The sequence below is a fragment of the Micromys minutus genome, assembly GCF_963924665.1.
Source record: "Micromys minutus genome assembly, chromosome: 11".
Taxonomy (NCBI): Eukaryota; Metazoa; Chordata; class Mammalia; order Rodentia; family Muridae; genus Micromys; species Micromys minutus.
In genome coordinates this window covers 44,624,718-44,858,003 of record NC_137980.1, presented here as the reverse complement: position 1 = coordinate 44,858,003, position 233,286 = coordinate 44,624,718, and the positions used below count along the sequence as shown (strand labels likewise).

Here is a 233,286-nt window from a genome sequence, read left to right as displayed (position 1 = left end):
CTCCCCAGAGTTCCCGAGGACTAAACCACCAACCAAAGAGCACACATGTGAAGGGAACCCATGGCTCCAGCTGCATATGTAGCAGAGGATGGCACTGTCTGGCATCAATAGGAAGAGAAGCCCTTGGTCCAGTAAAGGCTCGGTACCCCAGTGTAGGGGAATGCCAGGGTGTTGAGGTGGGAGTGGGTGGGTGGGAGGGGAAATATCCTCACAGAAGCAGGGGGAGCTAGATGGGAGAGGGGGGAACCAGGAAAGGGGTTAACATTTGAAATGTAAATACATAAACTATCTAATTAAAAAAAAAATACTTGTATTGGAGGCAGTAAAGTCCCAGGCCAAGAGGTTGTATAAACAGGAATAGATGACATTTTAAATTAGGTGAGGGACAAATATAAGGCTGATTTTCTGAATGTCTAGAGATGAAAAGGACAGGTAGGCAGAGCCCCTATTGTTCATGCCCCTCTACCCTAAGCTGAGGGAAGAAGCCTTACGTTCTACATGATTCACAAAACCATGGTTTTGGCCTAGAGAACATAAGCAGGGACTGGAATGCAGCTAAGCTCACAGTAGGTCTGTGCGCGGCTAGGTCAGCAAGAAGAAAATGGATTTTTGCTGTGTCTGTGTTCTGTCTGCTTGGGTAGAAGTGTGTGTATGTGTGTTCGTGTGTTCGTGTGCTGGGCATGTGTACACACACCTGTGTGTGCATGCGTGTACACACACACGTGTGTACATATGCACATGTGAGTGTGTGATCTCTGCTTATGTGTGCAAACTTATGTCCTTATCTGTGCAGCAACAACCTTGTCTCTGAGTATATCCTTGCAAGGTATATTACCCTTGCACTAAGTGTGTCCAATAGGTTTTAAATGCAATGTACACCCTAGAATTTGAATGTACCGTGCATGTGCGTATATGTAGGAGAAAGATGCAGAGACAGAGACAGAGACAGAGAGACTGAGAGCACATATTCCATGAGTCCTGGTCTTTGTGTGGCTCTGTGTCTGAGTATCGCCTATGATGGCGTGTCCTTTGCACTGTCTGCCTGTCTTGAAGTGTATCAGTGTCTGTGTGGGTGTAACTGGGCTGGGTTGGCTCTATTTATGTACTTTGTAAGAATTCTGTTCTTGTCTCTCTTTGCATCCTGGTTGATGTAAGTGTACCCTGGACTATGTGTGAATACAGCTGTATGTGACCTTGACCGTGGAGGCTGGTAGCTGGAAAGGAAACACTTGTCTTTTCTTGAGTAGATATCTACCTTCAAAGTATCTTAAATATAACACAAAGAAGTTTAGAATGTGGATAGTAAAGACTTTAACAAGCTCAAATTCTGACTACCTATCTAACTACCTATCTGTTAATTTATTCTTTCACCCATCCACCCAACTATACTGATAACTAGTTACTCTATGGTTATTTCTCAGGCAAACAACTAAACTCTGTGCCTCCATTTTTTTTAATCTATAAAATGTGGCTGATGGGGCTGGAGAGGTGGCTCAGCAATTAAGAGCACTGACAGCTCTTCCAGGGGCCCGAGTTCAATTCCCAACACCCACATAGTGGCTTACAATCATCATTAACTCTAGTCCTAAGAGATCTGATGCCCTCTTCTGATGTCCTAGGGCACCAAACACATGGGTAGTATATAGAGATCTGCATGTGAGCAAAATAGTCATGCATATACAATAAAATAAAATAACAGGAGAGTGACAAAAGCTACTTGATAGGGCTGGGGTAGGTGACAATATACATGAAACACTTAGTTGTGTGTGTTCCCTGTAAGTGCTCACTGTATTATTTATGGTTTGAGAGAGTGTGGTGTTTGTGCATGTTCCTGTGGGTGTGTGCACAAGTGAAGGCCAGAGGTTGATTCAAGAGTCTTCTTGGATCACTTTCCGATTTATTCTTTGAGACCAGGTCCCTCTCTGAACTTGAACTTCATGTATTTGACTAGGATGGCTGACAGACGAGCTTCAAAGATCTGTCTGTCTCCCCCACACCACCCTAGGACTGAGGTCACAGTCACTGCTGGATCCATCTTTTTACACGGCTGCTAGGGATTAGAACTCAGACCTTCATGCTTACCAATTAAACCATCTCCCCAGGCCTGTACTGACCATTTTACCATTTTTTGTGCCATGGTTATGAAGTTTCCACACATCATCAGAAATTCACTAAATGCCACCTCTGAGCTAGAAGGTGGTCAGGCCACTGCCTGCTGTGTGGCCTTGGATGACTACCTCTTTGTGGAGATTCCAGGAGCGCCTGAACTTTCAAACATACCGAAAGTTGTGCAATCACACAGCAGACCAGAGGATGCCCCAAAGCCTCAGACTGGGAAAGGGCCATTTGGAGAGCCAAGCAGAACAGTAACAAAGCCAGGCTCATTCTACTTTGCACTCAGTCTGCCACTGCCTCTGGCTGCGTCCTTCCTAAAGCTTCTCGTCTCTGCTCTCCTCCGAAGTATCCATGACACAGACTCTCCTAGTCTCTAATGCTGGACTCATCACTCACTATTTGATAAAGGGAATGGCGTCAGGCTTCACTGCAGACTTGGTGGTTCTGGTGCACAAAGCAGAGCTCCACTTGCGACAGCCATCCCCAGAAGGATATGGTCACTACGCCCAGACTATCTTCAACCAACACATACACACACTGATGTTGCATGCGCATGCACACACACATCTGCTCAAACATACACTCACATGCATGAAATATCCTCAACCGTATATCACACAGACTCACAAAGACTGATGTAGACATGGTTCCGATGCTGTCCTGTTCCCCAGTTGGTTCTTGATCTGCCAGTAAGGAAGCCATAAGCCAATTGCTGGGTGGAAGGAATAGGCGGGACTTCTGGGTCCGTGGAGGAAAAGAGCCCTAAGGGAGGAGAGTTTGCCAGGCTTCTGATGTAGAAAAGTTGACCAGCCATGTGAGATCTCAAAATGGAGAGGACACACAGGCCGCTCCTACAGGCTGGCAGTAGGGGATGTAACTAAGCAACCAAGTTTAAGGATGGTGGGAGGTGTGGAGATAAGAATATTGACAAGGGTATCTCTTTCTAGGCACGAGATAGGAGCACCCAGCAACTGTGCTCAAAGGCAAGTTGAAAATAAGCAGTGTGTGTGTGTGTGTGTGTGTGTGTGTGTGGCTAAGTGGGAGCTGGTTCCCGGAGCTTAGGCAGGGTAGCAAAGCCACACTCTAGGGACAAGGGGTGGATTCTGTCCCTTGGTATGTTCCTGTGGGACTTCAGCCTATGCTCCACCACATCCCATTTGGATCTTAGTTTCCTCATATGGACAGTACACTCATAGACCTTATCCTGTGCTGGCAAGACTAATTAGGATCATGAATAGAAATGCTTTGAAAATAATGGGGGGAAAAGTTGGAAAAGAAACTTAGCAAGCTGGGTAAAGTCAAAAGGAAGCAGGGAAATGTGGGGTTGGGGAGATATGGAAGAGTAATGAGATAACCACCATATAAGTAAACTGGTAGTTTAAAAAGAGGAATTCTCTTAATATAGAAACAGATGTTGTTACAGAACAATAGTAAAAGGCTTTTGCATCCAGGTGTGGTGATGCACCATCTGTTTGCCTGGTACCCGAGAGGCTGAGGCAGTACAAGTGTGAGACTGAAACCAGCCTGAGGTTCCTAGTGATATCCTGAGGATAAACGTGTGTGTGTGTGTGTGTGTGTCAGGTGTAGCTATAATAGCCCCCAAATCCCTCTTTAGTAAGGGGTGGACCCTGGAAATCATCCATTTCTTTTGTGCAGAATTTGGCTGCCTTAACCTTGTATAAGTAGGTCTTGGAAGGATGACCCTCGCTGCTGTGAGTTTCTGAGAATTTTTGTTGAGTAGATGCATAAAATTCTTAGGCATGAAGATAAAAATTCAAATGTTCTTGCTTCTCTAGGAAATGAGGGAAGGTCTTAGCAGAAAGTTATCATTACAGTTGACAACGTGTCTTTGCTCATTTAAAAGAAAAAGGGGGGTGTTGCTTTAACGAACATTCATTTTTTTGACAACTTCATACATGTATGACATGTATTGTAGTAATTTCACCCCCTTTCTCCTTTGTCATCTCTCCCCTACTCCTTCTGAACTAACCTTCCCAATGAGCCCCTCCCACTGACACATCTTCAGTTGCTATTGTTTTTGTGACCTTCTGTGTTTGATTAAGGTTGTTTGCCGGAGCATGGGTTGGGCGTTACTGAGGCCCAGGCAAGTTACCACTGGCTATATTACTGGAAAAAAACACGATTTTCCCTTCTTCGGCAACCATTAATTGGCCATAGTTCCTCGGGGAGGGGCGGGGCCTCATGAGCCCCTCCATCTTCTGTGATTGACAGTTGATGGGTTCAGTAGCTAGCCACTGCGGCTGTGGGTTTGAGTGCAAAGGCCACCGTAGCAGACAGCATCCCCACTCCTCCCCGGCACTCCTCCCCATCCTCGGGCCCTTACATCTTTTCCGTCCTCTCTTCCACAGTGCTCGCTGATATATCCCATTTAGGGTTGGGTACTCAACCATCAATTACTGTCTGCATTCTATGAGTCTCTGCATTCACTGCCCTTTACGAGCAGAAACTTCTCTGATGCATGCTGCAAGCAGCACTAATCAATTGCTGGCTCTTGTCTGGACCCTTGCGCTCCTTCCTTGTAGATTTATGTTAAGGCGATACATGATTGGACAGAGAGGTAGGCGGGGAAAGGTCTACGAAGGCGGAAGAGGAGGAGGAGATTCCGGAGGAACAGACATGGAGACGGGTGTGTGTTTCTCTCGGCGCATCTCAAGCTTGATGAGGTTGTTATTATTTCTAAGGTTTCTATGGGTCTTTTTTTTTTTTTTTTTTTTTTTTTATCACATAGAAGGGAAGTTTGTATCTTTGTCCATTGGTTGTAAGTTTATTGTGTAGAGGTTTGTGAATTGAGATTTTAATATGTAAACCTGCTTGATAAGCTACCGGGATTGGGAGTCACGTTTGTGCCGGGCACGGAGGAAAGAAACACTCAAGGGTCAACAAGGACAGAAGCAACAGGGCGGGCTGAGTGAATCGCCTGGGAAGGGAACCTCGTGGAGAGGGCATCTTGTGGACCGTGTGACAGAGCCCGTGTGCTCAGCTCCACACTAGAACGTCGTTCTCGGAGTGAGACCTTGGGGACCAATAAAAGGTTAAGCCATTTTTTAAAATATTTACTGCAACACTTCCTCTAAGAGATCCTCTGCCCCTTTATCATTCTGAGAAAGAAGAAATTACTATGTAACAAAGAGCAGTGGAGATCAAAACAATCATACAATCAATTCTGAGGACTAACATGTTAATATTTATCAGAATACTTAGATCTGCACACCCCTCACTTGGGCAGTTCGCCGTTTAACACAGCAATCATCTGGGAACTTATTCTGCCCTCTACAGTCAATCTTGGGGGTGTGCACAGAGATAGTACACACACCTATGTTTTTGTGGGGCTGGAAGTGGTTCCATTGTTAAAAACAGGTACTGCTGTCCCAGGAGACCAGAGTTTGGTTCCCAGAATCTAAGCTGGACAGCTTACAACCACACTCGCAAACATACAGGAAGATATCAGTGTCAGAGGTGACGGAAGAGCCAAGGTGTGAGTGCCAAAGTACACGGTAGGTTCTTGCCATCTGCGACTTCAGTGACATAAAGTGCAATGTCACAAGGAGTTGGTGACAATGGGTGGGGGAGGTCAGCCCTTCTTTCCAGGGTCCACACCTTCTTCCATAACCAACTTTCTGAACTGGCCCTTTAAGGATTCCCCCAAACCAAAAGAAAGATACCTGGTGATGCTGTGGCTGACCCTGAAGAACTATTCTCCCTGAGCCTCAACCTCACTCTGTGTAAGAAGGGAGTAAAAGGGTCGCTGGAGCCCCCACATCCAACTCTGACAGATCATTAAGGCTTATTTGGTCCCCTTCCAAGTCTGTGATTGCTTCCCCAGGGTACACAGCATCATGGGGAGGGTTGGCGAGGACTGTGGCTGTCTCCCTTCCTTGGCAACTCGTATAGTACCTTCCAAAGTCACGAGAACCACTCCTCAGGGAAGAAGCTTCCAAGTCAGGGCCAGCTCAATTCCTCTAACCATGTTTCCCGTACATGTGGTGTCTTCAGCCATCCACCAGAGCTTGCCTCAAGCTCTAGAAAGCAACCAAGAGCAGTGGAAACAGCCATATTGCTTTAGGAGACTCTTATGTTCCTCTAGACAACAACTCAAGGAAAGGTACCATATTCTTTGACACCGGGGTTTGGTTTGATTGGAAGTGACTGTTGGGAAAAGTACCATCATACCACGTGGCATAACATGTGTGAGTGTGTGTGTGTGTGTGTGTGTGTGTGTGTGTGTAAATGCCACACAGATATGTATTATATACCTTCTAGGTAAGCGTATAGAATAATGTTTCCTTGTGGCTTTTTTAAACACCCTTAGTTTATCACTCCTCAGTTCCTCTCTGTCTTCACTGCCCTTTCTCCCCATCCTTGTCAGCCCCATCCCCATTATTCCCATTACCCCCTTCCCAACACCAGTCCTCTGCTCTGGCTGACACACACTACAGAGGACTGAAGAGAAACCCCACTGAGACTGAAGGAGCCTCATCTGGGATGCATGGAGGGAAGGAGGCAGTGTCCCAGAGAAGCAGGAGCACAAACAGTGGCCTGAACATTGCTCCCAGCCCCTCTCTGCTTCCTCTCGGCCTCTGTGACTTGAAGAGGATGCTTGACTTGGGGAAATAGAAAGCTATGTTCCTCATGTTACCCAGAAAACACTGCAGGATTGTGTCCCACTTTTTCCACTGTCCTCACACCCTTTCCTTCTCTTTTGTCCATCCGTCATCCAAGGTCACATTGAATGACAGAGAGCATCCTCCTGGGGTCTCATGATCATGTTTTGTCTTTTTTCCACCACCCACCTTTCCCACAGCAAATACACCTCCCTGTCACTGGTTCAAGTTATGGAATAATGCCACGTTTTGGGCTAACCAGTTACCATTGGACACTTACGTTATTTCCAGTCTTCTGCTCTCCTGGGAACATTTTTAGAAAACTCTCTTACTACGAGCTTGCTGCACACACTAGCAGAGCAGCCACAGGGGCAACAGGATGCGTGTATTGGAGGCTTTTCATAAGTAATGACGCATTTCCCCCTTTGAGGGTGAAGCAACCTCCTCTCTCCCCAGGAGCTGATGACTTATTCCTCGCGCTCGCTCTCAGAAGCTAGCAGTCTGCTTTGTGATTTATTTTCTTGTCTATCATCAGTAACCCCCATGATTTGCTACTTTCCATTCCCCACCATTAAGAGACACCCACACATTCCTGATCTACTAAATGCACTGACTTAGACAATCTGATCTAAAACATATACCTAGGTGTATCTACAAACCAAATAGGATATCGTTTTAAAAGACACACATGTGTGTGACCATATGAGAACATGTGTGAATGTGTTTGAACTTGGAGGCCAGAGTTGCATGCTGAGTGGCTTCTTCAATTGCTTATTTTTTTTTAATTCTTGAAAGTTTTACATTTGTTTATCTACTGCATATGAGTTGTTTGTGTGAGTGCAGGTGTGTGTGTGTGGGGGGGGGGGGGGAATCAGTTCTCTCCTTCTACTACGCAGATTCCCAGGAGTCAGACTTGGATCACCAGGCTCGAGCTGCAAGTGCTCTTACCCATTGAGCCTTCTTGCCAGTTCTCCACCTTCCATTTGAAACCATCTTCCACAGCACTAGGACAAGCTGTTTCAGCTAGAGATGGCTAGCAAGTGAACCCTGCGATCCACCTGTCTCTGCCACCCCAGTGTCAGGATCACAGGCACATACCATCACATGGTACTGTTTTCATGCAGGCATGGGGATTTGAACTCAGGTCCTCACACTTGCAGAGCAACCACTTGACCAACTAACCCATCTCACAGGCCCTGAAAAGGGCATTTTTCACCACATATGCTATTGCACCATATTTTATTCTGCTGACTTTTGTTCAATCAATACCATTTGAGATCTATATTAATTTACGTAATTCTAATGCATTTGGTTTAACTACTATTTAACCTTTTCATCATTGTTGAACATTATTTTCAGACCAGTATAATATGTTGTCGTCACTTTGTGGTCACAAACAATACTGTTTTGAACTTCATACCTGTATCTTTGTTTCTTGGTTTGTTTAAGACAACGTCTGTCTACACAAGCCTGGCAGTCCTAGAACTGTGTATATATCTGGATCTTTAACTTTGCTAGAGTTTCTATAGGGAAATAGAGCTGTTGGGGGTAAGGATAGCACTCATTTTCAAAGTATTTTATTCAAAATTTGCATTGTGACCTTCAATAGGAAATAGGTTTACATCATCATCTGGTAAGGCTCACTCCACACACACAGGCAAACTTTTCATGAGATGACCAACCTTATTACATTAGCACAAGAAGAGCCTGCTGATGTATCTCTCGTTTAGTTTAGCTTCACACTAACTGTGAGACACTACTTACTTCCCAATAGCAATAGGTCATTTCAACCATGTGAGAAGGCATGGGTGAAAATTAATTGGGTTTTACTGAATACTATAAGGTAAGTCATCAGATACCCTCACTTAGAAGATGTTAATTTCTGCTACGACATCTGAGACTTCTTGCTTTGTCTTTTCTTTTTCTCCAGTCTGATGAGTATTACATAAGTGGTCATTTCTGGTTTTATTTTTATTTTTACCAATAAAGTTACACTTCTCTGTATATATTTATCCATCCTTCAAGTTTCTAGGGAATATATGTTTCCTGTTTTTATAAATTAGGTTTTGTCAGGTTTTCTTCTTGGTACTTTACAGCTGAGTTTCTTATGTCCTGTGGATTTTAATCCTTGAGCTATTGTTGAAAAAGCGTGTAAGAAAAAGAAATCTTTTCCCAGGCTGGTGAGATGGCTCGGTGGGTAATAGAGTTGGCTGCCAAGCCCAGTGACCTTCATTCTGTTCCCGGGACCAAGTGATAAAAGGAAAGAACCAAAACCTGAAGGTACTGCTCTGAATTCTACACCCATGCCATGGCACACATGCACACATAGACACACGTGCACATACTTGCATCACACATATGCACATACATGCACACACAGGTACACAATATGCTCTTTCTTTCTCACACATATGCACACACAAAACAAACACATAATACATTTTTTTAAATGTTCACAGTCTGTCAACCACTGGTTGTAATTGAGCAGAAAGCAACTATTGAACTTTTTTTGTGTGTGTGAGAGAGACAGTTGTTCAGGAACTCCCAGCTCCTCCTACCCCCAGATTATGTCTCACCATACCCAACTTGGTTGAATTTTTTTATATCTTACTTCAGAGATTTCTCCCTAACCAGTACCATAAAGCTTTTCCTTCAGATTTTTATTGTTTGGTAAGTGATTTGTATTTGTTTCCACTCAGAACCACTTTCCCCAACACCATTAAGATAATCCACGACAGAGTCAGGGTTTCTACTGCTGCAGTAAAACTATAACCAAGAGCCGTGTTAGAGAGGAAACAGTTTCCTTGGCTTACACTTCCACAATGTTGTCCATCGTCAAAGGACGTCAGTATGGGAGCTCAAACGGCAAGAACCTGATGCAGAGGCTACAGCAGGGTGCTGCTTACTGGCTTGCTCAACTTGATTGACTTCTTACAGAATCCAGGACCACCAGCCCAGGGATGGCACTACCCACCATAGGCTGGACCCTCCCCCTTTGATCGTTGATTGAGAAAATGCCTTACAACTGGATCTCATGGAGAAATTCCCCCATTGAGGCTCCTTCCTCTCTGATGACTCTAGCTTGTGTCAAGTTGACATACAGTACAACCCATTTCCCCTACTGATTTCTGTGGCTACCTCTTCACAGACCAAATGCTCACACACCTAGGACTGCTGGATGCAGTCCTTCTGTCCCATTGATGGGACTTTATATGTTAGACGCTCCAAGAACATTTAACAACATTACAGTGTTCCTTAATATCTAGCAGAGTAAGAGTTTTTACCTTTACTCATATATATATGATTAGTTCTTAGCCCATTCATGCAACATCCTGTAAGTACTAAGAGTTAAACCTAGGGCTCCCTTAACAGTCAAACTAACAGCAAACTTGAGATCCTCCTGCCTCTCCCTCTTTATGCTGGGACTGTAAGCACACACACCACACCCAACTAGTTCTCACATCTACAGATATGAGAGTTGTTCATCTACTCGGTTCTTCTATCATATTTAATGTTTCCTCTGGTGCCTAACAACTTCCTAGGTGGTTCCTTTTCTTTCCTCCTCTCTTCCTCTTTCTCTTCTTCTTCCTCCTCTTCCTCCTCCTCTGCTTCTTTTGTGTTTTATTTTTTTTCAGACAGGGTTTCTCTGTGTATCCCTGGCTGGCCTGGAACTCACTCTGTAGACCAGGCTGGCCTCAAAGCTCTACCTGCCTCTGCCTCCCAAGTATTGGGATCAAAGGTGTGCCCCACCACTGCCGCCACTCAGCTCTCTACTCATTTTCTCGAAGAATATTCTTTTCCAAATAAATAAGTGGTTGCGTCTTGTGAGGATGTTAAGTCTTCCAGACACTTACATCCCGATCTCACCTTTGTCTAGTGAGGATTCCAAACATCTCAGAAATGTTGACACAGTCAAGGAAGAACCAGGCAAGCACTAGTCAGAGGGCAGTTGCCAAGAATACCAAACTATGGCAGGTGTCAAGTGTCTCCGGGACCGGAAAATAACTTGAGAAATAAAATGAGACCTAGCAGTTCATACTGAGCTGAGTGCTTTCCAAGGCTATCACAGCACACATTAGAAGATGAAACTTTTAAACTCTATAGGAGGAGATGATATCGACCTGCAGCCTGAAGAAAGCAGGTGCGCAGAGTCACTAGACTGGCTCCTTTATGCCAGAGCTGAACGGCTTTTAATAAAGGATGCCAAGTGTCTCCCCAAGACTTCATCCGTCTGGGTTGTCTCTCGTGTGCCGCCCAGATTGTCTTCTAAACACAACGGAACAAGCATTAGAGCAAAATGAGTCACCAGCTTATCAGTCTCTGGGCTAGCAAGGGCTGGGGCGGGGGTGGGGTGACCAGACGACACTGGCAAGAAAGTCCAAAGCTAGAGATCCCAGGAAACCATGTAGACACTTGACCAAAGTCAACCTCATCACAGGACAATAGGCCATGCCCAGTAGAACAGGCTGCTCTAATTGGGTAGTGGTCCAGTTGGTGAAACATTTGCCCACATCCCAAGATGGGGGTGGGCAGGGGTGTGGGTGGGGGGAGACCAAATCAGCGGATGTCCACGGGAAGAGAAACAAATGGCCAGTGTGAAAAATGAAAGTGTCTCTGCACCAGAAAGGAAAGGACACTAAGGGAATGTCTTCAGTCTGATTAGCAAAGGCTGGATTTTCTCCCTCTCTCTTTCCCTCCCCCACCATACTCTCTCCTCTTCCTCTCTTTCTCATTTCTTTCCTCCTAGAGAGTCAAAGTTGAGAGAGTGGTAAAGGACACTTCCAAGCGCAGCTGGTAGTTCTATGAATTGGCACAGCTTTTCTGGAGGGCAATTTGGCAGACTACTAAAAAAAAAAAAGGCCGAAGACAAGTGCTCCATTTGATCCAGCAATCCTACTACAAGAAACTTTTCCTAAGGAAATAATTAGACGTGAGCACAAAAATGAATAGTAGCGGCTTAACATTTTCAGAGCACTCACTCCCCACTGGGCAACGTTGTCAACACTGCTCTTAACTCCTTCAGCCCTTAGAGCACCAAATGGTGTGACAAGGACCGTCGGGTCTGCGCCCATGCACGGAAACTGGGACAGAGATAAAATGAACGAGGAAACTGAGGCCACCGTGCCATAAATTGCTAAGTTCAGGTAGCTGGCCAATAACAAGTTGGGACTTGAACCCTGGTCTCTTTCATCCTCAAACCCAAAACCCAGCGCTCTAGATCGGTTTCTTGTCCAGCTTTCTGGAACACTGAACTAAAAAGATGCTGCACATGGCCGTGTTTAAAATAGCAGCCAATCAGAAATAAGTGAGATGGGCAAGAACCAAGGGCAGTTAGATCAATGATGTGCCAGCATCTGATTTCAAAACGCAGCGTTTTGAAAAACAAGATTTGAGGCTACAGATATAATGCCATAGTAGAGTGTTTGCCTGGAATTCGTGAGACCCTGGGTTCAATTCCCACCATTTCAAAATAAGATATCTACAAGGAATAAATGACATGTAGAAAAACCCCTGAATTATTAAGTTAAAAAAAAATGATGTAAACCAATTGTGTCCTATTTTAATCTCTACTTCTCCCTCCTTCTCCCCCCTTTCTCTCTCTCTCTCTCTCTCTCTCTCTCTCTCTCTCTCTCTCTCTCTCTCTGTGTGTGTGTGTGTGTGTGTGTGTGTGTGTGTGTGTGTTTGTGTGTTGCACATTTGGGTACTGATGCCCGTGGATGCCAGAAGACAGCCTTGAGCTAAGCTGCTCAGAAGCATCATCCTCCTTATTTTGAGTCAGCGTCTCTCTTTGGCCTGGGACTCACCAATTAGACTAGGTTTGTGGCTGGGCAGCAAGCCCCAGGGATCCACCTATCTTTGGTTTGGGGTGGAGGATGGGAGGGAGGTTCTGCACCCTCATGCTTGCAAGGCTAATAGTTTACCAACTGAACCATCCCCCCATTGCCAGACCCAACCTCATTTTTACTTATTAAAGATCTACTTCTAATTATGTACAGGTGTGTGCACATAGATGTGTGCACATGAGTGTGAATGCTAATGGAGTCCCTTCAGCTAAAGTTGTGGACAGTTGTGGACTACCTGATGCAGGTTCCTAGGAACTGAATTAAGATTCCCCCAGAAGAACAGCAAGTGCACCTAACTGCTGTTCTCTCCATCTCCTATTCTCATATTTTTCTTCTCTTTTTTAAAAAACTGTTTATTAATGTACATGAGTATATTGTCGCTCTCTTCAGACACACCGGAAGCGAGAATTGGATTCCATTACCAATGGTTGTGAGCCACTATGTGGTTGCTGGGACTTGAACTCAGGACCTCTGGAAGAGGAGTCAGTGCTCTTAACCTCTGAGCCATTTCTCCAGCCCCTCCCTTCCCATTTCTTCAAGGTTTACATGTCATTTTTATCAGTACCCCATGGATGGGTGTCAAGGTCAGAGGAGGCAGGATATGGACCAAAACACTTAAATATAACCAATCTCTAGCTGGGCTGCTGTCACATGGGTGTCTACGCAGTACAAATTAACCCAGTTGTATGTGTGCTTTATGTAGGTTTACATAATTTATATCTCCCTACAAGAAGTGCAGAGCTCTGCAGAGACATCCTGGAAGCAAAGTGGAGAAAGAACACTGTCAGCCATAATGGTTCCTGAGCACGGCGTAAATTATATCACCTTCCATATACCAGCTGGTATTTTCCTCTGCTCTGCAGTAGGCTGCACTGTTCTTAAAATTCTGGAAGGATAGTGTTTGGTTCATGAGAACTGGGGTGGGGGCAGGGAGGTTTGCACATGAGAACCAGTTAATATTGGAAACCTAGAAGTGTTTAGGTCTGTCCAAGGTCTTCAGCACTGTGTAAACTAAATGTCGGGGTCAAGGGCTAGAGGAGAAAAAAAGGAGGGAAGGCTGCAGGTAAGGTCCTGAGGAGCTGGGAATGAACAGAAAGCAGCACCCTTGACACAGATCCTTCCGACATTTAAGTAAACCCCGCTGTGCAGGTGCTGTGAGGAGCCACCCCAGCCAAGGAGACGACTCACTGTTCAACTGCTGGTTGGACAGCTTGGTGTTCACTCGTGGTGACATCAGTCCTCCTGGGAGCCCTTGGCTGTCAATCAGAGGGCTTTTTGAGGCAGTGAGCCATCTTCGCTTCTCCCTCTCTTTTAAAGGGACAGTTTCTGCCTGAATGAGGGAGGCAGGCTTAGATTACTATGATGCTTTTTTTCTCTTAAGAGTCTGATTCCAGGGCAGTGGAGAAACCAGAGAGAAATGGGGGAAGTTATTGCAAGTAATCTCCTCTATCCTGGCATTTAACCATGGCCCTGAAATACTGACAATGGAGAAGGAGATATAATAAATAAAGTATTTAGGAACAGCCAGGTGTTGTGAGTAACACACCTGTAATCCTAGCACTCAAGAAGCTGGGACAGAATTGTGAGTCTGAGGTCCTGAGACACACAGCAAAGCCCTACCTTAAAAAAAGAAATAGGAAGCATGTTTAATGTTTTGGGAGGGCTGAGAAATATCTTGGTGGATAAAATGCTGGCTTAGCAGGCATAAAGCAGTATCAATATTTTATTACAGACGGTCACCACCCAAAACTGAATTGTATGGTTTAGGGTGCATGAGGTCCAGGGCTCAATCTCCACAGCTAAAGGAAACAGAGAAAGAGGATCTGTTCTTAAAGCCATGTCACCTGCAGCCTGTTAATATATTCTAAAAGTATGTTTAAAGAGCTGAGAGCTCTTTGTGTTTGTGGAGGACAGGTTTGGGTGCCTCCTTCCATGACTCTCCACCTTATCATTCTGAGACACAAACTCTCACTGAGCCCAGAACTGATTGATTGATGAATTCCGAAGATCTGCCTGTTCCCACCCACCCACACCGTCTCATGCCCTCAAATCCCACCCAAGCCTCCAGGGGTTATAGATGTGAGAAACTATGCCTGGTGTCTTTGTTCTTACCGAGGTATGTATCTGTCTGTATGTCTACGATGTATCAATCTATGTATGGATGTGTGGATGGATGGATGGACCTATCCATCTTTTCCTGTGTATGGGTGTTTTGCTTGCAAACTTTTGTCTGCGTGGAAGTCAGAAAAGGACACCAAATCCCCTGGAAATAGAGTTATACGTGGTTGTGAGCTGCTGTGTGGGATGCTGGGAATCAAACCCAGGTCCTCACGCTTGTGTGTTAAGCCCTCCCCATCTCCCCAGGGTCAGCCTCTTTGTTTGGTTTTACTTCTAAACTCTAAAGTTTTGAACAAATTCGGATTTACAGGAAAGTTCCCACTGGCCCTTTAGTCCTCTTTCTGTGACGTTAACATCTTACATAAGCACAGCACATTTGTAATACTTAAAAAATGGGCTTGGTGATTGCAAGTCTATTATTAACCGCTCTACATATTTAATTCGGATTTTCTCATTTTTCCCCCGATGATGTATTTTTCTCTTCTATGTCTTTAATTAGAACATCGCCTTATGTGTAGATGTCCCATCTCCCTGGTCTCCTTTGGCCTGTGAGCTTCTCAATTTTCTTGGCTTCCGGGCCTTGTCACTTTTGAAGAGTAGCAGTCAGATCCTCTCTAGAGCACCTCTAAGCTTGGCGTGGGTTCTGGACTGACACCAGACAGGAACCACAGGCTGCCCTCACCGCATGACTCCAGATGATGCGTGGTGCCCACCGTGCTCTTCACTGGCCACATTTTGGGTCTCAAATCTTTCTGCTTTTTCATATTGCTTACCAAGAGTCCATGAAAAGAGTGAGTCTGGGGAATTCCACCAAGGTGGAGGTTTGTTTGTTTTTTTTGTTTTGTTTTTTTTTTTTTTTTTTTTTTTTTTTGAGAGAGAGAGAGAGAGCAAGAGGGGAGAGGGAGGGAGGGAGAGAGAGAAAGAGACAGTCAGATGGGTCAGTCTCTGTTGCAGGTGCTTCTCTTTCTTTGCTATGTCTACACACAGTTCTGCTAGATAATTATGGTGACCCTCGCTTCTTCACAGGGAATCACTCAGAAAGGTCAATGATTTGCCCCACACCAGACATACTTTAGCAATTGGGGATCCATTAGGCCATGAGCTGGGAGGCTCAGCAGAGTCAGTCTGGACTCAAATATCTGTGACATCGAACCTGTGCTGTGGTTCTCACGAATGGCACCACACCACAGGCTTCCTCGGAAAGGCTATGAGGGGTGTGGGAATGCAGGCAGGAGCTTGTGCTGGACCAGTCTCCAGCCTGAAGAGTCTCTGGGTTCTTTATAATCTCTTGGCCTCTGCTCAGACTCATTGTCTGTTAGGAATCCATGGCCCTCCTACTGGAAATTCTCAGAAGCTGTAACCTTCTACAGCTTCCCCAGGCTCTTCCTGGCCGGACAGCACTATGCAGGGAGAAACAAAGAAAGTAGGAATGGGCGATGAGACAGCTCAGTGTGTTAGCACCTGCTTTGCAAGCCTGAGGACCCAACCCCTGAACTCACTGTGGAAGGAGAGAAGTGACTTGTAAGAGTTATCCTTGGGAGCGCTGGGGAGATGTCCTCTGACCTCTTCGTCTACCTGCACTCACATAACATCCTATGCAGACATTAGTAATAATAAGTAACATGAAGAAAAACTTGATGGCTGGAGAGAAAGATAGACACAGAGATAGATAACACTTTGCTTTCAGATTCCTCCTTCCCCTTAGCCCAAAATCACAATCACATTTTGCCTCTATAGGCATGTATCTTAGCTAAAGAAACAGCCTTACAGGCTGGAGAGATGGCTCCGTGGTTAAGAGCACTGGCTGCGATAACCCAGTCACAAAAGAACAGACATAATATGCAGTCACTGATAGTGGGATGCTAACCCCAGAGGCTTGCACTCCCCCAGAAACAACTCACAGACTGTATGAAGTCCAAGAAATAAAGAAAACAAAACAAAACAAAAAAATTTACAAAACAAGAAAACTTTAACTATTTCCATGTTACATTTTGTTTTACATGTACTTTAGCTCATTGTAACTATTAAGTTTTCAAGGCATACAACCAAACCTTGAAAAAAATCAAGTACTGACTAAAAAATATATTCATATAGTTTTATATAAAAATTATGTTAAAATCTGAAAAAAGTACTGACAAAAATGTATAATTTTAAGCAAAAAATGTTTAAAATCTGTACATTTATCTTTGTTTTGTAAAATAAAGTTGTTTAAAAAAAAAAAAGAATAGCCCAATGAAACATAGTATTTAGTAACTCAGGGTTATCAATGGGAAAGTAGATTCTCATAGTATGGAGAGTAGGTCTCTGCCCAGATTCTGTGCTGTTTAAGGCCTATTGTAAATATAAAGTCTCTGTGTGTGTTTCATCCAGGAACTAAAGGATCAAAGGTGGGGTAGAAACTTCAGGTCAAGATTTAAAAAAAAAAAAAAAAAAAAAAAAAAGAGCACTGGCTGCTCTTCCAGAGGTCCTGAGTTCAATTCTCAGCAACCACATGGTGGCTCACAACCATCTGTAATGGGATCTGATGCCCTCTGAAGACAGCTACAGTGATCTCATATACATAAAATACTAAAGTTTTTTTTTTAAAAAAAAAAAAGAAACAGCCTTAGTTATTGAAGCCACTTATTTGCTTTCTAATCATAACAGGTGATGGGTCTATAAAGAGGCCAACATATCTAATGGATACTTTCTGCTCATTCCAATTTCTCTCCTCCCAGAATATCACCATTCCTGTGGTCTTCTCCTGCCTAGGCCTCCAGATCTGTCCCGTGAACACAGCCTTGGGAGTAAAAACAATACCAGGAATTGGAGCTCAGTCCAGCTATATGGCCTTGGACAAAGCTTTCAGCTCTATCTGATAAATGAAGACATGATTACTTCAGAAAAGATGTACCTATGAGGCAAGGTAAGTACAACCTCCTAGACCAAAATTAACTGAGCATTCACATATGGAGGCCATGGGCTAATATTCAACTCTCTTTGCCAAGTGCTTGTGATGTACTTGTTTCTCAATTCCATGAGCCCTGTAGTGGCTAGGCCACACATATCCATATACCTCTGGAAGCTTCTAGGGAAGTCTCTGCAGGGCTAGGCTCCACCCCAGCCACTTACGTGTAGTCAAGGTCTAGAATTGGATAGTCTACTCCTAGTTGTATGCTAGTAACTATCAGAGATGGCATTCTCGAACAAAGATCTCTTGAGCAGTCTCTCAATAAACGTGGTAGAGCATTCCTCTGCTCATGGTTGTGACAGAATTCACAGAAGCAACTCGCGGGAAGGGTTTTAGCACGGGGAGGGGAAAAGAAGCAAACAACAAAAAAGGAAACATGATTTAAAAAAGAAAAAAAGAAAAAAGAAAAAGAAGTACTGGTTCAGCTGGGTCCCAGTCCCACGGAGGGTACAAATGCGTGTCCACTAACCTTCATGGGCGTGTGCAGGCACCACACAAGGCAGAGGTGAGGATGGGGGTGAGCACAGGGACCTCTCAGTCCTACCGAGTCAGGGTGCTGGAGGCCTTTGGGGACAGGAATCTGTATTAGTCAGGGTTCTCTGGAGTCACGGGACTTATGGAATGTCTCTCTATATTGAAGAATTCATTGTGATGACTTACAGTTCGCAGCCCAACAAACCCAACAATAGGCAGCTGTGGATGGAAAGTCCAAGAATCTAGTAGTTGCTCAGTCCCATGAGGCTGGGTGTTTCAGTCGGTCTTCTGTAGAAGCAGATTCCAACAGATGTGCTGGCAAGTAAGTGCAAGCAGGCAAAGAAGAGTGAATCTTCCTGCTTCCAAAGTCCTTATGGAGGTCTCCAGCAGAAGGTGTGGCCCAGATTAAAGTAGTGTACCACCATGCCTGGATCTGGGATTTGCCTGGTCCGAGGCTGACCTTGAACTCAGAGATCTCCTTGCCTTAGTCTCTGGGGATTAAAGGTATGTACTATCTTGCCTGGGCCTACACTTTTCATGGCCACTATGCCTCAAGATCTCCATGCCAAGATCCAGCTCTAAAGCTTGTATCTCCCAGCCTCAAGATCTGGATCTCAGGTGAGCCCTCCAATTCTGGATTGTGGTTCATTCCAGATATAGCCAAGCTGACAGCCAGGAATAGCCATTACAGAGTCACCAGAAAATTCTATTGGCTGAAGGGAATCTTAAGGAGACAGACAGCTGAGACCTCTGAGTTTCTGAGTGTGACAGAAGCTGGGGGCTGGGAAGCCTATGTGGGGAAGGCCATATGGCCAAGGCCTTAGTATGAATCATCCCCTGGTGGCCACCACTCCAACAACCATTTTCATGGAAAATGAGATAAGACAGAAATATGCTGCGGTTGGTGCCTGTGTGGTGAAGGGAGTGTTTGGCACTGTGGGGGTGGTGCTGATGACAGTGACGATGACTATGGCCGAGTGTTGGTTATTGGTGGGAGTAAAGGTCACAAGTGCCCACGCCCCTGCTTCTTCAAGGTTTCTCCTCCTCTCTCATGCTCTGCGTATCTTCAGAGACACTGGGAATCTGAACGACATTTTGTCTTGTCAAGCCACGCAGATAAAAACACAAAGGAGTGACTGGAAACACAGTCATTCTGCCTGTGCAGACACAATGCACACGTTCTTGGGGCTGTCATTTATTCTGTTCGCTACCGTGTGTCACTGTTTACTGTGAACTATGGGGGTGTGGTGACTTCCCGCTCCTTGACATGTCAAACCTAGGAGTGGAGTTTAACATGCAACAAATTGCAGGAAGCCCTGTTGTTGCTGGCACGCATCTCCCCCTTCCTCCCTCCTACACACACCAGACACCAAACTGTGGGTCTAGCTTGGGCATTCGAGAGCTGTGAACTGTTCTTGTGGGTCAGCAGGTCAGCTGTGTTTACAGTGTAAGCTGCTGTGTCTCTCTCGGTGTGTGACAGGGTCTCTGCTCCCCTCCCTTTCTCCTTTACAAGGTGAGGCAGCAAGGAAGGGGTCATACTCACTGTCACTCCCAGAACCTGCCACTTACAGATGCAGTAACACAGCGCTCTACCCAGGAATTATCCTGAGACGCGCGTCGAGTTCATTTGTTCATAGAGCATCCGTGGATCAGTGAGGAGCTTCACCCTACACAAGGGGGAGGCATGCAAAAACCCCTGCCCTCCCACGAGAGTTACATATAAGTTGATTTTAGATATGATGCATTCTGAGTATAGGTGGGGAAACTGAGGCTTACTGAATCTGATCAAAGACAGAGAGCAATGGTCAGAAGGAAGAGGGAAACTGGGCTCAGCCTCATTCCAAAAGCCCTACACGACAACAGTTTCATACTGGGCATGTCTGTCTGCCTGCCTGCCTGTCCATCTGTCTGTTTGTTTGTTTTGTCACCCCACCACCTCCCTCCATTCTTCTGGTACCAAAATAATTAGCTGCTTTCAGAAAACCACCCTCTACATCGCCATCTCGAAAATACCAGCTGGGCATGCTACCTTCCTTCAATGAGCCTGCGCTGTTTGACACTTCCCAGTTCCTAGATTCCTCAGAGCTGGGGCTCCCGGCATGCCCAGCTCTGTCCCCCAGCTTGGCTTATGGTCTATACACCAGCCTGTGACTCTTCCATAAGGAGATACTTTCCTTCAGTTGCGCAGACTCCGCTTCGGCAGCACATAGTCCGGTACCTGGGCTGTCGGAGTCGTGCACGTCCCCCGAGCTTCACTGTGGACCCGCACTGGCTTCTCACCTCCTCACTCCCGGCACCCGCCTCATGGAAAGACAGAGGAAGGAGACCCCATTTATCTGACTGAGCCAGGCTTTGCCAACACCCCTGCTCTCTAGTCCCTTCTTCAGACGTGGACCTTCCATGTAGTGTTTCTCAGTTCTCCACGAGGACCTCAGACACTCAGTGCTACCCACTAAGCAGAAGGGGTGCAGACTCTGAGCTTCCCTACAAACACGCATGTGCAGCCTCCTGTGCCCTGCTTGGCAGGGAGGGTGCTAACTACTGCACTCTTGCACGAAGCCCAGCCAGAACGGGGTGATAGCTCAGCAGGTTCAGGATCAGACAACCCCTCCTCCCTCTCGTCTATTTTTGGGTCGCCACGGGCATTTATTAATACCACCTGCCAGGACTATAGGTCAGAAAAGAGACATTTCTTGGATAATGTATCTAGTCAGGATTGCAGTGAGGAGCACAGAACAGAAATCCAACCAAGGAAATTTCCTCTTATCTGACAAGGCAGTCTGGGCTAGCATAGGGGCTAAAAAAAATCCCAAGAGACAAAAGTTCCTTCCCGTTCTGCTGTCCTCAGTCCTTAGGAGCAGGCTCTCATCCTCAGTCACAAGATGGCTGCCCCACTTCCAGAAATCTCACCTACACCCCAGGCAGAAATAAGAGCAAGCAAAAGGGGAAGGGAAATGGCCTGTGCTAGCTGAGTGTGTGTGTGTGTGTGTGTGTGTGTGTCCATCTGTGTAAGGAAGACTGGAGAGTCCCAGAGAGTCCCATCTATGCTATGAGGGTCTCTGAGCTCTTGCCTCCTTGAAAGAAAGAATTCAGTCAAGACAGGACGTTTGAGCAGCAGTTTAGCAAACCAACCATCCAAAGAGAGACTGGAGTGGGCTGCTCCAGATAGTGAGTCGCCCCAGGGGTTCAGCACTGTGCATTATGAGGAAGTATCTATGAATACTTACGAGGCAGATGGTAGGCTTACAGGACAAGGCTGTCCCAAACTATGGTGTGTTAACTGAGGATCAACAACCTCATAGACGAACGACAGAGAAAAATTTATTATTAACCTACACTGTGGGTATGGAGACTCCAAATGTCTGGGGTTTCGTTGTTGTTGTGTTGTTGTTTTGTTTTTTAAAAGCTTTCATGAAGTTTAAACAGCATGGGCCTGCCCATGGCTTCTAGATTTGTCTGGTCATCAGAACTGAAAAGGAAGTTTGCTCTGAATGCTGCTACCCACATGCAGGGCCTATGATTCTGATTCTTGTCACCTGGGGAACAAACTTTAATGCTTTCCAAGCTTTCAGTGTGCCTGTCCATCAGATTCATGGCTCCCTGTCTTATAACCAGAGCTGTGAGACATGGGCACCCGATACTGACAGAAATTTGAACGCCAAGGTTGAGGGCCAGGAACAATGGAATACACGTGTAAGCCCAGCACTTGGGAGGCAAAGGCAAGCAGAGCTCTGTGAAATAAAGGCCAGCCTACTCTACATAGTGAGCTCCAGGCCAGACAGAGCTATACGGTGAGACTTCGTCTAAACGGAAAAAGAAGGAGGAGCCTGAAGAAAAGGAGGAAGGCCAGTGATGGAATTTGTTCACCAGAGATTTTGATGAAATTAGATCAGGAATTAGACATTATATTTTTAATTTCTATTATACTTCAATTCCATTTTTAAAGCAAAGAGTGACAATTTGTGTGTGTGTGTGTGTGTGTGTGTGTGTGTGTGTGTGTGTGTGTCCACCATGGCCATCAGAGCAATGATCCATGGGAGGCAAGAAAGTATTTCAGTTCAAGCTGACTCAGTAGCTGCTGTCGGTTCAAACTTTAAGAATTGGAGCCCAAATAGGTTATCTTAGGTATATTTAAGCACAGCACAGTTTGGTGAGAATTTTCCTGGTGATAATTAACTCAGTCTCATGTGCACAGCAAAGCTTAGGACATGACTACATCAAAAGTCTTTTCAAAGCTCACGAGGCATCTTCTATACAGATAGGTTCTATACATTAGCTTAAAAAGACAAGCTCATGGTAAGGATCTTGGGAAGGGTGTGGGATGGTCTCTGCTATACAGACAGCACACGGTTCATCATGCTGTTAGCCATGTCTACTCCCAGACTTCTGGGTGGAAAACAGGCTATGCATCTCTGCCTTTAAGGAGACAACCCTGTGTATTTAACAACCCTGGCTCCCCTGGTGCTCACATGTGAGCACAAGAGCCCCCATGCCTCCTACATATGAATGCATGTGTATGTGTGCCATGCCATACATGTAGAGGTCAGAACAAACTTGGAGGAGTTAGTTCTCTCCTTCCACTGTGTAGGGTTCCCATTGCCAAACTCAGGTAGTCATTCTTGGTAGCAAGTGCACTTACCCACTAAGCCCTGGCTCCCCCTCAGCTCCAGGCTTTCTGTGTAATTCTGTCCACCATTTCATTTCCTTTCTCTCTTTGAGTACATTTATGGTAGGTCACTTTTGTTCCTCTTGGTTTTTCAAGACAAGGGTTTCTCCGTGTAGCCTTGGATGATCTGTAACACTCTCTGTAGACCAGGCTAGCCTCAAACTCAGAAATCTTCCTACTTCTGTCTCCCACATGCTGGGGTTGAAGGAGTGTGCCACCATGCCTGGCTAATAGTTGGCTTGAAGTCTTTGGTGACTAGCGTATATCACTTTATTTAGTTCTGTGGAGGCTCTTGTTCTGTTTCCTTGTATGTCTTGTGAACTTAAAGGTGTGTGTGTGTGTGTGTGTGTGTGTGTGTGTGTGTGTGCGCGTGCACGTGCATCCTCCTTCTGTTTGTTAAAAACTAGACAATTGGGGCTAGCAAGATTGCTCAGTGGTTAAAGGTACCTGCCTTGGTGACCTAATTTGTATTCCAGGACCCGCACGGCAGAAGGAAAGAATCTGAACCTGCAAGTTGTCCTGACTTCCACACACATGCTTGTGGTTTAGGCAGATGCATCAGCCTACATACAAGCACACACAAAATGAGTTAATAACTAAGAAAAAAATTGAAATGAGACATCTGACTGTTACAATGTGGTGACTCTGGAAACCAGGTCCTGTACCTTCGCCAGTTTGTTGTTGTTTATGGAAGCCACATCATGTAGTGATTCTTGTAATTATTTTAGAAAAAAATTATAAAAGGACTACATTCCTAGGGCCAGGCATGATGATGCATGTGGGTAATCTCATACCTAGGGAGGGTGGGCAAGCGGATCCGGAGTTAGTGGCTATTGGGACCTAGGCAGTTAGTTCCAGGGAATTAGTGAGAGAGAGAGAGAGAGAGAGAGAGAGAGAGAGAGAGAGAGAGAGAAGTATATTACTCAGTTCCCTTTAGCATTTGTTCAACTAGAGTTTTACAGAGGTAAACAAGAAATCCAAGATGACCAAACATGTCTGCCTTGGTCTTTGCAGACAGGCCTATGTGGATGTTCTCCTTTGGTGCTGAACTGGGCTGGCTAGAACTCCATCTCTGTTCCATGGCGGCTGGGGGCTGCTTTTAAGTTGTGTTTTCTTGATTCGTAATCCACTTGGGTACCGTGACCAGAGCCTTCAACAGTTTTCTCCAGGTCTGACAAGGCTGGTTCTGATGTTTCTGTGGGGGGAGTGTGAGAGCCACTTGGTCCTACAGACATGGGCCTGCCTGTGTGAAACATCCTTGTCCCTGTAATGGGTGGCAAGATTGGCACCTGCTACCATGGGAACATAATTCTATGGTGGTCAGTATGACTCTTGAGGCTCGGAGATGCATCAAGTCCTGGATCTGACCCATGGAGTGCCTTTTTGCCCCTTCCATTAGAATCTTCTCACTTTCCTCCAGCTCCTGTAAGATGGGCAGGGTGACTGGTCACCCTTAGTGTGAATAGCTCCTTTTCCTCTTGTCAGCTGTCCACATGGGCACCATGGAGACACCTAGTGGCGGTCACAGATAGGCTTGGTTATCTGTCTCTCAGCTCTCTCAGTGCATTGATAATGATAATAATGATAATAATAACAACTTGCTTGAGTTCCTAGTATTCATGTGAAAGGTCAACACAATGCATTGATTAATTAGAAAATTAAAAATAATTACAAGAAATGTATAGTCTGGGAGCTGAGACGATGACTCAGTGGGTAAGAATGTTGAGGAAGCAAGAGGGCCTGAGTATTCACCCCAGAACCCAGGGAAACAGCTAAGTATGATCACATATACCTGTAGCTCCCGTGCCATAGAGGAGTTGGGTAGAGACCAGAGGATCACTGAGAGCTCGCTGACTCCCAGCCTAGCTGCATACCTAAGGAGAGACTCCGTCTCAAGAGAATAATACAGGAAGCGACAGAGGACACTTGATGTCCTCCTCTGGCCTATATGTGAATGTGCATAGGCACATACATGCCTCCACCACTTGTAACGACAACACACACACACATGCACAGGCACACACATGCATGCACAATGAAAAAGATGTGCATGTGCAGTCTGATCCCGTTTGTTTGAAGCTACGTATGAATATATTCTTATACATATGTTTGTCTGTGTAAAGGCGTGTGTGTGTGTGTGTGTGTGTGTGTGTGTGTGTATTTATTTAGGCTCAGGGTGCTTCCTGGAATGAAGCTCACCCCGTTAGCAATAAGAGTGTGGGTGACTGTTGTCCCCTTTGCCGTTCTCTAACTGATCCATGACGCATATGTATTATGTGCATGCACATTTAATGAAAGAAATTCGACTGTGGGGCCATCGGGGCTTATTGAGTGTATCTGCTCATTTTCCCTCTCTCCAAATATCCTATAGAAACCAAGAAAAGTAATTCAAAGTTTCAATGGAGGCCTTTAAAATAATAGTAGCTGCATCTTGGAATTAAGATGGTTATAATCTACCATGTGGTGTGTGTGTGTGTGTGTGTGTGTGTGTGTGTGTGTGTGTGTGTGTGTGTTGATCATTCTTTGTGCTCCCCATCTATTCTTTAAAGAGAATGTTACCACAGATGATTTTTGATCCTTTAAAAAATACATAATTGCTGGTTGGTGGTGATACAAACCTTATCCCAGCACTCAGGAGGGAAGGCAGAGGTAGGCAGAGCTCTGAGTTTAAGGCCAACCTGGTCTACAGAGTGAGTTCCAGCCTTATCCGGGGAACTTCTACTATGTTCCTTCTTGTGACGTGAAGCCTGGGTCTTCACTGTCTTTCCCTATGCTTGGCATATGGCAACCCAGCCTTCTTACTCACCACAGCTGTGGTATACAAGCATTGTACCTAAAAGCCACATGCAGATGTTTAAACTTAAAATAAATGTTCACTTCAATCTGTACCAGCCATATCTTAAAGTATCTGATGGTCACAAGGATCAGGGGCCAGCTCCCCTACAGCACAGTGCATAACACAGGTTGCATAAAAGTCTCTGGAACAGGGATGCTTTCAAGCAGGGGTTGGCAAACTGCCCACCACAAGGCCTCTGCTGCTTGAGTTTGTCTCTGTCACTGCAGCACAAGAGCGGCCACCAACGATGCATACCCCGCCTGCTGGGACATGTGGCTGTAATCCAAAACGACTTGATTTAGGAGCCCTGAGTCCAAACTTTGCATCATCTTTACATATCATAAAAACATTACTGCCCCTTCGATTGCTTTTCTACAGTCATCTGAGAATGTAAAATGATCCCTACCCGACGGACTACAAATGAGTCAGCAGCAAGTAGATTTAAGCCATGGGTCATTGTTTGTTGACCCCTGTTTTAGTGGGTTGCAGTTTACAAGATCTATGGCTAGTATTTTAGTGAGTTCAGAGAGAAAGTGGAGGCTAACGGATTCAATGCCTTTCTCCTCGAACCCGGAAGTATGATCATCTATTGATGGCCTGCTATCCCCTGCACTTCAGGATCTGTGGATGAGGACCCATCCTTGTAAACTCTCCCTGTGTTCAGAACAGTATTTGACATCTGACAGCTCTTGGTTGATCCTGTGGGACAGACACATGTGCACCAGCTACCTCCTGAGTGTCATTTGGCTTTTCCCTTGGTTCTGCCTTCAAGCTGAGGAGATGATTCCTGTCTGCTCAACAGTTTCATTTCTTGTTATCAACAAACACATTGACATTCCAATTCTTCACCAGCATCCCGGGAGCTCAGCTTATGTATTTTCACCTCTGAGCGACAACAGAAGCTCTCCTGCTATGCAGCAGGCTGGTCACAAAAGTGTAAGCTGCAGGTGGACTTGGTAAGGAGGCTCAGAACGAAAATGGAAGCGACCTGAAGAATGTCAATACAAGGAGAACGTTCAACAATGAAATCGCCCTCTTCAAGATAAAGGTGAGAAGGCTACATAGAATGTTAGCATGTCTGCAAATCTAAGAGGACACTGTACTAGGTTGCAAAACAGTTGAATAGGGCAAAAGCCACCAAATATATTTAAAATGCACATGCCCATGAAGAGTAGTTCCCTGTGAGGGCTCCAGACTAGGAGGGGGTGTGAGAGAGACCTCTGGTGTACTGGAATGTCTCTGGTCTTCATCTGTTAGTGGCTACACACACAGATGCTGACGAAGTGTATCATCTGTACTTAGAAGACACAGCGCTGCCCTGTATGTGAGCTATTTCTTAGGTTTAGGAAATGAAGCTGAACGTTACATAAATGAAATGGAAGCCACAGTGAGATGTCATCACCTCCGATGGATAAGGATGGGGACTGTCCAAGACAAAAAGTGGGTGGGGAGACGGCCGGCAAAGGGCTTGCTGGAAAAACATGACAACTGGGTTTAGACTCCCGGCTCCCACATAAAATCCTGGCATGACAGCATACATGTAACCCCAGCTCTGGAGGATAAAGAGAGGTGAGTCCTTCAAGTTTCCAGCCAGATAATCTAGCGAGTCAGTGAGCTCCAGGCTCAGTGAGAGACCCTGCCTCAATGAAGAAGCTGGAGAGCCATCAAGGAAGACACCCAATGTCAACCTCTGCCCTCTACACCCGTGTACACACATTTGCACATGTGTGCACATGCACTACTACACACAACACACACACACAACACACACACTTGCATACCACACACAGTAACACGCACAAGTGCATATATTTAAATACAGCACATGTGCCAAAGAATAAAACAAAATAATAAAATTATTAGGAAATGTCAATAAAACTGAGCCTTTGGGCACTGGTGTCACAAATGAGAAAACAGCCATTAAAGAAAAGAGAATGGTGGGGGCTGGAAAGATTGCTCAGTGTTTAGAGCACTGATTGCTCATCCAGAGGTCCTGAGTTCAAATCCCAGCAACCACATGGTGGCTCACCACCATCTGTCTTGGGGTCTGGTGCCCTCTTCTGATATGTCTGAAGATAGCTACAGTGTTCTCATATACATTAAATAAATAAATCTTGAGAGAGAGAGAGAGAGAGGGAGAGAGAGAGAGAGAGAGAGAGAGAGAGAGAGCAAATAATCTATCAATTCTAATTCTGACAGAACGAGTTCAGTGATGGGGAATTGGCTCAGTGGTAGAGCATTTCCCTGGTGTGTGGTTCCTAGTAATGAAAGATAACTACAAAAAGAAACAAAACCAGAGGTTTTGGAGAAAGATTTACCTTCATGTTCTGGCAGCATTGCATACAAAGACGCGACAGAGAAAACCACCCGAGTGTCCACCAAAAGAAAGAAAGAGGAAAACAAGAAACCATGGCTTGCATTTACCACATTTCTGAAAAGAAATAGAGCCACAAGTAAGTACATGAACATCAAATGATCAAGGACTAGAAGCTGAGAGGGTAAATGGAGTTAGAGTATTGTCAGAACATATTGCCCAGCAGTTTATCTTGGTCCCTTTAGGCTGCTGCAACAAACTCTCATAAACTGCATGACTTACACACAACAGGCTTTTATTTTCATAGCACTATAGACCAGGGAATTCAAAATCAAGCAGAAGACCCAGTGTCTTGTAGCTTACCTTAGGGTAATAATTTCTAATGGCTCCTTTCCACAAGAGACCAATTCCACTTACAAGGTTCCCTACATTCAGGACCTCATCTCCACCCCCAATGCTATGACTTGGCCCTAAGATTTCAACAGAGAAATTGGAGATCAGGCAAAGTCCACAAGACTCAGACCACGACACTGTGGTTTGTAGAAGAGGAGAAAATCAAAATGATTACCAAGGTGTCCCAGAGGGTGGGACTGTAGCTGGAAAACTGCTGAGTGCTTTGGACTTGAAAGTCTCCTGTGTTTTTAATGTGTTACTGTGGATGCTTAGGAGCCAGGAACTAACTGGAGCCTCGTGCATGGCAAGCAGGTCTCTTCCACTCTACTGTATCTTCAGCCTTTTTTTTTTTTTTTTAACTTCATTTTAAAAAAATCTTGAGACAGGTTTTCATCAACATTGCTCAGCTGGCCTTCAACTCTGAGTTCTTTGTCTCAGCCTCCCCAATAACTGGGATTACAGGCCCATCTTCTGATGATATTTGTGTCCATCTGTTTCAAATAATACCCTAGTAGGCAAGCGTTACTACTTTACTTCCCTGTAAAGGCTTCACTTTCTTGTGTACATAGCAGAACAACTCCCTTTACCTCATAGATCCCTGGTTAACCTTGATGGCTGCCTTGGTGGTATTTAGAATCACTTAGGAGACAATCCTCTAGGCATACCTGCATGGACATATCACTATTCTATGGGCTTCGAACTTCAGCTAAGTACATAGGAAGAAGCAGGGGAGTGTCAGCATTTCTCTCTCTGCTTCCTGATTGTGGATGCAGTGCGACCAGTCACCTCACACTTTCACTATATGAGTTTGAACCTGCGAGCTAGAGAGACACCTGAATGCCCTAAGCAGAGCTTAAGACATCATTCTGATGGGAGTTTAGAAGATCAGAATGTTGAGAGAAATGTGGACCACCGAGGTCCTACTCATGAGATTTCAGAGATGGACAAGGACCTTACTCAAAACCAAACTAGAGGCCATTTGTGCTATTTTCTGACAAAGAATTTGACTGCATTGTGCCTCTGTCTTGAAAATATAAGAGAAAATGGATTTAAAAGTAATCTGCAAATGTATTTGGCCAGAGAAAAATTCCAAGAGAGAGTAACATCCAGTCTGTGGAATGGTTGTTGCTTATTGCTCTTAGTCAGACTTACAGTGAGAGTGCAAATATTTTAAAATGTATAATTTGGCCAAAAAAAAAATAAACATAAGCAAATTTAAAGTTGCTGACAAGGTAGACATGCAGAAGCCAGATATGAATGTTAAAGAGGTTCGTTCACATCATTAAAGAGACATCGTAAGCTCTGTAGTAAGACAATAGGAGAACGCTCTGAGGGCAAGGCTCCATTCATCAAAGGAACCCCACCAAAAGTTCTCAACATGTAAAAATGCAAATTCATTTGAGAGGAGAGAGCCTGGATTCATATTACCAGACTAGAGACTCCCCACTTGAAAACAAATATTTTCCCAGTGCAGTGCCGGCTGTGGTGGTGGCAGAACCCAATCTCCTTTGGAGTTGACAGAGCATGCATTGTCCATGTGGTATTACATTTTTAGACATGTAGAATATAGCAATTTAGTTACAGAGATCCCAGAAAGCTGCTGAGGCTAAGTAATGTGTTATGGGATCATATTTCCTGAGTGGAGTCCCTGGGAGGCCATTGCATGAAGCTATGAAGGTGAAGGTTAAGTGGATATGGAATTTCCAGGATGTGGTAGCTGAAAGGACCATCGGATAGCTACCAAGGTGAGCTGTAGGCACAGAGAAGAGCCAACCCATGAGAGGTTATATATGCCACAGACAGTGGAACTAAAGGGTGAGGGTGTCTTAGTTACTTCTCTATTACTGTGATAAGACACCATGACTGTCATGTCAGGGAGAATAGCAGCAGGCAGGTGTGGTGCTAGAGCAATAGCTGAGAGTTCACATCTTGAGATACAACCATAAGGTAGGAAGAACTAATGAGAATAGCATGGGCATTTGAAAGCCCACCCTCAGTGACACACCTCCTCCAACAAGGCCACGCCTCCTGATCCTTCCAGAATAGTTCCACCAACTAGCGGCCAAGCCTTCAAACCACCATACTATCCAGTACTCATTCAACCCATCCTGCCTTCCAAGTCCACTTGAGCCCAGAGGATGCCATCAAAAGCCCGCAAGAGCTGAGAATCAGTGCTGGCCCTGCTGTATTTTAGTATTGATTCAGCTGATTTTCCTTGCTAGCTTCCTGTTTCTGCTCCTTAGAATTGGAATGTTTACTGTGAGCCAGTTATGTTGGAAGCATTGAACTTGTTCATTATCATATTAAGGCTCAAATATTGCCTTCAGTCCCAGGAGAAACTTTGGCCGTCTGAACAGTGTTGGGACCACTTAAGGTTGTGGACATTTTAGAGATGTCCTAAATGCATTTCGCATCATGAGATGGACAGGAAATGGTAGAGCCAAGGTCAAACGTTGTGATTAAGTGACATGTTTATTTCTCAAATCAACAAAGGGGTGAGCTGTGATGTTTAACCTTGATTGTCAATATAAGATATGATGGGATTTGACTCACTTAAGAGACAGACTTCCCAGCTTGTCTATGTAGATATTGATAGGCTTAAGTGATGTCAGATGACCCATCCTGACTGTGGCTGGGGGGCGGACAGACCGGGGATAGGGGATGGGACACTGGAGTCCTGACTGAAGAGACGCGAGGAAGTGAGTAGAAGCCAGGCATTCGTCTCTGCTTCCTGACTGGATGTGAGGAGACCAGCACTCTGCTCCTTTCCCATCGTGACTGACTGTACCTTGAACTGTGAGGCAAAATAAGCCCGTCCTTCCTTGAGTGGCTTTTGCAATAGAAGCAAGAAAAAAATAACCAATATTCCAGCATCAGCCAGAATTACCTGTGATGGGAGCCTGGCACCATGACTCGCCCACGGTGAGTGTGGCGGGAGGGGGCTGGCCTGAGTCGTGATGTACAGTGTGACCTTAGGTACCTGGAGCCCATCCGACCTTCTGCCTATGTGACAGCTGAGCCTCTGAGGCCTGGCTGCAGGGGGGCTCGGACTGCTGGGCTGGGCTTGGACTGCAGGGCTGGGCTCGGACTGCAGGGGGACTCGGACTGCAGGGGGGCTCGGACTGCAGGGGGGCTCGGACTGCAGGGGGGCTCGGACTGCTGGGCTGGGCTTGGACTGCTGGGCTGGGCTTGGACTGCTGGGCTGGGCTCGGACTGCTGGGCTGGGCTTGGACTGGACTCCTGACTTCTAACCCAGGCTCTGCTGGCTGCCTTCTCTGAGTCATCCCGTGTGTTTGGCTCAGGGTACAGGGAAAGGGAGAACTGTTGGGGGTTGGGGGTGGGGGCATTCCCTCTTATGCAAATTGCTTCTCTTTGTACTGGTAAGTGCAAACTGTTCGGATAAAGGTCAAGAGTGTGTTCTCTTTAGTATTCCTGAAAATGAAGTGGGGAGAAATACAGGGTGGATGAAGGAGTAAGAACTGGGGAGGAGAAAGGCAGAGAGTGTTACCAAGCTCCACGGCTGAAAGGCCTTCCGATTACAGGAAATGGTCTTTTGAGGAAGGCATAAATATAGTCTCTGTTTTTTCTATCAAAACCAGCAGAAGTTGTAATCAGGATGATGGAGGGACGGTTGAGCAGGCAGGCCAGGCACTTGGGGCCACATTCTGTGGGTCCTGGTCCCTGAAGCCCTGTCTTCTCCTTCTTCCTCATCTGAAACTTGCCAGCCCCCTCCCTTGGGGCTGTCTCCACTGACAGGCCTCTCTGAACTTCGCTTTGTGGCCTCCTCTAGGAAGCCTCTTGTTCTCTGGCTCATCATATCATGTCTTCCTGAACTGCGTTTAATGAACTGTGTCAGGATTGCTCTTTAGAGCCATCTGTTGGTCCCAGTAAGACTGCAGGTCATATCCTGCGTCTCTGGCTCAGGTCAAGAATTCATAACATATGCTTTTTTTTTCTTTGCCTATGTGATTGTTTTTACTGTTTTATATTCACTGCCTAAAAATAAGAACAGGAACTTTCGTGCAAAAAAAAAAAACAAAAAACAAAAAAAAAAAACAAAAAACAAACAAAAAAAAAAAAAAAAAAAAAACAAAAACAAAAAAACCAAAAACCAAAACAAAACAAAACCTAATTTCTGGTTTTCCTGGACAAATTGAAAACCAAGAAAAGAGGGCTCTTTTCTTTACCCTCAGAGCAGTGTTCCCTTTGAAAAGGGTGCGCTTCTTCCACTTGCTCACAGACCCCACCACACCCTACTGTCTGTCTCCCCAGCAAGAAACCACATCATCCATCATCGGCAACAGTGGTTTCTCTTAGACTGGTCCCTTTACTTCTTTTCATCCGTCACTACTTCACCTCTCAGATTTCACATCACCAAGTCCTGTTGCCTGGGCTCCAGCCCCAACCGCCCTGTCCTGGAAGACAAGAGTTGGGTTTTACTCACATCTGGAGCTTCAACAGGCAGCAGCAGGCTGTTGGAAGGATGAAAGCAACTTGCTACTGCCCCGTGAGCGCTTTCTGGATTCTCTCCTCCCCTTGCCACACACTTATTCACTCAACAGACAGTGGCAAGACTGTGCAGTATCTCGGCGGTAAAGAGCTTACCTAGCTGGCTGAGTTCCATCTCTAAACTGAAGGAGATTAGGGGAGGAGTCACTGGACTGTGGACCCATTTCCAACCAAAGGAGCTCTGCAATCTTCTGTGTCCCAGATCCTCTGATGGCCCCCAAATAATTAAACCCTATCCCTAGAAGACATTCCAGACGCTTCTTACAAGCCTGACTCTTAGCAGTTCTGTGAGAGAGCACTGAAGGAGCCTTTGAGGAATCACTCGCGGTGTTAATACTAGCAATTCGTGGCTCCTGGGAACTAGGGGCTTCTGGATTGGCCCATTTTACTTGCCAGTCATGAGGCACCACCCACCCTGGCTGTGGTTGAGACTGTCAGTTCCAAGTAGGAAAACCAACAGGATAAAGGGGATTTCCAATGACTGAAGGGTATGGGCTTATGTAACTAAAATCTCCAGAGCCCAACACAATCCTAAGAGTTGTCTAAATGTTCTTTTCCTTAGTCTCCCAGGCTGGGTTTTAGGGGAGGAAGTAATGCTAAATTCCATTTGCAGAGGGGAAAACCTGAGTGCCAAAATTGCAACAATGTTACCAAGAGGGTCCCGCTAAATTGATGCTCTTCTCTCCCTCACACCGCTACCCCCTTGCTGTACTGAAGAGAACTGTTGTCACTAGATTCCGCAGGGCCCAGAGTCCAGTTACCACCAAGCACGACAGAAAATACTGTATGCCCAGTGGCCAGGCATCCCTGGATACCAGAGTGTGCACATGCAACAGGCTCTGCCAACCTGCTGCCTCGACCTCACACTTGGATTTGAACACCGAAGAGGAGAATGTTTTGGTGGAGACAGTAAGGCCTGGTTCTTGTGATTTATTGGCAGTCCAGTTTGGGGTAACACGATCTCTGCACCCGAAAGACATCTGCATGTCGGGGGCAGTGTAGATATGGGTGCCATTCTTGGATGGTTGGCCTAATTTTTCATACTTTATAAACATTTGCATTGCTGTTTTGTCTGTACATATATCTGTGTACTACATATATCTGTGCATGCCTGGTCCCCATGGAGAGCAGGAAAGGGCACTGGATCCTCTGGATCTGGAGTTACCAGTGGTTGTGAGGCATCATGTGGTTGCTGGGATTTGAACCCAGGACCTCTGGAAGAGCAGTCGGTGCTCTTAACCACTGAGCCATCTCTCCAGCCCTAAATTCTTCTCTTAATTCCTTCACTAGTCATCTTCTTTTTCACATTTATTTATTTTAATTTCTGTGTGAGCATGCGTGTGTGCATGCGCATATGCATATGTGTGTGTGCACACGTGCAAGCCATAGCATGTTTATTCATAAAATCAGAGAACCTTCAAGAATAGATTCTCTCCTTCTACCACATGAGGTTTGGGGACAGGCCATCAGGCTTAGTGGCGAGTGCCATTACCCACTGAGCCACTTTACCAGTCAATATTTATTTGTTTTATTCATTTTTTGAGTCAGGGTCTTGCTATGTAACTTAGACTGGATGTGAACTCATCATCTTCCTAGTTCAGCCTCCCTAGAACTGACACTAGAGATGTGTGCAGCCATGCCTAGCTCACCGAATGATTTACTTTAAAGGACGTTAACAGTGGGAGTTAGTGTTTCTAAAAGAGGGACTCTCCCTCACACAGAGAGTCAGTATCAGTGCATCTTCTGAACACAGTTAGTCTCTCTGTCTCTCTGTCTCTGTCTCTGTCCCTTTCTTTCTCTCTCCACCCACCCACCCACACAATAGGATTTCGTGTGGCCCAGGATACCTTTTAAATTCACATTGTAGAAAGCAATTCCTTAGACTTCTAATCCTCCTGCCTCTGCCTCCTCCTCAGTTGTGGGACTGCAGGCATGCAATGCCACACCTGGTTACACGGGGCTGGTGATTAAACCTAGGCCCCATGCATGCAAAACAGGAACTCCACCAAACCAGCTACAACCCCATCCCCAGCGCCCTCCATGATAGTGCTAAACTGCTCTGCTTAGGTGACCTTCAGGCAAACTCATCTCCCAGAGTTTTGGGGGTCAGGTGAGACCCTGTCCCTACCTAGGCCCTCCTGGCATCTAGGTGGACTTGCTGGCCTGTCTGCATAGGTCAAGGACCTACAATGTCACTTCTTACTGGAGCTCTAGAACTCAGGTCCCCTTACCTATACTCCCACTTACCCCACAGCTCCTCCTCTCCTTCCTTTTATAGATTTTCTCCTTCTTTCTCTTAGTTAGCGATTTTAATAAGTCTCAGATCAATGGCCCTTAGGAGAAGCTGCAGATAGTCGCCTCTGTGATTTCTGCAAAGGAATCATTTGCTCTCTGACTCAGTCTCACCCAAATAAACTTCAGTTTTCTTAAAGCAACATAGAACATGAGTTAGCATCACCCCAGAACTGAATTAATCCCATGGTTAGAATTTTCCATATCTCTTTCAACTGCCCAACTGGCTATCAGGGGCTTTTTAATGTATTTTTCCCTTTTGTTTTCTAGTCACCATGATACTTTAGACGGGGTTTAAAGCTGCTCTTTGGCTGCAGCCAACGCCAGGTAAGCTTTGTTGAAGGAAAAAATGGAAGAATAAATGATGGGATAATCTGCATTTAATGGTTGCAAGAGGAGAATGGGACGCGATAATGCTCGCCAAGAGCAAGGACTGTAGCCTTACATGCGGGCGCCACCTGCTGGACATAAATTAGTATAACAGGTTCATTTCTGCTGCAGGGATGAAAAAAGCAGACGAATGAGTAAAAAGAGGAAAAAAACAAAATTCAACAAAACCACCCCGTCTCCACTGCTCTAGACCTCTGGATTATACTGCCAATTTTATCAGTTACATCAAGTGATGTCTATGTTTTACCAAAATAGTCATACTACTGCTCGCTCATAGCATCTGACACATGCAAGATACTGAGTTAAACACGTGTACCATTGTCCCCTCAAAGTAACTGCAAAAGGCAGATGCTATATTAGTGTGGCTTCAGCTCAAAGCCTGGAGGTTCCCAGAGGCCTCCGGTGCCTTAGAATATAGAGGGTCTGTTTGGAAAAGGAATGAATGCCAAATCCGGCTCTCTTCAGAGGATGATGTTGACGGGACTCCAAGAAGTCAGCCTCCAAGATGGGGTTCTCCAAGCAGGAAGCCTACAGCCCTCAGCAGGTACCAGGTGATATCATGTGTCATAGCTAGGGTTTGACTGCTGTGAGCAGACACCATGACCAACGTTCTTCTAAAGACAACATTTAATTGGGGCTGGCTTACAGGTTCAGAGGTTCAGTCCATTATCATCAAGGCAGGAACATGGCAGCATCCAGGCAGGCGGACATGGTGCAGGAGGAGCTGAGAGTTCTACATCTTCATCTGAAGGCTGCTAGCAGAAGACTGGCTTCCAGGCAGCTAGGATGAGGGTCTTAAAACTCACACACAAAGTGACACACCGACTCCAACAAAGCCACACCTTCTAATAGTACCACTCTCTGGGCTAAGCATAGTCAAACCACCACACCAGATGTAGGCTGAACTGGGATGGCAAGGAGGCAGGACCTTGATGTATACATTATCAACTGCCTCAGGAGAGGAGTGTGAATTTGGACCAGGCTGCTCTCCTTGTCTGTGAGGCAGTTCCACAGACAGACTCAGCTAAGAGCTACCATCACCCAAAGCCTGGAGTCCTAGACAGGGAGGCCCGGTCAGTGTGCCACAGAGTGCTCATGCACCCACCCTATCTACCTCATTGCATGACTCAGTGCGACTCAGTTGACCTGAGGCTAGCAGTCAAGACCACAGAGGCAGCTATGGACTGTGGCTATAAAGAATGGAAAGGTAGCTCCGTGGGTGAAGGCACTTACCAGGCAAGTGTAAGGAGCTGAGTTTGGTCCCCGCAACCCACTATGAAGGAAGAGAACCGACTCCTGCTAGTTGTCGTCTGATCACCACATAAGTATGATGCACACACACACACATGCATGCACACACACACACACACACACACACACACACACACATGCGCACACCACAAATAAAATAATTTTTAAAAAAAATGATAATGGTCTGCCCATATCCATCCAATGAACTCATGACCCAGGCCCAGTCTGCCACAATAGCTAGTGAATTTGGGCCAAATATAAACAGAGGTAGTGACAAACAAGCCCATGCCCGTGACTGGTGAGTTATTCAAAACATTTTCAAATTCTAAAAGGAAGTGTTGAACCCCATGAATAAATTAACACAACGGAGTAGCTTGTTAAAACAACCATGTTGTGGTAGATTTTTTTCTTCTCTCAAGACAGGGACTCAGGTAATCCAGAATGGCCTTGGACCCCTAGTCCTTCTGCATATACCTGCCAACTGCTGGGATGACAGGCATGTGTTACCTGCTAAACTGTTTGAAAATATATCACTCCACCCCGTCTTCTCCTTGCCAGACTTCAGTTTAGGGCCAAGCCCTGCCAAGCCTGCTGAGCCTGTGAGGATCAGTCAGCTGGCTGAAGCAGGAGTGAGAATCCGTGGTTGTTAGTGGATGGCCACTGGATGTGGAAGTGACCTGTTATACAGCAGTACAGATATGGATGTATAACGTTTTAGAGGGAAACATAAGGGTCTGTCAAACGTGACTATGTTTGACTAGTTGTTTGGAAAGGTTAACTTTAGAATTTCATCTTCTGCTGGGCAGTGGTGGCACACACATTTACTCACAGCACTTAGGAGGCAGAGGCAGGCAGATCTCTGTGAGTTCAAGGCCAGCCTGGTCTACAGTACAAGTTCTAGGACAGCTGGCACTACACAGAGAAACCCTGCCTCTAAATAAATAAAATAAATAAATAGATAGATAGATAAATAAATAACTTTTTCTGGGCTGGTTAGATGGCTCAGTGGTTGACAACACTCACTGCTCTTCCAGAGGCTCTGAGTTCAATTCCCAGCAACCACATGGTGGCTCACACTCATCTATAAAGAGATCTGATGCCCTCTTCTGACATGCAGACAAAGCACTCCTACATTTTATATTTATACATTTATATGCATATATGTTACATGTTACATATATAATTCACATATAATACATATGTGTATATGTAAAATTTTTAAAATAACTACTATATGTAGCAGTAAATATTAAATAAAGGTTCTGTTCTGTTGCTATCACCCTGAGAAAGTCAATCCAGGAGCTGCTCCAGTGTGGAGCTGGAGCACAACCCCCTAAGCAGTTAGTTCCCAAGCCTGGTACCCACAATATCTCGTTCCACGGTCCTGGTAAAAACATGACTCCACAATTATTAACTTATCAAACAGGTGTATGTGCTCAATTCTCAATCCATAATCCCTCTACACAATAAGCTTACAACCAGTTGACAAAGATATAAACTGCCCACCTAGATAAGATGAATTGATCCCTAGAAATCCCTAGAAATAATCATAACAATCTTATCCCTCTAGAGATGCACTGAGAGAAACATCCACGTCTGCTTCCATGATGCCTCCTCCTCAATCTCCTCCTTTTTCCACCTCCTCTCTCCTTACTCTGCCCATTCTCTACTTCCAATCATGTACCATCAACCTACATCACCCTTTATTTACTTAAAAAAACAAACTTTTCCTTCAAATGCAAACTATATGTGACTCCTATGCTCTTATGTAGCAAAAGCGTGAGTCCGACACTTTCCTTTTTTAAAATTAAGAATCTTTTTATTTGGTCTTTGATTATTTCATACATGTATACAATATATCTTAATCACAGTCACCTCCAACTCTCTTCTCCCACTCCCCACAGACTCCTTACCCTCCTCCTCGACCTTCACTCCTTCTGCTTTTGTGCTTGTACTGGCTGCTTTTGTGTCAACTCGACACAGGCTGGAGTTATTGCAGAGAGAGGAGCCTCAGTTAAGGAAATGCCTCCATGAGATCCAGCTGTAAGGCATTTTCTCAACTAGAGCTCAAGGGGGGAGGGCCCAGCCCATTGTGGGTGGTGCTATCCCTGGCCCAGCCCATTGTGGGTGGAGCCATCCCTGGCCCAGCCCATTGTGGGTGGTGCTATCCCTGGGCTGGTAAACCTGGGTTCTATAAGAAAGCAGGCTGAGCAAGCCAGGGGAAGCAAGCCAGTAAGTAACATCCCTCCATGGCCTCTGCATCAGCTCCTGCTTCCTGACCTGCTTAAGTTCCAGTCCTGACTTCCTTTGATGATAAACAGCAATGTGGAAGTGTAAGCTGAATAAACCCTTTCCCCCCAGCTTGCTTCTTGGTCATGATGGTTTGTGTAGAAATAAAAACCCTGACTAAGACAGTGTTTGATAATCCATTGAGTCTAGTGCTGCCCAAATGTACATATATGTTGCACCAGCCACCAGAGCATGGGAGCCTATCGGCAGTCACACTCCTAAATAAAAACGACTCCTTCACATCCATTCCGGTAGCCTCCTCAGCTGTGGGTGTGGCCTTGTGTGCCCCATCCCCCACTCATGCCACAATACTGGCTGACCCCGTCTTCAGCAGGTCTTCTTCAGGTAAGCACAGTTGCATGAAGGCACAAGTCGCATGAGGCCTAGAAGGTGCCTCGCATGGCCCTCTCGCTCTCACACTCTTTCTATCCCCTCTTACACCATGTTGCTCGAGCCTTGGGACACTGATACTCCGTTTAAGGATGAGCACTCAGCCAGGCCCTTTTCTTACATCTGTGGTAGACACTACAAGGTGTCCCCTCAGAAAGCTCCTCCTTTCTCTCCCACAGAGTAATGAAACATCCGGAGTCCCCAGATCATCAGACAATGGAGCTAGGGGGCAGGAGAGTTGGCTCGGCCATTTAGAGTACTCGTTGCTCTTCCAGAGGACCTGGGTTTGATTCCCAGCACCCACACAATGGCTCACACCAACCATAACTCTAACTCCAGGGAATCTGGTACCCTCTTCTTTCCTCTGTGGGCACCAGACATGCATGTAGTGCACATATATAGTAGTGCAGGCAAAACATTCACATGTATAAAAAAAGTTTAAAATGTAAAAAGAAAGAAAAGAGAAAAGGGGAAGCTATAAAACCTGTGGAACTTTTGAACTTTAATACAAATGGCTCTGAGGATTCTGGGTAAAGAAGAGCCTCCCAGAGGGCAGAGTCCACCATTATTGGGAACAGAGGGCAAGGACTTTCCTCCTGAAAGCCAGACTCACTGCCCGAGAAGTGTGTCTGTACAATCCGGAGCTTTGCAACTATTGATAAATCATCTCTCCTCTACCTAGGAATGTGGTCCACTCCTAAGACTACATAGTATATCTCCAAAATCCTTTATAGGCCTCATGTGAGGTATGAAACTGAGTCTTGTCCAACAGGATGTAAATCAAATAATTGCACAGTAACTTCTAGAACCTTCCTAAAGGAACATCAGGACACCACGCAGTACTTCCACCTTTCAACCTTCTGTACACCTTGGGTACAGAGATAATGGCAGAAGCTGAAGGAACCATCTGAACCATGGGATGCGCAAAGGGCGGCTTACACAGAGTAAAGCACCTGGATTAAAGTGACCTCATGAAGTAAGCCACCAAATGAACTCTGAGCTTCCGGCCTCCAGCTTCAAACTCGTGAACGTTGCTGAGTACTATCCCTCACTCACAAGACCTCCTAACTCTAATACGGCAGGCACCCAAGGCTAACAAGTCACAGTCCTTATATTATGTGGAAGGGAAGAAGGCTCTTTTCTGCTGTGTTGCTGTAGGCAATTAACGGTACTCAAGATCACTTTGGCAGTGGCAGTAGCGCAAGAACCTCACAACCCATCCCAATGTTTTGTATTCTCAAATAACACACACACACACACACACACACACACACACACACACACATACACACACACACACCTTATATTTAATATGTCTTAGTCAGTTCAATGGCTGGGCCACTCCTAAACCTCCACATGGCTAACACCTCCCCTCCAACACTTCTGAGTTATTACTTACTAAAATCTATATTCTATCTTTGTTGCTCTAGACACGGGAGGGGGGGATGGCTGGGGCTGCTCTTCCCCAGCTTTTACAGGTTGGCTATCTCTCTATCCTGCACTTTACCCAGAATTGTGTTTCTGTCCTTCTTCTCTCAGTCCTCTTGCCCTCGAAACCTAAAATCCTGCCTCTGTCTCGTTATCCAACCAACAGCCGCTGGCAACTTTATTTACTAATCAAAACCAAGGAGGGAGGGGGCAGGGACCTCAGCATCTTACATGCGGGATTCTCGTACTATTTAGGGAATTCAAATAATGTAATGCAAGCATTAGGCCGAATCCACAATGCCGCTACTGTTGCTATTGGCAGAAAAAAAGCACACCCTGGCCAGCAATAGCTCCAAAACACAGTCCTCAGGAAAATATCACTTTGACCATCTATTCCTGATAATGTTAGGAGGGAATGGTGGAACTTCTGCCCAAACCAAGACTCTCCATCCACCACGAGAGCCAGAAAAAATGCTAACTCTCCATAGATTGCTGCTTCTTGACCTCACCCACTTTTCTAACTATATTTTGAGTGGGGGGAAACAGATAAGTAGCAGACCTTAGCTGCAAGGGAGTCAGGAGAAAAAAATGTTTTTAATTCTAACAAAAGCAAAATATAGAAAGTTAAAGTTAAAATACCAGTTCCGGAAGCTGGATGACAGAGGTCAAAGGTCAGAGAGCTTGTAAGGCCAGGTTCTAGTGAGGGCTCTCTTCCTTGCTTCCAGATAGTCACATTCCTACTGCATCCTCACATGAGAGGAAGAAAGAGAGTGAGGTAAATGGGCATGCAAGAAAAACACTGAAACCTATGGCAATCAACAAATCACCATGGACAGATTTTAGCAGTTTGAGCACACACCCTTTATTAGTTACTTTATCCATTATTGGGACAAAAATGGCTGACAAAAGCTGCTTAAGACAGGACAAGTTTGCTTGGGCTCAAGTTCTAGGGTAGAGTCATCATTGCAGGAAAGTTCTAGCCATAAAGTCTTAGGGCAGCTGCTTGCATCCCATCCTTCCTGCATCCAGTCAGGGAGCAGAAAGCAATAAATGCTAGTACCCAAATGGTTTTCTCTTTTCCATGCAGTCCAGGACCCCCCACCCATGGATAGATGCTACCCACATTTAGGATCTTCCTGCCTCAATGAACCTGTTCAAGAGAATCCTCACAGACATGCCCAGAGATTTGTGTCTAAGATGACTCTGGATGCTGTCAACAATCAAAATGAACCATCACTTCTATGACAACCAAGATTTAGATGGGTATGTGGCACACATCCACAACCTTATCACAAAAGGCTAAGTAGGAGGGTTGTCACAAGTTTGAGGCTAGCCTGGGCTATCTAACCAATGCCAGTGCAGTCAGGGATACACAGCAAGACCATCTCAAGACAAACAAACATCTTTAAATCGTGGAACAGAATGTACCATTTTAAATACCTACAAAATGGTGAAATGCCTAGGACTTTAAACTGTGCCAGATTTAAAAACAAAACACAAATCTTTACCGTGAGACCTCACCAGATGGTCTATATACATTGTTACCTTTCTGGTACCAAAGGCATAGTACCAAAGGGGCCTTGATTGCCTCAAAGTAAATCTATACATACAAAGCAATACCAAGAAAACCCTCTAATATCTTTTAGACCACTGTGAAACCTGTGAAACAATAAATGTTCAGGCTGAACAAAAGCAACTTTGAAAAAAAGAAAAACAACAGCAAGACCTTGCCAGATATCACAGCTCATAAAATACTTTCAGGAATTAAATCAGTACCCAAATTTACAAATGCTTCCATGAAACCAGAGCCCAGAATGCACATGTGGGTTTTAGTTTATGTCACCTGTTATTTCTGTAGAGGAAACAATGGACTGTTCAGTAAATAAATACTGCTGCTATGACAACCAGATAGCTGACTGAAGGAAGGAAATTAGCTTGAGTGTATCTCACACCATTTCCAAATGTAAATCCAAAATGTTTGATCAAAGCCCTAAACATGCTAGAAGAAATAAGGGAATGTATTGATCCTTTGTGAGCAGGAAGGACATTATGCAAGAAAACAACTATAAAGGAAAGTATTGATTAAATTAGCTCATGGGAGCTGTGGTTGCCTGTTTAAGATCTGTACAAGAACAAGCCAGGGATGGAGAGATGGCTCGGTGGTTAAGAGCACTGACCACTCTTTCAGAGGTCCTGAGTTCAATTCCCTGCAACCACATGGTGGCTTACAACCATCTGTATGTAATGAGATCTGAAGCCCTCTTCTGGTGTGTCTGACGGCAGTTACAGTGTGCTTATATATAATAAATAAATCTCTAAGAGAGAGAGAGAAAGAGAGAGAACATGCCAGTCAGGTGTCCTCATGTGTGGGAGAGGTACTTGTGAGGCTCCCACTCCTAGCACTTGGGCAGATGTAGATATACATGCAGGCAGAGCACTCATAGACATAAAATAAATTGATTAAAAAACATAGAGTTGGGAAGAAGATCCTGGAAGAAATAGAAGTGAGGAGTTGAGGATGAATCTGGTCAAAATATACATGTATGAAATTCTCAAACAGCACATAAACATATATTTTAAATTTAAATGAATAGATTTTTATTTAAATGTTTTGGCAACTATTTAAAATATTCAAAAGTATTTGGCAAAATACTTTATGCCAAAGCAAAAGTAAAATACAACTCACAAGATGCTGTGAGACATCAGGTCTGTAAATGATTTCCACTCTTCTTGTCATCAGAAAACAAAGTGTATGCCCAGAAGTCAGAGCAAGTACAGACTGTCGGTAAAATGGGAAATTGCTAATGAATGTAAGAGGGCAATAATTGCATAAGAATGAGAAAGTGTAACATGATAATAGAACAGCACAAACTGGATTTTCAACGAACTTCCATTTTTCACCTATGATATTGGCAAATGGTTGAACCCTTCCTCTCGAGGGTGGGTGGGGGCGTGGGGTGCATACCTCCTAGCTGCCTCTCTGGACTTACTCTTTGTCTTCCTTATGGTCCTCTGTGTCCCATGAGATAGGCTTGCATAAATTACATCAACACATTCTGTTGCCATCTGGTTGAGGTCAGCCCAGTAGGAGACAGAGGGACTAGAGTGACCCAAGACATATATTCCCATAGCTCCCCACCCATGACTCTTGTCTACTGGATTCCACTCTCTCCTCGCTCCCAAAGCTATGGAGGTCTATCTAATAATGGCCCCACTCTTACCAGCCCCCTCTCACGCCACGATCAACATTCTCCTAACCAGAATGCTACATTTGGTTTGGAGATAAGTGGGCCCAGAGCCAGTGGGTACCCGTCCATCAGCTATTCCACATCTCCTTCCCCACATCAGACATACACACTACCATGTATCTGCACAAAGGGCAAGTGAAAGGCTGTCTGCAACACCCTTGATTTTTACAAGAGTCAAAAATTAGAAACGGCTAAATGCCTTTAAATAGAAAAACAGCTAAGCAAATTTTATATTTATGAAGCTAACTATATTCATATATAGCGTGATATGTGAATAAGGCATGCTGTTTTAAGAGGGGGCTGGATTTACTTGTATAACATGGACTCGAAACATGTTAATATATGAAGACCAGAACCATAATCAATTACATGAGTGCTATAGTCTCCATGGTTTCATGTGTTCCACAAAAATTATGGGAAAATTTCCTCCATGTCTCCACAAGGAAGGATTATACACCCCCACCCCACCAAAGGCAGGCAGGCCTGGATATAGGATTTGCTTTGGTCTCGGGATTGTGTGTGGAGGTGACATGGGAAACTTCCAAGCAGAAGTTTTAAGAGACTGCAGCATTCTTCCTTTTCTCTTTGCCATGAAACCGGCAGGTACCAGCTGCTTCTTCACCCTGTGTCCAGAAATACAGCTGAAGCTAACTCATTCAAATATGTGAAGGAAACAACGCACATGGGCTAAGGGTGTTGCTCAATGGATAACGAATTCCCTATACAAGTCTGATGGCTGGAGCCCTGGTCTCCAGCATCCACATAAATGCTGGGTTGGTGTGGCAGCTGCCTGTTACCCCTGTCCCTGGCAGGGGTGGGGGGGTTAAGGGAGCCCTGGGGATAGTTAGCTAGCTACAGTAACCAAAACAACTAGCTCGAGCTTTAAGTGAGAGACCTCACTTTGGTGAACAGAATGGGAATCAATGAAGGGAGACATCACGTTGACCTCTGACCTCCCCCAACATGCCAAGATATAAATATGTATCGTTATGAAGCACTGAGGTCTTGGAGATGTGTACTTCCATACACAGTCTCACCTACAGTGGTTAATAGGTCTGCTATACAAGTGATCTGCAGTTACTTCTGGAGGGGAGGAAATAACATGGGAGGGGAATCAAATGGGGGGGTGGTGATGATCACAGGCGGACTTTTATATTTAATTTTCATTTTTCTTACCCTGAAAATATGTTCATGTGTCACCATATAATAAAAATACATCACTTACAAAGACTATAGCAGGTGTTTTTTTACTTAAAATGAAATGCTAAAAAATATCAGTCTTAAAATACACACATAAACACCCTAAAAATTAATGGCTCTTCCTGCCCAGCTGGTGCTCCGAAGATGGAGACTAGAGGCAGAGAGTGCCATGGAGCTTCTAGAGCAGGAGGGAGTGGCAGGGAGTGACGGTGTCTTGTCAGTCTCTCTGCAGGTAGGAATCTACAGAACCTACATTGAGAAACTTATTTCTGGTTTAGCCATCATGAAATTCAAACAAGGGATTAGAGTAGGAGGCCCTTTTAAAAATGCATTTTTACTTATGTATATGTGGGGGGTACGTGTGAGTGTAGGTGCATATGGAGACCAGTAGAGGGCGCGAGAGCCTTTGGAGCTAGAGGCAGTTGTGAGCCACCCAACATGGGTGCTGGGAACCAAACTCAGGTCCTCTGGAAGAACAGCAGGTGCTTCCAACTGCTGAGTCATCTCTTCAACAGAATGTGTTTGTTTGTTTGCTTATTTTTACATTCATAACGTTATCTTTCCAGTGACTTCATTTTTATGACCAATTACTTCAGGCGATCTAGGAGAATGCTGGTCTCTTCAGCACCGCCCTCATCCTCTTGCAAAGTCAGCACGAACGACAACGCTCTGTCTCTGATTCCCCTGGTCAACTTCTCTGAACCAGGGAGGATAGGTATAAAAGATGACAGATACAAATTGCTGAGACACAGGATTGAAATGTTGGCTTTTCTCTCAAGCAAAATCAAACCTCAAAGAGATCCTCAATCCGTTGTCCATCTCTGACTTCACGTGTCAGGCAGTTATGGTGACAGCCTCTGAAGAAGCAGAAGCAGGCCCAACCTCTCAGTCACAGCTATGGTGACTCAGAGACAAGAGTCCTCTTAGACTAGAACTCCTGTCCTCAGCTCACAAGACCTGACTCCCTGTACTCAAGCCTTTTCTGCTTCTAATACTAGGGTGGTTTCCATTTCCCTGCCTCGAACAAAATATGATTGAGTGAAGGTTAGAAAAGAACGTCCAGAAAGTAGACCCAAAGATGAAAAGATAAAGTAGTAAGAGGGAATGAAATTTAGAAATCAGAAAACTGTCCCATGGGGCCAGACACCTGAACAGTTTAAGCCCCGGGAAGTGAAAATATGGAAACTAGAGAGAAAAGAACAGGGGCTGACAAAATACAATTTCACACATGAACAGCAATCGCAGAAGGCAGATTTGCTGGGAACCAATAGACGAACACAGGACCTGAGACGGTGCAGCAAGAAGTCCACAGTCCCGCCCGCGAGAGTCTCTCAGACAGGACTGGACTCTGGATCTACAGCTAGACGTATTCCTTGTAACACATGCAGCGGGTGCTGCTCTAGTTTCCAACACAGTGAGGACCTGAGGACTCCAGGGTCAGATCCAGATTCTACTTCAACAGTAAAGCACACAGGAAGAGGAGGCGTAAGTAATCAGTATGAAAAACCCTCTCTGAGATAAGCAGAGAAACTAAACCTAGCCTGCATGAAAACCATTGCCAGTGCCTATGTGTCACAGTAGGATAAATGGTTGCCTGTTTCTTTAAGTTCTTACCTGTCAGGACTGTATACAATGTACGAAAATTGCTATAAAATACTGTTTACTCACCAGGAAAATAAAACTAATCAACAGAAGCCCGTGGGTTTGTTGTATTATTCTCTAGTTGTTTGGTGTTTACTTAGAATTATCATAATTTTGAAATGAAACCCAAAGAGCAATGAAGCAAGTAGGCCCTTGTATAATCTTTATGTGAAAGACCCTTAGTTCAGGTTGAGGGGATGGCTGAGGACCTGAGGAACCCACATAATGTGGTAGTGTATATCTGTTATCCCACTATTCCCACAGCAAGACAGGAGGCAGAGAAAAACCTTCCTTGGCATTCACAGATCCGATAGCCTGGCTTAAATGATGTGGGACAAGATTGACTTACTCAGGCACGGTGAAAACTGAGGAACACCCAAGGCTGTTTTCTGACCCCCCAAGGCTCCTACACACATGTACATGCACATGATTACACATGGAGCACATGTGGGCACATATAGGCCCTTGATTCTAAACACACACACACACACACACACACACAAATACACAGACATAATATTTGTTGGTTCTAACCCACTTGAACACACACAAACACAAACATATACATTCATATACACATACATACACACATGCATATACACACATACACAAATATGCATACACATACACAGACCTTTGGTTCTAATTCATATACACATGTGTGCACACACATACACATGCATATATACTCACACACATGCATATACACACATATACAAGCACACACATACATGCATGTGCACACAAATACACAGGATTATACACACATACACAAACATGCATACATATACACACACAAACATATACCCATATCCTTGGTTCTAATCTACACACACACACACACACACACACACACACACACACACACACACAAATCCATACACACTCATACATATACATACACATATACAAACATACATGCACACACATGTATACACATACAAACCTTTGGTTCTAATTCATACACACACAAACATGCACATGCATACATACTCATACACACACATATACACACATATACATGCACACACACACATGCATACACACACACCCTTGTTCTAGCCTCCAGTGGGGGATTAAAAATAAAGGAAGAAAGGGCAGATATTAATGAGGATCTAGGGTCATATTCTAAAAATCTCACCTAGTCGGACCACGAGGAGCTCAGGGAGAAGAATGAACAGTGTTACAAAAGAATCACAAAGGGACCAGTGAGATGACCGTGTGAGTAAAGCTGCTGGCCACCAATTATGAACCCAGAACCACGCTGTAGAAGGAAATTCACTCTTGTGAATTGTCCTCTGGCCTCCACAGGTGCCACACTCACACAAAATGGCATGAGAAACACACACACACACACACACACACACACACACTCACACACACATGTCAAATATTGCCACAGCATACAGACTTAGGAGAGTAGGAACAATGTCATCACAGCTGACTGTGGTGGTCCATCCTTGTAATCCCAGCATTCTTGAGAAGCAGAGGACTGAAAGCTGAAGGCCAGCCTTGTCTACATAGGGAGGTCCAGGGCAGCCTGAGCTACATAGAAAGACCTTGACTCAAATTAAAAAAGCAGCCAACCAAAAGCCCCAGAACAAGTGTGGCAGCGCTCCCCTGTCATTCCAGCAAGGAGCTGGGTGGGAGAGCAGGTGGATCCACAGTGACAGGTCATTAACTACATAAGTCAGGCAGGCCTAAGGAATGGTAAGACCTTGTCTCAAAGTAAAAAGTAAAAGTGGGCTGAGGAGAGGATGAAGTTCAACAGCAGAGTTCTTGCTCCAGGCTCTCACTGCCAATGCTCTATACTGCAAGGAAGGAAAGAAGGGAGGGAGGGAGGGAGGGAGGGAGGAGGGGAAGTTTAATACATATTTGTTGAGTGAATTAATGTGGCAGAGAGAAAGCATGCAGAACAGGCCCTCAAAGATACTCATGCCTCATACTGCAGTCTGTGAGTGTGCCGTGGCACACGTCAAATGGCCTTTGCAGGTGTTATTAAGGTAGGGAAGGCCATCCTAGGTTAACAGGAGTGAAGTGTGACCGGAGGAGCAGTCTCCTGCAAGGGACCTTCAAGCTGGGAGGACAGAGATGGCAGAAGAGGAAAGCAGAGAGAGGATGTGAAAAGAGAAGAGTGCAGATTCCTGACCACCGTTGTTGGGGTGGGGTGAGCATGGGGGAGGGGCTTGTACAAAGGAATGCAGACAGCCTCCAGGAGCAGAGAGCCCAGGAGGAACTGGCTACCAGAATTAGAATTAGAGTTCTAGACACAATCCCCTGAACCTGGAAATCGATTCAAGTCTAAGATCTAAATCGGCAATGACTGTCCCTCAGCAGACACCCTTTTATCGATGAGCCTCCAAGCAGGGAAGGAGATCTGGTTTCGTTTTTACCTACTGAACCATGAGACTAAAGATGTCAGTCAGTTGTCTAGAATGCACAAGACCTTGTATTCAAATTCCCAACACTTTCAAAACAAAAGGGGCGGGCAATGGGTGACGTTGAACAATAGGAACAAAAGTTGTAAGAAATCGTTGAGGCATCAATAAGAAATGCCTTAGTTTCCTTTTCCATGTCTGTGATAAAATGTTCTGACAAAAGCAACTCAATGGAGAAAGGGTTTGTGACTTGCAATTAAGGTACAGTGAGTGTGTCATGGTAAGGAAGTGAATGGTAGCTTAAGCAACTGACGTCCACAGTCAGGAAGCAGAGAACGCACTGCTGCTCAGTTCTCCTCTGTGTGTACAGTCTCGGACTACAGCAAGGGAATGGTACCACCCACAGTGGGCAGGTCTTCACACCTTGTGATGGTTTGAATAGGTATGGCCCACATAGACTCATGTGCTTAACTGCTTGGCCCATAGGGAATGGCACCATTAGGAGGTGAGGCTTTGTTGGAGTAGGGAGTGGCCATGTTAGAGGAAGTGCATCAGTGTGGGAGTTGGTGGGCTCTGAGATCTCAAAGCTCTGCCTAGTGGAGAACGCCTGTCCCTATCCGCTATCTGAAGATCAAATGGTAGAGCTCTCAGCTCCTTCTCCAGTACCATGTCTGCCTGATGGCTGCCATGCTTCCAACCTGATATTAATGGACTAAGCCTCTGAAAACTGTAAGCCAGCCCCGAATAAAACATTTTTCTTTACAAGAGTTGCCTTGGTCATGGTGTCTCTTCACAGGAATAAAACCCTAATGAAGACACACGTCAGCTGAATTAATTGAGTTAACCCCACAGGCATGGGCAGAGTCTCATCTCCCAGATTCTGGATTCTGTCAATTTGAAAATTAACAGTAAGCATCGCAGGGCAGTGATACAGGAAGGAGTGGCTACAGAAGAGGACACGGAAAACTAGGGGAGAAACAAAGCTTTGCTTTTCTCTAGGACAAAGGAAACTTGTAGAACAAGGCTACGGAGGAAACACAGCCAGGCAAGGTGCTGCTGGCTTGTTTGACAGCTACAAAGAACATGTAAACATTGGATATGTACTTGACTAAAATTATGACAATTATTTTGAAAGGAAACGTGTGGAGGGAGCAGAAATAGGTATTTACCTAGAAGATTGTGGGGGTGGGTTTTGTTGTGGTTGTTGTTTTGCACCCCACTCCCTCCCCCATTTGTTTTTGTTTGTTTTAAGACAGGATTTTTCTGTGTAGCACTGGCTTCCTGAGACTTTCTTTTCTAGACCAATCTGGCCTTGAACTCACAGAGATCCACCTGCCTCTGCCTCCTGAGGCTGGGATTAAAGCTGTATTCCACCATACCTGGCTTAATTTTGATTTTGTTAGTATGGCTTATTTATTTATTTTATATATGTGAGTCCACTGTAGCTGTCTTCAGTCACACCAGAAGAGAACATCAGATCCCATTACAGATGGTTGTGAGCCACCATGTGGTTGCTGGGAACTGAACCCAGAACCTCTGGAAGAGCAGTCAGTGCTCTTAACCACTGAGCCATCTCTCCAGCCCTTGATTTTGTTCTATTTTTAACCTGGGAGAATTGAAGGAATATTATGTGGGGGATACAGGGAAACTATTGGGCATTTATTTAACAAAAAGTATTCAGTAGAAATTTCTAAAAGCATGTGAGTCATGAGCTCACAGACAAAATGCATAGTTTCAGAATAAATAGCAGCAAGTTACTGCTCAGAGATGCAATATAGGGGTTAGGGACTTCTAAAAACACACATCATGAATCAGAATGCTAAGTGCATACATCTACATATTCATATACACATATTCATATATATGTATATATAAATATATATATATATACATATATACACAGTAGATTTAATAACAGTACAATAGGAAATGTTTTTTCCTTGGGGGCTGGGGATATAGCTCAGTTGGCAACACTAACTTTGGGTTGGACTCCCAGGATGGCATAAATCAGGTATGGTAGTATTTGTAATCTCAGTGTTCAGGAAATGGAGGCAAGAGGATCAGAAACAAGGTTGTTCTTGTCTAGACAATGAAACCCAAGCCAGCCTGAACTTGAGAGCTTGCCTTGGAGACAGATTTAATAATCAAGGTTTTCAAAGGTGGTGGGGAGGGTTGTGGGTGGCAGTGATGGTTTGTTAATTTGGATTTTTATTGTCATGTTGTTGTTGTTGGTGGTGGTGGTGGTGGTGGTGGGTTCTGTTGTTGCTGTTTATTTGTTTGTGGCCCACTAACCATATGGTTCGCTTTAACCATTTAGAGTAGTGAGATTGCTCAGCAGGCAGAAGTGTCCTCTGCCCAGACAGATTGATAACAGGGCAGAAAGAAAACCAATTCCTTCAAGTTGTTCTCTGACCACCCCCCTCCTGCACACACTACCTCCCACAAATAAATGTGATAAAAACATTTAAAATTTTTTAAAAATTCATTTTTGTCAGCATATTGTTAAGGAGTTGAAGAGATGCCCTGGTGGTTAAGAGCAATGTCTGCCCTAATAGAGGGTCCAGGTTCAATTCCCAGAACTCACACGGCTGCTAGCAACTATCTCCAACTATAGTTTCAGGGGGTCTTGTCCATGTGTGTAGAACAAAAATAAATATTTAAAAAATATACAAAGTAGATTGTTAACCCAGGGTAGAGGAATCCCAAGTTATATAATAGAGATACAAAATGAAAAAAGAAAGAAAAAAAACAGGCACAGTCATGGGTGTGTTATGAAGGTTTAAACTAGAATTCAATGAAAATTATCTGAGTTGAAGCTTTAAAAAATGTAGGGGCAGAGTAGCAAAATGAACAATACCGTAAGTTGTACATCACTGCTTCTAAGAAGTTATTAAAAGTTAAAAAAAAAATCAGTAGAAGATTGTCTGCAATCACACTAGCTTTCAAAAGTAAATGTTACTCTCACAAAAATAAAGTTTATTACATTTCTTGATGGGTTGTAGGCCAGCCTGAACTGCATAATGAAGCCCTGACTTAGTTAGGGTTTCTGTTGTTGAGTAAACCCCATGACCAAAAGCAAGTTGGGGAGAAAGGGGCTTATTTCATATTAAAAGTTCAGGTAACAACAGTTCATCACTGAAGGAAATTGGGGCAGGAACTTGTTCTGGAGGCAAGAGCTGATGCAGAGGCCATGGAAGGGTGCTGCTTCTGGCTTACTCCTAATGGCTTGCTCGGTCTACTTTCTTATAGAGCCCAGTGTGATTGATGTCTATATGCAGGTGAGGGCAGGCACAAGATAAGGCAAGGCCTATGATTGGACAGTGAAAAAGAAAGGCAGGAGCAGAGTTTTTGAGAAGTGAGAGAGATAGGAGAGGGAGATGAAGAAACCAAGATGGTGGAGGAGAAGGATTAAAGCCAGCCCTGTATGGCTTTAAATAGCCACAGGTAGCTATGAATATCTTATAAGGGATGGATAATTACAGGACAATTTGTCTTATCTAGGTAGGCAGTTTATATCAATATCAATTGGCTCTCAGTTTATTGTGTGGATGTTTTGTGGAGTGAGAATTTTCTGATATAAATCTAATTGATAAATTACAAGTTTCTAGAGTTTCTATTTCACCATGATACTGGGAATTGTGACTATAACTTAGGGAGCAGATGCAGAAGGCTCAGTAGCTAAGAGAATCGGCTGATCTTAGAGGCCAGGGTTTGCTTCCCAACACTCAAATTGAATCTTACAACCTTATTTATAACTCTCTGGCCTCCAAGGGCACCAGGCACACATGAGATGGCGTACAAACACAGGTGCAAACAAATCCTCACAAAGCAAAAATGACTAAATATTTTTAAAAATAAATAAGCTGGACATGAGGATATACACTTTTTAATCCCAGCACTTGGGAGACAGAGGCAGGAGGATCTCTGAGTTTAAGACCAGCCTGGTCTACAGAGTGAATTCCAGGACACTCAGGGCTATACAGAGAAACTGTATCTGTATCTCAAAACAAACATGCAAAAAATAATAAAATCAAGTCAGAAAACCAATTGCTAGCTTTATAAATAAAACTGCAAGATCAGGACACTACACACACCTTAGAATCTATGGAAGATAGGAATGTAGTTAAAGCCACGTTGTTCACTGACAGCAGTACACAGGTAAGAACAATGCCTTTGAACCTACCCTGGGAGGCTTGGAGCCTACCTGCTGTGGAATGGAAGGCAATGGGCAAAATAGCTGTGGTGCTTTGGCTGAGCATTCAAGTAGCCTCATTTCCTGCTTTATCTAAAATCCTTATGTCACCTGACCAAATTTCTCAGGAGGTAGGGGGTAGCGTTGGAATGTTTAGGTCTGATATCCATTCCACAGTGGGAAGGCTCAGCGTCTTCTGTACTGAGCATCAGCTCATATCTGAAAACCATTTCTGTTCTCAGGGAGGCTCCAGGTCACTTACTTACTTACAAACCCCAACTTGTAAAATCTAACATGTAACTTTAGACACGCCATTGTGTGCTTTTTTTTTTCTCTCTCTCTCTCTTTTTCATTCTCCTCTGGACTAATGAAGAATTCACTAGGATGACTTTGCATTTCTGCTCAAATTGTGTGGCAAGCTCAGAAGGCAGGACCCCCCCTTCACAGGGGAATCAGGAACAAGCTGGGAGGTGGCAGCTCTTCTCAGAGCCCTTACAGAACAAGGGTCATGGGGAAATGACAGAGGTTAGAGGGTACACAGAAACAGCTCAGCAGGGCAGCCTCAGCTGGGCACAGCAACATGTTTAGACACCAGGAATCACTGGGGTGGGGGCAGACTTCCTGTTTCTGGACTACACTGAGCCCAGAGATCTAGGCAAGAGGAGAATTTTCTCTCCCTTTTCAGAGCACTATGTCCTCTGTGGCAGAAGCCTCCCTTCAAATGAAACTACCTTTATCAGAGCCTTATCTACCCAGGGGACAATCAATTACATATCTTCAGTCTCTTTTAGTTCTGTGTCTCACAAAAGAGAAGGGGGAAAAGCTAAAATATATCTTGAAGGTTATAGTCTAAGAACTCTGGCCTACTAAATGTACACCCTCATACCACACAAAAGAGACTTAATTATAAGATTATCCAAACTTCCCATCAGCAGAACCTTACCGTAGCATCAACATGGCTTCTGTGTAAAAACAGGGAATTACAATTGAGAAAGCTTTCATTCAAAGGAGTTTCTAGGGAAACTCAGACAAGGGAAGCAAATTAAAGAGGAAACTGAAACCTTTGGCACAGTCACAGTAAACGGTAAACACAGCCTAACTCCAGGCAGACACATACAAAAATCATCAGAGGCCTGTCTCCCTCGGTTTCTGTCAGACAATACATTATGTCTAACTACTAGAACATCGTAAGGACATGACTAAGACAAGAAGGAAAAAACCTGAAGACTGGGGCTATAGCTCAACGGTAGAATCCTTGCTTAGTATGTGTGAGGCCCTGAGTTGGTTTTTGGTTTGTTTGTTTGTTTTTGGAGTTTTTTTGGGGAGGGCTGAGTTTTATAAATAAAACTACACTGTGTGTGTGTGTGTGTGTGTGTGTGTGTGTGTGTGTGTGTGTGAACACAAGAGAGAGACAGAGAATCATAACCACTCTCAGAAGACATGGCAAAGATGGCATTACTGAGCTGGGAATGTAATATTACCAGGATGAACATTCTAAGGGCTATAGTGGAAAGCGAAGGCTACACATAACCCCAGTGCTAGGGGTCTCCAGGGGAGATGGGTTAGCCGACCAGTGAGCTCTAGATCCAATAAGAGGTCCTGTCTCAAAGACAAAGATGAAGATAGAGGAGACACCTAACAGTGACCTCTGACCTCTATTCACATGTGTAAACACATATGCACACGCCTGCCTGCACAAACCGACTAGACAGAGCCCTGGTATTTGTTTCATAGATAAATTGCCCTTTGCTGGGTATGGGCCACATGTGCCTTTAGTCCCCTTTCAAGGGGACAGACAGGAGAGACAGGAGCTCAAGGCCATTCTGTTCTGCATGGCAAGCTTGAGACCAGACAGGGCTACATGCAACTTTGTCTCAACAAAAACAACAACCTAGTTTTTGCAGCACGTTCATAGATACCAAAATAATGATCCATTAAATGTTTAGTTTATTTCATTAAACTAAAGCCTCCAAATCTAGGAAATTACTGGTAAGAAAATGAAACCCAAGCCACAGCCAAGAGGATAGTCGGCAGCACACATCTGATAAAGGACAGGAATATAGAACATACAAACAAGTCCCAACGTTCGACAAGAGAACAACCCAATTAAAAATGGGTAAAAAGATAAAGTATAAGCAAATAATCAGGGGAGAGAGAGGAAGCTCAGCAGTAAAGAGCCTTGGTGTTCTTGCAACGGATCCAGGTTTGATTCCCAGACCCCACATGGTGATGGATAACCTCCAACAGTTCCAAGGGATCTGAGGGCCTCTTCCAACCTCTGTGGTACCAGGCACACAAGTGGCGTACAGATAGACAGATAGACAGACAGACAGACAGACAGACACACACACACACACACACACACACACACACACACACACAACTAAAAATAAATCAATAATTTCTTAAGGAAGAAAAAGAAATAGACACTTCAATAAAGATATACAGGTAACAGGCTGCTGAAGAGATGGCTCAGTGGTTAAGAGCACAGACTGCTCTTCCAGAGGTCCTGAGTTCAATTCCCAGCAACCACATGGTGGCTCACAACCATCTGTAATGGGATCTGATGCCCTCTTTTGATGTGTCTGAAGACAGTGACAATGTACTCACTTACATACATACATTCATACATACATACATACATATATACATATATACATAGGTCTTTTTTTTTCTAAAGCCAAGCCAGACATGATTTGGGGGCTGGGAGATGGCTCCATCTGTAAAGTTTCTGTAGTGCACACATGGTGACTTGAGTTCAGATTCCTAGCACCTGTGTAATAATCCAGCCAGAGCTGGACATATCTTTCACCCACTGGCCACCAGCCCAGCTGAATCAGTGAGTGCTAGGTTCCATGAGAGACTGTGTCTTAAAAAATGAAACAAGATGAAGGGTGAAAAAGATACACAGATGGCTCTGCAGTTAGGAGCACAGGCTCTTCTTCCAAAGGACACAGGTTCAGTTCCTAGCACTTAGGTGGTGGCTCACAACTGTCGGTAATTCCAGTGCCAAGGGATCCAACATCCTCTTCTGTTCTCAGAGGGTACAAATAATATGTGTAGATCAAACACCTGTATGCACAAATAAAAAAATATTTTAAGAAAAGGAAGACACCCAACGTCAGCTTACAGCCTGGGCACATTCATGCATACACACGCATGTGCTTGTGTACACACACATTAGACACATTTTAATATCAATCTAACAGCCTTCTTCCTACATATTTACTTTCATGAACTGAAAACTGATGTCCACACAAAACCTGCATGTAAGTGTCCACAGCAGAGTCAGGCACCATTGTCTAAGGCTGGATCAAGAACTCCCTTGAAGTTTTTATTAGTTCCCAGGGCTCTACAACCAAGTGCTATCAACTAGATGGCTTTGAAACACAAATGCTTCACAAAACACATTTATCTCACAACTCACTGGCTTCAGTCCGGAAGTCTGAAGTACGGTCTTTATCAGCAGCCATATTCTTGCTCAGACTCTAGGCAGACTCTTCCAAGGCCTCTCTTTAGTTTCTAGTGTTGCTAATACTCCTGGGTGCTCCCCTAGATTGTAGCTACTCTGTTGTCAGAGTATTCTCTGTGTGCTTTTGTCTCCATGTGGCGTGTTTCTTTTTAGAGATCTGTCCTGAATTAGGACCTACTCTAATGACCTCATCTAACTTGATTGTATGTACAAAGAACTTTCTCCAAATGAGGTGATATTCACAGGTATCTAAGATCTCAACCTCAACATATCTTTATGGAAGACACAATCTTTAAAACTGGGAGCTGGGTGTGATGTTTCACACCTGTAATCTCTGCATTTGAAAGACTGAGGCAGGAGAGGCTGTGAGTTCAAAGCCACCCTGAGCTGAAGGGTGAGAGACCCTGTCTTTTTTCTTTAAAGGTTTGTTTACTTATGTATATATGTGCTCTATCTGCATGTATGCCAGAAGAGGGAATTGGATCACAGTATAGATTGTGAACCACCATGTGGTTGCTGGAAATTGAACTCAGGACTTCTGGAAGAGCAAACAGAGCTCTTGACCTCTAAGCTATCTCTCCAGCCCAGGAGACCTTGTCTTAAAAAAAAATGTTAACCAATAAATAATCTGTGGTATATTAATTTAATGGAATAGTATACAGTGATGAAAAGAAACGACCTAACAAGCTATAAAAAGACATGAAGGGCTGGAGAGATGGTTCAGTGGTTCAGAGCACTGACTGCTCTTCCAGAGGTCCTGAGTTCAATTCCCAAAAACCACATGGTGGCTCACAACCATCTGTAATAGGATCAGATGCCTTCTTCTGGTCTGTCTGTAAAAAGCTACAGTGTACTCAAAATAAATAAATAAATCTTGAAAGAAAGAAAGAAAGAAAGAAGGGAATGGAGGAACTATAGTGAGATTCTTGGTTTCTTTTAAAAATAAAAAAATAAATAAAAATAAAAAAGTGGTTTTGTTTTAATTTCAGGTTGTGGGATATGAGGCTGCTTCAGACTGTCCACAGCAGCTGACTATGATTTGCCTCACGCTCAGAAAGGGCATGATTTTGCCAGCTGCTGATAGTCTCTGTGGTTGTGTGATGTTTGGAGTTCTGGAGACTTTTCAGAGGTCAAATAAATACTAGGGCCCCAAGAGACAGTTGTTGGTTGGCTGCTGTTGTTTGTTACATAGTCATGGGCAAAGAAGAAATTAGATATCCTGACAGCAAAGATCAAGCTTGCCCCAAGTAATCTGATGCTCCTAACTAGCAAGAAGAAGTCTAACTGTAACTTTGCCCCATTTCCCCTCTATCCTTTAGAAAAATCTATCTATCTAGTGTTAGGTGATTGAAAGGGTTTGGAAGAAAAGGGGTAGAGAAAGGTAGAAGAAAGAAGAACACACAAAGTAGCAAAGACACAGCTACAAGGAGCTTTAAACCATATTGCTTCATGAAAGATGCCAATCAGAAAATACTGCATGATCCAACCCCAAAATGTCAGTGGTTGCCAAAGGTTGGGGGTACGGAAGAAGGGGATGAATGAATGAAGCACCTAGGATTCTTGGGACAGTAAAACTTCTAGACAACAGAGGTGGATACATTGATCTGTCATGCTTGTCGAGATCTATGGGAGTTTAAAATCCAAAGACTGCAGTCCAATGTGAAGCCCTGGTGCTGGTTAAAGATAATGTATCAATACTGCTTGTCAAATGTAGCAAATGTATCACAGGAATGTAAACATGTTATCAACAAGAGGAATGTGCAGTCAGGAATAGGGAGGTATTGGAACGATGCACTGTTCAGTCAGTCCATTCTTTCTTGTCCCAAGACTTGCCTTGTGCCTTTCTCCCAAACTGCCATAATCACTGGCCCATTTGGTTTATCCCGTACCACACTGTGCTGTTTAGTTTTTATCAGTTTGACACACACTAGAGTCACCAATAAGAGGAAACCTCAACTGAGGGACGGACTGCTTCCTGTGGGCACATCTGTGGGCCATTTTCTTGATGAGTTATTGATGTGGAAGGGCCCAACCCACTGTGGTCAGTGCCACACTTATGCAGGGGGTCCATTGCTAAACAAGCTATGGAAAGTGTTGTGGTAAATATTAAAAGGATGGCTTATCCTTGTATCGGCCCCCACAGTCTCACTCCATGAACGCCGCTCTAGTACAGAGCCGAGCACATACATTCGGTCCCCACACCACTCGGCATTCCAGTGTGCCTCTAAGAACTCAGGCTCAGTTCACTCCGCCGCCCCTGTTTCTGTCCCAGGTGGATACGGCCGCACCAGCGTGTTCCTTTACTCCACCGCCCAGCACAAACGTGACTCTAAAGCCCAGTAGCTTTTCAGGCAGGTTTATATATTAAATTCTCAATTCACAAACTCTCTACACAAAAAGCTTACATCCAATGGACGAAGATACAAACTGCCCTTCTATATGAGATAAAAAGACCTATAGAAACCCTTTAAAATATTCATATCTACCTATTGCCAATTAAGAGCACCTGGATCTAGATTCTCCTTCTCCAGTTCCATCTTGATTCCTCCTCGAATCCCCTTTTTCCCTCCTCTTCCATTTTCCTAACCTTTTCCCCGCCTACCTCTCCACTGTCCAATAACATCCTCCCACAGGAAAGGAAGTCAACAAGCAGTATTCCTCCATGGTGTTTACTTCTGTACCTTCCTCCAGGTTCCTGCCTTTAGCTTTCTTCAATGATGGTCTATAATGTGGAAATATAAGACCAATAAACCCTTTCTTCCCCAAGTTGTTTTTAATCTCAGCAGCAGAGAAGCAAACTGGAATACACCTTTGAATCTGCTAGTTGATCATTGTGGCTTGATGACCCCTGGTCTAGAATGCAGAGCTGGTGAAAGGATTTAATCCATGCAACCCTGTAGCAGGCACCAGGGGAGGCCTGACAAAGAGCAATTCTGTTCACTCCCTGTACCGATGATGTAACTTGTGGTGTAATCATTATAAGCCTCTAACCCATTAGGCCACTTTCTAGATGGGGGCATAAGATGGTCTTGTCACGTTAGAGCTACTGCAATCTGAACGGACTCTGAATTTGTAACTGGTCTTTGGTCTACCAAAGACAAATCCCCATGAGGTACTTGTGGTATTAAGAAACCCATCCAGTGTTCTAGTTCCATGGTTTTGATTAAAATCCATGTTTTTTTTTTCTTATTACACAATGCATACTTAGTCCCGTTCAAGTTAAAAGTTGTACTTAGTTCAGGACTGATGTAGTCTGCGTTTAAAGAACAAATCTCTGTACAACAGACAATGTAAATGAAAAAGGCTCACAGACTTGGAAAGGACCTTTATACCCCAGAAAGTCTGTGCAAACACACCCAAGCTGAAGTAAACAGCCACTCCATGGTCTCAGCTGCCATATAGAAATGTAGACAGTGTTACGAAACAAGGCTGAGACACTGTTTCCTGTCCATAGAAATCTGATATTTTGTTTTTAAGTTGGTAACTGGACTGGGGCTATACCTTAGTTAGTAGGATCCTTGCTGTACCACCCCCACACATGTAAAAATCCACACTATACACATGAGAAGGAAAAAAATGTCAGCAAATGTGTTGGATAGTCTTATGCCAACTTCACACAAGCCACAGTGGTCTGAGACAAGAGAGCCTCAATTGAGAAAATACCTCCATTAGATCAAGCTGTACACAAGCCTGTAGGGCATTTTCTTAATTAGTAATTGATTGGAAAGGGCAGCCCATTGTGGGTAGTACCATCTCTGGGTTTGTGGTTCTGAGTTCTATAAGCAGACTGAGCAAGGCAGTAAGCAGCACCCCCCCCCCCATGGTCTCTGCATCCATTCCTACTTCCAGATTCTTGCCCTGTTTATTATGTTCTTGTCCTGGCTTCCTTGATAGTGTGGAAGTAAATAAACCCTTTCCTCTCCAGCATCACAGCAATAGAAACCCTAACTAAGACAGCAACTATCTCAAACTGGTTTATACATTCTGGAACAGTACAATGGGAAGATAGGGAGTTATATAAATGAATTGGGGTACTGATGGTCAACTGGTAAGGATGAAGCTCTGGCTGTCTCACTCAGGTAACTATTAAGTCTGAGCCATCAGCAACGGATTTCAAAGTAACTGATACAGAATGACATTGAGGAGACCACTTGGTACTTGATGGGGGCAGGGCCGGAGAGTCAAGCAGTGAATTTGAAGTCTATCATTTAAGTAAGAATAAAGGAGAAATGACAAAAGCGGATTACTTTGTTCTTTCTCTAGAGACTTTAGACTTTTTCTAAGCTTCAAGTCTTGCTTATTCTCCAGCATTCAGAAAGCTGCCACACAGAATTTGTGCAAAATGGAGTGGTGGTAGAGGTATTTTGAAGGGCTAGGCTTAGGGGTCAACAGGCTTGAATGAAGCGTTAATAAAATTTCAGTAACAGTGAAAGCCATATGGAGAATCTCAGGACTCTGTCTTTGAGGCTTTCTTTCCCTTTGAAGGATACTTGGGGACCAGGGAATCTCAATGAAGAACTGATGTGCACAGGTTTTTTTTTTTTTTTTTTTTTTTTTTTTTTTTTTTTAAAGCCCTTGGGGGAATGTTCTGTTTCTGACACTTCATGAAGCTTCCTTGGTCTAGGAAAGGAACAGTAAGTACCTTTTAAGACTAAAAGGTGAATTAACTGAAAATGGAGGGCTGAGCCATGTCTGTTCTCCTTTAGTTACAAGCAATCCCTTAACGCACAGCTAATAGGACTGTTAGGCCCTTCGACCCCGTGAGAATTATTTTCAGGGTTCGGTAGGAACAGTCGACCCTAGCCTTGACCAAGACCACTCCAAGCTTTCAAACCATCCCCCTTCCTAAGCCTACCCCGTTCTCACACATCCCAGTCCCCGGGCGGCCACCTCGGCTCCGCCCTCTCTTCTTCCTCCTTTTCCTGCTCCCCCGCCCCACTTCCTTTCCCTGCGTCCGCCCCCTCCTCCTACCCAGGCCCTGCACCCTCCCACGACTGCTCCCTCTAGGCCCTCCTCCTGGCTATCACCGCCCTTTTCGGGAGGACGGAGCAACCCCGTGTCTCACTCAACCAATGAGGAGTCGATTCAGGGAGGGGCGGGACTTGAGCTAGAGCGGAAGTGGTGGCCGGAGCGGAAGTGCAGCTGCCGCCGCCGCCACCGCCGCCGCCGCCACTGCACCTAAGGTCGCCGCCACCGCAGCTGCCGCCAGTACCGCCTGAGGAGTGAGCCCGGGAAGGACGCAGTCGCTGCCTTCTGATCTTCCCGGAAGCGCCTTTGCTCCCTACAGTCCTCCGCGGTGAGTGCAGCGCGGCTCCCAGGGGCCCCAGCGCGAAGCCCCTTCTCGGGCGGCGGCTGCGGCCAGTCTCGCTGCCGCCCCTCCCCGCTTCCGGCGGGGCCAGCGCCTCCGCGGGAAGCCCGGGCTTCTCTCGGCGCGCAGTACGGGGTGCGGCCGGGCCTGCGCGGCTGGGGACCACTGGGCCGCGGACTCCCCTCGGCACCTCCTCTGCTCGGCGCCGCCTTTGCCTGCTCCTTCGGGCCCGGAGCCATCCCTCTGGGCCTGTCAACCTCGCTCATTCTTTGTGGCTTTCGAAAATTGAAATGTAGTCGAAGGCTGGCGAGTTCCGGAGCCGCGACGCCCCTGCCGCACTCCCCTGGATGAGTAAGGGTTTAACCTTGGCGACAGCTGGGGCGAATCCCTCTCCCACTTTGCAGTAGAGCTGTTTCATCATCGCTGGTGTTGGAGACCCAGCTGGACCCGGGATTCGATGACAGCAGGGTTGAGGTTTGAATTAAGAAATAAATTTGTGTGAACCTTTTACTGACTCAAACCAGATTCCCAATGGGGTGGGGGAAGATCAGGCTGAGAATTGAGTCTTTTCTCTTGATATTTGCCGTCATTTACTGCCAGAATCTCGTGTGTCCGCGCCCCAAATTTATTCATCCATACACTTTGTGTGTGTGTGTGGAATGTATATATCGAAGATTTCAAAGGTGGCAGCGGTGGTGAGAATTTGCCAACCTCTGTAAAAATGCATGGCTCGTGTCCTTGACTTCAGAACATTTTCTCTGGTGAGACCAGATAGCATCCGACTCTTGATTTTACTTGCTGGTGTGGGAGGTGGAATCTGGCAAGATGTTACAAATCGGTAAAATCACGGGAGCCGGTGCAGAAAGGTGCAGCACTTAAGAGAATATGAAAATTACATTTTTCACTGTATCTCAGGTGTCCCTGTGAAACCATACAGACATACAGTTTATAGGGCTGAGCGCATGCTTACTCAGCATCTCACATCTAGCTGCTGGAAATTTCTACAAATATTACTGGGTTCTTGCTGGATTTCTCTTGACTGCCTCCTGTGCATTCCGTTTCTTTGGGTTGCCAAAGTCTTTTTTTTTTTAATTAATTAATTCATTTTTATTTTTTAAGGTCTATCTTCTTAGCATTATGTAGCTGGAGAATACTAGGGTTTTTTTTCCCCCACCCAAGTTAGAATTATAAGCATGAGCTTAGAAATGAAAGGCTGAAAATCCAGTACCAAACGCTACATTATCTTCTTAGCCTCTGATTCTAACTATAAGAAACCATTCACCCATCTTACAGATGAAATCTTTTATAAGAAATGAGGTGATTTGGCCTAAACCACACACCTACTTACAGATTGAATATCCTCTTTCATCGTTGGCAAGTATTTATGGACTGTCAGCCCCTGGAGTATGGCTCCTACCCTGTTATCTTCCATTTCCCATCATGCAGTGCTTGGGTTATATTGAAGCCATTTTAGACTTGGAGCTGTATGGATCAGGGAGGCAGCCAGTGTGGAAACCAGGCCGAGCACATTCCCTTGATGCTCGTTCCCTAGGCAGAGTCCCCAGGGGTTTGTGCTGCTGCAAAAAGTGCATTTTTCCCATTTGGCTGTGGATCCAAAAACAGCGGCTGTTAGGTAAATTTGATTCGGTTCTTTTCTGTATTGTTTTCTAGCTGTGATTTTCAGGAGTTAATTCATCTCGGCTTCTTAGCTTCCCTATCTCCACAGTTGTCTTAGACCTTTCCTAAACTGTGTGTTAAGTACAAGCCTTTGGTTTTGTTGTATTTTAATCCTTGACTTCAATTTCTTCTTTCTCCTTTTCTGATAAGATACAATCTTATTTTTTCTACTGGCTATGGAAAATGGTATATAATGTTGCACATAGCATACCCAGTGTGTTTCATCTGGATTGTACAAATGGTAACTGTTTCTCTCTTCCCCACATCTTGTTGTGTAGCCCAGCCTAGGCTCAGACTCAGTGCCTCAGTCTTTGCCCCTTGGGTGCTGAGCTTACAGGTGTGCACCTCCATGCTGGGCTAGTAATTCAGCTTTCGATGTGTGGTGGCAGAAAACGGAATTAAATAAACTTCTGGGATACAGATAATCCTTAATACAAATAAAGTTAATAAACTAATTGAACATGAGTGGATAAACCCCCTGTGATGTGTAAATATATGTATATATTATACAACGCTTAAATAGCCTACCTCAAACTTGATCTTTTTTTTAATGGTGAAAATAGTCTTTTCTTCTAGCCCACTGAGAAATATAGATCAGTATTATGTTCACTCAGGGTGAAGTGGCAGCACAAGTGAATCTGTAACTCCTTTGTAACTGTAACTTAACATCCATTGATCAGCCTTTATATTGTTTTTGACTGTACATGAGTTCACATTCTGATTAGGTATAGCATATGTGCCTAGAGCATAGAAACATACAGAAGCTACCCGGTGACTTAATCACTACCTGCCGAGGTATTGGTTAGCTAGCCCCTGGTCACAGCACTCACCACTTGTAGGACTTGGTGTGTGCCGCCTTCCTTATAAGCACTGCAAGCATGAATTAGTCTCCAGCCAATAAGGTAAGTGCTGTTGGCCTCATCATGTAAATGAGGAAACCGAAGTGCAGAAATAATGAGAATTTTTCCAAAGATACACATATATGTAACACAGAATTAAATGCTGAAATCAGGAGTCACACCCAGGTCCTTTGACTCTGGGTAATGATAGATTTGACTTGTAGTTGAACATACATTCCATGACCACAATTACTTTCTTGTGCATGTACCCTCTTAATGTGTTCAGACTCCAATTTTAGCTGTTCTCAAAGTATACAATGCTGCTCAGAGGGTGGTGTTACTGCTATATATCAAGTGAAAGTTGCTGAAAAGTCCATCAGGAACACTGCAGAAAACCACCCGAAGGTCTTTAATGTATTTTAATGTAATCATCATTTGTGGTTGCTAAACATACTACTTCGTAGCATTTTAGGTTTCTAATTTTGTATGGGAGAAGGAAAAAAGGGAGATCATTCCTCCTCTAAGTAGAGAAGTCACTACATCTTCTAAGAATTGTGTTCTTGCTTTGTCAGCAGCATGAGGCACACACACTTGTGTAAATGAGGGATTCTAGGACCAATAACTTGATTGTAAGTTGATGTCTATAAGATCTTTGTCTTTAATTTCAGCACTTGGGGCAGAGGCGGGCTGATCCTTGTGAGTTTCAGACCAGTTCTCATCTTCCAGGAGAGCCAGAGCTACATAGTGAGACTGACTTGAAAACAAAGAAACCACTGGTTTATACGCGTACCCAAGGAGATAAGAATTCAAACTGGTTAGGGGCTAGGAGCTTACAGTTACATAATGACTTTAACTTCAGGTCTGTCTTCACTACAGGAATAGGATTCCAGTAGGTCTGCATTTCATACCAAGAAACAGTTGGAGCTGGACTCTGAAGAGGTTTTTCTGAGAATGTTAAAGGAAGAAATGGATTTGAAGTGCTTTTCTATTCTGTGATATGTGTGCTAAAAACAACTTCAGGCTGCTTTCGAGAGGCAGTTACATGTTTCTAATACTTGTTCTAAGATGAAAGTGGTCAGTGGCCTCACAGAAACAAGCTATTCTGGCAGATTGTAGGTAAACTTTTGCTTCAAGTTCTGCCCAGATCTTGATTATGTAAGTTTCCTGTTCTGGTTGTTTATTTCATTGTTTTCCTTAAAAGATCCAACTAAAAGAATTATTTCTGAATGGCCTTGACACCGATGAAGAGACAGTAAAGTAGAGATGAGTCTGGTCTGTCATTGTCCTCATGGGGAGAGCCTTAAAGCTTGTTTGACAGTTTGATGAGTTTTAAAGAGGGTATACTGTATAAATTTACATGATTCTTCAATTAACAGTAGTACTTAAAACAGTAGTATTAGGAGTCGTGGCTGATCTTACAGAGATTGCTACATTGAGAAAAGTACATATAATGTTGAGGGGCTGGTGAAATGGCTTAGCTGGTAAAGGTTCTTGGCACCAAACCTGGTATTTTAGATTCAGTTCCTGTTACCCATGTAGTGAAGGAGAGACCCAGCTCCCTCTATTATTGTCTTTTGACTTCCATGTGCACCCAAAATCAATGTTAGCTTCTTAAAATTAATACTATGGGAATAGGAGATAGTTTCATGGTAAAACACTATGCAAGCACAAGGACCTGTGTTTTATCTCCAGCAACCATGTGAAAAGGCCAGATGATGTGTACATATCTATGTTCTCTGTGAGAGTTCTGTCTCAAAAAACAAAAACAAAACAACAAACCCAGAGACAGTTCTGAGGAATGCCACTCTAAAGTTGTCCTGTGGTCTGTGTGTGTGCTCCTTCTGTCTGTCTCTTGAGATAGATCCCAGGTATCAGAGTCAGTGCAAATTTCTAAGTGCTTTGCCATTTCAGTAGACCATAAATGATGATAGTGTTGTTACATAGCCTTTTAGCTGGGTTTTGTGTGGGTAACTGATATGTTTGGTATGAAGGATATTATTTGAAAATATTGTAGGGACTTGTTGGAATCCGGTTTGAATCTCTTAAGTATGACAGCCTAGCCTAGTCCTAATTTGAGCTGAGGTAGTGCTCTGAGGTAGTCCAGCTAAATGTGATGGCTCACACCGTATAACACCAGCATTCAAGAAACTGAAATGGGAGAAGTGCCAAGGGTTTGAGGCCAGGCTAGGCTGCATACTGGGTTTCTAGCCAACTTATAGCCCAAGACTTAAGGGGATCCCAAAAAAGTAATCTGAGATAGACTGTGTTTATGTGGGTTGTGTTTTATAGCTCCAACATGCAACATGGCCTACCTGTGTCTGTCCACATAGGGAATAACAGCTTGTTCACTTTTTAAAAATTTATCAGTGGGGGCTGGAGAGATGTCTCAGGTTAAGAGCATTGGCTGCTCTTCCAGAGGTTCTGAGTTCAATTCCCAGCAACCACATGGTGGCTCACAACCATCTGTAATGGTATACAATGCCACCTTCTGGTGTGTCTGAAGACAGCAACACAGTGCACTTATACATTAAAAAATAGATAAAGATTCATCGGTGACCAAGTGGCTTGAAATTCAGTGTGGTGGGCATTAATTACACTTTGTGTCCAAAGGATACTAGTATGGATTCCTGGCTTAAGCTTACTGCCTACTGTAGGTGCCAATAAAGATGTTTACAGTAAACCCTAAGAGTCACATTCAAAAGATTAGCATAAGTAATTAACATGTACTATTCTTTTCAATTCAGTAAAGAGAACAAGGTAGATTTGACAGAAATAAGGTGTGTATTAATGTGTTCCTTATTCATTGACCCTTGTTAACTTTATGAAATACATGTCATTGCTGAGTGCTTACAGCGTGCCTAAACAGTAACATCACAAATTAGAAGTACTCTTTTTAAATGATTGGGTAGTTAGAGTAGTATGGCTGTAGATGATTTATCACTTTAAAATTATTTTGGCAACAAGAAGTAATGTCATTGTTACTGATTCCCACAGGTAATTTTAGAAGCATAGTGACTTGAGCAGTAATCTACTTAAAATTATCACGTTTGCTTCTGTATGCTTTCAGAAGTAGTTAAGTGGAGGGGAGATACTTCATTTTAAACAGTTAAATCTTATAAATAACTACTATAGGCTAAAGAGTTTATGAGTTCTCGTTCTGTGTAAGTCAACTGCTTGAACACGGTGCAAAGTCTACTGGTATCATACTGCAGTCTCCTTATAAGGAGATCCCCTCCCCGTGGATGTGTGCTATTTACTGGATCATAAGATGATTTAACCAGTAGCTACACTCTTGAAGCAAAATGAATTCCCATACCCCCAACAGCTATCTACTGGCAATAGCTAGGGGTGGGACCTCTAGAATGTTAGCCTGTTCTGTTTTGTGCAGGTAACCCCAGCTGAGTCCTGAGTGCAAAGGCAACAACCACACGATGTATAGAAAACAGCATTTCTTAGCACTTCTCTGTCCTCTGGCTGGTACATAGTTTAGGTCTGTCCACGGTGTTCCTTGAGCTTTGGGGCTGTGTCCTGGGCAGGTAGTAGTCGCTTAACTTTCAGCAGTTCAACCAGTTGGCGTCTGTGCATTAACCACTCACAGCCCAGAAAACATTTCTGATCAAGGTTGAGATGAATACTAATTAGTCTATTGGTATAAGCATAGAAATTTAAAAGGTGGCTAGACAACATGTGTTTTTAATAAAACAGTAGTAGCTTCTCCCCAGGGCCTAGAACCTCCTTAGCAATGTTCTTTGTTTACAGTTCCCTGTCATGAATTCCTTCCTTTAGAGTGGGCCTCACCTCTAATCTCCAAATTGATGTTCTGTTGTAGTGTCTGTGATAAAGTACAGGACAGAGTGGTGAGGAAGAGGTTTATTCAGCTGACAGTTCCCTCCCCATTCTTTCTAACCCTTTCCACCCTCAGTAGTTCCTCCTTTATCTTCATATTGTCCCCTTCCTCCCTTAGGGTCTCTTCCCCTCATTCTCATGGGCCCTTTCTAAGCTTTCTGACCTCTACAGACACTTAAAACACACAAATCCAGAATTTGAGAACTAGGATCTGGGCCTAGATTACCTCACTTAGAATAAGTATTTTCCAGTTTCATCCATCTTCATGTGAATTTTGTAATTTTGTTTTCCTTACAGCAGAATAAAGTTTCAAGTATATATGCTCAATAGATGGACACCTAGGCTGACTCATTTCCCAGGTTTTGAAACTACAGCAGTAGTGAATAGGTTGTGTAGGTGTCTCTCTCTGTAGTAAGATATGTTGGGTTGAGTGACTTCATTTTAATCTGTTCATAGGGTCAGTCTCTTGGACTGCCTTCATGAATCAGAATTAGCATATGTCTTTGGATTGATCACTTAGAACCAGCAGATCAGTTTATTGTGCGAGTTATTTCTTCACACTTTGACATATCATTTAACACTGTAAGTGTTGGTTCATTGGGCATGATTAGTAATGATGCTCTTACACTGATATGAAAGGTGGGGGCTGGGCGTGCTTGAGCACTCAGGAATAGGAGGCAGGAGGATCAAGAGTTTAATTCCAGGCCAGCCTGGGCTACGTAAGACCGGCTCAAAACAAACAACACGTATTGCCACAACTGCTGTGGAAGGAGGAGAGAATTTTGGTTTCTCTTTACAATTTAGTGCTTGCTGGACATAGAACTGCTGTGTTTCAGATACTGTCTCTGTTTCCAGCAAAGAATCTGTACATGTTGAATGAAATTGAGGTTTTACAAGACTACATCTGTGTGTGGAATGGCACACAGTCATTTGTAGAGTAGGTGTTTCAGTGAATAGTTTTTTCTGAGAGCCAGGAGTGCTTTACTTGTTCAGAATAACACCCATCAGCCAACTGGTCCCACTGACTTTGCGTTAGGAGGTAGGTAGCTCGGCATACTTTCTTTCCAGCTCTGCTGTGCTTTACAGTGCAGGGATGCTCTAGCTGGACTGGTGCATCAGTGAGCGTGCTCAGCCTGAACCAATTCACATGTGGGAGCCTGGATTTATTTCCTTCCACTAGAGCTTACCACCTCAAGAAAGGAGCTAGGACGCCTACCTCTTTAAAAAAAAAAAAAGTGTGTGAGTCCCCTGGGGTTGGAATAACAGCAGAGTTGTGAGCTCGAGATGGGTTCTGGAAACCAGACTGGTTCTTTAGATCAGTGTGCTCTCTAAAGCTAAGTACTCACAACAGTCCCAGAATACACATCCCTTAACCTCTCCCCTGTAAGTGTACATAGCTTTAAATATGTGCTGCTTTTTTGTGTTTCCATCCTAGTTTTAGCTTGAGTGTGTGGAGTGCACTGCTGGTTAAGTTCTTTTTAGCTCCACCAAGTGAGTAATCCAAAGAATTCTTAGGCATACTGGTCATTTCTACGGTTGTTTCAATGTTGGATTGTAAGCATTTCCTGTTTGTGAAGTGCCTTAAGGGTCAAACATCCTTGCCTGTGAGCCTTTACTCTGAGCTCTAAGCATTCCCTGTGTGTCCTATTTGACTGTTTTGTGTGCCTACTTTTAACGCTGCAGAGCCAGGTGATCATAATGTGGGAGAGATTGCTTAATTGCATTTTATATATATATAGTTTCCTGTTGGTTCTGTGTAGGACTTTCCTGGAAGAGCACCATGTTTTCTATACAGTTGAAGGGTTCTTGCCATGTAATAGATAGCAGAACAAGTTACTGTACTCATGCTTACTCTTTACAATCGAAAGTCTTCTTTTCCTTGAAAATACGGTTCATAAAAGCTAAATTTATCGTTTTTTCACTTTCTTTAATTTTAAATGTTACCCCCTTCCTATTTCCCCCCTCCATGTGTTCTTCACCCCATTCTCCCCTGCCCTTTGCTTCTGAAAGGATGCTCCCCCCATCCACCCATCTACTCCCACCTCACCCCATAGCATCTCCCTTCCCTGGGCCATCAAGTTTCTATAGGATTAAGCACATCCTTTCCCACTGAGGCCAGAGAAGGCAACCTGAGTGGGTCTGGACCCAAAAGGACATACATGGTATGTACTCACTGATAAGTGGATATTAGCCAAAAAATTCATAATACCCATGATACAAGTTAAAGACCATATGAAGCTTAACAAGAAGGAATGCCCAAGTGTGGATACTTCAATTCCACTTAGAAAGGGGAACAAAATAACCATGGGAGGCAGAAAGAGGGAGAAACCTGGGTGGGAGAGGGGAAGAGAAAAAGGAGGACAGGATCAGGTATGGGAAGGGGAGACAGGAGAGAAGCTCAGAGCCAGGAGAATGAGTAGCAATGTGCAGTGTGGGGAGGCTCTCAGGATCCCGTGGGAATGACATTAGCTGAAATGCCCAACAGTGGGGAGATGGAACCTAAAGAGAACATCTCCAGTAGATAGACATGGCCCCCATTTGAGGCATGGGGCCACCTGCCCATCTATAAAATTTTTGACCCAGAATTGTTCTTGTCTAAAGGAAATGCAGGGACATAAATGGAACAGAGACTGAAGGAAAGGCCATCTAGAAACTGGCCCAACTTGGGCTCCATCCCATGCAGTTACTAAACCCAACCCTATTACTGATGTTGTGCTTGCAGACAGGAACCTAGCATAGCTGTCCTCTGAGAGGCTCTACTAGCAGTGAACTGAGACAGATGCAAATATTCACAGCAAACCTTTGGACTGAGCCCAGGGTCCCCTATGGAAGAGTTAGATGGGAGGACTAAAGGAGTTGAAAGGGATTGCAACCCCATAGGAACAACCGTATCAACTAGCCCGGACCCCTCAGAGCTCCTAGAGACTTAAGTCACCAAGCAAAGAGCATACATGGACTGGTCTGTGGCCCTGGCTACATATGTAGCAGAGGACTGCCATATAAAGTTACTTTCAGCTGTTTTTAATTTGAAATAAATTTTTGAAAGAGTATATAGGATATATAGATGAATGGTAGTGATCTTCTGTTTGCTTGGCCACTCTGAAATGACTTCTCCAAAATTTGGCTGACCTCTACCTAGAAAATGTCCGTGGGCCAAGCCTTAATTAGAGGATGAGGTTGAATCACATTGTTTGGTTGAGTTCGCCCTGCATTTGTAGTTGGTTTTAGGACTATATTTTGAAATGTTTTTGTGATCCCAGCACTGGGAAGATAAACAGGGATGGAAGAGTTCAAGGCTACCCTGGGGTTTACATGTTGAGAGCCTGTCTCAAAACACCAGCAAGGGCTCAAGTGTAGCTCAGTGATAAAGCAGTTACCTGGTAATGCCAAATCTCTGGTGGACTCCCCAGTATGCCTGCTTCCTCAGAGAAAATTATGGAGTCGGGCTTGCTTGCAGAGTTTAGATAATTCCCTGGAGCTGGAGTTGAAGCAGTTGTGAGCTACTGGATATGGGTAACTGAACCTGGGTCCTCTAAAAGAGCAGCAAGTCTGCCAAGCCACTTGCTTTCCCATCACCACGCTACCCCTCCACCCCCTGGTTTATTTCTTAAAAAGCTTTTTTATTATGGGACACAATAGTCTGTTTCTCTGGGGCACATCACAGGCTGTGTTCTTACTGAAAATGTAGAAGGTAAACCCACCCATATACACCTCAGCACTGGGGAATGCACATGAGGATTTAGAGTTCTAGGCCCTCCTCATCTGGTCTGCTGTGTGTAGTGATCCAAACATGGGATAAGATGATTTTAGAAGTGGCTTGTCAGGCTTGTTTGCATACATTTGTAATTTGAACACTTAGAAGACTGAGACACATCATGAGTTCCAGACCAGCCTGGTCTACATAATGAGACCTTGTCACCAAATAGAAAAATCAACTTTAAAAATAAGGATTATAAAAATACTAGTACCCAGAGATAACACTGAGATTACCACCCTTACTCATTTTGTATTGTCATCTAATCATGTTTGTATGCTCTTTAGGAACATTTTAGGAATACTGTGTATCCCTTTGTATATAGCCTTATACATATTCAATGTATCTTTCCTGTGCAGACTCCTTTTGAAGTCCTGTTATTTTCACTGTCTTGACTTTTGTTTTTACTAACCAGCTCTCTACTCCTAGATATTTGCATTGTCTCCAGTACTTCACTAAGCATTATTAGCAAATGTCTTCCAGTTCTGAGACTTGCTGCTTCTAGTGGCTTAGAACACACAAGCTGACACCCATCATTACTGTGTGTGCGCATGAGCACTGTTGTTCTCAAACATGTCAGTACCGCTCTACTGGCTCACTGCCAGGCTAGACTATGGCCTCTAAAGAGGTCGTCTGTCCTGGTAGAAAGCAAATAAAGGCTGTTTGGTCAAAATTTTGTTGGTGGGACTCTCAAGTGTCAGAAGAAATGCATGTTCTGTTAAATTACCTACAGACTTCAGAAAACTCTGATTGACAGCTGCTAAAATATCACAGTTAACATGTATGTTCATTTTGAGCTCACTGAGAAAATGATCAATTTGGACTCACTTCTCCTTCCTGGTTTTTTTGTTCATTGTTTTGATACTGGGGATTGAACCCACGGCCTTGCACATACAAAACAGGTGCTCCTTCAGTGAGTTAATATTTTTTGAAATTGTTTATTTTTTAAAAAGTTCACATTTTGGGTTAAAATATTAATATATAGGCACTTGGAGAGGTTGAGTTGGTCATCAGATTTGTGTGGTATTTTTAAGAAAGATTTTATTGGTGCAGATTTGCAAGAGGGAGGGAGTGGCCACACTTGGGGTGTAATGTTAATAGAAAAATAAATTATGAAGAGAAAAAGAAGGATGGATGCATGCATGGGGCACAGTCTGTGTGGAGTCCCTTGCCTGGCTTGTGGGAGTGAAAGCTCTTGAGTGGCTAGAACCAAAGTGTTGCAGCCCTCTGAGGGGGGGAAGCTGGAGCAAGGCAGGCTGCTGGGCCTCTTCCGTGGCCACTGCTGCCCTGGAGTTAGTGGCAGTCAGAGAGACCCAGCTAGGAGACAAACAGGACTGAACAGGAAGTGAGTGTGGTCAAGCACACACACTGGCAATTTGGGCTGGGTCAAGGTCCAGGGACAAAAGCTTGGGGAGAGAAAACTCTGCCTAGGAGTGTTACAGCTCAATAAGACAGGCGCTTCATTCTGTGTGGATAGGACCTTAGAAACATAAGGGATTGGGGTGGGATCTAGAGGCAGATGCTTTCTATTTGCTTACTCTTTGACATGCCTCATCTGCATGTAGAAGAACTTAAGGTATTGTCCCTGTGTGACTTATTGACACAATCTTCTCACTGGGGTGTCGTGGTCACATGTTCTGGGACAGGAACCTGGTCAGGGGTAGCTTTAACTGCCTACCATTCTCAATTATGAGAATTGCCGGGGTTCCTGAATCTGCTCAGTCTTACAGTTTTCTGTCTGGTCCACTGTCCCACAGGTAAGTGGGTGGGTGGATGGATAGATGGATACCAGATTGATTGATTTTATAACTTGTTCTTTAATACCTTATTCTTGGTGGTCACAGCAACTCTGCTGAGGGAGATGCTGTTGTCTGCATTTGTAACTCAAAGTCTTGAGTTTAATGGGATCCTTTTCTGTGTAGTGGCAGATTGTGCTTCAACACATGGTGCTGTTGCTGCCTTTCTGTGTGTTCTTTGTTCTCCCGGTCATGTGTATTCAGAATCTTACCAGATGCTTACTTGAGCAGTTTGCAGCATTCTGTCTGAATCCCTCCTTTGAGAGTAGTGTGTGGGCACTACGTGGTATAGCTTTCCCCACTACCATAGATAGCATAGACCAGCGGAAAGAAGCCCTAGACTGGAGCAGGTTTATATGGAGTCAGAGTCCTGGATTGCACATCAGCTCTAGGCAGATGGATAGAATTTGCATAGATATGAATTAAAATACCCAGGAGAGCTTTCTAGATGAAGAGACCTGCATGTTTGAGTAAGGTATGAACAGGGCATGTGGGAATGTGTGGATGAACCAAACAGGCTGATGAGCTTTGAAAGCAACCCACTAGGGTTTAAGCGATGGCCTAGCACAAAGGGGAGCCTTGAGGTTATTGAGTATGGCTAAGGTGATACTTAAGTCTTTTGGAGTATGGGAGTATGCTTTTGAGCAACGGGAGTTTTGGATTATTACAATTGAGGAAGGAAAGAATACTGCCAAATTTGGGGGTAGGGTAGGGAATGAATTTGTTTAGGATCTCATCTAGGAGCTATTTGCTCATACCAGGTAACGTGCAGGGTACTGGGAGATACTAGAAATAGAATGAAAAGTTTGGTTGATTCATTACAAACTTAAAAGGAAAGACAGACTGGGGCTGTTACACAGTGCTAGAGTGTAATATACATGAAGCCCTGAGTTCAACCCTAACTTTAGAAAGAAAGAATCCACAACCAAAGACAAGCTAAATGAACATTTTTTAAAATATCCAAAATATTGTGGTTTCAAAAGGAGGCACTAGTCATGTTTTCTAGTGAATAGTCACACTACAGACGGTGTAGGGGTCGTGTGAGGAAGGACCATTGGTAAGTGAGTCGAGACAGAAAATGGGCTTGTATGCAGCAGCCACATATGTGAGAAGGTTTGTTGTCTGTCACTGTCTCCACAGTCTGGGAAGGCACTGTGGGAACTTTTAATCAGGACGTTTCTTTATTGGAGATTCTAGAGGATGGGTCTGATAGTAGAGGTGGGAGGTGGCTCAGGATGATGTACCTGTAGCTCCGGTTCGGTGTTGTGTGGGTGAAGAAAGAGGAACTCCTTCATTTTTTCCTTGTCTGTGCCTTCATCCAAACTACTAGATGTTGTGTAATCCATTTCCTGTTGAAATTGGCCTAGCTGCTCCAGAATCCATGTTATATAAGTCTTGTTGTGTAAGTAGTAGGCATCAGAACCTTTAGTTCATGTTTTCCTGTTTCTTTGTATATATATAATTGAAAGTTTTGAAAATATCAGTTTTCTTTTTTAAAACATTTATGTCTGTGGTAACATGATGGTTTTTAATCTTCAAGAATTCTATGACAGTGCCAAAGAATCCTGAAGTAGTTATTTTGGATTTACTTGTTTGTTTATTTATTTTGTCTTTTTTCAAGACAGGGTTTATCTGTGTAGCTCTGGCTGACCTGGAACTCACTCTGGAGACAAGCTGGCCTTGAAACTCAGAGATCCACTTGCCTCTGTCTCCCAGGTGCTGGGGTGGATTTATTTTGTTTTATGTATGTAGGTGAGTGTGTTGTTTGTATGTGTGTATGTACGTATGTATGTATGTATGTATGTGTGTGTGTATGTATGTATGTATGTGTGTGTGTATGTGTGTGTATGTATGTATGTGTGTGTATATGTATGTATGTGTGTGTGTGTGTATGTATGTATGTATGTGTGTGTGTATGTATGTATGTATGTATGTATGTGTGTGTGTGTGTGTACGTACCATTGTGTATGTGTGTGCTTGTTGCTCACAAAAGCCAAAAGAGGGCATTGCATCATTGGAGCTAGAGTCGTGGAGGTTATAAGCCACTATGAGCATGAAGGGAATTGAACCCAAGTCCTCTTGAAAAGAGCAGCCACCTCTCCAGCCTCTGAAGTTTCTTCTTTGATGCTGCGTGTTTAGTGTAGCATAGTCACTCAGGAACTTGGGCTAGTAGAAGATCACCATTTGAGGGCTACACATATAGAATGCGTGGACTTTTAGGTGACTGCTGTAGGAGAAGAAAGCCTGGGAACCTGCATATAGAGTTTTCACTGGCTTCCTGGCTTGGAGAATTGTTATTTCTGCTGACATTTCATCTAGCCGAAGTGCTTGCTGTTTGATAAAGGAAAAAAAAAAAACATTGTATGTGTATCATTATTGTCCACATGTAAATCTGGGTGCAACATGCATGCCTACTAGTTTTGCTCAGAGGCCAGAAGTGGGGTGAGAGTGGTCAGACCCCCTGGAGCCAGACTTAGGAACTGCTCTGTAGGTTTTTGGAATCAAATGCAGTTCCTTTGAAATAGCAAGCAGTATAAACTTCAAAAAACAAGGTATTGGGTGGCTGTCGAGATGGTTTAGCAAAAAAGGAAGAGTGGAGCCAAACTTGATGACCCAAGTTCAGTCCCTGGAACCCACATGGTGCAGGGAGAGAACCAGCTTCCAGAGCTGTCCTCCTTTACCCACGCATGTCCATGCATGTGCTCTCCCACGGGCATGTACACGAGTGTTTGAAATCAGGTATTCTGAAAGCAGTTTCTGTGTACTGGGGAGGGGAGGATAGGGTAGTGGAACAAAGAACCTCTAGAAGAAACAGGCAGATAAAAACTTACGCAAGGTTTAAAGCTGTAGGCCTTTTCCTGCGGCCATCTCTGCACTGGCCCATCTAACTTAACCTCGCTGCCCCACCAGGCAACTAACGGGTTTTCTCCCTGCTCACTCTGTCCCATCAGGGTCTTCCCTGTCACCTTCAATTCCTTCAGCTCGCCTACCCAGCCACGCTCTCTCTGCCCAGGTTTACCCTTGCACTTCCTGCTCCAGTTATTATTGGCCATCAGCTCTTTATTGTAACCAACCAGCAGTGAGACTACTCCATATCCAGCTTTTTGGTTGCCTAAGCCATTGAGTGTTGTTACAAATAGGAAGCTGGTGATGAGCTATAGCAATGACAATACCAAAATCCTGCCCTTACCAGAATTAACCATTGAAAATACATATCTTAATACACTGTGGAAAAGGTCACCCCAACAGCCTTGACCCTTCACTGCGTTCTACCTGAAAATGATTTAAAGGCTTTGGCCCAGTCTTGGCTCTCTGTAGATACTCGGTACATGATTCACGTTCTTGATTGCACATGGGGCTGTGCTTCTAAGAATGGAGCTTGACATTTGCTTTCTCTGTGCTCTTGCTGTTCTAGAAAATGACTATGGACAAAAGTGAGCTGGTACAGAAAGCCAAGCTTGCCGAGCAGGCTGAGCGCTATGACGATATGGCTGCTGCGATGAAGGCTGTAACAGAGCAGGGACACGAGCTCTCCAATGAAGAGAGGAATCTGCTCTCTGTTGCCTACAAGAATGTGGTAGGTGCCCGCCGTTCTTCCTGGCGTGTCATCTCCAGCATCGAGCAGAAGACAGAGAGGAATGAGAAGAAGCAGCAGATGGGCAAAGAGTACCGTGAGAAGATCGAGGCGGAGCTACAGGACATCTGCAATGACGTGCTGGTGAGGGCAGCACTTCTGCTTTAAACATCCATCTCTAGGCATAGCGGGTGTCCAGATGCAGGCTTTTCAGCAGCTCAGGAGAGCGGAGGGGTATCGCTGGACTCGGCTAGGAGCCACATGTTACTTGTTCTAAAGCACATGATTTGGGTTTGTCACCCTTTCTTGATCAGTTCATCTTTTCTGGGATGTTTTCCTTCCCTCAAAAAGACCTGCAGCAAACAGAACATTTCATTAACATCCCTCTGTTTTTCTTTAGAAATTGAAGCCAAATCAAGAGGATATTTAGAAATATCACAGTCACTAGTGGACAGTTCTAGTAGTCTCAGTAGAGATTTATCTGGAAAGGAAGGGATTTAAAGGCCTTCTCCTGTGTGTTATGTACACTGCTGTCAGGTGGTAGGTCCTTCTCGCTACATTTGGGTTTGGATGGGAGGGATGCCTACCCTAGAACACCTCATGATTATATTCTTTTCCTCATATCTGGAACCCACTAGGAAATTTTTTATTTTCTACATGAAAGCAAAAAAAAAGTAACCATGAGGCTGCTTTAAAGGGAAAGGAGTTCTTTTCTTTTCCCTCCTGCAGTCTGTCTCGAAAGTACTTTCTAACGTCTTCCTTTGAAAAGCAGTAGAACCCTTGTCAGCTTCAGGCAGTGCTTTCTGTCCTTCTCGAATACTCTGATATTGATAATGAAATCCTTATAGCTGGGCTTTGCCTTGAGCCTCTCTTTTTATCAGCTTCTTGGTGTAAGAAGTTTCGTGACTAAACATGTTGCCTCTTGGTTGCTTGGGGGTTTGTTAATGGTGCACTAATTCCTGAATGTTAGGTGCATCCGGTATTCAGATGAAGTATGGCATGCAGTCCAAAGGCAAGAGAGTTCTATAATTCCTGAAATGTAGACCAGCTTTTAAGAGCATCTGAAAGAATGTGAAGAAGAGCATGGTACTTACTGCCTATTAACCAGTTTTTCAGGATCCCACATTCTAAAACAACTCTTGGAAAATAATGCTCTGTATACGAAGCTTGGACTCCTTCAGAACTACTTTTGTTGTAAGCATAAATGTTTAAAGGAATTTGTTATTAATAATAGTTCTAGACTGAGTGCTTACTGCATATCAAGCAATGTGTTAAGCACCAGGTGTGAGGTGCCTCGCTTGTCCTTACAACTGCCTTAGACGGTGGTTATGCTGGTCCCCTTCCCCATTGTACAGCCAAGGGATCTGAGAATTGGGGTCCAAGACAGCCTCTCCAGGGTCATGTGGAGACAGACAGTAACATCAAAGGTTTTCTTCTCAGGTCAGATGAAGTTAACTTAGTTCTTGGCTGTTTTGTTCTATTGCTGCTTTTTCCTTCCTAGAATGGAAAAACCCATACACTCACAGTTACAGAAGCAAGACAAGTGTCAGTGGGAGGTTGTGAATGGAGAGTTACAAAGTAAAAGTCACTTCTAAGCGTTGTCACTATCCTTGAAGGCTTTCCCATGTTTGTGTGCTTGTCCCCACACTCACTTTAATATCGAAATGAGGTTCTTTTCTTGGTAGTCGTTTGCATTTACATTTGGGTTACAGTGTGGTTCTGTGCCCTCTTGTCACATCGCACTCCACTGCAGTGGCTACGGTGTAAGGAGCACTGTGGTGGTCTGAGTGATTGCAGGCACTGCTCTTAGGACTTGGCCCAATGGGATTTAGCAACTTGAATGAAAGTTGGTTGGTTGGGGGGTGGGGAGTGGTTAGGTTTGGGGGTTGATGTTTGGAGTGTTTTGATTTTAGTCTTCAGAAAAATCAGTAGTAGTAGATATCTTAAATCTCATGTAATCTTAACATCTCAATTCAAAATTTTTACTGTGAATCACTTTGTAGGAGCTGCTGGACAAATATCTCATTCTCAATGCTACACAGGCAGAAAGCAAAGTGTTCTACCTAAAAATGAAAGGAGACTATTTTAGGTATCTTTCTGAAGTTGCATCTGGAGATAATAAACAAAGTAAGTAACATTTGAAAAAAATACAGTCAGTGGGAGAGCTAATATTTCATGATGAAATCTGTTTTTTGTTTACTATAGATACCAAGTTTACAGTGGTGAGAATTTAAGAAACCACAGTGTTATCATGTGTTATCATGTGTATCCACAGGGTTAATAAATCTCTTTATCTAATGGATAGACATAAAGGGTGTTAGAAATTTGGTATGTAATGTGTTTGGCAAACTCTTACCTGGGAATTGATAGTTTTCTTTTTGCAAGTACAACTATAAAATACAATAATTCACCTTGGCTATGATTTTGCTTTACTCCCTTTTTACTTACTGCATTTGTAATCTAAAATCTAAATTTAAAATCTAAATTTCAAAGATAAATGAATTCACGTTTTGCCCCAAGTAACCCTGTATGCACTAGTCACCTGGTCATCACCTAGTTGCCATATTGGTTACTTGATAGACTGTTGAAGTATTACACTCCTGTGTTCAGTGACTTGCTGGTTTTTAAGTGTAAATTACATTATAGTATATTGTTAAAACTGTCCTGTTGGTTATCTGACTATGTATGAAAGGCTTCAGTACTGTCTAGTTTCAGGATCCACAGATAAGGGAGGCCTGTTCGAGACCACCATAGAGGATGCCTTTTTCCCAGCGCATGGCTTACTGTGATGCGATTGTAGCTGTTTTATTCAGTGTTTACTGTGTGCTGCGTAATTGGGGTTGCATTATCCTCTTAGCACTTTGAATTTAGGGGAGTGTCTCCCATGTTTTCCAATAAAAGAAACCAAAGTTCAAGTTTAGACATTTTTACTTGCTTTAGGCCACATGCAAATGAGTTGAGAATTCTAATTTGTTTGAGCCGATCTTAAACCTCATCACTTTTTTTCACTAGATTATCTACATTCATTCTTATGAAGGGCTGTGTCTGCATTTCTTGGCTGCTTTAACAGATAATTATTATAACTGTTTTCTTCCAAAGCAGTTAATACAGTACTTAACATAAACATTTAGCAGATGTTTAGGTTGAATGGTGAAGACATGGACCTTTGTTTTGATGGTTTGCTAGCATTAGCCTCTGTTACTAAAGAGTCTTGATAATGGGTCCCATGTGTGGTGCAGCCTATGAGAGACACTAACATTTTCATCTTCCTTCTAGCCACTGTGTCAAACTCCCAGCAGGCTTACCAAGAAGCATTTGAAATCAGCAAGAAAGAAATGCAGCCTACACACCCGATTCGCCTTGGCCTGGCCCTGAATTTCTCAGTTTTTTACTATGAGATTCTAAACTCTCCTGAAAAGGCCTGCAGCCTGGCCAAAACGGTGAGGAAAGACCCTTTGCTAGTTCTAGGAACTTCCTTCTGCTGTGAGCAGCCCTCACTGTCTAGACGTGTAAGCATTTTCTAGGGAGTGGGGTTTTCGAAAGTCAATGCAGACCTGTTATTTGGCACTTTGATCTGCATATATGTTGACTTTTGTTTTGCTTTGTTTGGTTACTATTGGGGTTATTGGTAAAAAGTAGGAGTTCTCATCAGGCTTTGGACATTGGATAATGTCATCTTTGTTCCAAGATAGGGCTCCATGAAAGAAGGATGTCTGTGCTGTATTCTTGTGTTCTTTGAAAAGCTTTCTGGTGCACACTGTCACTTGAAACTTGAATTTAAAAAGAGTACCTGAAGTGAATTCCACATGAGCCCCTGAGACAAATCAAGCTTAGTGAAGTGAGCTTTGCTGTTCTCACCTTTGACGTTTGTGTCCAGACCTTTTTAGTTTAAACAAAAAATAGAAACCACTTTGATAATTAGACTAAATGTGCTGTGGTTAGCAGTAACACTGTTTCTTGGGGTTTATCATTGCTGGTTGGTGCTGCATGTGTGTGAGTGTGTGTGGTATGTCCTACGTTTGAAACAGGTGGCAGACAGTTGAGAGCAGAGCAATCCCCATCCTCTTAGCAGCAGGAAAGATAGAGCTAACACAGAGAACATCCCGATCTTTATAAAAGCCCTCTGTTGTAGGCATTTGATGAAGCAATCGCTGAGTTGGATACTCTGAATGAAGAGTCTTACAAAGACAGCACCCTGATCATGCAGCTGCTCAGGGACAATCTCACCGTAAGTACCTCCCGGAAGTGGATACCTACTTAGTCCACTGTTATCCAAGATTTAAGACAGCTCTACTCTGTTAAGTACAGTTTTACATTCTCTTACTGCTGAACTTTATGCTTTTCAGTCCTCATTGTCTGTGGTAACAGGGAATTTTAAATAGTTGAGTGAGGGGCCTGGAAACATGGTTCAGTGGTTCTCAGCCTGTTTGTTCTTCCAGAGGGGCCACAGACAGACATGCAGGCATAACTCCCATACATGAAAAAATTTTATTTTTTTTCAAAATGGTAGTTAAGTGAGGTAAAATATACTGGGCCACCCCCTGAAGAAAGATTTAATGACCTTAATTTTATTACAGCTTTTTATTTCTTTTTCTTTTGCAGCTGTGGACGTCAGAAAACCAGGGGGATGAAGGAGATGCTGGAGAGGGAGAGAACTAATGTCTGTTGAGCTCTGTGATCTGTTTGGTGTCACTTTGTATCCTCCACATTATGTCCCTTTGTGCGGTAAACAAAAACAAAAAAATCGAATGTGGACTTTCGATTTTTCACAGCCTAAGCCTTGCAAAAATGGTCCCTGAGATGAACAGCTGGTATTTGTATCTAAAACTCTCAGACTGGTCCCTTAAATGCCATGGTATTTTGAAGTCTTGATTTTGATCAGCATTGACAAGGATTACTGTGTGTTTAATTTTTACAAACTGAACACTGTGATTATGGGGTTTTATAACTTAGCAGAACTCTTTCTGATAGGAAAAAAATAGACCTGAATTATGTGTAACTTTTTGGAAAGTTTAATCTGATACCAAAATGGTCACTGAAATACAGTTCTGTTGTAAAGTTATACAGAAAGTTCTAGAGATTCTGTTGTGATGCTGGGACTTGGGTGAGATGCTTACCATTGGCATCCTGAGTTTGGTAACTCACAGTAATTCTGCCTGTGGTTGAGGGCTTATTGACCCTTCTCATTTTGGGCTACTGCCACTCAAAAGTCGTGACCACAGATATTTGCAGTGTCTTCTGTGGAAACTCAAAACCTGAAAGTGAACTTCTTTGGCCAATAGATAATTGGGCTGTGACATGTGACACCACTCAAAAGGCTCAGCCACATGTGTGACTAAGCCCTTTACTATAGCAGCGCGTTCCTGACTAGCAACATGTAAAAATGGGGTTGTTATCCCCTAGCTAAAGGAAAAAGGGAAAAGGAAAGAAAGTAGTGTATCTTATTACTGGCCATACCGGGTTTTCTGGATGATTCTTCAATGTTCTGTGGCTGTGGCCTCTCACCTGAGGAGCACTCCTACCCCGAAGGGTGGAAGCTGTGACGTGTAACATTCTTCCTGCCCTGTCCTTCTGACTGTTGACTTTTTCTTCTCTAAATTTACAGCTTTCTGCTTCCTTGTGTGGTTTTCTTGGGAAGCTTTTATTAGTCAATACTGTATGGACAGGGTGAGGTTTGAGCACATTGTGAGCAGGCTTTGCTTTAAGGTGTTGAGAAAGAAGACCTTCCAGCACCACCACCCCATCTTCCTCCAGGTCTCAGCACAGTTGTTCATAGTATGACCAAATCGGGGGGGGGGGGGGTATTTTTAAGCATCCATAATTTCCCCTATTGCACCCAGCCGACAATGCTTGTTAGTGCCTGTCACCAGACCCTCCAGCATACTCATCCAGCTTCGTTCTCAGACGCGTCTCAGCGGGACCTCACAGCACAGGGAAGTTGCATGGACACTGCAGTAGAGAGAACCAAGAACAGCCAGGCCTTCAGTCTCACAGTGTCACCCTCCACCTTGACATTCCATGTACCATAGCCATAGAGTTCATCCGTTTGTCCATCTGCTGAAATATGAGAATTAATGCACTGATTTAAACCAAAAAAAAAAAAAAAAAAAAACCCAAAAAAAAAACAAAACAAAACAAAAAACTCTTCTTTCTAGCTGAACAAAAAATGTGCAGTTTAATACTTGGCGCTTGACAACGCAGTAGTGAGTGTGGAACCAAGCCTGTCTGTATATCTGGTAGTTCTTTGCTGTGTTTTTTTTTTTCCCCCTTACCAGTATTCTGCCTAACGTTTGCTTCTGTGGTGGTTGTATTTGCCTAGCAAGCACACCTGTGGTTGTGAAAATAGTATAGCAAAAAGAAAAAGACCCCTCCCCGCCCCCCCATTACTGATGTGCTAGATCCGCCTATGTCTTTTAAACATTCTAGTTTCACCTTACACAGAGTAATCAGGAAAATGTAAAAACTCAAAAGCGAAATAAAACATTTTATCAGTTGGTTGCCTGTGGATTGATGTGTCACCACCATTTCCGCCACTCAGGACCATCCTGATCCCGTCCATCTGGGGCTTCTTTAAAGAGCAAATGGTTCTTTAGAGCCAGCAGTAGAGATGTCTTAGGTGGCTGTCTCTGTTAAGTAGGATGTGATCATTGCCAGCTTGAACCGGAGCAGCCGTGATGAACTGCAAAAGACCTTCGCCTTTCTTTTCGAGGGTGTGGAGGGGGTTCACAAGATCACATCAGCACTCTAACTGGCCAGGCACAGGTGGCAGCACCGCTGGTGGTGGCATAGACACTCTTAAGGTGAGGGGACTTGATAGTGATGCGGCTGCCTTAGAACCCACCATGCTTCCTTCAGGAACCCAGGAAAGCGTCACCGGTTTGCCAAACTGGACCTGGGTGGAATCCTTTCTCCAGTCTCTAACCTACCTATCCGGAGTGAATAAATGTGTCTGTGTATCTCCCTAGGAAAAAACCCTGTGATGCTCCAGTCACCAAAACCAAAGATGAGTCTGGAAGGGACAGTTAACAGCCCCAGCTATAGGTGATAAGTCATACAACTGAGCCAAGTGTCAGGGAAACCCCCAAATGGCTGTTTGCCTCTGTAATAGGGTCTTCCAGGTAAGTAGTCCACTCCCACCCCACCCCCTGTCCCCGTCCCCAAGCTGCTGGTAGGCAAGAAAGAATGTTACAGTTTCTGGAGGGTTTTGTGAGTCCGGACTGTAGGCAGGAAATGGCAGTCAAGTGACCGTGTTGTGGGTAAAGAGACCTGTGGCTGAGGCCACGCTGCCCGCCCAGAATTTCCCTTCGTAAAGGAGGAATTAGAGTAGGAAGAATGGATGTTACCTACTGTGTGTGTGTGTGTGTGTTAACGGAAAGGGAGGGAGGGCTGAGGTGGAGCAATGTTTGTTTATACAACTGCTCAAGTGAGGACAAATTGTGTTCTTTCTGGGATCCAAAAACAAAGAAAGGGAAGGTCCGTGGCTCAACATGCAGAGGTGGCCTTTGTGACACCCCTGACAAGAAAATGTCAATCTGATTAGTCTGCCTCTGAACACCTTGAGTGGGGAGTGCCTGCTGCCAAGCCAGAGGACCGGAATTTGATTCCCCAGACTCACATAGTAGGAGGGAAGAGGGCAAGATTTCTTCTGACCACACATGAACCAATATGTATATAACCCCCTCCAAAAAAAGTGTCCTCTGACCGCACATGAACTCTGATGTGCATATATACCCACCCCCAAAAAAAGGTGAAAGATGAACAGTTTGTCTTGTGAGGGTGTGGGGCAAAGTTGGGGTGGAAATATAGATGTCACGAAAGTGGAGATTATCTAAGACAACAGGGAAATGTCCCTAGTGGACTGTTGGCTCATGTGGACTATTAGGGTTACTGGCTGCCTCTTCAGAGGACCCATGTTGAATTCCCTAGTGCCATTTTCTAGTCTCCACAGAGACCAGGCTTGCACATGATTCATAGACATACATACAAGCAAAACACAAACACAAAGGAAGAGGAAAAGGAAGAAAGGAAGGAATGAGAGAAAAAAATGCTTTAGGGGCGTGAGAGAGCTCAGGGGTCAAGAACATTGACTGATCTTCCGGAGGACGCAGTTTAAGTCCCATATCGCAGCTCACAACTAACATCAATTTCAGAGAATAAGACACCCTCACACCAATAGATACAAGATTAGAGTGAAAAAAGTTTTTCTTGAGAAGGCATTACTTGTTGCCAAAGGATTGGTGCACAGTTCACCACCTCCATCAGACAGTTGACAGGAGACTTTGAAGCTGGTTTAGCAGTGACCCCAGGACTGGTCAGGGCCGTTAGTAGGTTTTCTGGTACTAGAAGTGGGTGGGACATGACCTTTGCAAGACAGGAGAGGCTGGCAGGTCTGGAAGAGGAAGGGCAGCAGTAACTAAATTTGGTGCTTTTGAGCTTCTAAAACAGTTCTGAACCTGTGGGTCTGGGGGTTGAATGACCCTTTCACAGGGGTTGCATATCAGATATTTATGTCATGATTCATAACGGTAACAACTACAGTTCTGGGTAGCAAGGAAATTTATGTTTGGGGATTTCAAACCACGTGTCGGCTCGTTCAAGGTGCAAATGGTGCGAGCGAGAGGGTTGGAGTGGCAGTGGAAGAGGTTTCAGTGATTTCTGACTGCACCCCGTTTTGGAAAAAGATCTGGACCACCTCAGCCCTCCCTCAGAAGTGGCCAAGATTTAAATGAACATAACAGGATTGTACATTTATCTGCCTCCTATTAATGTGGTAGTACTTGAGCTAAATGTACCCTGGCAACCCTCAAAGGTGCCAAGAACAGTGGCAGTGGTGGATGGATAGATTGAGAGAGAGAATGGTACAGGTTTTAAGTTTGTCATGTGGGTGGCTAATCATCTGCCCTGGGCTTCTGTACACTTCTCCCCAGATAATGGACAGGCTGCTGGGACACACTTCTGCATACCACTTAGGAAAGTTTCCCACTGGGTGTGAATTTAAGCTGGGTCTGCCCGGCTGGGTGGGAGGAGAGCTGTGTAGTTGTTTAACCTGCCACAGGCAAGAGCTACTACCAAACAATGGGCTGCCCAGGAATGTGGGATCAAACTACAGACACCATGAAGAATCTTTGAAGAGCCCAGTGCGGCCAGTAAAACCAGATGGAGGCTGGGCGTGGTGCCTCTTGGGAGGCAGAGGAAGATAGATCTCTGCACATTTGAGACCATCCTGGTCTACACATCGAGCTCTGAGATTACAGACTGCAGAGACACAGAGACAGGCGATGGGGAGGGAGGGAGGAAGTGACGGCAGCAGTATGTGCAGTCATTGAGGGGGCTCAACTGCTGGGGCCTCTTGGTGCCAGGCCCCAGGATCTGAGTTTGATTTACAAGGGCCACATGCTGGAAGAAGAGAACCAATATCCATGTGTCCTTTGGTGCCCACATACATACCATTGTGCACACACACATTCATGGGTATGCACAGATGCACAGAAGGGATAAATAAATTAATGTAAACAACAAAAGAGATAGTTTGTGGAGAGTGGCTGAGTTATAGAGAGCTAAGTAGAAGAATGCTTCCCTGTTCATGCTATACCAACATTGTTCTTTTGCCAAGGCACGTGCTGAGATTTCCTCCCCTAGCTGCTGGATACCCAGACCAACTCTTACTCGGCGGGCACGACCTCTGAAGTACTTTCTCGAGGTTTCCTCTATAGCCTCATTGTCATCAGATCGTTAGCCAATACGCAAGGCAGAAACCTTCAAGCATGGAATCCTGCATCCTGCATTGCCGTAATTTTAAAATGTTTATGGTCTGTTAAAACCATATATGGCAGCAAACTGAATATGCCCAGAGGCATTTCTGCCCAACATTTTTATCTTAAATATGCATCTCAGCATTTTAAACTGACGTAATAGTACTTTACCTGTAGGAGGAAGCCACCTATACGTACATACAGTATATGTATAGTCTTGTATAAAACTCTCATACTTCATCCAAGGAGGGCATTGCTTTAGAATCATTCTCTGCTACAGGTGGTCGGTTTATTTATTTAAGTACTTACTTATTTGGCTCTTCTCGTCAGGATGCAAACCCATCCTGTTTAGTTACATAATGGTAGTCCAGGACCTTGCTGTGCTGTTTGCCCTCTGCGAGACAGTTCCATTAGAGAGACCGAGCGCTCACCTCAGAGCTGTAGATTTAGAAACACACCTTGAAGATGCGCAAACCAACCACAGAGGGAAGAACGGAAGTTATTCCACACGATGTGAGTCAGCTGAGGAACTCTCGAGAATTTTATGGCTGGGTATGAGACATGTAGGGTTTCTTACAAGGTTGCGGATCGATCCTGTAGTATGACCGCCACACTCACGACCTCCCAGCAGCTGTGGTTGCCTGCACAGTTAATTAGTGGCTGCTAGAAGAGGAGAGGCAGTGTTCTTTAGGGGTGTGGTCCCTGGAGAGGTGACCACACTCTGGTAGATGGGTCCACACCCGTGCATCTATAGATAGCACTATTGAACTCAGTGGGCTATTAAAAAAAAAAAAAAAGACATGAAGTCAGGGGGGAATATGGAGAGGGGAGTGAGGGTGAGCATGTCTAGAATACACTAGACACGTGTATGAAATCCTCAATGAATAAAAAAAAAAAAAAAAAAAAAAAAGCTAGAAAGATGGCTCAGTGGTTGAGTACATACCGCTCCTGCAGAGAGCCTAAGTTTGGTTCCCAGAACCTACGTTTGGTAGTTCCCAACCTCCTGGAACCCCAGCTCCATGGAGGAGCAACGCCTTTGACCTCCATGGTGTATGCACTTATGTACAAACGTCCATACACATATACATAATTTTAAAAATAATCTTAAAGTGGGGTGGTAGTGATGCATGATTTTAATTCAGCACTCTGGGGGGTGAAGCAGGAGGATCTCTGAGTGTTCGAGGCCAGCCGAGTCTTTAGAGCGAGTTCCAGGACAGATGGGACTACATAACGAAACCCTGTCAAAAACAAAACAAAACAAAACATTAAAAAATAACTTTAAATTTTCTATAATATCTTGGGCTTATAAATGTAGAACAGATGTAGGTGTTAGGGCTCTCCAGGTGCGTTATTTTATTTGTATTCATTAAGATTTCATTTTATTTCCAGTGTATGGATGTTTTGTCTGCGTTCGTGAATTACATCCTGAACACACAGTGCCCGATAGGCACTCCACCTCCTCAGGGATTAAGGCCACAGACACCACATGCTATCACACTTCGCTTTTACATGGGCGTCGAGGTCCTAATGCTTGCACGGAGGCATTTTACCAACTGGGCCGTCTTCCTAGTCGCAAAAGTCTAACAACCTCGAAATAGGGTGTTTGAGTCTGAATCCTCTAGTTTGTCCTGAAACCACAAAAAGCCATCTCTACCCTTCCTCTCCTAAAAGACTCCATCACATCTACCTTGGCTGCTGTGCCCGGGACCTGCGGTGGGAGATGCCGGCCACCTGCGCCTTTCTCAGCCTGAGGACTCCCAGGTGGGCGGGGCTGGGCACCGGGATTGGCTTGCAAGCGTGGTAAAAGCAAGGGGCCAGCGCAGGCAAACAAGACGACTGGCAGAGCCCTGCTACAACCACCACCAGGATTGCCAGGCCCGGCGTCCTGCGATCTGGGGCTGTTTGCTGACCCCACTTCTGGGTGCTCTTCAAACCATGGACACCCGGGGCCGGGGCTACTCACTCTCCTCGCTCTACGTGGGCGATCTGCACCCCGACGTGACCGAAGCTATGCTCTATGAGATGTTCTCCCCCATCGGCACTATTATCTCCATCCGCGTGTGTCGGGACGTGGCCACCCGGCGCTCTTTGGGCTATGCCTACGTCAACTTCCAGGAGCCTGCTGACGGTGAGCCCCAGAGAAGAGAAAACTGTGCTTTTAACATTCTTGGGCAAAATACTTTCCTTTGGATAACTACTATCCTGAACTGGAAAGTTTTCCTTCAAATGAACTTCTATTAGCTCAGTAATAGTGATTTTTATCTATCATTTAGGTAGAAATGGGCCTGTAGCTAATTGTTGGTATTTTATATTCCAGATCATAGCCAGGGAAGATTGAGCAGCCTGTGTTTCCATCTTCTGTATCATAGGGAGAATGAGGCCCAGAGATAGGGAGTCGGAAGGTCGGCATCCAGTCGCTGATGGGAAGATTGGCAGTTACTGCTGGGCCTGCAGGCTGTTGTTGAGTGGCTTTGGGATTAAGGAGAGCTGAATTAGGTCCAGGATCTGTGTGACATCAGACAAGTTGGCTCAACCACTCTGAGCTCAGTTGGCTGTTTGGAAGGAAACTGGGGTTCTGCCTCCTTTCAAGAGTGGCTATATATGAGATTGACAGCACCTGGAAGGAAGCTACCCAAAGCCCTGGCAGGTGGAGAGTGGGGGGGGGGGGAGGCCCTGGGTTCCTGCCCTCCAGCGCAGCCTGATGGGAGCAGGTGCCTCACCTTTCTGATTCCGGAAGAGCCGCCTCCTGTAGGCCTTGTCACCATTGATTAGTAATTGTCAGCCAAGCGTGTCTGGTCTTCTGCTGAAAACAGAGGACAAAGGTTAAGAACCATGGTTTTGCTGAGGCTATACCACCGGGCAGGGCCACCGTTGGTCAGAGGCCAAGGCTCGTTTCTCTGGAGTGTGATGTACCATTGGGGTCACTGGATGTACATGACAGTGTATGACCCACTCCAGAGATGTAACCAAGAATGGTCTTCCCCCAGCTACTGGGGAAGCCATGGCAGGAACATGAATTTGAGGCCAGCCTTGGCTACATATTGAGGGTCCTGTCTCAAGATGAAGTAGTTCAGACCTCCTGTGTGAGTTAGGTTCCCTGAATCCAGGATGTCCCTGCCCTCCACTATACCCCACTTCTGCCTATGCCTGTCTGAAAAGCTCCTGACTGAAACAGGACCTGATAAGGGCCCAGTTCATAGCTGGGAGGTCTAAGCTGTGGCGAGCTCTGCTCCTAGGTCTGTTAGCAATGGATGAAAAGTACGGACTTCTGTGGCCTGCTCCATTGCATTCTGATTGTCTGTCTCTTCTGTGCTCTGGAAAGTAGCGAGGTCCCTGAAGCAGGCAGCACATCATATGCAAGAAATAGGCTGTCCAAGTAGAAGTGTAGTGGGCAGAGATTGCTGCTTCTGCAGGTGTTCCCATGGACTAAACACCTATTCCCTGTGTGGTGCAAAACCAAGTACCATTCATTTCATGTTTTACTTATCAACGTGCCTGACAGCCCGGCAGTAGGCGACCTTGCCTCATTTAGGTGTGGGAAGGAAAATGTCATCACCATCTTCTCACTTAACAGGTGGGGATAAGGGACTGGCTCTGCCTTTGCAAGCTTCACTCCCCCATCTGTGTGATGGGGGTCTATGCTACTTGCTGAGAGTTGGTCTTTCTGCAGTGTGTACGGAGTAGCATGTACAATTCCCTCAGCTCATACCTCAAGCAAGCCCCAGACCATGGCTTTCCTTTCCTCGAGGTTAGAAGGACTTGAAGATTCAGGGTCACAACTGTCACCTAACGTGCCTCTTTCTCTCCTTACCTCCTCTCCAGCGGAACTGGCACTGGACACAATGAACTTTGAGATGATCAAAGGCCAGCCCATCCGAATCATGTGGTCCCACCGAGACCCAAGCCTTCGAAAGTCTGGTATGGGCAACATCTTTATCAAGAACTTGGAGAACTCCATTGACAACAAGGCTCTGTATGACACCTTCTCCACCTTTGGAAGCATCCTCTCTTCTAAGGTGGGTGTGCCCCCTCTGGGAAAGTCATCTGGTGTCAAATACCTTTGAGGTAGAAGGATGCCAATCAGCACCTCACTTCATGGGCTTTGGCACTTAGCCAGGAGCTATTTGTGGTTTTATTTCCCCAGAACTGTTAAAGGTCACCCTTGCATCTAATGGCTAGCTCATGGTGTATAATCACCCTACCTCTTGGCTGCTGGCAATACTATTTATTTATTTTATAATTCTGAAATGGTGATCTGTGCTAAGTTTAGTTGGACAGCATTTCTGGCCTTGGCTGGGTTCCCTTACATTCTACCTAAACCTGGCAGGAACTCTCAGGAAACCCCTGTGGGCCTGGCCAGCTGTCAGTTAAAACATCTGGGATTTCCTCTGTGTGGTCTTCCATGGTCCTGGCTATCCCAGGTCTCTCCCACAGCTGTGGCAGGTCTCAGAAGACATAGACAAGTTCACCAGGCTACCTGAAACTTCTGCTCAGAATCAGGGGACCCCTTTACCTCTACTGTTTTCTAAAGGCCAAAGCCAGTCACAGACCAGTGCACGTTCAAGTGAGGGGGTAGTTAACTACAAAAACAGCAAAGCAGAATTAAGTGTATGATTGCGACAAAGCTATTAATTGGGGACATTGAAGCAATCAGCAGATACTCCTTGCCTCAGAGGTCCTTTGGTGCTAGAGATGGAACCCAATCTACCACTGAGTCTCATGGCCAGCCCCTATTGCATCTTGTTTTTAAGGTATTTCTTCTTCCTTTTTTTTAAAAAAAAATATTTATTATATATATGTGATTACACTGTAGCTGTTTTTAGACACACCAGAAGAGGGTATTGGATCCCATTACAGATGGTTGTGAGCCACCATGTGGTTGCTGGGAATTGAACTCAGGACCTTTGGAAGAGCAGTGTTCTTAACTGCTGAGCTATCCCTCCAACCCTTTAAGGTATTTCTTATACTAGAACTTAAAAGTCCATTTGATTCTTACTTACTGCTCGTCCCTGAGTCTTTCCCTGTACTCAGTTTTCTGTATCCGTGAATGCATTGAGTTTTTCCCCATTGTGTCACGTGGTAAGTACTGAGTGGATTATTATGGCTTGAGTTCTCCAACCTTATATAGGAGGATGTTCAGGACTAGAAGCCTAACAGTAGGTCTGTATATGCTGAGTAGAGGGCTAAAGTCTGGGGGTTGTGCCCTGGACATCATTGAGGATGGCTGATCAGGTCCCCTGAGGGTTCTGGAGAGGCAAAGGCAGAGATACCATGATCTCTGAGTTCGAGTCTTTCCTGAACATTGATAAGAGCTCTCACCTGGGCCCTCCTATCTTCCCTGTATCAGATAGGGCCTGTTTCTGCCACCCAAGGAGTAGACGAACACCTAGGGTGTATACTGTACTGAAAGGAACAGATTTCTTGCTCTGAGGACCAGTGGAAGGAAGAAGCTTACCTGTGGAATAGGTTCTTACATGCTGTCAGCACACAGCCTTGGTTGTCTGCATCTGTTAGCCTCTCTGGATTCCTCCATCCCTCCCACCCTTTAAGACGTCCCTAGGAGGATTTCTGAGTTTTGCTTGAGGCCACAGAGGTTTGAAGCCAGAAGTCTGCAGTTCAATGTAGTAAGTTGGATGGAGGGTTGATGTTAAAAGCCTTGAGTATGTTTGTATGCAGTACCCCTCGAGGCCACAAGAGGGTGTGACATCCCTTGGAACGAATTACATGTAGTTGTGAACTCTCCAATACAGATTCAAACCCAGGGTCTCTGCAAGAACCCAAAGTTAGTTCTCTTACTATAGAGCTGCCTCCCCAACTCCACAAACAAGGGTCTGGATACAGGATTTGATGTGCAGGGTTCATCAGAGGAGCCTCAACATGCCCAGTGGACAGACTTCTGTGCATAGCTGAAGCCATTGGAGGTTGAAGGGACCTAGTCACAATTACAGTTTTAGGAAGAGCATCTCAGCAGTTGGCATGGGAATGGAGTGGTGGGTAACACCACTGGACAGAGCCAGGTGCTGGTTCTGTGATAACTGGAGTCATAGACACCCTAGAAATGGGGTGAAAAGCCTTCATTCAAGTTCACCAAGAGCTGAAAACTGAGATTTTTTTTTTTTTTTTTTTTTTGTTCTCGACTTCTGCCCTTTCAGTTTGAGTCAGAGCCATTACAGATCAGACATGGAGTGTTCTGTTACAAAACTGAAGTGTGTGTGTTGTTAGAATACCATATAGATTGGTAAAATTCAAATAACAGATAAGAAACTAAAAACTAAGGCCCTGTCCTTTCCAGCCCTGATTCTCGGGAATACTCACTGTCAGTAGTCTTGTGAGGTGGGTACAGCTGTACACACCTGTAATCCTAGCACTTGTGAGACCGAGGTAGGAGAATTTCAAGTGTGGAGTCAGTTTGGGCTACAGAGCAAGATCCTATCTCAAAAGTCCCCCAAACAAAAGCCTACTAACACAGGTGTGTGTGCGTGTGTGTGTGTGTGTTCGTGTGTATGTGTGTCTGTTTCAAAACTTCTATTTGAAGATCCCACTTTAACTAGTGGGCATGATTTGGGCCCGCCCCTTAGTTATACATTCCAAACACGTGAAAGCCACATGATTTACCACATACTCTTGTAGACCAGGCAACCATATTACAGCGTCTCTGACCAGCTTCCCGTGATGGTTCCAGTATCAAGCTGTCTTCAGTTTGCTGTCAGAATCAGGGGAGAGCTGCGGAGTTGAAACCCCATGTCCATTCTTCCGCAGGTTGTCACCTCAATTCTAAACTTCCATTTCCTACTTCTAACCTGGGGCTATTATGAGATTAGGTCTTAGTCTTCCCCACATCTTCCAGATTAAACCCCAGGGTCTGAGCTCCGTCCCCAGCCTCCACATAATTGCCTTTGACACCCATTTGTGAACATTCATGTACTGTCACTACCCCTTTGTCCTCTTTCTCTCCCTGAAGTCCCCGCTGGGTGGTGTCTCTGTCCTTCCTCCCTGTGACCCAGGTGGTATATGATGAACACGGATCTCGGGGTTTCGGCTTTGTGCATTTTGAGACTCATGAGGCTGCCCAGAAGGCCATCAACACCATGAATGGGATGCTGCTGAATGACCGGAAAGTGTGAGTTCCTGAGCCTGGGGAAGGGTAGAGGCTATGGGGCGGAACTGGGACATCGGGAATGCTGCTTCTGTGACTGTCTTGTGGGCACCAGGGGCTGTGCGGAGATCCTTCTTGGCGTGAAACCTCAGGGGGAGTTGCTCAGCCTCTCAGAGACTCTTTTCTTGGGCAAAGTTAGAGTTGATGGTTGTCTAAGAACTATTCCGTGCAAGGGATGAGAATTCTAGAGGGAATAGCTAATGGCTGAATCATCCATGGGCTTGCTGACATCATCTGTTATTCAGACTGTACAGCTGCGGTTTCTTCCCTTGGCCTTGTGTGCTGCTATTCCACGGGACCTGAGGGCAGATGGGAAAGCAAGCATGTGTTTTGCCTGTCCAGGCTTGGAATCACCCCATTTCACAGATGGGAAAATTGTGCTGCCTCGGGCTGGTCCTTTCCACATTTGGAATCTGCCTATCTGGTTGTTCAGCCACACAGTCCTGTGCTGTGGGAAGGAAGGCAACCTTTTTTTCTTTTTTTTTTTTGAGACATGAGTAAAAGGAACTACAAATTCTAGCTAGCCCCTATGAAAGACATGCATTCCAGGTATTTTATTTATAAGCTGTAAACCTAGATTGGGCAGGTTTTGGAGCCATTCTAACTTACATCCCAGGCACATGTCCCTTGTTACTTGATGCTTCTTTTGGCCATGTGCTCACGGTCCATCTTCTCTCATGGATATTTCCTCCTCTCCCTTTCTTCTATCTTCTACTTCATCACCATCTTCTTCTTTTTCTTCTTCTTGTTGTTGTTGTTCTTCTTCTTCTTCTTCCTTCTCCTCCTCCTCCTCCTCCTCCTCCTCCTCCTCCTCTTCCTCCCCATCCTCCTCCTCCTCCTCCTCTTTTCTACTTGTGACTCCCAATCAGGTAAACCCGCCTACCTCTATCTACTGTCCAATCACAGGATTTAGCCTTTTATTGAGCAATTCACTCAGGGAACAAGGTTACCTAGCATCACTTGGTATGTGTGAGAACCTCCTCATCAGGAGCAACCAGATTTTGGGGACCATAATTTAACATTTAAATACATAGCAGCAACCAAACCAACCCCTTGCAGACAGGGTCTCATACTATATAGCTGGGATGACCTTAAACTCTTCATCCTCCTGCCTCCACCTCTCAAGTACTAAAATTACCCGTGTGAGCTACTAGCCCTGCCAGAGTTGCCAGAGGCACCGAGTTCTTGGATCTGGAGTTTCTCTTGGTCCTGTCTACTGCTCATATTTCTTGGTTCTGAGGTCTCCCAGATTCACAGATGTCACTAGCAACTACTTCTCCGAGCTCACTGCTGATCCTTGGAGCTCAACTCTTGGTGTCTGCTCTGAATTATTTATGACGCACGTGCTCCATACACCATCTGCCTTTCCTCTGCCTGATCTTTGTTTGTTAATCAAGGATTCTTTTTGGCCAAGTGCAGTAGTGTGTTTCTGTAGTCCCAACTACTTGGAAGCTGAGGCAGAAGAATTACTTGAGTTCAAGGTTTCAGAAGAGAAGAGTCTTCTCTTCTCCCACCCCCTTCCAAATGATTCTTAGATGTGTTTATGTGAACTTGAAAAGTCTAGGTTTTTCCTTTCCTTTTTAGCAATACTTGGGATTGAACTAGGGGGTCATACATGCAAGACAAGCACTCTACTACTGAGCTATTTCCCTAGCCCAGAAACTCCAGGTTTTATAATAAATGTTATTTAAATGAGGTCAGTCTACTCCCCTTTACCACCAGTGACCCTCACACCAACCATGTCTGAGAAGCTCACCTCTCTTCTCTGGAACTATCCATACTTGTTAAATGGATAAACAAAGCTCTCTGGTGAGAATTTGACCCCAAATTTACAAAAATAAATCCTAAGGCACAGAGAGCTTCAGTAACTGGCTTAGGATCCCAAAGCTAGGCAACTGTTAATGAGGATGCAGACTTATGCCTGGCTTCAAACCCATGCTCTCCTTTCTTGTGCCCTTGGGAGCATCTGTTCTGTGAGAATGTGTCACTGGAATAAAGCCCTTGTAACCTCATTTAAGGGTTGAGGTCTGGAATATAGCTTTTTGCCTATTGGAAACAACTGGGCTTTGGACACATTCGGGCCATAGAGTATATGGCCCTGCCAGGGTCCCCAACAACAATCAGGAAGCTGAACGACAACAAATGGTCCAAGTGACCGAGGGCTATGGGATGGGCCCAGACTGGGACGGAGGGATGATAAACCTGGTGGTTTCTACTCTGTTGGTGTGTCCACAGCTTTGTAGGTCACTTCAAGTCTCGCCAGAAGCGGGAGGCAGAGCTGGGGGCTCGGGCCCTAGGGTTCACCAACATCTACGTGAAGAACTTGCACTTGGACATGGATGAGCAGGGTCTCCAGGACCTCTTCTTCCAGTTTGGTGGGCATGCTCCCCAAAGGAGGCGGGAAGTACTATTGCTCTTCTTCCATGCCCAGATCTGGTGGGAGGAAGGCTTCCCAGGGGGTTCCTGGGTCCTGGGTACTTGTATAAGAAGGAAGAGACCATGCTGACCCTGCCCCCAACTTCTTGCTAAGCCTGTTTGGTCCTACCTAGGAAAGATGCAGAGCGTGAAGGTAATGAGAGACAGCAATGGGCAGTCCAGGGGCTTTGGCTTCATCAACTTTGAGAAGCATGAGGAAGCCCAGAAGGTAGGTGCCTCCGTGGTCCTGCTCCATGAAGGAGCCCCAAACTTACCCCCACCCAGAATGCTAGGATTCGGCCTTACCTTTCCTTGTTTGTTTCTAAGCCTTGAAGTTCAAAGAATTGAGCATTTAGGCAGGGACACATTCCTCACTGTGTGCAGGTACTTACTGTTAACCGATGTCTTTGGAAGCCAGAGAACCCCCTCAAACATTTCTCCCCAAACCAGTAAAAGAATCCTAACCACCAGGTCAGTTTTCGCTTGGGTCTGACTTCCACGGCTTTCTGTGGATAAACTGATAGGAACTCAATTCTTCAAATGGATGTCCTCTGGGAGAAGATACAGAATTTTATGCCATGAAAACAGGGTTGGGCTTACTAAGAAAGGAAAACTCTTGGGGTTAGAGAGATGGCTCAGCAGTTAAGAACACTCACTGCTCCTCCAGAGGCCACTGAGTACAGTTCCCAGCACCAACATCAGATGGCTCACAGCTGGCTGTAACTCAGCTCTAGGATCTGCTGCCCTCTTCTGGCCCCTCAAACACCTACCCAGAGGCAGCATACTCACACACAGATCCACACCATACACATATGTTAATTTCTTTTTTATATGTTTTGTAATGTAACGTAAAAGATTGAGCTCGCTGGGAGATGGTGGAGTGGTTAAGAGCACTGACTGCTCTTACTGAGGACCCAGGTTCAAATCCCAGCCCTCCCACAGCCGCTGTAGTCCTAGATCCCAGGGGGGTCTGATTCCCTTTCTGGCCTCTCTGGATACTTGCATGAAAGTGTTCATACCAAACCCAGATATACATACCTACCCATGCATTCAAAGTCCTTAAAGTTTAAATATGGAAAACTTAACATTAATTTTGAGTTTTGTTCTTCATTTCTTTTTGTTTGTAGCCCCAGCTTGTCTGGTCAGAGAGGAGACTAAGCTCTCTCTGTAATCTCCATAATCCTGTCCCATCTCCTGAAAGCCAGGGCAGGCTGCCACCTCTCAGGCTTCTATTCTGTTCATTAAAATACAACCTAAGTAAGAATTTTAAAATTCATAATCTACTCTAGAGTCTCAGGCATTTCTTTTAAAAAGTGATTGTCTTGTGAGATACCTTTCCATGGTATTCTCAGAAAGGAAGGCCAGCCTAGTTGTAGATGGTTTCCTCTAGCCTAGGAGTCAGGATTAGAGACAGGGCCACATCCAGATGGCTCAAGATGAGCTCTCCTCTTCCTTTTCTTCCTCTTCCTCCTCCTCCTCCTCCTCTTCTTCCTACTCCTCTTCTTCATTTTCTTTCTCCTCCTCCTCTTCCTCATCTTCCTCCTCTTCTTTCTACTCCTCTTCCTCATCTTCCTCCTCCTCTTCCTACTCCTCTTCCTCATCTTCCTCCTTTTCTTCCTCCTCTTCATCCTCCTCCTCTTCCTTCTCTTTCTCCTCTTCCTCCTCCTCTTCCTCCTCCTCTTCCTCCTCCTCTTCCTCCTCCTCCTCCTCTTCCTCCTCCTCTTCCTCCTCCTCCTCTTCCTCCTCCTCCTCTTCCTCCTCCTCTTCCTCCTCCTCTTCCTCCTCCTCCTCTTCCTCCTCCTCTTTTTCCTCCTCCTCTTCCTTCTCCTCCTCCTCCCTAGGCTGTGGACCATATGAACGGGAAGGAGGTGAACGGGCAGCTGCTATACGTGGGCCGGGCCCAGAAGCGGGCAGAGCGGCAGAATGAGCTGAAGCGCAGGTTTGAACAAATGAAGCAGGAGAGGCAGAGCCGCTACCAGGTGAGGCCAGGCTTCAGTGGAGGCTGCAAGGTCTGTCCGAGGAGGGGCGGCTGTGCAGAGGGGACACTGAGTATGAGTCCATCCTATAGCCACCTGCTTCTAGAACTATAGGTCAGGGCAGGAATGAGACGAGCGCTGGAGGTTTCCCTGCCTGACTGTGTCAGAGGAGAAGCGGCAATGTACCGGACCACAAAGGGCTGGTTGGAATGATGTCAACCTTAGTCAGAGCAATCCTTTGTGTGTCCAGTACCCACTGCATCCTCCAGTGACGGACAACAAGAATGTCCTACATATTTCCAGATGCCTCTGGGGGACACCCTACTACTCTAGGATGAGATCAGGCCAAACATGTTACATCTAGAAGTTGGAATGTTGCTTAGCTATTAAAGTTGCTTAAAGTCGTGGCTCGGTCAGCAAAATGCTCGCTACGCAAACATGAGAACTGGAGTTTGGCCCCCAGTACCCACACAAAGGCTGGGTATGGTAGCACACAATGTTGTGCAAACACTGGGAGAGAGAGGTGGATCCCTGGGACTTGCTAACCCACCAGCTTAGCCTAACTGGGATTCTCAGCAGTGAAGAGACCTAGTGTTAAAGAACAAGGAGTGCTTGAGGAAGACACCCAAAGTCAACTATGGCCTCTGCATGTGTGCATACATGCCCATGCACACACATGCACACACATGCACACACATGCACACACATGCACACACATGCACACACATGCACACACATGCACACGATTACAGTGAGCCAACTGTTGTTTTTAAGATTTATTTGTGAGTGTGAGTGCTTGCCTGAATGTATGTATATTATTATGTAAGTGCCTGCTACCTGTGAAGGTCAGGAGAGGGCATCAGATCGTCTGGGACCCAAGTTATAGATGGTTGTCAGCCATCATGTGGATTCTTCTTTTTTTTTAAATTTTTATTAGATACTCTCTGTATTTACATTTAAAATGTTATCCCCTTTGCCCACAGTGCTCCCATCACCTCTCCCCCTCTACTTGTCTTCACAAAGGTGCACTAGCTCGCAATCACCCTCTCCACCTCAGTGCCTTGGCTTCCCCTACACTGGGAAAATATGCCCTCCCTGGACCAAAGGCCTCTTCTCACATTGATGCAAGACACTGCTATTCTCCGCTACATATGCAACTGGAGCCATGGGCCTCTCAATGAGTGCTCAGTGGTTGGTGTTCTAGTCCATGGGAGCTGTGGAGGATTTGGTTGATCAACAATGTTGTTCTTCCCATGAGGCCGCAACCCCTTTCAGCTCCTTCATCTCCACCCCCAGCACCCACACTGGTGTCCCTGTGCTCAGTCTGATGGTGAGCTGCATGTGGATTCTTCAAGAGTAGCCAGTGCTCTTACCTGCTGAGTCATGTGTCCAGCCCCTTGTTTCCGAGACAGAGTCTCACTATATAGTTCTGGTTAGCCTGGAGCTCCCTCCCTATGTAGACCAGGCTGGCCACGATTCTTCCTTGTCTCTCTCCTATGTGCTGGGATTACAGACACAAGCCACCATATCCTACATTAATTAACTAACTAATTAAAAATTAGTTAATAGAAAATTAGTGTAGATCAATACACTGTAACTTCTTGGAGATGAACCCCTCTAAGTTTTTTTAATAGAAATTTTAGGTTTTCTAGAGAAAGTACATGGTGTGCATACATGTATACCATGTGTATACATACTCTTGTGTACATGACAGACAGCTTTGTCCCCAATGCGGGGATACTCGAGAATGTTTAGAACCTGCAGCTGTCACATTTGGGAGGTAGGGGGACGCTGGCACACATCCTTAAGTGGGCAGTCCATACAACAAGGAGCTGGCACAAAAGATTGCGCTATGGTTTTGACATCTCTCAGATGGGGATTAAAGTCTCCGTGTGTGAAGGGCATAGAGTGGCGTCTTGCGACATGTAAGATGATATGTCAAACTGCCAGGTGGTGGTGGTAAGTAAACCAGAATTATCCCGTCAGGTCTGCTCACGGCTGTTCCACCCAGCAGTCAGGAGAGCCTCAACCTGCATAGGTCTGAGACCTCCTTCCATGGTCCTTTCATGTGAAAGGGGATGCTAGGAGTTGTACAGGTGTGTGGGGAGCGGCCGTGGGCCTTAAAAGTTATGTGACCTGCAGCACCCAGGGACAGGCAGGCTGAGTGGCCACGTGAGGCTGGGCTCTGCACATCTCTTGTGAGCTTGCCAGACACTGACCCTTCTGGGGCTCAAGGGGAAGGGGTGCTGAGCTGTTTCCCCTCTTTTAGGGTGTGAACCTTTATGTGAAGAACCTGGATGACTCTATTAACGATGAGAGGCTGAGGGAAGTTTTCTCTACCTATGGAGTGATCACCAGTGCTAAGGTGAGGGTTGCTGCACTCCTAGAGGATTCCTGGCCTTCATGCCTCCCCCACCCTCCTAGCTCTTACTTCTACACAACCCCCCAGCTTCTCCCCTGCAAACCCCACAGCTTTTCACCCCTGCACACCCCCAGCTTCTCACCCCTTCACACCCCCAGCTTCTCATCCCTGTACACCCCAGCCTTTCACCCCTGCACACTCCTAGCTTCTCACCCCTGCACACCCCCAGCCTTTCACCCATGCACACCCCTAGCTTCTCACCCCTGCACACCCCCAGCCTCTCGGTTAGCTTCCAGAGACTTTGGGTTGGGTCTCTCTTTCTGTTTCTGGCTAGCACCTTGGAGATCCATTGGCAGCCTTGTCTGGACTGAATGGGGAAAAAATAAACATATAAAGTGGCCATAGTGCTGAGCTTAAAATACTGTTTTTATTCAACAAACGCCCACAGATACCTACTATATACCAGATTCCAGAAGTATATCTTCAGTCTGGGCCTTGGTTTACTCACTCATCTGAAAAATGGGACACCTGACTGTCACCCATCACCTTTCACTCTTCCCCATTTGTTGAGTACAAGCTGTGTGCCCAGTCTTGTGATGTACCTAAGATGTGACAAAACTCCTTAGCAGTTCCATGTCTGTGAAGGAGACTTAGGGTCCACATCTCTCTCATAAGATGAAAGGACAGTGTGGGCTATGTAGGCCTCAGCCGTGGCTTCTCCTCTGGGTAAGACAGGCTGCATGTGGAATTCTGAAGGCGTGACCTAAACATTTCACTTTTTATTTTAATTGAAGTTGTATTACATCTTGTGTATGTGTGTGCATACACACCCAGAGCCCAGAGATCAACCTGTGGGGGATTAGTTCTCTCCTTCCACTGTATGGGTCCAAAGGGGACTAACTCAAGTCATTGGTCTTGGCAGCAGGTGTCTTTACCTGCCGAGCCCCCTCTCCCATCCCAAGGATATTTGACATTATAAAGCAGCCCAGGTAGTTGTAAAACTAGGCTCCGTGGGAAGCATATGCAAATAAATAGGACACAGTCCATGCCTTTGAGGGTTTTATGACCTAGTGATGTGGTCAGATGCATCCCTATTGTGAGATGGAAGGTCGGGACTGGGGAGAGCTCAGTTGGTGATGCGCCTGTCTTGATACCATGAAGACCTGAGTTCTAGTCTAAGAACACACCGGCAAAGCTAAAAGCCAACTCTGGTGGTGTGTGCTGTGTGAGGTGTGTGGTGGTGTATGAGGCAGTACAGTGCTGTGCCCTGTATGCAGTGGTGCAGTGCTGTGTCCTGTATGCAGTGGTGCAGTGCTGTGTCCTGTAATTTCAGACAAACATCCTGGGGCTTGCCAGCCAGTCAGTCTTTCACTTGAGACCCTGCCACAAAACAAAGGTGGCTACTACTTGAAGAAATGATGCCTATCGTTGTCCTCTGACCTCTGTAAACACATGTATGTTAACCTGATGACACATGAACACGTGTCCTGAACATTAGCACATGCACACACATGAGCATGCACATTAGCACACACACAAGCACATGCACATACACACACACACACACACACACACACACACACACACAGGATGGGAGGCAGTGTTGGATACAGGAGCCCAATGGCTCAGTAGGGGCTTCCTAGAGGAAGTGGAAATGTCCTTCGACTTGAGGAACAGAGGCAGGAGTGGGTTATATGATGAGAATTTATCTAATTATATACTTTTTCTATTTTATACAAAATATGATAAATAGAAGTCAATGAGAGAATAACTAAAAAGAAAAAAAATCTTTGTTAATGAAGGTGTATATATTGCATATTGTAAATAAGCCATTGCCAAGTTAACTATAAATTCCACTTAGTTTTAGCTTTACCAGCATTATTGTTCCCTTTTGTTATTTATTTTATTTCTTTATTTAGTATTTTGAGACAGGTCTTCTCTGTGCAGCCTTAGCCTTGGCTGTCCTGGAAGTCACTGTATAGAGCAGGCTGGCTACAAACTCAGAGAGATCCACCCGGCAGGCAGATAATTCTTTTAAAAGGGAACAGTAAACTTGGGCAGTGGTAGCATACACCTTTAGTCCCAGCACTCAGGAGGCAGAGGCTGGTGGAGTTTGAGGCTAGCCTGGTCTAGGGAGTGAGTTCTAGGTCAGCCAGGACTACATAGAGAAACCCTGTTTTGAAAAACAAAACTAAAACAAAACAAAACAAAAACTATCTGCTAACAGAAACATTTTTTAAAAGATTTATTTATTTATTGTATATGAGTATACTGTAGCTGTCAGACACACCAGAAGAGGGCATCCGATCCCATTACAGATGGTTGTGAGCCACCATGTGGTTTCTGGGAATTGAACTCAGGACCTCTGGAAGAGCAGTCAGTGCTCTTAACCGCTGAGCCATCTCTCCATCCCTAACAGAAAATCTTAACAACATTTCTGCATGGAGATCTCTGGTCTTTGGCTTGGAGAGATGATACAGTGAGTAAGAGTGCTTGCTATACAAGCACAAAGACCTGAGTTCAAATCCCCATAATCTACATTAAAAAAACTAACTCTTCTCATGTGTGGGCCCGTAACCCCAGTGCTATGTTGGGTAGAGACAGGAGGATCGCAGGGCCTTGCTGGCTGGTAGCCTGTCTTCAGATGAAGTGAGACTGTCTCCAGGAAATCAAGTGGACGGTGGTAGAGCAGGATGTGCAACATCCTTCTTGGCTCCAGTTGCACATCTCTCTCTCTCCATCCTCTCTGTCTCACACACACATATACACCATATACACACACATACATACATACAGCACATGCATACACATACATCACACACATATACACACGTGCCACACATTCACACACACACACACCACATATGCATACACACATAACACACACATACACATACCACATACATACACATATAACACACACATACACCCACCACATACATACACACATAACACACACATACACATACACATACATAACACACACATACACACCACATACATACGAACATATCACACACACACTACATACCACATATACACACACACACACACATCACACACACAGACAGACACACACACACAGTGACAACTGGTCTGATGAGTTTGTGGGTCCTTTCTAAGAATATTTTTAAATACAAAAAGTAAGATTCATAGCATTATCAGGAAGCCAGTTGTACTGAAATCCAATGACCAGAACACGATGGCAACAGGCCTATGTGCTATGTTGTTAATGTAGTAAAGCTGAGGACCATCACAAGAGCGGCGAGAACAGAAAGCACATTGAGCATCAGGATGACATAAAAACATCTGATTTCACGCGGAGGTCACAGGCGTGGCCCCGTATGGCTCTGCTTGCTGCTTTGCGGCTCATGGTTGTAACTGAAGTCAATAAAGACACGTTTGCACAATCCCATCAGTGCCCCTCCTTCCGGTCCACAGTGAAGGGGCGTGGTAGTTTGAGAGTTACCGCCTCACAGCTTGAGCGCTGCTGGAGGGTTCTTGCCTCTCGGGCCTGAAGGGGTTAAGAATGTACCCTGCACCTCATCTGTGGAAAGATGAGGATTAGTGGGAAAGCTCCAATCTGAGCAACAGCTTGTTAACGAGGACTAGCAGTAGCAGTGAGGGAACGCTGCGTCTGAGACATACAGCAACCTCTGTTTTGTTTTTCCTTGTATTGGGAGCTGTTGGCTCAGAGGCAAGGTCTCACTGTGTAACTAGGATGTCTTTGAACTAACTAGATAGTGCAGGCTGGCTTTGAACTCTCAATGATCCTCTTGCTTCAGCCTCCCCAGTGCTGGGGTAATAGGTGTGCACCACCACACATTGTTCTCTGTGATGCTCTTTAAGTTTGGAAGTCTAAAGTGATAAAAGTCTAAAGTCCAAAATTATAAAGGAAGGAGGCAGCTGAGAAAGTCTGTCGGAAGCTTCTGAAGAACCAAACCTTATGTCTTAAGGAAGAATAGAAGCTGCCAGAGTGTCTTGAGCCACCATTTTTCCTGTAAAGGGGAAGCCATGGCTTCTCCCTCATCAGGAGGCTGGGTGTGAGCCTCGAAGGCTCGTGAAGCGTGTGGCACACGGTAGGCCTCAGTAAATGAAGGGTGTATGGTTTGTTTTCTTATCACAGTATGTCTCAGGGTCTGCTAGTGGTGGACGTATTCCCAGGGGAGAAGCGTATATTTCAGGAGTCTTGCTTCTTACTTCCCTGCGCCCAGCAACCCTTGTCTCATCTTGCTTTTAGGTGATGGCAGAGAAAGGCCACAGCAAGGGCTTTGGCTTTGTGTGCTTTTCCTCTCCAGAAGAGGCAACAAAGGCCGTGACAGAGATGAATGGGCGCATTGTGGGTACAAAACCACTGTATGTGGTCCTGGCACAACGGAAGGAGGAGCGGAAGGCCATTTTGACCAACCAGTATAGGCAACACCTCTCTCGCCCTGTCTTGAGCTCCTTTCAGCAGCCTACCAGCTACCTGATCCCTGCTGTACCCCAGGTAACAGTGTGTCTACAGTTCTGGCTGGGGTACAGAACTTCACAGACATAGAGATTCTATTGCAAAGACCTTGGACAAAAAAAAAAGCCTCTTTAGAGGGGTCTGCTTGCTTTCAGTCTGTGTAAGATTCCTGACTGTTGTCCGGAAGGGACTCTGTGGTTAAATACATTTTGGAGGTCTTGAATTAAATTCATCAAAGGCTGAATTTCTTTATTGTGCCCATTATCCTCCCCCCCCCCCGTTATGTCGGAATCCATTGGCCCCCGTAAACAGCGACAGTGAGTGCTTTTAGCATTTTTCCAACTCAGATGGTCACGCATCTGCCCTGGCCATTCTGAGGAATGTGGCTAGGGAAATGGCCCCATAGAGCTCAGAGCAGTAGAAAGAAATGTGCGATTGAAGACCAGTTTCTAGCATCCTTTAGCAACTGCTTGAGCCGGAACAAATTGGAGTGACATATTTTATCTAGGTCACCAGGCCAGTGTAAGAAACAATGGTTGGCATAAATCTGAGATCTTGCTCTAAGGGCTTTAGGGATAAAGGGAGATGAGGTGGGAGGGTGGATCCTCCCTGGAGGCCGGAGCTGTTTCCTGCAGGAAATAGTGTTTTGTCCATGATAGCATACGAAGCCCCTCACCTCAGACCCTCTTCTTCCACAGTCTGCCGCCCAGGCTATGTACTATAGTTCTGGCTCCATAGCTCCAATGCAACCTAACCCCAGGTGGACAGCCCAGCCACATGCACCTTCATGTAAGTGACCCAGCCCTCTCCACCCTCAGCCTGGCTTGTCGATGTGAGCCTCAGGAGAAGAGGGAGTGGACAACTATGAGATCAAGCCTGGCTTTGTGTTTCTCAGAATTGTTTAACCCCCCCCCCTCCGCTGAGCCTCAGTTTTCCCTCCCCAACGTGGGACTAAACGAAATGTCCATGAAGCAGCAAGCACTATGACAATCCTGGCAGAGGCACATAGTGTGGCCAGACACATAGTGTGGCCAGACACATTTGTTCCCTCCAAAGGCTACTCTGATTTAGGGTTGGAAATTCTTGCAAGGCAGAGAATTTAAAAATGAAATGCTAATTGCTAACGAATGGCCTAAGAGCCAAGTTTACACACGGTTCTCTTGGGACTAAAGGGAATGAATGAAGAATGATCAGGGTACTGGAGACATTCAGGGCCTGGGAAAATGTGAGCTGGTTTTGACACTGTAGATCTCTGTAAATTCTTCTTGGTCTAGGTAAATTCTCTCTCTCTCTCTCTCTCTCTCTCTCTCTCTCTCTCTCTCTGTGTGTGTGTGTGTGTGTGTGTGTGTGTGTGTGTGTGTGTCTCCCTCTCCCCCTCTCTCCCTCTCTTTCTCGCTCAGCTGTGAATTTCTAGCTTCTCTCCAGCTCTGGGAACTTAGGGCACAGTGCGGTACTTTGATTATCACCCAAAACTTCTCTCTGTTTTTCTCTGTGCTATAAGCTACCTGCCCTCCAGCTGCCTCAGTGGTCCAGCCTCTAAGCACAGCGCAGCATCCCTGTATCCACCTCAGCGGTGCCAGCCAGGCCTCCAGCCAGGTGCCTCACACACAGAGAGTAGGTGAGTGTGAGCGAGCGATGCGGGGATTTGGACTGGAAGGGCGCCAAAGAGTGAGAAAACTGGGGGTTGCAGAGGAGGTAAGTTTAGACCAGGCTCTGTAGTGTCCTTGCTTTTGTGGTGAACCATGATGGCTTTGGAGGGTATTGGTAACATACATGTTAGCATGGCATCCAGCCCCCTGAATGTCACTTTGTGACCCTTGCTGATTGCTTCTCTGCTGACTTCATCTTTAAAAGAGGGATAAAACAATGTGCCCATTTTGTTGAGAGGATTGGTGAGTTCACAATTGGAAGGACTTGACTCTTAGCAAGTATGGGAGGTGCTGTGACCTTGGAGACAAGTGTATCTGTTGGCCAATATCCTCATATTTCTGTGCTGGCCCTGTGCTCAGCACGGAGGAGGGGGGTGTTCTTTGTGGATTCCACATAACGAGACAGATGAAATCCTTGCTCTTTCATCGCTGCCGAGTTTTTAAGACCCAGGCTCATGGTTCTATACACACAACATATAATTGACTGCTTTACTATTTTTTAAAGGCCTATTCATTTTTATTTTATGTGCATGAGTGTTAGCCTCCAGGAGTGTTAGCAGCATGTGTGCAGTGCTCATAGAGGTCAGAGGAGGGTGTTAGATACCCTGACGCTACAGTTATAGACAACTGTGCATTGCTGTATGTGTGCTGGGAAGTACTATACAAGAACAGCGAGAACTTGCTTGTTTTTAAGCCCACAGTCTAGAGGCATCTAGTACGTTCACAGTGCTGAGGACGGACTACAGCCATTGCCTTGAAAACAGAACTGTCTATTAGCCATAATTCTTCAGCCATAATTCTTTCTAGCCTCTGAAAAACAAACACATCCTGGTTTTGCCTCTTTGGATTTGCACTTGGTCTTAGCCAAAAGGCTGAAAAGCAGTCGACCCTATGACTCTGAGTATGCTTACTTCATGTAAGTGACTTCGGACTCTCGGTGCTTTGTGACTAGCTGTCACTTAGCACACTGTGCTTGAGATGCAGTGTCCTGCATGTGCAGATGTGGTGTCTTTTGGCTATGCATTCACCTATTGAACACATGGATCGCTTTTACCTGTGGGTTCTTGTACACAGATGTTGCTGCTATGAACATGGGTTTGCAGATCATCTCCTAGAAACTTGCTTCCAATTCTTTTGAGTACTCGTCCAGAACAGTGATTGCTGGATGTGTTGACCTGTGTTTAATTCTTTCAGGAACCCCTGTATACTATTTCTATAGTTGCTGTACACCCGACATGCCTGCCAACGGTGCCCACGTGTCCCAATTTTTTACCGATTCACCAAAACTAGCTGTGTATTTTTCTAAGTGGCCATTAAAAACCTGCTTTTCTCTTTCTTTTTTACAGTCAACATTGGTACCCAGACTACAGGACTAGGTGGGGAGGGATCCTCTATTCCAGGCCAACCTCTTGTGCCACACAGAGGATCCTCAGCTGTACACAGTGCCCATGGGGTAAGGCTGTCTGCTCAGTGTGTGTTCTGGGTATCTTGCCTCATAAGTTTGGCTAAGGCATTTTTCCCCCCTCTGGTCCTTGTTTTTCTTGACTTGCAAATTTTCATTTACTAATTAAAAGGCCATGTTTCTCCTGCCCTCACAAAGGTTTCAAATTCAGGATTACTGAAACATGTCTAGATTTCCAATGTCTTGTTTGGATGACTTCTTTCAAAAAGAGCAATTGTCTTGAAATAGCAACAGTACTTTTAAAGTCAGCACAACGTAAGAGGGCTATGTAGGGGCTGGAGAGATGGTTTAGCCATTAAGAGCACTCGATGCTCTTCCAGAGGTCCTGAATTCAAATCCCAGCAACTGCAAACCATCTGTAATGAGCTCTGGTGCCCTCTTCTGGCACGCAGGTATACATGTAGATACAGCACTCATATACATAAAATAAAGTAAACACATAACTATCTTTAAAAATAGCAAGCATAAGAATTCATGGGAAATCGAGACTAACATACACAACACATGTATACATCCCGCTACATACACAACACATGTATACATCCCGCTAGGATGTATGTTTGCTGTTGCTGTGTCCATAAAGCTTGCTGAGAAAAGTGCTTTATCAGATGCAAAGTGATTAAGTGTGGCTTTCATGTGACAGTGGTGTTTGAAGGGCCTTCACTGGTTCACAGCATCTCTGAGCATAACTTTGTCTTCCAGTCCACACCCTTGTTAGGGACTCTCTGGTTCCCCTGGCTGTGTAGACCTTGCTTCCCTCTTCCAGAGCCTTTCCTGGATGCTTGTGTTCACCTGATGGGGTAAGTGTGAGAGGCCTTTTCTATCCATGTGGTTAAGGGATGTGTTCCTGGCACCATGTGCAGGTCCAGGAGTCGGCCGTGTATGTCCCTGGCCATCAGCCTCTGACTGCGTCCATGCTGGCTGCTGTACCCCTGCATGAGCAAAAACAGATGATTGGTAAGTTGCTGCCTCTCCCACACTGGGGCAGGTAGGAGGGCTGGCTAGCCTGCTGAGAACACCTTGAGTGAGGACAGATGTGGGATCAAGTTCTCCTTCCATCACTGTGGAACTAGGTAGCTTCCCCCAAACTGCCTCTTTTTAAGCCTCTGTCCTTTTGTCTTGAAACACCAGTGGGCTGACACTCCCAAGGCCTTTTCCCAGCTTGGTATCTGGCTCTGAATTTAGGTGGGAGATATCTGGTAATGGGACCAGGGCCTAGAGGCAGGGTAGGAGAATACCTGGTCCATGGTGGTTTCTACTGGTCCATGGTGGTCATTACACATCTCTTAGAATGTGGGGAAGCTCTGGTCAAATTTCATTTATCTCTTGGTGCTCACTGTGGGAAGCAGGAAATCTCTGTGTGCTGGGAAAATATAAGTTTTCCCTCTGGACTCTGAGCTCCAAGAGTACTTCTCTCCAGCCCCAGAGTTTCTGACAGGCTCTAATAAAAGATAGCAATAGTGGAGACTGGGGGATGGCTCAGTAGGTAAGAGTACTTCCTGTATAAGCTTGGACAGTTGAGTTTCAATCCTGAGCATCCACATCAAAGCTGGCCATAGTTATATGCACCCTAACTCCAGAGTTGGGGGATGGAGCTGAGAAGGCAGCGGGAAGTTGTTGGCTAACCAGCCTAGATGAACAACCAGCTCAGGTCAGTGAGAGAAACGTCTTTGAGGGTTAAGGTAGAGGCTGATAGAGCATGACACCTATGTCCTCCTCTGGCCTCTCTGTGCACACACACCTGCCCACACACACACCTGCACACCTGTGCACACCTGTACACACACATACCTGCACACACCTGCACACAAACATCTGCACACACACACCTGCACACACAGTGCGCACGCACACACACAGATGCTATTAATGTTGGAATGAATGAGCAACTTGTTGCTGGTTGGTACATTCATTTCATGACCACAAGCCCGTTAACTAAAGACCCTCATTTCTCTGTTGCTTCCTTAGCTCACTTACTAGGGTTTACCACTTCATGCCCACCTCCCTTAATACAGAAGAAAATGACAAATGCCTAGTGTAGGCTCCATTGGCTGTTGTCTGTGAATTGTCACTCCTTCATGGGAAGATCTTTCTAACCCCAGTCAAGTATCCCCATCCTGTAGTGTTCCTCCATGCCTTGTCAAGATGGCCAGACACCAAAACCAGGTTGTATTGCGTGAAGTACCTGATGGTGGATGGTAAATGTATGCCGTGTGTTCGCCTGCCACACCCCAGTCTCAAGTCAAGCATTACACCCTGTCTGGAATCTCAATGTGTCCAGTCAGAACTGCTTCTCACAGAACAAATGGGAGTCTCAAAACTCAACTGACTTTTCTGTAGAACCCTTTATATAGTATTGTTCATATTTATAAATTATTATTTTTAGGTTTATATTATTTATAATATAGCACTATATATTTGTAACTATATATTTACAATATATTATATATATACTCATATATTATATATAATATTCAGCCCGACCCTCAGATTGTCCTCTAACATGGGGTTGCTATGCCCACTTTATAAAGTTAGAAAGAAGAGTTTCCAGTAATGTTATATGATATAGCTTGGGGTGACAGGTTCTAGGACAAGATCCCAGACACCCTCATCGTTCCACTCCATGATGCCACTCTTGGAATCCTGGGCTTTGAGGCAGGTGTGTGTGTGTGTAAGCTGTCAGGTTGTTCTACACAGGGGAGCGTCTCTACTCCCTCATCCACGATGCCTGCGCCCCACTGACTGGCAAGATCACGGGCATGCTGCTGGAGCTGGACAACCTGGAGCTTCTGTTATTGCTGGAGTCCCCAGAGTCCCTCCATGCCAAGGCAGGTGGACACTGGGTGGCCACACGGCAAACACCAAGGGCTGTCCTAGAGAAGTTAGGGCAGCTGAGATCAATCTGCTGGGTCTTAGTTGAGGGCTCACAACTTCAGTCCTTCCACAGATGAGCTCTGTGTAGGTTCCTAGTAAAAGTTTCAGTGCAAGTAGCTGTGTTCTGACAGTGCAGTCTTGTCCAGCAGTGTTACCTGTATTTTAAGAAGGTGGCAGTGGGCTGGGATCTTGGGAGCACCAGGGTCTGAGAGCTTATGCATCCTGTATTATGCAAGTGATTTCATGGCCCTTTTGGGGCTTTCTGTGTTGGGGCGGCTGCACTAAGCCCTCGCTTTATGTCCTGTAGATAGAAGAGGCGTTGGCTGTCCTGCAGGAGCATCAGGAAACGGAGTCGTCGGCAGGCGGCGACAGGAACTGAACTCTGTGGGTCCCTGGGGATGGAAGGACAGGCCAAGCAGCTGAGCTGCTCTCTGGAGACTCTGTGGAGGACCCAGCAGAGACAGACACTCAAACTCACTGCCACGTGTTGGTGGCTTTGTCTAAAGCACCGGAGAAGCTAACTGAGCTACAGGATATGTGCATAGTGGCTGGATGTTCTCATACCTGTTGCCCTGCTGGGCCTCAGTCTGCCTGTCTGAAGGTCTGGTCTGCTGACTGAAGATTGGGTGTCTTCCATACTTTGGGAACATTTCTTTTCCTCCACTCTCCACACCTCCTCTCCCCACCCCAGTTCTAAGGCTGTGTCTTTTGCTTTGGATATGTAATGAAGTCTGCACACACAGTCCACTGCTGATCCTTTTGCTTTATATATTAAAAATTGCTGCAAAAAATCTGTCTTGCTTCTCGCTGGAAGGAGGGTGGGGGCAGACTTCTCTGTGGTGGGATTTTGGCTCTGAGGAGCAGAACCAGAATCCTAAACGGTGCTGACGTACACAGAAAGTGTGCATGTAACAGGAAACCTACCGGGAGCTGAGCTTAGGTATGTCACAGCTCCAAACTATAAACTGGCCATCAAAGGCAGATGGTTAAATGGGGTCCCTTCATGCAATGGACTGAGAAAATGGACGAAAGCTCACAGCGGCCGTAGGTGAAGTGTCGTTTCTGCAGGCCAGGCGAACATCACAGAAGGCAGCAACTGCATGTGGGTCTCAGGTGACCAAATGTTGTGTAATACAGCTAAGAACTCTAGACATACTAGAGTTCCTTCTCTGGTAAGGGTCCCCATCCCTAAATAGGGAGCTCCCAAGGTTCTTCCAACAGTCGGTGTTCACCTGAAGGAGTATAGACCTCAGCTCCTTGCCTTCCCCATCCCCATGTGATCAAAGAACAATGAAGAAACACTTGTACACGGTCACAAGTCTATTAGAACAAACCCAACAAGGGTCCTGCCATTCTGTGTCTCACTGTTCTTCCCCAATGAAGGCCATTCTGAATTCCCCTTCTCTCCGGCCTCCAAGCCACTCTCTCCTAGATGCCCCCCCCCCCCCAAGCTCAGTGCTGCCACTTCTTCAGGCCTGAGCCTCGTCCCTCTTTTTTTTCTCTCTCCACATTCTGCCCACCCACATCTAAGCCACAGTCTCATTTTCAACTGTGCTTTCTCCGGTTTCTTTGTTCTTCAGCTCTGTTCATGTTGGAAGCTCCACAGACCTTACATCCTACTTACTCTGAGTTCTTGGACCATCAGTACTAAGTCCAATCCACAACAAAAGCCAAGTTTACTGTGTGGAGCGTCTTTCCCCTCTACTTTTGTCGTGTTCTCAGGAAAGTCTCCCACCCACATTCTATCCCAAGGCCGAGATCTCCCCACGCATGTTCCCTTCCCCTCCCCGCCCATATACAATCTATCTCTCAGCTGTCTCTACTCTGTAAACCCTTCATTGTCATCCTGGCCTGAGCTCAGCTGGACACTGGCAACACACCCCATGGCTTCACGGTATTGGTGTTTCTTTCCTCCAAGAATCAGAAGGAAAGATCTGCTCTCTTATGTAAGTCTGCTACCCCACTGTTTCCCTACGGTATCAACAATGTAACTTGGAGCCTCACCCAGTGTTGAGAAGTTAGCCATGTGGACTGTAGTTTATTAGTCCTCCCTTAGGGACGGCTGCCAGCAAGGGCGCACACCTTCCGCTTAGCCAACCTCCCACCTTTCACCTATTAATGTTACCTTAATATTTTTCTCGTTATTGTCAGCATATATTTATCATACAAAATGTCTCATCATCACATATATTATGTACACTGTGCACTTTGCTCTACTTTACCACCCCCAATATGCCCCCCTGCCCCTCTTCCCAAATGTTCTCAACACACACATACACACGCAAATCTAGATTCCACATATAAGAAAACATGCAGTACTAGTCAATCAGACTTAGTTGCTTAACATGATCTCCAGCTCCATCTATATTCCTGAAAAGAATTCCATTCTTTATGGCTGAATAACTACTGTACGGGCCAGAGAGATAATCTACCAGCTAATGCTGTTTGCCACAGAAGCTTGGTGACCTCGGTTTGACCCTTGGAACTCATGTGAAGATGGAAACTCCACAAAGGTGTCCTCTCATGTCCACATGTACTGTAGCACACACATGCTGAGACCCTTCTACTCTCTGTATGTGTACACTGTACATATTTGGCTGATAGTTATTTATGTCGGTTCCTTAACATTGGCTTGGGAATGCTGCCAGAATAAATGTCTGTGCAGGTGTCTCTAGCACATGTTTCCTTGAGATTCTATTGGTTAGAGTGGTAACCTATGGCTACCGGATAGGTATGGGTTTTGAGACAGATTCTGTGCTGAAGGACTAACCATGGGTACCTTTCGAGGACCCTCTCTACTGATTTCTACAGTTAGCAGTTTTTCCCTTTACTTTTTGTGGTACAGGGGCTCTAACCCAGGGCCTCGTGCACGCTAGGCAAATGCTCTACCACTGTCCTACACTCCCAGCTTTTAGGTTTCTCTTGTGAATTCAGTTCACACTTTCCAGGGAACCTTTTCCCTTCCATTGTGCAAACTTCAAAGAGGAAAGACCAGACATCTGCCTGCTGACTATTCCTTCATTATGCCTAAACCAACCGCTTTACATAATTATCTGATTAATTCCTTGACTTTTCATGGGGCCATTTCTCAGAGCAGGGAGTGTATATAGTTATCCTGCCTCCCTTGGACTATACACAATGCTTAGGCTATTCAAAAAGTTTGTTTAATAAATAGATCAATGTCTAAGAAACAGGACCTGTTTCTTTCATAGATCATTCTATATCTTATTCAGGAAATGTAATATTTAAAAATTTAACATTTCTTTTATAGGGTCGAAATTCAGTAGTACAAAAAAAGTGTGTAAGATCCAGCTTGCCTTTGCTTTCTGTCTGTGTGTTATAGTCAATTGTTACCACAACCACGTTTCAGGTGCAAACTTGAGAAGGCAGAAATAAATTCACAAGAGCTGGCTGTACAGAAGAAAACCTTTAATGCAACAGCAACACACACCAATAAAGTCAGTTTAATTAACTTCAACATATTAACAAAACAAAAACAGAACAAAGAAGCCTGAGGGGCTGCTGTTGGGGGAAAAGATTAAGTTCCTGCTCAGATTGGAGGGACGCTAATCTCAAGGAGGCCTCTCCCCATCCCAGGAGGAATATGGGCTCTTTGAACATCGTAGGTAGCTCACACAGAAGGCAATAGCACAGAGCCTCCAAGGGTTAGGCTCTGCCTTCCCACAAAGGGCCTGGACTAAAGGCACTGGGGCTCAACACAGGACACTGTGCCAAGGACAGGGTGCAGAAAGCAGCTGTACCCTTGGGGAGATGGCAGCCTTGGAGAACCAGCTCAACAGGCCGCATGGGTGCAGGTAAGCAAGCACGTTAGCCTGTCAACACTACTCTCCCGGCTCAGGTGACCTGCAGAGGCTGGGTGTCTGGGGAAGCCACAGAGCACTCAGTCTGAGGCACATCTGGGTCTGGGACAATTGCCAAGTACTTTGTTGACAAGGGCCAGGCAGAAGCAAGCAGATGAGGCCAGGGCTGTGGCTTCACACTTTTTTAAAAACTCTAGTGGGGCCCTTTCTGGAAAAAAGAAAGTCCTGTGCTTGCCTGTAATGGACTTAATCTGAACAAGCAAAACTTATCAGGTTGAAGGCTGCTACCTCTCCAAGGAGCCAAAGTGGGGTTGATTTTGCACTCCCTTGGCAGCATGCTGGGTATCAGGGGTAGATGCAGGGGAGGGCCTAGCTTCTCTGGGAAGGTCAAGTACAGGGTGGTTCCTGTTGCCCTCTTATGGTTTTAGTTCATGTTCTGGTTAACTTCCTGCCGTAACTTCTGTGCAGGGCCATTCCTGGGTTCAATTTGTAGGAGACTGCTAATATCCGCAAGGCTGGATTTATAGTCCTATAAAAGAGAAAAAGAATTGGGGAGGGGACCTAGAGAACACAAGAACCAGGGGGAGTGGGGACAGCTGCTGCTATAGGAGAATGGAGCTTTCCCAGGGCTTGGGAGAAGGAACACAGAAGTGCTCCTTCACTTGATAAACCAAGAGCCAACACCCACGTAAACCCCTAGCTATGCCTGGGTGTCTGGGTGGGCATCTTTACCTTGAGCGCCTTGTGAGCTTGAGCCCGTCTGTAAAATGCCTTTACATTCTTCCCGTCAAGCTTGAGGGCTTCTGTGCAGTCCTTTACTGCCTCCTTGTACTGCTTCAGGACCAGATGACATAGTGCTCTGATGCAGAAAGACCAATGCAGAAGTTCAGTGACTCGTGGATCACCCCAAGCAAGCTGGAGGCAGCTGGGGAATGACCTGATTTGCTAAACACCTGCTCTGTGCTGACGCTCTCTACTTTCAACTGTCTCAGTTCTAGCCCTGCCACTCGACACTTTGTGCGCATGTGACCACAACATGTGCTGGTGCCCATGGAGGACAGAAGGTGTTGGAGCCTCTGAGCCACCACGTCAGTACTGAGAACTGGAACCAGTCCTCGTAACTGATAAGCCATTCCTCCAGTTCCCTACCCTTTCTGCAGTTGGCTCTGGAGTTAAAGGACTTGCCCAAGGCTATAGTACCAACGAGGGGCAGTGAGTCTGCACAAACCAATACCGCCACTCACCATCCTGTATCAGGTTCTTTAAGGAAACAAAAGTTTCCCAAAACAAAGCACATGAATATTAAATACTAATTAACACTAAGTATGGTATGCTGACATTTCAGGGGTAGGATATAAAGATGTAAGCAATTACTTTGGAACACATCAACAGTAAGATGGAGGCCTATGTTAAATAAGCACTGGACAGGGTCCCCAGCATCATTCAGACTAGAGGGAAGACCTTTAGCTCCACCCACTCCTCTTCCCTCACTGTCGAGAGGAGGAGAGTACTCACTAGTTGGACACTGCATCATTTGTTTTAGCAATTCCCACTCTGCATGCATTCTCACTGTTTGCAGGGTGCGTACAGACTGCTGCAGTGAGGATCCAGAGTCCTGGCAGAGTCCCAACTGGTATTGCCAGGCACTCTAAAGAACTTACCAAGAGTTTAATCTTTCCCTATAATTTTATCAATCCTAGGTCTCAAGTTTTAATTTCTGTTAAGACGGAAGAAAATGGTAGCCAATGTATCTTTCTTTAGTTTTCCCCTCTAGTCCTTAGTTTCTATAAACATGAAAAGCTGAACATCTTTCACAAGGCATTTTAATATTATAAAATCAGAGTTATCCAATTGATCCTCAATAACTTTTGTAGAGTTTTTTATCCACACTGTATGACAGACAATCAGTTCATATGTCCTGCAACTGTTTTGGTTTTTGTGTTTGAAATTATACTCTTCTGAGAGTTTATTTTAGAATAAAGAAAGGAAGAATTGGTATTTAACTTTTACCCCATCAATCCAATGTTATTTACTGAATGATATCTTTACTCCTCACACTTTACTATAAACTAAATGCTGTGCTGCCTTAATCCTTTTCTTAACAAACTCTGGAATCATCATCATGACTTAAAAACAAACACAAGACACAAATCTAACTCAGGCTGGGCGTGCAGGTCAGTAGCAGAGTGCCTGCCTAGTGTGCATGAGGCCTCGGTATGATGCCTAGCACTGTACCCTCCCCACAGCCCCATCCTGCCCCAGAGGAAAGACCGGAGTTTAAATGAACAGTAAGGGAAGTTAAATGAGCAGAAGGGAGAGTAACACTGTGTGGCCCAGGTGTATCTGTTTAAAGAGCAGTATTTAACGGAACACTCGGGCTGGAGAGATGGCTCTGTGGTTATGTGCACTGACTGTTCTTCCAGAGGTCCTGAATTCAAATCCCAGCTACTACATGGTGGCTCACAATCATCTGTAATAAGGTCAGATGCCCTCTTCTGGTGTGTCTGAAGAAAGATACAGTGTACTTATAATCAATCAATCAATCAAATCAATCAATCAATCAATCAAAGGTATAGTAAAGACACTTTCTTAGGCATATGGGTTAATGGGTGTCCAGCAGCACTAAGGTCAAGGAGGGACAGAAGGGGGGCTAATGCCACAAACAAGGAGCAAGTGGGCCACAGGTTTTCAAGTTAGCCTAACAAAAGAAGGTACCGTGGTCCAATCAGCTTGAAAAACTACAGGATCAAGTTCTATCTAAAATTTAATCCTAGAAGTTCGCTTTTTAACTCTTAAGCAAAACCAAATCTCAGTGAGCAGAATCTACTTGTGCCACCTCCTATGAACAGTTTCCATGGCTAACTGAAGAAAGGTGTCTTGGACCCTGCACGAGGATCTTTCAGTATGTGGACCAACTTACCTCACTCCATTTGAAACATGCTTTAAGTTTTCTTCAATTAAAAAAAAAGACTGTCTATGTGTGTACATATGTTCATGTGGGTGCGTGTGCCATGGCACACATGTGAAGGTAAGTGGACAGCTCTGTGTGGTCAGGCATTCCTCCCACCTTTGTGAAATGTGGGCTCAGGTTGCTAGCAACTTTACCTGGTAAGTCATCTCACTGGCCTCAAACACACTTTATCTTAAAAAGTTTTATTAAGGAACTGTGAAACTTCTACCAGATCACAAAGCTTTTGAGAAGTTGTATTGCTTATGTGTGCCTGCACGTGTTTACGTGCACTACTTGTGTACAGGCAGGTGTCTGGAGAGACCAGAAGAGGGCACTGGATCTTCAGGAATGGAAGTTACAGGTGTGAACTGCTTAATATGGTGCTGGGAATCGAACCTGGGTCCTCACCTGAGTGGCAAATGCTCTTTACTTCTCAGCTCTCTCGCCTGCTCCCAGATTAAAGATGTCCTAAGTAGACTACTAAGCACAAGTGGGGAGCAAGTGGTGGATTAGACACACAGCATCTTGTTGACTGGATCAAGATTCTGACAATAAACTCCCTAATTTCACAGGAGCAGATTCCGGCTCTGTTACCACCATTTTAATGGCTGGTCAGAGCTCAGGCAGCACCTAGATTCCCTCAACATTAAGAACCGGTAATACCTGCTCTTGATTGCCTACACTTTTGAGCATCAGTGTAGAGCAGAGGGTTCCCCACAATATGGATGGTGCCCTGGTTCCTGTGCCTTTATTCTCAGTGCTTCCCAACGGCAGTTCCTGATGCAGAGCTGGCTACAGGCCCACAGGTTTGTACTCAGCCAGAGAGCCAGGCCTGTTCCTAACTGTAACTCCACTCACTGGCCAGAACGGTCAGAAACAGGTGAATTAAAGCAGCCATAGGATGGACAGCAAGGTAGAAAGTGTGTTGACACTGTAAGCTTAAATGTCTGGATAGAATTCTAGGACAATGACGACTATCTTTAGCATCTGAGTCTCTACCTCTTTAAACCCTGCTTGCAGTCCTAGGGTAGGGGGAATGCACACGACTACCTGAAAAGAACCCGAACCCCTCCATAATCAGGAGTCAGTGTAGGCAAGGAGGTACACTGAGCTACATCCCACCCCAGGGCCCATGGTAGGCAAGTACTCTCCCACTGAGCTACATCCCAGCCTTCAGAGAGTCAAGTGTTCTGAAGTCCCCGAGGCCAGCAGCTGCGCAGAGATACCTGTTGCTGTATGTGGCAGATTCCAGGCTACTAAACAAGAGGCTTTCACTGTACTTCTCAATAGCTTTCTTATGGTTGCCCTTCTTTACAAGCTCATTGCCTTCTTCCTTCAGAACTTTGGCTCTCTCCACATCCCCAGCAGAAGGCACTAGACACAAATTCAGAAGAGGAAAAAACCATGGATCAGGTGCTCACATGAGATCAGTGAGATCTCCTCAGCATCATCCCTTCCAAGTCAGGGACTGCCTGGGCGGCTGTGGAGCATTCTTCCTGACTACTGAGTCCTCTAATTAATGGCTTCTAGTCAATTAGGGTTTTTCATTAGAAGAGGATAGAGACTTATAAACACACTTACACATGCATATTACATACATGATAAAAAACAGGCCAGCTTTCCTCATGGTACTGCCACTGGGTAGCTGAAATGACCTACTTAATTTTGGTACCTTGGTTTTCTTCCCAGTGCAAAGGGCTAAGTTAGGGTCAGATCTGAGAAAAATACACAAGTGGAGAGCAGTCTACAAACTTCCTGAGGAGAGGCTTAGTAGAGAGAGGCTCAGCTTCTGGGTTTCAGAAAAGGCCGAGGAGGGTTTGTTCTGTTTTATGCTCAGCCTGTGAATATCTACCTTGACCTGCTACATGCTGTGATGCTGCAGCCCTTAAGGGGAGAGAGCAGAGTACAAGGGGGAAACCCAAGCTGCCTCACTCACCACAGTGCTTTCAGGTCCTTCACTGTATGGCTCCAATTAATTGTCCCAGTCTTGGTCCCACAACAATGCTTGCTAATCCTTAAAAACTCTCATGGTAAAACACTCAATGTTTACAACCAGGGTAAGGTTGCAGGAATAGTCAGTGTGTCAACTCATCTCCTGTTCAGGAGCCTCCCTAGCCCACCCACTCTCGAAAGAAACTAGAATTTCTCATCCCGTGTTTTCGTGTCTCTTAAGCTTCTATCTACCCATCACTGGATACAACAGCATTTCTAAGCCACTTGTCATGAAGCCTTATTTAAAGAAGTTGATATAGTCTTTCATGGTTTCGTTGCTTTCCCCTCAATGCTCTACTTCTGAGATTTGTCTGTGCGAATATATAGACCTGTAGTTGATACATTTTCACTTCCAAAATTGCAGAAAAGATTTTGTCCCCAGTCCTGTTTGTGGTGACCTGGGTAATTTCTAGGTTTTGCTATTATACAACACTCTGCAGAACACTCCTGTGCACAAAAGCATGCATCCTTGAAGCAGCCCAGTAGGTGGATGTATGCACTCAGCTCCACCTAGTTCTGCAGTGCCCCTCTCTGTAGTCCTGTTTACCCATGCAGCTCCTTCTCCAGCTCCTTCCTACTTCTCTGCCTTCAGGCTTCCTCCCTAATGACCTTATCGTTTAAGGTCCAGTAAAGATGTTACTTTTATCACCCGCTCCTGTGTTTAAACTTCACAAACATTAACGATTCTATGGCACTTGCTCTTCCTCCATATACTTTAAATCACTGTCTCTATAATCCAGCTGCTCACTAGATCAGCAACTCCCTGAGGGTCCAGTTCTGTCCTCTGTGCTCCACTGGTTAGCACAGAGCCTGTTAACACATGGCTCAGTGACTTCAAAGAACAAAAGAAGAGTCAGGTACCTTGAGCCATCTAGTTTATTAGCAATGCTCTAATTTCCTTCTAAGGAAGACTGGAAAAAGATGACCAGGCTCATACCTGGTTACATAGGTGTTTTCCTGCCCAAACCAGTAATGAGTGCCCTCTTTCACTATCTAAGGCTCACTCATTGATAAAACGCTGTACCCACGATCCTTTCTGCACCTCCCTATTTTGACTGATGCTTGCCCAGGTCAGTTCTCCTGGAACATCAGTGAGAGCTTCCTAGCGTACGGATCTCTTGCTCTGCTTGCCTAGCTCTGCTCTTGTTTTCTCACCCTTCTCCAGTCACCCAGGACACACACTCTCTATATCTCTTTCTAGTTATGGGGATGGGTTGACGGTCCCAGGGAGAGGGGGGCTGACACGGTTACAAAATGTCCCTTCATGGTCAGAGGAGCCTGTGACCAATTACACCATGACACTGGGAAAATATAAGCTAAGATATGGGGAGGGGGGATACCTTAATTTAACTAATGAGTTGAGGGGTGGGTAAAGTGGAATGGGTTTTTAGCATAACACATGTAGTTGTGAGCCAATAGATTTCCTTTATTATTTTGCCATGTTGGAAGTTTCTGTTTTTGCCATCAAAAACATTGTAAGCAACAAGAGCTAGTATTTGTACCTATGTGCCAGGCTGGGAGGTTCATATCCCGTGTAGAACCTAAACCATACAGCCAGGGAGACCATCTCTAAGACAGTGAGACCTTTTAATGTTTTTCACTTCACTCATCTCCATTAGGAAGAAATGAGGACATGAGGCCAGTTTCTGGAGGTCTACTCTAAATGTAGACCCAAGCACAGCTCACCTCTGCTCTTTGTAGCTGTGGTTTCTTTGGATTTGCTTTTAGCTGTCTCTGTGTGGTTCCCCGAAGGCACGGAATTCCATCTCTTCTGGGCTGAAACAGGCACCACAGGGATAGGGGGCAGCTTCTGGCGCCACTCAGGTCCAAGGGAGTCCATGAGAGCTCTGGTTATTCTGGAAGGCAAGGATGACTTACAGGTTTCTGGTTAGGTCAAGCTGTTCCTCTTTCGCACCCAATGAGTGGAGTGGAGTGGAGGTTCCTTTACAGGTCAGAACATCCCTCACCCAAACCACTTGTATTTCCCACAAGCTCTGACAGAGGCATGGGAGTCTGCTGTTTACCAACTCTTTCTCAGGTCAAACACGATGGGGCACTCTCCCTTATTATGGTTGCTACATGTCAATTTTAAGGTGCTCTGCTACTGGCTAAAAATAAAACTTTGCACCCTCAAGGACCCCCCCAAAAAGAATCCCAAAAATATATTTTCTCAATAAAACTAGTTCAAAGCATGCAAATGCTTGTCATTTGCTTACTGTTCATTTTATGTGTCAATCTCAGCCTATTAAACAATAAAAAACCTTAGCAGTTCCTGCTCGCCGGCTAACGTGGCTCGTGATCTCTGGTCGTTCCCTCCTCTGCATTTGTATTTTGTGTCACACCCAACTCCTGATCTTGGGGTGGCTGTGTAGCTCAGTGATGGTGTTTGCCTAGCATGTATAATGTACTAGGTCTGATCCCCCAGCACTGTGAAAACAAACAAAGCAAGCTTCTTCCCTACCAACCCTTCCTTTCTGTGTTACTCCATGTCTTCCATTTTTCATTCCTCTCCTATAGATCCTGCTAGCTTCTCCTTATTTACTTCTCAACTTAAAACAGTGGAGCTCCAGCACCTAGATCATCACCTGGCACCGACCAGCAAGCATGTGCTACATGAGTGAGTGAGGCTCCTGCAGCCACGCTCCTGTTACAAAGCACAAAAACCATATAGACTGAAACTGCAACAAAAACACAGCCTTTCACTTGGCTTTGGAGGTTTTCCTGCCTGGCCCAGTTATTCCAAATCTCCTTAACCTGATTCCCTAACATTTTTTTCAAAACATTTTTCCTTATACCACCCGCCCCCCAAAATAACCCTACCTGCCCGTGTGCTTGATGATTAATCTTAATTACTGTGTCTGGGAGATAGCTCAGTGTCTAAGAACACTTGCTATTCTTGCAGAGGACTAGGGTGTGGTTTCCAGTACACACAGAGTGACTCTCAACCATCTGTAATTTGAGTTCCAGGACGTCCCACATGCTCCTTTGACCTCTGAGGGCACCAGGAATGCACACAGCACACATACACACAGGCAGACGAAACACTCGGAAGTTGGAAGACCCATTCATTTTCTGAGCTTGGGTCCTGGCCTGCACACAATGGAGAAGGCAGCTGAGCATCAGCAACGACCCAGCATCCTGTAACTGTGGGACAAGAAACCCGTGTCCTTTAGGTTGTGCTCTGTCATCCCCACTTCTCTCCTGACACAGAGCCAGCCTCAGGGACCTCGCCTGGACAGCCTCTTTCCTTCCTTTTCTCCCAAGTGACTCCAGACTAAAGTTCCTTCACCTCTGCTCACTTGTTAAATGCTCTTGGGACACCCTTTACTACTCACCGAAGCTTACGCTCCTGCCTCCCTTCCTGATGATGTAACTACAGATGAATTGCCATCTGCTCCTGAGCTCCTGAACTGCTTCTCTCAGCTTCACTGTGACTTCACTCTATGGCCCTTTCTTCTGTCCTGGAACAACCTGCGCCGGACGCTGCTGTGCTGAGCCTATGCAACACTGACTACTACTCCCTCAGGGCTAAGAGCTGTGCAAGAACAGCAGTTACACCTCATTCAGCAGCCCAGGTTCTTGTACAAAGGCTGGTAAAACTGGTGAACAAGAAGACTCCAAGAGGAAACTAGATCTTAAAAGTAAACCAAGAAACCAAATATAGACCATATTATGCTTTTAGTTTGGTGCGAGGCTTTTTAACAGTCCACACAAAGAGGAATCATTATCAATTACACAAACGGGTATTTATGAGAGGAAAACCAGCCATGACTTAAGAGACCAGAAAGATGTTTTCACACTTGAAGTGTCTACCTGGGTGCCAGTACCTATGGACGGATCAGATCACTTTAGAACTAGAGTTACAGGTGGTTGTGAGCTGCCCAATGTAGATGCTGGGAATCCTGAACTCAGGTCCCCTGGAAAAGCAGTAAGCATTCATAACTGCTGCAATATTTCTTCAGTTCTAGTAACATATTGCATAATCTGCTAACGACAGCAGCAGATTCTCCTTATATACTTTGTTGAACATATTAAGAGTTTTCCAGAGGCTGGAGAGATGGCTCAGTGGTTAAGAGTACTGACTGCTCTTCCAGAGATCCTGAGTTCAATTCCCAGCACCCACATGGTGGCTCATAACCATCTGTAATGGGATCTAATGCTCTCTTCTGGTGTGTCTGAAGACAGCAACAGTGTACTTACTACTCATATACATTAAATAAATAAATAAATAAATGCTTCTTAAAAAAATGTTTTCTAAGTTGGCCCATGATCTGTGTTCCCACTGACTGTAAAGAGCAAGGAGTCTACTTTTGCTCATCAAGGACCACACAATTGAGAAGGGACACAAAAGGCTTCTGTGACAACCCCAACCCAACTCCCCAAAAAGAACTCCTAAAAAGTGATAAGGCTGTTGAAGTGTCACTCTCTGGCAGGGATATGGGAGGGAAAGAACTCATTTCTCTCTCAGGGACTGGCCACTCAGAGTCTGACCATGCTCCAGTGAGTATATAGATAACACAAATTGGACTTTCTTTTTCTATTTTAAATTCCTTACTTAGACTTGTTTTTTGGGATGGGGTGGTCACAGGGGTAGGGGGGCACACACAGAGGGGCTGGAAAGTGAGTATGATCAGGGTGCATGATGTAAAAATTTCAGAGAATCAATAAAAATGCTATGTTGAAAAAAATTGAAGTTTTCTAAGTCTCTGTGGCCAGCCTGGTCTACAGAGTGAATTCCAGGATATCGAGAGCTACATAGTGAGACCCTGTTTAAAAACAAGTCTTTCCCAAGTCAATGGCGATAAAGAGAGGCTTGCCATGTAAGTATCAGGGCCTGATTCTGAATATCAAACACTTGAGTAAAAAGCTGAGCATGGCTGCATGTGACAGTGATGTAATCATGTAATAACCCCGGAGAGGCAGACAGGAAGGTCTCTGGAGGTTGCTAGCCACTTACTTTAGCCAAACTGATGTGCTTTGTGTTCAATGAGAGACTGTCAAAAAATGAGGTTGGGAGTGATAAAGGAAGATAGCCCACATCAACCCATGGCTTCTCCAGGTATACACAAACTCACACATACAGAGATTTTCAAACACAGTCAAAGAAACTACATCTGGAAAACTAGCTGAAACAATGGGCCAACAGTCAACAGTACTGGTTCCATGAAGAGGTTCTGCAGCACACTAGGTTCACCTGTTGATGCCTTCCAGGGCTGAGGCCACACTGTTATCAATCTGCAGCACAGTCTTATAGTCGACATAGGCCAGGGAGTACTTCTCCAGAGCTTCATATGCAGATGCTCTTCGTAGCAATGGCTTGATGCTGAAGGGAACCAAGGCCAGTGCTCTAGAACAGGAGGTTAAAAAAATGTCATCTGTCTGCTAGGCCAACAGGCTCCCCCAACAGTACAGTGATTCAGACAGTCATCTGGAGCAGTCAGTATATTAGAATTACCTTTTGGTAGATAGACACTATATCTAGAATAGGCAGAGAATTCTCAACTTAGACCGAAATGGGAAAAAGACGGCAGAGGACCACTAATGAAATGTACACACATGGGTATCTATTTTTATATCCTCTACCCCTGCCCAGATGAAGAACAGGGGCCACAGTTTTCATGTGTCCGTGATTCTACACTGTGGTCCAGAAGTAACAAACAAGCCTAGGGCTGCGTTTGCATTCTATGCATGCTTACACTAGTCATGGGACCCCAGGTAACACTTTATCATCCCTGTCACTGACCTCAGTTCCACCCTGGGAAGAAGGGTAAACTTACCCAGAGTGAATACCATGTGAAAGAGAAAACAAAGTAACTCAGGCTCCATGAGCATGTTTCTCTCCCTATTCTTCCCATGCATATAAAACAGCATCAGACTTAAGGTTAGCCAAAAGAACCCAGTTAGCAGACACAGGCTAGTTTAGCAAAGGCTAGCCAGAAGAACGAGACAGGAAAAGCCGTTCAATGCCCTGTATAATTGATTACTGACAGACTGTAGTTTCTTCCTTTCTCTTTGCCCCGTACCCCCCACCCCTTTTTTGAATCAAGGTCTCACTATGTAGCCCTGGTGGGTCTGGAACTCACTACACAGAACAGGCTAGCCTTGATCTCATAAGGATCTGCCTGCCTCAGCCTACTGAACACTGGGATTAAAGGTGTGCCTCACCATCTCTTTGCTTCTTTAGACAACCTGTTAACATCTATTATCCCCCCCTTTTCTTTATTTTATTCTTACTTCTCACATCATCATCCCAGGAAGAGCAAGTCAGGCACGGTGACCATGTTTCACCTCATGTGCCAAGAGTCACAGAGGTGTTACAGTTTACTTCTTATTCCCTATTATACAATATTCTCAGAAGCAGTGAGCCCAAATTCCAAAGACAAGAACCCAGTAGAGCCTGTCATTCTAAGTGGCCTGATGATACTGACACTTTCTACTATCTGTAAAAAGAGAGAAAGGTGGGATCCTCCCAAAGGAGAAACCTGGCTTGCTCTTCAATAACCCCCAGGCATTCCAGAGGCTCCCGGGCCACTTACGAAGTGCAATCTTTGATGCAGTCTGTGCAGTTCCCATCCTTCAAATAGCACGCTGCACGGTTGGAGTACAGGACACTTTCTTCTTCTGGGTCTGCAGAACCTGCCCAGATGGAGGCAGGATGAGCAAGATCATGAGTTGGGAAATAAACGTCACAGCGCACAGGGATACACCTCATTCTCAGAGCTTTCTAGGTTTTTGGAAAAGGCAGCAGAGTCTTGTAGCCTAACCAGGCTTATATATAAGGTAGGATAACACATTTACCATTCTTATCACGACAGTGGGAAAATCCAGATTTGTGCCATTCACAGGAAACTAAACATTCATCCTCACTGATTCATTTTAGCACTGAACTTGGTACCAGATAAGAAGATAAACACAAGGCAGGTGGCTTCTGCCTGAGAGAAAACCATGATCTAATTACTTGGTACATGGCTAACATTACAGAAAGCATGGGGACTCAAAGGGGGAAGAAAGAGGAAAATAACAATAAATGCCTGAACAAGGGGGTAACCCAGAATCAGAGAAAAATGCAAGCTAGAGAGCAGTTAGTTAAACGAGAAAAGCCTTTACCAGAGAAAATAACTGAGCCAGGTCTGCCAGGACTATGGGCACCTCAAACAAGAACTGTGAACTACCCCAAGGGTTAGTCATTAGTCATTTCTCTAAAGCCAGTGCTCTTACCCAGTCACAGAAACCTCTCACCATGACTAATCATTTTCATTTCTTAAAATGTACTGTGTGTGTGTGTGTGTGTGTGTGTGTGTGTGTGTGTACAAGCTCACATGCAAAAGACGGGATGCATGAGGTAAGAAGACAGCTTGAGGGAGTCAGTTCTCTCCTTCCATCATATGGGGCCTAGGAACTCAGCAAGTGCCTTTATCTGCGCAGTAGACCCTGATTGTCACATTTTTGAGAATTTCATTAAATGTACTCTGGTCGTATTAACTCCTCCTAGATTCACTTCCACCTCCAGTCTCTGACTTTGTACTTTCTTTTAACACAATTTTCATTTTACAGATATCTTCAACTATATTTTATTCACTATCATGGGTCATAAAACACCACAAAACAGTAAAACACAGAACATAAGAAAACAGTGTGGACCAAGTAACTCCTAGGTATACAGACCAAAGGTCTTACTGAAATATTTGTTTTAGACATTAAGCTGTATGACATTCAGTATCTACCATTTTATCAAAATCAGTTTTTCCCACCTTCAACCTCCTTCTTTGAGTAAGGTCTCACTACCTTTTCCAGGTTGGTCTTGAACTAGCAATTTTTCTGCCTCAGTCTCCCAAAGTACTGGAGCTACAAGATCCATGTCATTTCTTTATTCCCCCATCCCCCTTCTTAAGTGTAAAACAAACTGCTGGTATGGTGGCATGTCTTTAACCTCAGCAATCCCAGATTTCCACTAGCCTTGACCTTCGATGACCTTGGTGCTCCAGCCTCCTGAGTGCTGGGATGACAGGTGAGCACCTCCACACCCTCACTCATTCATTCCTTTACTAGGGAGCAAGGTTTCTCTGTGTAGCAGAAAGGGGCCTGGAAGCCACTACATATATCAGGCTGGCCTTGATTTTGCTTTTGAAATGGCTAAAGCTCCATCCATCCTCATCTTTGCACCTGTGCTCCTTTTCCCTGGAGGCCAGCACAATCTTCAAGTTGCTTTGAGTTCTCAAGCCCTGCCTGCTTCAGTACACATCATTAACACATAAGGTACTAGACCACTAACATGTTTTCCAAGGGGCATCATATGGCCTATCCCTTTGCACTTGCTTCAGGAAGTATGATACCATGTTGACACTTGATATCTTTCACTCAATACTAACAATGAATCATAAACATTTATAAATTTATACTCCTTTTTTTATTCTTCTCTTGGGCCAGAAAATACAGAGGTAAGTTAAATAATCGTTGCCATAAGGCATAAGTATGGAAAGGTTGTCAGAACCTCATTCCAGTTTATGGTCCTATGAAATCCACTCAAGTCTTCTGAGTACTTGAGTTGCATCTACATTTGAAGGTTTTGAGTCTCAGACTTGCTACAAGGCTTCCCTGTGCTCCTCCTAAGGCCAAGAAAACCGATCTGAGAAGTCAAGAGAACTACCCACATATTCACACAGAAAATCAGTAGTAGGGACAGAAATAAAATCTAGTAAACTTAAAAAGGGCAACTACTCTAGTGGTCTCAGAATAAACTCACACAAAAGCACAGCTTTTCTGGGCTTTTACTCAGGGACGGGGGCTTAGAACACAACAGCTACCACAGTGTCCTCAGCAACTTCAAGATGTGGGACTGACGTAGGGGGAGGAACCTTAGAGGGTTTCCAGAGAAAACAACAGGGTGTGTGTGCACCCATGCATAACTCATAAAAACTCTGAAAAGAAGGATTTATGAATTAGTCTAGCTAATGATTAAAAATTTGGACTTAGAGGACTGGAGAGACGGTTTAGCAGTTAAAAGCATGTACTACTCTTGCAGAAGACCAGAGTTTAGTTCCCAGCATCCACATGAAGCACCGCAGCAGGTAACTCCAGCCCCAGGGGGATGCCACCTTTCACACACATCACCCCCACCCCATGATTACAAATAAAACTGGGCTCAGAAATCAGACAAGTCTATATTTAAATTCTGGGTCTAACATCTTCGTTGGGTAATCCTAGTAAGGCAATTCATTCTTTGGGGCACATCTACAGGTGTCTAGTTGATTTGGTCATAGTGAAGATTAACAAAGATAACATTCAGCACACAGGAAACAAACAAACAAACAAACAAACCACGAAACAAATGCTGGTCAAAAAAATGAGAAAGAGAACTTAGAGAGATCCAAGGTTGTCTTCAAGTCAAAACGTCTGGAACTTTGGGCAAAGGAGCATTGATAATAGCTGTTCCTTTGTTTAAAACTCTCCCGATTAGGGGATAAAAATCCCAACTCTTTGGACAGGTTAAAGCACCAACACAATACGGTTTTGTCTACGTCATGTCTTAAATAGTCTCATTAATAGCTTATGCTGCTTAGTTTATCCGATGGTTTTCTACACCCGGGATGCATTAGACACCGAGCTTCTCGTGGACATCTCAAATATCGCTTAAGAAGTCGTTCATGACTTCCTTTCTAAAGGATCCACTTCGATCACATTACTTTGTCTTAACAGTTCTAATCTCAGAGGTCCCGTTTACTTATTCACAAACATAAGACAACTGCCCCGGGGAAGTTCTATCCTTGAAAGGACCCCATCTCGCCACATTCAGTCAGTATACAAAAGGTGCTCAATTGAATTGTACAATGAATACATAAAGGAAGAAACGGGTGCGCTATACCTCAGGGGTGAGAGGGAGGCCTCACAGTAATTTTTAGAATACAAACCAATAGGGCAGAAAGAGCCAAGTAAGTTTCCCGTAGGATGCTAAAGTGGGGAAGATGCGGGGGAGTGGTGGGAAGAGCTGGTGCTGCAGATAGCAGTGGAGAATTAAGACCCAGAGGACTGGATCAAGGCGAGGTCCAGGGCGCCGATGTGGGTGCAGGACGCCTGCCGGCGCCGAGGGCAAACGAGGGGCAGGTTCCTACCTCGCGCCTGCAGCAGTCGCAGCGCGCGCTCGTACAGCGCCGAAGCCTCGGCGTACTGGCCGTTGCGGAAACTCTGGTTGCCGGCAGCACGGAGCTCTTCCACAGAGTCTGAGAGTTTGGGGGCCATCCCGGGAGGCCGGCAAACAGGGACCACCTCCGTTCCCCGCTGAGTAGCGCGCAACAGCTTCCGGGCGGAAGCAGCAGCTGCGTGCCCTTAAGGCCCGCAGCCCACTGGTCTCGGGGATGGGGGTGGTGATAGACTGCCAGGGACGGAAGGAAGCGCGGGATCATGCCCTGGGAGGGCCTGGTGCGGCGGTTGGATGCCGGGAAGGGAAAATCAGGAAGGCTGGGCCAGCGTGGGGCCCGGTGAGGGGATGCGGGTAGAGGACGCAGGCCTGGAGGGAAACGTGGGGCGGGTTCCTACCTCGCGCTTGTAGCTGCCGCAGTGCGCGCTCGTACAGCGCCGCGGCCTCGCCGTACTGGCCATTGCGGAATTTCTGGTTGCCGGCAGCGCGGAGCTGTTCCACGGAGTCCGAGATTTTGGGGGCCATCCCAGGCGGGCTGGTAAACGGGGACTGAGGCGTTCCCCAGCTAGGTAGTGCGCAACAGCTTCCACCCGGAAGCTACGGCTGCGTGCCTTTAAAGCTCGCTGTTGACCGGCCTTGGGGGCGGGGCCATGAAGGGCGGGGCTAGGTGGCCAGGGGCGGGCGGAAGCGTGGGTTCAAGCCCTTAGGTAGGTCCCGCTGCTTGTCATTGTCTAAGGGCGGGGCTATGGAAGGGCGGGGTTAAGAAGGTCGGAGGCGGGGACTTTGAGAAACGAGGCCCTTAGAGTGTGCTCAGTCTGGAACAGGAAGCTTGAAGAGGGTCAGCAAGCTTCAAGAGGGAGGCGCTCTGGTGCTGCGGCGACAGTGGCAGAATCACCGAAGGAGGTGGATAATCATTCCTCGTGGAGCTCACAGTCCGTTGAGCCTGGGAAGCAATTAATCCACTACCGAAAGAAGACGCATTTTGCGTTAAGATATTAATACTTGAAAGATGCAGAGAGCAGGGTGGTGCAAACCTGAGAACTGTATGGTATAGAGTGACCGTGGTGGAAATTTATCATACACACAAAAGAATACAATGCACTCAAAAAAGAAATTAAAGCAACAAAACCCAAAGTTCAGGTCTGCATTTCTACCACTTGGGAGGCCGAGGCCAGGATAAATGAACTTCTGTTTTAAAAACCAAGAAAACACAAATGTTATAGGCGATAGGTTATTTCTCCGTTGCCGGTGAAATGAGCCAATTTAAATCAGATTAGATTATATTAAAGGCGGGTTTATTGGGAAACTGCTCTTGGGCAAGTTCACTGGTCTCAAAGAAGGAGGTCAGGAAGTCGAGTCGCCATGGGGGGGGCGAGAAAGAAAGGGCGCTTATACATCGAGAGAAAAGAACAAGAGACCAAAATGTCTGAATTATATAGGAAAGGGGGAAGGGCAGCCCAGCCCCTGTGTTGAAAAGTTTAGGGGTGGCAGGTAGGGGTTGAGGGGTGCTGGGAGAACCTTGAGATCCCAGGAAACCAAACAGGAAATAACTTTTGTGGATGGAGGCTGTTAAATGTGAGCAGGGCACAGAAAATCTCCAGGGTAAGAACTGAGCTGAAGCCCGAGATGTAGGAAACAGGATTCCAGAGAGCTAGAACGCACCTGGCATCTTGTGGACCATAAAACTTACTTAGTGGGCGAGAACTAAGATCTTTCACGGAAGCTGGGCCTGTTCGTGGACACCTTTCAGCATTTAGGAGGTAGAGGCAGGTTGGTTTCTGAATTTGAGGCCAATCTGGTCTACATAGCATGTTCCAGGCCAGCCAGGGGTATACAGATGCTGCCTCGAACAGAACCCTACAAACAACCCCAACTAAAAAAGCCTCCCTAAGCCCCTAAAAACAAAACAGAACTGTGGGATGTTGTGAAGGAACTACAGAAATCTGCGAGCTTTAATTTTATCTGTCAACAACCCTGTAGTTCAGCTTGGAGCTGAGTCTTGACCGTCATTTTTGGACTAAGTGGGTCTGCCTGTCTTTTGGGGTGTGCCAGGTCCAAAGGAAACCCTCACTTCCACCCCCAAAAGGGCAGGCACGTGCTGAGTATTGGGAGGGTAAACAAAAGGATTGCTGGTGGATAGTTCCCATTTCTCTCCAACCTGTTGGTTTCTGTCTCCCAATAGGTGCTACTCCATTATCTTCCTTGCCTTTGGCAAAGGAGACTGTCTATTGGGACATAGCTGTGCTTACATATCAAAGCCCAATACCTGCCGGCCTGTTGGGTCCCTAGTAGCATATGTCTGTTATGAGTACCACCTGGCCCTCCTCCACGAAGCTCTGAGGCTGTTTTAGATACCAACTAGCTCACTCCCCTTCCCCTCCTCAGCAGTCCCAACCCTCTATTCTCTCCTATGCCCAAAAGATATAGCCCTGGCCTTGGCCAGTCTGTTTTTTTCTCTCTGCTCAGGAGTCGTCCAGATGCTGTTTGTTCTCATCTCCTCAGTCGTGGAGCAGATATTTCAGTGGTTTCTTTTTTAAAGATTTATTTTTATTTTATTTATATGAGTACACACACACCAGAAGACGGTATCAGATCCCATTACAGATGGTTGTGAGCCACCATGTGGTTGCTTGGGAATTGAACTCAGGACCTCTGGAAGAGCAGTCAGTGATCTTAATTGCTGAACCATCTCTCCAGCCCCATTTCGGTGGTTTCTTTACTGCGCTCTAGCTTACAGAGTGCTTGGGGCTTTTCCCTTTGGCCTTAACAAGAGCTCAAATCTTCTCGAGCCCATGCTTTGCTAACAGCCTCACCACCTGAGAAATTGGGGAATCCTCAAGCAGTCAGGCTTTGAAAGTATTCAGTCCTCAAGAAGAGGGTGTCGCTAACATTTAAGCCACTAGAGGCCGCCCTAGGGGCACCTCTTCGGTCTCTGACTTCTATATCCGCCCGCCACTGTATCACGTGACCCGCGCGGACCAGCCCGGCCTCCTCTCGCTTCCGGTAGGGGCGGAAAGCGGAAGTGTGGGAGGGTTTGCGGGGCGGGCTCCGGGAGGATGGAGCTTTGAGGCAGTCTGGGCGGCTGCCGGCAGCGCCATGGAGACGGTGCAGCTGAGGAACCCACCGCGCAGGTGAGGGGCTGTAGGCTGAGAGGAGGAGAGTTGGATGGGGAGGGAAGGCGCGAACTTGCTGAGGTTAGACCCCGGTATGCCAGCTCCGGCTGGGCGGAGAGGGACCCGCGAGGCTAGCGACCCGGCTGCAGGAGCACCTGCTGAGTGAGAGAGCATCCGCCGGCCGGGATGGAAGTGGTTTTGGTTAGAGCAGAGCACTCTCTGGGCAACGTGCGGACAAGTTAGGGAGACACCAGCAGAGGCCGGGGAAAGACTCCCGAAGAAGGGACTCGAAGATGTCGGGGCGAATGCTGAGGCCGGGTGAGAGCGAGGACTTCACTGAGAGGGTTCTGAGTACCCCAGACCGTGCGGTGGATAAAGGTCTGATGCTTTGCTTCTGAGGCAGAAGTTAGAAAAATTGATTGGAGGTCCCATAGCCAGTAAGAGGTGGAGTGGGGATTTTGTGTCCTGGTGTTCCTGTCTAAAAAGTCATTGCTCCTAACTACCTTACTGTGGAAGTACCAATGTTTCGTGGTTCTAGTAATGGAGAGAGGATTATGGGGGATAGTTTCCAAGGGTTTTCAGGGTGTCAGCCTCATATAGGATGATGGTGTGGTGGTGGTGGTAATGGTTTTTATTACTGATGTCCTGAGTGCCTAATTTTCTTCAAATCAGACTTCAACATCCAAAGTTGGGACGTCGATAAGGAAAACAAAACAAAACAAACCAAACAAACAAACAAAAAACCCCAACGGGGATGGGTAAGCTGAGGTCCAATAAATAGAGTTTAGACACAGCAGGCTCAGTCAGACTTTGTCCTTTTCAAATTCTGTTTCGATACTCTCAGCTCCAGATTCTAGAAGCATCTAGAATTGTTTTGGGTCAAGATGAAGGTCACTGACTTGAGGAAGTCTCAGCTCCTAAACTGGCTGTTGTGTTGGATCGCTCCCCCTCACCTGGAGAAAAGAGTGTAGGGCCTGCGGGAGTCATGCTTCTCTCAAAAACTTGGGTTTCACAGTGAAGGCGGTTGACTTCCTGCAGCAGAACGAGCTCTAAAATAGGAAGTGTTCAGAGTAAGGGAGTGCCCGGCACCCAAGAGGTGAAGGGAGGGGATGGAAAGCCTGGTGGTACTCTTGCTAGGGGTGGGAGTAATTGTTGGAAATATACAAATATGGAATCAAATGGCTTGTTGAGTCGGGCTCAGGTTTAACTTAGTATGGTGTGCTGAGTCTCTGAAAGCAATAATCATTAATTAGGGCCAGGGAGCGCTTACAGGTTGGCAGGCACTGTTTTAATTGTTTTCCATCTCATCATAGCAATTGCTGGTGGTTGACCACTTTTGAACTTGTCAGAGTGGTACTTTGAAATGGTACGCCTTCACAACTGTCATAAAAGGAGGATATCCTTGCGTCCTTACTGCACAGATGATAAAGCCAGGGCACAGGAGGCAGGACATTTGTTAGCTGCTCCAGAGTTAGAGACACAGCTAGAGTGTTGCTGTGTGGTGATGTAGTCTTAAGACCACTGCTCTTAGCCTCCTTACTCTGATGTCTCTCTGGAAGTTACCTGTTACATCGGGTCTTTGGGTGTGTGAACCTTAGCAGATGGTTGCTGTATGTGTGTGTGCAGTCAGACACCACTAGACCAGTTCATTCTCTTTGGTTCCTTTCTCCAAAAACCTTCATTTAATTAAAAAAAATTTTTTTTTCTCTTTGAGTTTGGTGATTGTGGGCAGGTTGAATTTTTTGTTTGTTTTATTTTGACTTTGCTCATTTGTTGTCTGTCTTTTTCTCTCCCATTCTCCCTCCCTCCCTCCCTCCCTTCCTCCCTCCTTCTCTTTTTTTCTTTCTTTCTTTTCCTAGACATGGTTTCTTTGTGTAATGTTCTGGTTGTCTACTCTGTAGACCAGGCTGGCCTCGAACTCACAGAGATCCTCCTGCCTCTGCCTCCTGATTGTACCACCACAGCCTGGCTACTTTGCTCATTCTTACCCCTTTTGGATTTTAAGAACGGTAATAAAGTGCAAGAGAAGAGTGTTGCAGGATGGAGTCCTTGGATGATGGGTACTGTCCGGTTCTATATTTTTATTATCACCAGAATTCACTGGTTCGGATTACTGTAGTAACCACCACACCTGGATGGTTTAGGCAACAGAAGTTAATATTCTTTTGCCATTCTGGAGGCTGGAAGTTTGAAATTAGATGACCACCTTTTCCCCACCTCTTCATGCGGTCTTCCTTCACATCTGTCTGTGCCCTCATCTCTTCTGCTTTTGAACTCACCTCTCCAGATACAATCTCATATTCTGAGGTTCTCTGAGTTAGAATCCTAATATTCACACAAAGGAGGGGCATAGTTAGTTACCCATTTTGTTTATTTCAAGACAGGGTCTCTCACAGTAGCTCAGGCTGTCCTCAAACGCTCTACAGTCCTGCAGCATCCTCCTGAGGCCTGCCTCAGCCTCCCGAGTGCTGAGGTTATAGGCAGAAGCCGCTGGACTTGACAGCTTTGCTATTAAAGTGTTTGGGTTATCTTTTATAGTTGTGGTAATCTGTAAAATTCTGTTAGAGGGATACATATCCGTAAATACATTGAGCCTCTGAGAGTTCTGACACGGGACAGTTGATGGAGAGAGTCATCTGAGAGATTACTTCATAACACCTTGTGTTTGGAAAAAACACAGATGTCTTCTTGAGAGGTTCAGATGGTGTGTGTCCCAGCAGTCTTAGTGCAGGAAATGTTCTCTTCAGTCATGAGCTTGACATTTGTGTGGGACTCTGGCTAATGATGGATCCTTGGCTTGCAAGAGTCAGTGATTTTAAAATGTAAGTTGCTGTTGGGCAATGGCGTAGTGGAAGGCTTAGGATGCATTCCTAGGATGCTGGCCATTCCTGTGTCAGCTGACGTGGGAGAGGAACATCATCAATATTTGGTGTGTGGAATTGCATTGGTCAGGCCTATTCACTATGAGCAAGTACAAACTGGCATAGGGTGTCACCCCTGTGCAAATCTTGTCACCACAGTTCACTAGAGTCAAGACTGTTTGGGTGGTATAGTCCTCGTCCTTGAGGATTCAGTCACATAGCAGCTCTTTCATAGAAATTTGTTTGTTGATACCCTACTAGTTAGCATCTCAGGAGAAAATTTATTTTCATGAGCCAGGTGTGGTGGTGCACACTTTTCATCCCAGCATTGTCCTGGGAGGCAGAAGCAGACGCAACTCTGAGCTTGAAGCCAACCTGTCTATAGAGTGAGCTCCAGGACAGTCAGTGCTACAGAGATACTGTCTCCAAAAAAGAATGATTGATAACACGGAGAACACAGAGATTTGCTATTCAAGGTTATGTGGTTGCCACCCTTAACACTGGTTTATCCATTTAGCAAATATTTTTCTTACCATCTCGTTTATTTGGAACCAGAGATAATAAAGCTTCTTTAAGTTTGAGGTGTTTAAAAAAACTCTAGGTGTAAAAACGAAACTCTCACAAAGGCTGTTTAAAGTCTGTACAAGTCTTATCGAGTCTTGCAACTGTCTCTTAGGGCCCCGGCAGTTTCCTTTGTTACTCTGGTCTCTGAGATAGCATAAGAGTCAGCACTCAAAGAGAATCAGATCTTCCTTTATATAAGCTGTTTATAAGAGTTTATTCTCCATGAATGAGGTATTGTCCATTGTTTATACAGCTATGATGGGGGCGAGGTCACCAAAAACTCCCAGCATCTGAGCTGTTGGTTTTAATTTCTGAGTTCGTAGAAATATCACTCCTGAAGCCTAAGAGGAGTTTCACTTCAGCCCTTTTGTTTTGAAGCTGGGAGTTTTTATGAAGTCATTGGCATTTTAGTTTTAGGATCTTTTGAATCTTCAAATGTCAGTGTGTTGGTTGATCTTCAGGTTGAGGCATTAAACTCTCTGTAGTTCTCCATTTCTTTGTAAAATTGTGCAGGCTCTCCCCTTTGAGGTCAGGGCTTGTTACTAGTTACATTTCATGTGGTCAGACTCTATTTTTAACTTTATAGCCTGATTTTCTATTTTTGTTTAAAGAAATTTCTTTTAAATATTGGTATTGTTCAGATAGTTCAGGACTTTTTTTTTTTTTTTGCACAAGAAATTTATAGTGTGACTGCTTCCATATTTCAGTTTCCTGAGCTTTCGTTTCTTTGTTGTCTTTTGTAGTTTCAGGAAACCATTGTGTAGACACACACACACACACACACACACACACACACACACACACACAAATACTCTGTCTACATCAAACTCTTTAAGTGTGTTAGCATGTTTTATCAGAGGTCTCAGAATTTTAAATCTGGAGTGTTGCTTTATAGCCTCTCCACTGTGAGTGTCTAGCCTTGTTGCAGAGCTCGTGCTGTGTAGAGAGAGGCCCGTGTGATGTCAGGCCCTTGTGAAAAGTCCATGGCTGATCATGGTGGGGCGGGTCTTAGTGAGGTTGTTTAAACTCCCTGCTGTCAAGTTAGTTTGTACTGTTGTTTCTGTATAAATGTCTGCTTTCTATTTCCTGTTTCTGTGTTACCTATAGAACTTAATTGGGGTAGACAAGATGACCAAAACTTTCCCAATACAGGGAAAAGGTCAGCTAGTCCAGTTCAGGCTTAAATATACAGCTTTACTTACACACTTTTTTTTCTTTTTCAAGAGATAGTTATACCATTTAAACTCATAGAATTAATTTACATAATGCTTGACTCTGTGCTATAGCATTTCAGTCACATGATACTTTATTTTCCATAAGTTTTTCAACCATATGGAATTCGGCCTTCTCAAGGCAGTCTATTGTCACTCTAGGGCATTTCAGTCACATGATACTTTATTTTCCATAAGTTTTTCAACCATATGGAATTCGGCCTTCTCAAGGCAGTCTATTGTCACTCTAGGGCAGTTCATTTTATTAGAAAACAAATAAAAAGAAAAAGAAAATTCATACCGATGTTGAACTGAAATTTGATTCTTTATGTTCCAGTCCAGAATGTGCTCATTGGGTGACCCAGCTAAAGTATCCCTCCCATAGAGTAGTCAGTTAATGTCCTTTAAAGGAGCCAGGAATGGTGGTATACACCTGTAATCCTAGCACATGAGAGGCTGAGGCAGGGGGATTGTGAGCCTGATTTAAAACAAAACAAACAAACAAACAACAAAACCTCTTAGCTTGCCTTAACTAATTAGTTACTAGTAGAGAAATTAGACTTCACAGAGCAATTCCTAGAACAGTAGTTGTAAAATATAGTGTTCTTTATTTTTTAGTTGCAAATAAGACACGTTTTGCGTTTATCTCTCCGTCCACAGGCAGCTGAAAAAGTTGGATGAAGATAGTTTAACTAAACAGCCAGAAGAAGTGTTTGATGTCTTAGAGAAACTTGGAGAAGGGTGAGTACAGATAGACTCCATCTGACCCGTGGGTCCCAGTCTTTCCCTGGCCTAGCAGCTGACGGATATGAACTTCTCATGGTGTGACACTTGGATATCATGTCAGCATGTTTCTAGGTGGGGGAGGTGCATCTGCTACTTGCAATGCCTTTGCATTCTTCATTCACCCTTATCACTAAACAGATTTAGTGAGCTCCAGGCTTTTTAATATTAAGTCATCTGTGTTTTCTCTTACAGAATCTGTGATGCCTATGGTTTTATATCGTCATCAGGAAACACTATTTAGGCTATAATTCATTCATTCAGTTTTTTAAAAAAAATCAACCAGGATGGAAGCACATCCCTTTAATTCCAGCATTTAGGAGGTAGAAGCAGGCAGAACTTTGTGAGTTTGAGGCAGGTCTGCCCTACATAGCAGGTTCCAGGCCAGCTACATAGTGAGACCCTGTCTCAAAAAAAAAAAAAAGAAAACAAAGTTAGGCTTAGTCAGTTTTATCATATGCTGTTCAGGATTTCTGCCTAGTATGTATTCACTAGTCAGTAAAAAAATAGGAATTCAACATTTCTGTTGCAGCTTTGTGAAAAAGAGCGAATAAACCGAGAACTCTTTGCATCTTCTCAGCAGATCCAGCATCCCAGTTGGGAACCAGCGGGCTCCTTAACATACCGATCTTTGTCGGAGGGTCTGCCATGCTGCTGCCGTGACCTTCAGATAGGTGGTGGGCTGTGACTGACTTTCACTGGCACAGTAGGGCATATGTCAGACTTTCTTATCCTTCTACATACTGCAATTTAATTTTGTGTATGCATTCCTTCCGTAACGATCAGTGCATTAAAATGCCAGGGATACCATGAGGGTCTAACTTTTGAGTATGTAATAAGTTCATATGATTCAGAGATAGCTGATGCATCAGTAAACAAGTATGTGCTGTATGAGACTGTTCAGTCTCTGTAGAACACCTCTGACTCATGCGTGACTCGACCATGTGCTTTTTTTTTTCTTTCTCAGTGGTGCTAGGGATTGAACCCAGGGTCAGGTGCACACCAGGCAAGTGCTCTGTCGGAGCCAAGCCTCCCCTTCCCTGACCGTTTTGAGAGTTTAGTGTTATTTATGTTCAACACAGATCTTTGGCAATAACAAATGCAGTTCTGGATTACATGGAATAGATTTTCACGGATTATCTCCTTGTTAAAAAACATGAGTCTTCAACTTTCTGTTAGTTGCTAAAGTACTCTTTGGGATCCATCAGAAAATCAAGCAGGGGAAGGAAGGAAGAGAACATGAGTTGTGGCGCCCTGTGACACGCCCAAGGTGGTGGAAGACCTCCAGCGGAATGGCTTCAGTAAAGGTATGAGGTGGCGGAAGTCACTATCTCTTGCCGGCTATCTGCACCTTTAGCATGGCATTCTTGATATTCTCCTGAAGGCAATCAGTCCATGCATCTTCATCAAACAATATTCACAGGTTATTTCTGTAGACACAATTATATGTGTGACTGACTGGGTCTTTTCCTTTTTAATAAAAGCATGTTAGAATAATGGAGTCACGCAGACCTGAGTTAAAAAATCAATTGCATGTAATAATAGAGAAGTACTGGGTACGGTGATTGTCACTCACTGTTGATTTTGAGTATATTAGCTGAAGCATTTTTCAGGGCTTATGTCAAATCAAAGCTAAATCTTAAGTTTTTAAGTACAGTAGATATTCTTAGTAGGAATATTGCTTGGGGTGCTTAACTTAGGAAATATCACAGTTATAGTCAGAAACTATCAGAAACCAAGCTAACTGATTTTTTTTTTTTCTTTAATAGTGTTTAGATATGGATGTCTTCAGCAAAGAACTTGGGAATTTTCCTCTAAAGATCCTTTCTCATGCTATCATCTCATTGGACTTCTAAAGGACACCATCGACACTTGAATTTTTGTCGTCCTGATGTAATGAACCTGAGCAGGTTTCATAGAACCAGCATGATCCTGAAGGAAGATGTTATCTGCGATTCTCCTCTAATGCGAATGCCACAGCATCTTCAGATGTTTCTTCTGGGAAGGATTGTTCTCAAACTGAGCATGTTCTGAAGAGCCACCCTGAGCTCTGGAGCTGTCTGTGGTCATGCTCTTTTGAAGACACCACATGACTCTGGCAGGGCAAAGTCACACTGGAGCCAGGCTGAGTGACAAGCACTGTGTGTTCAGAACAGAGCCTAGCCTCCTTTTGCTTCTGTTATTTCAAGTTTTACACAGTGGCTCACTTAAGTTTTTCTTTTTTCTTCTTCAGTCTTAGAGCCTCATGTACTTTAGGCACATGCTCTGTCACTGAGCTCCATTCCTAGCCTCCTTTAGATTTTTATTATTAGGTAATAACGTTGCTTCCATAGTTTCATAGCAAATGAATGCTAAAGCATGGGACGCTGTGGAGAGCTTTCTGTGAAGAACGTCACTACGATGAGAGCAGACTTCCAGAAGCAGTAGGTGTGGGAAAACCGCAGTACTAGTGCTGAGGGAAAGAGTTCTGCACCCAGTAAAACTTGCTCCAGCATGGAGCTGACATGAAGAGCTTCTTGCATATGTCCTCCATCTAGGATTTTGAAAAGGCCTGTGGATGTCAGTAGCAGTACCTGCTAACAGTGGCTAACTCCAGAGGCACACACTGACAGACTAGTAAAATTTCCCCAGCTGGATAGTTGACTTGATAACGATTGGTCTGGGCAGTTCCTGTGGTCACAAGATGGTTATGTTAGTTTCAAGTGTCATTCTCTTTGACAGTATCCAAAGCAAGGCTGAAAGTGACAAGTGAAAATGCTTGTCTTGCTCTGGAAGAAAGTCTTGAGAATTCCAGCCATACGCCGGCCAGATCTAGGTTAGATTCTTGCTGCTGGTTCATTCCCCAGGGAGAGAAATGGCACAGCCTATCATGATTTTCCCCAGGGACCAGCACACTACTGTCACAATTGAGGGTTATTTTAGCAAGGAAGAGAGGGCACTGGCTGGGTCTTCCATATGTGCTCAACAGTTGTTTTCTATGATAAAACAGTATTTGAAGCTCCTTTGAGTGTCTGTTCCTCTTTAAGTATAAGGGATTCAGATACAACCTTTTATGTGCTCTGCATTCATAGATTGTTTTTTTTTTTTAAAGAAGTTTTAAAAATCTTATTTTGACATTGAGATAATTTCTTCTTGGCAGTGACAAAGCTCTGTTTTTGACATCTTAGGCCACATTCTTTATTTTGATTTTCTCTTAGCCGAGACAGTGTATAGAAACAGGTGTGTTTGTGGAATTTATTTATTCTTTTTGGTTTTTTTTTTTTTTTTTAGTTATTTGAGACAAAGTTTCTCCGTGTAGCCCTGGCTATCCTGGAACCCCCTCTGTAAGACCAGGATGGCCTTGATCTAACAGATCTGCCTGTCTCGGTCTCCCAAGTGCTGGAATTAAAGTTGTGTGCTACCACCACCCAGCATGTCTGGGATTTTCTCTTACCACTGATAGCTGCCCAGGGTATTAATGAAAAGAATGTCAGTAAAGTTCTAGCTTGTTTCTTGTAAGCATCATACTGTCTGGTAAGGGAGTTTGCATTTTGTTGTTGCCATCTTGTGAAGAAGACAGTTGAGGCACAAGGAGCAAACTCAGGTTCATAATTGTGTGTATCGGCAGTGGGTCACAGTCTGCCATCTTTAGATCCTAAATCTCTTGTTCTTGTAGCACCAAATTGAATGAACATAGAACCTTGGCTTTGATAAGGAGCTTTTCGGGAAGATGAAATGCAAGGCAAAAGATTTGAATGTGTACTGTTCATCTGATTCTGGCACGAAAGAGACGGGCTTTCATGAGATTCTGTTTTAAGCCTTGCAGCACGTGAGAGGAATAAGGATAGAGAGCTGGTAATAGAGTGGCCATAGGAAAACACACATGTATTGTGTTACTATGAAGAGAAAATGGGCATTGCGTTCAGACGGCATGGGTTCAGATCATAAGATCTTCACTTACGTGTGCTTGGGTAATCCATGTGATTGGACCACGCCTGGTCCTGTGTCTGTGCTCTGTTATAAACGGTCTCCTTTCCCCAAATGTAGGTCTTATGGCAGTGTATACAAGGCAATTCACAAAGAGACCGGGCAGATTGTTGCCATCAAGCAGGTGCCAGTGGAGTCAGACCTGCAGGAGATAATCAAAGAGATCTCCATAATGCAGCAGTGCGACAGGTAAGGCTCGTGGGGTCTGCTGGGGTCATACAGCTCGACACTCCAGACTGATCTGCTGAGCCGTCCTCACGAGTGCGGGGCCAGCAATCGCCATGCATGTTCTCTGAAAAATATGAGAAGGTGTGTATGTTTTTGTAGATAATTCAGTTTCCATTTTTGTATTTTTCCTTCATCCGTCGACTAGGTAGAAGGTGGTACTGTCTATTTTTATTTTCATAATGCTCTCTTACTTCCTATTGTGCAGGTAGCTAAGATAATTCAAATACTTTTTAGCTCCAGAGACCATAGAATAGCAGATTGGTGTATAAAATGAGAATATTTGCTTAGGTACTGCTTCTTTTTTGCCCTCAAGAATGATTTGAGTCAAGAGTATATAAGTATTTTTGAGGAACTAAGATTTGTCAAGCTCTAAGCAGGAAGTTGGCCCCAAAGTCAACCACAGAAGAGCACGTGATCTGCTCTGAAGTTCCATGACAACACGTTGGTTGACGGAGCAGGCATAGGCCAGCACTGGCAGATGTGAGGGTACAGTGAAGGACGGCTCCAGGCCCAGGGGTTGGGAGTGAGGGTGAGGAGGTTTGCACCGGAGGCCTGGCGTGTTGCTCCGAGGCCAGCTTGGTCAGATCGGTCTGATAGCTTCTGTTCGGCACGCAGGCTTCAGCAGTGCGCTGGGGGCGCTGAGTCTTGTTATTTCGCGGCTGCCTCGGGCCTCCCCGGCTTTGAAGTGCAGCAGCTGCTCATCTTCCTGCTCTGTTTATTTTTCTCTTTGTGGTTATTGTCTATTATACAAACACCTGCACCCCATCCCACAGCTGGATTGGGGGGTTAGCAGGTTTTCTTCTCCACATGATTCACTTACTCAAACTCTCTTTAGTTGGCAAATTGGGACTGTATTTAGACAGATTATGAAAATGTTTCTAAATAAGATTTGATTTTTTTAAAAGATTTATTTATTTTTACTTTTCCTGTGCATGTCTGTCTGTATGTATGCAGCCTACATATGGACTAGAAGATAGTATCAATCCCCTGGAATTGAGTTATGGACTGTTGTGAGCTGCCATGTGGGTGCTGGCCTCTGAACCTGGTCCTCTGCAAGAGCATAATGTGCTAAGAAATGATGTTTTGAAGATCCTCTGTGTTAAACTGGATTAAAGAAAAAAAAAAAAAAAAGACAGGCAGAATCCTTGTGTTTTGTTTGCCTCTTTATTTTTTTATTTTATGTATATGAGTACACTGTAGCTGTCTTCAGACACACCAGAAGAGGGCATCAGATCCCATTACAGTTGTATGTGAGCCGCCATGTGGTTGCTGGGATTTGAACTCAGGACCTCTGGAAGAGCAGTCAGTGCTCTTAACCGCTGAGCCATCTCTCCAGCCACTTGTTTGCCTCTTTGTTTTATTTTTATGTAACTGTCTTTTGAGTAAAGGGAGGGTTGGGGGCACTTGCCTGGCTTAAGAGCAAAAGTGTCTGGACTAAGAATGTCAGTAGGTTCCCTCTGTTCTCTGGGAGCTCACAGCCCAGGCTTGAACAGCGCAGGAGACCAGCCAGCAGTACAAGACTGCACAGAGCATATCCCAACAGTGTGCTTGGACAATAAAATAAGTGCCTAATGGAGGAGAGGGAGCAGAGCCCAGGGATTGTGAGCCGCAGGCACTCAGTTACTGGTGTTTTCACTAATATTCATTTTGTGTGTCATGTTTTCTTTGCCACTGGCATGTGTCCAAGGATGAAGGGGTGTTTGAAATCAAAAGTTGAGCCAGGATAGTTTTAGCATCTTTTGTTGCTATGTAACCTGGTTTTCAGCAGTAGTCCAGCTGTTAATGGTACAGTTGTTGAGACAGTTTGTTCATTTTCCTGAGATGCTTGACTTCTCACATATTTCCTACTCGGTGTCTCTCATCAAATTTAAGACCAAGGTTCCAGATTTGATGTTAAACATAGTCTTTCTTTATACTATATATTGGTGATTTTGTTACTCCCAATTATATCATGACTTTTGGAAAAAAGAGAAAGAAAAAAGACCACTGTACATCATTGTTATGAATCCCTTGATGTATCTGTCTGTCTCACTGGGAGTTTAACTGTGTTTGCTTTACTGTTTTATAGCTTACCTCCACCTCATATGCTGTTTTTTGTTGTTGAGTTTTGTTTTGTTTTTTTATTTAAATTTCATGTCTGTGCATCACTTGCATGCCTGGTGCCAGAGGACAAAAGAGGGCATCAGGTCCCTGGAACTGGAGTTACAGACAGTAATCAGCCACCATTTGGTGTTGGGAACCAAAACCAGGTCCTCTAGAAGATCAGCCAGTGCTCTTAACAGCTGATCCATGTCTCTAATCCCAGGATGTATTAACACTGTGTATCAGCCATTCCTCTACCGTGTTCTGTGGACTTGCGGTATTTAGTATGTGGTATGCAGTTATTTCTTACGTTCCCTCATATTGGCTGGTCACGAACCTCACATCTCTTTTGTCAGTTTTGTGTCTGTAGCTAATTTTTTGAGAATCTGTGATTGCTTTCTTAAGATAATTTATACACTTAGAAATACTGTTCCCTTGCTTAGAATTGGTGTACTACTCTTCTTATGAAGAGATTGCTTTCATTAGTCCTAACTAGAAATAATGCACTTTTTGAAATGAGAAATTTCTTTCCATGTATCGAACAGAATAAAAATGTTTGAAGAACATCCCACTAAATTGTATTGTGTCTCTTTCTAGCCCGCATGTCGTTAAATATTATGGCAGCTACTTTAAGAACACGGACCTGTGGATTGTCATGGAGTACTGTGGGGCTGGTTCTGTCTCTGATATCATTCGGCTCCGAAACAAGACGGTAAGTTTACCCCTCGGATGGTGCTGCGGGGAAAGCAAGCAGTTGTGTGTGCGTGTGCTTCCATACATGGAGAAGTGACTCGTTTTTCTTTTCTCAGTTCAAACAAGGATAATGCTAGTGTGGTCTAGCCCGAGTGCTAGGTCACAGGGGTCAGCCACCTTGTTCAGTTTCCTTCTAAACATGGCAGTTTGATACTGACTTGTTCCAGTGATTTTTGTTTATTTCTTATTAGGCAAAACAGTTGCCAGATGATGGTTTGGGGGTGAATTTTTATTTTTTCATACAGGCTTTTGTGGGGAAGAATGAGTAACCTGGAGCTGACAGTGTAGTCCAGCTGGCCTTGAACTCACACTCCTCCTGGGTCAGTCTCCCACCATGTCTGGCTGCTGTGGAACTTTTAACAACACTTCATCTTTTAAAGGTTATGTGTCTGTGTGGGTTTGCACATGTGAGTTCAGGTGCCCATAGAAACCAGGCTTCTCTACCCTGCAGCTAGATTTACAGGCAGTTTAGGAGCCACACATTGAGGGAATGAAGCTGAGGACTTTTGCAAGAGCAGAGTGCTCTTCCAGCTTCCGAGTCTTCAGCTTTTGCATTTGAATTTGTCCTCTTACCCACTATGTCTAGAGTGGCTTCTACTTGCTGTTGGACAGGGAATAAATCTATTGTAAAAATTATTTGTTATGTCTAAGATTTCAGGATCTGACCTAAGAGTCATGGATTCTAGTTCTCAGTTGCTTAACAATGCCGTGGGCATTAGGGGTCCAGAAGTGGGCAGAAGAGCACAGCATATGGCATATTGCAGCACACCTTCTAGCACCAGGAAAAAAAAAATAGGTGACAACTAGGAAGGAAATGCCAGGTAATGAGAAATACTTTATTAAAAATTAGTAAGGCTGGTGTCTTAGGGTTTTATGGCTGTGAAGAGACAGCATGACCACAGTAGCTCCTATAAAGGAAAACATTTTATTGGGGCTGGCTTACAGCTTCAGAGATTCATGTCATCATCATGGTGGGACATATGGTGGCACACAAGTAGACTGGTGCTGGAGAGCTAACTGAGATTGCTGCTACATTTCATCTGCAGACAGCAGGAGACTGTACCACACTGGGTGTAGCTTAAGCATAGGAGACCTCAAAGCCTGTCTCCACAGTGACAGACTTCCTCCAACAAGGCCACCCCTCCTAATAGTGCCATTCCTCACGGGCTGAGCGTGCAGACGCCTGGGTCTATGGGTGCCATATCTAGCCAAACCAGCACAGAGAACAATAGTAAAGAGCCTTGGTAGGCAGAGCAGTAGGAGTCAAGGGACACTGCAGGTAGGACCCAGCCAGTGTGAAGGCCCCAGACTGCTGCATGTTTGATATGTTTGGTGTTAGAACTGCAGCCACCGAGACAGAGGGGAGGTCAGGCTAGAGAGGTTGGCAGTTTGATGGTGTTGAGTCCCGTAGGGTGTGGCAATGTGGCTGAGTTTTAGTCCAGGTGCAGAGGGAAATGTCTAGGCTCTAAGAAGCTAGTGAGTCAACTGCTATGCAGTTTGAAAAGCAATCCTAGCTGCCCTGTAGGTTGTCGAAATGGGAACATTTATAAGAATGGGAGTGAGCATCTCTGTAAATATTTGCAATGCTGTAGAGATTAACTTTAGTATCAGAGGTATCCTGTAAGCCACGTGGTATTGGATAAGTGTGGGGCTGTTTTGAAACACAGTGATGAAAGTTGTATTCTGTCACTGTTTCCCTTTCTTAATTTACATGATTGAAAACTAAGTTTTCTAGATTAGACAGTAAGTTCTTTAGCCAAGCGTAGTGTTCTGACATAAAGTTTATTTGTGTGTGTACATAGAAACATATATGAATGTAACAATAATGAAAGAAAAGAGGCCATGAATTTGAAAGAGAGGAAGGAGAGGGGCATATGGGAATCTTGGGAGGGGGGAGATGATGTAATTATATTATAATCTCAAAAAATGGATTCAATAATTAAAAAGAAGCCCAAACTTTGACTTACTTGCTAATTTAAAATTGAAGCCCTGGAGTTGGAGAGATGTCCCGAGAGCATCGGCTGCTCTTCCAGAGGACTTTGGTTCGATTCCCAGCAACTACATGATGACTCACAATTGTCTGTAACTCTAGTTCCAGTAAGTGACGTCCTCACACAGACATACATGGAGAAAAACTACCAGTGCATGAAAACCAAATATAAGTAAATCATCAAAAAATACTTAAAAAAGAAAAATTGAAGCCCCAGGGCTTTGTGTTTGGCACTGAGTGTTCCTGGCACTTCAGCAGTCCAGAATTAACTCTGATGGCAATTTCTGAATCTAGTGATAGCTTAATACTAGTTTATTAGTCTATGTGACTTAATTATTTTGTTGTGTATTATATAAAAACCATTTAATGTGACCACTGCCAGCCACAGATGGCTAGAAGTATAGTTTAAATTTAAAGAAATATGACCTCAAAAAGATACTAAAAGTTAATATTTCTCATGATAGAACCAGTTTCCAAAATAGGCCACGGTAGACTGATGTCTAAGTGAGGTTGCCCAGGCTGAAACCACAGACACTGCTTGCTTTCTTGGCCATGGGTCTGTTCTGCGTTGGATCTCAGCCTCTCATGTTTTATAAATGCTACCTACATGGGGATGGCAAAGGGTAGATGCTAGGAAACTAGAAAGGGGTGAGAAAACTTTTACTCTTAAGCAGAAAACTGCCCTATAATTAAATCTAAGTGGATGGTAGCTGTATTTAAAACCAAGTTATGACTGATTGGATTAAGATCTGACCACCTGGGGGCCGGAGAGATGGGTCAGGAGCACTGGCCACTCTTCCAGAGGTCCTGAGTTCAATTCTTAGAAACCACATAGTGTCTCACAGCCATCTGTGATGGGATCTGATGCCCTCTTCTGGTGTGTCTGAAGACAGCTGCAGTGTGCTCATATTAAAAAAAAAAAAATCTGACCACCTGTGAGATATTTAACTTCCTGGTTATGTCCCTTTGGGAACTGCTGTTCAGGCTCACTTGCAGGTGCGTTTCCTCTTGTGATCATTGATGCTGCTGATAACGTGGCGTTTTGTTTTTTGTGCATTTCTACACATTCAACTGTTTCCCTCGAGCTCCATTTTTGTTCTTGTTTTGATGATTTCTCTCCTTACTAGTCCTCATTGAACAGTTTCAAATCTTAGAATAAAAGTGAAAGAAAGCAATTTCAGAAGTCCAGGCTGGGTTCTTTTGTCCACAGCTCACTCCTGAATGTGAGTTGGTTGTCACACAGGAGCTATGTGAGTGTTTGGTGGGATCTGTTTAGGACTTGAGTCTGCACAGAGGCTTGCGCCAGCCTCCAGCACTGTCATTCCGTAGCAATTTCAGTTCCTGCTCTTGATCCCAGGGCTACAAGAGTAGGCAATGAAAGACAGATTTTAATGGCGTGTGCACCGCATGTCGGGTTGTCTCAGAGCTGAGACAGCTGAGGTAAGGGAAGGGAACAGAGAATGACCCAGGCGTGGAGAAAGAAAGGCCTCTGCTGTTCTGACATCTCGGCAGGCTGAGGAAGGCCTGCGGTACGGATGTACGGAGGAGGAGCCTTACGGGTAGATAGAACGGCAGGTGAGAGGAGCCAGGGGACCAAGCCGGGAGCTCGCAGGTTGTAGTTCGAAGGGAACAGGCATGACACAGCGAGGCCGAAGCAACTGTGTGCGAGTTTCATGAAACTTCTTCCTTTTCTCCTGTGGGATGTTGGGACTTCTTACTGTTTTTTGTTTTTCAGTTAACAGAAGATGAAATAGCTACAATATTACAATCAACTCTTAAAGGACTAGAATACCTTCATTTTATGAGAAAAATACACCGAGATATCAAGGCGGGAAATATTTTGCTAAACACAGAAGGCCATGCAAAGCTTGCAGACTTTGGAGTCGCAGGCCAACTTACAGTAAGTAGAAATGGTGACTGGTACCAGTACTTTGTCCCAAAAGCCATTTCCAATAAGTGATTTTTATTTATTTGTGTGTGTGTGTGTGTGTGTGTGTGTGTGTAGTTATCTGGTTTTGTAAAATGAACACTGAATGTGAAAGTCTATGTAGGAAAGTGGAAACAATTCCAGGAGGATAAACATTGAATTTCCAAGGGTTGTGCCGAGGGTTTTCCTGGGTGGTACAGGGAATACTGGGTCTCACCTCTCTTCCCCCTTCTCCCCAGTTCCTGATCTTTTGTTTTGTTTTGAGACGAGGTTTCACTCTGAAGCTCTGGCTGGTCTAGAACTCTGTATGTAGACCAGGGTGGCCTTGATAGAAATTTACCTGCTTCTGCCTCCCAAGTGCGGGGATTAAGGTACGTGCCCCCAGGTCTATCTGACTTTAACTATAGGTGATGTTCACTTTCTTGTTTATTTGGCCTCTTATGCTTCTGGTGCTTTATGTAACTAAGAAATCATGACCTTGTGCCAGATCTTTTTTATGTGTTTAGTGGTCTCAGCTCTAGAGATCTGACTTAATTTTCATGCTGTGAGGTAGGTATTCAGATAGATTCTTTGTTAACTGGGCGCTGAGCATTTATTTCAGTGACTTGTTGATAAGCCTTTAGCTTTTCTTCTGTTCTGTATTGGAGCTTGCTGAAAATCAAGTGTGGCGTATCTGTGGGACTCGGCTTGTCTTCTGTTGGCCTGCACCTAGGTCCCTGTTGCTGCCTTACTTTGATTTTATGCTGGTCAGATGCAAGGCCTTTCACTTTACTTTGGCTCTCCTGGGACCCTGTGTTTCTGTTCGGTTTTGGATTAGTGGGTTAGTGTTGCAAAAAGAGATTGTTGGCATTTTGGTAGACACTGTGTTGAGTTATGGGTCAGCCTTGAGATACCAGTGCCCATGTTAGGATTAAGCCCTGTAAGCCATGGGCCCAGGACGATTTTTCAGTTACAATTTTTTGGTTCCTTGGACGTTTTATTTTTCACGGATGTTATATTGTTTGCACAATGCATATTTTGCATTAATTTGGTTAGTTCATTCTTCAGTAGTTCTTTTGATACTATTTTAAGTAGAACGTTGTTTTCAAATTGCTCATTGTTAGTGTGTGGGAGTATGGTTGAGTTTTATGTATTATGTCATACAGTGTCACTGAACTTGTTTATTGCTAGTTTTCATTTTTAAAAAGTGTACGTGTATGGGCTGAGAGATGGCTCAGCAGTTAAGAGCACTGATTGCTCTTCCAGAGGTCCTGAGTTCAATCCCCAGCAATCACATGCTGGCTCATTCAATGCCCTTCTGGTGTGTCTGAAGACAGCTACAGTATATATAAATAAATTTGTAAAAAAAAATTAAAAAGTGTGTGTGTGTGTAATTGTAGTGTGGATGCTGCCTGCATGCCCTGGTGAGGTGTGCATGTGGGCTTCCACCTTTTTTGATGTTTGAGAGAGGTCATTTTGTTGTTCATGGTTCAGATTCCAGAAGTTCTCTTGTGTTCCACCTCCCGTCCCCTTGGAGGTATGTAGGATGGGCTTTCAAGCCTGTCTTTCCCTGGGTTAGATGTCAGCATTAGAGCAGTCAGGTCCATGTGGGGTTGGAATTACAGGCATTTGTGGAACACCTAATGTGGGTGTTGGAGACCAAACTCAGGTCCTGACAGAGTGAGAAGTGCTTTGAATCACTGAGCTCTCCTCTAGCCATCCTCACTTCATATGCATTTCTTTATTTATCCCAGAGGGATTTATTTGCTTGGCTAGCTGGCTTGGAGCTCTTAGTCCCCTTGCTTCAGCCTCCTGAAGGCTGGGATTTGATGCCTGTGCCAAGATGTCTGCTTTGTAAATCCTTCTGTAGAATCTTTGAGGCCAGCCTTGCTCTTCTGATGTCCACAGGTACCATCCTCTCGATGCCAGCGTCTATAAGCCATTTGGAAGGGCTTGTGTTGCAGTTAGGTTGTTCCTCAGTTTTCCCATGACTGCCTCAGGATTCCATTCCATGCGGTTAATGTTCTGCCTGCCATCTGCATCCCAGCTTACAGAATTGTTTGGCTTTGCTTTGCATTTTTAGATTATTTGGGGAAGAAGTGATAATAAGAAATTTGTCCAGTCTGTCATCTTTAGCGGAAATCCGTGATTAGTTTCTTTTTCTGTTCTGGAGACAGTCTTCTGTAGCCCAGGCTGGTGTTAGACTCCATCCTTCTGCCTCAGCCTGCTGGGTTAGCAGCACATGACTGTCTCTCAGACTCAGGTGTTTATTCAGCTTAGGTTTTCAAGTGTGAATGTGCTGTTGCACACTAGATGCTCACTGATCTTGCTTTTTAAGTTCCTACTGCCACAAGTGTGGTAGTAGATGTGTGGTAAACGTCTCCTAAGGGAAGCTGAAATTTTTTAGGGTGTATTTGATTGTCCTTAGGATAGTGCTCCTCCTTTAAAAAAAATTTTTTTAAAGACATGTTCTTACTGTGTAGCTCTCTCTGACCTGTGTAAAACAGGCTGACCTTAAACTCAGAGAGAGACCCCTGCTTCTGCCTCCCGAGTGCATGCCTCATCACTCTTGGTTTCCTTCCTTCCCTTTTAGGCACAGCCTCATCCTGTAGCCCAGGCTGGCCTGGAGTTCACTGTGTAGCCTGGTCGTGAAGCCAGGATTACAAGTGTATGAACTAAGGACAGGCTGGGCAGGCTTAGATTCATTCTCTCTCTCTCTCTCTCTCTCCCTCCCCCCCTCCCCCTCCCTCTCCTCTCTCTCTCTCTCTCTCTCTCTCTCCCCCTCCCTCCCTCCTTCCCTCCCCTCTCCCCCTTCCTCTCTGGATTTTTATCTTTGGTGTTCTGTCCCAGCATCATAGACCAGTTCATCTATGCTTCACTATTCTGGGTTTTGTTTTCTGTATTTGAGGATTACCTTATTTGAAAAGATAGAATTTAAGTTTAGAACTTTACACATGACTGCCTAGAATTTAGTTTGTCCCCCCCACCCCCAGTATCCTTATTAACATTGTACTGTCTGGTTTACATATTTGATATAGACCAGGTTGGCCTTGAACTCAGGGATCTATCTGCCTGCCTCTAACTCCAAATGCTGGGGTTAAAGGTGTGTGCCACCACCCTTGGCCAGTGCTTTATAGTTTGGGGCTATTCTGTCCTTAGCATGCCAGTTTGAAAGCATGTTCAATTGTCAGTGTGGCATGTAGAGCTGACTGGCTTTTGACTGTGTGCACATATAGTTAGAAGGGCCACAGTTTCTGGATGTAATGCTTTCTGTTGCTCTGTTGTACTTAGTAACTCTGTAACTAATTGGAGTTTAGGATACAGTGGTTACTTATTCTCAAAACAGTTTCCTTTATGTGAGTATGTATCCATTTCTAGTTTAAATAATCTAGTAAAAACAACTTTGGGTATCACCATTTGAAAGCATGTTGGTAAGTTTGAGGTTTCAACTAAGGAAATGATTAAGCCCAAGTCATTTCCTTTGCCTTTTTTTTTTTTTTTTAATTTGGTGAGCAGTGTGAAGTTAGTTCAGAAGTGCCACATGTCATTGCTCTGGACTGACATAACCTAAGTCATAGGCACTTCAGGAGTATGGGACTAGGGATGGGAGAGTGTCTGCACCTTTGCTGTGTTTGGAAGTCCTCTTCCTAACTACGTATCAGTAGTAGCAAGATTCTGGAAGTAAGTGCCACATATTTCTTCAACCCACAAGTGAAACTTGGGACCATTTTTTACAATTCAGCTTTAAGACAATTTTGAGTGTTACCTAAGTCATCAGATGGAAACCAAATGAGCAGTTCTTCCTTCTAGCTGTGACAGTTCCTAACAGTGCTTATCACTCTCTGGGCTGCTCTTCTGCTGCAGCAGCTGCCCTGGTTACTGCCTGTTGCGTTATCTTGGCTATTGCTTTGTTTTCACAGAAATAAAACTGTATTCATTATTTTGTAAATTATGTTTTTGGTGTTGCAATAGCTTACACTTTTTCCATACCTGCTTTCATTTGAAATAGGGCTTACTATTTAGTTCTCTCTAGCCTCAAAATTAAGATCCTTTTGCTCATGTCTCTCATGTGCATGGGCTGTAGGTGGGCGTTCACTCTGCTTGCCTCTTTAGGGAATTTTTAATGTGACATTTCAGTATATAAGTGTCTATTGTAATATTTATTTTTCTTTTTGAGCAGGGTTTTATTAGGTATCCCTGGCTGGCCTGGAACTTGCTATGTAGACCAGAATGGTCTAGAAAGCATTCACCAAGATCCATTTGCCTCTGCCTCTTGGGTGCTGGGATTAAAGGCTGGTCTTACTTATTTATGTTTTTGAGACTAGGTTTCAGTCTAGGTTCCCTGCCATTCTGGAACTCACTGTGCAGTCCAGGTCATGAGTTCTCTGTAATCTAATTACCTCAGCTCCCGAGGATTAGGTTACAAGTGTTAGGCACCTGTGTGGTGATTGTTAAACAATTATTTATCATTATTATGTAACTCAGGCTATAAGTGTTAGGTGCTTAAACAATTATTTACTGAGATGGAGCACCGCAGCATTGTCTCCCTGATCTTGTGCTCCGTGGTTCAGGTGGCCTCCCGAGTATCTGAGGTGTGGGTTCCTGGCTTGGTAGTCCCTGATCAGGAACATTCTACTCTTGCATGCATAATTTGGAGTACTTGCATGTAAGGCAAATGTCTAGAAAGATGATTGGATAGAGATAGAGAGAGAGAGAGAGAGAGAGAGAGAGATTTAAGAGTTTACTAAATAGTGCCAGTTTGTGAGGTTGTACTACCTCCTATTCCAATAATTGTGAGTTTCAGTTGCTGATTTCCTGTTTTTATTAGTACTGGTTTAAAATTTTAAAACTAATAATTTTGTTATCTTACTAATTAAAAGTCTTTATGGTTCCTGGCCATTTGAATTTCTTTAGTGACTTGTCTCATTATGCCTATTATGACTATTGTTTTTAGATATATTTCAAGTATAAGGTGTTGTTTTTCTTCTTAAAATATTTTCATTTATTCCTTGAGAATATTATGCAGTATGTTTTAATTATATTTTTCCCCTTTCCAGGTCCTCCCCCAAATCCTACCCACCTAACTACATGGGGTTTTGATACTTATTTATTTATTTTTAAGAAAACCAAGGAAAAGATATCAGAGAGTCCAGTTTATGTTAGCCAGCTCCTCCTGAGCATGAGGCCTGCCCTGTGGTAAGGAGATGATGTTCTCAGTGACACTGTTGAAGAAAACAGATTTTTCTTTCCCCAGCAGCTGTCAGTTGCAAATAGCTTCTTGGCGGGGGTGGGACATTGTTCCACCTTTCCGCACGCTGTCCAGTTGTGGTAGGTCTCTGTTCATTGCAGAAACTTCTCTGGTAATGGCCGAGTGATGCTGATCCACAGGCATTGCAGTGTGTCACGAGGAGTTGTTTTACTGCTGTGTCATTTAGCAGAATAAAAGAATCTTGTTTCCCTTAGGGCTGACAACCTTTAGTCTCAGGTTCTTAGACTCATTGACGGAGTCAGTAATGGACTCCATCCCATGGAGGGAACCTTAATAAACTCTACGTAAAAAGTAATTGGTTAAGCCACTTGGCATGAACAAAGCCGTTTTTAATTGTTCAAATGGTTTCTTTTTCTCAGTTTTCATGCTTTGTGTTGGTCTGTCTCTCTCCCTTTTAGGATACCATGGCGAAGAGGAACACAGTGATAGGAACCCCATTTTGGATGGCTCCAGAAGTTATTCAGGAGATTGGGTACAACTGCGTGGCAGACATCTGGTCTCTGGGAATAACTGCCATAGAAATGGCTGAAGGAAAGCCCCCATATGCCGATATCCATCCCATGAGGGTAAGGAAGCAGAGAGACAGTTGGATAGTTAGCTACTGGTTATCAGAAAGTTATGTGGCAACTTCCTTGGTTACATTCCAAACAGGAAATGAGTTAATTTTAGATAATGAGAAATGCTTACTGTAGGCGATATTCTTTCGCTGGCATTAGATGTAAGAAATTGATTAAATGTAGTCCTTTCTTCATTCTGGACTATATGTCTCCTTGACAGTCTCCTTGAAGGACAAGGACTATAGAATATAGTAATGGGTAGATTTCATACATTTTATGTATATCTTTTAATAGGTAAGGTACCTCATTTTTAGCTCTGTACATATATGGGCTTTCTACTTAATAATTTTCTGTGATTCCCACTGGGTCAGCATGTGTCAGGTAGCATTCACTAATGTTTTCTTCAGGGTGCTTTTGCACTTACTAACCACCATTTTTGTTCATATGTTGTCTTTTATATGCTTGATTTCTTTAAGTGTTTTGGTCTATAAATCCCCAGACTGAGAGGCAAAGCCTGTTCTATAGAGCAAGTTCCAGGACAGCTACGATCACACAGAGAAACCCTGTCTTGAAACCGCCCCCCCCAAATAATTTAAAGTATTTAATGCAAAATTGTTTCATCTTTTATAGAGTAAGGTTTATATCATTTGAAATATAACAATAGTGTTTTAAAGAAAGATTTTTTAATTTCAATTGTGTGCTACCTTGGAGGCCAGAAGAGGGTATAAGATCCCCTGAAACTAGGGTTATAAGTGGTGTGAACTGCTCAATATGAGCCCTGGGAACTGAACTCAGGTCCTCTGCAAGAGCAGTGTGTGATATTAACTATGAGCACTCTCCAGCCCTAATGCGCGATAACCTTAATCTTTGAGAAGTAGAATTTTAATGTGTTTGATTTTATAGCAGCCCATAGTTGCTTGATTTTTTTTTTTTTTCATTTTTTGCAGAGAGATGATTTGAGGGTATGAAAAAAACAGTTTAGTGGCAGAGCTCCTTCTCAGCATCCACAGGCCCTGTGTTCAGTCCCTGTGAAAGTCTCTCTCTCTCTCTCTCTCTCTCTCTCTCTCTCTCTCTCTCTCTCTATCTTTCTCTCTCTCTCTCTCTCTCTCACACACACACACACACACACACACACAGCACAAGGTTTTTTTTGTTTTTTTTTTTTAATTTTTTTGACATTTTAAGGTTTAGAACAAACCTGCATATGAGCAAAGGGAAAGAGAACAGTTATTTTATTCTCCGGTTGCTGCCTGGAGAGATGGCTCAGCGGTTAAGAATACTGACTGCTCTTCCAGAGGTCCTGAGTTCAAATCCCAGCAACCACATGGTGGCTCACAACCATCTGTAATAGGATCTGACTCTCTCTTCTGGTGTGTCTGAAGACAGTTACATAAAATAAATAAATCTTTAAAAATAAATATACATAAAATAAATAAATCTTAAAAAAATGACACTCTGGTTACTGTACTTCATGTGGACACACTTTGTTTTTGGATAAGCAAAATTTACTAAGCAAATGTAGTTCTTGTATTGAAGTTTCATCTTTATTTTACCTAATTGTCTCTCTTTTTTTTTTTTTTAAAAAAAAAAAAAAAAAAAAAAACAAAAAACACTAGGCAATATTCATGATTCCTACAAACCCTCCTCCCACATTCCGTAAGCCAGAGGTGTGGTCGGACAACTTCATGGACTTTGTGAAGCAGTGTCTGGTAAAAAGCCCGGAGCAGAGAGCCACAGCCACTCAGCTTCTGCAGGTATGAACCTCGCCTCCAAGCCGCCCACACACTGCTTAGGTGCTCCCTTGGAAGCAGTGATGAGGAATGAGACATTCCATGCTGTGAGAGAGGTTTAAAGCTATTGAGATGGAAAGTCATAGGAAATATGACTTGAAGAACAGAGCAGTCATGGAAGGGAGTATTTCACCCGTGAGTTTAGATTTAAGAGCAGTGAGTGAGAAGCTCAGAAACACTTCTACCACCAGGCAGAGGAGTGGGTGGAAATAACTCAAGACCGATGTCAAGCCACGTGCATGTGTCTTAACTACTGTGTGAATTAGAAAGCAAGGTGATGTGCTACTCTTGCTAACAGCCTAGCTCTTCTAAGCCTATTGCCACATGTGCCTGCAGGAAATGATGCCAGAGGCTTATGGACAATCTTCTGCTCTGCAGGCTCAGCACTTGCTGCAGCACCCTTTCAGTTTTAGAGTATTTAACAAAGGCTTGGAGCATCCACCCTGTTGGTGATGGGGCCAGGGATGTAAACATGGGGTTCTGTCAGAATAAGTTTGGATATATAGGTAACTCCTGCAAAGAAATTCTATATGTAACTCTAACTGTCAGGGATTGTTGCTCCACAAAGACAGGAAGACAGATGGGGCAGGTAAGATGTCTTGGAGGGTAAAGGTTCCTCCAGCCTGAATTCAGACACTGGGACTGAGGTAGTGGAGATGGACTCTCAATAAAATAGAGATAAAACAAAACAAGAACCCCAAAATACTCCAGATGAGACAGAGAGAAATGGCTCAGGCCCAAATAGTCATCTGTCTTTTTAGAGTCATGAAGTAGGTGACTTAGTGTCACAGGGTTTATATGTCAAGTATTTCTATTTCTATTATGTGCCATGTACTACTTTAAGGTAAAAATTGTGGCTGGGCAGTGGTGGTGGTGCACACCTTTAACCCTAGCACTCAGGAGGCAGGTGGATCTACAAGTTCACGGCCAGCCGGGTCTGCACAGAGAAACCCTGTCTCCAGAAACCAAAACCAAACTGTGTCTGTTGTTCCCATTTTCTTATTAAAGCACCCATTTGTTAAGAGTGCCAAAGGAGTGTCAATACTGCGAGACTTAATTAACGAAGCCATGGACGTGAAACTGAAGCGCCAGGAAGCCCAGCAGCGGGCAGGGGACCAGGACGATGATGAGAACTCAGTGAGTGGCGGGCTCTGTGGTGGGTCAGGGGTACATGCTTCTTAGGTCTCGCTCGCCACAGAAGCGAGGTAAGTAGCTGGTATAGTCAGCACTCCCCCAGATGGGTCTCTTTCTGTGCTGCTGGACCCTTGCTGGCTCTGTGCTCTCAGTGCTCAGTGCTCTCTTAAAGCACATTTTATTATTTTGCCCCTGTAACATTTACTCCGTTTATCTACTTATTAAAGGGATAGTGACAGAGACAGACGTCCCTAGTTTGGGGACCTGTTTTATCCAAGCTCTTCCAAAGTTTCCATACTGTATTCTGGAGTCACCTGCAGCTTTTAGATTCCTAGTTCTGTGCTAGAATTCAGGTGAGAAGGAGGAGGAAGCTCCTTTAGATGAATCACATGGGCAACTTTGTGATTATCCCTCATTAAACAAGTGCTTTTCAGCTTCTCAGGTGCATATACAACCTGAGAGGTGTAGGATCCAGGTCTTTTTGCACCAAGACGAGTGACAGTAATTCAGAAAATTCAACGTCTTTTGATTATGTTAGCTCCAGTTTGAGATTCTGTTTCTTCGCAGGAGGAGGATGAATTGGATTCTGGCACGATGGTTCGAGCTGCCGGCGATGAGATGGGCACTGTCCGAGTAGCCAGCACAATGAGCGGCGGAGCCAACACTATGATTGAGCATGGTGACACATTGCCGTCCCAGCTGGGCACCATGGTGATCAACACGGAGGACGAAGAAGAGGAAGGGACCATGAAAAGTGAGGCTCTGACAGGGCACGAACTGATGCAGAGCTGGTTCCCACAGCCCCTGCTGTCTGGCTCATCGATCTGTCGTTCTCTTGCCATAGCTAAGTTCCTCCGAGGAAGATTGATGATCAGAGCAGCTTTGGTTGGAGGGCTGTGCGGAGCAGGAGGCTGGGGAAGAAGAAGCTGGTAGCAGGACTTCAGGAGGGGATTTGCTTTTGAACCCCAGTGTTCTCACTGGAGGGTTTGTCTGGAGGAGGGCATATTCATCGTTGTGATACAAAATTCATCTCCAATTGTAATGAGATGTGAGATGCTGAGCCTGTCTTCAGCTCATTTCACAGTAGTGTTGTCACTGACAGCCAGTCAGAGAAAGTTAAGTCTGTTAAGTCTTCAGCAATCCTTCCTTTCCTCTCTCCTTGTCTTCTTCCCTTCCTGTCATGTTTTACTCTTCTCTCCCTCCTGTCTTTCCTTCCTTCACTCTCCCTTACTTTTCTTTGCTGGAGATTAAGTCCCTGAGCCTCACACATGCTAGGTAAGCACTTGACCAGTGAGCTCCACCCCTAACCAATACTTCTGCCTTTTGAGACAGATTCTTTTTATGTTGCCCAGGCTTATCTCTAACTTCTGGGCCCAAGCTGTTGACTGTGGTCAGAGTCAAGGCCTGGTGTTCTCAGGTTTTGTCTTTGTTTTGAGGAAAGGAAGAAAAGCCCATATTTGCAGAGTAGCAAGGTGACTTTATTTAGGCAAAGCTCAGGTCAGGATACAGCAAGAGAGCAGTAGGCCACAGGAGGGTCCAGTTATTGCCGAAGGCTTCTTTTTGTGAGAGTCTAGTGGAGGGAGGACTGGGTTCTAAGGGAAGTAGTCTGGGCAGTTCTCTTACGTTGCTTGGTAGATTAGTTTCTGTGATCACTTCCCTCTGCACATGTCTCTTTGTATAGAGTGCAGCTGACTTATAGGGAGGTCTGCTTCCCTAAAAGTTCACTGGAGAGCACACTCCACCTGCTCATACATGAATCCAAAGCTAGTTCCTGCCATATCTGCTTTTCCTTCCTGGACAGGAGAAGACTCTGACTGCATAGTGTTTGTCTAAGTCTGACAGTCGTCAAGGGGCGGCAAACACCTGTTACACTCTCCAGAGTCGGGTTCGTGGGTAGCCTCGTCAGATGGGGGTGCTAAATTGCTAACAGGTTGCTAGGTGCGGGAGGGGTGCCTGTGACTAGTAAGGGTGGAAAAGGACCTACCAAGGTCTTCCAGTGATGCTAAATGGACTCCCAGGTTGTTGAACCATTCCTCACATGGTTCCCTTGCCTCAGGCTCTAGTTGATTCACAGCCAGGTGTGTGCCGCAGACCTGGGTTCTTTCCCTCTTTCCTAGCTGATCTGTGGCTGGCTCCATTCCTCCAGTTGGCTTAGAGTCCCATACTGGCTCTTCAGTGATTGCCTCTCCTTTTAACCTGAGGTTCAGGCCAACTCACAGAGGGAATAATTTGAGGGTATAAAGTAATAACTGAGGTGCCAGAGTTTCAGTTTAGCCCAAACTTTGCATCCATTTAAAGGCCTGGGTTTCCTTGGTCACTGGAATTTTTTTCCCCCTTACTCCCTATACCCATGCTAGGGATCCAATCAGGGCTTCACATGTGCTAGTCTACTGCTGAGCTGTACCTATAATATTTACGGCTTTTCTTCTAATCCAGGGATCAGCAAACCAGTGTCTAGGCCAAGCTAGACTGCCACCTACTTTGGGCAGTAAGGCTCAACTGGACCATGGCCAAAATCATTCCTTTGTTGCTTTTGGCTGCTTCTATACTGAAAGGGCTGAGTTGAGTACCTGTTAAAAACTGTCGCCTAAAATATTCGCTGTCTGTTCCTTTACAGACTGAAAGTTTTTCGTCTGGTAGAACACTTGACTAGCATGTGTGAGGAGCTGGGTTTGATCCCAGGGAGGGGCACAATTAAAGGGAAGAAAGGAAAGGTAATCAAGGAGCCCTGGGGCTTGAAACCTGAGCTAAGGGGTCTTACTGGGGTGACTTATGCATAGGGTCTGGATAGTCCAGTAGTGGCTGGCTGCAGACTGGGGAGGCTGAGGACCTGCAAGCTGCTCGGTCCACAAACTGGATGTCTCGGCAGTCTTAGTCTGACTCTGAGGGGAAGATTCCCAGAGTCACTGGATTTTTTAGTCCATGATGGAAGACCAAGAATCTGGAGTACAATGCCAGGTGGATGCAGCGGTGGTGTGGCTGTAGCAGCAACAGGGGTGGGTAGGTGTGCCAGTAGGAAGCAGAAGCAGGCTGGCAAGCAAGGCTTATCTGGGCTTTCTGTCAGATGGTGCCATCCACTCTCAGGGAGAGACTTCCTCAGTCGGTCCTTTTGTGAATGTTCTCTTAGACCGACCTCAGTTATACTCTGAGTTGGTCCCAGGCATCATCAAGTATAGGGAAGGACATGAGCTCTACTATTGGTATAAGCTTTAAGTGTTGCCAAAGTATGGTAGAAGGGTATTTAACTTGCACTGGGGCTCCCTAGAGAAAGGCACCAAGCTTGGCAGCATGCTGGTGGGGTGGAGGTATTCCAGCGGAGGGGCTTGTGTCTGAGGACCTTGGCAGGGCAGTGTTCTCACGTGTTACTCTTCGCCTTCCACACTATCCTCTTGTTTTCAAGGCAAAAGTTCTCTTTGTCTGTTTGGGGGCTCAGATTCATTATCTCTGAGACAGGAATGATAATGTTACATTGGTAGATTCATAAATTGATAAAACTTCTGGAATGCATTCTTTATCAAGAATTTAAAAAGATCTGGGCTGGAGAGCTCTCCCCACGTTTAAGAGCATTGCTCTTCTTGCAGGGGTCCTGAGCTCAGTTTCCAAAATCCACATCAGGTGGTTCATAGCCACTTGTAACTCCGGCCTCATGGGATCTCAAGCGTCACCCACCCTCTTGAGACTTTGAAGACACCTCCTTGTTGTATACACACAATTAAAACAAATCCTAGAAAAGGTCAAACCTGCGACCCGGTAAATTTCTTGACTAGGAGCTAGGCCCAAGGAAGTAATTAAAGATAACATCTACAAATTTTCCTAGACATGCTATTGTAGATGGGCTGTTGTATATATAAAAATACCAGGTCCAGTCCAGCCTTAGCTGGAACCTGAAGGAGGACATTGACTAGTCATTACTTGTGTAAAGACACGTCCGTAATTCTTGTTAGTTGTTGGTAGACTACATACAGGGCAGACTCTCCTGTTATTTTTGAGTAAGGGCTCTAAAAGATCTTTTCTTGGTCTCAGTAATGAGGATGAGATTTCCCTTGTGAATTTGTCAGTATTGAGCTTGTTGTACTTCCAATGTGCCAGCAGAGGGAGCTCTGTGATAGGCTATGAATTGAAATTGTGTTCCCATTCAAGTTCACTGATAGCCTTTGTATGATAGTATTTATTTTGGATCAAGACTATTATTTATTTATATTTAAGATTTTATTCTATTTTATGTGTTTGGGTATTTTGACCATATATATGTCTATGCACACATGTGACTAGTGCCTGCAGGAACCAAAAGAGGTTATTGAATTTCTTGGAACCAGAGTTACTGTAGGTGCTGAGAATTGGACCTCCCTCCTTAGGACGAGCAGCTGATGCTGTTAACGCCTCAGCCTCACCTTTAATGCTGTTACCACAGCAACACTGGGGCATGGCCTTCATTTTGTTTAGTTAGGAGGTTGGATACTTGGCAGAGTTGAAGCACTTCAGCCCAGCCTCTTCCTCTCAGGTTCCTAGACGGTTTTAGTTGGAATTGGTTTTGTCGTTTTTGAGCACAGTGCCACACATAGCTTTTTAAATGTCACCAGTTAAGCGGTCCCAACCAAATAATGGACTAGGACTTTAAAGCACAAGAACTCATGTGCAGAACTGATTTGGGGAAAAGTTGTACTATGTAGAAAAACTAGTATTAAAGATGTTTTATAACTGTCTGTGGCTTGGTATGTCTCGGTTTTGGTTTTGTAATTGCAGGGACTGGGACCTTGGGCCTTCTGCATGGCAGGTGTGCACTGCTGAGCTGTGTGGCACTTGAGTAGCCTGTTACTGAGCTGCGTGGCACTTGAGTAGCCTGTTACTGACCTGCAGAATGTCGGTGTTTAAGGCACTGGCTTTCTTGCTGTACGGTTTGTGCTTTGTAGTTATTTAGCTCTAGCCCGTGATGCGCGCCTGACTGCTGCGCCCATTCTTGGCGGCCATCCTCTCGACATCAGACTGCTCCAGGTTTTCTTATACAGAGTTATTTTTGTATTCTTCAAGAATTTTTGCTGGGTGGTGAAGGTGCACACCTTTAATCCCAGCACTAGGGAGGCAGAGGCAGATGGATCTCTGTGAGTTCGAGGCCAGCCTGGTCTACAAAACAGGATCCAGGACAGGCAGGGCTGCATAGTGAGACACCGTCTTGAAAAACCAAAGGGAAAAAGAAGAGTTTCTTTTTCTTCTGATACCTTGAAAGTAGTAAATGTGTAAGCGTTGTGAAGTCTTGCTACTCACAGATGCTCTTTAATAACTGTGGATTTCTGTCTCTTGTACTATGAGCTCTTGTCACACTCAGGATTACTGTGTCCAATTTGCATTATACCACTGAGATTTTACTTGATTGCTTTGAATACGTGGTTCTGTCAACAAACACGTTACATGGTTTACCAGCACATCTCTAAAAACTATAGTTTATTCACAGACATGCTCTATGTATTTGTGTGTGTCTATATTTGTCTATCTGTTTATCTACGTTTTTGTCAGGGAGATCCGTCCGAGACAGGGTTTCTCGCTGTAGCCCTGGAACTCACTTGGTAGACCAGGCTGGCCTCAAACTCACAGAGATCCCCTGCCTCTGCCTCCTGAGCACTGGGATTAGAGGTGTGCGCCACCACTGCTTCGCTTATCTGTCTTGATGAAGCTTTTTGTGTAGCTCAAGCTGGAGCATGCGCACTCTTCACTGCCGAGATGTCTCTAGCCTTTATCTCAGTTTTAGGACCAGTTCTGAGCGTTTTGTTTTTATGTTGGTTTTGATTTTGGTTTTACCCTTATGGCTGTTGTGTTGATGTTTTCAGTGGACTGTTGTATTCATTATCCTATGAGATTCCTAATCTGTAAGTTCTTTCTTTATTTCTTACGAAGAAGACCGTGTCTGCGGATTATGACCTCAGTGTTCCTCCTTTTGATTCATGCACCTTTTTTTCTGGTTCACTCAGATATTATGCAGTTCAAGCAGCAGTGCCTGTTCTTGTCTTGTTCAAGCAGCAGTGCCTGTTCTTGTCTTGTTGCTCACTTTAGGGAAAGCTCCCCTGATATCTTAATGCTGAGTCTGATTATGCAGTAGAATCATAACAGTTCTTCCTTTCACCAAAGAGGCTTTCCTCTAGCTCTAGCGTTCCTGGTATCAGTTGGAACTGGTGTAGTGGTGTTTACCATCTTGTGGTGTGAGTTGTCTTGCTTACTGGTCTGATCAGCGCTAACTTTCCCCTCAGCTCTGTTTCAGCCTCACTCCACTGGCCACGTGTTACGTGTGCTCTTTGCTTTCTTCCCTTCCACCCTCTGGCACCAGGCGCTGAACCCAGGGACCCCAGCACAGTGCTCAGGCATTCTGCACGGAACTGCATGCAAGCTCTGCTAAGTGTTTTGTTTATTAGAAACAGGGTTTGTTCACTGTGTCCCTACCAGCCTGGAAGTTGCTGTGTATCCCAGACCGGCCTCAAACTCAGAATTCCCCTGCCTCTGTTTCCTGAATTCTGGAAGTATAAGCATGTGAATTATTCAGAAGAACTTTTACAGAAGTAAGTGTGTGAATTTTAAAACTGGGTATGGGCTAGAGATTGTATTTAAAGAATGAGGCCTGTGTGGTAACAGTTCTTTGGTACTTTTTGAGGCATTTGTGGCTTGGCTTGTTTGTTGTGAATTTTTGTCAAAAGAGTCTTTGTGTGCTTTAGCAAGATTGTGTTTTCTTGTGAAAATATTTAAAAACCCCGCATGTTTGTGCCCTGAAGCCACACTAGGGAAATAAGAGGACAGCTTTTGTGGGTTCTGAGAATTCCCCTCAGGTCCACAGGCTTGTATAGCAAGTACTTTACCCAGTGGGCCACCTTGCCAACCTAAGAATGTGTGTTTTCTAGTTGTTTGGTACAGGAACTTATACCTAGTAAAGTTAATTTGCCAATTGCCTTTAAATAGACTATTCTCTAACAAGTTTTGATACTAGGTTTTTCAGAGACAAACCCAGCAAAATATGGAAGGAGGGAGGGGGCTTGTTTGCACAGGTTGTACCTTAGCAGTACTGCCCTGAGGAGGGGCAGACAGGACTAAGCACAGCAGTCCTGATGGGGTGTGGGCACCTGTCTACTGGAGACTTGGTGCCAGTGCGCTGGTGCTGTAATGGTGGTGTCACCGCATGTCCAGGACATGCATATCAGCCGGCACCTCCTCCTTCCCAGGCTCACCGCCAGCGGTGGTAGAAGGTTTGATAGTGTTTGCCACGTTCCTGACCTTGACTCAGGCCTTTCCAGTTAGACCCTGGGAGCCGAGGGAAGTGAGAGGATTTCTTAAGATCTATACTAAGTTCCCAGCATTCTAGTCTGCTCCCTAGAGCAGTAGCCACACTAAACTGTTTGAAGTAGAGTTTTAAAGCATGGTGACATAGTTATATTTGGGAAGCTCTGACTGAGCACATCTACTGTTGCTGTGTTTCCTCCCTTACGACCATTTCATCACTGTCTGTCAGATCCGTACTCATCAGAGCAGCATAAGAAATCTTGACTCTCAGCGCCTTTCTTTGCCACCTGCAGCTGTCCGAAGGATATGCTGTTAAAACATGGTCCATGCGCTGACTTCGTCAGGCGCTGACTTCGTCAGGCGCTGACTTAGGGGGTGGTACCGAGGACTTGAGCGCTGCGTGTGCTTTGGCACTCCTCTTTACAACAGCAGCCTTGTCGTCCAGTTTTCTGGTTGCTTCAAAACTCACCAGACAGAACTCAGTGCTGCCGTGTTCCTGCCACTAGACACTGTAGGAAGGTGGACAGTACGAGGGCTGATTCCTGCCCGAGTGAAAAGCTACATTTAATTTTGTTGCACTTGTCTTGCCCAAGGGAGGCAAGAGTGGAAAGAAAAATAGTGGAAAGATTTTGGAATCAGTTCATTTCTGGATCTCATAGGTAGAGTCTCCTTAGGGAGGTTATTCCCTCTTTGACCTTCAGTTTGTTTTGTCAAATAATGCAAGGTGCTACATATGAAATACTTAGTGTATAAATGATCAAAAGTGAAAGTGTTGTAATAAGCATTCATTCATTCAGAGAGAGGAGAGAGGGACACACACAGAGACAGACAGACAGACAGACAGACAGAAAGTGTGTGTGTGTGTGTGTGTGTGTGTGTGTGTGTGAGAGAGAGAGAGAGAGAGAGAGAGAGAGAGAGAAAGAAAGAGAGAGGGAGAGTGTTAAATTCCCTAGCAATAAGATGATAGCTATTTTAAGAACCAGTTAAACAGTTCAGTGTACAAGATGGCAGATTTAAAGATGGCCAGGCTTCAGATCCCTTTGAGCCTTATTTTATAAGGCTTCAAACTCTTATCTTAACACTGTGGCATTTATTACTGACTGCTGTTATTTCCATCCCTGAAAGGTAATCTCTGGTGGACTGCATTTTATGAGAAGTTCCCTCCCGGGTGAGCTTTATAATGGGAAAGCAGACTTGGAGCTTAAACTTTTCTTGACGTTTCACAAATAACTCCAGGTCGTCCTTTCAGAATGGAGACTGACTCCACAGTTGTGCCGTCTGTCTTATTGTATCCACATGTTGGGCTCGCTTTTATCTTTATTAACATTCTTGATTTCTTTGGGATGAGCCAAAAAGTGCAGAGCTTAGTGCCTGAATATTCATTCAAGGAGCCCAGCCAGACCACAGACTAGGATGTGAAAGTACCAGATCTTCGTGTGACCTGGGTGACGGCTCAAGGCCCGCAGTTTTTGGAATGTAAGGCCCTCCAGTGTGGTCATGTCAGTCAAAGGAGAGCCAAGAATAGTCATGAGACCTTGTGTTTCCCGGAGGGCAGTGGTGCAGTGGCAGGGAGAAGGAGTGAGTCCAGCAAAGCTCTGGGTGCGGGCGTGAGAGATGGGTCAGCTTCATCCACTAGTGATCCAGCTCCAGAGCCTTAAGGTCTGAGTTGCTCCTCTGAGCTGCTGGCTCTTGCTTAGAGAGGAATTGAGATGCACTCTCTAATACTAATTTAAATGGATCTATAAGAAAAAGAAGCTGATTAGGTATGTCTACTCTAAGAAATGTCAGTTTTAGTATTTGTTAAAAAGAACTATTCAGTACAAGCTCTGAGATATTTTCCTAGGGATGTACTACGCGTCACAACTGTAATGTACTGGGACTTAAGTGAGACATTTACTGCGGACAAGGAGCTTACAGGTTAAAAACGTAAGATGGTGTCTCACTGTTACTGTGTAATGCTGTAAGTATGCGCTCCACTTTCTAGTCCTTTGTATGAGTAGAATATACCCCAGATCATGGCCTTTGGTAGTGATGTGATTAGTTGAGGAGAGAGGCCCTCTGCAAATGAAGATAACAGAGCACTTGCTGAGGCCAGGGAAGTTACAGAGAAAGGCTAATGAGCTTGTGAGAGGGTGGTAAAGAGAAAGGTAGGCAGGGTATATTGAATATTGAAGTTGGCTACAGCAGATGTAAGTGTTGGTCAACTTTTAAATGGAACTGAGTGCCCAGATAAAGAGTTTTAACTTGATACTGTTGTTAATTAAGGGTGTATACCAAGACAGTCTAGTCAGGAAAGTTGACCCAGTCTCAGGAGATTGATGCAGTACCAAGGGATGGATCATCTTTGTTGGTGACTGTTGTATCTTCAGGTGGCTCTCCCCTGGGCTCTAGCTGAGAGCCATTGACATTTCTGAGCTAGAGTTCTCTCTTGTATCTGAACGCAGCTCATTAGCATTAATTCGGCTTGTGAGCCTCTGTCTAGAAAGCAAGTCAGTTCATACAGACGCAGTTGCCCTGTTACCAGGAAGAGGGTTTTTCTGGGCTCTAGGGCATCTCACAACCTTCAGTTCTTAGTGGTTTCAAGAACATCCAAATGTTTGTGGTTACATAGACTTGGATAATGACTTTATATAAATGAGCGACTAGATACATCCGAAACCCATAGCTGCTCCATAACAAAAACAAACCCAGAAACCACATTTCAAAAACAAATCAAACCCTCTATGATGCATTTACATTGTATTATAGCTCATTGTTTTAAAATGGGAACACTGGGGTATTGCTGGAGTTTTTGTTTTTGCAAATATTTTTTCATGGAACTCAGAGGAAATTGTACCCGCTTTAATACTTTGAACAGAATTACTACTTAGATTAAAACAAGTTATGGTGAGAATTAAGGAAAGGCTAGGTTGACAGTTGTGGTTCAGTTAGTGATAGTTCGAAAGTGAAGAGCCATCAGGTTTGGAATCTGGTAGATGGACATGCCAAAGGAGATAGGAACTCCAGTTTTGGTCACGCTTCCGTGTAGTATATCTGTCCTGACATGTTGTATGCCTGTCCTCACATGTAGTATGCCCATCCTGACATGTAGTATGTTCTGACATGCAATATACCTGTCAGGAGCACATTGTAGAGGAAGGGGTCTTGTCTCTTTAGCTCATGATGGAGTTATGGATATAATTTATGAACCATGGAGTTTACTCATTCAGAGATTTAGTATTCATGTGTGCATAAATACTACCAGTATTTAATTTTTAAAGTTTTATTACTTTAAACTGGGTGGTAAAGCATACAGCTTCATAGATTCTAGCATGTTGACAACATCTTTCAAGCAGAGCCTCTGTTAAATCCAGGTATTTGATACTTTGAAAGCCATGCTCACCCAAGTGTTAGCTACTTCTTCCTCTTCCTCTGTGCATTTGCCGATCCTGGATCTTAATGCAAATGGATGTAGACAATATGCTTCTCTTTGGGTCTGACACTTGTATAATTCTTCCAGGGTTTAAATAATTTTTGTTGTTGTATGTGAACATGTGTACATGAATGTGTGTGTGTGTGTGTGTGTGTGTGTGTGTGTGTGTGTGTGTGTCTATGTGTCTAAGGCTGTGCGGGGGTGGGGGAGGGCCAGAGGTTAACGCTGGGACTCCTCTTTGTTTGTTGAGTTGGTGGATGTGGCAAGGCTGGCTGGCTGGCAGCTCCAGGTCTGCCTGCACAGTGCTGGGAAGAAGACTTGTGCTGCTGCACCCATCTTTTTTACGTGGATTCTGAGGATCTGACCTCATGCCTTCATGCTTTTGGGGTAAGAACTTCACAACTTAGCCATTTCCCCAGCCCAACTTTCAAGTTTTCTTTTCTTTTTCTTTTTTTTTATGTAGATATACCACACACCTGCTATTCAGTTGGTGGACATTTGGATTATGTCTTTCTGCCTTTTTCTTTTTTTTAATTTAATTTTTTGTATATGAGTACACTGTTGCTGTCTTCAAACTCACCAAAAGAGGGCATCAGATCCCATTATATATGGTTGTGAGCCATTATGTGGTTCCTGGGAATTGAACTCAGGACCTCTGGAAGGGCAGTCAGTGCTCTTAATCGCTGAGCCATTCCTTCAACCCAGCTTTCTGCTTTTATATAACATTTTCCAAAGAAAAATAGAGACACAGCACAGGTACTCATCATTTCCCTCCTTTGCCTGCAGGGTTAGACAGAAGTAGGCCACCGTCGTGTAGGAGTGCATTTATTCCAGCATCAGATAAAAAGGATCAAAGCAACATGTGGCTGTTTTCATAGTTTACCCAATCCATTCTCCTTCTGGCTTCAGGTTTCCTGTATTATCATTCAGCTGACTGTGTTCATTTCCTCTGCTACATCTGAAAAAATACTCTATTCAAGTTGAAACAAACCCTTCCCTGACCAGCTGAAGTCCAGGAGCTGAAGAGGACAGAGCAGCCTAGTCTTTAATCAGCGTGGGGTGGTTTCCTTCCCAACTCTCAGGCTTAGTGCTTGACCATCCAGCTCAAGGCTGCTGAGCCAATGGTTCAAAGATAAGGTTCCTGGGAAGATTCCATCTGCCCACTCTTTCTGCTCTCAACTTAATGGCAATGCAAGCATGTCAAGAATCTTCATTTTGGTTTCAGAGAACTCACCAGATGGCATACAATTCACAAGGCTTACAACCTGTTCACATTGTTTCTTGTTGTCATAGCTAGAAAATCTTAGGCGAACATCTCATCCATAAAACAGGAATCATAATATCCTTCAAACGATTCTGCAAGGAGTTAGTGAAAATCCACTGTGCTAAGCACAGCACTGGGCAGGTCCAGTTTGTACAAGTCTCTGTACCTCCTGTGGTAGTCAGGACGTTGGGATAAAAGCCTAGGTGTTTGGTAAATTCACACCTGGGCTTCTAAGGGAAATGCTTTCTGTGGATGTAAGATCTCATGTGAGTGAACATACTTGGGGAAGGAGAAAAGAAGATTGTTAAAAATCATTTAGCTTTTGCTGCATAACAAAGTAGTCCAAAATTTGCTGAATTAAAAAAGTAGCCATTTTATTTAAAACATGATTCGGTAGGTTCAAAAAGATTTGCACTTGGGTATTTCTTTTGGTCTGGTCTGGTTGGCTCAGATCTGTGGGCAGTTGGGCCAGTAGCAGCTGGTCTGGCTGAAGTGAAAGCCTTGGTTAAGATGCCTGCTGATTAGCACCTCCATGTGGTGTTTTATGACTAGGAAGCTCTCTGAGATTTATTAGCAATGCCATTGAGTAGATGTTGAAAGTCTTGTCAGGCTATATACAATCAGGACTAGAAGTTTAAATCATACACCTTCTAGGGTAGGGACTATATCTATCAATTTGAAAAAAAAATCATGGTAAAATGTGCACAGTATAAAACTCCAAGCTAGGAATTGGTCTGCTGTGCTATTTACCTCTTTGGTAATTCGATGTATGTAGACTTTGTTTAGCCATAATTAAATTCCCAAGAACAGTATGACTTTCATTTTCAGTTTATATCTGAATATGTGATTAGATGAAAAAGTTATCTAATCATAAAACATAGTTTGGAGTGGGTATCTTTGAATTCTAACTCATGTCAGGGATCATCAGGTCCTTGGCATGTATAACGGAAGATGAAAGCAAAGGCGTTGATAGAATTTCCTATTTATGATTCTTAGTTGTTGAAAGAGACAGAAAATGGCCTTATTTGTTTATTTTTTCCTCCAAAATATTAGAAATCTTTAAGTGCTTGGGGAGAGCTGTTGTCAAATAAGTAAGTGAATTATGAGCAGAGCAAATGCCACTTGTCCTCTAACAGGGACAGCAAAGGATATGTTATATTTCCTAGTGGTCGTCATTCTTGTGAGGTTTTCTTTTTTCTTCTTCTTTTTTTTTAATGGAATGATTTAAAATTAAGCCACAAGGCTTTTTAATCTCATCTCTGACCTAAAGATTTTATTTATACATATTAATTTATATTACCCTTAATTTCTTTTGAGACAGAATGTCAAATTGTCTAGCACAGTTTGACCTGGAACTCACTGTGTAGCTCATGCTGCAAATGTCTTTTGGGTGCTCAGTGTTTCCGAATTGGTGGTGATGGTTCTCCCCAAGGTACCTCTTGAATGCCCATTACATTAGTTTTTAAAAAGTGAATATTTAGGTGGTTAAAGTAATCTTAGGTTAATGCATTAGTAATTTTTTAGGCCACAAGATATACATGGTTTGAGGCTTAACAGAAATACATAAAATTTAGCAATAGCCCCGTTTAGTAAGTGTTTGAGCATGTTTGAATGGTCATACGAGTCCTGCTAGCATTTATAAAATAGCAGGGAACGTGCTACAGACACTTCACTGGATGGAATTCCCCTCGTTATTAGGGCACCAGATCCTGCTTTCTCCAAGAGGAGTGGGTGTGGAGGTGTCAGTTTGGAGACATCAAACCTTTCCTGTTGGTTGCTTCTAAGAGAATCCCACAGCAGTGTCCATACACTGGAAGCTACAAGAAATCTTAGGAACATTTAGTAGAGGAACTTAATTTGGGGTCTCCAGGCATCAGCTCCAGATATTGATGGAGTTGTGGCTTGTATGGGCTACTGAGCATAGCCCCATGTGTCTGGTTTTGTCCTTCATGGGAGAATTGGGTCCACTGAGACTAAGCAGGGAGTCTTGAGGGACAAGGGAGCAGTGTGGATGCTGTGCTCTCAGGTGTGCTGGTGCTGCTGAGGTGGCGAGAGGCAGGTTTCTAATGTGGTTACCATGTTTTGCCTGTGTCTGCTCAGCAGACTCTTAGCTGGTTGGCACTGGTTTTCTGATACTCCTTGCTCACGTGTGGGGTTCGGTGAAGGTCCAGTGTGCAGCTGTTTCACAGCCTGTCCTTCCTATTGAGTTCCCAGAGAAAGGAACTGAGCAGAGAACGTGGCTTCTTGTCTCCAGTGTCTCAGTTTTACAAGTTTGTTTTGTTGTGGTTCTTATAGTACTTCAGTATACAATAATAACAAAGTTTAAAAACTAACAAAGCAAACCTGAGAAGACCTTGTGTTTTCTCTAGAACACACAGAACGGTGGTACACCATGTCTTCCTTGTGTGATTGGTGGGTCTTAGCAAGGCCTGTATGTGATCCCCTGTAAGAAGGGAGCAGCAACATAGCCATGGTAGTGCTGCGCAGTGGGCAGGCCTGGGATCGCTTGACATGGGTGGTGGGGAAAGAGCACGGATGTCTGAGGCGTTCATCTAATAGTTTGGTGTATTTTTCTCCATGTATAGGATTTTACACAGTTCAGCTCATGCTACATATGATATTATATTCCATATAAATCATATGTAAAGAATATTTTAAAAATTACTTATGGGCCAAGCATGGTGCTACATGTCTTTAATCCCAGCTCCTGAAAGGCAGGGGCATCTCTGAGTTTGTAGCCAGCCTAGTCTACATAGTAAATTTCGGGCCAGCTAGGGTTGCAAAGTGAGGCCCTGCCTCACTTAAGTAAATAAACAAATACAAATAAAAAAAAAAAAAAACAGAAAAAGTTATATAAGGCTATGAGTGTACATATGTGTGTGTGTTATATAAAAGTTATATAAAGAGAAAGTTATATAAGGCTAGAGCTCAGTGGGAGAACACTTGCCTGGTATGCACAAGGCTTTGGATTTGATCCTTAGCAGCAGAAGAATGTTACATAATAACATTTCCCAAGTGGAAGGATTGTCCTTAATGTGTGTGTGCGCGTGCGTGCGTGCGTGTTTTGGATGGATATTTGTCTTGGTCTTTCATCTGGACTGTGAGCTTATTAAGGAGTAGTTGCTTCCCGTGCTGTTGTCTGTCTGCTCCAGTGCTTACAGGGAACAGTGACTGTTATTGATACAGACAGTTTGTTTCTGAAATGTTTTCAGTTTAAATATCTCAAGAATTATTTGGCTCTCTTGGCCTCTCTTGCTCTTGCAGCCTTGCTCTCCCACTCCTACCCCTCCACTTCCCTTTCCCTTCCCCCTCTGTCCCACGTGCTCATGGCCGGCCTCTACTCCTCTACTCCCTCTCTCCCTCTCTCCCTCTCTCCCTCTCTCCCTCTCTCCCTCTCTCCCTCTCTCCCTCTTTCCCTCCCTCCCTCCCTCCCTCTCTCCCTCCCTCCCTCCCTCCCTCCCTCCCTCCCTCCCTCCCTCCCTCTCTCCCTCTCTCCCTCTCTCTCCCTCTCTCTCCCTCTCTCTCCCTCTCTCTCCCTCTCCCTCTCCCTCTCTCTCCCTCTCTCTCTCTCTCTCTCTCTCTGCCTCTACCGCCCTCTTAACTCTCCCATGACCTGAATAAACTCTATTCTGTACTAAAAAAAAAAAAATTATTTGCTATAGGAAACCAATAATAATAAAAAGAACAATAATAAAAAGAAGAACAATAATATAATTTTTACTTGAAGTTTTCTCAGAATTATTGAAGTGCCCAAATCTTTTTGTTTAGAAACAATAACCTGGGGAAAGCATTGATATATATTATTATAGGGGGACATCACAGTCTATTTCCATAAGGAATATTTTGAGTGAGAATTTGTGTTTTTCTTTAGCTTCATCAGAATATTTTATGAAGAGGTTTTTATCCAGAAGAAAGAATTGACCCAGAGCCGTAGCCCTCGTGGGCATCCTGACCACATACATATTCCCTTTCACCTTCTGTGTTTTTTTGGTTTTCAGGAAGAGATGAGACCATGCAGCCTGCAAAACCGTCTTTCCTTGAATACTTTGAACAAAAAGAAAAGGAAAATCAGATCAACAGCTTTGGCAAGAATGTATCTGGCTCTCTGAAGAATTCTTCAGATTGGAAAATACCTCAGGATGGAGACTATGAGTTTGTGAGTAGAGCTGAGGTTGAACGGTGGTGCTCCTGGAAGGGAGTGGTCTGTGGTGTTGCTCATCCTGTCCAGTCAGCTCACAGGGCCCGAGCCTTTCAAGTGCCCATAACTGCTCTCGGCAGCAGCTCCAGGGCCAAGGGCCTCACTAGTTTGAGAAAACACTTTTACTGACTTGTAAAAAGTTCTGGGATCCCTGACTAATGACTTTTTTTTCCCCTTTTAAAAAAATCCTTCATCCACTTTCTGTTTCCTGTTTTGTCAAGGTTGAAATGATTAGGGATAAAAGAAGTACTTGATAACCAAGTGAAGAGGCAGCTGTCCTTAGTAGTTCATTTGGGATTGTGATCTTTTACTTAGGAGTGAGTATTGGAGGGAGGATAGAGTATAGGTAAGAGAGTAAGGATGGGAACTCTGCAGGTATCCAGAGAAATGGCTTTGCGTGTATCTTCTGAATGGATATTGAGTACTTCTTACAGAACTCTGCCTACTGTTGTGAGGCAGCGTAGACTCAAGCTTTGAATTGTGCCGCTTGCTCCTTCATGTTGCCTGTGGAGTTGTCTTCAGTGTATTTGTAAAGATTGATTTTCCTAGTTTACTGGTTCTTTAAGTAAGCCTGTTTGAATTTCAGTCAGCAGATCACATCATTATTGCCATACAGTACGTAAGAGCTCTTAGGTCTGCACTCTTGTCTGCTTCTTCATTTTCAGATGCCTTAGAACTAGTAATCTTGGGATTCCAGTCCCCCGAATACTGTCCCCATTCTTAGGTCAGTACTAAGTGTATAAAGAGTTCCTTTATCTCTGCTCTGGTTTTTTCAAGGTGAGCTATTGGCTGAGAGTGCGGTGGTTTGACAGGCAGGCTGTTTCTACAGAGAGCTTGGTCCTCAGCGTGCTTTAGTGGAAGAAGGTGATGTCTAGTTCAAGGGGAAGCTGGGCCCATGAGTGGACAGACTAGCAGCTGTCTGTACTGTGCTACAGCTCTTCTAGTCCAAAGGCTGGGGCAGCATCAGCGCTCACAGGCTGCTCTGAGTCTGTGTAATACTACAAAGTTTAAATCCAGTTGCCTGTGTTTAAAATTTGAGATATTTTACATAAAATGCTATTTTTCCAGCTTGTCCCAGAAACTTGGAAGATCTGGCTATGTGCTTTATTACTACTGGATGATGGTTATTTGGGGTTAGTAGCAGCTGCCCTGCTTCAGTGTGGCTTCTCCAGTTCCCCACCTTATCTGGCCAGCTTCACTCTTTTGTACTCATAGACTGACCTACCTAACACTCTCAGATACTTGCTATTAGGGCTCTTGCTCCAAATCCAGATTTTGGACTTAAATATAACCGAGCCAACCTGTCCTGACATAATTTCTCTGGTTTTACTTTAGAATGCTAGGAGAATTTGTTAAAGAAACATGCGACACAGTGTGCATGTGGAGGAGAAACACACGCACATTGCAGCATACATGTGGGGGTCAGGACACTGTATGAGTTTGAGTCCTCTTTCCACCGTGTAGTTCCCAGAGACCCAGTTCAAGTGCATAGGCTTGGTGACACTGCCTTTTACCCACTGAGCCATCTTGCCAGCCTGAGACTTCTGTTTTTAGAAAAGATGTTTTTATGTGTGGATCTGTGTGAGAGAATGTGCACATGAATACAGTGCCTGCAGAGACCAGAACATCAGACGTCCTGGAGCTGGAGTTACAGGCAGTTGTGAGCAACCTGATGTGGATGCTGGGGGATGAACTCAGGTTGTCTGTGAGAGCGGTACATACTCTAAACTGTCCCCTGAGAATTTGTTCTTTAAAATCCTCTTTTAAGGGCATTTCATAGTTGAGTAATGAAAGAAGGTGAGATTAGGATGTACATGAATAATACTAATGATCAAGGGAACGCTGTCTCTAAGGCCTTCATCTTGTAGCCCTCACCACAACCCTGAAGCAAGGCTTTGCAATGGTTAGTCTAAAAGATGGCTCACAGTACAGAGTGGTCCCTACACCAGCAGTTGACCAGGAGGTACTGAACTAGAATCCGAGGGCAGTGCCAGGTGGTGGTGACACTAAATCATGAAGTCTGACCTAAAAGATTCTCAGAGTGTATTACTACAAATGAGTTTCTCTTTTTCTTACTAGTTACCATAGTGAAAGAGGCACAGCGCATTGTGGGAAAATTCCTTGGACAATCTTATTGCAAACTTCAGAGATGTATCTGTTTGGCTAACTAACATATTTACCTCAGCAGCCTCAGAGAGAGGCTTTCTAATTCTAGACAAGCAATACTTAGTTATGAAAATGATACTCTCTTTTCTTCTGTGGAGGCCATTGCTTTTTTCAAAATTAACTTTTTGTCCAAAATGGAAAATGGGAAATAATTTAATCAGAAGTGGCAGAACTTGATATGGAAAAACCTTCATATTTTCATCCAAAATTGAATACTTATCTCATTTCTAAAATTGGATTGCCTCACTTACCAAGTTGAAAGAAAACCTTCAGTGATTCCCTATAGTGTTTAAGATATAAGCAATTACTTAGAAATGCAGTAGTCTTTAAAAGTGATGTTTCTATACACAGATCACAGTTTTGAAGAGACTATTCCTTTTTTTGAGAACGCACACATTTTCATTTGCAATTTCTAATTCCACATAAAGCTTTAAATTTAAATCCAGTTTGGTTCATGACTCTTCAAAAACAAAACCCCACTCTGTAATACTTTAGTTTAATTTGCCAGCTCAGTAGATGCACAAGACAGAGCCCGCGTTTTCATTAAGTTCACAATGAGAGAAATAAACACAAGCCCGGTAAGTTCAGTAAATACGATCAGTTAAGATGCACTAGCAGCTAACTTGTAAAGCATGGTGAAAGAGAAGATGGAGGAGGCCTTGTAGAGACAGAACATTCAGGAAGACACAAAGAACAAGCTGTTGGGAGGAAAGGGGGCTCTTCCCAGACTGAGCAGTCCACAGACACAGATAGATGGGTGGATAAAGCAGGGGCAAAGTCAGTGTCTGGAGCTGAGTGACAAGAAATGCAGACACTGGAGATCACAGTAAATGTGATTAAAGGTGCCTGTGTTCTAAGTGTATATAAAAGATAAATCTAAATACAGTGCTACCAAAAAGCTCAAATTAGAGAAATAGAAAAGGATATACTTAACAGAAAATGGATGACTACCTCTAAATAAGAAGAAAAAAAAAGAAAGAAAGAAAGAGGAACCATAGTCGTTTGTTGGCCTGCTCATGCCCGAGCACAGGTGTAGTGGGCGGGGAAATCTCTGTCCTTAGAAAGAGAGCACATGGGTATGTGGGAGGAGGAAGCCTGGCAAGCATGGGCTTAGGACTGGGAAAGTACTCATGACTAAGAACTGAGGGAGCATGGAGGCTGGGATGGGCTTTGACAACCAGACCTCTGTGTCCCTGGAGTCTTATGTCCCTCCATCGGGGGTAAGGAAAGCTGTTCTTTGGGCAGATGGCAACTGATTTCACTAGTTCTTAAGGAATGTTGGATTTTATCTAAACGCCAGAAACCTTCCTATAGTGCAGATTGAGCTGGGCTTAGATTCAACTTTGGATCTTGTTGGTAGGCCTGCTCTTTTTGGTGGGGGCATGGGGTGCCCTTTTGACCTGACAGGACCATATAGAATATAACAACAAAAAGTGGTACTCTGGAAGGTGTATAATTTTTGATTCCAAGAAAGACTGTAGTTAAAGCATTAAATAGGATAAAAATAAGAGCATAATTCAAAGAAATGGGAACGATTATTTATCCATAAATCCAAGTCAGTTTTTTGGGTGGGACTTGGCTTTGATTGAGTTTAAAAGGGTTACATAATGGCCTATCCTATCCATCTTTACTGCATGACCTTTCTCTATGCTTTTCTAATAAAATGTGGTGATAAAGTTTTTTATAAATCATCCTGTAGGGGCTGGGAGTTGTGTCTTAGTGTTAGGAGAACTTAGTATAGCCTTAGCCTGTCTACCTAGCATGAAACTCTGGCTTTAATCCCCACCACTACACACAAAACAAAACAAAATCAGGAGGAAAAAGCTGCTGTAAGAAACACTATAATGACCCATGGGAAATTGTGACAGGCGGAGGCCCAGTTTGAGGCTAGCCTGGACTATGAGGCAAGCCCCTCTTAGAAAAGCAGGAAACGTGGGCAGGTAGCTGAGAAGAAAGCAGGAACCTCAGCAAGAACCTAGGGAATGTGCCTAGATGTCTCACTTGAAAGTTTTTCCTTTTTTTAAATTAAAGGTTTATTTTTATTTTTTAATGTATGGGTGTTTTGACTACATGTCTGTCTAGCACCAGATGTGTTCATTGCCTGAAGAGGTCAGAAGAGGGCATCAGATCCTGCATAACTAGTTACTGATTGTTGTGAGCTGCTATATGTGTCCTGGAAACTGAACCTGGGTCCTCTGGAAGAACACCCAGTATTCTTAACCACTGAGCCGTCTTGCCAGCTCCCTTTTAGTTTCTTGAGACAAGTTCTGGCTTGATACATAGCCATGGCTGATCTTGAGCTCCTAATTTTGCCTTAGCATCCCACATGCTGGGATTATAGACATGCAGCACTGTATCTGGTTGGAAGAGCATTTTGAAAGGCGATTGGCCTTCTCTAGCTAGAGGAGGAGGGCAAAGGTGGTGTGAGGGGAGGGAGGTGAGGGCTGTTCACAGTAGTGTCTGGAGTGTGGAGTGTGAGCAAACAGGAAGGCAGCCTTAAGGAGAGACCTCAGGTTGAGGTCATTGAGTACACAATGTGCCATCCTCCCCCCAAAACATTTCCTTGAATTGACTTTTCCTGGGTGTTTGGGGAGATTAAAATAGACTCCTAATGCAGCCCAAGACTAATCTCTGAAGTCATGTGATAATTGGTTCACTAGGGTGTTAAAACTGCCAACTGTTATCTCAAAATTGATTTTATGAAAGTACCAGAGCCTGAACATTGATGGCTCAGAGTTTCTAGATTATTATAATCCAGTAATTGGCCATTTGTAGGATGGAACGATAAATTTTCATCTCGAGTTTTCCTCAAGTTTTGGTTTTTTTTTTTGAAACTTTATCTTAGTCATGTTTATCTAGATTGGGACACTGACCCTGATCTTGAGTTGAGATTTCTTTGGGGTTTTATGAAGAGGCTTTACAGGATAGCCACTCACTCAGTCTTTATCAAGTTTCACAGTTTGCTTTTAATTATGTATACACCTTAGAAATCAGACACTGGCTGGGAGTGAGACTTTTCGGCAGGGATGCTTTGGGTGTCCGTACTTAATACTTGCAAGGGCACATTGTTGTGCTTTCTGGGAACCCAGATATCTGCAACTTAAGCCTTTATCTGCTGTTTTATGGAAACTAAAGAATACTCTAAAGCCTTGTGTCTGAGCTTATTTTCCACCTGCTCCACATGAATTTTAAAAGTTGGCTCTTTTTCTTAAACACACCAGTCTCCGTGGTAAGATGGAATCTGCTGTCTTGATCTAGTTACAGAGCCAGTTTACTCTGGTTGAGTCCTCTGTCCCCCATTCTCCACCTTTCATCTTTGGCTTGTGTTTGAGTAAATCAAGGCAGGTATATATTATATTATGTCTAAATATTTTATATGTGTGTGTAACTATAAGAATATAAAATTTTTATATAAATATGTAGAGATTCCTTTAAATACAGAAATGCAGTGTACCTTTAAAATTAAAAATAATATTTAATGTCATAACATACTTGTTACTGTTTAGTTTTCTCCCATCATGCCTTTCAAAGTTTGCTTTAGAACTCTAAGAAGATTACTATGTGACAAATAGTTGCTGTATTAATTAGGATTCTCTAAATGAATAGATTTGCTAGAATGATCATTTATACATACATATATATATATATATATGGAAAGATAGAGGAGGGAGGGAGAGAGAGAGAGAGAGAGAGAGAGAGAGAGAGAGAGAGAGAGAGAGAGAATATTAACTAAAACCAGGCAGCTGGGCACACCTGTGAGGAATTTTCTTTGGTTGGATTATATATTTTATATATAATATGTATACTTACTATATAATACATATATGTACACACACATAGTTATTAAATTAGAGTGGCTTACAGGCATTGTTCTGAGGAGTCCCACAATGGCTGTCTCCTGATGGGAAGGCCAAGGATCCAGTCATTTTTTCAGTCTGGATTTCTCAGCAGTCCCAATCTGGAGCTGGAGTCCCAGGGAAGTGGATTACTGATTTTCAGTCTATGTTAGAATCTCAAAATAGATCATAAGACAAGTGGAGGGACATAGCATGGTATAGATGAACTTCCCAGGGCACAGAGCAAAAAGCTGTTCCTTACATGTCCCTTTATGTGGGCTGCCACAGAAGGTATGGCCCAGATTTTGGGTGGGTCTTCCATCTCAAATCGTCCAACCAAGAAAGACCCTCACAGGTGTGTGCCCAGTTAGGGGTTGGTTAAGGTCAGATGTAGTCAGATTGACAGTCAGGATTGGCCATTACACTTGCTTCTTACCGTCACTTCATAATCCCTCGTTCTCACACACTTTGGTTCTGTTGGGATGACCAGTAGTTGTTCCTTATAGTCAGCCAGATTTCTGAATATCTGATCACATGTGAGCTATCCTTTTAGTAAGTTCTAACTTTCTTATATGTGGGTATTTCAACGTATAGCAGGAGTTCTGAGGATGCCTTTGTACTTCTCTGCATTATTGAGGTCCTCAGAGATCTTTTATTTGTGTGTGTTTATTTTATTTCATCTATTATATCCTGACTGCAGTTTTTCCTCCCTCCCCTCCCCACATCTCCACACCCCACCTCACCCCGCTGCTACCCCACCCTAACCTCCTCTCAGAAAAGAGCAGGCCCTTCCAGGGACATCAGCCAAAGATGGCATAACAAGTGACAATATGACAGGCACGTATTCTCACATCAAAGCTGGATGAGGCAGCCTAGTAGGAATAAAAGGGTCCCAAAGGAGGCAAAAGAGTTAGAGACAGGCCCAGCTCCACTGTCTGGAGTCCCACACGAACACCGAACTGCATACCCATAAAATATATGCAGAGCCATACAGGCTCCCTGATGTCTGTGAGCCCACCTGAGTCTCTCTCATTTGGTTCTGTGGTTCTCAGTTGCTACGGTGTCCTTGATCCCTATGGCTCCTCCAATCCTCCTCTTCCTCCAGGTAACAGAGGATGTTCCGCTCTGTATCCCTCATGACCAGGAGGCTCCGCTAGTGTCACCCCTGTAGATCTCATGGACTTTCTAATGTACTAGGTTTCTACCTCTCTCCTGAGATGTGTGGGTTGCATCTGTTGATACTTGACAAAATTTGAAACTAAAACAGGTAAGATTAAACCTTAGTTTTAACCCCCTTGCTTAGCATAGGCAAGGCCCTTAATGTGAAGTACCCTCTACCCCCCAAAACCCCAGTTTTAAGCATCTCTTCTTCTAAAGCAGAATAAAATGGTTTATTGGTTCATTTAAAATAGCAGCAAACCTATTACTCATTAATAAAGCATTTTTATGAAAAGACAGGATTCCATTCTACGAGATGTGTGCTAGTGACAGCGTGACCTTGCTGTCAAGTCTGTGAGTGGGAGGCAGCGGGTTACTTTCTGAGTGTTGGCATTCAGTCTGTCAGACAGTGTTTAGTGTGAAGAAAGTTGGGCCAGCAAAGCTGTATCATTGGAAAAGGGAGATGCATCTTAATGGCTTGTTCAGATATTTTTGCCTAATTGCTTGCAGATATTTTTCCTCAACTGTGTCTGAGGGATTTTCCTCCTTTTGAAAAAGATTTTCTTTTTCGCTCTATGTATATGTGTATGTCTCTTGTGTGTGGGTCTGTGATTGTGGGTACAGGTGTAGGCAGAGGTCAGGAGAAGGTGTTGGATCTTCCGGACCTGGAATTACAGGCGGTTGTGAGCTGCTTGACTTGGGTGCTGGGACTTGAACTTGGGTCCTCTGAAAGACCCAAAAGTACTCCTTACTGCTGAGCCCCAACCGTGGCTTAAAGGTTAGTGATACAGAATTGAGATTATGGGCGAGCGTGTATTCCAGTACTGCGCCTGGGAATCATCTGTGCTTCCATAGGTTTACATGCACATGGGTTTGTAACACCATGGCTTTGTTTCATCATGGTTATGACTTTACTGTTATTAAATTAATATTTTCACTACTTCATCTGGAAAACATTGGTTCAGTGAGTTATGGAGATGTGCCAAAGCGTTGGCATTTTATTATACAACATAAGAAGACTGTGTTCCTTGACGTTATAACTAGTCTCATCCACAGAGTGTCCGTGTAGGGAGCTGTCACACTCACTGCAGTAGAACCAGGTTTTCTGAAGTTCTAAGTTGTGCTTGAAAGTTGGAATTTTATCATTGGCAGCAAACGCTGTCAGCTGTTTTTTTTTTTTTTTCATTTTTAAAGGAAATGTCTGCCAGTGCCCACTTCTGCATAACCACAGTTTGTTAATGTTTCTTTCAAGTGCAATTGATGTTCCATGGAAAAAGCAGCTGGTCGAGCTCACAGTTTGATTGTGCAAGTGTTTTGCTTAAGACAGCCATTGATTTCAGTTAAAAAACCTCTTGTTTCATCCTGGGTACAGCTTTACTGTCATTAAATTAATACTTTCACTACTTCATCTGAGAATATCTTAAAGGAGTGGGTTTTACTTTTTCTTTTCTTTTCTTTTCTTTTTTTTGAGGCATGCTCTTTAATCTTGTAACTGTAGTTTGCGGCCATGAAGAACAGAGTAACTGTTAATGCTTGTTTGGTCCCGTTTCTTGCCTTACAATAAAGTTACCAGTTCTACCTCCAGTCCTCATTTGTGCCTCCAGTCCGAGTTGTCAGCATAGTGAAGGCAGGTAAGGTCTTAGGACTACAGAGACAGTTTGATCTTACAGAGATGCCGAGAGACGGCTCCATGGGCCAGAACTGAGGTGGGCTCTCATGCCTGGTTAGGCTCTGGTTCTGAATTTTGGCAGAGACATCTTATGGTATGTATGTGTTCTTCCTCTGTAGGTTGAACTCTTTCATTTTGGTGACAGCTACTGAAGGCAGTTGCCTAAGTGCCATTTAACTAAAAAATACAAGACGGTGATATCTGCCATGTCACCATTTATCATGAAGGTCCTCAGACAAGAAGCATCTCATTAATGATGTAGATATTCCCAGCAGAATCTACGTAGAAAAGACAGATTCTATTCTAGACTTTCCCCTTGTATTTGCTATTTTTCAAGAAGTTTCCAAAAGCCCATATATATTTTAAGTGTAAATTAGCTATTGATATAGAAATCATTTTAAATTTTTATCTGGATTTATTTATTTATTTCTGGACTTGTAGCCATGAATTTGCAATGTGACCTCCTTCACCTCGATGCAGGCTTTTGCGTTTTTCCTCAGCATGTGGAAAATACCTTCTCCCCACCTGACAGCTTTGTATCCCACTTCTTCTCCCATCTGGGCTCTTGACTGTTCAGTTGACACAGAGTTCCTGGGGCATGAGCTGTGGAGAAGACTAAAGGAGAGATCTAGGCTTTCTCACTGCTGTCCAAGGCTAAGAGTCTGTTAGAACTCTGCAAGATGGAGGCAGGAGGATGGAGCTCAAGGCTGGCCTAGACCCACAGAAATGGAGGAGTCGGCCCTTTGCCTTGTTTGCTTGTGTCCCCAGGGCCTCTCAGAGAAGGGAGTCAGGTCTCGTGGAGCTTGTCATATCTAAGATACCCCTGCATGTCAGCTTCCCGCCCACTGTTCATTGTGCTTCAAACTGAACAGTCACCACTGGGCAGCCTGTCTCTGGGGGAGCTGTTTACTCCTCGGTAACTCTAACTCTGGGATGAAGACACATCTCTGTTCCTTGCTTCCCTTTGCTGCACTTGATCACTTGATCAGCCTGATCACTGAAATCTCAAGCTGGCAGAGTGGAGCGGGTTCCCTGATGGCCCTTTATGTCATTACATCCGAGAGAAGGCACAAGCAGCGGTGTTGGTGGGTCCAGGCATTCGAGTCTTCAGGGTTTTGACTGAAAGATGCTAGATAAACATTTACTAGGACAGTGGGACTACATGAAGAAACCCTGCCCTGAGAGAACAAAATGAAACAAAAGGATTGTACTGAATAAAATTGCAGTGGGCCTTCTGGGTGGAAGAGGATTATGTCTACATGAACTGAAGTGTACTTACGGGGCATCGAGCTGGCCAGGGCCACTAGAGCTGGGCTTTTATATCAGGTTCTGACTTGACTGAGTGATGAGTACCCTTAGCCTTCTCTCTTGCTTGGTAAGTACATGGAAAGACACTGTCTGGAGCTTGCAGGGGAGACCACTGCCCTAAGTAAACGAGGCACTGCCTCTGACTTGCCTGCAGTGTATCAGACACATTGTAAATGCCAGCTCCCTCTTGGTTTCTCTCTACTTTCTCTACCTTGAAACATCCACAGAGTAAGGCTTAGTTCCTTACATCTTTTCTGCAGTGATTCTGCTGTTGAGTTCCTGTATGAAAGTAGAGATGCATTTCCCAAAGACAGTTGCCCCCAAACGAACAAAACAACCGAATTAAACCCCTGCCAGTGGGAAGGAAATACTGAATACTCTTGGGTATCATGTTTAGATTGTCCCAGCCCATCCCTCCCTTCTGCCCTCTCTTCCCACTCCTTTCCTTTCATTGCTTTTACATATTTAGTTCATGTACTTTCCCCTCATTTCATGAACTGAGGTCTAGGGATGTTTCCCACATCCCAGAGTTCTAAAGACTTCTGTGACAGCACACTTTGGCCAGTAGATGCCACCCTTTTGCTTCTGTGTGCTGTCTGCCATCGGCTGTGTATGATCCAGCTGTGCATACTGCACGGCAAAGTCAATTTGCCCATCTTGAAGTTTTGACTTTATATAAAGTAACATTTGTTGAGAATGAGTCCTCATCCTACAGACCAGATTGCTTGAGAAGAGAGGTCGGCAGTCTTTCAGGTCTCAGAGACCCTTAGCTCACTTGACCTTAGTTGGGTGGCTCTCTTCTCTAAACTTGATCGTATCACCTGTCCTGTTTTGGTTTTGGTTTTTGTCTTCCTGGTTGGAGAAAAAAAAAAAATCATTGGAAATGTAGATAGAACTTGTAAAACAAATTTATTTTAAGATCCATGGTAACATCCTGTTAGCATAGTAGAATTTTGAGGCTGCTGATGCTTGAGTTGTATATTATTTTATTTCTGTTTCACATTTAATTTTTGTAAAACGTATTATTAGTTCTTTGAATAATGAGAGGTAATCCAGGAGCAACAGAAGGCCAAAGCATTGGTAAGCCAGATGTGGGGTGTGCCCAGTGATGGTATGTTCCCGTCATCTGATACAAAGTCTAATCGTTTTATTTTATTTGGTGATGTTTGGTTTTGTGCGAGAATAAGATGAGGTTTTGTGTTATTTTTCAATAGTTTGAGAAATGGAAGTCTAGAGATCTTTTTATAAATAAGCCAGCTTTCTCACTTCCCACCAGAATCAGGTCTCAGGTCATTTCCTGGTTCTCTGAACTCTTGGATGCTTCCTTTTACTGAGACAGCTAAGGCTGTGAGCCCATTTTAATATGCAATGGGTACTGACATCAGGGTGGGGTTGGGGGGACATCAGGGGGACATTTATCCTTGACTCAGTGTGTTCTCATGCATATTCAGAACACAGAAAAGGCTGACAGACCTCATTTTATTGTCCATCTAAGTCCGTAATTCCTCTGGTTAAAGCAATTTTGTTACTCTATCACTTACCATGTAACCATGGGCCTTACAGTAAGTGTGTTGTCAAGAAATGTCATGCTAACTAAAGACATTATTTAGGCATCCTTTTTGCTTTGATCAAATGTAGTCTCTGTAAAACAAAGATACCTATTGTAGGGAGTCTTAATGGCTACAGCCAAGAGTTACTGGCTTTTCTGGTGGTACCTCTGTCACTATGTACCTTAGTCTGCTTCAGGAATTTGCTCCTGAGTTTTTCTTTCATGCTCCTATCTCCTGATGATGTGAGCTTTTTCTGCCAGTTTCCTCTCCCCTCGTGCCCCACATCAGTAATAGATGCTGAGTATTTCTAATAGTCTGTGTATGTGTTCATTATTTTCTTGTCTTAGTTCCTGCTTCATTTGCAGGAATACTTGCTTCTTTACAAATAGGCTGTAGGGGCTGCAGAAGTGGCTTAGACATTAAGAGCACTAGCTGTTCTTGCAGAAGACCCAGGTTCAATTCCCAGCAACCTCATAATGGCTCACAAACATCCGTAATTTCAGTTTCATAGGCATTGATACCCTCTTTTGGCAGGCAAACTTGGTATGCAGACAAGATACCTATACACATAAAATAAATATTTAAAAAACAAAAGATGAGGGTGTAGAGTTTGGGGTGAAAGTAGCATTCAAGTGCATATTGTGTGTAGGCCCATAAACATTCTGTTCCGTTCCTTTCTCACACCGGATTCTCAGGGAGATCTTCTCTCCCCACTCATGGGCAGTAAGGCTTGGAAACACTAGGTGGTGTGTGTGACCCACACGGAGCAGGGGATTAATAAGTGATGAGTGTAGGCTTTCAGCTTTCATGTGGAGTCTCTTATTATCCTCCAGAGAAAGTGTTTTTCTGCCTGGGAAATGCATGCTGTTCCCTTTGTTTAATTCAGGTGCTGTGCATTTCTTTCTCTAATGTGCTCAGCATTTAGCAAAGAGCCACAGCACAAGAGTGTTCAGATTGTGTTTTTTAATACTGTCGTTTTAGCCCATTTATACATTCTTTGCAGAACTGCGTATTTATTTGAGATTTTCATTTTATAGTCTCTTTCCTCCTGTGTTTACGGGACTGTTAGAGTATAAATATGACAACCGTGGAACAGGATTTTTCCTCCTCTTTTTTGGTAAAACCTTAGCAGAACTTATTGATTGGAGCTACAGTGTTGGGAATCCCCGAGATTGGAATTTAGAAAGTACCCGGTATTCTACACTATTATTAACATGTGGGTTTGCCTTTACAGTTCAGGCTTTACATATAAGGAGAGCAGTGGCTAGGGTCAGAATCAGGCCTGGCAGGCCCTTCCAGCTTTGGAAGTTCTTGAAGGACTCACAGACTCTTGCTCTTTGCTCATTTTTAAGCTAGAGCTACTATGTATTTTTCATAGCAGTGCATGAGCCCAGAAGAACTAGATGTGGCATGTGGAAGATGCTTAGGGTTCACAGGTTTCTTGTGGTACTTTGGGATTCCAGAAGATTGAAATGAATAGCAGAGTCAGGATAACTGAGCAAAAGCAGATAATCTGCTCAGTCCTCTCCTGAGCTCTGTAACTGTGGCCAGCTGCTATTAATGTGGAATGAATGTCCTGGCTGTGTGTGCCTCAGGGTTTTTTAGAGTATTAAAATTAAAAATACCTTTAAAGTACTTAACAGGGTGATCATCTAGTGAATTTTATGTACATGTGTAATACTTAAGGTAGGGAGATAAATGAACTGGTAAAAAGGGGGAAAGAATAAATTAGGTGAGCTGCTCCCCAAAAGGAGGGTAGAAGGAAGCTCTCCTACTCTCTTCCCATTTTGTTGGGAGCCTTTGTGGCAGTTCAAACTCACCCTGAAGCACGTATTTAATGTCCCACACAGCCGAGTTCTGCCATTCATGTTCCTAGGGTTAAGTATCAATCATGGTGGCCAACACACTGGCAATCTGTTTTTTTTTTTTTTCTGACCAGAATGCTTTCCAGCTGTGCTTCTTCCTGGATGCTATGAGAGCCAGTGGGGCAGGGCCACAGATTAGCCCTGTCTGTGTGTCTCCATTCTTGCACAGCCTGGGATCCTGAGGTGGCTTGTTACTGAGAAAGAACAGACTCATGTCCTCTTTACAGGCTCACCACACTCTCCCAATTGCTCTTTATTTAGAAAAATTGTGGCAAAACCTATTCTAGGATTTTATGGCCGTCACACATGGCTGTGTGTAGTTTGAGTTTAAAATATCTTATGGGAGTGGTGTTTAAAATGAGAGCTGTTGGGGAATGTTACTCCTTTCCCCCAAGTTCTCTTCCCAGATGCCACGGTGAACAAAGGCTGTTCTCACACATGGGGGAGAGAGGCTCCGTTCCAGATTCAGTGGAGATTTTCCACTTTTGGAAGAGCTGCTGAGGCTCTCATCACAAACTACAGCCATTCTAGGATTAATTTAAAATAGTTCCTGGGATGAATTAAGATCTCACAGTAAAAATACCACACACAATCTGTCACATTATCTGTGGCATCCTTCCCTGAGCCTGCCCAGTTAATGAGAAAATCAGGTGTCCAGAGTTTATTGCAGAAGGAATGTTTAATAAGGGAGTCATGAATGGTGTTTGGATAAGCTTGGGCTTGCGGTGTTTGGTTTGTGTGTGAGCCGTAGATGGAGGTACGTGGAAGCTACGTGAGACACAGTAACTTCGCTTTTTCTAACGTTACTGCCTCTCCTCCTGGCTCATAGGGTTTTTTCCTATGGAAAAATGAAAACCAAACAGGATAGCCTGGTCTATTCCCTGACTTGTAGCTTTCTAATCCAGTCCTAAGGGTCTGTGATAGCATGTTAATGAGCTCCTGTGGCCACTCAGCTGTGGTAAGATAGATAAGCATTCAGCATCCAGAGTAAGGATCCTCCAAGGCTAGAGCAGAACAGGCAGCCTTGGCCCAGGATGATCCTTGGGACTTGGGAAGGAGAGCTAGTTCGGCCATGGCACGTGGGATATGTGTAATTTGATTACTACACCACAAACATCCCTTTTGTGTGTCTCTTATAACTGTGTCAGACTTAATCCTATAAGGCTGACACCCCTGCCCAGCTTGTGCCAGATGCTAAAATCATTTGTGTTTGTGGCCCATGACTTGATGAAGCCTCAAGTTAGGAGCATGTTGGGTGGCTTCTGTATTTTAAATATTAATATTATTATTAATTCTTCTTTCAACAGTATATCCGACCACAGTTTCCCCTCCCTTCACTCTTCTCAGTTCCTTCCCCATCTCTGCTCTTTCCCAGATCTACTGGGGAGATCAGTAGAACCTATGAGGCACCATGATTGTCACTTGAATCTCTGAGCCCCAGTGAGACCTGCTTAGGCGATTTTCTGGGCCGTGTTCTCCTGGTGTCCTTGACCCTCTTACTTTTGTAATTCTTTCTTCCCCTTTTCTGGGGGGTTCCACTGAACTAGTTCTTCAGCCCCCTTTACAGTTTTAAAAACATTATTTACATATAATATGTAAGTATTCAGACTTTTTAAGTTTATATGTTTTGATTTATTAGCTTCCTTCTGTTTGTAGAATGCCATCTCATTTAGAAAAATATTTTGTATCCTAAGACTATAAAAATATTAATCCCTGCTTTGTTTTAGTTTTCTTACCCTAATATGTAATCCACTTGCAGTTTGTCATGGTGTAAAGAGTAAGGTAGACACCCATATTCATATCTTTCTTAGCTTCTTTTGCTGACAGCCAAGGATTTTCAGAATGAGTGGTTAATTTAGAGGTATCTGCATCTAAACGTGGCTTGTTTCTACGGAGAGAGAGTTTCTATTTGAGACTTGGAGTTTCAGTATTCCTGTCTTAAAAAGCCTCCAGAAGGGAACTGTGAAACACATTGATTTTGGCATTGACTTCAATGCATCTCAAACAGACTGGTTCTACAGAACTTGATACAAAGTATTCCTTCTATGTCCTGATGCCTTTTTGCCAAACAAAATTGATTATTTCTGACCAGAAGGCTCTGAAAGGAAAGAAAGTGAGGAGGCTCCCTGGCCACTGCAGGCCACACTTTGGCTTTGGGTGTGGTGCTTTTAATTTTCTTTTAAGCTCTACCAGTGAGCTGTGCTGTGTGCCCTGCTGTTGGGGGTTGATGGGGATGCATTTGGTGCAGTCCTAGTCCTGGAGCTACTAATGGTGTCTTTACATGTCTGTTTCCTTGTATTCTGATGAGTAAGATACCTGGGTCTTCCCTGACAGTTGGTTCTAGTTTTCTCTTGTATCATGACATTTATTGTGCTTGAGTTTGTTTTGCTGGTGTGTTTTCGGACTCAGCAATACCTGGTCTGATTTGTTGTTCAACAAGAACTGTTTAGCTCTGGTGTGACAGCTTCCCTGAGTATCTAGGATAGTGGGTCTCGACCCCATGGAGGGGGAGGTCACACATCAGATATTCTATATATCAGATGTTTACATTACAATTTATAACAGTAGCAAAATTACAGTTAGGAAGTAGCAGCAAAATAATTTTATGGTTAGGGTTACTGCATCACGAGGAGCTGTATTAAAGGGCCACAGCATTAGGAAGGCTGAGAACCTCTGCTCTAGACTTTTGTAGATTTGTCCATTGTACCCAGACTCCTGAGTTATAGCACCATTCAAAATCAGTTTTCCCAGTAAAGGAACTATATTATGCCGGTGAGGTCAAAGGTCAGTTCATGTAGTCGTGAAAGTCATGGAAGTCTTTGTGTCAGCCTTTGCAGCCATCTTCACCACCACATTACCTTATCTGTTGAACATGGATAAAAATCAGACTTCTTGAGAGGAGGGAGATGGCCCAGTGGGTGAGAACTGCTGCTCTTCTGACCTGAGATTGGTTGCCAGCACTCACGTAAGGCAGCTCCAAGTGGATCTGCTGCCTTCTGGCCTCTGTGGCTTCAGATCTGTTGCTCTCTTCTGGCTTCTGTGGCTACATACCCATACCCACCTCTTTTTTAAAATTACACTTTTCTCAAGGAGTTGGTGAGTACCATGTGATGTAATGTGTACAAAATACATAGGTGCCCCTGCCTATATTAAGCACTTAATAAATGTTATTTTCTTTCTTGGTTTCTAGTGTTGCTTTGGTTTTCTAGGGTATTACACAGCCTCCACTCCAACTGTAGAAAGAATGTTTTTTGCACATTTCAGAAAGTTTAGAGATTGAAGAAAAACTTAGAGCTGTCCTTTGCTGTTTATCACTCTCAAGCAACAGTTGTAGTGGTTTTTTATTTTGATGTACTTCCTTCCAGTTTTCAGCCTTACACTGAAATCTTTTTTAATTTTTTTATCTAACATAACCCATTTCCTTGTATAATTAAAAATATCGGCAGAACCATCTTTAATAAATACATGTATGTGGATGTGAAGATGTGAGTATAGGGTCCGCAGTGGCCAGAGCTGCTGGTCTCCCTGAACTGGAGTTCCAGACACTCGGGAAACAGGTCCTGGAAGCCCAGAACTGCTGAACCTCCGTCCAGTCACCAGCCACACCTTCTAAAAATATTTAGCAGTATAGTCTAGGCTGACTTCAAATTCGTGATCCTCCTGCTCCAACTTCCCTTTTATTATTATTATAGGTAGCTACCATCATCCCTAGCTTAAAATACTTGTGTATGGTCATATAATAGTAATTACATGGTATAATTTAATTGCCCTAATCAGTCAACTTATTTGGCATTTAGTATTTCGGGCTTTTTGGGTTAGTTTAGATCTTTCCAATCTATCAAGCCAGGAATTTTCTTGGCTACAAGAGAGCTGCCTCGGATTTGGGTCTTTGTACATTTATTTGTGGGACCCCTCCCTTAGTTACGTATATGAAGTAGCCGTTATTAACCATGGACACTGCTCTCAGACTCTTCCCACCAGCTTTCTGTTTGGCTAGTGTTAGTTTACATTTTAATCATTTTCAGGGGAGGTTTCTTGTCCTCACACTCCTGGGCTAGAGGAAAGGTGAAGGAGACTGAGTTGTATTTAGTCTCTGGCCTGGTGGTGCCGAGTGAGTGCCCAGGAGCTGGCCTGGGTAAATGCTGCACGTTAGTGGGTCCTCACTGGGAGGTAGGTGACTGCGCTGAGCAGTAAGAAGGCTCTTCTGAATGGTTCCTGACAGGGCATATTGTTCTGTTTCAACTTCTTTTTTTTTTTCTTCTTTTTTTCCTGTAAAGCTAATTTTAAAGTCTGTTGAGCCTGAACTCACTTGTACTATGGAGTATAATGAGATCTTGTGCTCCTTCCTCTCAGAAACATGGCCAGAAATAACAATCTGAAAAAGACATGTGTCAGGCTGGCCAGGGAAAGCTGCTGTGCAGATACACTGTGAGAGCCTGCACAGCTAGTGAATGGCGTCTTTGTCTCCGGACCCACAGCCGCCTGCTTCTGCCACAGTTGCAGTATCAGATCTGAGCTCGGCTCATAACAGTCATGAGATGGCATTCGAAATGGGACTTAAATGCTTGTGGTTTATGACCCCAGGGGGTCACTTGAAACACACAGCAAAACCTTAACATACACTAAACAGAAAGCCCAAAACAACATTGCTCTAGCTCGAGGCTGTTTTCATTTGCTCTACTGGGGTTTGAGACAGCCTGACCAGGGCTGCCTGGCTCCTTTCGTTCTCTGATGGTCAAGGGTAGTTTTAATCTTAAACACAAGTCAGCTAGATGTCTGAGTCCAGACTGGCTCAGAAATTGATCCTAAGAACTGCAGACAAGTCTGCGTGGTAGGCCCTACAAGGCCCTCTGAAGGCTCTCCCCTATCTCCCTGTGGACCTGTGCTGTGCAGAGCGTGGCTGTTATTGGTTCTGTTGAGGTGATGAGGGTAAAGTCCCAAGGGACGTGTGGTGATGATTTCATTGAAAGTGCAGACTTTACTCTCAGATCTGGTTTTAGTCTTTGCTGATGCTTACTGATTTTGACCTTGAAAGAGAGGATTAAGTATATGAGTCTTTACACCTCAAATTCTTTATCTGTAGTCACATGTTAGCTGTTAGTAAGATGGAGGAGCATGTGTGCAGAAGCGTGCTGCGTGCCAGCCGTGATCACAGCGGATGGTTGTTAAGATGCTCTTGTTACTGTACAGCAGCTGGCTGCCCAGCTGTGTCCTAGCACTTCGGGAGACTGAAGAAGGAGGGGCGCTGAAAGTTGGAGGTTAGCCTGGGCTACCCAGTAAGACCTTGCCTTAAAAAAACCTTACCATATAGCTAGATCCTTAAATCTTGCCTCCTCATCAGAGTTAACACTGGTTCCTACGTGAAGTTTAGATGCTCTCTCTTTTGTGTGCCTTGGGTTTTAGGTCTGTAGCTCTGCTCTGATCATTTTGCTTGACTCACAACATGACAAGAGCTGGGGCACATGGTGGTTCTGGACTCCACTCATGGTCAGTCATTACCAGATTGCCAGTCATGGTAGTTAGGGGCTAACATTTCCAGGGTCCAGAAAAACAGCTTGCTCTGTGATGCCCTGACTGTCTCTGTCCTGGTGTCTGTAACTCTCCATTGAGGATGTTTTGGAGTCTAGCTCCTCAGCTTGGTCAGTGTTGTCAGACTCTCAATCCTTGATCTGACTGACTTCATTCTGCGTGAGTCTGTGTTTTGCCCCTGTGAAACTGGTTTTGTCTTGTCTTTAACTCATTGGCATCAGTTTTGGACTTCCAGCTCCATGGCAGAACCTCGCAGAGCCTCTGTGAGGTTTTCACTCAGGCCGGGCAACTGCAGAAATAATATAGAAGACCACAGAGTCACTCTTTCCTTTTTTAGAGCTTATGTGTGAGGCTGTAAAATTTCCTTACATGTTACCTTACAACTGGAAACTTTTGATATGTGTTTGTTTTGTAAAATCAGGTTTATTGGGATTTAATTTCCATAATATAAAATTGTTCTTGTTATGTACAGTTTGATGAACTTTGATATATACAGTTTTATTAAAAAAAAACACAATTAAGTCACCCTGAAGTTTCCCATGGCCTGGCTTTTGTCTGTATATATGAAAAGAATCGTGTCTTTGGTCTCTTATATGTGATTTATTTAACTGAGACATCTCTTCTGAAATGCTCTACAAGCTGGTGTATAGTGCAGCCTCACGGAAGTATTTTCTCAGTCGAAACCCCTCCCCACAGGAGACTCCAGCTTATGTTGAGTTGACACAGAACTAACTAGTGGGCACAGGCTATGATTTCAGATTCTTGGCTCTTGTGGACTTAAGAACATGGCAGTTTTCCGGCTTGCATTTCTGTCTGGGGATTAGCATCCTGGCATGTTTTCATGAGCCCACACATACTCACCTACACTCTTCCTCCCTGGGCTCATTCAGGAGACAGAGATCACAGAGTAGGCTGTGCAGGCGAAAGATGGGTTTCCTGGGATGAACGGCTCACTGAGTACATGGAGGAGGTACCTGTGGGCATTGAGAGGCAAGAAACTGCTCACTGTCAGGGGCCGTGACAGCTGCATGCCTGTGCGGTCTGCAGTCAGACTATTCCCAAGAGGGCAGAAGCATTTGGACGTGGAGTGTGGAGCCTCAGGTCGCCACGGTCACGGCTACAGATCACAGGTTGCACTTCGAGCTGCTTTTTTTGTTTTGTTTTTGTCTTACTAGTTTTCTGCAAGCAATTTTTATTCTTTGTGTGTAAAGTTTGATCTTCACTTGAAGGTGCCCTTCAGACCATATATATTAAAAATGCATTTTAAAAAACCCACCAAACTAATTTGTGGTGTGTGTGTGTTTGTGTGCGTGTGTGTGTAGTGGCTCTGAAATTTTGAGAGAGAGCACATGCACAGGCTTACCTAGAACTTTAATCCCTCTGCCTCAGCCTCCCAGATGCTTCTGACTGTAGGTGTGCACTGCTACACCACAGCCTCGGTTTGCTGTTAACACTCCGATTTTGCACAAGATGCTTTGGCTTCTTTTATGTGACAGGAAGAGAGAAGAAAGTCTGACCTTCCTACTCTCTTGGAAATTTCCAGCTCATGAAAGTGCACAGAAGCCACAACACAAGGGGATTTTTATGCGATTAGCCAGCTCTTTTCTTAAATTATTAAGCTGCATTAAAACAGCAGCTCGGTGCACTTGGCGTTTTAGGTCTTCCTGTCTTCTGAAAGATTAATATCGCTACAAGAACGATGTTAGTTAGTCTCAGTGTACCCTTTAGTGTTTCCAAACGTCAGGATCATCTCACCCTGTGCTGTTCTCACTCTCTGCCCTTTAGGCATTTATAGTTTTTCCAGGAGTTTAGTGTGTTTATAAATGTCTAAAGGTTTTCCTCTTACAGTTTGACCTTCTTAATATGAAATTTTTATGCCAATTTAGAGCTACTCTTAAATTAGAATTTTTTGTACAGAGCAATCCCAGCAAACAGGACTGGAGACCATCTTTCCTTTGTAGTGCTGGGAGACAAAGCAGGGTCTTACAGATGGTAAACAAGAGTCCTACCACGGAGATAAAGCCCAGTCCAGAACAGTGGATGAGCTGTTTGTTTTGACTTTAGAATGCACAGGTCCATTTTGAGTAATTGATATAATGTTATTTAATGAACTTATATTGTCCTCTTAGGCTTATGTATTTATTGATTATATAGTTTTAAAACCTCTGTGAACTGCCCTGTTTCTAAGAACCCAGTAAGACATGAGTGTTGTTTTCACATAGAGATTTAAAATGTAAGGACAGATTTCTTTCTTTTCTTTTCTTTTTTTAAAAAATATTTATTTATTTATTCTATATAAGTACATTGTAGCTGTCTTCAGACACACCAGAAGAGGGCATCAGATCTCATTCCAGATGGTTGTGAGCCATCATGTGGTTGCTGGGATTTGAACTCAGGATCTCTGGAAGAGCAGTCAGTGCTCTTAACCACTGAGCTATCTCTCCAGCCCATGGCCAGATTTTGTAATTAAATTTTTATTAAGAGCTCTTTTTGGTGGCTTGGGAATACCTTAGTTCTCCTGACTTTCGGATGGTTCTCAAGTTGCGAAGAAAGGTATTAGGGAACAGAGAGAAGTTGGAGCCAGGGCTGGAAGGCTAGGTGGACAACCCTCTCTACAGAGGGCAGAGTTAGTGTAAGTACTGGGGTACAGAGGTCAGTATTTTCATAGAATTTGGAAGTCCCCAAGTCTTTTCATTTCTTTAGCCATTTTTATTTGTATATTTTCTCTGAGAGAAAATATCACTGTATACGTCAGTCTGATCTCAAAATCCAATCCTCCTGCCTTTGCCTCCTAAGTGCTGGAAGCATAAGTGTGTGCTAAAATGCTCAGCCCCTCCCACCCCATCCTTAAGATGTAGCCCAAGCTAGCCTCCATTTCTAGAGTCTTCTGCCTTACAATACCAAGAATTAGAATTGTGAGCAGAGGCCACCACACAAGGCATTAGGGAGATTTCCTAGGGCCCAGTGGAACTTGATTTTCCAGGACTGTTATTTGAATGAGGAAATCTTTCATTAAAATTCTTACATTTCATGTAAGGAGCAAATTCTGTTGGCGTGCTCAGGCATGTGATGAAATACACATCTCCTGATGCTGTTTGCACAGTGTACCACCAAGGTGAGAGTTTGTAGAAGTAAAGAATTTAACGTGGCCTTGAACCCCGTGTCTTGGCTGTGGCTGTGTTTGCACACTGGGGCTTGCTGTGAAGGCAGGCTGAAGCTCTGCTGTGCATTCTTAGGTGTTCAGTTTACATTGTCTGTGTTGATCCAAGATAGGGTAGTTGTAATTCTTGTACACTCTTTACTGGGATGGAACATTGCTGGAGCATTTGTTGGTGGACCATGGCGTGCCTCAGAGCATTAGTTGAGTAGAGTTGCTAAGGATATTTTGAGAGGAAATCAGTTCTATGTTTCTCCTCACACTGGAATCTGAAGGTTTCACTGTGGTCTTGCCAAGGGAAATGAGCCAGATACATCAGCGTTTGCCAGAGATACCTCTGAGTGTGGTTAGGATGAACTTCGTAGCTCACCTTAGGCAGCTGTAGCCAGTATTATATTACCTGCTTCCTCCTTTCCCCAGGAGTTGGAGGCAGGAGCTCCTACCCGTACACTTGTTCTGGCGTGTTCTCGGCGTTACTGTGTGTACTTTGCCAATACTTGCATCCAATGCTCTTGTAGAACACATACTGTCATTTTTTAGTGCACACACTAAATGACACGGTCATTACTGTAGAGCTACAGAGGACAGGGTTCAAAGCCACTGACTACCCTTGCCCCTAATAATCGCTCTTCTGGCAGGGATTCCACTTTTGTTCACTGAAAGCTGCTGGACAGTTGGCGGATTGGACTTAAATGTTCAACCAGCTGTATTTTGTCACTTCTGCACACCACACAGTAGGTACTTTCTGTATTCCAAAGGAGAAAGACAGCAAAGAACCAGCTTTATAGATGGGAAAGTACATCTCCACGACAGCACTAGGAGCAGCATTTTCAGCGTGAGGGCTGTGTGACATATTTAACGTCCACTCAGTTCAGACTTGTGACTGCCCACACTTTTCACTGCCTAGGCTTCAGAACTCTTTCGCTTTCTCTCAGAAACTTGTAGCATCAAGGGCAAGTTGCTTACCCATTCTTTTACTTTTTAAAATTAAATTTTAAAAGCTATGAATATATGTGTGAGTATGGATGTGTGAGTGAGGCAGAGGTGTCCAATCTCTTTAGACCTGGGTACAGGTGTGGGAGCTGAACTTGGGTTCCCTGCAAGAACAGTATGTACTCTTAACCTCTGAGCCTCATTCCAGCTCCCTCTTAACCCACATTGACCTCTTCTGTAAAGGAGAACAATCTGTTACCTGCTACCTTAAAGATGAGCTAAATGAAACTCGCAGGGAATGAATGTACAGTGCCTTATGCTAAATGCAATTAGCATATTTACATGCATACATGTGGATTCCACTAATAAGGTGATGTTGTATCTTGCTGAAAAGAGGTCAGACTAAACGTTAGACTGAAAACAGATTTATTTAATGTAGCGATCGCCGATCTCGCCAGCAAGAAAGACGCGCCACAACAGGATCCTTCTACAGGCGTTTATTGCGGGTGTGATTGCAGTGGCGAAAGACCCTGAGCCCAGAAACCAGCCCTCCTTATATATGCTTAGGAGGACTGTGTCGACACCTGATTGGTGCATTCTGTGCGCCCTAATTAGCATACTCAGAGTCACCATGATTCAGCAAAAACAGGCAGGTGTGCATGCGCACTTAGGTTGTTTATATCAAAACTGGCCTTCTTCCCTACGGGCTGAGCGCCATCTTGTAATGGCGAATGCAGTGGCTTCCTATAATTTAAGGACACACTTTGGAGACTAATTGTCAAGAAAAACAGTACCTGTACTTAGGTTGTTGAAGTTACTTGCTCAGAGATGCTTGAATAGACAGAAAGCATATACCCACGGGCTGGAAAAAGGCAATGGCTAGTGACCTGTGGGTATCTGTCAGACTGGAGCAAGCACAGTCTTTTCCATCTGCCCAGGACTGATGAGCTGATAAGCTTTCAGGTGGCCCCGAAATTCTCAATGCCCTTGATCAAAAGACTATTTATTTCTGTGTTCTCCATCTAAAATGAGAGCTCTTTTAGAACAAGAGCCTGTTTGTGCCTAGGCTGTTCTCACCTTGAGCAGTGAGCCTGCTCTGGCTTAGCTCTTGTCCAGAAGGGTCACATTTCTTAATATTTTGATTTCTTAATTTTTATCCAAGGAATGTTGTTATAGTAGAAGTTTTTTGTCTGAGGGATAACACTACATTAGGCACACCCTTCACACGTGGCTGACCTGGGACTGAATACTTGTTTCCCATCATCAGAAAGCCCAGAAACGTTCATTGGGCTGGCTTGTCTTAGAGGATGTTACAGCTTGCACGAGGTTTGCCCCATCGTCCCCTGCATAAAGGCTCGCATGGTGGAAGGTTGGCTGGTGGCGTTGCAGAGAGGTTGCTGGATCACATGGTCGATGATTTGATTGCTGGAAGCTATCAGCAGCAATGAAGAATCGTTCATTTAGTCATCCCTCCAGCCATTCAAGGTTTAGCAGAGTGGATGAGGCGAGGCCATTCCATTCCCTTCTAGGACTTTCATCCTAGAAGGAGAAACGAGTGAAGAGAGTAAAAATACAAGACACACTTTGATGAGCAGATGAATTTCCCGAGAATTCATGCTGTAGCCTCTGCCTGCTCACAAGATGTAGAAAAATGGGAATTTACAAAAGTATCCTTTCTGTCCTGGCAGAAGTAGCTGAATGGCTTAAGTTTTATGTACTTCAACAGATTCATTATAAAATTAATGTAGTCATTTAATCATTTATATTTCCCTTCTGATTGAAGTTGATTGAACTGTGATTAAAATTAAGTGGTGGCTGTAGTCCCTCTGGATAATCTGGTCAGAATAGTTTAGTGACATCTGAGGAGTGAGCATCTGAGAGGAAACCTGAAGGATGCGGGTGAGCTGAGCACCAGCCACGGAGACAAAGGCCTGTGACTGTTGGAAGGCTCCCAAGTGAAGTGACCAAGCAGTAGTGGAGGTTTAAGGAGGAAGCTGGAGTGGGCAGTGGGGCCTTTGTCAGGGAATTGGATTTAAAGCTAGTAAGACCTGATTACTGTGGTAATCAGGTGTGCCTTTGCTGTAGGGTGGTGGTGGTGTGGACTAGGGGATTGCAGGCAGAAACAAACACTCATCAGAGTCACAGCAGTACACCAGAGATGAGCTCCACAGAACTGCTGAGCCTTGGCTGTGGAGAACTAACTATAAGGGAAAGGAAGGGGCAGGTGGGGTAGAACGCTTAGCTCCCTCCTTCCTGCAAGCTCCTGTAACATACCAGGGAGGTCGAAGGCAGGAGGATTGGAGCTAGATCATCCTGGAGTTCAGCAACTCAGATGGGTGGAAGTCAACGCATAGAGTGCATATGTAAACCTAGAGGGATGCTCATGTAGAGTTCCTCCTGGCTGGTGAAAACCACTTAGACTTCCTGTGTTGCTCGTTTGAGAATCTGATCCTTTGGATGCTGGTTGTAGCAAAGCTGTACAGATATTTTTACTGCAAGATAGCTATTTGAAATGTATTTATGTCACCAAGGACTGGAAAGGTGAAATGCTATACCTGGCGCCATTAAACCATTGTCTGAGCCTATTTGTCAGAAAAATCTATATCTGGATGTGTGATCAAATCCTGAGCCATGCCCTACTGGCTGTGTCCTAATGGAGCAGGCATAGAACACCCCAGAGGACTAAGGGCAATTGTTATTTAGGTTTAGTAGACAGAATTAAAACAGGAATGTCTGTTAGTCCAGGTTAGAATCAAGGACAGCAGAGCTGCTTAGAAACTAAGAGCCTGTAAGAAGCTTTAGACCAAGCAGCGACTGAGGCTTTTGTTAACAGCTGAATGGAAAGGCACATGAAGAGTCATGCACAACACTTGGATGATACATAAGGAATACTTGAGCAGCGTCTCTAAGACGCTGGATTTGCCATGGGGTCTGATAAGGTAGCTTTAGGCTGCTGCTCAGAACCGTTATTTTGATAAGTGATTCTGACGCTGTGTCCGTGGAGACACCCGAGCATGTGAGGTTGTCTAAGAACTTCTCTTACAGTGGAGATGGAGGCCTTCAGGGGAGAAGGACTTGCCCGCAGCCACAGAGCATTTCGGGAAGCCAGTGCAGTTCCCATTGCTGTGTCACCTCACCAGAACATAAACTTCACCAGGGCCATGGCTTCTGTTGTTTTGTTTCACTTAAGTGTCTTGTGAATTGTCAATAGTGATTGATTGACCTGTAGTCCCAGTTCAGTAAATATTTCGTGATGGGTGGATGAAACATTCTGTTAAACAACAGCGAGTTATGGGACCTTGTGGAAACTACCGGGTTTTTGGTAATATTGGCACAGATGAGTGAGATAGATGCTGTGTTGTTTCTTCATTGTGTGACCCACTTAAACCAGTAGGTTCACTAACAGCTTATTATAGGAGATTATCAGACTTCCCCAGGGTATCAAAAACAAAGGCTGTGATTGTTGTGTTTATAGAAAGATAGAGAGGAGAAATATAGTTTGGTGAATGTATAGTCAGCTATGGTGGAAGGGGGTGTCTCTGAGGGCCCATGCTGAGGCATCCCTTCCCCCCAGGGAGGGGAGTTGAGAGGGTAATAGAGGTAGAAAAAGGCATAGATAGATAGATAGGTAGGTAGGTAGGTAGGTAGGTAGGTAGGTAGATAGATAGATAGATAGATAGATAGATAGATAGATAGATAGATAGATAAAAGAGAAGTAGAGGCCATGAGCACATGGAGTGGGGGAGATGATAGAGGAAGGAGCAAGGGGACAGAGCAGGAGCAAGAAGTCAAGAGCAGGAGAGAGTGGTGGGGACAAGCAGCCCCTTTTATAGTGAGTCAGGCATACCTGGCCATTGCCAGGTAACTGGGGTGAAGCTTAGACAAATGCTAACAGTGATCCCCAGCAGTTCTTGAATCAGGACTCACTGTCTGTCAGACATGCTCTGTAGGAAGTTCTGAGCTAAGTGTTTCTTGGCACCCATGCCTCCTGAGTTTTCTCACAGTCCAGTCTGGGAGGAACTAGAGTGTCTGTCTTCAGAGGAGACTAAGGCTCCACAGGGAAGATACTTCTTCAGGGTTATACAGCCAGTACAGACAATGATCTCTAAGGATTAAGTTCTTAGCTACCTGTAACGTTCAGTATTGGGTTTAGGGTGTTTTCTCTTGGAGGAGGAATTGAAAACACTGAAGACAGGCGAGTGCCAGTCTTCAGAGTTTCCCCGGGCCAAAAACATCAATCTCTAAGGTGGTATAAAACCACAGCCTGGAAAAAAGACACTTTTTTTTTTTTTTCAGCTCAGCTTTCCAGTATTTCCCCATACTTTCAAGTCTTTTCTGTTCTCCCATTACAAAGAACTGTTCGTCTTAAACTGGTAGGCCTTTTCACTTCTCGGAAAACTTCCCTGGAACCAGCCAAAGAAAATTCCTGTGGTGACAGGTCACACTAAACCATTCTCGGGAGGCTGTGGTAGCATTCCTTCTCACCCTGCCTCCTGAGGAAGGCAGTGGAAAGAAACCCCTTCACCCACCTTCTATAACATGGCCCTGTGGAGGTCTCAGGAAGGGGCTGGCTGAGGGATATGATAGGTTTGTAAACGTGAGCACAATGGATCCCTTGTGAGACTCGGGTGAGCCTGTGAGATCTAGGAGCCCTGTACTTCCTAGGAGCAACAGAGTGACTCTCACCACCCAGTGTGCATAATACCATTCACTCACAGTTCTGCCAGCCAGGGCTGCCCTCATAAAATCAGCGACACCACACGTGGGGCACAGATTCCATTTAATTCATACAGTATTTCTGATGAGCCTTCACTGCTCCCCTTCTGTAGATACAAACAGCTTATGGGGACTGGTGAATTGCTTTTTACTTCCCTGAGTGCTGGGGTTGCAGCTGTGTGCCCCCAAGTGTTGGGGTTATAGCTATGTGCCACCACTCCAGCCTGGGACTGTAACTTGCCAGTGTCCTGGCATCTAAGAGTCCTGTTTGGAACTTGATTTCTTGCAGAGGGCTGTGCTGTGCTAACCTGCCTTCCTGCAGAGCTGTGGAGCCACCCTGCTGCTTACACTCTGATGCCGCCACATGCTCTTGGGGAGATGCCAGGCAGGTTATCTGGTCGTTCTGCCCTGGCTTGGGCACCCCGTAGTATGGGACACCAGAACACTCCTGTCCTTTCTTAAGAATATTAAAGGAGTCAGTCTGTCTGGCTCCCATGTCAGCATGTCAGCACTAGCCATATTTTTAATTTATATATCTCTCTGTGTATAAAATTAGTCAGAAATTTCAGGGATTTGCCAGTCAAAGGTTATACCCATATGTTCAGGAGTCACATGTAGATGACCCACACAGAATGTTTGGTTTCAGTCTAGTGGATGTTATTTGGGGTTAGTATGGCTGTGTGGGACACTGAGGGTGGGGGAGGTTCACCTGCACTGAATACTGGCCACTAAGGTGAGTTTCAGACACTGGCACGGGTACTGTCTCCGACTTGTATGAACTGGGCAAGAAGTAGGAGTCAGTCATTAGTTTTCATGCAGGGAGTGAGTATGTGGTGAATATGTACTTCAGTTTTTCAGGGATGCGTGGTCATCGGAATTAGTTGGCTTTTGCTAGCTGCCACTGCTCCTTGATTCTGACTGACCACGGTATCCTCCTGCCCACTTTCCGTCTGGATGCTGGAGAAGGCTGGGATTCTCAGCTCAGACATTGTGGTGACTGTGCTCACTTCTCTTCTAGCTTAAGAGCTGGACTGTGGAGGACCTTCAGAAGCGGCTCTTGGCCCTCGACCCCATGATGGAACAGGAAATGGAAGAGATCCGGCAGAAATACCGGTCCAAGCGGCAGCCAATCCTGGATGCCATTGAAGCCAAGAAGAGGAGGCAACAGAACTTCTGATAACACCAGCCCAGCCTTTGGTGGCTTCTGGGTTGCTAGACTCATGTCTGTTGGCCAGCACTTATGCTCTGTCATTTCTCCACAGCACCTTTGTGAACTCAGGAATGTACACCAGTGGGAAGGGCTCTTGACGCCATTGTGCCATCTGGTGTGTGCATTTACACCGGCAAGGTGTATTTTGAAGGGTTTGTATTGGTGCTTTCAACTCAGAATTTTAGACCCCAGGAGCAGAGACTCCTAGTTCAGTGATAGCTGGGAAATTTTATACATCGTTTCTTTGGTTTTCCTCCTAGTAATGGTTTTAGGTTGCTCACCCTGGAAGACTTTTTAAAAATCTATAAATATTCATATATACATATATATATATATATATAAATTATAAATAGATTCCCCACTCCGTGTGGTGGTGTCTCTGTACAGGTACAGTTTCAAACGCTTTGCCTCTTTCCTGTGAGATTATGGTACTGTGCAGCGAGAGAGCAGAGGACACTGGGAGACTCTTAGCTGGTCAGGAAATCCCAGGAGTCAGCTTCACCTGGTACAGGGCTGCATGGAAAAATTAGTCTAGGGATGGTTGTGCCACCGTGGCAGCAAGCCTCGTGTGGTCACCGCTGGCCTCTGAAGCTGTTGGTGATGCCAGGAAAGAGCCTGGAGAACTCGAGTTTGCTCTTTTCCCAGGAGAAGCCTGGCACCCTCTTTGCAAAGTAGCCTTTACTGTCTCAACGCCTTTCACCCATCCCCACCCTCCCAGCTGCCTAAAGTCACACCCCAGACACTGCCCAGTGCCTTAAGAGGAGATGCATCTGTGAAAGGACAGGCTACCAAGAACTCTCCAGCAAACAGGCCCTATCCAGTCCAGAGACTCTCACTGTTTATGGGAAAAATCACACCTGGCATCTGCTCTTCATTTCTTAGATACAGGGTAAAGGGCGCTGCTTTCATGGTCCATATTCAAATACATGACCGCTCATTTTTTCCACTCACTGTGGAGGCTCTGGCAAGGATAACTTAACATGAAGCACATTTCCATTTCCAGACTCAGGCTCCCTCTCAGAATGGCAGAGCTGGAAGGGGCTGTCGAAGTCAGTGGGTCTGACCTTGTATTGTCCCGGTGGAAAAACGAGGCTTAGAGGAGAGGTGACTGCCAAAATCACAAATCAAGTTAGACTAAAAGCAGGGATTGGAATTCAGAGCCTTTGTCCTGGGCCACTGGACCAAGAGCCTCTTCACTAAGAGAATGAAGCTCAGTGTACATGAGGTTGGCCTAGGAACCCTTGCTCTTACCTTGCCTCTGTGGTACCCGAGCTGCTGTGGAAAGGCTCCCTGGAGGAGCCCTGCCATTTTGTCTCAGCATACTAGTGGGCTTCTAGTCCAAGATACAGACAGGGACTCATGGAAGGTCTACAGCGGGGTAGAAGGCTTTGCAAAAGACAGTTCCAGCGTCATCCCCACGCCTTTGGCCCATGCAGTCCGAAGGAACAGGGAAGGCAGTTGCCCTTTTATTTCTTCTCATCTCATCCCTCTGATGGGAGCCCCATGGGGTTGTACCTGAGGATACTGAAATTCGACTCTGTTAGCTTTTGCTTCCTAACCTGAGAGTCGATAAAAAGGCAGGGGATGTTCTCTTCTGTGACCAGATTCTGTTCTTTGCATTTAAAGCAAGCTTTAAAAAAATGCAGGAGACAGCTGGTCTGCAGGTCTTGGCCAGCAAAGCAGCTATGTGACAGAAAGAACTGGAGGACAGTTTGTAGATCTTGCTGGGATGATAAATGGCTGCTAACATTTCCTGGGTAGCACGTGTCAGGGATGTACTACAGGTTTCGTCGGAATCCCCTGGGCTTACTAAGTTATTTCTCACATGATAAAATTGAGTTTGAAAGATTTCTTCCCACGACACTGTGGATCTGATACATGACATCATCCTATGGGGCTAGCAGTCACAGAAAAAGGAAAATCCTAAATACTTAGAATGAAGTGACCATGCTTCTCATGAAGACTTAAGTCTAAGTGGTATTTTTTTTTTTAAAAGGTTAGACACCAGGTAAATTAACAGTCAAGTTCCAAGTGTAAAGTTTTAAAAAACCCAGAACACAGGGCATGCATAACATTTGCTGTGCTGCTTAATAGCCCAGCCTCAAGCACGTTCTTCTTCAAAGAACAATTCTTCGGGCTTTGCTAGACAGAAGGAAAAAACCCATGGCTCCCTTCTGAAGCAAGATGGGAGTGCAGGAAAATAGCTTCTCCTGTGACTATTCTGCAGTGGTGAACCCAGATCTGGAGTCTATGTGGTTGCAAACATGTCTGCACCTCACAGCTTGGTCCACAGTCAGGTGAGGCTGTCCAGCTCAACAGCTGTTTGCCAGAAGCCAGTTTTGGGTTCCTGGCCAGGCATATGTGTTGTTCAGTGACAGGCAGGGGAACAAAGCATCCTTTCCTAAGGACCAAGTCCAAGGAAGTTTTGCTTCCCCGGAGCTTGAGCACTTGAGACCGAGGCTTGCAGTAAGTTCTGGCTGGGCTCTCTGCTTCCAAGATGCCAAGGCCAACACCTAAATTTTCTTTTCTACAAACAAAAACCTCATAGTCTCTAAAAATCTTGTAGTTTTGCTCCCATTCATAAATTTGAAGCACATTTCCATTTTTATTTCCTTTTTATATGTGTTTTATTTTATATGAGATTTTATATTATGTAAGATTTTGTAATCCCCAGTAGATCGGACAAGAACTTGACTGGCTGGGAATGAGAAAGGCTGGGTGTGTGGATAAATAGGCTCAGCCATCTGAAGCCTCAGAAGTTGAGTCTTGAGTCTCTTACACTATAGAGCAGAAACTCATTTTACCATTTAAAACTCAATGCTCCTGTCTAACCTCAGCAATGAGAGATGACGCCTGTAGACCCTGCAGACGCTCAGAGAGACTAAGAGCAGGATACTATGAACATTTTCGTGCTAATACATTGACCAGCTTAAGTGAAATAGACAGATACCCAGAAAATCTCAAAGGACTAAGCTTTCTTACTCAAAGACGAAATGGGCAAGCACAACGGGCCCCCTTTTCTGCCAGAACTTGGTAGCTCTGAGAGACCCCACAACTCTTCCTTAGAGGACCAGGAACCGGACACTCCAAGAACTCTTCCTCAAGGTCATGCCAGCAGGGTGTGACAGACTGATTCTTACTCCACTGTCCTTCCCAGCTTCCTCTTTCGGTCTCTAAAGGTCACCATTCTTTATTTTGTGGGGAGTTGTTCCTGCTCAAACCACACCCCTCACCTTCCTCACCCTAATTTGTTTTTTTTTAAGCACTGTGTTTGTATTTTTATTAGGATTACATGTATTGTCTTTGGAATCCATGTTCTTTGTATTTGGGAGGAGGTCTCTTCCACCAGCCTGCACTCAGACCAACTTGGAAAGAAAAAAAGAATCTTAAATGCTGTTGCTGATGTACAATTTTTAAAAATGTGAAGTTTGTAGCTTTAATCTTTTGTAACAGAAACTAATTAGCACTGGCTTAAGTGCTGACTTGAAATGCTATTTTGTAAGGTTCGCATGTGAGTAATAGAGGTCGGCTGTCTGTGTGTGTGAGACATAGCTTCTCCTGCTGCCCTTTGTTTCTAACTTGAGGTACTTCCTGTGTGCTTCTGTGTTCGAGTTGTCCCCCCTCATTTCTCCCCCAACACTTGTCCCCCTTGTGTTAAATAAACTGTCCTTTAGACCACAGACTGTTCCTTTTTTTAACATGAGGTTTTCCATACATGTCAGTGCTAAGCATTGTTGGGCTTGTTGGTGAAACTGAATGTATACTCCAGGATCCAGAGCCAGGAGAGAGGTCAGCTCGTTGACACTTGATGACAGAGCAGGTTGGCAATGCTATTACAATGAACTGGAGTGTATGTGTGTGTGTGTTTACATGTGTATATATATATATATATATATATATATATATATATATATTTGCCCCATACACACACACTTCCCCATCCTTGCCTCCTTCGATGTCCCCTGAGCTTTGGAGGGGTCCTCACATCCCACGTGGGGCCAAGCACTCCACCTCTACTCTCAACACTACCACCAGCTGTAGGTTTCTGCATTAACCACTGCCAGCCTCAGTAAGGAGTTTTTCTGATGAAAGCTGGACACAGCACTAAACCCTGGGCTTGTGTGTTTAGAAGGTTGTTGACAATGCCACTGCTTAGCGAATGAGAGCTATAGGCTTCTTCCTGGGTCAGTGACTGGATGTGCCTGAGGAATAGCTTAGCCCAGAAGCACCACTGGAGAGACTGAGGGAAGTGTCCATGCAGCCGAGGCATCAGGGAAGAGAATCGTGAAAAGTGCAGAAGCCAGGCCAGCAGAGGGTGGGGAGGAAGGGAGAGAATGGGGTGGAAAGACAGGCTGTGCTAGGAGCCTGATGTACGGCCACTTTGGAATCTTTGTACACAGCCAGGCCAGACCTGGGCCAGCAATCAAGATGAAGTTGTAGGGCCATGCCTTTGGGTAGAGCATCCTCATCCAGGAGTTACCCAGCCCGAGTAACCCTGGGTTCTCTTTAGTCATGAGTTCACCAGTAGCAGGGAAGGGGCAGATGCGTGTGGACGGGCAAGTCAGTCTGCCCTGCAGCATTTAATGCTGTTGTTCTGTGCTCTTCCGCTTCTCTGGGAGTGGAGCTGTGGTGTTTTACTGCCTAGCGTGTTCCCTCCCTGAAACAGTAGGTGTACCTTTGAGACTCTTGCCAGGGTTGACAAATACTCCCATTGGTCAGGCTCTCAGTCTGACCAGAGAGGAATCATGCTGTCGTTTTCGAAGCAGCTGGCTTGTGACAGACAGTGCAGAGCCTTTGAGGCATCGGAGCTTCCTTTCAGGGGCTGTGGTACTCCCAGAGCCCACAGAGCTGCCCACTAGGGTGGTTTGGGGAATGCATGGAGGTGTTTTAGAGCAGCACTGTGGGAGCCATGGCAGTGTCTAAAGCAGGGACGGGTGTGCTGGTTCCTCTGTACAATGTCCAAACATTAAAAAAAATTATTCATAAGTAACCAAGAGTGAACCTTACTGCACCTAAGCATGAAGCGCTCTGTGTGCTTCCTGTTAGCTTTAGAAGAGAGGACTGTGTGGGAATTCAGAGTTCCTTGTGGGAGCTTTGCCAAGCGATGCCCTCCATTTCAGAAAAACAAAACAAAACAAAACAAAAAAACCAACCAACCAACCAAACAAACAAACAAAAAAACACCCTCGGAGGCTGCGTAAGGTGCTCATGAGTTTTGAGTCACTAGTGCAGAACAGCACACTGACTGCTTTCATTTGTAACCATATCCATTGCAAGTCTAGGCAGCATGTAAACCCATGGGCGGCTTCAGAAGAGGATAATGTGCTCTAGAGAAGTCAACAAAACGGGAAGCGGGGGGGGGGGGGGGGGGGGGGGGAGAATGTGAGAGAGATTCCCGTCAGAAAAATTTGCTGGTGCTACACAACCACGGTTCAAACAGAGGAACTGTTGACAGTAGCCAAGATGGGGAACAGCAGAATTCTTGAATTCTCTAATACTGGTGAGCCTACCTGAGGCCCAGCTGCTCTGGGTAATTCCTCGATGGAACTGTGTACATATTTCTACAAGATGTACCTGCATAGGGATGACATGGCTTATCATCATCATCTCTGCTGCTGAGTCGAGGGTCTCATGCCTGCTAAGTAAGCACTCTCCTGCTGAGCCTGAGCACTCTCTTTTGAGGGCTCACCAAGTTATCTAAGCTGTATCTAGGCAGGCCTTGAATTAGCAATCCACTTGCCTCAGCCTCGTGAGTAGCTGGAATTATGGGCCTGTGCTGTAAACCTGTAACACTGGTATTTCCAGGTGGTCTCCTTTGAAGAATTAACCTGGTACATTCGTGCTTAGCTTCTAAGAGCAGAAGAGGTCGGGTACATTCCGGGTGGTTTGGTCCAGATACCCAGTGGCAATTGAATGGATAAGTGACGTAAGTCATTCTACTGGAGTACTACACAGCACTGCAAACAAATCATCGATAGCTGTTGTGGGAGAAAGCAAAGGCTGACCAAATGAGAAAAGCAAAAGGTGTTCATTGAAGGGGGGGTGTGGCATAGGGGGCTTATGGATGGGAAACTGGGAAAGGGGATAAAATTTGAAATGTAAATAAAATATATCCAATAAAATTTTTTTTTTAAAAAAAAAAGTTGTCTATTGAGAGCTTACTCTGTCACACTTAAATTTGTGGAGACTCAAAGGCAGAAAGGAAGGGTGGGAACCTTACTCTACAGAGGAAAGACATGGAAGGCTTCAATCTTGATTGCAGGCTGTGGGCTGGGATGCTCTAGGCAAGCTAGTGGCATCTTTGTGCTGCTAATTGGTCCTCATTGGGAATGGAAGAAATTATGGGAGCCCACTACTAACCAAACCCTAGCCTTGTTATGTTGGTTGCACCAAAAGTTCAGCCTCTTGAATTGCCACTAGTAGCCACAAGCTGGTTGTCTGCAAAGTCTAGCCAGTGGCAGGCTGGCTTCCCGGGCTGTTCGCCCTAAGAATGAATGAAGTTGGTTTTCTGGGTAGTTAGTGGTGGGTGGAAAGTCAAAGTTCTGTGTGAATGCTCTGTCAGTTGTCTGCGTGTATGTTCAGGGTCTCACTATACACAAAAGCCTGCTGATCTCTGATATCAGAATAAGGTGAGACATGTCCGTTGTTGGATGAATGGATAGATACTATTTATATTCATAATGGACACTACTCCATTCTTGAAAAGAAAAGGTATTCTTTACTATAAAAGAACATATCTATTATTCTGCTTACAAGGTCCTAAAGTAGTCAGGAAAGTCAATTAAGCAAGCCCAGATATTTTGGTTGTTTTTGTTTGTTTGATTACTTGTTTGTTTCTTTGGTTGGGGGGGCACAAGATGAAAAGTATTTCTATTCTACAGTAAAGAGTCTCTGGCTACTTGAAATAGAGCTAAGCTCGAATTGCAAATTCCCACCTTAATGGAGTTTGATGTTGACCAAGAGGCATGGCCGCACCAAGAGTGGGGGGAAGCTCAAGGCCCCATAAAACTGACACAAAGAGTTCACAACCTTTCTCGGTGTATGAAAGCTCCCAGATTCCTTCTTGCTCAAGGTTGCTTAACTAGAAGGTGGAACGAATTTAGCCTGGAAAGCTAAAATTGAATTGGACAGGAAAGAATCTAGGGCATACATAATTGTAAACACTTGTTAATTGATACCATGAACTGGCAGAAGTATGTGTGTGTGTGTGTGTGTGTGTGTGTGTGTGTGTGTGTGTGTGTGTGTGTGTGATGTTTGATTCAGTGGGAGAAATGTGATTTGAGGCCATCTCTGATTTTGAGATGGAATCACCAAGAATTTAGCCTTCTCTGTGCTAGCTCCTGGATCTGCCTGACCTTAATGAGTTGGTGAATGAAACTTGGACCAAATGCTAGCCACATGAATTGGGCCTTACAGAATTCAACTCCATTGGCATTCTGTAGAGGAAGGGAATAAAAGATTTCTGAAGACAGTATTCGAGGCTGGACTCATTTGTGGTTTCTGCTCATAAATCCTACTAAGTATGGCCTCCAGTGAACCCCACATGTGTTTGCCCTAGCTTGGAGGAATGTCTAGGTCAGGATACTGGGCCTGTCTCGGGATACAAGGTGGAAAGCAATCAAGGAAGATATATGACATCCATATGCACACACGCACCAGGAAGACAGGAAGAAAGGAGGAGAGAGGGAAGAAGAACGGGGAGGGGGGGAGAATGAGAATGAACGGATTTCACCGATACACACTGGGTTACCCACCTCCTTGTGAAAGGCACATCCTCTTCCCATGCAGCAAGATCTGCTGTTAGTTCCTGCCTTGCTGTTGGGCTTTGAGGATGGATTTCAGGCTAATTGTGGACATCAAGTAATTTTGTGACCAAAGGTGCCCATTGTGAACTGGGCACTGTGTCCTCCACCTAGCTAGAAAGTCAAGTATGACTCATGAGGCAGCCTTGAAGTGTGCTGTTTTATGAGGTATTCACAGTTGGGGACTTGTGTACCTGTCTTTTAATGAAGCGCAGTGACCCACTTGCAGATCCGTTGTTCCCCCACCACCCCGTTTCTAGGGCTTGAGTTGTGCAAGCTTCAAGGTTTTGGTGCCTGTGGGTAGAATGCCAGCTAAGGGACACAATAGTGATTTCCTGGAGTCGGACACTTGGGTCTGTCACTTGGGCATTTCTGGCTTTATCCCCGGGAATGCAAGTATAGAGGGAGTTGGGGAGCTGTCCTAGGAAATTAACTATGCTGTCAGAAGGAACTATCATTACTGTTACACAGAAGGCACCAAGGAGTTCGTGTAACACCAGGGAATTCCCTGAGGCATCTTCTTGCTTCCAGCACTTTCGAGGATTCAGGTTCTCTAGGAATAAAGGGCCAGGCTAACCTATCAAATAATGAATCTCAACCAGCAGATGTGCCAGCCAAAGACACGGTAAAGGTGACGTGGCAAATAGAACCGATTCTCCGTGCCAGCAGCAGCCTCTGCGCACCACAGCAATGGGACAAAGCCGGGATGTCTTCCTCATGACTATTTCTCTTTCATTGCTGTTCCACAGAACATACTGGAACAGTTCACTTGCTCTTTACAAGAATACTGAGGTAGCATAAGTGGAACCATTGAGAGAAATTGTTACCAGCAAAGATCTGGATTCATCTGACAAGACGTGGTTTGAGGGTGTCTTCCCTTTGGAGAGAGAATCGGTGCTTAGGTTATATACGACAATTTCTTGTTGGAAACGTGCATGTGTGTGTGTGTGTGTGTGTGTGTGTGTGTGTGTGTGTGTGTTGGATTCCCCAGAGCTGGAGTTAAAAGTATTTGTGAGCTGCTTAGCATGGGTGCTGGGAACCGAATTTGCGTCCTCTGGAAGAGCAGTAAGTGCTCTTACCCATGGAAGCATCCCCAGACCTATTCTCCTGAATCATTTTGCTTTCAGCTCCAGTTTCCCTCCAGGAAGGATGGTGGTTTGGCTGAGTCATCTGCTTTTCTCTTGGAGGACAGAATTCTGGGTTTACAAATGTCGCAAATGGAACAAAATTAGTAATTCAAAGACACAGCCATGTGTTGTCACTTAAAGAAGACACAAAAATAACAGGTATCCGCTGCATTGCAACCCTGGGTTTCTCAACACTGCACACACATGGAAGGTAATTAGTAATGAATGTTTGGAAAGCAATGTCCCCTAAACAGAAGGAAGGATTCTGGGCTGCTACTGAGGTCCACAGAATTCTCCTAGTTGCTCTGTTGCCTCATGCCTTGTCTGTTTTTTTTTTTTTTTTTCTTTGACTTGGAGAACTTGATTATTCTTCTTTAGTGTGCTGGATGGTGGCCTCCAATGTTACCTTATTCAGTATGTGGGTCTTTGCAATTGCAATGGAAAGGATCTTGAGATGACATCATCTTGGATTGTCCCCTCGGACCCTAAATGCCATCACAGGTCTCTTTATAGAAGAAAGGTTTGGGGAAATTTAATAGACAGTGGGAAATGTGATGCCAGAGGCTGAGGAGGTGAGTGGGGCTCTCCTCTTACAGTTTCCAGAAGCAGGGCCCTGCTAACACCTCGACTGTGGACATTTTGGTTCCCATTACTGTGTGAGAATAAATTTGTTATCTTCAGCCACTGAGTTTGTGGTCATTTGTCACAGAACCACTGAAAATGAGCACAATTCTGATTCTTTTGTTAAGGTAGTTGCCAGTGTTTGCAAAGACTCATCCTTGTTCTCACACCGTCTTCATTATTTGACTAGTTAACCTGATTTCCTTTCCATGTTGCTGGGAACTGAATCCAGGGTCTCAGGCATGTTAGACAAGGGCTCTCTCGCTAGACTACAATCTCAGCACTCTTTATTTTGAAACAGGCTCTCACTAAGTTCCCGGGCTAACCTTGAATTCCTTCTGTAGCCCAGGCTGACTCTGAGATCTTTTTCAGCCTGCCTAGACACTGGGGTTATAGGTCTGTGCCACAAAGCTTGGTGAGTTATACTTTCTGATGATGTTAATTCCAGCTGGATTCTTGTCATATGCAAACTGTTCTGGCTAGTGCTGCCATAGACAAAGCCTCTGAGGATGGGGATTATAAATGGCTCCTTTTTATTGATTACCCACCTTCCCCAGTCTCTCAGAACAAACCTGGCAACCAGTTCCAGGCTAGCTGAGGCAGGTGCTTGGCCGATCCTCTGGAGAGAGAGTGACCCACTACGTTGTTACTCCGATGTCATACAACCTGCAGCAGATGTTTCTCACAAATCTGTCCTGTCACCACGCTTAGAGTCTTGTTTGAAGGAGCAGAAAGTTTGTATGTTCACTAGGCTTGGCCAGAGGAGGGTGTGGGGAGCTCTTCAGTCTGTCCTGCATTGGAGCACAGCTGGACACAGATGTTAGGAGGTGAACATGCAGGAGAAATGAGGAGTATGGTGAGCTCCCGAGAGGCCCTTTGGCTTAGCTCCTATCTCTGCTGTAATCGGGAGACATTGGGCATCTGTTGTGTTTTCTGGAACACTCTTCCCTGGAAACTTTTTCCGCTGTTTCTTTGTTTCTTTGTTTCTCTTTCTTTCTTTCTTTCTTTCTTTCTTTCTTTCTTTCTCTCTTTCTTTCTTTTTTTTTTGCCTAATTACTGCTTATCCTTATTAGAGCACGTTAGACAGTTGCTCACCCAGGAAAGCGCTCTTGGATGGCCTCAGGCTACAGGGTTTCCTCCTATGTAGAGCTAACTGTCACAAATGTTCATCACAATCACATCTGAGTCGGTCTCCCCCGTTAGTTCTCTTGCCAGCATAGGGACATTTGTGTTCTCTACCATGAAAACCTTTGAACCTGAGAAGCAACCAGAGGCCTAGCAGCCAAGGCGAACCTGAAGGGGGACGGTGGGGGCGGAACATGCCGGCCTGTATGGGAGGTGATGGGAGAGACTCTATGGGAAGCTGAGAGTACATTCCTCCTCCTGAGGCTTTGAAAAACCTCTAAAATGAGCATGCATCTGAAGGAAACATGTCTGTAAGATACATGGAAAGCCCCAGTGAGGGACAGACTGGAGAGCTCCCCACACCCTCCTCTGGCCAAGCCTAGTGAACATTCAAACTTTCTGCTCCTTCAAACGAGACTCTAAGCGCGGTGTGGGGGTAGATTTGTGAGAAAGGTCCGCTGCAGGTTGTATGCCATTGGAGTAGCAACGTAGTGGGTCCCTCTCTCTCCAGAGGATCGGCGGAAAGTGTTACACAGATAGAGACCCATGCCAAGCACCTGCCTCAGCTGAGGACTCTCCCAATAAAGATCTGTTAGTGAGGAAGTGAAGAACCACAATGTGCTTGTTAAAAGTTCCCAAACCAAGCAGGGCTGGGGGTGGACGACCCCACTGGGTTTTCTTTTCAGTGCTGTTCATGCCCTTTCATGAGCAAGGTCTCTATCTCTCTCCTCTTTCCTCCCAGTGCATGGGACCCAGCAGGCTGTAGAAATTGCTGAGTCTAGGCAATATATGCTAAATGTTCACCTTGACTGGGATGAGCCAGGGTGATGTCTTCTACGTGAGGCTCAGTGTGATGGAACAGATAGGGCCCCAGGGAGACCCTGATGGTATAGAAAGGGGTATCTAGCCGCAGCATATAAGTGTGTGTGTGGGGGGGGAGACAGGACCCCTTCACAACTTGTTCAGCCAAAAGGACAGAAGATTTGGCAGGAGAGTATAAAAGATTTACTTCCATCAAAGATGAGAAGGCCAGCCCTGGTCAAAAGGGACAGGAGTCTCAAGCATTTGCCTAGGTGTTCATTCAAGGTAGGGTTAGAGTTCTGTGTGATAGAAAACTTCCCAGGTTAGAATGGGGGCCCATGGTAGTCAGATTTATATTATGTGATAAAGACCATGACCAAAAACTTGGAGAGGAAAGGGTTTATTTGGCTTACATATCCGAGGTCATAGTTCATCGAGGGATGCCAAGGCAGGAGCTGAAGCAGAGACCGTGGAGGAACACTGCTTACCGACTTGCTCCCATGGTTTGTTCAGTCTGCTTTCTTATATACTCCAGGATCACCTGCTTAGGAATGGTGCCGCCCACAGTGGGCTGGGACCGCCCATATTAATCACTGATCAAGATAATGTCCCACAGGCTTGCCTACAAGCGCTCTGATGGAGGTGTTCCCTCAGTTGAGGGTTCCCCTTCCCAGATAACTTTAGCTTGTGTCAAGTTGAAGAAAACCAAGCAGGACAGGAGCATGCATGGCACCAACAGTTCAGAGATGAACCAGGGCTTCTCAGAAATCTTCTCTCTGGGTCACACACTGTGACAGATTGGCTAGAATCTAGTCCTGGGGACGGGGGTTGGCCACCTTCCCATGGCAGGTGTAGATTGTGGGTCTGGGTCCTAGAAGGGTCTCCTATTCAGGGTTCCTCTGTAAGTCATCCCTAGGCAGTAGGTGTGGTAGATGATTGTGGTATTGATCCTACAAATTCCAAATACTCAGACCCCAGCTCCTTCCAGGGACTTATCGTTAAAAGCCGATTTCTCTGTGGCATTTGGCTGAGCCTCAGTTTCCTCATCTGTGAAATGGGGATAATCATCCGCCAGCACAGGGCTAAAGGCCCATATAGAGGCTGCCCTCTTCCTCCTCTTGGTTCATACCTACTTCAGAGGTGGCCTTTCCGTGTGCTTGCAGAACGTAGGGCAGTACTCTCCTGCCCTGGGCTTTTCGAGAAAGATCTGTGGCCCCTATGTCTGATTGCTCAGATGGATGGCTCTCATGCAGAACCTAAGCAGGGGAGGATTCTGCTCTACGTTAGCTGACTCCCAGGCTGTGGGGAGGGAATGCAGAGCCCTGGTCTTAATAACTGTGAGATTTTGCAGGTTCACAGGGGGCTTGGGTCTCCAGGTCTGTAGAGCGCCCTTCCTGAGAAGTCTCTCGGGATGTTTCTAGGGACACATCTGATACTCCGTCGACACTACTCAGCAAGTCCTCAAACTCCCGCTGGCCACTGCTCCGCACCGCGGCCTCCAGTGCCTTCTGGCGCCGGTAGAAGTGGGAAAACTTGTTGAAGATGATGGTGATGGGGAGGGCCACCACCAGGATGCCCCCAAGGATGCAGCCGGAGGCCGCCAGCTTGCCAGCCACAGTCTCGGGCACCACATCCCCGTAGCCCACCGTGGTCATACTCACGGTACCCCACCACCAGCACGCAGGGATTGTGTCAAAGCCCACGTTTTTTTCTTCGGCTGTGTAGGCCACACCAGAGAACACTGAGACACCCACAGCCAGGTACAGCAGTAAGATGCCCACCTCACGGTAGCTGTGCTGGAAAAAATAAAGTATGAACCCAAGTCAGAGATATCTGGACTTACAGATCTAGTGTTAGGAGAAACCGAGGCTTGCGGAGTGTAAAGGAACGTCCAAGGTCAATTCCAATGGTGGAATTGGAGCCAAGATTCTGGCTTGAAGGACACCCTTCCAACAACATTAATCAACAAAACTCTCTACGATTGATCACGGGAGTCATTTCTGTGCACATGGTGCGTGCTTGGCCACGCTAATTCAGATTCCGATGTTTTTTATATGCTCTTGTAGAACCAAGAGGACCATGGTTGATATTTCATAATACAAATGAATTTGAATTAGATAGGAATTTCCTAGATCACCTAAAGAATATTTGTGCACGGGTGCCTAGTTCTCAAGGAAATTCTGCTTCTCCTGCCCACCAGGAAAAGTTGGAAATGCTTGGAGACATGTTTGGTTGTCATAGTGGGGACAGGCTGGCGTGCATGCATACCGGCTGGAGATAAGGCTTGCTGTCGATGTTGAGAGCCCCTGGTCTACAGCAGGGTCTCTTAAATTGTAATTATGCAGGGGTCTGTTTAAAAAGCCAGAACTCGATTAAGTAGGTCTGGGGTTAGAGCCAGAGATTCCCCCTTCCTGGCAAACTTGTGAGTGTTGAGGAAGTTGTTGATGTTTGGGACATTACTTCCACAGCAAACACCCCTCCCTGCCACTGCACACTCTATGCTGTGCCTGTTTTGATTCAGACACCCTTGGTTATTGGTCTTCTCTCTCCTTGTAGGCAACGCTAGGACAACCAAGCTCTGGTTCTCTACACAGTAGCAAGGCTTGGGGAGCAGAAGGCTCTTCTCTAGGGTGAGGAATTTAATTGCACATCTCTTTCCAGCATCCCCTCTGCCGACGTCCGCCCTGTCCCCTCATCAGACATAGGTAGAAGTTGTTCGAGTCGTCTCTTTACCGGAACCAGGCTAATTTCACCCCCTGGGCAGGGCCAGTGGCCAATAAAGTGCAACCAAGCTCATAAAACTCAGCCTAGCCACCCCAGAATCTTCATTTACGGGAAGAAAATAAATTATAGCATCTTTTGGAGGAAGTCGTCCTGAGGACTAATTAATAATGGATGTGAAACAGGCAGGGAACGCTCAGTGAGTGTTAGCGCTATGCTATTGTGAGGTGGAGTGACCGGTGCCTTCCAATGATGCAGGAAGAGGAGAAGCTGGCTACGTCCCGAACTGCATTTCTTTGCACTATGTTTTATTCGATATTCACAGGTACATCAAAAGCCTTTCTCTTTCCTTCCTCCCTTTCCTTTCCTTTTCTTTCTTTCTTTGTGTGTGTGTGTGTGTGTGTGTGTGTGTGTAAAATAATGGTTCCCTCTAAATTTTAAAAGATGTGTTTAAAATCACATGCACATGTATGCTTGTGGCTATATGCATGTGTATCTGGGTGCCCACAGAACTGCTGGAGTCTGCTAGAGCTGCAGTCAGAAGTGACTGTCAGCCATCTGATGTGGGAGCTGGAAACGAAACTCACTCGCGTCTTCAGCAAAGACTAACCACTGAGCTACCTCTCGCCAACGCTTAACCAACTACTGCGTTATCTCTCCAGTCCCCGGATTCACTCCGGTTTGTTTTCTGTATTTATTTATTTTTATAGATAACATTTTCTTTATTCTTCTGGGAAAAGATGGCTCCAAGCCAGTGGTTCTCATCCCGTGGGGTCACGACCCCTTTGCCAAACCTCTAGCTCCCAAAGTAGTTATGATTCATAACAGTAGCAAAATTACAATTATGATATAGCAACGAAGGTAATTTTATGGTTGGGGGTCGCCAAAACACGAGGCACTCTATAAAAGGGCTGCAGCATTAGGAAAGATGAGAACCACTGTACTAGGCCCTTCTTGTAGTTTATTTATTTATTTATTTATTTTTATTGATATTGTAAGGGTGTTTTGGCTACATCTATATTTGGGCACTATGTGTGTGTGCCGTGTCTGTGGAAGCTAGAAGAGGGCATCGCTTGGAACTGAAGTCACAGATGATTGTGAGTGGACGTGTGGGTGTTAGAAACAGAACCTGGATCCTTTAGAAGATCAGTTAGTATTCTTAACTGATTCATTGCCAGGTCCTCTAAGGCCTTCCTTACAGAGAGAGCTGTGGGGTTATACAGAACGAATTTGAACATGGCCTCTAGCCTTATTCCTGGCCTAATGTGTGGCATCTCCGTCCGTGGGGACCTATGTATATGGCCATACTAGAAATACGGCAGCAGTTAGCCCACCATGCCCTACATTTAATTCTCTCTGTGCCCCAATCCGGCCTCAGGGGTCCTACCTTGAGTGTTGCGCCCAGAGAGCGCAGCCCCGTGGAGTGGCGCGCCAGCTTGAGCACGCGGAAGATGCGCATGAGGCGAAACACTTGCACCACCTTGCCCAGGTCGCCGAGCTCCTCCCCGCTGGCTCCGCGCCGGTCCCCAAGCGCCACGCCGGCCAGCAGTGTGAGATAGAAGGGCAACACCGACACGATGTCGATGAGGTTGAGCGGGTGGCAGAAGAAGTTGCGCGTGCTGGGCGCCAGCAGCAGGCGCGACGACACCTCGAAGCTGAACCAGGCGATGCAGAAGTACTCCAGGCGGCGCAGCACCGGGTCATCGCGCACGTCCTCCGCGCTGCGACCCGCGGCCACTGCAGCCACCGCCGCCGCCGCCTCCCGGGCCTGGTACTCCGGCAGGCTGTGGATGCACATGGCAGCGATGGAGGCGAGCACCACTCCGATGGACACGCAGCTGAAGAGCTTGCTGGGCAGCGAGTAGCCGGGGTTCTCCATGGTGAGCCAGAGGCGACGGCGCAGGCGACCACAGCGGGCCGCACCGTAGCGCGCCAGCTCCCGCTGCACGTCGGAGATCTCGTCCGGACACGGGTCCACGCTGCTCGGCGCGTCGCTGTCCTCGTCCCAGGCGCGAGGCCGCGCCACACGCCGCTCCAGGTAGCGCGCGCGACAGCACGTGGCCAGCGCGTTCTCACCTAGGCCCCAATAGTCAGCCTCCTGGCCGAAGGCGAAGACGCACAGCTCGTCCAGCACGTGCAGATGCCCGGTGCGATAGAAGTGTAGCAGCCCCAGGAAGAAGCCCGGGTGCCGATCGAAGTAGAACTCGCGCGCCGCTGCGTCGTAGTCGTCGCACAGGCGCCGCGCCTGTTCCTCGGACGCCGCCGCCTGTAGGCGGCCCAGCCGCGTGCCGGGGAAGCGTGCGAGGGCGCGCGCGCTCAGCAGCCTCCGCACTCCGCCCACGTTCACGCGCAGCGCCTCATCTCTTGGCCGCCAGGGGACCCGAGAGCCCGGACCTGGAAACTCGCTCACCATGGCTACACAGAGTGCCTCCCTGTTGGTTAAAACCCCCCGGATCTAGCCACAGTGCTGGAGCTGTGTCAGGCATGCAGTAGGTGCCCAGACATAGAATGTCCCCTGGACTCAAGTCAGGCCTGGGTCTGAATATCCATCATCCCCAAGCTGGGTAATTTCGACTAAATCACCCATCCTTCCCACTTCCAGTTTGTCTTCTCCGGGGCACAACAAACGGGGAGGCCTACCTTGCAGGGCTGTAGAAGCGATGGGACGGCGGGATGACCTGGCATCTATTAGGGACTCGTACAGGACATCTCTCTTTTTCCAGGACAAGGCTGGATTTAGGAAGCCAAGTGTCCACCAGTGGCTCTTCTGATCCTCACTGTCCTCCGTAGATGGGAATACTTAAGGCTTATTACTTACGACTATTAAGAAAGCCAGTTGAGATTCTAGAGTCTCAGGGAGTTGTTCCCTGTACTAGGAAAATCCTCATAGCAGGATACCCCAGAAATCCTGCATTACAGGATGCAGAGTCTCGGTCTGTCTTGATTTCAATGATTCGGAGCCTCTGAAGTAGGAGCCTGCACTCTGGGTTTTCAAGTCTGTCTGTCTAATCTATCATATCTACATACCCATCTGTCTAATTATTTATTTTGGAGACAGGATTTCACACGCCGTTCAATGAAGCTGATATTAAACTCTTGATCCTGGTACCCCAGTCTCCCGAGTGGTGAGATTCCAGATACGCATCAGTGCGCCTTGGCCGGTGTGTTCTTAAGAAGCCCGGAGGGTGATTTTAATACCTGGTCAAGTTCGAGCGCTACTGGGATAAACTGTGTAATAGCAGGTGCCCTTCAGACCTGACTTTAACCCTTGGCTCTGTGTTACCTTAGTAGTCACATATTTCCCATTAACCTTCCCAGCAGCGATCGGAATATAGACTTGAAAGTGTGGGTCACTTTGTTCAATGTGACCTGTGTCACCTATGTCACTGTCTGTTGGAGTCGCTCAAGCTGGAATGTAACTTTATCCTTCATGGACCTGACCCTTGACTGAAGTGTTTATTCTCTAGAGCTTACTTTCCTGAAGAATACACATGCAGACAATAGCACACATTCCAGAAATAGCCAGGGGTTGAAATGACTTATGGAAACTGTCTAGCTCCAGTGGATACTCCAGAGATGCGAGATGTCCCTTCCACTGCCCACTGAACCCTGAGCCTCCTTTAATTTAGGGCTCCATGAAACTATGTAATCTCATCTGCGATTAAGGGTCAGTAATGCCTTCTTCCAGGGGATGGGGATGGACGGCACGCAAGCCCAGATGCCCTTCACTAACACTGTGGATTGGGATTCCATCCTTGGCTTGGCCCCTGCGCTAACCCAGGCCCGTCTCTGGGCATTAGCTCTCTCTCCTAGAAAGGAAGGCAAAGTCCCTGGTACTCAGTGGGTATTCAGTGAACATCAGACTTTTATCCACTTTCTTTCAGATTCTGAATTTGCCACTTGCTAGTTGTTGAGCGGACCCATCACCCCCTCCGAGCCAGACGGTGGTTCCCCCCTCTGCAGTCTGGACTGCATTGGAGAGACTCAGGATTAAATACGCCTGGTGTTTTCCGGTAGCGCAGTCCCTGGCCCATAACGAGGGCATCATTTGCATCCTCTATTGGCAATCAAAACACACAGTTTTAAAGAACATGTCTATCATCCATTAGAAGCCCTGTTTGGGTCAATTCCCCCACCTGCTATGCACTTCTCTACTTTATGAATTAGGATAATTAATTCAACAAACATTTCTTGTTAAGAATCCCAGTCAGTCAGAAAGACCGGGTGACTTATTCAAGATCACGCAGACTGTCCGTGGGCCTTTCAGGGGACCGGTTCAGCACTCTTGATACTTTTTGTGAGCACCCTTCTGCGCGTTTGGCTGCTTCCCTGAGCTCCTCACACAAGGAGCACTCAGTTTTATCCTAACACTGCCCAAGGTTTTCTAAATCCCCATCTTACTGAATGTATAAGCAAGACTAGCCCCGTCAAGCTGTCCCTCCTTGAGGGTCTCCTAAAAGGGAATCCGCAGGCCACCCCTACCTCCCACGCTCCCAGCCACGCCCCTCCCCGCGGGAGGCTCCTTACCTGTCTCAGCCTCCAGGGATTCCAGCGCGCTTGTACCCCAAGTCGCCACCCGGCTGTTTTCTGCCCCAGGCCCCGCTGCGTCTCACTACTGCGGAGGCCCCGCGGCCCCCTCCTTTCCTGTGTTCCCGTCCCCCGCGGCTGAGGCCGCATCGATCGCTGCCGGGGGGAGGGAGGGAGGCCGCGGGCGGCCGGAGGCGGTGGTTTCTATTCTTGCCTGGGATGGATGGGGGCCTAACAGCTGGGAGCATCTTTCAAAGTCAGAGCTTGGAAGGATGGGCCAGTTAGCAAATGGGGACACCTTTGGAGAAAGGTTTAAACCTTTGTCCCAGGAGTGGCAGCAACCAGGATTTACTTAATTTAGTGATTAATATGTGACTATTTCAAGTGACTATTTCAAGGGACATGTCCAGTCATGTTTAATACAGACTTGGCAGGGACAAGCTCTTCAGCTTCTGAATTTATAGGTGCCACCCAGGTATTTACTCAGACTGTGGAGGTCTGAATTAGGAGGTGGGGGAGGATGCATAGGGTCTAGTACACTCTTCTTTCAAGTGAGTTGTGGAGGCAGAAACCTGTCCTTCTGTCCTGGAGGCTCAGAACTTCGCCAGTCAGTCTTGATTATTTCCTACGAGGAGGACGGCTGCAGGCCTGACAGCGTTGTAAAGAACCCCTGTCATCCTCCAGCATTTCTCTGGGGCGGGGCTGCTGTGTGTGCTCCTTCACTGTTAACAATAATCGCCAATATTGATTGAGCATCTCTTTTGGACCTACACAGGCCCCGTCCCATCTCACTCAACCTGTGAATGTACCTGTTGGGTGGGTGTGGTGTTATCCGGAAACTGTAGGTTAAGGCTTGGGAAACCTCTAGGTCACGTGGCTGAACGACAGAGGCTCGGGATCCCCTATGTCATTTGCAAGTTCTGAACTGGGAATGAGGCTCAGTTGGCAGAGTGCTTGCCTGTTGGGTATGAAGCCCCCCACCTCCCACCCCCCCACCCCCCAGGGTTGATCTTCAGTACTGTGTAAACCAAGCACTGTCGTTTATATCAGGAAGCTCAGCAGCCAGGGGGTGGAGGATGGGGATTCCAACAGTCAGGAGGTGAAGGTGGGGGAATTAGAAGTTCAACCCTTGGTTGAATAATGAGTTCCAAGTAAACTAGATTACATGAGACTCTATCTCAAGTGTTCTTTCTACAAGCAGCATTAAAAATATTAAGAAGAGGGCCGGGGAGATGGCTCAGCAGTTAAGAGCACTAGCTGCTCTTCCAGAGAACCTAGGTTCAGTTTTCAGCAACCACATGTCAGTTCACAACTGTCTATTACTATTGTCCAATGGGAGCTGATGACATCTGATGTCATGTGCAGACAAAATGCCCATACACGTAAAAAAAAAAACAAAACAAAACTATCTTGATAAAGGAAACAGATGAGTCTTAAAAAAAAGTCTTTTGTTTAACCTAATATGTTCCAGATATAATTTTAGCATGATATCAATACAGAAAATAAGAGAAATATTTTCTATATTCACTTTTGGGCTAAGTCTTTAAAAATTATTATACTAATGTTGGTACTGTTGTTTGCAGTGTTACAAATTACCATAATTCCAGCAGCTCCCAACCCTACGAACTAGCAGTTCATCATTTCTGTAGATCAGAAGCCCGAGAGTGCCGTAGCTAGACTCTGTATTCATTCATGTGTGCGTGTTCGAGAGCATAAGTGTGTGTATGCTATTAGCATATGTGTGTATATGTGTATGTGTGCTGATATATGTATGTGTTAGTACATGTGAGTGTGTACTTGATTGTGTTAATGACTATGTGTGTGTGTGCATTAACCTGAGTGTGTGCTTGAGTGTATGGGACTCACTGATTTGCTCCTAGTGTATGGTGAGGTATAATCAGACTATGTTAGGTTGTGACTTCTGCTGGCTTTTGTGAAGTTACCATACTGGAAGGGCAAGGAACCGAGGGTGACTTCTGGCTACTGCCAGGTGAGTATCTAGTTCCTTCACCCTTCTGGGGTGAAATGCTGCCAGCAAATGTTTGCCAGCAGAGCCTCCTCTAGCTGAGGCTCAGACGCCCCCTCAGGCAGTCATGTGGATGTATCGTCCAGAAACCTGTGCTGGGTTTCTCAAGGAAACCATGACCTAAGAAGTGTGTATTGATTAATCCACTTCATTTGTGGCAGATTGTTACCCAGAAATAGATAATGACTTTGCCACTGGATTCTGTGTGACCTTGGGCCAAGTGTTTCTTCTTGGCCTTTTCTTTTCCTTATGTGTAAAGTGGGAAGAGCATCTCCTCCCAGATTTCAGAGTGGGTTAGCACACACTTGCCATCCCCACGAATAACTTTTCCTGCCTTTTCCTTTCTCAGGCGAAGTTAGCTGCAGGAACAGAAATGGATTCCCAGTGGCTTCACTAGAGAGGAGAGCCTGTCTTTTGCAGCAGACACAGCTACCCATCAACAGCACTGAAGGTCAGCTCCTTGGGACTCCTTCCTCCACTCTTTGGTGGGACCCTCATCCCAGAAGTGGGGGATGCTGGTGCTCTCTGCGCAGCCCTTTGAAGATCCATTAGACTTTTGTGCGCGTGCTGGCTCCTGGGATGTTTTCCCTTTGGATGACCTACAGTTTGTGGCTGTTCGTTAAACCTTCCCAAGGCTGCCGAAGCCTCGTGTGGCTACCAAGGGGAGAACTGAAGTAAGAGCTACACTTATTTTTATGATTGCTGTATGGGCTATGCCCAGTGCCACCTGCTTAGGAGCCTCTTCTCTTTCTGGCCCACACACACACACACACACACACACACACACACAGGTGGGGCCTCGGGGAGAACACTTTAAAATCAGCACCATCAAATAAATCTTTGTGATAAGATTCTTCCTGGGGGAACCCAACCAAGATGTTTCCCAAGGTTGTAGGTATAGCAACCATCTTTAGGGAACTAACTGCAGTGGGCTCATGGGAAAGGAACAGAAGGCTGACTTTATCCTATTAGTGGAGACAACGGTGGCTTCCTAGGAAAGCCTGCCCAGCGGACTGATTATTACTTCTGATTGGCCTGTCTTGAGCTACATGGACATCCCGCCACCCCCCCGAAAAGAAGCTGAGAGAGGAAGAAAAGTTAATTTACCTTGTCAAATCATTATAAAATGTTATTAAAATGCACGAATGTACAGAAATGGCTGAACTAACATTTGGTGTTCCTGTTTCTGTGTTGTCCTGGGAAATATAAGTTCCATAAGCACTCCAGTGGCTGGCCGAGCCGTATGTCTAACTGGAGACGTTACAGCTGGAAAGGAGGGGTGGGGAGGGCACCTTCTCACTCCTACTAAAACTCAGGGCTTGGTTTTGGAGAAGCTTCCAGGATGAATTAGGCCTCTCATGGCCTCCAGTAGCCTCCCAGGCTTCAGCAGACTGGTGTAGATTCTAGCTGGGCCTTTACCTCATCCACTGGAGTGTGTAAGGCACAGCCCGTAGTAAGTGCTCAGAAAACACTATTGAACGAATAAGGAAGGAGAGAAAGCAAGAAAGCCTTGGTGAAGGAACCAGGTTCTTGGCACGCCAGGACGGTTCCCACAAGGGCAGTGGAGGGAGGCCCTGGGTTTGCAGCAGGAGTTTGGCAGCTGAGAAAGGAGGAGACGCTGCATAGACAGGCCAGTCTCCAAGGAGCAGATGGTGAGTGGGCCAGGAGCTGGAGTAGAGGGACTGTATGGAGATCCCCCCTATAGTTAGAAAAGCCACAGCCTGTGACTCAGCACCTCCTGTCACTCCAGGGAACACAGCTCAGAGTCTGGATCCAATTTTTGATTGGTTTATATGGGAGCTTCCTTCCGGAGTCTCTGAGTTTTCCTTCTCTGTCAAGGATGACATCCAGGACAATCAGATGTGAGCCAACAGTGGCGATGACTGAGCTGTTCCACACAAACGTCTTAGAGCTGTTCGAGCCTCTTTTTTAAATCTGCGTACACCGTTGCTAAGGCTGGACGGGTTCTTCCAAAGCCTACTGTAATTACTTAACAAGGATGTACAGAATTGGGTCACAACAGTTACAGGCTGGTCCCAGCTCTAGGACGTACAACTCCTTTGACAAAGAGGTCTAAATTAGCCTCTTTGGACCACAGCTCTCTTCATCTGTGAAATAGGACCGGGTAGGGCTGTGAGGCTTCAGTGGGATTATCCATATGAGTGGAAGGTTAGGGAGTCCAGGGTGGGGTTCATTGTTATCTAAAGAAGAGAGCACCACACTTTAATTCTGGGTATAGCACCTCCCAACTAAGAGCTGGGGCAACTCTTTGTCTAAAGGCTGCCACTTCTCCACTGCCAGATGGGAGTACCAGGTCTTCTTCCTGCAGGTGACAGAGTAAATAGTGTGACAGTGTTTTAAAGTGGGAAGCAAAGGGTAGGCTCTTCCTCCAGAAAGAAATAGTTTCTAGCAGGCCTTTGCTGTGTCACCAAAAGCCCTATATCCCTGTGGCTTCCTGACACAAATATTACCCCTCCCAAGTGTGAGGGTTGGCTGAGATAGCTCATCTTTAGGCCGGTGGCTTCTGGGTGAGCTGTTTGTGGTAGAGGCTGGAAGCTTCCCGAAGAATGTTGCCTTGTGGCTATTAGTTCCATCCAAACAGGTTGGCAGTCAGGCTCCGAATTAGTGGGAGAGCTGCCTTAGCTTCTCTTCCTGTTGCTGTGGCTAAACACTCTGACAAATGCAATGGAAGGCAGAAAGGGTTCATTTAAGCTCACAGCTCAAGATACAATCCTTTATGGCAGGGAGGTCAAGGCCGCAGGAGCTAGAAGTAACTGATTACAGTGCATTTGCATTCAGAAGGGAGTGATGGATACATGCATGCTGTGCTCAGCTCAGAAGGGAGTGACAGATGCATACATACACGCTATGCTCGGAAAGGTCCTACCCACAACCAAAGCGGTTCTTCCTACATCAATTAGCTTATCAAGATAATGTCCAGAAACTTGTCTCTCAGGTAATTATAAGGCTTTGCCAAGTTGGCAATTTACAGACTACAGGTGGGACATACACTATCTAGGGAATCTGTGGATGAGAAGGCACACCGTGGGCAGAGATGATGATCCTCTACATTATCTTGTTTATGTGAGGAGGCTCAGAAATATCCAGAAGCTCACAGGTTTCATGACATCAGAGAGCTTTCTTTTTCCTATGTGTCACCTTGGATCTATGTTGTTGGCAACTGTTACGATGAGCCAACAGTTTGGACATTTGAATCTAGTGAGAAGGGTTGTAGCAGCCAGAAAGTGTCACTCTCTGCATCGTCCAGACTGCAAAGGGACGTGGTAAAGGACTCACATGGGTTACACTGCAAGACCATGAGGACAGGACAGAAGAGGCACAATTCCTAAGTCCACCTGCCCCAAGCCTAGCAGACAAAAGGGTGCTCAGCAGAGAAAGGGGGTGCCTTCTTTCTCAACTGTCTGGGTCCAAGGAATGGATGGATCCTTGCTGAGTCCTCCCAAGAAACCCTTCTTAGGCCCTGACTGTAGACAAGTAAGACACAGCCCAAGAGCGGAGTCAGACATACTCTACAGTGACATCGCAGCCGCTGGGGCACCTTTCCCTGGATGTGGGACAATCCAAATGGTCTTGGCAAACATTTGGCTCTGATGTGAGACAGCATTGACTCCTTGGGTGAGAGGCTCTCTTTTTGCTCCCGACTCTGCCAGGAAGCTGTCTCAGACAGAATTCTGCATCTCTTGACATCTCTTTAACCCTTGTTAATCTTTATTTATTAAAACAGAATTGGGCTCCGCCTTGGCAGGTGGTGGTATCTAGCTAGCGTTTAGGGGGATTGTTTAAACCAAGCATAAGGGCTTTTAATGGAATGAATCACCGTTTTCATTGCACTTGGCTTTGAAGCTCCATGCTCTCTCTGGCTGGTGACCTGGCAGTCTTATTTACCTTAGGGGCACCAAACCTCCTCTCTCCTCCCCTTCCCCGACACCATCCCTTGGAAATGGGTTGTTCCATCCAAAAGTGAGCCATTTAAATGAAGGCATTAAGTATGTAGATGTACGGGGCACTTTGCACAACTTTACAGGTTATGGGGAGGTTCTGCAGGGATGGTGTGGACTCAAACACATGTATGGATGGACTGATGTTTGGAAAATTCTTGCTGGACGCACATTTTTGAGGGAGGATTGTCTGTAGGTAGGTTCAGGGAGTGAAGGGGCTGCCTGACTTGGCATTTTAAGTGGAGGGAACAATGTATAGAGAGATATAAAAATGGTTATGAGGTAGGGTGGGAAGCTCAGCTTGACAGTGGAGGGGGGTGCTGGAGCCATGAACTGTGCCTTTGATGTCTGGTGTGGACCTTGGCACTCGGAAGAGAACACGGGAGGCACAAATTGTCAGGGAGGTGACAACGGACAGTGTTTGACAGAAGGTCACAACTCTTTGGAGAGATGATCTGGGGTCGTGGAACCCCTGGTCCCCGCGTCATGATCTCTTCCTGGTGGGAACCGCACCTGGGATGCAGAGCCACAGATCCTAAGCCAGAATTAGCCTAGAGAAAGGGAAAGAAAAGGTTAACCCCTCTTTTGTAACAGGGCTCCTCTATTTAGATCCTATCACTCCGACTCAGATGGATGCTAAGACAGGCCTCCCTAGCCTCCTTCAGAAGGGCAAACTGATGTCCAGGGTGGCACCGAATGCTCAGTAAAAGACCCGAGGAGCCCAGTTTCTCTGCCTTGCTAATGGAAGCCCTTGGACCTTCCTTCCCCAGCTCTGGCCATGGGGACCCTCACGTCTGAGGAAGGTATCCTGCTGAGATTATTGGCTTGGAAGGATATCCCAGAACCTGGAGGGGAAACGGAAAGGAAAACAGAAACGGCACCTTTGCTGGGATCTCGGCAGTCCCGGCCACAGGCGCTGACACAGCACCGCTTCTTGCCGGAGCAGTCCAAGTCTTGGTTACACATGTGCCTTGTTGGACTGAGGCAGCGAAATTGATCCACGGGGCATTTGCCCGGCTTCACTGGAACACAGGGGCTTGGGTGAGTCTTGCTGGTGCCCATTAGCCCTGGGACTTGAGGTTCGGGTGTTGGCACAGTGGGGAGGGCACTTACCAAAGACTCTAGGGGTACACTGGAGGAAGCAGGACCGGAGGCAGCACTTCCAAGAAGAGGGACACTGTCTGTCATTCGCACACTGGTCTGGAATCTTGTGGCCGCAGGGCTTGTCGTCTGGCGGGCAGCCGCCCAATTTGTCTGTAGGAGAACCGTCAGGTCACATAAGCAGATGCAGCTCAGGGTTGTGTTGGGAATTGCAGGACCGAGTATCTCAGTCTCTTACGGCTTGCCTGCCACCAGGATGCATTTTATAGATTTTTTTTCTACTATCTAGGACTAATTTGACACTCAGGTGGTATGTGGATAGGAAAAAATGAAATGAAAACCCTCAGGCTATAAAGATCGCTCAGTTAAGATCAGGACCTGAGTTTGATCCTTAAGACCTGTGTGAAAAAACAAACAGACAAACTAACTAAACTGAACAAACAACTAGAAAAGGGGGGCAGGGTATGAAATTTTAACCCCAGCCCCAGGGAGGTGGGTTGATCCCTGAGGTTTGCTGGAATTCAAGATTAATGAGAAACTGCCTCAACAAGGTGGTTGGCACCTGAGAGATGACACCTTAGACTATTGTCCTCTGGTCTCCATGTCTCCACATAGGCATGTGCCCGTGTACACCTGTACACCCATACCTCCATGTGTACACGCACACGCACACTCACACAAATTCTCCACCTCAGCTGAGATTGTGGTAGACTGCCCCTGCCCGCCTGTCCCTCCTCGGCTTCATTATCTCTCCCACTCCTGAGCTGTTTCGAGCCAGCTCTCTCTGCAGGGCAGGGCTTGCCGTCCGTTTCCACTCTGGCCACTTGATCAGTATATTGATTTCATTGAAATGTCACCTCTTAAGGCCCTGCTTCTCTGAGCCCACAGAGCTGGGTCAGCACTGGGGTATGTGCCTACAACTGTCTGTTCCTCTCCCTTGCTAGGGGCTGAGGTTTGTTGCCTGCTCACCCTGTTCATCATGAGCACAGCCCAGTGCACAGAGATTGGGGCTTAATGGCTGTTGGAAAAAGAGGGATTTGAAGGGAGGCCCAGGATTGCATCTGTGTTCTCTGCCTGCCACCCCGACACACCTACGACGCTGTGCTCTCCTCGGCTGGAAGTGGCATTAGCTTAGATTCAAGAATCTACTCTGTCCCTGGACCTTTCTCCGGAACAGCTCTGGAATGCTCTGACCTGGAGTTGACCTAACCAGTCTTCTTGTTGAGACTTTATACGAGAGGTGGAAGTCCTCTAATGAGGAAGAAATTAAGGCCTGTGAAGGACAGTGACCAGCCTACCCCACACGGGCCTGGGCTGGGCTAGAATTCTCTGGCTCTCTTTAATCTTTATGCCCTGCTTTGGCTGCTTTGAGCTACAGGGCTGGGGCTGGTCCTAGGAATTCAGCTCAATCTAGCATCATAGAAGCTTAAGTTGGATCCAGGATTATGAACATAATCCTCTAGAGCCTCTTCCAGAAGTCCTCCCTGCAACCTACAAGGCACGGGATCTTCCAGCCCAGTGGACGCTCCCAGTCCAGACAGCTCCATTTGTCTCCGTGTCAGTCTTCTCTCTCGGTCCCTGCCTGGGCACTGGTTGTGCACATAGTAGGTGGTTCTTTGCTCCCCGCACTATCAGCTTTAGTTCCTGAACTGGTAGTTTGAGTTGAACTGCTGCCCCCTGCTGGAAAGTAAACAGCTTAGCCTGGGAGGGAGCACAAATTCTGAGGAATGTCTCTTTGGGGGAGGGACATGGAGTCTTTGGGAGGGAAGAAGGGTTCTGGGAGGGGGAGGGGTGTAGGAGGAAGAGCCTTTGGAGACTATCTGCAGGCCAAGATTTAATACCAAACCCACAGCCCAGCACAGAGATGCTCAGACCTCAGAGAGTGGGCCGAGTGGACCTGTCTGAACTCCAGTCGAGGAAGTTGAGTCTCTAGTGTGTGTGTAGCATGCGCGGGGCGGGAGCAGAGAGGATGGGGAACTGCTGGAGGAGGGCCCTGGGGTTGGGCTTCAAAGGATTAGACTGACAGGGAGCAGGCAGAAAGCTGGCATTTTAAAATGAGACAAATTGTTGGTGTCACAATGTGGAGACATGAAAGTCGGGACTGTACAGAGAGGTGTGCAGGGGTCTGAGTGCTCACACTGCCATGACTACTCTCCTCACCTTCCCTCCATATCCAGGTTTCCTACTTGTGACACGCACGCACGCGCGCGCACACACACACACACACACACACACACCACAGCTGATATATAGTCTCCTTCCTTACCTGTGTAGCAACCATACCTGGGCATGGTTAAACAGATGTACTCAGGTACATGAGCACGCCTTGTCCTGAGTGCGTGCGCAGCTCTCTAAATGGAATTGCAAAACTGCCAACACCCTGACATTTGAATGAGGAACACAGGATCTTATACACAGAAGCAGCTGAGCCTCCACCAAGACAGGCCAATGCCCTCCTTCCCTCGGCCCTGTTGCCTTCTGCCAGTGTCTGAAATTCTCCTGAGAGCCAGGCAGACGCTTCGTGGGAGAGAAACTAGGAAAGGATGGGTGACATGAGCGGGCGATGGAAAGGGTGTCACATCTGCTGGAGCCAGGTCTCACCCTGGGTGTGGTGTCAGACTGCTCTCCTAGGACCTCTCATTTGTTCCCTCCCCCAAGTCAGCACAAATGCTACACTTATGGCCATGTCTGACATTTATCCTTCAAGGCCCCATTTACTCCTGAGATGAAAGCACAGACCCCATTTCATGGGAGTGCGTGGGTGAAGGGAACCTCTCTGACCCACAAGAATGGCCATCAGACACCATGTTTGATACTGTCTCAGTCTTTGGCGCTGGCGATTGGTTGAGTAGTATGCCTTGGTTTCTTTACCGGCAAAATGGGGATAAAACCAGTGCTGGCTCACGACACAGCACTGAAGACTCGGTTGTGACGGCTGCATGAGTTAACACAAGGTCTGACCTTGGAACCTACTAACATCCTTCATCCTCAGCTTGGGATCTCCAAGCTCGTCCTCTTCCTCCTCCTCCTCCTCTTCCTCCTCCCTAAACCAGTTCAAGCCTGAGTCAGAGGCCTGTGCCTCTGAGGAAGGAATAATGCAGGCTAAAGGGAATGGGCACATCGTGTGGGCTGTCTTCATCTGCCTGTCCTCCACAGGTTTCCTCAGCCTTGGAGGACGGGTTTCCGTCCCCATCTGTTTACTACCCCCGACCCCCCCCCCTCCCGAAGCAGGTCTAACTCTC

The 233,286-nt window shown here is 45.0% G+C and overlaps 6 protein-coding genes and 1 long non-coding RNA gene across 9 annotated transcripts in view; 3 read left to right on the top strand and 4 right to left on the bottom strand.

The window, feature by feature from the left end:
- Positions 1–15,085: 15,085 nt before the first annotated feature.
- Positions 15,086–33,062, bottom strand: LOC308427158. Of its 2 annotated transcripts, none has more exons than XR_013975237.1 (5): positions 32,937–33,062; positions 18,309–20,423; positions 18,118–18,212; positions 16,198–16,339; positions 15,086–16,098 (listed from the first exon to the last, which is right to left on the bottom strand). It is a non-coding gene; the product is annotated as an uncharacterized lncRNA (long non-coding RNA). The 2 variants fall into 2 exon arrangements; XR_013975238.1 differs by having other exon boundaries at positions 16,198–16,291.
- A 29,086-nt stretch (positions 33,063–62,148) lies between these two features.
- Positions 62,149–84,299, top strand: YWHAB (tyrosine 3-monooxygenase/tryptophan 5-monooxygenase activation protein beta). Its single transcript, XM_080925186.1, has 6 exons — positions 62,149–62,307; positions 77,647–77,949; positions 79,809–79,932; positions 81,082–81,245; positions 81,938–82,033; positions 82,408–84,299. The coding sequence occupies exons 2-6, from the start codon at positions 77,650–77,652 to the stop codon at positions 82,462–82,464; spliced, it is 741 nt and encodes a 246-aa protein (XP_080781312.1). The 5' UTR covers positions 62,149–62,307; positions 77,647–77,649; the 3' UTR covers positions 82,465–84,299.
- A 5,193-nt stretch (positions 84,300–89,492) lies between these two features.
- On the top strand, positions 89,493–112,280 carry PABPC1L (poly(A) binding protein cytoplasmic 1 like; the record flags this gene model as incomplete). Its single annotated transcript, XM_080925560.1, has 14 exons — positions 89,493–89,685; positions 91,380–91,573; positions 94,562–94,677; positions 96,949–97,088; positions 97,263–97,357; positions 98,970–99,107; positions 101,374–101,469; positions 105,707–105,955; positions 106,615–106,705; positions 107,418–107,534; positions 108,912–109,018; positions 109,891–109,984; positions 111,725–111,859; positions 112,213–112,280. The coding sequence occupies 14 exons, from the start codon at positions 89,493–89,495 to the stop codon at positions 112,278–112,280; spliced, it is 1,833 nt and encodes a 610-aa protein (XP_080781686.1).
- Positions 112,281–115,327: 3,047 nt separating this feature from the next.
- On the bottom strand, positions 115,328–131,378 carry TOMM34 (translocase of outer mitochondrial membrane 34). Of its 2 annotated transcripts, none has more exons than XM_080925144.1 (7): positions 130,774–130,918; positions 127,201–127,300; positions 125,859–126,011; positions 122,351–122,520; positions 119,899–120,046; positions 116,455–116,581; positions 115,328–116,251 (listed from the first exon to the last, which is right to left on the bottom strand). In XM_080925144.1, exons 1-7 carry the CDS (start codon positions 130,898–130,900, stop codon positions 116,147–116,149), a joined length of 930 nt encoding a protein of 309 aa, XP_080781270.1. In that variant the 5' UTR covers positions 130,901–130,918; the 3' UTR covers positions 115,328–116,146. The 2 variants fall into 2 exon arrangements, with proteins under 2 accessions (XP_080781270.1, XP_080781269.1); XM_080925143.1 differs by lacking the exon at positions 130,774–130,918 and adding an exon at positions 131,198–131,378 and having other exon boundaries at positions 115,329–116,251.
- Positions 131,379–133,862: 2,484 nt separating this feature from the next.
- STK4 (serine/threonine kinase 4) lies at positions 133,863–204,454 on the top strand. The gene is made up of 11 exons (XM_080925145.1): positions 133,863–133,930; positions 139,209–139,289; positions 143,358–143,486; positions 146,205–146,319; positions 150,086–150,250; positions 155,924–156,091; positions 157,699–157,836; positions 158,881–159,009; positions 159,574–159,760; positions 174,938–175,095; positions 204,043–204,454. Exons 1-11 carry the CDS (start codon positions 133,896–133,898, stop codon positions 204,199–204,201), a joined length of 1,464 nt encoding a protein of 487 aa, XP_080781271.1. The 5' UTR covers positions 133,863–133,895; the 3' UTR covers positions 204,202–204,454.
- Positions 204,455–217,038: 12,584 nt separating this feature from the next.
- On the bottom strand, positions 217,039–220,844 carry KCNS1 (potassium voltage-gated channel modifier subfamily S member 1; the record flags this gene model as incomplete). The annotated part of the gene is made up of 2 exons (XM_080924826.1): positions 217,039–217,506; positions 219,819–220,844. 2 exons carry the CDS (start codon positions 220,842–220,844, stop codon positions 217,039–217,041), a joined length of 1,494 nt encoding a protein of 497 aa, XP_080780952.1.
- Positions 220,845–222,963: 2,119 nt separating this feature from the next.
- The window catches only part of WFDC5 (WAP four-disulfide core domain 5), a gene marked incomplete at both ends in the record, with an annotated part of 11,033 nt that continues 710 nt past the window's right edge, over positions 222,964–233,286 (bottom strand). The window contains 3 exons of the mRNA XM_080925559.1: positions 222,964–223,172; positions 229,825–229,965; positions 230,057–230,197. Of these exons, the coding sequence (XP_080781685.1) occupies positions 222,964–223,172; positions 229,825–229,965; positions 230,057–230,197 (491 nt within the window). The remainder of the gene's footprint in view (positions 223,173–229,824; positions 229,966–230,056; positions 230,198–233,286) is intronic.

Bases quoted from the DNA above. Each gene is read 5' to 3' on its own strand.
- YWHAB (XM_080925186.1), top strand. From the start codon at position 77,650: ATGACTATGGACAAAAGTGAGCTGGTACAGAAAGCCAAGCTTGCCGAG. The intron at 77,950-79,808 runs GTGAGGGCAGCA...ATCACTTTGTAG, and splicing joins ACATCTGCAATGACGTGCTG to GAGCTGCTGGACAAATATCT. The intron at 82,034-82,407 runs GTAAGTACCTCC...TTTCTTTTGCAG, and splicing joins TGCTCAGGGACAATCTCACC to CTGTGGACGTCAGAAAACCA.
- TOMM34 (XM_080925143.1), bottom strand. From the start codon at position 131,324: ATGGCCCCCAAAATCTCGGACTCCGTGGAACAGCTCCGCGCTGCCGGC. The intron at 126,012-127,200 runs GTAAGTGGCCCG...CTCCTGTTCTAG, and splicing joins TGCATCAAAGATTGCACTTC to AGCACTGGCCTTGGTTCCCT. The intron at 116,252-116,454 runs GTAAAGATGCCC...TCTCTTTTATAG, and splicing joins AAGCTCACAAGGCGCTCAAG to GACTATAAATCCAGCCTTGC.
- STK4 (XM_080925145.1), top strand. From the start codon at position 133,896: ATGGAGACGGTGCAGCTGAGGAACCCACCGCGCAG. The intron at 143,487-146,204 runs GTAAGGCTCGTG...GTCTCTTTCTAG, and splicing joins ATAATGCAGCAGTGCGACAG to CCCGCATGTCGTTAAATATT. The intron at 159,761-174,937 runs GTGAGGCTCTGA...TTTGGTTTTCAG, and splicing joins AGAGGAAGGGACCATGAAAA to GAAGAGATGAGACCATGCAG.